General features: G+C 45.3%; 1 protein-coding gene across 1 annotated transcript; it reads right to left on the reverse strand.

Annotated features, from left to right (window-relative positions):
• Positions 1-132,999: 132,999 nt before the first annotated feature.
• Positions 133,000-145,059, reverse strand: LOC309559503 (vomeronasal type-2 receptor 26-like; the record flags this gene model as incomplete). Its single annotated transcript, XM_082262777.1, has 3 exons — positions 133,000-133,892; positions 136,265-136,388; positions 145,027-145,059. The coding sequence occupies 3 exons, from the start codon at positions 145,057-145,059 to the stop codon at positions 133,000-133,002; spliced, it is 1,050 nt and encodes a 349-aa protein (XP_082118903.1).
• Positions 145,060-288,358: the final 143,299 nt, after the last annotated feature.

The raw sequence follows: 288,358 nt of genomic DNA on the forward strand, positions 1-288,358 counted from the left end.
CTCAACTCTAATCAGAAGATCAAAGGGGAAAGGGGGAACCCCTGACGCGCGCCGTTTGTGATTGGAAAAGTGTTGGACAGGACCCCCGAGGCAAGCACCCCCGCACTTGGGCTCATATACAACGCCATCATAGCAGAGTATATGTTTCCCTGGAAGCCATAGGCAGATAGTGTCTTGGCCAAATATTCCCAATGAATCCTATCGAATGTCTTCTCCACATCCAACGCGAGGAGCAGAGAAGGCGTTCCTGCAGATTCTGCCGCATACACGACATTGAGGAGTCGGCGGGTAGCATTGCCCGCCTGGCGGTTTTTAATAAAACCAGACTGATCTGGATGTACCAAGGATGGCATGACGTTCCTCAGGCATGTTGCATAGATCTTTAGGTCACAGTTCAACAACAAAATTCTGAGGAGAGACGGGATCCTTCCCTGGCTTGGGCAATGTCACAATGGTTGCACTTAGCATTTCTGCAGGGAAAGTCGAGGAGGCAACGGCCGCGTTAAATAATTTTGCCATGTGCGGGGCTAGGATAAAAGAGAAGGCCCTATTGTACTCCCCTGAGAAGCCATATGGTCCAGGGGATTTTATTATTGGGTAGGGAAGATATAGTTTTGAGAATTTCAGGGATGGTAAAGGGAGTGTTTAACGAATCAAGTGTGTCCTTATCCAATTTGGGGATATCCAAATGCCAGAGGAAATCCTCAATCAGTGTTGAGGTGGGCTGAGGAGTATCTGCATCTAGACGTAGATTATAAAGGGAGCTATAGTACGATTTGAACTCTTCTGCAATAGCGCAAGGATGTTGAATGCGGTGTTTAGTAACAGGGTGAATGAGGTATGGGATTTTGGTTTTGTGTCGCATTCCCTTTAGTCGTCCAGCCAACAACTTGCCGGCCTTGTTGCCGGAAGTGTAGTACATAATTTTCAACTGTCTATTAGCCAGTTCAAATCTATCCAACAGAAGGGATCTCGGCTCTAGACGTTTCTGAGACACCTTGTGCTGATTTAGGGGGGAAGGATGAAGAATATTTATAGATTACAATCTACTGATGTCTGCTGTGAGACTATCACTAGTGGGGACTGTAGATACATTCAAAAAACTTTTCTTTTTCTTTTTATATTTTATTTATTCATTCAAGAAAGAGAAAAACAAAAACAAAAAGAAACTGACATTTCATATCAAATAATGACATCACTACATAGTCATCAACAATCAGTCATGTCTCTCTAAGACAGTGGTTCTCAAATCCGGTCCTCGGGACCCACTAACAGGCCAGATTTTAAGTATTACCTTGGGGGATGCAGACTAGAATACTGCAATCACTGAGAAGCAAATGAGATCACCTGTGATGTAATTTAGTTATCTTGCAAACCTGGCCTGTTGGTGGGTCCCGAGGACCGGATTTGAGAACCACTGCTCTAAGAAACAAAAGCCAAAGATAGGCACATTAACGCTCAAAAACAGTATATCTATATCAGCAGGATACTAAGGTATTGTCCTTCATTATGCAATCTGACATACCAAACATTCAAAAGTAATAAAACAAGTTATATAATTCCTGCACTGATAATATTGTTCATTATGCCTTCCTTTTTCTCTCTTCTTTTCTTTTTTCCTTTAACCCCTCCCTCTCTTTTCTCTCTCCTCCTCCCCCCTCCCCTTTATAACAAAAAAAAAAAGCAAAGAGAGAGAAAAAAAAGAGGAGACACCCCGGACCCCATTTAATGGGGAAGGGGGTTATAGATACGTATATTGTTATTCTCCCATTTACCAGCCTATAGATTTCAGACTTGAGCCTTCCCCTGACTAAACATGTTTCGTCCTCTCTCTGAGAGGATAAAGGAGTTCCAAGGACCCCAAGTCTTCTCATACATTCCTTGTTTATGTAGTCTTGTGAATCTTAAATCTTCCATTTTGTTAGTATCTTCAATTTTACATATACAGTCCCTAATAGTAGGTGGTAACTGAGATTTCCATCTCAGTGGAATGCACAATTTAGCTGCATTTAATATATGATATACAACTGATGTTTTATATCCTCTCAGAGGGGTATCCGAAACATGCAATAGAAACAGAGCTGGGTCCATTGGGATCTCAAGATCCATAAATTCATGTGCCAGTTCTCGGACAGCCTCCCAAAATTCTCTTAGTTTGGGGCAAGACCAAAAAATATGTAGGAGTGTTCCTGACTCCTCTCTACATCTCCAACAGCTATCTGAGACATGTGAATAGTATTTATGGAGAAGAGAAGGGACACGGTACCATCTTACCAAAATGTTATAATTGGTTTCTTGGGTTGTGGTACAGATAGGAATTTTCAATGCAAGATTATACATAGCCTGCTCCTCTTTTTTGTGTAAATGTACGGTTCAAATCCCTTTCCCACTTATCTAAGCATGATAACCGTGCATTTTCTGAAGGCCTTGACAATAGGTCATAGACTCTAGATAGAGGGTGGGTTAAGACCTCACTACCTGAACAGTATTCCTCAAAGCACGTAAGATTTCTATCAAATGTTTCCGGAAGTGGTAAGGTACGTAAAAAATGTAACAATTGTACTGCATTCCAAAAGGGTAAATGGAATCGCCCCTTTTCATTAGTCAATTGCATAAGGGTCGGCCACTTGTTTTCACATATAAAATGAGATACTTGATAATGCCCTCTATTGTACAATTCTCGTAATGGGCGATCCGTTATCCCTGGAGAGAAAGCAGGATTTCCTATAACTGGGAGCAGCGGGGAATTTGCAGTAGTCAACTGTGTCTGTTTTATAATAGTAAATGCCACCCGTACTGTCGCCCTAATTGTGGGATGCTTCATAGTTACATAGTTACATAGTTAGTGAGGTTGAAAAAAGACATCAGTCCATCCAGTTCAACCTATGATGCGTGTGTGTGTTTGCTTTTAACCGTACATTGTATACCCCTGTATGTTGTGGTCTTTAAGGTGTCCATCTAATAGTTTTTTGAAACTATCAATGCTCCCTGCTGATACGACTGCTTGCGGAAGAGAATTCCACATCCTTACCGTTCTTACAGTGAAGAACCCCTTACGCACTTTAAGGTTAAACCGCCTTTCCTCTAGTTTTAGTGAGTGGCCACGTGTCTTATTGTATCTCCTTTCTCTGAATAGTTTGTTCCTTATGCTAGGGTCACCAGTACAGTATTTGTACATTGATATCATATCCCCCCTCAACCGTCTCTTCTCCAGAGAGAATAGGTTCAGTGCTTGTAGTCTTTCCTCATAGCTGATGTCCTCCATTCCCCTAATTATTTTTGTTGCCCTTCTCTGGACTCTCTCCAGTTCCAGCACATCCTTCCTGAGGACCGGTGCCCAGAACTGGACTGCATACTCCAGATGTGGCCGGACCAGAGTCTTGTAGAGTGGGAGAATAATCTCTTTATTTCTGGAGTGAATCCCCTTTTTTATACAACCCAGTATTCTGTTGGCTTTGCTTGCGGCGGCTTGGCATTGCATGCCACTGCCAAGCTTGTTGTCTACCAGTACCCCCAAGTCCTTTTCCATCCTAGACTCACCCAGAGGTTCCCCCCCTAGTGAGTAGCTTGCTTTCTGGTTTCTGGCCCCCAAGTGCATTACTTTACATTTTTCAACATTAAACCTCATCTGCCATGTAGTTGCCCACCCCGTTATTTTGTTCAGGTCCGCTTGCAAGGTTTCCACATCCTGCATAGAAGATATTGGCATGCTTAGTTTAGTATCATCTGCGAATACTGAGATTGTACTCGATATCCCCTCCTCTAGATCATTTATGAACAAATTAAACAGGATTGGTCCCAGGACAGAACCCTGGGGGACCCCACTTTCCACACCCGCCCAATCCGAGTACTCCCCATTAATCACCACCCTCTGTACTCTCCCCTGGAGCCAGTTCTCTATCCAGGTACTCACCTTCTGATCCATACCTACCTTCCTTAGTTTGTACAGTAATCGTTTGTGGGGAACGGTGTCAAAGGCCTTTGCAAAGTCCAGATACACCACATCCACAGGCTTACCTTTATCTAGGTGGCAGCTCACTTCATCGTAGAAGGTTAATAGATTGGTTTGGCATGAACGATTTTTCATGAATCCATGCTGATTACTACTTATAATACCGTTTTCATTACTAAAATCTTGTATGTGGTCCCTTAACATCCCCTCCAAAATTTTGCAGACTACTGATGTTAGGCTGACCGGCCTATAGTTACCCGGGATATATCTCGGCCCCTTCTTAAATATTGGTACCACGTTGGCTTTTTTCCAATCAGCTGGCACCATACCCGTCTGTAAACTATCCTTAAAGATCAAGAATAATGGTCTGGCAATCACCTGGCTGAGCTCATTAGGAACCCTCTGGTGCAAGCCATCCGGTCCCGGGGATTTATTTATGTTAAGTTTCTCTAGTTTAGCTCTAAGTCTATCTTCTGTTAGCCATGGCGGCACTTCCTGAGGTGTGTTGTTTAGTTCGGCCTTACAAGCTGGGTTAGTGTAGCCCCCCCGATTCTTTTGTGAAGACTGAAGAGAAGAAATGATTTAACACTTCCGCCTTTTCTCTGTCCTCAGTGGCCATATTACCTTTGTCATCCTTTATGGGGCCAATGTGTTCTGGCCTCGCTTTCTTACTGTTTATATACTTAAAGAATTTCTTGGGGTTCTTTTTACTCTCCTCCGCTATATGTCTCTTGTGTTCTATTTTAGCCGCCCTGATTTCGTCTTTACATTTCTTATTACATTCTTTATAATGCTTAAATGCTGCCAATGACCCCTCAGTCTTGTATTTTTTGAAGGCCTTTTCTTAATCTCTAATATACATTTTTATGTTGGAGTTTAGCCACCCAGGGTTTATTTTTGCTCTTTTAAATTTATTTCCCTTTGGAATGCACTGGCCAATCCCCCTGTTTAGTATGCTCTTGAAGCACTCCCATTTTTCCTCTGTGTTCAAAGTTTCCCGGGGGAGATACCTATGACACCAAGGGGCTCCTCCTAGATTGCAATCACTCTCTCTTTGTATCCACAACTTAAGATGGGTATGTCGCCGCCAATCTATCCATCTGCTTAGATGGGCTGCCTGTCGTATTTTAGCACATCAGGGAGTGCCACGCCCCCTAAATCCTTAGGCAGTGTAAGTTGATTACGAGCTATACGAGATTTCCTATTGGACCATACAAATCTTATAAATAATGAATGAAATCAAAAAACTTTTCTATGTGTTTATTAGTGAACACAATGTACAGGGATATGGATAATGGTAGTGACACTAACACACATACACTGAACTGGACCGACTGGTGTCTTTATTCAACCTTACCAACTATGTAACTATGTATGAAGACAGACCATGGCCTGTCTATGAAGAAGAAGCTAGGACCCAGCCTGTTCAAAGAACAAAACTGTATAGGGATACTTCTTGCCACACATTGAAGAGTAGGGCTGCAGGTAAGGAATTCATTAGTGGAGGTGAGGAGGTCCCTAAAGGACAACTAAAGCAAAAGTATAACTGAAGGCAAAACTTTGTTTTTTAGTTTTGGATGGAGTGTAGATGGATTAGAACCCATGACGCTTTGTATTGCTGTCTGTGCCCCTGTCAGGGAGATTTACCCTCTCTATTTGTCCTGTTTACCATTATCATTAAAAGGGAAAGTAAAAGAAAATCCAAAATTGTGGGTTTTCCCCAGAAAATAGTGGGGGAAATCTTCCAATGGGGTCTCTAGTTCTGGTGACCCGGGGGTCCCCAAGGAATTCCCTTAATTTCCTCTCACTTCCTGTTTGGCTATGGGACAGGAAGTAAAGGGAAATCTCCACAATGGGACACAGATGGTGATAGAAAATCTGCCAGGGGTTATAATCCTCCCTTACTCTATCCAAAATGAAAAAGATAACAAAGTTTTGCCTATAGTTCTACTTGAAGTACTTTACAATTCAAGAATAAACTGAAAATAGTTCTACTGTTCTATATAGATAATATATTTTAGAGTTCTGCTACAATGATTTCATCATTCCTTTGTTCTGTAGCTGGGTCTGTAGATGTAGATCAGTCTCAGAACATGTATATAAAGAGCTGGTGATGAGCAGACCACACACCGTGTGAGAAGATCGGATGTGTGCCATGATCTGGTCTCCTCTACTCTCTGACTTATACCTGCTGACAATTCTTCTTATTAATTATTATGGAAGTCAGAGCTCAGACTCTCGTTGCAGACTCAGGACTGAAAAGTTTATATTTGAATATGAATATTACCAAGAAGGAGATTTCATTATCGGAGGATTATTCTCTGCTCATGATTTCATCAACAAGGCTTTCATTCATCATTTATTATGTGACCAGTAAGTCTTCATCATCTGTCTGTGTAATGCTGGCAGCTTTTCTTCATACGATTCTATATCCTCTGTAAAATCTCCTTTAGAGTTACTGACAGCTATGCAGTGTGAGAGGCGATAATTATCCATTCCGTGTATTTCCAGTCTGATCCTCGCTCTGCATAGTGATAGATAACATCCGACCTGACAGATCCCTTCTATGCAGCCCTGCAGGAAGGACACAAAATTCAACATGTGAGACCGACCAATCCTTTCTCTTTTAGACTAAAATAAAGAAAACTTTTTACAGTTTGGGAAAATCAGCAGAAAATAAAGTGTGTAGTGGATTGGGGGGGGGGGGGAGATCTGTAACCATTATACAGAGGTTAGGATAAAACACATCACACCGATCCACGTACAATGCAGTGCACACGGTAACACACGCATGTAAGTCCGTAACATTTCTCCTTCCACTATCACAGAGCATAGAGATCATACATAGGACAGAATGGGATTTATACTCCCCCTCCATTATCACAGAGCATAGAGATCATACATAGGACAGAATGGGATTTATACTCCTCCTTCCATTATCACAGAGCATAGAGATCATACATAGGACAGAATGGGATTTATACTCCTCCTTCCACTATCACAGAGCATAGAGATCATACATAGGACAGAATGGGATTTATACTTCTCCTTCCACTATCACAGAGCATAGAGATCATACATAGGACAGAATGGGATTTATACTCCCCCTCCATTATCACAGAGCATAGAGATCATACATAGGACAGAATTGGATTTATACTTCTCCTTCCACTATCACAGAGCATAGAGATCATACATAGGACAGAATGGGATTTATACTCCCCCTTCCATTATCACAGAGCATAGAGATCATACATAGGACAGAATGGGATTTATACTCCCCCTTCCATTATCACAGAGCATAGAGATCATACATAGGACAGAATGGGATTTATACTCCCCCTTCCACTATCACAGAGCATAGAGATCATACATAGGACAGAATGGGATTTATACTCCCCCTTCCACTATCACAGAGCATAGAGATCATACATAGGACAGAATGGGATTTATACTCCCCCTTCCACTATCACAGAACATAGAGATCATACATAGGACAGAATGGGATTTATACTCCCCCTTCCACTATCACAGAGCATAGAGATCATACATAGGACAGAATGGGATTTATACTTCTCCTTCCACTATCACAGAGCATAGAGATCATACATAGGGCAGAATGGGATTTATACTTCTCCTTCCACTATCACAGAGCATAGAGATCATACATAGGACAGAATGGGATTTATACTCCCCCTTCCATTATCACAGAGCATAGAGATCATACATAGGACAGAATGGGATTTATCCTCCCCCTTCCACTATCACAGAGCATAGAGATCATACATAGGACAGAATGGGATTTATACTTCTCCTTCCACTATCACAGAGCATAGAGATCATACATAGGACAGAATGGGATTTATACTCCCCCTTCCATTATCACAGAGCATAGAGATCATACATAGGACAGAATGGGATTTATACTCCTCCTTCCACTATCACAGAGCATAGAGATCATACATAGGACAGAATGGGATTTATACTCCTCCTTCCACTATCACAGAGCATAGAGATCATACATAGGACCGAATGGGATTTATACTCCCCCTTCCATTATCACAGAGCATAGAGATCATACATAGGACAGAATGGGATTTATACTCCCCCTTCCATTATCACAGAGCATAGAGATCATACATAGGACAGAATGGGATGTATACTCCCCCTTCCATTATCACAGAGCATAGAGATCATACATAGGACAGAATGGGATTTATACTCCCCCTTCCATTATCACAGAGCATAGAGATCATACATAGGACAGAATGGGATTTATACTTCTCCTTCCACTATCACAGAGCATAGAGATCATACATAGGACAGAATGGGATTTATACTTCTCCTTCCACTATCACAGAGCATAGAGATCATACATAGGACAGAATGGGATTTATACTCCCCCTTCCACTATCACAGAGCATAGAGATCATACATAGGACAGAATGGGATTTATACTTCTCCTTCCACTATCACAGAGCATAGAGATCATACATAGGACAGAATGGGATTTATACTCCCCCTTCCATTATCACAGAGCATAGAGATCATACATAGGACAGAATGGGATTTATACTCCTCCTTCCACTATCACAGAGCATAGAGATCATACATAGGACAGAATGGGATTTATACTCCTCCTTCCACTATCACAGAGCATAGAGATCATACATAGGACCGAATGGGATTTATACTCCCCCTTCCATTATCACAGAGCATAGAGATCATACATAGGACAGAATGGGATTTATACTCCCCCTTCCATTATCACAGAGCATAGAGATCATACATAGGACAGAATGGGATGTATACTCCCCCTTCCATTATCACAGAGCATAGAGATCATACATAGGACAGAATGGGATTTATACTCCCCCTTCCATTATCACAGAGCATAGAGATCATACATAGGACAGAATGGGATTTATACTCCCCCTCAATTATCACAGAGCATAGAGATCATACATAGGACAGAATTGGATTTATACTTCTCCTTCCATTATCACAGAGCATAGAGATCATACATAGGACAGAATGGGATTTATACTCCCCCTTCCATTATCACAGAGCATAGAGATCATACATAGGACCGAATGGGATTTATACTCCCCCTTCCATTATTACAGAGCAAAGAGATCATACATAGGACAGAATGGGATTTATACTTCTCCTTCCACTATCACAGAGCATAGAGATCATACATAGGACAGAATGGGATTTATACTCCCCCTTCCATTATTACAGAGCATAGAGATCATACATAGGACCGAATGGGATTTATACTCCTCCTTCCACTATCACAGAGCATAGAGATCATACATAGGACAGAATGGGATTTATACTTCTCCTTCCACTATCACAGAGCATAGAGATCATACATAGGACAGAATGGGATTTATACTCCCCCTTCCATTATCACAGAGCATAGAGATCATACATAGGACAGAATGGGATTTATACTCCCCCTTCCATTATCACAGAGCATAGAGATCATACATAGGACAGAATGGGATGTATACTCCCCCTTCCATTATCACAGAGCATAGAGATCATACATAGGACAGAATGGGATTTATACTCCCCCTTCCATTATCACAGAGCATAGAGATCATACATAGGACAGAATGGGATTTATACTCCCCCTCCATTATCACAGAGCATAGAGATCATACATAGGACAGAATGGGATTTATACTCCCCCTCCATTATCACAGAGCATAGAGATCATACATAGGACAGAATTGGATTTATACTTCTCCTTCCATTATCACAGAGCATAGAGATCATACATAGGACAGAATGGGATTTATACTCCCCCTTCCATTATCACAGAGCATAGAGATCATACATAGGACCGAATGGGATTTATACTTCTCCTTCCACTATCACAGAGCATAGAGATCATACATAGGACAGAATGGGATTTATACTTCTCCTTCCACTATCACAGAGCATAGAGATCATACATAGGACAGAATGGGATTTATACTTCTCCTTCCACTATCACAGAGCATAGAGATCATACATAGGACCGAATGGGATTTATACTCCCCCTTCCACTATCACAGAGCATAGAGATCATACATAGGACCGAATGGGATTTATACTTCTCCTTCCACTATCACAGAGCATAGAGATCATACATAGGACCGAATGGGATTTATACTTCTCCTTCCACTATCACAGAGCATAGAGATCATACATAGGACAGAATGGGACTTCTACTCCCCCTTCCACTATCACAGAGCATGTTCAGAAAAAAAGTTTGTTGGGCGCTTCTTACCAGGCAAGAAAGAAAGGAGTCCACCACTGTAGGAGGGGCGCGGGGGATGCTCCAGATTCTTATTTCGGGACTGTCCCAAATGGCTGGATACAAGGCAGCACTGACAGGAAAACTCCGAAGAATCCGCTGGCAGAAGTGAAGAAAAAGGACAGGCGCCAATGTAGTTAGCCAGAAAGGTTTATTGCACAATATACATAATAACTTACACATAGGTAAGCTCCAGTCCGTATGGCAGCGTCTCCAGCGCACGATCCGGCCGTCCACCGGCCCGGAGGTGACGTCACAGGAAGCTGGTCAAAGAACTTGGTTACACCGGAAGCCGCAAGTGGAACGCAGGCTCCCGGAAATGACGCAACGCGTTTCGGAGCATGCGCACTCGGCTCCTTCCTCAAGCGTAAGTGACTGCCACCTGGTGCCAGGTTTAAATACAGCAGTCTACAATCAATTAACATGGAAATCAATACAAGGGGCGGCGCAATACTCTGCAGGACCAGCTACACCGCCAGCACTTCTGGAGAGTACGCACAATACTTTATGAATAATACAATGGATTTCGTACTGGGGCTTATTCATGTACAACAGCTTTAGACAAACAATATACACTAAAAATATTAAAACTATTGAAAAGTCCTCAACGATAGATATATTGAAACATGACTTACATGCCACAAAACTAGGAGGGAAAATAAAATAATAATATATACACATATATCTCTCTGTACCCAGGTACAGAGGAAAAACGGCTTACCCTATAATAAGGAAAACCGTAGGCTCCGAGGATCATGTACTCCCAAAAGGAATTCATTTTCCATGATCCATAATACATTATAAAAATATATAAGCACCTAAATGTGCCGGATAGCTAAAAGACAAAAGACAAAGTTCTAAGAACTATAAAATTACTATAAAAATACTTTAAAATACATGCACACATGTATGCATGTGTGTACACACGCGCACATATATACATGTATGTACCCATATGGTACCTACAAAAGGGAATGACTAGGAAGGGAAAAGGTGATAAGGAATGAGAAGGGAGGGAAGGGAAGAAAGGGGAGGGGGGGAAAAAAAGGGGAAAAAGAAGAAGGGAGGGAAGGAGAGTAAAGGGAAGGGGGGGGGGAGGGAAAGAAAAAGAAAAAAGGGGAAAGGAGGGGGGGAGATGGAGGAAAAAGGAAAAATTAGAGTAATAACAATGCACTGACTCACAAAATAGTATTAATATCCAGCTCCTCGTTCAGTCCCCCGGGAGCTAGAACATTCAGAGCGTATATCCAGTAAGTTTCCCTACTGCACAGACGCCTGAACCTCTCGGCCTCAGAGGTGCCTTTTGGAATTGCCTCAATTACCCAGACATATAATCCTTCAGTGGATTTATTATGGTGTTGAAGGAAGTGCCTGGGGACGCTATGGTGGTCTTTACCCTCCTGAATATAGCGTCGGTGCTGGCCAAACCGTGCTCTGAGAGTCCGTATGGTCCTGCCAACATAGTGCAGGCCACACGGACATACCAGGCAATATACCACGAATTCAGACGAACAGGTGTGGAATTCATTAATTCCATACCTGTTGCCTCCAATCACAAAGTCCTTCTGTCCATGCTTAACATATTTGCATGTTAAGCATTGTATTTTACGACACTGGTACATACCAGTGACGTTAAAAAAGGTCAGGGACGGAGAAGCATATTTTTTAGATTTGAGTTTACTAGGTGCGATTTTTGTTTTTATGTTGGGGGCCTTTCTGTATGAGAAACGGGGTTTGTCCGGAAGTACTGCTTTTAGATGAGGATCTTGGAGCAAGAGTGGCCAGTGTTTCTTTACCACTCGCTCCATTTGTCGGTGGTGATTATGGAATTGAGTTGTGAATCTCATCTGTGTGCCATCAGACCCAGTCTTGACACGCTTAACGGTCTGTGGCGCTATATATTGGATGAACGCCTGTTCAACAATGGTATCTGGGTACCCTTTTTCCAGAAATTTTTGTTTAAGGGCCGTGCCTTGCACTTTGTAGTCCGAGGTCTTGGTGCAATTATGTCTGAGTCTACAGAATTGGCTTTTCGGGATATTATCTAACCAACGGGGATGATGACAACTATGGTAATGCAGCAGGGAATTGCCTGCAGTTGGTTTTATGTAGTTCTTGGCCAATATTAGCTGGTTGTCATGGTGTAGATCCAGATCAAGGAAAGCCAAATGGTCAGGATCAATCACAGAGGTGAACTTCAGTCCCATGTCGTTGTTGTTACAATGGGAAACGAAGTTCACAACCTCTGCGGCCTCTCCATCCCAGATGATGACGATATCATCGATATATCGTCCGAAAAACACTATATGTGGAGTGTAGGGATTATTATTCAACACATATCGAGTTTCCTTTTGGGAGTACATGATCCTCGGAGCCTACGGTTTTCCTTATTATAGGGTAAGCCGTTTTTCCTCTGTACCTGGGTACAGAGAGATATATGTGTATATATTATTATTTTATTTTCCCTCCTAGTTTTGTGGCATGTAAGTCATGTTTCAATATATCTATCGTTGAGGACTTTTCAATAGTTTTAATATTTTTAGTGTATATTGTTTGTCTAAAGCTGTTGTACATGAATAAGCCCCAGTACGAAATCCATTGTATTATTCATAAAGTATTGTGCGTACTCTCCAGAAGTGCTGGCGGTGTAGCTGGTCCTGCAGAGTATTGCGCCGCCCCTTGTATTGATTTCCATGTTAATTGATTGTAGACTGCTGTATTTAAACCTGGCACCAGGTGGCAGTCACTTACGCTTGAGGAAGGAGCCGAGTGCGCATGCTCCGAAACGCGTTGCGTCATTTCCGGGAGCCTGCGTTCCACTTGCGGCTTCCGGTGCAACCAAGTTCTTTGACCAGCTTCCTGTGACGTCACCTCCGGGCCGGTGGACGGCCGGATCGTGCGCTGGAGACGCTGCCATACGGACTGGAGCTTACCTATGTGTAAGTTATTATGTATATTGTGCAATAAACCTTTCTGGCTAACTACATTGGCGCCTGTCCTTTTTCTTCACTATCACAGAGCATAGAGATCATACATAGGACCGAATGGGATTTATACTCCCCCTTCCACTATCACAGAGCATAGAGATCATACATAGGACAGAATGGGATTTATACTCCCCCTTCCATTATCACAGAGCATAGAGATCATACATAGGACAGAATGGGATTTATCCTCCCCCTTCCACTATCACAGAGCATAGAGATCATACATAGGACAGAATGGGATTTATACTCCCCCTTCCACTATCACAGAGCATAGAGATCATACATAGGACAGAATGGGATTTATACTTCTCCTTCCACTATCACGGAGCATAGAGATCATACATAGGACAGAATGGGATTTATACTCCCCCTTCCATTATCACAGAGCATAGAGATCATACATAGGACAGAATGGGATTTATACTCCCCCTTCCACTATCACAGAGCATAGAGATCATACATAGGACAGAATGGGATTTATACTTCTCCTTCCACTATCACAGAGCATAGAGATCATACATAGGACAGAATGGGATTTATACTTCTCCTTCCACTTTCACAGAGCATAGAGATCATACATAGGACAGAATGGGATTTATACTCCACCTTCCACTATCACAGAGCATAGAGATCATACATAGGACAGAATGGGATTTATACTCCCCCTTCCATTATCACAGAGCATAGAGATCATACATAGGACAGAATGGGATTTATACTTCTCCTTCCACTATCACAGAGCATAGAGATCATACATAGGACAGAATGGGATTTATACTTCTCCTTCCACTTTCACAGAGCATAGAGATCATACATAGGACAGAATGGGATTTATACTCCACCTTCCACTATCACAGAGCATAGAGATCATACATAGGACAGAATGGGATTTATACTCCCCCTTCCATTATCACAGAGCATAGAGATCATACATAGGACAGAATGGGATTTATACTTCTCCTTCCACTATCACAGAGCATAGAGATCATACATAGGACAGAATGGGATTTATACTCCCCCTTCCATTATCACAGAGCATAGAGATCATACATAGGACAGAATGGGATTTATACTCCCCCTTCCATTATCACAGAGCATAGAGATCATACATAGGACAGAATGGGATTTATACTTCTCCTTCCACTATCACAGAGCATAGAGATCATACATAGGAGAGAATGGGATTTATACTTCTCCTTCCACTATCACAGAGCATAGAGATCATACATAGGACAGAATGGGATTTATCCTCCCCCTTCCACTATCACAGAGCATAGAGATCATACATAGGACAGAATGGGATTTATACTCCCCCTTCCACTATCACAGAGCATAGAGATCATACATAGGACAGAATGGGATTTATACTCCTCCTTCCACTATCACAGAGCATAGAGATCATACATAGGACAGAATGGGATTTATACTCCTCCTTCCACTATCACAGAGCATAGAGATCATACATAGGACAGAATGGGATTTATACTCCCCCTTCCATTATCACAGAGCATAGAGATCATACATAGGACAGAATGGGATTTATACTCCTCCTTCCACTATCACAGAGCATAGAGATCATACATAGGACAGAATGGGATTTATACTCCTCCTTCCACTATCACAGAGCATAGAGATCATACATAGGACCGAATGGGATTTATACTCCCCCTTCCATTATCACAGAGCATAGAGATCATACATAGGACAGAATGGGATGTATACTCCCCCTCCATTATCACAGAGCATAGAGATCATACATAGGACAGAATGGGATTTATACTCCCCCTTCCATTATCACAGAGCATAGAGATCATACATAGGACAGAATGGGATTTATACTCCCCCTTCCACTATCACAGAGCATAGAGATCATACATAGGACAGAATGGGATTTATACTCCCCCTTCCACTATCACAGAGCATAGAGATCATACATAGGACAGAATGGGATTTATACTTCTCCTTCCACTATCACAGAGCATAGAGATCATACATAGGACAGAATGGGATTTATACTTCTCCTTCCACTATCACAGAGCATAGAGATCATACATAGGACAGAATGGGATTTATACTCCTCCTTCCACTATCACAGAGCATAGAGATCATACATAGGACAGAATGGGATTTATACTCCCCCTTCCACTATCACAGAGCATAGAGATCATACATAGGACAGAATGGGATTTATACTCCTCCTTCCACTATCACAGAGCATAGAGATCATACATAGGACAGAATGGGATTTATACTCCCCCTTCCACTATCACAGAGCATAGAGATCATACATAGGACAGAATGGGATTTATACTTCTCCTTCCACTATCACAGAGCATAGAGATCATACATAGGACAGAATGGGATTTATACTTCTCCTTCCACTATCACAGAGCATAGAGATCATACATAGGACAGAATGGGATTTATACTCCTCCTTCCACTATCACAGAGCATAGAGATCATACATAGGACAGAATGGGATTTATACTCCCCCTTCCACTATCACAGAGCATAGAGATCATACATAGGACAGAATGGGATTTATACTTCTCCTTCCACTATCACAGAGCATAGAGATCATACATAGGACAGAATGGGATTTATACTCCCCCTTCCATTATCACAGAGCATAGAGATCATACATAGGACAGAATGGGATTTATACTAGAAATGGATTTTCATGCAGCAAAATACGAGCCTTACTGCAGAATACAGAGACGTGTGCGGAAGTCCCTCTGTGAGGATCTCTCGGTGGAATTTCTGCAGATTTTGTAAAGAATGAGAAGATAAGATAAAGATATTGTAAAGAGTGCAGAGAATGTGAAATGAAGAAACTTTGTTGCTGATTGGATCAGAGTTTTGCTCCTCCCCTATACACACTTGTATAGTAAAGTACACAGCAAAGGGGATCCAATTCTGAGACACGACTAAAGTGTCAGCACAGCACACCACTAAGGCCGGCCATAGACGGATCAATACTTGGCTGGTTCAGCAGCTGAATTTTTATCCATCCATGGGTGGGCTTGTTATACGGATCCATCGATCGACTTCTGTACAACCATCCTGTTGTTTTTTTTTTGTTTTTTTTTTATGCGATCACTGCCGGTGGCTCTAGCTGTACAAAATTAAAGATTGTATTTCCTGCACATGTAAAGGGGTCGTCTATATGTTATAGTGCCCATGTTCTTTACAATATAATGGGAGGACATCCCGACCCCTAGCTGTCAGAATACGAGAGCACAAAGATAATATTAAGTTATGGAAAGAAAGAACACAATGTTTGTAAACATTTTAGAAAGGTCCATGGTAGAAAACGTAAGGCACATGTGTCAAACACAAGGCCCGCAGGCCGAATCCGGTCCTCCAGGCCATTTTATGTGGCCCTCACACCTTGCCTGCAGCTGCAGCAGAGCTCCAGCCCCCCCTTCCTCTAGACCCGGTACATTCTGCTTTCCAGCAATGCCACCAGCTTCTTCCCAGCAGCAGCACAAGGTAAGAGGGTGAAATGGGATGTAAGGGAGGGTGGAGGACTCCATTTCTGATGGTGGGGAGGCTCAATGTCTTATGTAAGAGTAGGGGATGCTCTGAACATCTAGTCTTACGGATACAACCTGCCCTTGGTGGGGAGACTCTTCATGTATTATGTAAGGGTAGGTGATGCTCTGGACATCTAGTCTGATGGATACAACCAGATACAACAATGAGGGCAATCATAATACTGATGTGGCCCGCAATCAAATTGAGTTTGACACCCCTGTCCAAAGGGATTGAAGTTTAATGGAGTGGAAAAAGTTCCTCATTAATGGAGGGTGGTAATTTTGTTCAATATTTGAGTCAAAAGAAATCGCTCTGGATCCATGAGACCAGGGTGTTTTTCCCCATGGCCTAAACATGGATTTTGATTTAAATTGTTTTGGCAGTAATAATTAATTATATGGAATGACTTAACAATGAATTGTATTACAGTATTTCCATGTTATTATTGTATGTGTCTATTAGTATTCAATAGTTTTTTATTGATTTTTAAACAACGTAATAAAGTCATACAGCATAGTTTGGAACTGTAAAAAGGGGAAGGGAACATAGACAAGAGAAAAGGGGGGTGGCCTGTGCAAAGGCATTCATTTCCGAACAATACATAACCATATGACAAAATAACAAAATATGGCTCCAAACAATATTAGCAACCAGGCCGACAGTGATATAAAGAGACCGTGAAATACAGCAGATCACAACCGCCGTAGTCCCCTCCACCAGAGACACATCAAGAGTCCAGAAGACTCACCAAACTCCGACAAGATGTCAGCCAGTAGAGGGCCCCCCCCCAGACACCCCCAATGGGCACAAACTGTGTCCACGGAAGGGTGAAGCCCCCCCTAGCCTCCTCTCCCCAGAAGGGGAGACCAACTGGCTCCCACCGACGGCCAAACAGTAGAAAGCTTCCTCGGCCCTTAGCAGAGACCCCAAGCCAGGGTTCCACAGCCGGAGCCAAGAAAGTCCCTCCAGTAGCCAGACCCCCAAAAGAGGAAAGAGACAGAAAAGCAGAAAAGCAAAAAGGAAAGGAAGAAGAACAGCCCATGTCACCATGGGTGGAACTAGAATGATCTAGGCAAGAAATCAGAAAAAACAGAAAGAGAGGAAAAGAGCCGGAAAAAAAAAAAAAAGACCAAGGGAAGGACAGTCCGAAGAGGAAAGAGAGTAGCCACCCATCCCCAGTCCCCCCGCACCGGACTCCAAGCCACCCAGCCACTACTACGGAGCCTGTAAGTACGCCACCCAGAGGCCCCACACTTGGTCAAATCTGCGCTGCCTGTCCATACGAATGCTGGCCAACTTTTCGTTTAGCATAATCCACGACATTTTAGTTTTGACATGTACTATATGTAGCACTGGGGTCTTCCAAGCCCGTGCCACAGTAATTTTTGCTGCCAGGAGAATAAAGAATATCAGAGAACGGGTATGTTTAGGGATCTCAACCGGCAAGTCCGAGAACAGTACCGCCTTGGCGTCTCTGTTAATCCTCTGGCCCGTCGCCGAGTGGATCAGGTTAATCACCCGGATCCAGAACCGCCGGACCTTCGGACAACTCCACCACACATGATACATATCCCCGTGCTGTCCACAGTGTCGAAAACATAGGGGGGAGGCACCCGGAAATAATTTGGCCAGCCTCGTCGGCACCAAGTACCACCGAGACAGCACTTTATAATTTGCCTCCACCAAGGTAGTGTTGAGTATCCCCCTGTGCACCATAGTCGCCCAGCGATCCCAGTCCTCCTCATCAATAGTCTCCCCCAGGTCAGCCTCCCAGGCTAACTGATAGGAAGGCCTAGCCGTCGTGTCGGCAAATAACCGGTATAGCTCCGAGATCCCTCCTCCAGTCCCAGGTCGCCCCATACACCTGTTCTCATATAGAGTCCTAGTCGTAATGTCGTTATGGTCGTCCTTAAGGGTGTGAAGGAAATGTGTGATCTGAAGGAGGCGATAGGATTCTCCAGGGGGCATCTTCAATGTTTCCCTGAAATAAGCAGGGGGTCGGACCCCCCTGTGATCGATAAAGTGACCTATTCGATAAAGGCCCTTATCTATCCACCACTGGAACTGAGATGCCTGGAGCCCCGGGGGAAAGTGTGGGTTGTGAAAGATGGGAGCCACCGGCACATGAGGGGATCGAAGAGGGTACAGCCTACAGGCTACGTCCCACAATCTCAAGGTATGGGACAGAGCAGGGCACAGCACCGCCCTCCGCTCTCTGGCAGGCAACCACAGCATAAGGTCCAGAGGAACGGGCCCACAGGCCTGCTCCTCCAGCTCCACCCAACGCGGCCTACCAACGGTGAGAAAAATCTGGTATAGCTGTGTCAACTGGGCTGCCCGGTAGTAGCGCATGAAATGAGGAACTCCCAGCCCCCCCTTCCATTTAGTTCTATACATAGTCGAGCGGGCCAACCTACTCCCCCCTTTATGCCAGATAAATTTATAGACCAGGGTCTGAAGCTGTTGTAGATACGCCATTGGCAACGGGATTGGGAGGGTCCTAAAAAAATATAGAACCCTCGGAAGGACTGTCATCTTTACGGCGGCTATTCTACCCATCCAGGAGAGGTCGTGTGCCTGCCAGTGCTTCAGGTCCTGAGATAGGGCGTCAAACAGGGGCGTATAATTCGCCTTGAACATAGAGGTGATGTCAGGGGTCAACCGAACTCCCAAGTATGGAAGCGCCCTCGGACACCACTGAAAGGGGAAGGAAGTCCGCAACGCCTCCACCGTCGCATCCTCTAGGTTAATATTCAACGCTTCCGACTTGAGTTGATTGACCTCGAGGCCAGATACCTTTGCAAATCGTGATAATAGCTCGAACAGGTTGGGCAAGGTGGTGACGGGATCCGTGACAAACAGCAATATATCATCGGCAAACAGTCCACACTTATGAGATCCACCAGCACTGTCCACCCCATGAATATTAGGGTCTGATCTGATGGCTATCGCCAACGTCTCAATAGCAACAATAAAGAGAAGAGGCGATAGAGGGCAGCCCTGCCTGGTGCCTCTCTCTATCCTCAACGGGCCCGAAACACCACCATGCCCAACAATATTAGCCGTCGGATTAGAATATAGCGCCCCCAAAACATTAAGAAAGGTCCGACCACAGTTCCACCGCAACAGAGTCTGAAAGAGAAACGTCCAGGATAATGAGTCAAAGGCCTTATGAAGGTCCAATGACAATAACATGCCCTTACGGGGAGGGCCCCCATCCCAATTAGATTGTAACGCTGTGATCAAATCCACCGCCCTTCTGATCTGGTCCGCCGCCTGCCTTCCGGGCACAAAACCCACCTGATCAACGTGAATATATTGCGCTAAGAAGGTATTAAACCTGTTAGCATAGATTTTCGTTAGGAGCTTAAGATCAACATTGATCAGGGAAATGGGCCTGTAATTAGTTGCGTCAGTATGATCCTTGCCCGGCTTCGGTATGAGGCAAATGTTTGCTCTGTTGGCGTCCGCATCGAGGGGCTTTCCCTCCCGCAGCGCAGATTCAGTTCTAATCGGGCCGCGTCAATTTTGTCCCGAAGGTCCAAATTTGGATCCCGTTTGTGAGCGCGCAACAGGTCAGTCAACTCCCCTTCCTTCTCCTTAATAAGAGCCTGAGAATCCTTTTTCATACGCGATGCAATTTGTAGCAGGTGCCCTCTGATAGTGGCCTTATGAGCCGCCCAATTAATAACCGGGGAAGTATCGGCCGGATCATTGGATACAAAATAGTCTTTAATATGTTGTTCAAGCTCAAAACATACCGTAGGATTGCTCAAGAGCGATTCGTTCAACCGCCAGGGAGTAGGGCCCCTCCTGACGACCAAGTCATCACAGGAGGTCCACACCAGGGAGTGGTCCGACCAGGCAACATCCACAATCTTACTACGCTGAAAAAGATGCGTCGCCCCAGGATGGATGAGGAAGTGATCTATCCTGGTGTAGGTCTGGTGGGCATGTGAGAAAAATGTGTAATCCTTCGTCGTTGGATTCAGCTCACGCCAGAGATCAATCAAATTGGGATAATGCAGCATTTTAGCCAATTTAGAACCCACTTTGGGGTAGTGTCTAGAAGAGGACGTCGGCTTCGCCGTCTTGTCGAACGCCGAGTCAAAGGCCACATTAGAGTCCCCTCCATAGAGGACCATGCCCTCCAGCTGGGGAGTCAGCCTGTGCATCAGGGAACGGAAGAAAGGGAGTTGGCCAGTATTGGGGGCGTAATAGGAGATAATAGAGACCGGGGACCCCTCCAGGCACCCCACCACCAACAGGAAACGGCCCTCAGGATCACTAATCTGTCGTTCCAGAGTGAAGGACACCCTCCTAGAGAAGCAAATCACCACCCCCCCTGTCTTACCCGGACCATTAGCCAAATAAAAGGTGGGGTAATGATGGTGCAGAAATGTCGGGTTGTAGTTAGGTGGAAAATGCGTCTCCTGGAGGAGGAGAACATCCGCCTGAATAGATTTGTACTGTTGGAAGGCTTGTCGTCTCTTAACCGGTGAATTCAGACCCCTGACATTATGTGTGACAAATTTGACAGGGACCCTAACCGTTTCAGTCGCCATAGTGCACAGGAGGAAATATCAACTCACTCACCAGGCCTCTCGACCACCAGGGGAAAAAGTGCCGTTCGCAGCCCAAGCCCAGCTTCCGGGAGTCCGGCGACGGGGAGCAAGAAGACAGACAAAACAAGAGAAAGATAAAGAATAGAAAGAGAGACACAGAGGAGAAAAAAGGAAATTCGAGGACCAAGGGGTCCCCTAAGGCACCGTCCACCTAAAGGGAAAAGTAGAGGTAATCAGTTAGAGCAAACAATTAATATGAAGAACTGTAAACCACCGAGGCAATACCCCGGTTAACCACAATTGTAACACTGGGCTAGCCCAGGAAAAGGTTTGGCCTCGTCCCACCCACAAAGGGAGTAGCACAAAGTCAAACAAGGTACATGACCACCACCGCCAGCCCTCGCCTGCCCATAAAAGATACAACAATAACAAGCATAAAAGTAGTAACATCCATGAGGGCCGGCGACCCAGAGAACCAGAAGCCCCGGCCCGGAGGAACACAGAACACTCCAAGGCCAGACAGCCTCCAACCCCAGGATCACCACCCCCCCGGCTAGCAACAATATATCAGGGATTCCCAGCCGGTGAATCCCCATATGAGATCCCGCCCAAGGATCCTAGATGCAAAAAAAAAAAAAAAAAAAGGGGGAGAAATATAAAAAAAAACACAATGTAACAGTCAAAGAGCAAAAAAGAATTCGCCCAACATAATATATCACAAAATCAGCAAAAGGATCAAATCAAGTCCCATCTAAAAAAGGAGAGGGACACTGCACCCAGAGGTGAAAAAAGAAAAAGACAGGTGCACCCACGGTCACCCAGGACCCAAAGTCCCCCTCAGGGTGGCTTATTCTTCATCTTGGCCTGGCTCCTGGTTGATCTTCCCACCGGAGGCAGTGAATTCTGCGTGGATCTGGCCGCGGAAGACTTGGAGTAAGGAGTGGAAGGGGGGCCCTCAGGATCCGTGGAAATCAGTCCCAGGCGTCGAAGGAGGGCCTCTCCCTCAGGGAACGTGACAAAAGAGTGTTTCTTATTGCGATATGTAAAGTTCAAACGAAAAGGAAACGCCCAGTAGTACTTAATATTTTTAGCGATAAGGGGCTGTAATAAAGGCTTCAGGTTCCTGCGCTTTTGTATTGTAGCAGGCGATATGTCAGCAAATATTTGAATTTTATGATCGCGGAGCTGTAAGTCGACAGTGTCCCTGGCTCTGGCCATAACCAGCTCCTTCACCCTGTAGTAATGTGGCTTCACTATTATATCACGTGGGAGACCATCTTCCCTCGGCGCCGTAAGGGCCCTGTGTGCCCTGTCCAACTCTAACTGGTGAGGGTTTAATCCGGTATTAGGTGCACTATAAGTTCCTTAGTGATAGCTTCGGTATCTGTAAATGATTCGGGTATGCCTCGCACTCTAAAATTGTACCGCCGAGAGCGGTTTTCTAAATCATCAATCTTAGTCAATGCTTCCTCCAGTCTGTCCTGTAAAGTCTCAATACATGCTGTGTTCTGGGATGTCCTTGCCACTGTATCCTCCAAAGAAGATTCAATGGAGCCCATGCGGGTGCCCAGGGCCTGAAATTCTTGTTTTAAATCAGATGTTATACGCTGGCTAGCCTTTTCCAGGCCCTGCTCCAGCAAGGTAGAAAATTTTGCTAGCAGAATGGGATCCCCAGAGTACTCTGGCTGAGGATGAGGGACAGGGGCTCCGGACAGAGGGGGAAAACTTTCACCCAGGCTACCCTGGCTCAGTGCAATGTCACAAATGGCTCTGTCCAGGTCAGATTGTGAGGAAAATATGTCCCTGTCCGGGGACAGTGAGGAAACCAGAGAGCCCCCAGGTCCAGCCTCCGCTGGCAGCCCCTGCAAGAGTGGAACAGGGAGAGCCTGCACGGAGCCCTGCAGCAGCTTCTGGGCATAGGTCGGGGCCGCCTCCGCCATCTTGGCCATGCAGGCCGCTGCACTGCTAAGTGTCCCAAAACAGTGCCCGGGGTCACCCTAGCTCACTCAGAGGTCCGGTGCCGCACACTAGGGCTTCAGTGATCCGGAACGGTGTCCCGATGCAGCGGGCGGGGTCCTGAGAAGCCCGGACTGATACTACCTGGCCGCCGCCATCTTGGCCATGCCGGCCGCGGCACTGTAACTGGCTTCAAATCGGCTCCCGGGGTCGCCCCAGCTTACCCAACGGTCCGGTTCGGCTCCCGGGGTTATGGGCTGTCGGACGCGGTGCTCCGTAGAAGCGGGCGGGATCTTTAGGAGCGCGGGCAGCGTCTAATAGACCGGCGGGGAGCGGAGCCGAGGAGTCACGCAGCCGCCATCCTCAGTCGCGCGCATGCGCCCTCCATGTATGTGTCTATTAGATGTATGTGCTGGATTATGGTCATTTATATATTTGGTAACTGTGAGAATATACTTTGCACTCCATGTGAGAGATATAGCAATATTCCAGCAGGAAGTGCTTTTATTATAAGATTGGAGTATTATTGTGGGCAGTATAAGTAAGTAAAGGTGAAGTGATTTAACATCATTATCTCAATTTACTAGGTAATCCTGATAATAGCTGTCCCCATATTATGAGTAGGTAGGACTTCCGGCATTATGTAGGGACATGAATATTGCCAACGCTGTTGATGATGTTAGAGGTTATTTATTGGCTCAGCACACTTGGCTCCCCACCTACTAAAGAAGCCAATAGGAAGGCGCAACGCATCTAGGAGGGTAGAGCCAAATCATGATGTCATGCTATCGTGGTCACCATTGTGATTGGATTTGGACTGGTGAAACGGGCGTACACATGGATACAATATAGAGAGATTGATTTGGAATTCCTGTAAGTGTTTTTAAATTGTGGAGATAATAAATTGTTTTAGACGGAGAGCACTATGGTTCTGCCTTTTTGTCCCATCTAATATGTGGTGGTGATCATAAGAGGAGAAAAGTCGGGTGGAAGATCTGTTTCCAGGTGACTGGGAGAGGAGTGAGGGAGTGTTCTTCTGGAGTTCTGGGGAGCTGTCGGATGGTTAGGATGAGCTTTTGATTCACTTGAGCAAGCAATCTAGCTGGTGGTGGATCACTTTTCACAAGAAGTTATATTCATTTACATCCAGGAATATGGACTGTTTTTCACAGAATAAGCACTGGTAGTGTTACGCTGCAATAGAAGATATAAACATTTATACTCAGGTTTGGGTGGAGTGAATACACCTGATTAGTGTTACAGCTTGCAGCACAGGACATGATTTTATATTCTTTTTTTTGTTAGTAATACACGGTGTTTGATTGACAACAGATTAATAGTAAGATAAAAACATGCGGCACTGCTTGTATTGACACATTGTTTCCTTTTTTTTGGAGGAGATGTTGGTGTGCACCTAGAGCACCCCATGTTATATCCATCACTTACACTCATAGGCGTGCGCACAGGGTGTGCCGGGTGTGCCTGGGCACACCCTAATCACCCTGTGTCTGTTAGTGTTGGGCCGGCTTCTCCATCTCTGCCACTGAGGGTAGTGAGATACTTGGTGGAGAGGCGGCTGTGCTGTTGGCTCCAGCAGATAGTGAGGCTTGTCAGAGCCGCTCAGTGTGTGTGTGACACTGTTAGGTAATGTTAATGCTTGCAGGGAGAAAGACGAGCTGTCAAAACTTAGAGGTGATGTCGGGGGTGGGCGGGACCGAACAGCTATCAAACACCAGCCAATAGGATTCGTTTATGTGGCTCCGCCCCTTTCTTAAGCAGCCCAATCATTGGCTGGTGTTTGACAGCTGCTTGATCCCGCCCACCCCGACATCACCGCTTTTTTTTACAGCTGGGCTTTCTCCCTGAAAGCAGCTACATTACATGACAGTGTCATACACACAGTGGGGTACCAATGTGGGGTGTCAGCCGGCGTTCTCTGAGATCCCACATCGCAGGGTGAAGGCAGCTGCAGTGGCAGCTCCTTCAGTCCGTGCTGCTAGCGGGGGGCGGAGCCGGGATGGGAAGAAGGGGGCGGAGCCTCGCGGGGAGGGGCGGAGCCTCGGCGGGAAGAAGGGGGCGGAGCCTCGGCGGGAAGAAGGTGAGTGCGTTCCCATTGCTCAAGTGTGTGTGCTGGATAGGAGGGGGGTGGGGAAGCTGCATATAGAGGGATTCATCTTTCCCTATTCTTTCTGCAGCTGCTGAATAACTGATTCTCCTCCTCTCCCTCCTGCAGGAAGAATAGGGAAAGATCAATTCATCTATATGCAGCTGCCCCATCCCCCTCCTATACAACTTCTTTTGCTAGCCCCCCGGTGCTCGTAATCCCCCCCTCTGCTCTTAGCCCCCCCCCAAAGGCACTAGACCCCCCTGTTCTTTAGCACCCCCCATGCTCTTCAGCCCCCCACAGTGCTTTTCATCTCCCGCCCCCCAAGTGCTCGCTGTCCCTCCCAGTGCTCTCCACCCTCCTGGTTTTCCGTGCTCGCCCCCCCCCCCAGTGCTCCCCCCCCCGCGCCTTCCAACCCCCCTACAATGCTTTCCAAATCCCCTCTTTATTCTCTCCAGCCCCCCCCCCCACCGTGCCCTTCAGCTCCTCCAGTGCTCTCTGCTTGCCCTGTGCTCTCCGGCCCCCCTAGTGCTCTTCTATCTTCTATCATGTCCTCAGTCTCTGACCATCTCCTGTATCATGTCTACAGTCTCTGACCATCTCCTGTACCATGTCTGCAGTCTCTGACCATCTCCTGTATCATGTCCTCAGTCTCTGACCATCTCCTGTACCATGTCTGCAGTCTCTGACCATCTCCTGTATCATGTCCTCAGTCTCTGACCATCTCCTGTACCATGTCTGCAGTCTCTGACCATCTCCTGTATCATGTCCTCAGTCTCTGACCATCTCCTGTACCATGTCTGCAGTCTCTGACCATCTCCTGTATCATGTCCTCAGTCTCTGACCATCTCCTGTATCATGTCTGCAGTCTCTGACCATCTCCTGTATCACGTCTGCAGTCTCTGACCATCTCCTGTATCACATCTGCAGTCTCTGACCATCTCCTGTACCATGTCTACAGTCTCTGACCATCTCCTGTATCACGTCTGCAGTCTCTGACCATCTCCTGTATCATGTCTGCAGTCTCTGACCATCTCCTGTATCATGTCTGCAGTCTCTGACCATCTCATGTATCACGTCTGCAGTCTCTGACCATCTCCTGTATCATGTCTACAGTCTCTGACCATCTCATGTATCATGTTTGCAGTCTCTGACCATCTCCTGTATCACGTCTGCAGTCTCTGACCATCTCCTTTATCATGTCTGTAGTCTCTGACCATCTCCTGTATCACGTCTGCAGTCTCTGACCATCTCCTGTACCATGTCTGCAGTCTCTGACCATCTACTGTATCCTGTCTGCAGTCTCTGACCATCTCCTTTATCATGTCTGTAGTCTCTGACCATCTCATGTATCACGTCTGCAGTCTCTGACCATCTACTGTATCATGTCTGCAGTCTCTGACCATCTACTGTATCCTGTCTGCAGTCTCTGACCATCTCCTTTATCATGTCTGTAGTCTCTGACCATCTCCTGTATCACGTTTGCAGTCTCTGACCATCTCCTTTATCATGTCTGTAGTCTCTGACCATCTCATGTATCACGTCTGCAGTCTCTGACCATCTCCTGTATCATGTCTACAGTCTCTGACCATCTCATGTATCATGTTTGCAGTCTCTGACCATCTCCTGTATCACGTCTGCAGTCTCTGACCATCTCCTTTATCATGTCTGTAGTCTCTGACCATCTCCTGTATCACGTCTGCAGTCTCTGACCATCTCCTGTATCACGTCTGCAGTCTCTGACCATCTCCTGTACCATGTCTGCAGTCTCTGACCATCTACTGTATCATGTCTGCAGTCTCTGACCATCTCCTGTATCATGTCTGCAGTCTCTGACCATCTCCTTTATCATGTCTGTAGTCTCTGACCATCTCCTGTATCACGTTTGCAGTCTCTGACCATCTCCTTTATCATGTCTGTAGTCTCTGACCATCTCCTGTAAACACATTGCTAATAATATTAGCTATCTATTTATGCTGAAGGTAGGACTGTGCAGGGGAGGCAGAGAGTGCAAAAGGGGGAACTGTGATTAGAGAGACAGGGGGCAGACTGCAAGGGGCACTGTGATTGGGGGGGGGGGCTGTGAATTTTGTGCAATAAATATTCCTGAAAACATTACAAATTTTTGTGGGTGCTTACATTTTAAAGTTGGGGGGGGGGGGTGCCAGATATAGGATCCGCCCCGGGTGCCAAATTCTCTAGGTACGCCACTGCACACACACTGAGCAGCTCTTGCAAGTCTCACTGTCTGCTGAATGTGAAACTCCCCCTCTCCCCTGTTAGTGTCCATAAGTGGTGTCCAGTAGTGCCACCTATCAGTGCCCAGTAGTGCCACCTATCAGTGCCCACCAGTGCCACCTATCAGTGCCCACCAGTGCCACTTCATCAGTGCCCATCAGTGTCACCTAATAGTGCCTATCAGTGCCCAGCAGTGCCGCCTCATCAGTGCCACCTATCAGTGCCCACCAGTGCCGCCTCATCAGTGCCCATCAGACACATCTAACAGTGCCTATCAGTGCTTCCTATCAGTGCCACCAATCAGTGCCCACCAATGCCGCCTATCAGTGATGCCTATTAGTGCCCATCAGTGCTGCCAATAAGTGCTGCCTATCAGTGCCACCTATCAGTACCCATCAGTGCAGCCTCATCAGTGCCAGTCAGTGCTGAGAACAAGCGCCTATTAGTGCTGCCTATCAGTCCATATCAGTGCCTCACATGTAATTTCACCTGTAATACACATCAAAAGGAAAATAAGGCATACATCTTTTTCAAAACTTAGCAGTGATGGTGGAACCCCTCTACAGATATTTGCCATACAATTTAACTTAAGTGCAAAAACCTTTTAGTGTCCCAATACTTTTGACAAGTGTTTATGTGTGTGTGTGTGTGTGTGTGTATATATATATATATATATATATATATACACACGCATGTGTGTTTGAGCTTTGGGGTGCACACCCTAATGCAATAGGCTGCGCACGCCTATGCTTACACTGCTCCCCCATCCCCATAGGTAAAATAAAGGTTAGGCATGCATTGCTTAGGCCTATTATTCCTGAATAAAACAGGTGTGCTGTTGGCCAATTTGAACTTGCTGGATCATCTGCAGTGTCTTAATTCTTGTAGTAAATCTCCAGCCTGTACTCTTTGTCTCTATTACATTTGGGGATAGATTTGCTTATATAAAAGATCCTGCTGCTGGCCAGTTTTACAATGCTGTGTCATCTCTAATCTATTAATTCTTGTACTAAAACACCGGCCTGTACTCTGCGTCTCTACTACATTTCCCTCAATAAAATGTCCTGCTGTAGGCCAATGTGAACAGTTGTTTCATCTGCAGTCTTTTCATAATTTGTATAAAGCCGGTCACTGTAGTAGGCCTTGTAGGGGGAATCAATGGTGAAAAAAGGAGGTCAGGGCAGAAGAAAAAAAAAGGGGGGCAAGAGGGTTGGGCCCAGGGCCCACAATGTTTTCCACCACTTTAATATTGGACACTCCCCCCCCCCCACCCTTCTGCCAAGGACAGTTTCCCATTCTCAGCACTCTCACACTTTAAATGACAATTACTCACTCATGCAACTCAGATAGAGCTTTCTTTTGGTAGTCTTTAATCACCAAGGGGTTTTTTTTTTTTTTGCTATAAATCAATGCAAAAATACTGAAAATATTGAAAAAGCATGCGTTTCTTAGATTCTGTTATAACTGTAACGCCCTCCTAGTTAGGTGCTAGAGTGAGTGTATACTGTATATTTTTTGGTTTCTCTGCTTAACTGGGAGACAGATGTGCTGTCTGCTTGACAGAAAGCTGTGATTGTTTAGTGAGGTCTTCTCAGTGTGTTCTGCTGCTGCTCATTAGTGATGGACGAACATCGGCCAGGGCAGTTCGCGAACGTCAGCCGCAAATTTTCTCAAAAGTTTATGGCGGGCCCCATTGACTTTAATGGGAGGCAAACTTTAACCATTTAAGCCCCGGAAGATTTTACCCCTTTCCTGAGCAGGGCCTATTTTGCTATTCGGCACTGCGTGACTTTAAAGGACAATTGTGCAGTCGTGCGACGCTGTACCTAAACAAATTTGACGTCCTTTTTTTCCCGCAAACAGAGCTTTCTTTTGGAGGTATTTGATCACCTTTGCAATTTTTTGATCATGCGCTATAAACAAAAAAAGAGCGTCAATTTTGCAAAAATAACAATATTTTTCACATTTTTTTATATGAAATTCCCCCCAAAAAAATTTAAAAATCCAAATTTTTTAACATAATGTTAACCGTAATGGCGGCGATCTGCAATTTTTTTGCGGTACTGCGACATTGGGGCGGACAGATCGGACCCTTGACTGACATTTTTGACACTTTTGGGGTTACCAGTGACATTTCTACAGTAATCAGTGCTATACATATGCACTGTTACTGTAAAATGACACTGGCAGTGAAGGGGTTAACTTTATTTGAGAGGGAGGGGTGGTGTGTGTCCCTAGGGTCGTGATTCTAACTGTGATTGGCTGTGGCTTGAGCTGTAGAAACAGTGATCAATGGTCCTACATAGTAGAACTGTATGATCACTGTTTCTACACAGGGGAGAATGACAGGTGGCTTGTTGACATCAGCCGCCTGCCTTTCTTCCTCTGCACCGACGATCGCCGAGTGACCGGCGGACATCGGGTCCAGCGGTCACACGCGCGTGTATATATATGTCACTTTGCCTGTGAGGGGCTGACCGCCGCAGTATATGTACTTGCGGCGGTCGGCAAGTGGTTAAAAACCTTTAGGTCATATTTGCAGCCACAAAAGACGTACTAGCTGTGCACAAATAGTGCCAGCACATGGATAATGTCATAACAGAAGTATTGCAATTTTTTTTTTTTTTTACAGCAACATTTTTTTTTTTCATAAATCAGCCAGAACTGTACAGCCAGTAAATACATTGTCAAATACATACAGGGTTCATTCACACATCTGTAAAATGGGTCCACATCCATTCCACAATTTGGTGGAACCTTTACAGACCCATTGATTTTCAATTCCAGTCTGAAAAATGAGGCATTCACAGGATATAGAAGTAAACGTCGGCCAGTATTGGGCCCAAAAATTAGCCAACATGGGTTTACCTGACAGCTAAGAAAGTAGTATTCTGTGGCTGAAGGTACATTAGGCATTCACAGGATAGAGAAGTAAGTGTCGGCCAGTATAGGCCCCAAAAATTAGCCCACATGGTTTTACCTGACCTAACCGAGTGCCACGGGTTACATGCTTGACGGCCGTCAGAAGGTTCACCCAGTGGGCAGATATACCTTCCCTGGTTTCGTCATACGCTTGACGAAACCGGTCGGGTGAGTCAGACATGACACTACCACGCCCCCAACAGCCAGCTTCCCAGTTTTCTTACCGAAGGAGATGTTCGTTCGCCTCTTAGCGGTTACCTATTATCTTACATGCTTGTGACATTCATCCCAAACGTGAGTGTGATACAGCTTTTTTAATAAATTAAATGTTTTTTATGGAGTTACGCTATGTCCCTGTCATCTTTCCTTGTTTTACCATATGGATATCCTGCCTAAGTCGGTGAGGTGACACCTGGTGGCCGCTCTTGATATTACCATCTAATAGGCTGATATAGGTCTACTCATTAATTTGAGAGACCCAGTATTTCTGGTAAGCTGCCAACTTTTTGTATCCTCTGGTGATGTGCACAACGGTGGTCCCTTTCTCCTCCCTATCTGCTGGTCCGTCTCTCCCTCTGAACTCCCCTCCTCTTCCTCTCTTGTGGACACCCACGTGACGTCCATAGACATGTCATCATCCACATCACCTTCCCCACCACTAACTTTTGAGATCTCGGAGTAGGCAGCAACAGCAGGGACCAACCTCCTTGGGCTGATCTGGGTACTGTCGTCAGACTGCTGAGTGGCGGCTGTTGCTACCTCCTTTCCCTGATCCGATGCCAACAATGGCTGCTCATCGCAAATGTCTTGTGATGGATCGGAAAAAAATTCCAGTGACTCAAACGGAGGGTATATGGTGGTGGTGGTGATGGTGTTGGTGGTGGTGTCTTTGGGGGTGCACGCTACAGAGAGTGAAGAGGGTGCAGATAGAGAGGATGAGGAGAGTGCATAAGAGGAAGGCTGAGTGAGCCACTCAACCAAGTCTGGTGCGTCCTTTGACGTAACCAAACGCACCTTCTGAAACTTCCCACTTTGGCTCCGGCCTACTGCTCCTGCCCTACCACTACCACCCCTGCGTAAGTGTCTGTCTCTTCCTCTGCCTGTCATTTTTTAAATTACCCTGTGAAAAAAGTCTCTAGAGAAGCGCAGTACTGTATATGTGGAAGAAGGTATATAACACCCCGCTTCAATATGTGGTATTGGGAGGCCACAGGTTTATCACACCAGTTGTACAAAAAATTGGCCAGTAAGTTTGGCACTGTGTGTAGCAGAGTTAAAGCAGCAATAGAGGCAATATTGTTGCAGGACACAAATACACTTATAAAAGTATACTCAGATAACACCCCGCTTCAATCTGTGGTATTGGGGGCCACAGGTTTATCACACCAGTTCTACAAATAATTGGCCAGTAACTGTTGTCACTGTGTGTAGCACAGTTAACGCAGCAAAAGAGGCTAATTTTTTGCAGGACTAAAATATACTCTTAGAAATGTATACTGTTAAATAACACCCCACTTCAATATGTGGTATTGGGGGGCCACTGGTTTATCACACCAGTTGTACAAAAAATTGGCCAGTGAGTTTGACACTGTGTGTAGCAGAGTTCAAGCAGCAAAAGAGGCAATATTGTTGCAGGACACAAATACATTTATACAAGTATACTCAGATAACACCCCACTTCAATATGTGGTATTGGGGGGGGGGGGGGCACTGGTCTATCACACCAGTTATAATACTTTAAAAGTGCTTTTGTCACTGTTTTTAGTATTGCTGCAGAAATGCTCAACACACCAGTCACAATTCTGTACAATACAAATCCACTATAATATGCTTTCTATATTAGAAAGTATATTATAAGTGTGTTACACCCTTATATAGCGCACTGCACACCTATAACAAATTCCAGTCCTTAAAATGACTTTTGTGGACCTTAACAGAGTGATTTGTGCCACTGACGATCTGTCCCTGGTGCACACAGCAGACCTCTCCCTAAACTGACAAAAGAGACTGTAGACCTATACCAAATATCAGCCCTTAAAAGGACTTTTGTGGATCTTAACAGAGCGATTTGTGTCACTGGCAATCTGTCCCTGGTGCACACAGCAGACCTCTCCCTACACTGACAAAAAGCAGAATGTAAAATGGCTAGCAGCTCAGGTCTATTTATTAGGTAGGGGGTATGTCCATGTGTTGAAATGTTTCAATTGGCTGTCCTGTCCCACCCGACGGCTGTGTCATGGGTCAAATTTCTCCCCAATGTAAACTAATATGGCCGCCACGAACAACGCCATGTGTTCGCAAAATCGGCAGGCTGCGAATGAGCAAAGTTTGCCACAAACTGACCACCGGGCGAACCGCAAGGCCATCCCTACTGCTCATGCTGTCTTGATGTTTTACACTGATCCAATAGCTATGGAGTATATTGGATGGTGGGTGGAAAACTAGCAGATGAAAGCATGGATGTCTGTACAGCCCTGGCCAATTAGAAGGGGATGTGCCCCAAGGCATGCTGGGTACCTGTATTTATATCTGAAGAGAGCATGGGCTCATGATCCAGGTGGAGAGGGGGCTTCTGGCTCTCCCAAGCACAGGCTGCCATGCGGCCTCAGGTTGTTGACCTGAGGGCCTGAAACAGTGAAGCAGCAACCCATGATCCTTATGAGAACAGACTGAAGGAGGATGTCTGCGGATCCTGTCTGGAACTACTTAGGAAGGCTGTGGGCTTCAGGAGCCTTGTGAGTACAGACCCCCCCCCCCCCCCCCACAGGGGATCCTTGGGACTTGTGCTATTAGATTACCCTCTGGGTGTTAGAAGTCAGTTACTGGGTGCAATCTAAAGGAGACACTGACTATTGTCTTGCAGAGGTTATCGTTAGCTAACATCACAAAGCCTACCTGATCCTTGTGCACAATAGAGGAAAGGAGAACTCCCGGTACCGAGCAACTTCTTGGGGATCCTTCCCAGGTTTGGGAAACACAGTCATATAAGGACATCGTAAAGGGGAATGGAGCACCCACTGAAAAAGTGTTGAAAAGAGAGAGTATCTAGGGGATCAACGTAGTAGAGAACGTTTTGTAGTAAAAGTATGGCAGCCAGTCTGGGCCTGGAGATTTGTGGGGCGGCAAAGATTTATTGACTTCCCGCAGTTCCTCTACTGTTATTGGAGCATTGCGTTGTGAAACATCACTTCAGTGTAAGTAAAGAATATTTCCTTAGAAAGTCCTGAATACGCTGTGGTAAAGTTGCTAAATCGGGGCATTGAGATTCAGGCACTGTAGAGTATAAGGACTGATAAAATTTTCCAAAAATCTCAGCAATTTGCTCTGGATCATACACCAAGGAACCTGACAGGGTTTTAATCACATAGGGGATATATCTAAAAGTCCTATTCTAAAGCAGATTCGCAAAGAAGAGAGTCTGCTTTGTTACTCTTATCATAGAACTGCTAGAGTAAGCAGGGCAGAGCTTTTTCAACTCTAATTCAAGGTCCCGCAATGGGGATCTAAGTGTAACTATTCTTTGTAAAATTGACAGCCAAGGCGATCATGAAGTTTAGACTCGAGGCGAGCCAGGCATCACAACAATAACTGTTGGTGCTCATGAGTATTATCCTTAAGTAAAAAAGCTTCTTGGATGCCATAGTCCCTCATATCCACCTTATGAGCTTCCAATAGCATCACGTTAGGGGTGTCCAGGGTTTGATTACGCAAAAAATAGTGCTCCAGAGCTTGTTGTAGGTGTGCCTTAATTGGGTCAGACTTAAGCAAAAAGTAATTAAGACGCCAGTTTTAGTGTTGTTTGATAGGAGCCGTGAAAAAGTAGAGACATGAAAGAATTGGGGCGTGGTCGGACCACGTGATTGGCAACACTTGGATATCACGAGTAAGTCGCAAAACTGGGATTTTAACCAAGAAGTAGTTGATCCAAGTATAGGTATAGTGGGGCACAGATAAGAACAAGTATTGCTTCTCAGTTGATGCACCACTCACCAAATATAAAGATTACATTTCTGAATCAGCCAAAGAAGCGACAGAGATTGGCGTGCAGTCAGGGGAGCTCTAAAAGAGCCAATCATTAAGCGATCTAACGGTGGATTAAGAGGAAGATTAAGATCACCATCACAATCGTCAGGGGGCAGGGTACAGGGACAATTCTGAAAGAACCTTAGCCATTAGGCGTATAAATATTACACAACGTTATGAAGACAGCCATGTAAAATAATATAAGATCTCCTGGATCAATGATAGAATGAGAAAGGACAAATTTGACATTCATATGGAATAATATGGCTACACCTGCAGACATACTGTTAGAGGTCGGTGCAGTATAGACCTATGGGGTCTAACAGTAAAATGTAATGTTCCTGTGGAGTCTAGGTTTGTTTCATGAAGAAACACCACGTCTGCTCTAAGGCACTTAAGTTCCTGGAGAGTAAGTTTCCACTTAGCAAAGGTATTTAGCCATTTAACATTCAAGAAGAGAAACCGGGCTGTTGTAAATGCAAAAGAAAAATACAGCAGCTACCATCCAGAGGGTGCAGGTTGAGATCCCACAGTTCGACCAATTAAACCAAAATACCAAGAAATAGGTCACCCACTGAGTGGCAGAATAAAAGAGAAAAAGCCCATCCTTAGGCAGAGGAGTAATACAAGAGAACAAACAGAACCAATCCAAAACAGGACATCTAGGGAGGAAATCTGAGACTCTCGGATTGGTGTTCTGTGCCGCCAAAAGAATCCTAGGTACCAACCAAACTCAGCATCCAAAAAAAAGGAGGCCATGACAGAAGACCAGGCAGCAGGTTCCACACAGTTCAGCCGAACAGCAGGGGGAGTCATCATGTGGGGATCTATCATGATAGACTGCTGCAGCAATGAAACACTACCCCTGGTATCTGCACCAAGTATCGGTGTCCAGAGGGAGAAGAAAAGTTCTGGTAGACAGGCAAGTGAAGCCAGGAGCTGGAGCAGCCGGACTCTGATAAGAGGAAGGCAAAAGAGAGGCAGAATAGTGACTTACCCCAGCCGGGCTTCCCATTCCTTGGGAAGCCACCAGACAAGGCGTGCAGTGTGGCTCCTGTGAGGTTTGCAGGTGAGACTCAGGGATGGCAGTGTTTGATGCTTCCAAAGCTGCAGGGAAGATAGCCATTAATGCAGTAGAAGAGTACTGACCAGATCCAGCTTGGATAAGAGCAGCTCAAGGGTACTCTGCTGTAAGTGGTGCTGAATAGAGATGAGCTTCGAGTTCGAGTCGAAGCTAAGTTTGACTCGAAAATCGTTTGTTCAATCGTTCGTCGAATTACAAACAAATGTGCTTCTTCGCGGGAAATTCAAGTTTCCCATAATGCACTGCACACGTGCGTGCGTGCCGTGCATTATGTGAGTGACCAAAGCATGCACCCTGACCTCATGCTTTGGCCAATCAAATAATCTCTGCCATGATTGGACTAAAGGCAGGCTGGCTTTAGCCAATCATGGCTGAGGGGCCAGGTACATGCCCCCACATTACATAAAGGATGCTCGCTCAGCCGCATCATGTAGTGTCATTGTGTGGGCGATGAGACAGGAACAGGCACGAGATTCAGGCAGGGAGAGAGTATTTTTATTTTTTTTGAGTCAGACAGTGCAGGGAGACATTTCTAGCAGTGTAGGAAGGGCGAGGTTCCTGTGTGAGGTACGGAGAGATTAATTTCTGTACATCATATCAGACAGTATAGCGCCAGTGAGTGAGTAGCAGTGTAGGGAGGGCCGAGGTTCCTGTGTGAGGTAGGGAGTAGGGTTGAGCGAACACCTAGATGTCCGTGTTCGACGGGTTCGGCCGAACTTTAAAAAAAAGTCCGGGTCCGTGTCCCGGACTTTTACCGAACTTTTCCCAGACACCGAACCCCATTGAAGTCAATGGGGACCCGAACTTTAAGGCACTAAAATGGCTCTAAAACACCAAAGGAAAGGGCTAGAGTGCTGCAAATGGCAGCAAAACGTAATTAAGAGCATGGCAAGTGCTCTGCAAACAAATGTGGATAGGGAAATAACTTAAAACAACAAAAAAAAACAGAAAAATAAAACAATGTTCTTCTTCATCTCTGAAGGACGAGGCCCATATGGAGTAGGAGGGAGGTTAAGGTGGTGGTGGATGTGGCGGTGACATAGGCGTGCGCACAGGGTGTGCTGGGTGTGCCTGGGCACACCCTAATCACCTAGGGCACATAGCATTGCCAGTGAGGAGATGGGAAAGATCTCCCTGGGACCTGCTCTGCTCTATTTCTCCTTGCCTACAGGTACATGGCCCCGATACATTACTCTCCCTGCTGGCAAACACATGCATGTGTATTTCAACTTTGGGGTGCACACCTTAATGCAATAGGCTGCGCACACCTATGGGCGGTGTAGGTGGAAGCGGCGGTGGAGGAGGACCAGGGCCGGATTAACAGCATCATGGGCTTGGTGCTGAGGATTTTGAAGGGCCTTAGGGCCGTGCCTTGCCATGCACCCAGAGGAGGAAGGGTGCAGCCATGCATGCCTAATTCAACATGGGATGCTGTCTCTGAAGCCCATAAACACATCCATGCATCGCCAACTGTCCCTCCTTGTCCGGCCTTCACGCTGTGTGGGGAGGTTCTGAGGGTGCTGCCTGGGGAAGCGAGCATAGAAGCCAGACTTCTGTGTTTACAAGTGACAGAAGAGCGGTAACAGTGAATATGGCCAACCCGGGGCCTATATAAAAGGTAGGGGCCTGGAGCTGCAGCTCCAATAGCCCCTACATTAATCTGGCCCTGAGGAGGAGGACGAGGTAGCCAACACTGCTTCTTTTCACAAATTTTAAATGAGGGTACACCCCAAAAGAGTGAGAAAGAGCAAAAATGGAACAATGGGTGGGTAAGGTCGGTATCCATTGCTATTCTGCATAAGGTACGGAAAAGTCCCGTGGGATCCATGCCTGGTTCATTTTAATGAACGTGAGCTTGTCCACATTGTCTCTGGACAGGCGGCTGCGCTTGTCTGTTATAACGCCCCCAGCCGTGCTAAATACCCGTTCAGATAATACACTGGCTGCAGGGCACGCCAGCACCTCCAAGGCGTAAAGGGCAAGCTCAGGCCATGTGCCCAATTTGGAGACCCAGAAGTTGAAGGGGGCAGACCCGTCATTCACTACATGTAGGCGTGTGCACACATACTGCTCCACCATGTTGGTAAAATGCTGCCTCCTGCTAAGACGTTCCATCTGAGCTGCTGGTGCTGCTGTTTGTTGTGGCGTGCTGACAAAGCTTTTCCACATTTCGGCCATGCTAACCCTGCCTTCTGAGGTGCTGGCGGTGCCCTGGTTGCGTTGGCGACCTCCTCCTCCTCCTCCTCTGCCTTGTGCTTCCACTGTGGCCCCGCTGTCAGATGGGAATGCCAGCAGCATGGCGTCTACCAGCGTGCGCTTGTACTCGCGCATCTTGCGATCGCGCTCCAGTGAGTGAATTAAGGACGGTACGTTGTCCTTGTAACGGGGATCCAGCAGCGTGGCCACCCAGTAATCAGCACAAGTTAGAATGTGGGCAACTCGGCGGTCGTTGTGGAGACACTGCAGCATGTAATCGCTCATGTGTGCCAGGCTGCCCAGAGGCAACGAAAGGCTGTCCTCTGTGGGAGGTGTATGGTCCGTGTCCTCTGTATCCCCCCAGCCACGCACCAGTGATGGCCATGAGCTGGCCTGGGTGCCACCCTGCTGTGAACATGGTTCCATCTCCTCCTCCAGCTCCTCCTCCTCCTCATCCTCCTCATCCTCCAGAACTGTGCCCCTGCTGGACAATTGCGTCCCTGGCATTTGCGTGTGCAGGAACCCACCCTCGGAGCCCCTTGCGAATGACTGCCCTGAAAGCCTTGGAAATGTTACCTCTTCATCCTCCTCCTCCTCCTCATCCTGTGCCACATCCTCTTCCATCATCGCCCGAATTGTTTTTTCAAGGAGGCATAGAAGTGGGATAGTTAAGCTGAGAACGGCGTCATTGCCACTGGCCATGTTGGTGGAGTACTCAAAACAGCGCAACAAGGCACACAGGTCTCGCATGGAGGCCCAGTTAAATTAAATAGCGGAATAGAAAATATGATCCAAAAAAAGTGTATGTATATCACACGTACACAACCACACTAGGCCCCAATTACTATTGTTTGTACCCCTAAAAGGCTAGATGAGGAGTAGGGGGAGTATGGAACAGGCAGCACCCTCAAACCTTCAGAAGTATGAGATGAACCCCAACAACTTGGAAAGGTGGATCTCTCTCACACGTACCGACACAGACTATCCCGCAATTCAATTGATCCTCAAAGGTTTTTATTGAATAGCGGAATAGGAAATATGATCAAAAAAAGTGTATGTATCTCGCACGTACACAACCACACTAGGCCCCAATTACTATTGTTTGTACCCCTAAAAGGCTAGATGAGGAGTAGGGGGGGTATGGAACAGGCAGCACCCTCAAACCTTCAGAAGTATGAGATGAACCCCAACAACTTGGAAAGGTGGATCTCTCTCACACGTACCGACACAGACTATCCCGCAATTCAATTGATCCTCAAAGGTTTTTATTGAATAGCGGAATAGGAAATATGATCAAAAAAAGTGTATGTATCTCGCACGTACACAACCACACTAGGCCCCAATTACTATTGTTTGTACCCCTAAAAGGCTAGATGAGGAGTAGGGGGGGTATGGAACAGGCAGCACCCTCAAACCTTCAGAAGTATGAGATGAACCCCAACAACTTGGAAAGGTGGATCTCTCTCACACGTACCGACACAGACTATCCCGCAATTCAATTGATCCTCAAAGGTTTTTATTGAATAGCGGAATAGGAAATATGATCAAAAAAAGTGTATGTATCTCGCACGTACACAACCACACTAGGCCCCAATTACTATTGTTTGTACCCCTAAAAGGCTAGATGAGGAGTAGGGGGGGTATGGAACAGGCAGCACCCTCAAACCTTCAGAAGTATGAGATGAACCCCAACAACTTGGAAAGGTGGATCTCTCTCACACGTACCGACACAGACTATCCCGCAATTCAATTGATCCTCAAAGGTTTTTATTGAATAGCGGAATAGGAAATATGATCAAAAAAAGTGTATGTATCTCGCACGTACACAACCACACTAGGCCCCAATTACTATTGTTTGTACCCCTAAAAGGCTAGATGAGGAGTAGGGGGGGTATGGAACAGGCAGCACCCTCAAACCTTCAGAAGTATGAGATGAACCCCAACAACTTGGAAAGGTGGATCTCTCTCACACGTACCAACACAGACTATCCCCCAATTTAACTGATCCCCAAAGGTTTTTGATTAAATAGCGGAATAGAAAATATGATCCCAAAAAAGTGTATGTATATCACACGTACACAACCACACTAGGCCCCAATTACTATTGTTTGTACCCCTAAAAGGCTAGGAGTAGGGGGAGTATGGAACAGGCAGCACCCTCAAACCTTCAGAAGTATGAGATGAACCCCAACAACTTGGAAAGGTGGATCTCTCTCACACGTACCGACACAGACTATCCCGCAATTCAATTGATCCTCAAAGGTTTTTATTGAATAGCGGAATAGGAAATATGATCAAAAAAAGTGTATGTATCTCGCACGTACACAACCACACTAGGCCCCAATTACTATTGTTTGTACCCCTAAAAGGCTAGATGAGGAGTAGGGGGGGTATGGAACAGGCAGCACCCTCAAACCTTCAGAAGTATGAGATGAACCCCAACAACTTGGAAAGGTGGATCTCTCTCACACGTACCAACACAGACTATCCCCCAATTTAACTGATCCCCAGAGGTTTTTGATTAAATAGCGGAATAGAAAATATGATCCCAAAAAAGTGTATGTATATCACACGTACACAACCACACTAGGCCCCAATTACTATTGTTTGTACCCCTAAAAGGCTAGGAGTAGGGGGAGTATGGAACAGGCAGCACCCTCAAACCTTCAGAAGTATGAGATGAACCCCAACAACTTGGAAAGGTGGATCTCTCTCACACGTACCAACACAGACTATCCCCCAATTTAACTGATCCCCAAAGGTTTTTGATTAAATAGCGGAATAGAAAATATGATCCCAAAAAAGTGTATGTATATCACACGTACACAACCACACTAGGCCCCAATTACTATTGTTTGTACCCCTAAAAGGCTAGGAGTAGGGGGAGTATGGAACAGGCAGCACCCTCAAACCTTCAGAAGTATGAGATGAACCCCAACAACTTGGAAAGGTGGATCTCTCTCACACGTACCAACACAGACTATCCCCCAATTTAACTGATCCCCAAAGGTTTTTGATTAAATAGCGGAATAGAAAATATGATCCCAAAAAAGTGTATGTATATCACACGTACACAACCACACTAGGCCCCAATTACTATTGTTTGTACCCCTAAAAGGCTAGGAGTAGGGGGAGTATGGAACAGGCAGCACCCTCAAACCTTCAGAAGTATGAGATGAACCTCAACAACTTGGAAAGGTGGATCTCTCTCACACGTACCAACACAGACTATCCCCCAATTTAACTGATCCCCAAAGGTTTTTGATTAAATAGCGGAATAGAAAATATGATCCCAAAAAAGTGTATGTATATCACACGTACACAACCACACTAGGCCCCAATTACTATTGTTTGTACCCCTAAAAGGCTAGGAGTAGGGGGAGTATGGAACAGGCAGCACCCTAAAACCTTCAGAAGTATGAGATGAACCCCAACAACTTGGAAAGGTGGATCTCTCTCACACGTACCAACACAGACTATCCCCCAATTTAACTGATCCCCAAAGGTTTTTGATTAAATAGCGGAATAGAAAATATGATCCCAAAAAAGTGTATGTATATCACACGTACACAACCACACTAGGCCCCAATTACTATTGTTTGTACCCCTAAAAGGCTAGGAGTAGGGGGAGTATGGAACAGGCAGCACCCTCAAACCTTCAGAAGTATGAGATGAACCCCAACAACTTGGAAAGGTGGATCTCTCTCACACGTACCGACACAGACTATCCCGCAATTCAATTGATCCTCAAAGGTTTTTATTGAATAGCGGAGTAGGAAATATGATCAAAAAAAGTGTATGTATCTCGCACGTACACAACCACACTAGGCCCCAATTACTATTGTTTGTACCCCTAAAAGGCTAGGAGTAGGGGGAGTATGGAACAGGCAGCACCCTCAAACCTTCAGAAGTATGAGATGAACCCCAACAACTTGGAAAGGTGGATCTCTCTCACACGTACCAACACAGACTATCCCCCAATTTAACTGATCCCCAAAGGTTTTTGATTAAATAGCGGAATAGAAAATATGATCCCAAAAAAGTGTATGTATATCACACGTACACAACCACACTAGGCCCCAATTACTATTGTTTGTACCCCTAAAAGGCTAGGAGTAGGGGGAGTATGGAACAGGCAGCACCCTCAAACCTTCAGAAGTATGAGATGAACCCCAACAACTTGGAAAGGTGGATCTCTCTCACACGTACCAACACAGACTATCCCCCAATTTAACTGATCCCCAAAGGTTTTTGATTAAATAGCGGAATAGAAAATATGATCCCAAAAAAGTGTATGTATATCACACGTACACAACCACACTAGGCCCCAATTACTATTGTTTGTACCCCTAAAAGGCTAGATGAGGAGTAGGGGGAGTATGGAACAGGCAGCACCCTCAAACCTTCAGTATGAGATTGTGTTCACTGTACCCCACAAAGATTGAGTTCACTGCACCCCACAATGATTGTGTTCACTGCACCCCACAAAGATTGTGTTCACTGCACCTCACAAAGATTGTGTTCACTGTACCCCCCAAAGATTGTGTTCACTGCACCCCACAAAGATTCTGTTCACTGTACCCCACAAAGATTGTGTTCACTGCACCCCAAAAAGATTGTGTTCACTGCACCCCAAAAAGGATGTTGTTCACTGCACCCCAAAAAGGATGTTGTTCACTCCACCCCAAAAAGATTGTGTTCACTGCACCCCACAAAGATTGTGTTCACTGCACCCCAAAAAGATTGTGTTCACTGCACCCCAAAAATGATTTTGTTCACTGCACCCCAAAAAGGATTTTGTTCACTGCACCCCAAAAAGGATGTTGTTCACTCCACCCCAAAAAGATTGTGTTCACTGCACCCCAAAAAGATTGTGTTCACTGCACCCCACAAAGGATTTTGTTCACTGCACCCCAAAAAGATTGTGTTCACTGCACCCCAAAAAGGATGTTGTTCACTGCACCCCAAAAAGGATTTTGTTCACTGCACCCCAAAAAGATTGTGTTCACTGCACCCCACAAAGGATTTTGTTCACTGCACCCCACAAAGATTGTGTCCACTGCACACCAAAAAGGATTGTGTTCACTGCACCCCAAAAAGATTTTGTTCACTGCACCCCAAAAAGATTGTGTTCACTGCAGCCCAAAAAGATTGTGTTCACTGCAGCCCAAAAAGATTGTGTTCACTGCAGCCCAAAAAGATTGTGTTCACTGCAGCCCAAAAAGATTGTGTTCACTGCAGCCCAAAAAGATTGTGTTCACTGCAGCCCAAAAAGATTGTGTTCACTGCAGCTCACACACAGAAAAATGGATGTGGATCACTGACACCTGCCTATCTCCAATCCCACACCACACAGCAATATCGATTGTAGTTTGTAGAACACAGTTTCCCTAAAATTCAGCAGACTCTGTCCCTAACAGGATTGAGAAGAGATCGTAGATCAGGATTGAGTGCAGACCCCACCCCCCACACAGCAATATCGATTGTAGTTTGTAGAAGACACTGACCCTATATAATTCAGCAGACTCTATCCCTAAAATGCCTACAACTCGCCCTGCCTAAACACTCCGACCTGTCCCTCAATTCTATCCGGACACAAATGGTTTTTTCCTGCCTATCTTTCCCTAATCAGCAGCCAGCACGTTGATGTGTGCTCTGTCCCTGAATCTAAGCAGCATAATGACGCCGCTGCGGCTGCCTCGAACTTATAAAGACTTGGTCACATGCTTCAGACGGCCAATCACAGCTACTGAGACATTTGCAGGCATGGCTGGGATGGCTTAAGGCACACCAGTTAAACGATTGTTGATTGGCTGTTGAAAGCCCGCCATGAAAAGAGCGCCAAAGCATGCAAAACCCGGAAATAAAACGACCGAACACGGATTTTTACCCGAACATACAGTAAAGTGTCCGTGTCCGTGTTCGGGTACAAAAAATCCAATTATTCGGTACGAACACGAATAATACAGTCCGTGTTCGCTCAACACTAGTAGGGAGAGCTGTCTTTCTTTACATCAGATACCAGTCACAGTATTGTTCATTGGTCAGTTTCTGCAACATTCTATAATATTCACAGACCTCTAGGAATAAGAGATCACTTCAGATATCAGCCAGAGTAATCATTGCTCAGTTCTGGAACATTCTATAATATTCACAGACCTCTAGGAATAAGAGATCACTTCAGATATCAGCCAGAGTAATCATTGCTCAGTTCTGGAACATTCTATAGGCATCACAGACCTCTAGGAATAAGAAATCACTTCAGATTAGTGTTGAGCGAACACGGAATTGTATTATTCGTGTTCGTACCGAATAATTGGATTTTTTGTACCCGAACACGGACACGGACACTTTACTGTATGTTCGGGTAAAAATCCGTGTTCGGTCGTTTTATTTCCGGGTTTTGCATGCTTTGGCGCTCTTTTCATGGCGGGCTTTCAACAGCCAATCAACAATCGTTTAACTGGTGTGCCTTAAGCCATCCCAGCCATGCCTGCAAATGTCTCAGTAGCTGTGATTGGCCGTCTGAAGCATGTGACCAAGTCTTTATAAGTTCGAGGCAGCCGCAGCGGCGTCATTATGCTGCTTAGATCAGGGACAGAGCACACATCAACGTGCTGGCTGCTGATTAGGGAAAGATAGGCAGGAAAAAACCATTTGTGTCCGGATAGAATTGAGGGACAGGTCGGAGTGTTTAGGCAGGGCGAGTTGTAGGCATTTTAGGGATAGAGTCTGCTGAATTATAGGGTCAGTGTCTTCTACAAACTACAATCGATATTGCTGTGTGGGGGGTGGGGTGACTCTGCACTCAATCCCGATCTACGATCTCTTCTCAATCCTGTTAGGGAGAGGCTGCTGCTGCTGAATTTTAGGGAAACTGTGTTCTACAAACTACAATCGATATTGCTGTGTGGTGTGGGATAGGAGATAGGCAGGTGTCAGTGATCCACATCCATTTTTCTGTGTGTGAGCTGCAGTGAACACAATCTTTTTGAGGTGCAGTGAACAACGTCCTTTTTGGGGTGCAGTGAACAAAATCCTTTGTGGGGTGCAGTGAACACAATCTTTGTGGGGTGCAGTGAACACAATCTTTTTGGGGTGGATTGAACACAATCCTTTTTGGGGTGCAGTGAACAACATCCTTTTTGGGGTGCAGTGAACAAAATCCTTTTTGGGGTGCAGTGAACACAATCTTTTTGGGGTGCAGTGAACAAAATCCTTTGTGGGGTGCAGTGAACACAATCTTTTTGGGGTGCAGTGAACAAAATCCTTTTTGGGGTGCAGTGAACAAAATCCTTTGTGGGGTGCAGTGAACACAATCTTTGTGGGGTACAGGGAACAGAATCTTTGTGGGGTGCAGTGAACACAATCTTTGGGGGGTACAGTGAACACAATCTTTTTGGGGTGCAGTGAACAAAATCCTTTTAGGGTGCAGTGAACACAATCTTTGTGGGGTGCAGTGAACAAAATCCTTTTTGAGGTGCAGTGAACACAATCTTTGTGGGGTGCAGTGAACACAATCTTTGTGGGGTACAGTGAACACAATCTCATACTTCTGAACATTTGAGGGTGCTGCCTGTTCCATACTCCTCCTCCTACTGCTCAACCATCCTTTTAGGGGTACAAACAATAGTAATTGGGGCCTAGTGTGGTGGTGTACGTGTGAGATACATACACTTTCTTTTTGATCATATTTTCTATTCCGCTATTCAATTAAATCCTTTGAGGATCAATTAAATTGCGTGATAGTCTGTGTCGGTACGTGTGAGATCCACCTTTCCAAGTTTTTGGGGTTCATCTCATACTTCTGAAGATTTGAGGGTGCTACCTGTTCCATACTCCTGCTCCTACTGCTCAACCATCCTTTTAGGGGTACAAACAATAGTAATTGGGGCCTAGTGTGGTGGTGTACGTGTGAGATACATACACTTTCTTTTTGATCATATTTTCTATTTCGCTATTCAATTAAATCCTTTGGGGATCAATTAAATTGTGTGATAGTCTGTGTCGGTACGTGTGAGATCCACCTTTCCAAGTTTTTGGGGTTCATCTCATACTTCTGAAGATTTGAGGGTGCTGCCTGTTCCATACTCCTCCTCCTACTGCTCAACCATCCTTTTAGGGGTACAAACAATAGTAATTGGGGCCTAGTGTGGTGGTGTACGTGCGAGATACATACACTTTCTTTTTGATCATATTTTATATTCCGCTATTCAATTAAATCCTTTGGGGATCAATTAAATTGCGTGATAGTCTGTGTCGGTACGTGTGAGATCCACCTTTCCAAGTTTTTGGGGTTCATCTCATACTTCTGAAGATTTGAGGGTGCTGCCTGTTCCATACTCCTCCTCCTACTGCTCAACCATCCTTTTAGGGGTACAAACAATAGTAATTGGGGCCTAGTGTGGTGGTGTACGTGCGAGATACATACACTTTCTTTTTGATCATATTTTATATTCCGCTATTCAATTAAATCCTTTGGGGATCAATTAAATTGCGTGATAGTCTGTGTCGGTACGTGTGAGATCCACCTTTCCAAGTTTTTGGGGTTCATCTCATACTTCGGAAGATTTGAGGGTGCTGCCTGTTCCATACTCCTGCTCCTACTGCTCAACCATCCTTTTAGGGGTACAAACAATAGTAATTGGGGCCTAGTGTGGTGGTGTACGTGCGAGATACATACACTTTCTTTTTGATCATATTTTCTATTCCGCTATTCAATTAAAACCTTTGGGGATCAATTAAATTGCATGATAGTCTGTGTCGGTACGTGTGAGATCCACCTTTCCAAGTTTTTGGGGTTCATCTCATACTTCTGAAGATTTGAGGGTGCTACCTGTTCCATACTCCTGCTCCTACTGCTCAACCATCCTTTTAGGGGTACAAACAATAGTAATTGGGGCCTAGTGTGGTGGTGTACGTGTGAGATACATACACTTTCTTTTTGATCATATTTTCTATTCCGCTATTCAATTAAATCCTTTGGGGATCAATTAAATTGCGTGATAGTCTGTGTCGGTACGTGTGAGATCCACCTTTCCAAGTTTTTGGGGTTCATCTCATACTTCTGAAGATTTGAGGGTGCTGCCTGTTCCATACTCCTCCTCCTACTGCTCAACCATCCTTTTAGGGGTACAAACAATAGTAATTGGGGCCTAGTGTGGTGGTGTACGTGTGAGATACATACACTTTCCTTTTGATCATATTTTCTATTCCGCTATTCAATAAAAACCTTTGAGGATCAATTGAATTGCGGGATAGTCTGTGTCGGAACGTGTGAGATCCACCTTTCCAAGTTTTTGGGGTTCATCTCATACTTCGGAAGATTTGAGGGTGCTGCCTGTTCCATACTCCTGCTCCTACTGCTCAACCATCCTTTTAGGGGTACAAACAATAGTAATTGGGGCCTAGTGTGGTGGTGTACGTGTGAGATACATACACTTTCTTTTTGATCATATTTTCTATTCCGCTATTCAATTAAAACCTTTGGGGATCAATTAAATTGCGTGATAGTCTGTGTCGGTACGTGTGAGATCCACCTTTCCAAGTTTTTGGGGTTCATCTCATACTTCTAAAGATTTGAGGGTGCTGCCTGTTCCATACTCCTCCTCCTACTGCTCAACCATCCTTTTAGGGGTACAAACAATAGTAATTGGGGCCTAGTGTGGTGGTGTACGTGCGAGATACATACACTTTCTTTTTGATCATATTTTCTATTCCGCTATTCAATTAAATCCTTTGGGGATCAATTAAATTGCGTGATAGTCTGTGTCGGTACATGTGAGATCCACCTTTCCAAGTTTTTGGGGTTCATCTCATACTTCGGAAGATTTGAGGGTGCTGCCTGTTCCATACTCCTCCTCCTACTCCTCATCCATCCTTTTAGGGGTACAAACAACAGTAATTGGGGCCTAGTGTGGTTGTGTACGTGCGAGATACATACACTTTTTTTGATCATATTTCCTATTCCGCTATTCAATAAAAACCTTTGAGGATCAATTGAATTGCGGGATAGTCTGTGTCGGTACGTGTGAGATCCACCTTTCCAAGTTTTTGGGGTTCATCTCATACTTCTGAAGATTTGAGGGTGCTGCCTGTTCCATACTCCTCCTCCTACTCCTCATCCATCCTTTTATGGGTACAAACAATAGTAATTGGGGCCTAGTGTGGTTGTGTACGTGCGAGATACATACACTTTTTTTGATCATATTTCCTATTCCGCTATTCAATAAAAACCTTTGAGGATCAATTGAATTGCGGGATAGTCTGTGTCGGTACGTGTGAGATCCACCTTTCCAAGTTTTTGAGGTTCATCTCATACTTCTGAAGATTTGAGGGTGCTGTCTGTTCCATACTCCTCCTACTCCTCATCCATCCTTTTAGGGGTAGAAACAATAGAAATTGGGGCCTAGTGTGGTTTTGTACGTGTGAGATACATACACTTTTTTGGATCATATTTCCTATTCCGCTATTCAATAAAAACCTTTCTAGGGCAAGATCTTAAATTACAGAAATATGAGGAGACCGTCAAATAAGGGCCGTGGCCTGGGTCGTGGTGCTGCTGGTAGAGCTCCTGTTGCAAGGAGAGGACGTGGTCGATCTGTGCCAGCTACACGCACAAGTGAAACACCTTCCTCAAGTGTGAGTAGGCGACAGAACCTGCATCAGTATTTGATAGGGCATCATACGCCCCTAGAAGTCATGAGGCCAGAACAAGTGGAGGCGATAGTAGATTGGTTTGCTGCTGATAGTGCCTCCAGTTCCTTCACATTGTCTCCCACCCAGTCTACTGCAGAAAGGTCACAGTTGGCACCTGCAGCCGATGTCCAACCGTCTTTCACCTCACCCCCTTGCAAATCAGGCAAGCAGTCTGAGCCCCAAGCCATACAGCAGTCTCTTCTTCTTTTTGATGACTCTGTCAGCAGGGTTTCCCAGGGCCATCCACCTAGCCCTGCCCCAGAAGTGGAAGAGATTGAGTGCAGCGATGCCCAACCACTTATTTCTCAAGATGAGTACATGCAAGGATCATCGCAGCACGTCTCCGATGATGACGAAACGCAGGTGCCAACTGCTGCGGCGTTCAGCATTGTGGAGACCGACAAGGAGGGCAGGGGTGAAGACTGGGTGGAAGATGATGTGGAGGACGATGAGGTCCTCGACCCCACATGGAATGAACGTCATGCAGGTGACCTGAGTAGTTTGGAGGAAGAGGCGGTGGTCGCACAGAGCCACCAGCACAGCAGAAGAGGGAGCAGGGTGCAGAAGCGGAGCGGCCGTGCCCTAGACACTACGCCCGCTACTGCCCAACGCAGCAAGGGAACGAGCGCACCAAAGTCAGCTCAAAGGAGTTCTCTAGCGTGGAAGTTCTTTAGAAAATGTGCTGATGACAGGACACGAGTGGTTTGCACCCTGTGCAATCAGAGCTTGAAGCGAGGCATAAACCTTCTCAACCTGAGCACAACCTGCATGATCAGGCATCTAAGTGCAAAGCACGAGCTGCAGTGGAGTACACACCTTCAAAACAAAGAAACGTCTCTGGCTCATCCTGCTTCCTCTAATATCCTTATCTTTAATTGGCGTTTGGTTTTCCCGATATAGGATTTATATAAGGATATTGGAACATTTAGCCGACATCAGGAACAAGATTGACAAGAGAACTGTACCCCTGCACTTTTTGTAGTCCATCCAACCCGGATGGACTACTATTCCGTGGCATCTATGCCCTTAAGCTCCCCACGAGACGTGGAGACTTTGACACCGTGCTACTCCAAAAGGAGAAGCTATGGATTTATAAAATGGGGTCTTTGGCCCCCTCGGGGTTAAATGTGGAGTTTAGTTTGAAGCCTTTTCTATCTCCCTAATAATTTATGATGTTGTTCATCAGCCATTTGTAATATCCTTATCTTTAATTGGCGTTTGGTTTTCCCGATATAGGATTTATATAAGGATATTGGAACATTTAGCCGACATCAGGAACAAGATTGACAAGAGAACTGTACCCCTGCACTTTTTGGAGTGCCACGGTGCCAACCCGGATGGACTACTATTCCGTGGCATCTATGCCCTTAAGCTCCCCACGAGACGTGGAGACTTTTACACCGTGCTACTCCAAAAGGAGAAGCTATGGATTTATAAAATGGGGTCTTTGGCCCCCTCGGGGTTAAATGTGGAGTTTAGTTTGAAGCCTTTTCTATCTCTCTAATAATTTATGATGTTGTTCATCAGCCATTTGTAATCCATCCCCCCCTTTTTTCGGATATTCCTATTGATACATCTGTATATACCAATTTATTGAAGTCCTACTTTTTGTGCCTTATATATTGGTATATGTATATACATATGTATTGGGAAACCATCGGGGACCTATTTGTTATAAAGATGATCCTTAGTATCTATGGAATCTCTGAATACTGTGTTCCTTCCATCTCATCACCTTGTTTAAGGTGACTCCTGCTATTTTTGATACTTCTATCCCCTTATGGGGTAGACGGTGTATAAATCCTGGGTCCCCCTGCAACCTACTACTTGGGTGGGTTTGCTGTGCTGCTATACAATACCCCAAAAAATCTTTTGGTTGGATTTACGGTTCCTTAAACCCACACACCCTTTCTTAGGGATTCCTGTCACCAACCAGCACTGTGTATCTTTAAAGTTTCCAATTTTCAAGTAGGAATGTATCTGCACACTTTTTATTATGTTTTAAAATGAGTACCCCCGTGCTGTTTGTTGGCACACGGGGGGGTTCTTTGAGACCCCTAACTCTTATTATTATTTTTAATTACCAGTGTTTACATCCACTGTGCAGCCACACTACATTTTACCAGCTAACTTTTGCTTAATTCCTTGTTTTCAATGGGTAGCATACTGACTGGTTGTGGTCTATCATTGGCAGCAAGTGTGATGTATGTTTGTACAAATAACGCTAGATGGGGCTTCGTGGCTTCCTTTATAAACTCCTAAATGGTATACTGACATCTGGTGGCCAGTCCATGGTTATTCACCGGAATGTCTTCTGTCTGGTCTTACACACATGTGTTTGATCATTTAATTATTATCTTACTATATAAGGGAACCCACGATCCCCCATCAACTAGCTCCGATGAAACCGACGCAAGGTCGGTGAAACGCGTCAGCCAGTTGAACAATTGGATTGTGCCACCCGGACCTATCTCTCCTGAGTGTCTTGGTGATCCCCGCAGCCTCTGCCCTAACTACGGCTTCCTGGTTTCAGCTGCTCGCCACCACCGGACGTGACGTAGGGCCGACTGCCTCGGACCCGCTCGTCACAACGCGGAAGCGAGGCTTGAGCAAGCACTACACAGGATAATGCCGTTCAGCAGTTTGCATGAGCCGCCGGGAGATCACAGCTTCACACTCGGAGGTATGAACTATCCTTTACATTGACCAGTTTATTGCACGGCATTTATCCCTTCAGTCATCCGGCACAAAGGACTTAACCGCACCCCTCTCCCCACTACCATTGGGAAATGCTGAGCAATTGTTGAATGGACAGTCCAATCTTATACAGAGTGCCTAGGATATTTCAAGGAGGAAACTTTACCTGCTCTTTGGTCGGTTCTAATCATCAGTGATTGTATCATCTGTTGGTGCCTATTTCGTTTACTTTTTGCATATCTTTTTCTACAGCAAGATTTACAGCACCACCTTTACCTCCTTATCCGATATTCGAATTGCTTTACCTGCAGGTTCTCATCATTGATTTTTTTCAACATATATTTTTTTTTTTTTCACTGACACAGGTTTACCTGTGATCCAATTCAGGAACCTTGTAGGCCACGCATTCCCATCTGCCAGGTTGGGTCTATGATCTCTGATTTATTTTGAACCCATTAGTAATTCATTATCTTTCTGTAATTAGGTCTGTGGTGATGCAATCCATTGTGTGTACATGATTTTAATGTTTTTTTAACGTATCTATGTCCATTTTTTGTCTCCAGTTCTCACACCAGGCATAAGTGCCTTAATAAATATTTTTAAAATTTTTTTCACCAATATAATGTGTCTTTGGTGCCTATATTTGATCTCTCTGGGTCTGTGGGAGCTCTGAGGGCCATCTTGTTTTCAGTGAATTCACAGACGTCTTTTTCTACATGGCCTGAGCTTGCCCTTTACGCCTTGGAGGTGCTGGCGTGCCCTGCAGCCAGTGTATTATCTGAAAGGGTATTTAGCACGGCTGGGGGCGTTATAACAGACAAGCGCAGCCGCCTGTCCAGAGACAATGTGGACAAGCTCACGTTCATTAAAATGAACCAGGCATGGATCCCACGGGACTTTTCCGTACCTTATGCAGAATAGCAATGGATACCGACCTTACCCACCCATTGTTCCATTTTTGCTCTTTCTCACTCTTTTGGGGTGTACCCTCATTTAAAATTTGTGAAAAGAAGCAGTGTTGGCTACCTCGTCCTCCTCCTCAGGGCCAGATTAACGTAGGGGCTATTGGAGCTGCAGCTCCAGGCCCCTACCTTTTATATAGGCCCCGGGTTGGCCATATTCACTGTTACCGCTCTTCTGTCACTTGTAAACACAGAAGTCTGGCTTCTATGCTCGCTTCCCCAGGCAGCACCCTCAGAACCTCCCCACACAGCGCGAAGGCCGGACAAGGAGGGACAGTTGCCGATGCATGGATGTGTTTATGGGCTTCAGAGACAGCATCCCATGTTGAATTAGGCATGCATGGCTGCACCCTTCCTCCTCTGGGTGCATGGCAAGGCACGGCCCTTAAGGCCCTTCAAAATCCTCAGCACCAAGCCCATGATGCTCTTAATCCGGCCCTGGTCCTCCTCCACCGCCGCTTCCACCTACACCGCACATAGGTGTGCGCAGCCTATTGCATTAAGGTGTGCACCCCAAAGTTGAAATACACATGCATGTGTTTGCCAGCAGGGAGAGTAATGTATCGGGGCCATGTACCTGTAGGCAAAGAGAAATAGAGCAGAGCAGGTCCGAGGGAGATCTTTCCCATCTCCTCACTGGCAATGCTATGTGCCCTAGGTGATTAGGGTGTGCCCAGGCACACCCAGCACACCCTGTGCGCACGCCTATGTCACCGCCACATCCACCACCACCTCAACCTCCCTCCTACTCCATATGGGCCTCGTCCTTCAGAGATGAAGAAGAACATTGTTTTGTTTTTCTGTTTTTTTTGTTGTTTTAAGTTATTTCCCTATCCACATTTGTTTGCAGAGCACTTGCCATGCTCTTAATTACGTTTTGCTGCCATTTGCAGCACTCTAGCCCTTTCCTTTGGTGTTTTAGAGCCATTTTAGTGCCTTAAAGTTCGGGTCCCCATTGACTTCAATGGGGTTCGGTGTCCGGGAAAAGTTCGGTAAAAGTCCGGGACACGGACCCGGACTTTTTTTAAAGTTCGGCCGAACCCGTCGAACATGGACATCTAGGTGTCCGCTCAACCCTACTTCAGATATCAGCCAGAGTAATCATTGATCCATTGTGGAACATTCTATAAGCATCACAGATCATCCATCTATAAGATTATAGATTACATCAGATATCAGTGAGAGTATTGATAATCGGTCACTTGCGTACATCTATAACCACCACAGCTCATCTATAGGGCTATCAATTACATCATATCAGGTCATTGAGTATCTATTGGTCAGTTGTGTATACCCTATATTGATCTGTATCAACATCATGTCAGAAAGGCTGACAAGGAGAGGCCGATGCTCACAGGCCACGAAAAGAGGACAAGCAGCCTCTGTGTACATTGTGAAAAGTGGTGGTCACAGTCAACATAGTGCATCCTCAGCAGTCCTGCCCATGCTATTCAGCCACAACATGTAGAAGTTGGTGGAGTGGATCAATAAGCCATGCTCATCCACCAAAGTGGCCCGTTCCACAGGCTCCTTCTCCACAGCTACTCCTTCAGTCGCCCCACCATCATGCACGGAGGAGTGTAAGGTGTGATGTTTTTTCCCAGGTTGATGAAGGGAATAACGTAAGCCTAGAGAGAGGGGATGACAATGACGGAAAAAGAGACCAGCAGTCATGTTGCCACAGCTGAAGCATATTGCCAAGTTTGCTCCAGTGATGAGGAGGGAGGGGATGATGAGGTCACTGACTGTGCTTGGGTGCATGACAGGATAGAGGAGGAGGAGGAGAATGTACAACTCCAACGAGGCAGGTTGTGTTCTAGGGGCCGCAATAGCAGTAGCCAACCTAATGGGTCACAGCACAGAGCTCCATAGGTGCAGTGTGCTGCAAAATTCCCGTGGACTCCAAAAAGTTCATTAGTATGGGCTTTGTTCAGCACCTGTGCAGTAGACCACATCGTTGCGGCTTGCAGCATCTGTCTAAAGCGGATCAAGCGTGGCCAGAACACCAGCCGCTTGGGCACCACATGCTTGACAAGGCATATGATGACCTGCCATGCAGTCCATTGGCAACAGCACTTGAAAGAGGCACCAGATCAAAACAAGCATACATCACCTTGCTCCTCATCTGCGATCTCTAACCCTACTATACCTCATGCCTTCTTAAATACCAGCATTGAGAGGAATGATGGTATAGCAATGAGTGGCACAGAGACGTGCACCCAATCTGCTAGCAGTACACCACGGCTTGATTTGAGCAGCAGGCAAATTTCACTACCCCAGTTGCTGAACCATAGAAAAAAATACTGTCCCAGCCATCCACATGCTCAACGTCTTAATGCTAGCTTAGCCAAATTGCTAGCATTACAGTTGCTGCCTTTTCAGCTAGCAGACTCTGCTCCCTTTCACAAATTTGTGGAATGTGCTGTACCACAGTGGCAGGTCCCAAAAAGGCATTTCTTTTCGCGTAAGGCCATTCCGTACCGTCATGAAGAAGTTAGTGTTTTGGCCTTGTTGGACAAAGTGGTCAGCATGAAGGTGCACATTACTGCTGACTCTTGGTCCAGCGGGCATGGACAGGGACGTTACATTTCTTTCAAGGCGCACTGGGTACTGTAACTCTGCTGGCAGCTGGGAACGATTCAGGACAGGGTTTGGTGCTGGAGCTTGTTTTGCTACCAACTCTCCAAAAAGCTGGTGCTGGTTTTGCCACATCTGGCTACTCCACCACCTCCTCCTCCTCCTCTTCTTCCATGTCCTCTTCTGCGCAATTCTCCTCTGCAGCAGCAGTGCTCCCTATGCATTCAGGAGGCTACGCAAGCAGTCAGGCTAAAATATGTCATGCTGTGCTTCAGTTGGTCTGTCTAGGGGATAGGAGTCACCTCAGTCATCTCTGCAAGGGCAGGCTTCAGAGACATGACAACTTGAGCCAGGAATGGTTGTATGTGATAATGGCACCAACCTTCTCTCTGCCCTCTGACAGGGACACTTGACACATGTTCCATGCTTGACCCATGTTCTGAATCTATTGGTGCAGCATTTCTTGAGCAGATACCCGGGCTTCCAAGATCTCCTGAGGCAGGCCAGGAAAGTCTGTGGCCATTTCTACCATTCATTCATTGCCAGTGCTTGCTAATCTGACATTCAACAGGAATTCAACCTGCCCACCAACTGCCTCATTTGCGACATGCCCACCAGGTGGAATTCAATGTTGGCAATGCTGCAGCGGCTGCATACACAGCAGAGGGCCTTCAATCAGTACCTGTGTGAGTATGACACAAGAACAGGTTCAGGGGAGCTTGGCTTTTTTTTGCCACGCCAGTGGCTTTTGATTAAGGATGCATGCATCTTCCTGTCACCATTTGAGTAGGCCACTTGGATGGTGAGCTGGGACGATGCATGCATCAGTGACACTATCCCGCTAGTCTACATGCTGGAGCACACGCTGCGTGGAATCATGGACAGGGCACTTGAGGCAGAACAGCGGCAGGAAGAGGAGGACTTCCTTTCCTCACATGGCCCCCTTTATGCAGATATCATTCCTGCAGGGCCACAAAATGCACAGTAGGAAGAGGAGCAGGAGGATGAGGATTTCGGCAGAATAGATGTAGAGGAAGAGGATAGCATACAGCAGTCTTCAAGGGATGGTTTTGATTCCTCAGAAACCCCAGGAGTTGTGCGCCGTTGGGGAGAGGTTGCTCCTGCTGACAATGTCATCCTTAGTGACCCAGAGGACTCAGAAGCTCAGGACTCCTCCAACTTACGTTGCATGGGCACCCTGATTCTGCAAAGCCTGCGAAAGGACCCGAGGATTTGTGCTATCAAGGAGAGGGATGGAGCTACTCGTTTCCTCTTTCCATCCTGCATGCTATCTTGCACCGATTGCCCTGGCACATACCTCGATCAACTCCTCCGGACCTCAGGCACACCCTGCCGCCCTGCTATGGTGAAGATTGGCCCCAAAAACCTGCAACATCGGCCGGAACGATGGACCGCTTCCTCAGCCAAAATGGCGCCGGTGACCTGCGCTCCTCCTCAGCCTGTAAGGTCCTTCTGCCTGTCGCAACTTCACAGGAAGATCTCTTCTCATCCACGCTCCACTCTCTCCCTGATCTTCATCCTTCCTCCCCTGCCTGTGAGGCTGATGCCTTCCCTCAGCTGGATTTACAAGGTGAGTCTGTTGCTGAGCCTACCCTGGGACAAATTATGTCAGCTATTCAAGATTGCAAGGCCTCCTTTACTGCTAGGATTGAAACTATCCATATTGACTTTTCCCTGCTTAAACATGATGTACAGAATCTAAGGGAGAGAGTGGGGGCTGCTGAGGAGCACATTAGCACTGTGGAGGACACTGTTAATCCCTTGTCAGTTACTGTGTGGGAAACTTTTGGTGAACTCATTGCGCTGCGCGCCAAAATTGATGATTTGCAAAACAGGTCCCGCCACAATAACTTGCGTTTTGTGGGGTTCCCTGAGCGCTCTGAAGGGTCTGCGCCTGAAGATTTCTTATCATCCTGGTTGCAATCTGCTCTGGGCCCCAATATCCTCCCTACCTCCTTTGCTATTGAGCGGGCTCATCGCATTCCTCCTCGCCCCCCACCAGCAGGGGCACCCCCGCGATCCATTATCGCCCGCATCCTCAACTTTCAGGACAAGATGGCTATCTTGAGGGCGGCCCGCCTGAAGGGTGAACTGCAATTTAATGGTTAGACCATCCGGATCTTTCCAGATTTTTCGGCAGATGTCCAGAAGCAGAGGGCCTCATTTGCATCGGTCAAGGCTAGGCTCCGCGAACAAGAAATTCCTTACGCCATGCTGTTTCCGGCCAAGCTTAAAGTTATTCATGCTCATAAGCCCATATTCTTCAACTCTCCTGGTGAAGCATCTACCTGGTTGTTTGACACCTTTGGTGGTTCTCAAAGATCTCAGCATCACTAATTGTGATCTCCTTCGTCTGTGTTTCTGAACTCCTGATGCACTTTATTTCCCGGTTTCCTGAAGTGCCTTCGTGGACTCTCCTACAGATCCATCTTGCTGCGGGACCTGTCTGCCCTGTTTGTTCTTCTCCTGCTTTTGGACACTGCTCTCCTGCTGGAATGTCGATGTCTTCTATTCTGCTTGCTGCTGAGGACCCCTAGCTATTTCCTGGATTCCCGGGGTGACTTTACTTGCCAGCATGACAGTTCAATTTTCTACCAACAGAGGAATGCAGAAGATGTCTCTGTGCTATTTTTTTCCCCCCTTTCCAATTTTTTGTAGCAGGATCTTTGTTTCTTGTCCTGCTCCCCCAGGTTTTTTTCCTTTTCCCCTATCCTGGGTTAATGTTCGCATCATAGGGATTTTGACTGCTAACCGTTATTGGGATCCTAGGCTCTCTATGGTTGGGTTGGAAGAGCAGGGTGGGGGGTTGGGTTCGTTCTTGTTTTTGCTCTAACCTACGTGGGTTTCTTTACCACTTTTTGCTTGCTGGTGCTCCCTTTGTGTCGCCCCCATTGTGTGGTTGCTTCTACCCCCCCTCGGTGGTGTCTGCGGCTTAACAGCTGGAGGGCACCTAAGTTCATAAGAAAGTTGAAGTCAATATGTCTACTGTAATTCTTTGAAAATTGTCTCTTGGAATGTCAGGGGTTTGAACTCTCCTCACAAGCAGTCCCTCGTCTTCTCCTTCCTCAAACAATACAAGCCACATATTATCTGTCTCCAGGAATCTCATCTTACGGCTCCTAAACATTTAGCCCTTAAAAGAGCTTGGATTGCTCGTTCTTACCATGCCTTCCATACTTCTTATTCTAGGGGGGTCTCTGTCCTTGTTGCTAGGTCCCTCTCAGCAGAGGTGCTTCGAGTGAGGACGGACCCGGAAGGCAGGTATGTCCTGTTGTCCCTGCAGATTGGCCGTTCTGTCCTTAATTTAATCAACCTATATATCCCTCCCCCATTCTCAGCAGACCTGCTTCATAAAGTCACTTATTTCATCCTGGATTCCCCCATGCGTCATGTTCTCTATGTGGGGGACTTTAATGCAGTTATTGACCCTGCCATGGACCGCTTGCGGGGGGAGGGGCGTATTTTCCAGTCCCTGCTGGACTGGATTCAGGTATATGGTTTGGTAGACGTGTGGCGCTGGAAACACCCAGATGCTAGACAAAATATACATATCACTCTGATTCCTTTAAAATTATGTCTCGTATAGTTCTGGTTTTTGCTCCCTCTTATACCCTTCCGCTCATCGCTTGGGCATCCATCCTTCCTCATGGGATTTCAGATCATTCCCCAGTGATGGTGGAACTCTCTATTCTGCCGACCTCCAGCCCTCCGCTGTGGCGTCTCAATGCCTAATGTCTGACCCTACGGTTCTGGGAGCTTGCGCTAAGGGGGTCTCGAAGTATTGGGAAACGAACCTGCTTACTGCGGACTCCTTGATGGTGTAGGAAGTGTTTAAGCCTTCTGCCCGAGATACCTTTATGTCTATTACGGGTATCTTACATAAAAATAATAAAATTTGCACTTAGGAGCTTGAGACTGCTATGGTAGAGGCTGAGGGAGCCTGTGCGGAACGGCCTTCTCTGTCCACACATACTCAGTGGCTTCAGGCCCGTAGAAATTATGAGCTCCGCCTACTACATCTTACTCAGAAACGTATGTTATATACTTCTCAAAAATTGTTTGAACATGGTAATAAGGCAGGCCGGCTGTTTGCCTATTTGGCTCGACCCGAGTATTCTCCCACTTCTGTCCCGAGGATTCGTGTTTCTCCGACAGAGGTGGTGGATGCTCCATCTGCAATTCTAGATGCTTTGTCTCCTTTTTTACTGACCTTTATACCTCCACTGCCCACTATGATGATGCCTCCCTGTCTCTCTTGGCTCTCTACCTCATTGACATTACCCTCCCTTCTCTGGCGGCTCAGGATGCTGAGGACCTTGAAACCCCGCTCCGGATAGAGGAGATAGATGCTGCTATCGGACTGATGCCCAAACATAAGACCCCTGGCCCTGACAGATTTCCCCCTGAATGGTATAATTTGTTTAAACACCTCCTTAGCCCTCACCTCCTCCGCACCTTTGATGCTGCCCTTGCGGCTGGGGTGCTCCCCCCATCAATGCGAGAGGCCTTGATTATTCTACTTCTTAAACCCCATAAAGATCCTCTACATTGTGATTCTTATAGACCCATATCGTTGATTAACGTAGATGTGAAAATTATTTCCAAAGTGCTGGCCAACCGATTGAATAGTATTATTCCTTCCTTGGTGCAGGATGAGCAGGGAGGGTTTATCCCAGGTCGCTCTACCCGCATGAATATTCGCAGGTTGTTCCATAACTTACAGTACCCACATCCTAACTCATCGACTCGAGTCATTGTTTCCTTAGATACCTGTAAGGGCTTTGACAGTGTAGAATGGCCGTATTTATTTGAAGTTTTACAGAAGTATGGGTTTGGTCCCCGCATGATTGCCTGGATTAAACTTCTCTACACCAATCCTGTTGCTCGAGTTAGGGTGAATACTGCGATCTCCCCGGAATTCTCTATCTCCAGGGGTATGAGGCAGGGATGCCCGTTATCCCCACTTTTGTTTGCCTTAGCCATTGAACCTCTGGATGTCCGTATCCGTTTGACTTCGGACATTCAGGGTCTGGCTATTGGCTCTATTGAGGAGCTGATATCCCTTTATGCTGACGATACGCTTGTCTACTTGGGGGATCCCTCCGACTCCTTGCAGGCCCTCCTCAGGGAGATGGAGAGTTTCGGGGACTTTTCGGGCTTTCGCATAAATTGGTCCAAACCCACTATCTTTCCTTTGGACCCAGCGACAGAGTCAGTGATCTATTCGGGTTCCAGGCTCCAGGTGTCCCACTCCTTTCGCTACCTTGGGGATATTGTCCAACTGCCGCTACACTCATATGTGTCCAATAATTTATGCCCTCTCATTGATCTCCTACAACAACGGATCTGTCAGTGGATAGATCTTCCCTTGAATCTGATTGGGTGAGTTAATATGATCAAAATGATTTTTCTCCCAAAAATTCTGTATGTTTTGGCCAACGCTTCATGTAAAGTCCCCAAATCCCTCTTTAGACGAATAGACTCACTTCTACTAACATTTCTCTGGCAAAAAAAGTCCCCTAGGATAGCATCGGATACTCTAAAACTACTCACGCACATGGCTGGTTTGGCCTTCCCCAATTTTTTCTACTAATACCTTGCGTCTCAGTTGGTGGTGATTCATGATTGGCTGCATCCCTCCTCGCACAACGCCTGCTCTATTACTTAGGGTTCCTATAGTTGACTCACTTGAATCACTCCATAATATAGTGTATCGGAGGCAGGTCCCCCAGGTTCCTGGTGCTCAATATGCAATGGAGCTACTGGCCTGTCCTGCTTCCAGCGTGCTTTTCAAATGGACGTTCAGTGCTGCTGGAGGTTTTGTGATGGACAAAAGAGTGCGTCTGTTCACAGATTCTGTTGACCAGCTGACTTTTATCAAAATGAACCAGTCCTGGATCAACAAGAGCTATCAGGCCCCTGATGCTGATGTAACTGATTGAATTTGTTAGGGGTCTGCCATCCCTTAAAGACTGCATATGCTGCCTATTCTAATCTTCTACCTTGATTCTGCTAGCTTCCAACAATGTTTTTGGTTTAGGTCACTATCAACCCGCAAGGCCTAATTTTTCTGTAATTGTATGACAGGTGCATATAATTGAAATGTTGTATGTAATTTTTAACAGCAGGCCCTGTCCCTGTGCCCTGCTAACTGTGAGGGGTTATGGTGTTCAGGCACCGCCAACACCAAAGGTCCAATTTTTTGGCACTTGTATAGCACATGCAATTTCAAATTTGCATGGAATTCTTACCAGCAGGTCCCATTCCTGCACCCAGCAAGAGTAACTGCAAGGCCTTGGTTACAGTGTTCAGGCACCACCTTCCGCAAGGGCCCAATTTTTGACACTTGTATAGCACATGCGATTTCAAATTTGCATGGAATTCTTACCAGCAGGTCCCGTTCCTGCACATAGCAAGAGTAACTGTGAGGGGTTGGTTACCATGTTCAGGCACCAGCAACACCAAAGGCCCAATTTTTGGCACCTGTGTGACTAGTAAATGCAATTTCAAATTTATATGGATTTTTTTGCAGCAGGGCCCGTTCCTGCGCCCATAAAGAGTAACTGCGAGGGGTTACGGTGTTTAGGCACCATTAACAAATAAGGCCCGATTTTTCTGCACCCGTATGACAAGTACATGTGATTTGAAACTTGTATGTATATTTGTATATGACATTTTTTCCTTTAGAAATGTCAGTATAGCTGCAGCAGGCTACATACATTGTAGAGATGCAATAACTTGCATTTAAGCCTTAAAAATAAGGCCAATTGATTTCCGAGGTTCGAGTCCCATAGACTTCAATGGAGTTTGTTTGTTCGAACAAACTTTTTCTCTGTTCGCAGTGTTCTGGTTAAAAACCGAACAGGTGGGTGTTCGGCTCATCACTACTTCTGAACTACTGGAGGAGCAGATGAGGCAGGTAAGATGGTGTAATGTGTGTCACCCAAGGCATGAGCCATGGTCAGGTTGAAATATGAGCGTATACTCGTGTTGGTACCTGATTTGGTAGCTCCCTTGGCATGGGTCATCTTAGGATTATTTTGCCTCTTCAGTTTACCCATATTTGTGGAGCAAAGCCTCTAAAACTGAAGATTGGGAGAGGAGCTAAGATAAAAAGTAGCCATTCCCAGAGTCAGCCAGACCACATCCCCTTGCTTTTCACTTTTAATCAGCAGCAGGTGGGATAAAGAAGGAAGGGCTGGAGCAGGAGCGTAATCTGGCCTGGGAATCAGAAAAGCTACCTGAGAGAGAGCTACATGTGAAAATCACTCTGTAAGAGGAAAAAAATGTTACATAAAGCTTGTTTTGTCAGTGACTTGGAGAAGCCTTTATCTGTCAGACAGTATCTATTCTGTCCATTCTATGCTTGAAATGCAGATCCCCCCAAGCCCCCCTTTAACTTACCTGAGCCCGATCTCGATCCAGCAATGTGCACAAGAGCAGAGGATCTCTCAGCTCTTTCCCCCCTCATTGGCTCCCACTGTTGTCAGTCACAGCCAGTGTCACTGGAAGCGAGCAGACATGAGTGCCTCCATAGCAAGTGGCTTGCCATGGGGACACTCAGTGGGGAGAGGAGCCAGGAACTCCCACAGGGTACTCAAAAAGAGGAGGTTCAGGGCTGCTCTTTGCAAAACCATTGCGCAGAGCAGATAATTATACCATGTTTGTTATGTAAAAAAAAACAAAAAAAAAAAAACTTTACACTTTAGGTTTATTATGATTTCATTCATTTCAAGTTATTAGGATTAATAATTATATATATATATAGTGTTACTAATCCCACAACGATGAAATCAGTCTGTATATGCAGTAAAGCATGCTTGTTATACTCACTACGGAACCTAAGGGGTTAATTCTCCACATTGTGTTTGATCCTATCTTTTCTAATCCTCCCCTTTTTTACTGTCCCCAATCCACCTACTGATAGTACAGAGCCTTGGAGACACTCTGCACATGCTCAGTGTGGTGTGTATTACTAGAGAACTAAGACCAGGAGGCAGAGTTGAGGCACAGTCATGTCACCTCCCAGAAGCACAGAAAGCCAGGGTAAATATTGTTGTTATCTCTTTCTCAGCAACAGCTATATTTTTAATTCACTTTTTCAGGTAAATTGACTTTGGGAGGTCGGGGGCTTTCAGTAGACCTTCCATCTTTAAGAAAAGTCTGCTTTAAAAATAGACCTGTGAAAATTCAGACTGCAGCAATTAGGAATAAACTATGGGCAATGTTTCAGTTGTAAAAAAATAAATACAAATAGAAATCTATGGGCTATGTCAATGATGTTGTATAAGTAATTAAATATTTTTTTGTATATTTATATATTTTCAGTGTTAATATTGATGAATACAGAAGTATCTTGGCAATGATCTTTGCAGTCAATGAGATCAATAAGGACCCCTTTCTTCTGCCCAATGTTACTCTGGGTTATCATATATTTGATACTTGTAGAGATCCAATGAGGTCCATGGGATACGCTCTGCAGATATTGTCTGGAAAAACCATGGAGGTTCCTAATTATTCCTGTAGGAGACATGGGGAAGTGGTTGGTTTTATTGGTGAGTCCAATTTCCTTGCAACTCAAGCACTGGCCCTGTTACTTAATGCTTACCACTACACACAGGTAAGTGGTCTCTGAAATACATTGCATTTCTTAACAATATCAGCCAAAAATGATGGACAGCCTACCCTTAGAAAAGATTTGCATCTATTGCTCCTTGACTGTTTTGAGAGAAGCACTAGACGCTTGAACATGATATATTACGCATAAATAAAGGGGGGAGGAATATCGCGCTTCAGAGGGGTGGTATAGGTTGATATTGGATATTAAATAAATAAATTAGCTAAAAACTGCTGTTAAATCGATACTCAATAATATGTGGTGGTGTTTAAATCAAATAAAATCATCTAGTGTACCGTGTATCCATAAAATATTCAGTAAAACATATTAAATATCTAAAACACACTGCTTGTGCATATATCTATAAAGTGCACATGTGCTGTGAAAATAAATACAAAATGATATAATCCAATAATCCATATACTGAATATTCTTAATTCATGTGACAATAAAGTGCTCAGTGCTCCATCTAAACATAGGTGAGTGATATTCTCTCAGCTTACAGTGCTTTCAGTTCTTTTAAAGTGCTTAAATTGTCCCAAATTCAAAAATAAATGAAATATTTAAATCTTCTTATTCCAAGGGTTGAACCTCCACTTTACACCGTGAAAAAAAAAAAAAAAAAAAATACACGAATCTCAAAAGGAAAGTGCTCACATAGTGCAGTATTGCCATAAAAATGTGTTTTTATTAAAGTAAATCGAAACACTTACAAACAAACGTAGTTTCTGCGCATTCAATCGAATACAGGGGATCGCGGACCTAACTTCCGCATACAGAACGTCACTTCCGGTGCTGGCCCTACGCGTTACGCCACGTCCGCCCACGTGACTTCTTCAGGGAATCATTTGCATACGCAAGTGACGTTTCTTTATAGCGCTGGAACCGGATATGCCTAGATTGCCATTTTTTGTTATTCTATTTTGGAATAAGAAGATTTATATATTTCATTGAATTTGGGACAATTTAACACTTTAAAATATTTTATGGATACACTGTACACTAGATGATTTTATTTGAGTTAAACACCACCACATATTATTGAGTATTGATTTAACAGTGTTTTTTAGCTAATTTATTTATTTAATATCCAATATCAACCTATACCACCCCCCTGAAGCGCGATACCCCTCCCCCCTTTATTTATATTTGATGCTGTATGGTTTACAGAATTGGTATACGCAGCACTAAGGGGTACTACACGCACATATCCTTCAGACAGCGCAAGACTCACACCAATACACACATGATATATTACGCAACTGGTGATAAGGCGGGGAAGACGTTTGCAAGGCTACCGCAGCGAAACCAAATTGCCTACCTATATCATCCCATTAGGGGGCAGGAAATTTACAATCCACAAGAAATTGCAGACACATTTAGCTGTTACTAAAACTCTCTCTATAATTTAAACCACGACCCCTCAACTATCACTATCAGACATGAACAACTTCCTAACCCACCTAAATATGCCCACACTTACTACATTTCAACTTGAAAATTTGAATACACTGTTTACATTGGTGGAGATATGCAAAACATAGGCGTGCGCAGCCTAATAAATTAGGGTGTGCACCCCAAAGCTCAAATACACGTGTTTGTGTGTGTCTACATATATTTGACCCCAGCACATTTATCTCCCTGCCGGCACATTGAAAGGCAAGTGCCTAAAAACTTCTCTTATGGCAGAGCCAGTAAGAGAGAGATTTTTGCCATCTTCCCGCCAGCACAAAAAGTGATAATGTTAATGTACATGGGGTGATTAGGGTGTGCCCAGGAACACCTGGCACACCCTGTGCGCACGCCAATGATGCAAAACCATTCATTCCCTCCCTAATAACAAATCACCAGGACCTGATGGCTTCATAGGGGTATACTACAAACATTTTAAAAAATGTTAGGCCCCTGTGTGGATCTGATTTACAACTCTGCTGCATCCTCTTCCTATTTTCCACAAGAAATGCTTAATGCTCTTATTTAGGGTTGAGCGGACACCTAGATGTCCGTGTTCGACGGGTTCGGCCGAACTTTAAAAAAAAGTCCGGGTCCGTGTCCCGGACTTTTACCGAACTTTTCCCGGACACCGAACCCCATTGAAGTCAATGGGGACCCGAACTTTAAGGCACTAAAATGGCTCTAAAACACCAAAGGAAAGGGCTAGAGTGCTGCAAATGGCAGCAAAACGTAATTAAGAGCATGGCAAGTGCTCTGCAAACAAATGTGGATAGGGAAATAACTTAAAACAACAAAAAAAAACAGAAAAATAAAACAATGTTCTTCTTCATCTCTGAAGGACGAGGCCCATATGGAGTAGGAGGGAGGTTGAGGTGGTGGTGGATGTGGCGGTGACATAGGCGTGCGCACAGGGTGTGCTGGGTGTGCCTGGGCACACCCTAATCACCTAGGGCACATAGCATTGCCAGTGAGGAGATGGGAAAGATCTCCCTGGGACCTGCTCTGCTCTATTTCTCCTTGCCTACAGGTACATGGCCCCGATACATTACTCTCCCTGCTGGCAAACACATGCATGTGTATTTCAACTTTGGGGTGCACACCTTAATGCAATAGGCTGCGCACACCTATGGGCGGTGTAGGTGGAAGCGGCGGTGGAGGAGGACCAGGGCCGGATTAACAGCATCATGGGCTTGGTGCTGAGGATTTTGAAGGGCCTTAAGGGCCGTGCCTTGCCATGCACCCAGAGGAGGAAGGGTGCAGCCATGCATGCCTAATTCAACATGGGATGCTGTCTCTGAAGCCCATAAACACATCCATGCATCGCCAACTGTCCCTCCTTGTCCGGCCTTCACGCTGTGTGGGGAGGTTCTGAGGGTGCTGCCTGGGGAAGCGAGCATAGAAGCCAGACTTCTGTGTTTACAAGTGACAGAAGAGCGGTAACAGTGAATATGGCCAACCCGGGGCCTATATAAAAGGTAGGGGCCTGGAGCTGCAGCTCCAATAGCCCCTACATTAATCTGGCCCTGAGGAGGAGGACGAGGTAGCCAACACTGCTTCTTTTCAAAAATTTTAAATGAGGGTACACCCCAAAAGAGTGAGAAAGAGCAAAAATGGAACAATGGGTGGGTAAGGTCGGTATCCATTGCTATTCTGCATAAGGTACGGAAAAGTCCCGTGGGATCCATGCCTGGTTCATTTTAATGAACGTGAGCTTGTCCACATTGTCTCTGGACAGGCGGCTGCGCTTGTCTGTTATAACGCCCCCAGCCGTGCTAAATACCCGTTCAGATAATACACTGGCTGCAGGGCACGCCAGCACCTCCAAGGCGTAAAGGGCAAGCTCAGGCCATGTGCCCAATTTGGAGACCCAGAAGTTGAAGGGGGCAGACCCGTCATTCACTACATGTAGGCGTGTGCACACATACTGCTCCACCATGTTGGTAAAATGCTGCCTCCTGCTAAGACGTTCCATCTGAGCTGCTGGTGCTGCTGTTTGTTGTGGCGTGCTGACAAAGCTTTTCCACATTTCGGCCATGCTAACCCTGCCTTCTGAGGTGCTGGCGGTGCCCTGGTTGCGTTGGCGACCTCCTCCTCCTCCTCCTCTGCCTTGTGCTTCCACTGTGGCCCCGCTGTCAGATGGGAATGCCAGCAGCATGGCGTCTACCAGCGTGCGCTTGTACTCGCGCATCTTGCGATCGCGCTCCAGTGAGTGAATTAAGGACGGTACGTTGTCCTTGTAACGGGGATCCAGCAGCGTGGCCACCCAGTAATCAGCACAAGTTAGAATGTGGGCAACTCGGCGGTCGTTGTGGAGACACTGCAGCATGTAATCGCTCATGTGTGCCAGGCTGCCCAGAGGCAACGAAAGGCTGTCCTCTGTGGGAGGTGTATCGTCCGTGTCCTCTGTATCCCCCCAGCCACGCACCAGTGATGGCCATGAGCTGGCCTGGGTGCCACCCTGCTGTGAACATGGTTCCATCTCCTCCTCCAGCTCCTCCTCCTCCTCATCCTCCTCATCCTCCAGAACTGTGCCCCTGCTGGACAATTGCGTCCCTGGCGTTTGCGTGTGCAGGAACCCACCCTCGGAGCCCCTTGCGAATGACTGCCCTGAAAGCCTTGGAAATGTTACCTTTTCATCCTCCTCCTCCTCCTCATCCTGTGCCACATCCTCTTCCATCATCGCCCGAATTGTTTTTTCAAGGAGGCATAGAAGTGGGATAGTTAAGCTGAGAACGGCGTCATTGCCACTGGCCATGTTGGTGGAGTACTCAAAACAGCGCAACAAGGCACACAGGTCTCGCATGGAGGCCCAGTTAAATTAAATAGCGGAATAGAAAATATGATCCAAAAAAAGTGTATGTATATCACACGTACACAACCACACTGGGCCCCAATTACTATTGTTTGTACCCCTAAAAGGCTAGATGAGGAGTAGGGGGAGTATGGAACAGGCAGCACCCTCAAACCTTCAGAAGTATGAGATGAACCCCAACAACTTGGAAAGGTGGATCTCTCTCACACGTACCAACACAGACTATCCCCCAATTTAACTGATCCCCAAAGGTTTTTGATTAAATAGCGGAATAGAAAATATGATCCAAAAAAAGTGTATGTATATCACACGTACACAACCACACTAGGCCCCAATTACTATTGTTTGTACCCCTAAAAGGCTAGATGAGGAGTAGGGGGGGTATGGAACAGGCAGCACCCTCAAACCTTCAGAAGTATGAGATGAACCCCAACAACTTGGAAAGGTGGATCTCTCTCACACGTACCAACACAGACTATCCCCCAATTTAACTGATCCCCAAAGGTTTTTGATTAAATAGCGGAATAGAAAATATGATCCAAAAAAAGTGTATGTATATCACACGTACACAACCACACTAGGCCCCAATTACTATTGTTTGTACCCCTAAAAGGCTAGATGAGGAGTAGGGGGGGTATGGAACAGGCAGCACCCTCAAATCTTCAGAAGTATGAGATGAACCCCAAAAACTTGGAAAGGTGGATCTCTCTCACACGTACCAACACAGACTATCCCCCAATTTAACTGATCCCCAAAGGTTTTTGATTAAATAGCGGAATAGAAAATATGATCCAAAAAAAGTGTATGTATATCACACGTACACAACCACACTAGGCCCCAATTACTATTGTTTGTACCCCTAAAAGGCTAGATGAGGAGTAGGGGGGGTGTGGAACAGGCAGCACCCTCAAACCTTCAGAAGTATGAGATGAACCCCAACAACTTGGAAAGGTGGATCTCTCTCACACGTACCAACACAGACTATCCCCCAATTTAACTGATCCCCAAAGGTTTTTGATTAAATAGCGGAATAGAAAATATGATCCAAAAAAAGTGTATGTATATCACACGTACACAACCACACTAGGCCCCAATTACTATTGTTTGTACCCCTAAAAGGCTAGATGAGGAGTAGGGGGGGTATGGAACAGGCAGCACCCTCAAACCTTCAGAAGTATGAGATGAACCCCAACAACTTGGAAAGGTGGATCTCTCTCACACGTACCAACACAGACTATCCCCCAATTTAACTGATCCCCAAAGGTTTTTGATTAAATAGCGGAATAGAAAATATGATCCAAAAAAAGTGTATGTATATCACACGTACACAACCACACTAGGCCCCAATTACTATTGTTTGTACCCCTAAAAGGCTAGATGAGGAGTAGGGGGAGTATGGAACAGGCAGCACCCTCAAATCTTCAGAAGTATGAGATTGTGTTCACTGTACCCCACAAAGATTGAGTTCACTGCACCCCACAATGATTGTGTTCACTGCACCCCACAAAGATTGTGTTCACTGCACCTCACAAAGATTGTGTTCACTGTACCCCCCAAAGATTGTGTTCACTGCACCCCACAAAGATTCTGTTCACTGTACCCCACAAAGATTGTGTTCACTGCACCCTAAAAGGATGTTGTTCACTGCACCCCACAAAGATTGTGTTCACTGCACCCTAAAAGGATGTTGTTCACTGCACCCCAAAAAGATTGTGTTCACTGTACCCCCCCAAAGATTGTGTTCACTGCACCCCACAAAGATTGTGTTCACTGCACCCCAAAAAGATTGTGTTCACTGTACCCCCCAAAGATTGTGTTCACTGCACCCCAAAAAGATTGTGTTCACTGTACCCCCCAAAGATTGTGTTCACTGCACCCCACAAAGATTCTGTTCACTGTACCCCACAAAGATTGTGTTCACTGCACCCCAAAAAGATTGTGTTCACTGTACCCCCCCAAAGATTGTGTTCACTGCACCCCACAAAGATTCTGTTCACTGCACCCCACAAAGGATTTTGTTCACTGCACCCCAAAAAGATTGTGTTCACTGCACCCCAAAAAGGATTTTGATCACTGCACCCCAAAAAGGATGTTGTTCACTGCACCCCAAAAATGATTTTGTTCACTCCACCCCAAAAAGATTGTGTTCACTGCACCCCACAAAGATTGTGTTCACTGCACCCCAAAAAGATTGTGTTCACTGTACCCCCCAAAGATTGTGTTCACTGCACCCCACAAAGATTCTGTTCACTGTACCCCACAAAGATTGTGTTCACTGCACCCCAAAAAGATTGTGTTCACTGCACCCCAAAAAGGATGTTGTTCACTGCACCCCAAAAAGGATGTTGTTCACTGCATCCCAAAAAGATTGTGTTCACTGCACCCCACAAAGATTGTGTTCACTGCACCCCAAAAAGATTGTGTTCACTGCACCCCAAAAATGATTTTGTTCACTGCACCCCAAAAAGGATTTTGTTCACTGCACCCCAAAAAGGATGTTGTTCACTCCACCCCAAAAAGATTGTGTTCACTGCACCCCAAAAAGATTGTGTTCACTGCACCCCACAAAGGATTTTGTTCACTGCACCCCAAAAAGATTGTGTTCACTGCACCCCAAAAAGGATGTTGTTCACTGCACCCCAAAAAGGATTTTGTTCACTGCACCCCAAAAAGATTGTGTTCACTGCACCCCACAAAGGATTTTGTTCACTGCACCCCACAAAGATTGTGTTCACTGCACACCAAAAAGGATTTTGTTCACTGCACCCCAAAAAGGATGTTGTTCACTGCACCCCAAAAAGGATGTTGTTCACTCCACCCCAAAAAGATTGTGTTCACTGCACCCCACAAAGATTGTGTTCACTGCACCCCAAAAAGATTGTGTTCACTGCACCCCAAAAATGATTTTGTTCACTGCACCCCAAAAAGGATTTTGTTCACTGCACCCCAAAAAGGATGTTGTTCACTCCACCCCAAAAAGATTGTGTTCACTGCACCCCAAAAAGATTGTGTTCACTGCACCCCACAAAGGATTTTGTTCACTGCACCCCAAAAAGATTGTGTTCACTGCACCCCAAAAAGGATGTTGTTCACTGCACCCCAAAAAGGATTTTGTTCACTGCACCCCAAAAAGATTGTGTTCACTGCACCCCACAAAGGATTTTGTTCACTGCACCCCACAAAGATTGTGTTCACTGCACACCAAAAAGGATTTTGTTCACTGCACCCCAAAAAGATTGTGTTCACTGCAGCCCAAAAAGATTGTGTTCACTGCAGCCCAAAAAGATTGTGTTCACTGCAGCTCACACACAGAAAAATGGATGTGGATCACTGACACCTGCCTATCTCCAATCCCACACCACACAGCAATATCGATTGTAGTTTGTAGAACACAGTTTCCCTAAAATTCAGCAGACTCTGTCCCTAACAGGATTGAGAAGAGATCGTAGATCAGGATTGAGTGCAGATTCACCCCACCCCCCACACAGCAATATCGATTGTAGTTTGTAGAAGACACTGACCCTATAATTCAGCAGACTCTATCCCTAAAATGCCTACAACTCGCCCTGCCTAAACACTCCGACCTGTCCCTCAATTCTATCCGGACACAAATGGTTTTTTCCTGCCTATCTTTCCCTAATCAGCAGCCAGCACATTGATGTGTGCTCTGTCCCTTAGCTAAGCAGCAGAATGACGCTGCTGCGGCGGCTGCCTCGAACTTATAAAGACTTGGTCACATGCTTCAGACGGCCAATCACAGCTACTAAGACATTTGCAGGCATGGCTGGGATGGCTTAAGGCACACCAGTTAAACGATTGTTGATTGGCTGTTGAAAGCCCGCCATGAAAAGAGCGCCAAAGCATGCAAAACCCGGAAATAAAACGACCGAACACGGATTTTTACCCGAACATACAGTAAAGTGTCCGTGTCCGTGTTCGGGTAAAAAAAATCCAATTATTCGGTACGAACACGAATAATACAGTCCGTGTTCGCTCAACACTACTCTTATTATCAAATCGCCAAAACCAGGGAAGCCCCTCCCCCCCAAAAAAAAAAAAAACTTTCAGCCCATTTCTCTGTTAAATACAGACCTAAAACTTTATGTCAAACCCCTATCCTTTTGATTAGTAGATGTTGTGCCAACTTTTATACACCTGGACCAGTCAGGATTTAATAAAGGTAAACAAACATTGGACGCCATTAGGAGAGTTGTAAATGTCCTTCACTTTGCTAGGAACTCTAAAACACCCTTCTTGTTCCTGGCATTAGATGCCGAAAAGGAAAAAGGCGTTTGACAGGATCCACTGGACTTCTCTATATAGAGTATTAGTAAAAATGTGGATTTACTAGGCGTATACTTTAGACTATTTTAGCTTTGTATATCTGGCCTTCTGCCCAGGTCTACACCTCAGCTATGTTGTTGAAGCCCTTCTTAATTACTAATGGCATGCGACAGGGCTTTCCACTATCCCCCTTAATTTTCAATTTACTCATGGAACCACTGGTGACTCATATCAGGTCCCACCCAGATATCTTTGGCATCCAATTTGGCAGCAATAAGCACGTCATCGGCCTTTTTTGCTGATGACGTCATATTGATGCTCACTAAAGCTGAAATTTCCATAGTGGCGGTACAAGAAGCTCTAAAATGGTTTAACGCTGTGTCTTATTATAAAGTAAAGTCTTATAAAGTAGATATTGGCCTGCACCCCCATGTTAAACCTAAGCTTCAATCTCAATTCCTCTTTGTGTGGAAGGATACTGGTATTCCTTACTTAGGGGTGGTGCTTACTCGACCAGTGAATATGATATTTAAAGAAAACTACTGACCTCTTATTCAGCAATTACATTCTAGCTTATCTTCCTTATGTATTAATGAGCTTTCCTGGTCAGGTAAACTGCTGGCATTTGAAATGCTATTGCTGCCCCAACTTCTGTACCTTATTAGGACAATGCCTATACCGGTACCTAATTATTACTTTGCCTCTCTGCAATCTACAATTACCTAATATCTCTGACGGGGGAAAAGAGCCAGGTGTGTGTGTGACAAAGTTACTTTGGGTGGGGGGCTCGTGGAACCCAGTTTACCTTAGAGAGGTCGGGAAACTCCTTTTTCAGCTCCCCAGGTCCCTTTTACTGCATGTGTAAGTCACCCTGTGTTTATTAGGGGAAAAGGGTGACAGAGAAAATGATGGATAACTACTTAATGCGTTTGTTAACCTAAAACATAAAAAAATGATCCTGTTACCTTAAAGCCTGGTATACAGCACTGAGCTCATGCTGTGTCATTTGACCCCTTCTATCACCTAAAAAACCTGGCTTATCCTGCCAGTTTCTACCCTCCTCTCTGTATCCTGGCTGCTGAGTCCTGACACCGTGCTTAGTGTACGTGCCTTCATCATTCGCTGCTCTCCTCTCTGTCCTCCTCCCCCCTCCCCGCCTGTCACCTCAGTGTCATGGCCCGCCCGCCCCTCCTGCTGCTAAAATAACTGTTAATGTATTCTATGATCCTCTTTGTCTCCTAATCCTGTGTGCCTCTGTGTTTAATATACCTTATTGTAGTGTACTGCTCGGCAATCACATGACTGGTCGGATCTCTCTCTCTCCTGCCCTCTCCTTACGAGTGACGTTCACAGGGGAGTCTCAGCCCCTTCCCCCTGCAGCTGTGAGACAGGGAGAGGAGAGAGCCAGCCGGTCACATGATCGCCAAGCAGCACACAGAAATCAGGTATATAAAGCTTTTAAAAAAAAAAAAAAAACACGTAAATAGAGGCACACAGGCTTAAGAGACAAAGAGTCATGCAAGTGGCTTAACAATCACTTTAATGGACGCTTGGAATGTGGTTTGGATTACTTCAAATGGGACAGAAATATTTATCAACAATATCCTTTAACCGGTTGCCGACCGCCGCAAGTACACATACTGTGGCGGTCAGCCCCGGCCAGGCAAAGTGACGTACCAGTACGTCAATAGCCTGTAAGCCAATAGGGGGCGAGCGTGCTCCCGCCCCGGCTCATTCACGGACACCTCCGTGCGTGTGACCGGGGGACCCGATGTCCGCCGGGGCACTCGCAATCGTCCGCTGTGAAGGGAGAAAGGCAGGCGGCTAATGTAAACAAAGCCGCCTGTCATTCTCCCCTGTGTAAAAGCACTGATCTAACGGTCCGGCTATGTAGGACCATTCATCTGTGCTGTTACATGTAAAGCCACATCCCATTACAGTTAGAAACACGCCCCTAGGGACACACTTAACCCCTCCTTCCCCAATAAAGTTAACTCCTTCCCTGCCAGTGTCATTTTTACAGTAACAGTGCATATATATAGCACTGATTACTGCAGTAATGTCACTGGTACCCCCAAAAGTGTCAAAAATGTCAGTCAAGGGTCCGATCTGTCCGCCGCAATGTCGCAGTCCTGCAAAACAAATCGCAGATCGCCGCCATTACTCGTTGAAAAAAAACAACAAAAATGACAAAAATCTTTCCCTTAGTTAGTAAACGCGATAACTTTTGCGCAAACCAATAAAAATACACCTATTGTGATTTTTTTTACCAAACATATGTAGCACAAAACAAATTGGCCGAAAATGTTAAAAAATTTTGATTTTTACATTTTTTTTGGGGAACTTCATATAAAAAAATGTGAATTTTTATTTTTGCTAAATTGTCACTCTTTTTTTGTTTATAGCGCATGATCAAAAAATCGCACAGGTGACCAAATACCACCAAAAGAAAGCTCTGTTTGTGGGAAAAAAAAGGATGCCAAATTAGTTTAGGTACAGCGTCGCACGACTGCGCAATTGTCCGTTTAAAGTCCCGCAGTGCCAAATCGCAAAATAGGGCCTGGTCAGGAAGGGGGTAAAATCTTCCGGGGCTTAAGTGGTTAAGAAATCTATGAGAATAAATAAATTCCAACTTCATCAGATTGTGAGACTCACAGCAGATGTTATTATAATCAGCAAGTGTTGTTTAAATGTTATTAGGATTGGTGTGTAAATTTTTCAGGGTGTGTTTTATTTAGATTGTCATTATGGCTCCTGTTGTCAGTTTGCTTGCAATGCGCTCATTAGAGCGTGTATGGGGGAAACAGCATTGAGGAAAGACTACTGGCAGTGAAAACCTTCCCTTAGATGTGTTCGCTCTACATCTCTGCCAGCGAACACTCCAGGCGTAGGTCAGTTTGCCAGTATAGATTTATGTGTATTGCGATGTGGAGTCAATATCGTTTTGATATCTATCTGCCTCTATGAAGGGATGCACGCTCATGTCTTTCTACTGTGCCTGATCACTATAGTGGAAACAGCATGGCTCTTTCCCTGCAGATAGTCTCACGTCTATGGGAACAGTAGTATAATCCTATTAGGCATTGTTCTCTAAAGCTTTGCTAAATGGGATTTACGCCAGTAGTAATGGTGGGAATACATGCACGAGTTTGATCAGAGCAGTGTTCACGGTTCTACATTTCATTGTGTAGTTTTAGGCGGGAAGTCATGCACTCTATTCTGCTTATTCACATTTGTGTCTCCCCCACCTTTATATTGTACATTTGAATGTACACAAGTGTGTCATTGGCTGATTCTATGTGAGTAACTTGTGTCATGTGACTGTACATTTGGAACTGATTGGCTGATGTAGTATAGTCATTAGGGATGGGCTTGATGTTCGAGTCAAACTTAACCGCTTGCCGACCGCCGCAAGTAGATATACTGCGGCGGTCAGCCCCTCACAGGCAAAGTGACGTAAATAAACGTCACTAGCCTGTGAGGCTCTGGGGAGCGAGCGCGCGCCGCCGGAGGCGCGTTCCCGCTCCCACGCGGTCACAGACCCCCCCCCCCCCGCGTGTGACCGGCGAACCCGATATCCGCCGGTCACTCTGCGATCGTCGGGGGAGAGGGAGAAAGGCAGGAAGCTTGTGTAAACAAGCTGCCTGTCATTCCCCCCTGTGTAGAAACACTGATCATATGGTTCTACTATGTAGGACAGTTGATCAGTGTTCCTACAGCTCAAGCCACAGCCAATCACAGTTAGAATCACGCCCCTAGGGACATACACAGCCCCTCCCTCTCAAATAAAGTTAACCCCTTCACTGCCAGTGTAATTTTTTACAGTAACAGTGCATTTGTATAGCACTGATTACTGTAGTAATGTCACTGGTAACCCCAAAAGTGTCAAAAATGTCAGTCAAGGGTCCGATCTGTCTGCCCCAATGTCGCAGTACCGCAAAAAAAATCGCAGATCGCCGCCACTAAAAAAAACAAAAAACATTCCCTTTGTTAGTAAACGCGATAACTTTTGCGCAAACCAATCAAAATACGCTTTTTGCGATTTTTTTTACCAAACATATGTAGCATAAAACAAATTGGCCGAAAATGTTAAAAAATTTTGATTTTTACTTTTTTTTTTGAGGAATTTCATATAAAAAAATGTGAAAAATATTGTTATTTTTGCAAAATTGACGCTCATTTTTTGTTTATAGCGCATGATCAAAAAATCGCACAGGTGATCAAATACCACCAAAAGAAAACTCTGTTTGTGGGAAAAAAAGGACGTCAAATTTGTTTAGGTACAGCGTTGCATGACCGCGCAATTGTCCGTTAAAGACACACAGTGCCGAATCGCAAAATACCCCCTGGTCTTTTAGCAGCCAAATCCTCCGGGGCTTAAGTGGTTAAGTTTGACTAGAACATCAGCTGTTCGTGTGTTCGCCGAACACATGAACAGACAGGGCGCTCTGCGGGAAGTTTGCCCACCGATGAGCACCCCATAATGCACTGCGCTGGTGCAGTGAATAAATTACAGATGATTGAACAAAGCATGCACCTGATCTGTATGCTTTGGCCAATCACAGCACAATGTCCTGTCAAAGCCAATCATGGCTCAGGGGCTAAGTCCACACCCCACACTATATAAGGCTGCTTACACGGCAGCCGTGTATAGTGTGTTAGAATAGAGATTAGGCAGGTAGTTAGTGGACAATCAGTTGAGTTAGTTTAGTGCGGTCAGTGTAGTGTCCAGGTTATACCTCACTTTTATAATGGATGGATATGTTGTAGTCCTGGGTCCCCTCTCAGTGCTCCCCAAGTTTTGCATACATGTCACTTATAATTCGTGAGCAGTGCCATGTCAAGCTGACTAAGACTTCCCATAGATGCCAGTTTTAAAGACAGGGAGCAGTGCCATGCCAAGCTGACCAATATTTCCCATAGATGCCAGGGGAACCCTATGACAGAAATTAAAAAAAAAATGCATGGGGTCCCCCCCAAAATCTATGCCAGGTCCTTTGAGTCTTGTATAGATTTTAAGGGGAACTCCATGCCAAAATTGAAAAAAAAAAAAAAAATGGCATGCCCCCCCCCCCCCTCCTGAACCATATCAGACCGCTTGCCCTCAACATGGGGAGGGTACTTTGGGGTGCCCCCCAAAGCACCTTGTCCCCACGTTGATGGGCACAAGGGCCTCTTCCCGACAACCCTGGGTGGTGCCACCAGTTGATGTAACCAGGTGGCCCCGCCCCTTACCTATAAAAGAGCTGTCAAACCTCAAGAGCGTCATTCGACAGGACGCCTCTCAAGAGGCGAAGCATCTTTCAATTTTTTTCTATTTTTCGGGTGAGGCAAACGTCGTGACTGAAGATGGATTTACATCAGGGGATACTATTTTTTTATTTTTATTTTTGAATAAAACTGTCTTTTGTGTTTTTTTTGTACATTTCTTTTGGTGAATGGGTGGGGATACGATGTACCCGATACCCATTCACATGGGGGGGGTGGGATCTGGGGGCCCCCTTGTTAAAGGGGGCTTCCAGACTCCTATAAGCCCCCTACCCGCAGACCCCCACAACCACAGCCCAGGGTTGTCAGGAAGAGGCTCTTGTCCCCATCAACATGGGGACAAGGTGCTCCCAATTTTGAAGACAATCGGCCCGGTATGGTTCAGGAGGGGGGACGCTCGCTTGTCCCCCCCCCATCCTGGCCTGCCAGGCTGCATGCTCGGATAAGGGTCTGGTATGGATTTTGGGTATTAACCCACATGTTTTTTTTTTGGCGTGGGGTTCCCCTTAAAATCCATACCCAACCGGAAGGGCCTGGTATGGGCTGGGGGGAACCCTAGGCTGTTTTTTTTCAATTTTTTTTATCTGTATTGCCAGGAGCCGACAATACATTACAAGCCATGAGCAATTTAAAATTACATTTTTTCCTTTAGAACTGTCAGTATTGTTGCAGCAGGCTCCATACATCGTACAAACGCACTACTTTACAGGCACCTTAAGGGGACCCCCCAGGCACAATATTTAAAGGAATTTTTCATTATTATTGTTTCACTTTAAGCATTATTAAAATCACTGCTCCTTTAAAAACAATCATTTTGAAAAAAAAATGTTTTGCATTGATACATGTCCCCCAGTGTAGTACCGAGTTAAATAGCTCTAGTAAATTATATCACTGTCAGCTATTAGTTGCTAGAGATGAATTAGCATAGTTTATGTTGGCTGTTTCTTAGTTATGTAAATTAATTTCCTGTATAAAGTTTCCTTTGTATACGATAATGTAGACCTGCTCACGGATATAGAAATACGGGAAAACTTAGGGAGCAGTGACCATAGGTCAATTGGTTTCAGTATTAATTACAGTAATAGGAAACACAAGGGTAATATTAAGACGCTGAATTTCAAAAGAGCCAATTTCCCTAAACTGCGCTCACTGCTAGAAAATATAAAATGGGATAGAACCCTGGGAACAAAAAACACAGAGGAAAAATGGGAGTGCTTCAAGAGCATACTTAACAAGGGGGTGGGCCAGTGCATTCCACAGGGAAATAAATTTAAAAGAGCAAAACTAAACCCTGGGTGGCTAAACTCCAACATAAAAATGTATATTAGAGCTAAAGAAAAGGCCTTCAAAAAATACAAGACTGAGGGGTCATTGGCAGCATTTAAGCACTACAAAGAGTGTAATAAGAAATGTAAAGATGAAATCAGGGCGGCTAAAATAGAACACGAGAGACATATAGCGGAGGAGAGTAAAAAGAACCCCAAGAAGTTCTTTAAGTATATAAACAGTAAGAAAGCGAGGCCAGAACGCATTGGCCCCATAAAAGATGATAAAGGAAAAATGGCCACTGAGGACAGAGAAAAGGCGGAAGTGTTAAATAGGAATAGAAGTCACAAAGGAATCGGGGGGCTACACGAACCCAGCTTGTAAGGCCGAACTAAATAATACACCTCAGGAAGTGCCGCCATGGCTAACAGAAGATAGACTTAGAGCTAAACTAGAGAAGCTTAACATAAATAAATCCCTGGGACCGGATGGCTTGCACCCGAGGGTTCTTAAAGAGCTCAGCCAGGTGATTGCCAGACCATTATTCTTGATCTTTAAGGATAGTTTACAGACAGGTATGGTGCCAGCTGATTGGAAAAAAGCCAACGTGGTACCAATATTTAAAAAGGGGCCGAGATATATCCCGGGTAACTATAGGCCGATCAGCCTAACATCTGTAGTCTGCAAAATATTGGAGGGGATGTTAAGGGACCACATACAAGACTTTAGTAATGAAAACGGTATTATAAGTATTAATCAGCACGGATTCATGAAAAATCGTTCGTGCCAAACCAATCTATTAACCTTCTATGATGAAGTGAGCTGCCACCTAGATAAAGGTAAGCCTGTGGATGTGGTGTATCTGGACTTTGCAAAGGCATTTGACACCGTTCCCCACAAACGCTTACTGTACAAACTAAGGAAGATAGGTATGGACCATAAGGTGAGTACCTGGATAGAGAACTGGCTCCAGGGGAGAGTACAGAGGGTGGTGATTAATGGGGAGTACTCGGATTGGGTGGGTGTGGAAAGTGGGGTCCCCCAGGGTTCTGTCCTGGGACCAATCCTGTTTAATTTATTCATAAATGATCTGGAGGAGGGGATATCGAGTACAATCTCAGCATTTGCAGATGATACTAAATTAGGCATGCCAATATCTTCTATGCAGGATGTGGAAACCTTTCAAGCGGACCTGAACAAAATAACGGGGTGGGCAACTACATGGCAGATGAGATTTAATGTTGAAAAATGTAAAGTAATGCACTTGGGGGCCAGAAACCAGAAAGCAAGCTACTCACTAGGGGGGGGGAACCTCTGGGTGAGTCTAGGATGGAAAAGGACCTGGGGGTACTGGTAGACAACAGGCTTGGCAGTGGCATGCAATGCCAAGCAGCTGCAAGCAAAGCCAACAGAATACTGGGATGTATAAAAAAGGGGATTCACTCCAGAAATAAAGAGATTATTCTCCCGCTCTACAAGACTCTGGTCCGGCCACATCTGGAGTATGCTGTCCAGTTCTGGGCACCGGTCCTCAGAAAGGATGTGCTGGAACTGGAGAAAGTCCAGAGAAGGGCAACAAAAATAATTAGGGGGATGGAGGACATCAGCTATGAAGAAAGACTACAAGCCCTGAACTTATTCTCTCTGGAGAAGAGACGATTGAGGGGGGATATGATATCAATGTACAAATACTGTACTGGTGACCCGAGCATAAGGAACAAACTATTCAGAGAAAGGAGATACAATAAGACACGTGGCCACTCACTAAAACTAGAGGAAAGGCGGTTTAACCTTAAAGTGCGTAAGGGGTTCTTCACTGTAAGAGCGGTAAGGATGTGGAATTCTCTTCCACAAGCAGTCGTATCAGCAGGGAGCATTGATAGTTTCAAAAAACTGTTAGATGGACACCTTAAAGACCACAATATACAGGGGTACACAATGTACGGCTAAAAGCAAACACACACACACATCATAGGTTGAACTGGATGGACTGATGTCTTTTTTCAACCTCACTAACTATGTAACTATGTAACTATGTAACGAGGCTCACCTGACCTGGTGTGGCATATAACTTCTGTGTGAGTTTTCAATGAACAGACCAGTTCTCATACAAGCTATTTGTATACAAATCGTGTATGTTCCGCTATAATATCTGGTTCCTATGTCCAGACTGGAGGAAGCTGTATATTGATGGGAGCACTAAAGCGGGGTGCTGGATTGTTCCATCATAGTGTGCATTTAGTAAACTCATCAAGCATAGATAAGCAAGTGGTCTTGGCCACATTTTAATAAAAGATTACTATTTAGCTACGGTGCTAGCCAACCCCAAAGATTGGTTTTCCCAACCTCGCACATTCCTATGGGCAGAGATTGAGGCAGAATTAGTACCAGGTAAAATTTGCTAACCTTCTTATTATCAATGTGGGAACCAAAAGAAAAGGAGGGCTGGGACTTTAAATGAGGGGCGTGACAAACAGCTGGTGTGACGGTACTAATCGTCACAATGAGTAAAAACAGATAATTAATGGTTTAAATTGCTTCAGATGGGACGGTCATATTTGCCAGCAATATCTCCATATAGGAATATGAAGATTTATTCCCATTTGCCATGAAATCTGTTCTTCCTAAATGCTGTGTATATTACATATCTTTCAAGGTCAGACAAGTTTTCCTTTTGTTGTGTATTGGGAGGGAATGTGGATTGCCCTGTCTCATTGTTAAGTGTTAATGACCTCCCATTGTTATGTCTGTCTGCCTTAACGTATTATGGGATATATATAGGTATGTGGATTGGATGCTAAGGGGGAGGGGGGATTGTCCCACATTGTATATTTTTGTGTACACTGTATGAGAGTGTAAAGCTCTGTTTCGATTGGATGGTGACTGTTACATCCAGTTTTCAACAAGGTCCACCTGGGTGGTAACCTTGTGGGTGAAAACTGTATATAAGTCTGTTAAGTAAAGTTGTTCTACAGTTAGTTCTTCACCCTCAATCTAGAGTCTTGTCTCTTATTGGGGGAATCTGCTGCAGGGATTGCTATGTCCTCCATACTCCCTTGGAGAATCACTGAGCTCTTGTAAGAGCTTGTGTAAGAGCTTGTTCGTGCTGCACTCTCTGGGGAAAGAGAGGTTCACCCACAGGAACCTGGAGCCTTGTCGTAGGTTGTATGACATTGTAAGCAGGAGCAACCTCTCCCCAACCACGTACAACTCCTGGGGTTTCTGGGGAATCAAAACCATCCCTTGAATACTACTGTATTAAATGCTCTACATCCATGCTGCTGAAATCCTCATCCTCCTCTTCCTCCTGTGTGTTTTGTGGCCCTGCAGGAATGATATCTGCATAAAGGGGGCCTTTTGAGGAAAGGAAGTCCTCCTGTTCCTGCCACTGTTTCGCCTCAAGTGCCCTGTCCATGATTCCACGCAGCATGTGCTCCAGCAGGTAGACTAGTGGAATAGTGTGACTGATGCATGCATCGTCCTTGCTCACCATCCTTGCGGCCTCCTCAAATGGTGAAAGGTAGTGATGGACGAACATGAGCCGGTGTGGTTCACGAACGTCAGCCACAATTTTTTTTCAAGTTTGTGGTGGGCCCCATTGACTTCAATGGGAGGAGAACTTTAAAAAACTTTAGGTCATATTTACAGCCACAAAATACTTACTAGCTGTGCACAAATAGTCCCAGCACATGGACAATGTCATAACTGAAGTATTGCAATTGGCAAAGTTGCCCTAAATTTTTTTTCTTTTTTAAAGCAAAAACATTTTTTTTTTTTCATAAATCAACCAGAACTGACAGCAGCCGGTAAATACATGTCAAATACATATAGAGTCCATTCACACATCTGTAAAATGGGTCCGCATCCATTCCACATTTTGGCGGAACGTTTACAGACCCATTGATTTTCAATTCCAGTCTGAAAAATGAGGCATTCACAGGATAAAGAAGTAAGTGTCGGCCATTCCAGGCCCCAAAAAATAGCCCACATGGGTTTACCTGACAGCTAAGAACATTGTATTCTGTGGCTGGAGGTACATTAGACATTGAAAGGATACAGAAGTAAGTGTCGGCCAGTATAGGCCCAAAAAATTAGCCCACATGGGTTTACCTGACAGGTAAGAACATTGTATTCAGTGGCTGAAGGTACATTAGGCATTCACAGGATACAGAAGTAAGTGTCGGCCACTATAGGCCCCAAATATTAGCCCACATGGGTTTACCTGACAGCTAAGAACATTGTATTCTGTGGCTGGAGGTACATTAGATATTGACAGGATACAGAAGTAAGTGTCAGCCATAAAAGGCCCCAAAAATGAGCCCACACGGGTTTACCTGACAGCAAAGAACGTTGTATTCTGTGGCTGGAGGTACATTAGGCATTGACAGAAAAATAACGGCCATGAAAGGCCCCAAAATAGGCATTCAATGGACATGAAATGCCTTTTATGCCGCTGTATTTAGCGAAGACAAGGACCATGAATTGTTGTGAGTGGATGGCGGTCTGGCGCATATTTGTGGCCAGTCATGAGAAATTTAAATGAAACATGGTCTACTGGTCACATGTGTTGGATTCCTCAGAGATCCATGCCTCATTCATTTTTATAAATGTGAGGTAGTCTACACTGTCATGAGCTAGGGGAGTGCGCTTATTGGTCACGATCCCCCCTGCTGCACTGAACGTCCTTTCGGACAGGACACTGGACAGTGGGCAAGCCAACAATTCCATTACAAATTGTGCAAGCTCTGGCCAGAGGTCAAGCCTGCCCAAGCAGTAGTCCAGGGGTTCATCACTCCTCAGAGCGTCTACATCGGCCGTTAACCCGATGTAGTTGGACACCTGTCGGTCTAGGCGTTCCCTGATGCTGTATCCGGAGTACAGCTGTCGATGGTTCGGCTGAAAGAAGGATCTCATATCTGAAGTGACCAACACATCTTCAAACCGCCCTCTTCTTGCAGGCGCTGTTGGATTGCTACCTGCAACTGTCTCTCTGTGAGTGGAAATTCCACTGCCATCGCACACAAAAGCAGAATGCAGCATTTCTCGCAGCAAGGCCTGGAAGTGCTGCATTCTGACCACCCTGGGGATCTTGGGCGGCGCAGCGAAAGAGACGGTAGCAGCAGAAAAGGAGGAGTCAGCCGAGGAGGAGAGGGAGAAGAAGGAAGAGGAGAAGAAGAGGCAGGCCTGCATGCAATCCGTGGCAGTACAACCAAATCTACACAAGTGCCACGGGTTACATGCTTGACGGCCGTCAGAAGGTTCACCCAGTGGGCGGTAAAAGTGATATACCTTCCCTGCCTGTGTTTGCTAGACCATGTGTCTGTGGTCAGATGTATCTTGGCATCAACACTGTGTGCCAGAGATATATTCACTTGCTGCTGAACATGGCCATACAGCTATGGAATGCCCTTCAGCGAGAAATATTTTGTGCCTGGGACCTTCCATTGTGGTGTTCTAATGGCCACAAATTTCTGAAAGGCCTCCGAGTCCACCAGTTGATATGGAAGTAGTTGGTGGGCTATCAGTTCCCGACAAGCCAGCAGTCAAATGTTGGGCAAGAGGGTTATCCGGATGTCATCATTTTTTTACGCTCCAACATTTGGGCCACGGAACCCTGCCTTTATCCAGAACAACGCGAGGATGGCATGATGGAAGATGGAGTGGAGGAAAATTGTGAGGAGAGAGGAGAAGGAGAAGAGACTGGACAGTGAGAGCCTGGAGTGTGACTTTGTGGGTTCTGACGGTGTTGCTCCCACTGGGCTATGTGATGGGAGTTCAGGTGCCTTCTTTAAGGCGGTCATCTCTAGGTGAGTGTTGGGCTTTCCATGACTTATGCGTTGACTGCAAAGGCTACAGATGGCAACACTGTTGTCAGCAGCGGACACATTAAAAAAAGCCCACATAGCGGAGCCATGTGTCGGCGCCCTGGGAGTGCCAGATGTGACTGTACATGGTTGATGGCTCGCTCCTAATACATTTGCAGTCTGCTTTGTTCCTCTTGTGCAATGCAAGTTCCGGCTGCTTCTCCTCCCTATCTGCTGGTCCGTCTCTCCCTCTGAACTCCCCTCCTCATCCTCTCTTGTGGCCACCCACGTGACGTCCATAGACACGCCATCATTCATGTCATCTTCCCCACCACTAACATTCGAGATCTCGGAGTAGGCAGCAACAGCCGGAACCAACCTCCTTGGGCTGAGCTGTGTACTGTCGTCAGACTGCTGAATGGCGGCTGTTGCTACCTCCTCTTCCTGATCCGATGCCAACAATGGCTGCGCATCACAAATGTCTTTTTATGGATCGGAAAATAATTCCAGTGACTCAGGCGGAGGGTATGTGGTGGTGGTGGTGGTTTTGGTGGTGTCTTTGGGGGTGCACACAGCAGAGAGTGAAGAGGGTGCAGATAGAGAGGATGAGGAGGGTGCAGAAGAGGAAGGCTGAGTGAGCCATTCAATCAAGTCTGGTGCGTCCTTTGACATAATCAAACGCACCTTCTGAAACTTCACTCTTTGGCTCCGGCCTACTGCTCCTGCCCTACCCCTACCACTCCTGCGTAAGGGCCTGCCTCTTCCTCTGCCTGTCATTTTTTAAATTACCCTGTGAAAAAAGTCTCTAGAGAAGCGCAGTATATGTGGAAGAAGGTATATAACACCCTGCTTCAATCTGTGGTGTTGGGGGGCCACAGGCTTATCACACCAGTTCTACAAATGATTGGCCTGTAACTGTTGTCACTGTGTTTAGCACAGTTAACGCAGCAAAAGAAGCCAAATTTTTGCAGGACTAAAATACACTTTTAGAAAAGTATACTGTTAAATAACACCCCACTTCAATCTGTGGTATTGGGGGGCCACTGGTTTATCACACCAGTTGTACAAAAAATTGGCCAGTGAGTTTGGCACTGTGTGTAGCAGAGTAAACGCAGCAATAGAGGCAATATTGTTGCAGGACACAAATACACTTATAAAAGTATACTCAGATAACACCCCACTTCAATATGTGGTATTGGGGGGCCACTGGTCTATCACACCAGTTGTACAAAAAATTGGCCAGTGAGTTTGGCACTGTGTGTAGCAGAATTAAAGCAGCAATAGAGGCAATATTGTTGCAGGACACAAATACACTTATAAAAGTATACTAAGATAACACCCCGCTTCAATCTGTGGTATTGGGGGGGGGGGGCACAGGTTTATCACACCAGTTCTACAAATAATTGGCTAGTAACTGTTGTCACTGTGTGTAGCACAGTTAACGCAGCAAAAGAGGCCACATTTTTGCAGGACTAAAATACACTCTTAGAAAAGTTTACTGTTAAATAACACCCCACTTCAATATGTGGTATTGGGGGGCCACTGGTTTATCACACCAGTTGTACAAAAAATTGGCCAATGAGTTTGGCACTGTGTGTAGCAGAGTTTATGCAGCAAAAGAGGCAATATTGTTGCAGGACACAAATACACATAGAAATGTATAATCAGATAACACCCCACTTCAATATGTTTTATTTGGGGGCCACTAGTCTATCACACCAGTTGTACAAAAAATTGGCCAGTAAGTTTGGCACTGTGTGTAGCAGAGTTAACGCAGCAAAAGAGGCAATATTTTTGCAGAACACAAATACACTTATACAAGTATACTCAGATAACACCCCACTTTAATATGTGGTATTGGGGGGCCACTGGTCTATCACACCAGTTATAATACTTTAAAAGTGCTTTTGTCACTGTTTGTAGTATTGCTGCAGAAACGCTCAACACACCAGTCACAATGCTGCACAGTGCAAGATACAAATCCACTATAATATGCTTTCTATATTACAAAGTATATTATAAGTGGATTACACCCCTATATAGTGCACTGCACACCTATAACAAATACCAGTCCTTAAAATGACTGTTGTGGACCTTAACAGAGCGATTTGTGTCACTGACAATATGTCCCTGGCGCACACAGCAGACCTCTCCGTACACTGACAAAAAGCAGAATGTGAAATGGCTGCCAGATCAGGTCTATTTATAAGGTAGCGGGCATGTCCATGTGCTGCAATGTTTCAATTGACTGTCCCGTTCCACCTGATGGCTGTTTAATGGGTCAAATTTCTCCCCAATATAAACTAATATGGCAGCCGTGAACAACGGCATTTGTTCACAAATTCAGCAGGCTGCAAACGAGCAAAGTTTGCCCCGAACCGACCGCTGGGCGAACCGCAAGGCCATCCCTAGTGACAGGACGATGCATGCATCCTTAATCAAAAGCCACTGATGTGGCAAAAAAAAAAAAGCCAAGCTCCCCTGACCCTGTCCTTGTGCCATACTCACACAGGTACTGATTGATGGCCCTATTCTGCGTATGCAGCCGCTGCAGCATTGCCAACGTTGAGTTGCACATGGTGGGCATGTCACAAATGAGGCGGTTGGTGGGCAGCTTTAATTCCTGTTGAATGTCAGATAAGTGAGCACTGGCATTGAATGAACGGCGGAAATGGCCACAGACTTTTCTGGCCTGCCTCAGGAGATCTTGGAAGCCCAGGCTTCTGCTCAAAAAATGCTGCACCACCAGATTTATAACATGTGCGAAGCATGGAACATGTGTCAAGTGTCCCTATCGGAGGGCGGAGAGAAGGTTGGTGCCATTATCGCATACAATCATTCCTGGCTCAAGCTGTCGTGGCGTCAACCATCTCTGAGCCTGCCCTTGCAGAGCTGACAGAATCTCTGCACCGGTTTGACTTCTATCCCCTAGACAGACTAACTGAAGTACAGCATGGCATCTTTTAGCCTGACTGCTTGCGTAGCCCCTTGAATGCTTAGGGAGCACTGCTTCTGCAGAGGAGAATTGCGCAGAAGAGGACATGGAGGAGGAGGTGGTGGAGTAGCCAGATGTGGCAGAACCAGCACCAGTTTTTTGGAGGCATGGTGGCAAAACAAACTCCAGCACTGATCCCTGTCCTGCATCGTGCCCAGCTGCCAGCAGAGTTACCCAGTGCGCCGTGAAAGAAATGTAATTTCCCTGTCCATGTCTGCTGGACCAAGAGTCAGCAGTAATGTGCACCTTCCTGCTGACTGCTTTGTCCAATGAGGCCAAAACACTACCTTCCACATGATGGCAGAGAGCCGGAATGGCTTTACGTGAAAAGTAATGCCTTTTTGGGACCTGCCACTGTGGTGCAGCACATTCCACAAATTCGCGAAAGGGAGCCAGCTGAAAAGTCAGCAACTGTAATGCTAGCAATTTGGCCAAGCTAGCATTAAGATGCTGAGCATGTGGATGGCTGGGACAGTATTTCTTTCTATGGTTCAGCAACTGGGGTAGTGAAATTCGCCTACTGCTCAAATCAAGCTGTGGTGTACTGCTAGCAGATTGGGTCTCTGTGGCACTCATTGCTATACCGTCATCCCTCTCAATGCTGGTATTTGAGAAGGCATGAGGTATAGTAGGGTTAGAGGTCACAGATGAGGAGCAAGGTGATGTATGCTTGTTTTGATCTGGTGCCTCTTTCATGTGCTGTTGCTAATGGACTGCATGGCAGGTTGTCATAAGCCTTGTCAAGCATGTGGTGCCGAAGCGGCTGGTGTTCTGGCCACACTTGATCCACTTTAGACAGATGTTGCAAACAGCAACGCTGCGGTCTTCTGCACAGGTACTGAAAAAAACCCACACTAATGAACTTTTTGGAGTTCACAGGGATTTTGCAGCACCCGGCAACTGTGGAGCTCTATGCTGTGACGCAAAAGGTTGGCTACTGCTATGGCGGCCCCTGGAGCACATCCTGCCTTGTTGGAGTTGTGTGTCCTTCTCATTCTCCCCCTCCTCCACCTCTTCCTCCTCTATCCTGTCAGACACCCAAGTACAGTCAGTGACCTCATCATCCCCTCCCTCCTCATCACTGGAGCAAACTTGGCAATATGCTTCAGCTGTGGCAACATGACTTCTGGTCTCTTGTCCGTCATTGTCGCCCCCTCTCTCTAGGGTCACGTTATTCCCTTCATCAACCTGTGAAACAATATGACATCTTTCAAATTGCTGAACATCCTCCAGGAGCATGTCACTGACACTATGATCGAATAGTTCAGGTGACTCCTCCATGCATGATAGTGGGACGACTGAAGGAGGTAGCTGTGGAGAAGGAGCCTGTGGAATGGACCACTTTGGCAACTGTGGTGGAAGGCAAACTACTGGGAGCATGGGTGTCAGAGGAAGAGGAGGATGAGGATGGCTTATTGATCCACTCCACCAACTCTTCCACATGTTGTGGCTAAATAGCACAGGCAGCACCGGAAATAAAGGACGGGCATGCCCCGTCTGCAGAGGATGCACTATGTCGACTGTGACCACCACTTTTCACAATGGACACAGAGGCTGCTTACCCTCTTTTCGTGGCCTGTGAGCATTGGCCTCTCCTTGTCGGCCTTTCGGACATGATGTTGATACAGATCAATATAGGGTATACGCAACTGCCCAATAGATACTCAATGACCTGATATGATGTAATTGATAGCCCTATAGATGAGCTGTGGTGTTTATAGACGCAAATGACCGATTATCAATACTCTCACTGATATCTGATGTAATCTATAATCCTATAGATGGATGATCTGTGATTATTATATAATTTTCCATAACTGAGCAATGAATACTCTGGCTGATATCTGAAGTGATCTCTATTCCCAGAGGTCTGTGATGATTATATAATGTTCCACAACTGACTGATGAACAATACTCTGACTAATATCTGATGTAAAGATAGAAATCTCTCCCTACCTCACACAGGAACCTGGCCCTCCCTACACTGATACTCACTCACTGGCGCTGCACTGTCTGATATGATGTAAAGAAAGAAATCTCTCCCTACCTCACACACGTACCTGGCCCTCCCTACACTGCTAGCAATGTCTCTGCACTGTCTGACAAACTCAAAAAAAAAACACTACTCTCTCCCTGCCTCAATCGAATGCCTGTCCCTGTCTCATCGCCCGCACAATGACACTACACGTTGCGGCTGCGTGAGCAGGCTTTATGTAGTCTGGGGCGCATACTTGGCCCCTAAGTCATGATTGGCTAAAGGCAGCCTGCCTTTAGTCCAATCACGGCAGAGATCATTTGGCCAAAGGTCAGGGTGCATGCTTTGGCCAATCACATAACGCACTGCATGCGCGGCGCGCGTGCAGTGCATTATGAGAAACTCAAATTTCCCACGAAGAAGCACATTTGTTAATCATTCGACGAACGATCGAACGCCCGATGTTCAAGTCGAACTTAGCTTCGTCTTGAACTTGAAGCTCATCCCTATTTTTCAATAATACACTGAGATCATAGCACACTATAAAGCATGGATATTGGGTTAAGAGCTAATTACATCAGTAAACAGTACAAGGTTAATTCAAGATTGGCAAACAGTTCATACACAAAAAATCTGACATATAAACGCATGATAGTAGTAAAAGAATAGCATCCTAAAAGGCTTGACATATTTAATGGAATTCACTCCACTTCCCCAGGAGCAAAATGGGTAGAAATCAGCTCAAAGTTCAACATGTGGTTACATAGTTACATAGTTAGTGAGGATGAAAAAAGACATCCGTCCATCCAGATCAACCTATGATGTGTGTGTGTATACAGGGGTATACAACCGTACATTGTATACCCCTGTATGTTGTACATTGTATACCCCTGTATGCTGTGGTCTTTAAGGTGCCCATCTAATAGTTTTTTGAAACTGTCGATGCTCCCTGCTGATACGACTGCTTGTGGAAGAGATATCCACATCCTTACTGCTCTTACAGTGAAGAACCGCTTATGTACTTTAAGGTTAAACCGCTTTTCCTCTAGTTTTAGTGAGTGGCCACGTGTCTTATTGTATCTCCTTTCTCTGAATAGTTTGTTCTTTATGCTAGGGTCACCAGTACAGTATTTGTACATTGATATCATATCCCCCCTCAATCGTCTCTTCTCCAGAGAGAATAAGTTCAGTGCTTGTAGTCTTTCCTCATAGCCGATGCCCTCCATTCCCCTAATTATTTTTGTTGCCCTTCTCTAGACTCTCTCCAGTACCAGCACATCCTTCCTGAGGACCGGTGCCTAGAACTGGACAGCATACTCCAGATGTGGCCGGACCAGAGTCTTGTAGAGTGGGAGAATAATCTCTTTATTTCTGGAGTGAATCCCCTTTTTTATACATCCCAGTATTCTGTTGGCTTTGCTTGCAGCGTCTTGGCATTGGCAGTCTGGTGCTACAGACTGAGGGTTATCTGGGGATGTCTGTACCAGGAACTGTGAGAGGGATGCTTGTGAACACCAAGGCACATATGAAAGGGCCTCACAAAAAATGTGGCTCTCCATTGTGTAGTCAATGGTGGCATAACTAGCAATGCCAAGAGAATTTCTCATTCTGCATGGTGTAGCCATAATCCAGGGGATGGTGCAAAATGTCCCCAGTAGGAGACATCTTCTCCCCCAAGTGGTTAAAGAGCTTGTGTTGCAGGGAAAAACAAGGATAGTAAGAGTGGAGGGCATTTGATAAGCCTTGTATTTACATACAGTATCATTGGATCTACAGTATCAATACATATACCTATTATATCATATAACATCCTTATCAAGATATAGATATTTCTCATTACGGAAGACAATCAAATACGTACAGTATCTCACAAAAGTAAGTACACCCCTCACATTTTTCTAAATATTTTATTCTTTTCATGTCACAACACTGAAGAAATGACACTTTGCTACAATGTAAAGTAGTGAGTGTACAGCTTGTATGACAGTGTAAATTTGCTGTCCCCTCAAAATAACTCAATACACAGCTATTAATGTCTAAACCACTGGCAACAAAACTGAGTACACCCCTAAGTGAAAATGTCAAAATTGGGCCCAAAGTGTCAATATGTTGTGTGGCCACCATTATTTTCCAGCACTGCCTTAACCCTCTTGCACATGGAGTTCACCAGAGCTTCACAGGTTGCCACTGGAGTCCTCTTCCCCTCCTCCATGATGACATCACAGAGCTGGTGGATGTTAGAGACCTTGCGCTCCTCCACCTTCCATTTGAGGATGCCCCACAGATGCTCAATAGGGTTTAGGTCTGGAGACATGCTTGGCCAGTCTATCACCTTTACCCCTCAGCTTCTTTAGCAGGGCAGTGGTCGTCTTGGAGGTGTTTTTGAGGTTGTTATCATGTTGGAATACTGCCCACGGGCCCAGTCTCTGAAGGGAGGGGATCATGCTCTCCTTCAGTATGTCACAGTACATGTTGGCATTCATGGTTCCCTCAATGATCTGTAGCTCCCCAGTGCTGGCAGCACTCATGCAGCCCCAGACCATGACACTCCCACCACTATGTACATGAAAAGATATAATAAAATATTTACACAAATATGAGGGGTGTACTCACTTTTGTGAGATACTGTATGTTAAATTGATAATTTAGATATTGTATACATTAGTTTTCATATATTTTCATAATAGTGTTCCCATAATTGCTACCGGTATAATTTTATTTTGTACAGATCAGTCATCAAACCACAGGCATTGCCCTGAGTGATAGAAAAATATATCCAACTTTGTACCGAATGTCTCAAAATGATCAGTTACGTTATAAAGCCACCATACAGTGTGTGCTACACTTTGGATGGAACTGGGTTGTATTGGTGGCTCCAGGTGATGGCAGCGCTGATGTGGAGTTACAAGAACTAAGCAAGATGATGTCCCAGAACGGGATCTGCATTGAAAATGTTATTAGGTTTACAAATAAGGATTTTCATTCTATGCCTGCAGTTCTCAATGAAACTAGAGCTAAAATCATAATAATATGCGGCCTCTTCTCATTGTACTATTTTAATTTTGTTTTTAGCTTTCTCACCATTAAGAAAAATATCACCCTTATTCTTCATGAATCATGGACTTACCTGAAATATTACCAACAATTTACCTGGCCGCCATTTAACTGCAGCTTAATTTTTATAAGTCCCCAACTAGACATCCCAAATCTTCGATCTTCTATCAGTGGGATCAGACTGTACGGAAGCCCAGATGACCCGATATTGGAGGATATTTGGATAAATAAGTTTCATTGCCTTTCAGTAAATAAAATTAAAAATTACATTTTCCAAACGATTCATCAGTTTTCCGCAAAGAACTGCTCAATGATACATTTTAATTGGTTAAGAATTATTGGCATGAAGGAAAACATATTTTCTTATGTGTTCATGGCACTACATGTTTTGGCCAATGCTCTGCAAAGTATGCTCATGATGGAAAGAAAATCAAGAAAATATGAATCAAGGCTAATGGTAAGTTTGTTACTATTAATATTATTATTATTATTATTACCTCAATCTCATAGAAACACAGAAGAGTTATGGCAGAAAAATAAAAAGTGGCCCATTAGGTCTGCCCATTTATTTTATTTTATTTTCTTATTGTTTGAATATAAATCTTTTCCCTTACTGTTGATGGACTCACTACCTGCTCCAAATTTGAATTTCTCTTTTGGTAAAATAATGCTTTCTGAAGTAAATTTTAACCTTTCCCTACTGCTAGTGTGTGGTCAAATGTAGTAATACTACCACCAGCAACTGACAACTTCCAAATGTAACAACTGAGGATGCTGTTCAGGCCAGCCCATCTGTAGACGATGACAGCTTCAGTTACTAGGATGCCGGAGGCCACGCGGCCATGGATTGTTATGGTGCATCATAAAAATCAATGGCAATGTGCAGAAAAAAATGGTTTGGTTCCCTCCAAAATCTCCAGACTTTTCTTCACTTTAAGGTCATCACAGAGGATAAGGGGGCACTCTTTACATCTGGAGGAAAAAATATTTTGTCATTTTATCTCCAAATATGGAAAGGCTTCTTTATAGTAAGAGCTGTTAAAATGCGGAAAAGACTCCAGCAAGAGCTGGTTCTGGCAAGCTCGGTGAATTGTTTCAAGAAAGGCCTGGATTCTTTCCTAGATACATATAATATAACTCAATACTAATATTTATATAAAGTTGATCCAGGGAATATCTGATTGCCTCTTGGAGGATCAGGAAGGATTTTTTTTCCCCCGTTGGGGCTAATTGGATCATACTTTATTGTTTTTTTTTTGCCTACCTCTGTATCAGCTGTGGTTATAGCATAGTGTATATGGAAGTTTTCTGTTTTGCTTTTTTTCTGTTGAACTGGATGAACTTGTGTCTTTTTTAATCAGATTAATTATGTAACTATGTAACTAAGATTGCCAAATCCTTTTCTATGTTACAAACACCGCCATGAATAGTAACCCTATTGCACTCCTTTGTGTCATTGAGAAAATACAACACATACCTTGTCCACACCAACTTCAGTTATATCATTTACAGATTGAAATAATCAAACAAAAATCTCTTGGGTCCCCATGAAAATCAGGAAAATGCAATTTATCAGCAGTTTAAATATTATTTTTATTTGTAAATGTTATTTTTGATCCGTTTCTCACTTTCATACAGGTGCAGCACTTCATGTGCAAGTTTAGGTAATTCCTGAAGCCTGTTATATAAAGGAATTATGTCATTTTTGTTGCACTTTAACCAGTTGCAGACTCTGAAACTTCTACACACACCCAAAAAATGTCATCAATGTACACAGGGCGTGTGTAGACAGAGGACAGAAAATCTCATCTGAGAGAAAGGACTTCAATCCAATAACCCGGAATGAAAAGCAGGAACCAAGGCCTGTTTTGCCAATGGGGAATTACTGCAATAATTGCCATGGTCTTTAGCAAAAGACCTCAAAAAACTGTATATGGATCGGACTGGAGGGAAAGCATATGGCTTGTGACCTTTCCTGATCTGTCATAGCATTCACACCCAGGCCTTAGGAAAAAGCTTTCCAGCTTGTAATAATAAGGAGATGCTAGCAGATCTAACTTTGAAATCTTGTCCAGAAATGAAATCCACTTGGAGGAAGGTAAATGTAGGAACCACTTGTTGCCCAATTGGGCCACAGATAATGTATTCTTCCTAGAAGTTCTGAATGTAGACTCAAATTTGATGTTGGAGAGATTCTACTCCACCCAGATCACAGTCATCTCTACCTCTTCTTAGTGGACTGACTCTGGAGGTTCTGACCTGCCCCCTGATGTAGGACACTACTGTGATGTTGTTCAGCCTCACTGGAGACTAAAAAGCCTGTTGTCAGGTGACAAAAGGCAAAATAAGCATAAAAGAGCTCACCAGAAAACCAGAATGTTCAAAACAGCTTCACGACAGGGGAATTCCATTGACAAAACAACCTCCCAATGGGGGAGTTCCACTGGCAAAACAACTTCCCGACAGGGGAGTTCCACTAGCTATAGCTCTACAGTGCAGAAGATTCATTACTGTGCCAGCACTGACAGCTTCATCTGTCTGCTTGCGAGACATGAAATGCTGGGTGTATGATCAACATTGGAGAGAAAAACCCTTTCAGGGCAGAAGGTCATTTCTATTGAGCACACCTCAATATAGGGATAGGAGAGACAATGATCCTGGTCATCTATTGAGATGCTGAAAGGTGAAGAGAGGAAAGCTAGGATTACCCAGCATCCTACCACCAGTATGTTCCAATGGCAGAAAACAAGGTATCCTGACTCCCTCTTTATTTTTGACAGGGATCCCTGTCTAGAGAAGGAGTGGATCAAGAATCCAACCAGCAGACATGTGTGCTGCATAATGTCTTGATCAAAGTGGAAACAGAGTTATGTAAGAGAAGACAGCTCTGGGAGTTGGAAATAGGCATTCCTTTGAGCAACAATAGTACTCATCTTAAAATCACATCTGCTGGAATTGGAATTGCCGTCCCTATTCCTAGAGACAGTAAGCTTGGCTTTGGCTAGCAGAACTTGTCTATTGTTGCTGGAGCAAAGGATTCCTCCTGGCACAGTCAGAGGCCTGAAGGTGACTGATTGTCCAACATGGCCTGAGGTGCTTGTCCTAATGGTCCAACTATCCGAAACCAAAGCTGCACCCTCCCTATCAGAAGAGGAGCAACCATAAGATATGTATGGGCGGCACAATCTGAAAAGGACCAGTAAGCATGCTCTCCCCCAGAAGTGGCGCTGACTATTTGGTTGCGGACTCTCTTCCTCTCTTCAATTCTTTCTGGATTCCAAGTCAGAACTGAAAAGAAGGATTTTCCCCTTGTTGTGGGACTTTTAAGGCACATAAATTACAAAAATAGTATTGAAAAAAGTACATTTTTATTGAATAAATATCAACATTTGTGAAAATATTATTAAAATATCCAAACAGTTCATTACATGATATACATAATACATGTGGTTGTCAGCCTAAGCAGTGAGAGGTATCCAATGCATTTTGAAGTCAAGAAACTTCTTCCTCAGGGGTAGATCTGACATCTGTAACTAGACTTCTGTGATCAAACCATATAAATTGTAATTAGTACATATGTTTGAACAATGTTGTACAACGCATATTCATATACATTAAATCATAGCATTGAGAAATTTTTGCTGAGCACTTACATCCACTGCATATCATATCATTTCCACTGTTTGTCATTAAAAACAACTGGTGTCAGAAAGACATCTGCCTGGTGGGTCACAGTTAGGAAATAGTGCGGTATTCCCCTGGAGGTCCGTCAAAGAAGGGCAACCCCCAGTGTGCAGCCCTGTGGACAACTGGAGTCCAAAAGAGATAAGGAAGCCCTAGCATGGAAAAGGAATAAAGAGAGGGTATATGCTAGATCGTTGGTAAATAGCAAGTTTCCTTAACTAGAATGACCACAAGAAAAAAACAAGGAAGAGGAGGAAAAAAGAAGAAAAAGATAATAACAGAGAATTGAAACAATTCTCATAAATAGCTTGTCAAAAATGTATCAAAAAATGATATAAAATTAAATTATTGCCACTAAAGGTCCACATCCATCCCATTGCCATTCTATCTAGCAATAGATTTGTGTGGGCACATGATAGAGAGCAAGAAGTAAGTAGGCATAAAAAATCATAAGGTAAAAAATGGGCTTAGTGGTCTAGAAGAAAGAAGACATACCTTGATGTTAGATAGGGCTCATATACACACCACTGACGCTCGCAGCAGGCAGAGTGTGAAAGCCTGCTGTTGAGTCGGTTTAAATATTACCTGCATTCTAGCAAGATCAGAATCAGCTGGAGTGGGGCTACGGTGATAATTGTATCCTTTCAAACAGCTGCGCTTCCAAACGGACTTCCTGGAGGGCAGGGGGGGATGACGAGATGGGGCGCCGGCCAGCTCCTGCGCCCCAACGGCACGAGGACTCCTCCCAGTGGTGTTTTTGGTTTAGGTCACTACCAACCCCCAAGGCCTAATTTTTCTGCACTTGTATGACAGGTGCATACAATTTAAATGTCGTATGTCATTTTTAATAGCAGGCCCTGTCGCTCTGCCCTGCTAACTGTGGGGGGTTACAGTGGTCAGGCACCAGCATGTCCCGTTCCTGCACCCAGCAAGAGTAGCTGCGAGGGCTTGGTTACGGTGTTCAGGCACCACCAACAGCAAAGGCCCAATTTTTGGCTCCTGTATGACAAGTACATGCAATTTGAAATTTGTATATATATTTGTATATGACATTTTTTGCTGTAGAAATGTCAGTATTGCTGCAGCAGGCTACATACTGTACTTTGGCAGCTCCATTCCCAGTTGACGACTCCTAAGTGGAAACACGTCGGAGGGGGCTAGCTACGACATCCCACGCCACGGACCGTTCTGCAGGCGGCCGTGCATGCTCTTGAGCTTGTTTTGCATTTGTTTGTCCTGATTGATGTAAGTAGCCATCTTTTTTTCTGAATAAAAGTATTGAAGGTAATACACTATTAGTCCCTTTTCTTTTCATTGGGGACCTGATCTGGGGAACCTGCTCCTACATTGCTGGAATTTCACTACTGCAAAGTGGACCAGCTTCCAGGCTTCCTCGCGGAATTCCCTGTCCTACAGCAGTCCATGCTCAAGTCTCCCTGATTTCTGGTAAGCACCCATCTTTACCATAAAGTGTCATTTCACCAACATCATAGAAAGTCCAATACTTGGAAGCTTTCCTTAAAAGGTTTTCTGCGGTAAGGGGCCACCTTGACCAATATTAAGGATCTTATTTGGGAACAGGATCATCTTTATAGAGTGGCACATTGAGTTGGCACAGAACACTGTTTCAGTTTTGAAGTTTTTTTCGCACTTCACAGCTTTTGAGAGACTCATGTTTTTTTCATTATTGTTTAATTGATCCACATGGACTTATTCACCACAATTTATACGTTTTGCACCTATTTTGATATGTGTTAATCGTTAAATGGTATGTTTATTGATTTTCATTCATACATCAGGTTAGCGCACTATTCACTTTTCTCTCTTACATACTGTACAAACCTTCAAAATGGGCACTTTTGATTTTTAAAGTTTGAGTCCCATAGACTACAATGAGGTTCGTTAATTTTGTCTGAAATTTTGTGATGTTCGAAAGTTCTGCTGCAAACCCAACAGGGGGTCGTTTGGCCCATCCCTAACCACTAGTGACTGGTCTCTGTTTCAAACCCCATGTACATCCACACTCTGATTTTTATCTTTAGCCAATTGCATATTGTTTTATCTCAGAAATGCTGACAGACTTTGAACAGATAGAGGATAGATTAGGCAATAGCATGCAATGTCAAGCGGCAGCTGCCAAAGCCAGCAGAATATTGGCATGCATAAAGAAAGCAATGTATTCCAGAGATAAAACTATAATCCTTCCACTTTATAAAACTCTGGTCCGACCGCATCTGGAGTATTCTGTCCAGTTCTGGTCACCAGTCCTCAGGAGGGATGTGTTGGAGCTGGAGAGAGTCCAGAGAAGGGCAACTAAACTAATTAGGGGATTGGAAGACCTTAATTATGAAGAGCGTCTGCAATCGCTTGATTTATTCTCCCTGGAGAAGAGACGCCTGAGAGGGGACATGATAGCAATTTATAAATATCTCAATGGTGATCTCAGCATAGAAAAAAAGCTATTCAGTCAGAAAGATTGCATGAGGACTAGAGGGCATACAATGCGTCTGGAGGAGAAGCGTTTTAACCTCAGGCAACGAGGGGGGTTCTTTACTGTTAGGGCTACAAGATTGTGGAATTCTCTACCACAAGAGGTGGTTTCTGCGGGAAGTATGGTGGCTTTCAAAAGACTCTTAGACGTACATCTCAAGGATCAGAACATTCAGGGGTATGCAAGATGATTACGGCTACACACACCTACACAGGTTGAACTGGATGGACTATTGTCTTTATTCAACCTCACCTACTATGTAACTATGTAAGAATACAATTTTTTAATTAACACCGGTTTTCTGCTTTAACTCCCCCTACTATCTCTAAAAAGCAAAAATGTCACAACTTAAAATGGCAATACACTGAACGTGACAAATACACAAAATTTCCCCCCTCACATTTCAAAACTTGATAGCATTATTAAGTACTTAGCCAGTCTGGTCTCCAGGTAGAGTTTTAGTACATGCTGAACTCCACCAAGTTCGGCTCTCCAGGTCATGAGAGTTTTTCTTCCAGATGCTTGTGGCTGTGTGGTAGGGCTATGTTGTGGAATCTTTTCCTATTTCAGGTACAAATACCTGACAACCTATTAGCCAGTGGTACCAAATCCGAAATATGTAGCTACATAGAGATCAGCCTGACTCAGTAGTTTGAATCAAAGTGATCTGAATTTATTATTTTGTGTTTGAGATTAAATAAACAATATGACGTATGAAAATAAGTTGTATCAAGATATTATTTGACTAATCAAAAAGCTAGTAAAAGTTTGGCAAGCTCCGAGTTAAAAGTCAATATTTCGGTGTCTGCAATTTCTTGGAGGGAATCTCCCATCAAAGATATTTACGTCTTGTGGTCATAGTCCGAGACTACCATCTTGTTCATGTCCAGACAGTTCCTCATTTGATACCAGAATATTTCAGTAGTCATCAGATTTATTTTGCAAGTTTGCATAACACATAAAAAGATAGAAAACAAGAGATTCATTCTTAAAACTATTAATTGTTTTAAGCAGCCATCTTGCCACCTCATTTTCCCCCTCTTGAGAATTTACTTTAGAACTCCTGATGTGGTTTCACTACATTACTATAGCCACATTTATATCTCACTTTCTTTTATGCACCCATAATGACAGGAATTAACGTACTTTCATCCTTCAAAATATCCTCATAAGACTTTGTCCCAATTTTACAAAAATCTGACCAAAGGTTCCCCTTTGGTTATGGAGGGTGCCCCTAAAATACCACTTAAATACTATAATCAGATAAAAAGTTAATCTAATTTAAAACTTTTGGCTCAGTGCCAATAGGGTTCAATGGTCATGTTAATTGCGGTAACCCTTAATGTCCAAAAATTAATTCTATAACTATTATAGGAACAAAGATATTTACATTTGAACCCCATTGGCAAGCAGCCAATTTTCAAAATTTTGCACCAAGATTCCCCTTCTCATAAGGAACCACGGGCAAAATATTATTTCTCATTAGCTATAATTTTATAGAAAATAACCTCTCTCACATAAAACAATTCAACACACCTTAATTCATTAAGCCTCATGCTCTCCTCTTTCTTTTTAAAAACAGCTGCTAACAAATCAGCTTCCACTATTTCTGATTCATACACTGCAAGGAATCTTCCATGTATCAAAAGTACCTTCTCTTACAACTGAGATTGTCAACTGTCCACTTACAAAAAAACGCAATTGGTTCGGTCACACTAGAACCATTCTCCCAGAGCATATAATCTAAGACAGCAGGTTTAATAACTTTTTTTTGGATGCAGACTTCTGGTCTGTCTTATTCCTACCTCTGGTAACCCAGTTACCCATAACCTTTCTATTACCCTCTAATAGAAACGGCCTTAGATCTCCCAAGTCCCTGACCTGGGTTTGCATTTGGACAGTAAAACAATCCCCTACTGTTCTTCCACGATGATCAAACAATTACTATGGCAGATAACTTCTCACTTAGGACCATACTATAACCACATAAATATATATATATATATATATATATATATATATATATATATATATATATATATATATATATATATGTATATATATATATATATATATATATATATATATATATATATATATATATATATATATATATATATATATACTGTATGTATATATATATATATATATATATATATATATATATATATATATATATACATATACATATATATATATATATATATATATATATATATATATATATATATATATATATATATATACACATATATGTATATTAACTTGTCATTTTGTATAGTTTTCTGCCTCTATGCTCTAGAATATATGCTCTAGAATAGATATATAGATATATATATATATATATATATATATATATATATATATATATATATATATTTATTCTAGATCATATATTCTAGAGCATAGAGGCAGAAAACCTTAGGAGTACACAAAATGACAAATTAATTAGTCATATGGTTGTAATGCTCGCTGCATCTCAAATGGACACTCCGAAATGAGACCGCTTACCAAAACACAACCTTGGGTCAGGATTCTGCGTGTCCAAGTAGCAACAATATATACACCGACTAAGAGTTTAGGTTCTTTTAAGAGGGTATTACGTAAAAAATAAACAGAGTTACCGAGACGTCACCGAGAAGACTGAAAATATAAGCAGAAAAACAATCTTACCTGGCCAGTTATTTTCAGTGTTCCCAGCGCAGTCCAAATATCTCACTCCATCACAGACGTCACCTCTCCTGGGCTCAAGCTCGCCAAACTGTTGTCACAGTAACTTGTTCGTCATGATATTTGATATTGGCTCCTACTACGGTCAGAATGTCAGCTCCTAACAAATTAACGGGCACAGCATCTGAAACCAACAGTCACATCACTAACTTAGTGTTTTTTTTTTTTCCCATCTGTAAAATCACTTCCTTCATTTCTCGAAGAGGGGAGAGGAGAGCATTACAACCATATGAATAATTAACTTGTCATTTTGTATACTCCTAAGGTTTTCTGCCTCTATGCTCTAGAATATATATATAGATGTGGTAATAGTTTGGTTCATTGTGGGCTCGATTCCCACCTATGCATGTTGCAAATGAAAATTTCTGTAGTGCTTTTTGCTGTGCTTTCCACACAATTTTACCACAATTTGTGTTTTGCGTTTTATTATGTTTTTTTCTGGAAAATTTGTTGTTGGGCAGATTTAAAAACGCAAAATGCAAATCCTGGCAAAATCACGGTAATAACACAGTATGGAGGTCCATTAAAGTCTATTACATGCAAAATGATGCAGGAAAAAAAGTCCCCGACCCATTCCAAAAACGCAGAAGCACAAAAATCATTGATGTGAACGTGTTCCATAGGAACCCATGGTAAAAAAAATGAAATGCATTGTTGCAAAAAGTAAAAAGCATGAAAAAATGAATTTGTTTGAATTGAGCCTTAAACACAAAACGGTGCACTTATGGTTCAATATATTTCAATGGAGAAGCTGCAGAAAAGCATGTAGTGCGTTTTTTGCCGCAATTTGCATTTTTTAATCTGCCCAACAACAAGTTGGCCCAAAAAACCCACAAAAGCATAAAAGTTGCAAAATGCATCAAAAAACGCGTGTGAAAAAACGCAATACGCACCGCAAAAAGCACTGCAGAAACGGATCACAAGCAACCTGCATAGATATGAACCCGGCCTAAACAGGAACATTTTTTTTTATTGGTTGAACTGGATGGACTGGTGTCTTTTGTAATGTAACAGTGTATGTAACTTTATAACTATGTAATTATATAACTATATAACTATGTAACTATGTTACTGGCCTGATCACCTGATAAACTTAAAGAAAACAAATCCTAAAAATAGAAAAATAATTCAACCATCATATCTAAGGAACGGCAAACTGCAATACATGAGATTTTTGTTTTTGGGTTTAGATAGAATTTAGGTGTCCTCTCTTTCTGTGTGCATGTGTATACTGTATGTGTATATTGTATGTGTATACTGTATGTGTATATTGTATGTGTATACTGTATGTGTGTATTGTATGTGTATACTGTATGTGTATACTGTATGTGTGTATTGTATGTGTATACTGTATGTGTATACTGTATGTGTATATTGTATGTGTATACGGTATGTGTATACTGTATGTGTATACGGTATGTGTATATTGTATGTGTATACTGTATGTGTATACGGTATGTGTATACTGTATGTCTATATTGTATGTATATACTGTATTTGTTAATTTTTATGTGTATATTGTATGTGTATACGGTATGTATATACTGTATGTGTATATTGTATGTGTATACTGTATGTGTATATTGTATGTATACTGTATGTGTATATTGTATGTATATACTGTATGTGTATACGGTATGTGTATATTGTATGTATATATTGTATGTGTATATTGTATGTGTATATTGTATGTGTACGGGAAAGAGAAATGTGAAATAAAAAAGAATAAATGTTGTAACTATTTTATTTTCAGCAGTCGCTAAGTTGGAAAGTTCTCATGACTTTCTATAATAACTTTTGTCTTTCCATCTTCCAATGGAAGCTCCATAGATACGTTGGAAAAGGTGTTTACACGCTGCCAACCAGAGAAAAGTTCCAATTTAATGAGAGAGGAGAAGTGCCGTCCAATCTGTACCTAAGAAATTGGGTATTTATAGAAAGTGAAGCATTTTATAGAGTTATGTTTTTTCCAGTTGCCATGTTTGATGATGGAATGGATCCCGTCATATTACAGCAACATGTTTACTGGATCGGAGGCTCAGTAAGGAATCTGTCTCTAGTGATTATATACTGTATATGCTTACATGTATTACATTTTCTACCCAATTTGTCCAATTTTATCATTATTTTGTCTTCGGTTTGCCGAATTTGAGATTAAGACCCGGTTCACACTAGCACAACTTGTCAGGCGACTTGTCAGCCTGACAAGTCGCTCTCCCTCGCAGTCCATTGACTGCTACAGGACCCGTTCTAATAGGAGCGACACAAGTCACTCCGACTTAGAAAAAGGGTCCTGTACTATTTCGCGGCGACCTCGGAGCGACTTCCATAGACTTCCATTATATGAAGTCCGTGCAAGTCGCGCCGAAGACGGGACTGACAAGTCGCCTCCCGAAGTAGTACAGAGTCGTGTGGCCTCAGTGTGAACCGACTCTTAAAGTGAGATGGAATTGCTGTATTATTGCAGGGATTATTTTCCCAGTCACTTTAATGGTCTCCAAGCTTTACATCTGCCCACCATTTGCAGCAACCAGTTTAGGTTCAAATGTATTGTGGTGGAGCGGGGAAATGGCTGTTTTTTATTGTGGTATTACGGTCTGGAGTCTGACCGGATTGTATTGTTGCTCATTGCTCAGTCTAAAGCTACCCATAAACAGTTCCTTTTCATTCAGCCAATGGGCTGAGCAAAAAAAAATATCCCTCAACCAGAACATTGTATTCTGACAACAGGAACCACCATTATCAGAATAAACCGATCGAAGCATCATTGTCCTACATGTCCCTTCAACACGGTTAACTGCGACTTGTATAATGTCATTTAGATGCATGGTGGAATCACTATGGGTAATATTTACTTGTATGAAATGCAGTCTATGCAGTCTATTATCAACCCAAACTTGTCCCCGAACCCGAACCCCATAGAAGTCAATGGGGACCCGAACTTTTGAGCACTAAAATGGCTCTAAAAAAGTAATGGAAAGGGCTAGAGGGCTGCAAATGCAGCAAAATGTTGTTAGGGAACAAATGTGGATAGGAAAATAACATAAAATACATAAAAATAAAAAATAATAATCTTGATGTAGGAGGACGAGGTCCATATGGAGTAGGAGGTTGAGTTGGCAGTGGATGTGGCGGTGTAGGTAGAGCGTCGGCGGTGGAGGAGGACGAGGTAGCCAACACTGGTTTTTGTTTTTAATTGTATTTCTTTTTTAATTAGGGTACACCCCAAAAGATTGAGAAATATCAAAAATACAATAATGACTGGGTAAGGCAGGTATACATGTCTATTCTGCACAAGGTACGGACAAGTCCTGTGGGATCCATGCCTGGTTCATTTTAATGAATGTGAGCTTGTCCACATTGGCTCTGGAAAAGCGGCTACGTTTGTCTGTGATAACGCCCCCAGCCATGCTAAATACACGTTCAGATAATACACTGGCTGCAGGGCAGGCCAGCACCTCCAAGGTATAAAGGGCAAGCTCAGGCCATATGCCCAATTTGGAGACCCAGAAGTTGAAGGGGGCAGACCCGTCATTCAGTACGTCTAGGCGTGTGCACACATACCACCATGTTGGTGAAATGCTGCCTCCTGCTAAGACGTTCCATATCAGTTGGTGGTGCTGGTTGCTGCAGCGTGTTGACAAAGCTTTTCCACCTTTTGGCCATGTTAACCCTGCCTTCTGAGGTGCAGGAACCCACCCTCGGAGCCACTTGTGAATGACTGCCCTGAAAGCCTTGGAAATGATCTCTATTCCTCCTCCTCCTCCTGTGCCACATCCTCTTCCATCATCGCCTGAATCATTTTTTCAAGGAGGCATATAAGTGGGATAGTAGCGCTGAGCACGGTGTCATCGGCACTGGCCATGTTGGTGGAGAACTCAAAACAGCGCAACAAGGCACACAGGTCTCACATGGAGGCCCAGTTATTGGTGGTGAAGTGGTGCTGTTCCGCAGAGCGACTCACGCGTGCGTGCTGCAGCTGAAACTCCACTATGGGCTGCTGCTGCTCGCACAGTCTGGCCAGCATTTGCAAGGTGGAGTTCCACCTTGTGGGCACGTCACATATGAGGCGGTGAGCGGGAAGGCCGAAGTTACTCTGCAGAGCTGACAGGCAAGCAGCAGCAGGGTGAGAACCCTGAAAGTGCGCACAGACGGCCCGCACTTTCTGTAGCAGCTCTAACATATCGGGGTAATTTCTAAGGAACCTCTGCATCACCAAATTCAGCACATGCGCCAGGCAAGGGATGTGTGTCAAACCGGCTAGGCCCAGAGCTGCTATGAGATTTCGCCGGTTATTGCACACCACCAGGCCTGGCTTGAGGCTTACTGCCACCAACCACTCATCGGTCTGTTGTTCAATGCCCCTCCACAACTCCTGCACGGTGTTGGGTTTTCCCCAAAACAGGCACGTTTTAAAACTGCCTGCTGTCGTTTACCCCTGGCCGTGCTGAAGTTGGTGGTGAAGGAGTTATGCTGACCAGATGAGGAGGTGGTAGAGGATGAGGAAGTGGAGTAGGAGGAGTTAGCAACAGGAGGCAAACTGAAGCACCCTGCAATCCTCGGTGGTGGAAGGACATGCGCCAAATTGCTATCCGCCTCAGGCCCAGCCGCCACTGCATTTACCCAGTGTGCTGTTAGGGAGATATAACGTCCATGACTGTGCTTACTGGTCCACGTATCCATAGTTAGGTGGACCTTGCCACAGATGGCGCTGCGCAGTGCACACCTGATTTTGTCACCCACTTGGTTGTGCAGGGAAGGGATGGCTCGCCTGGAAAAGTAGTGGAGGCTGGGCACGACGTACTGTCGGACAGCCACCGCCATAAGGCTTTTAAAACTCTGTGTCTCCACCAGATGGAATGACAGCATTTCAAAGGCCAGGACTTTTGAAATGCTGGCATTCAGGGCCAGGGATCGCAGGTGGGTAGGGGGGGTACTTCCTCTTCCACTCCAGTGTTTGGGAGATGGAAAGCTGAACGCTTCCATGGGACATTGTGGAGATGGTTGATGACCGAGGTGGTGGTGTTGCTGGTGGATCCTCTGTTTGCGGGGTGGCAGGTGCCACTGGCACTACAGAGGTGGATGAAGAGGCAGAGACTGCAGCAGGAAAGGAAGCAGGAGGAGTCAGAGACCTTTCTTAGTTTTTGAGGTGTCTACTCCACTACAGCTCGTGCTTTGCACTTAGATGCCTGGTCATGCAGGTTGTGCTCAGGTTGAGAAGGTTTATGCCTCACTTCAGGCTCTGATTGCACAGAGTGCAAACCACTCGTGTCCTGTGATCAGCACATTGTCTGAAGAACTGCCACGCTAGGGAACTTCTTGGAGCTGGCTTTGGTGTGCTCAGTCCCTTGCTGCGTTGGGCAGTAGCAGGCGTACTGTCTAGGGGACGGCTGCTCTGCTTTTGCACCCTGCTCCCTCTTCTGCTGTGCTGGTGGCTCTGTGCGACCACCGCCTCTTCCTCCAAACTACTCAGGTCACCTGCATGACGTTCATTCCATGTGGGGTCGAGGACCTCATCGTCCTCCACATCATCTTCCACCCAGTCTTCACCCCTTCCCTCCTTGTCGGTCTGCACAATTTCAAAAGCTGCAGCAGTTGGCACCTGTGTTTCTTTATCATCCGAGACGTGCTGCAATGGTCCTCCCATGTACTCATCTTCAAACATAAGTGGTTGGGCATCAGTGCACTCAATCTCTTCCACTTCTGCAGGGCTAGGTGGATGGCCCTGGGAAACCATACTAAAAGAGTCATCAAAAATCAGAAGAGACTGCTGCATGACTTGGGCCTCAGACTGCTTGGCTGATTTGCAAGGGGGTGAGGTGAAAGACTGATGGACATCGGCTGAAGGTGCCAACTCTGATTTTTCAGCAGTAGACTGGGTGGGAGACAATGTGACGGCACTGGAGGCACTGTCAGCAACCCAATCTACTATCGCCTGTACTTGTTCTGGCCTCAACATTCATAGAGCCGCATTAGGCCCTGCCAAATACTGCTGCAGGTTCTGTCACCTACTCGCAGCTAAGAAAGGTGTTTCACTTGTGCGTGTAACTGGCACATATCGACCACGTCCTCTCCTTGCAACAGGGGCTCCACCAGCAGCACCACGACCAGGGCCACGTCCCTTATTTGACGTTCTCCTCATATTTATCAAATTTAGGATCTTGCCCTAAATGGGTGTTTTTTGAGTAGCAAAATAGAACAACAGTATCTAAAGGGTGTATCTCACACTAACATATGCAGCAAACGCTGCAAAATTATTATTTTTTGCCCTAAATGGGTGTTTTTTGAATAGCAGAATAGAACAACAGTATTATCACGTACCTGATCAGAGGCCGAGGTGCTGAGAGGGCTTCCCTTGTGGCTAAGTGCAAGGCACCCCTGGAGGTGGAGACAGGGAATGCTGTGCCCAAAGGAACAGGGGTCGCCAGCTGCGGCAAGCTCCGGTGAATAGGTGACTGCGGTGGTTGTAGACACGTAGTGCGTGCTGAAATGCAGGATGCCTTGAAGGTGACTGGAGAAGGTAGCCAGGCGTGCGACAAGAGCGAGGTCAAGATCAAGCCAAGGGGTCAAACACAGTTCATCAAGCAGAAGAGGAGTCCGTAGGAGCAAGCCGGGGGTCATACACGGGAACAGCAGACTGAAGCAGAGTGGGTAAACAAGCCGATGGTCGGAGCCAGGAGGAGAGACAAGACAGGTGAGACAAGCCGGGTCGGTAACAGGTAATCCAAGTAAACAGGAACAGGAACTCAGGAACACAGGAAACAGGAAGCTGAAGATCATCCAGCAACTAATGGCTGGAGCAGGCTGGTTTAAATAGGCCACTGGGCGTCGCTGCATTAGTGTGGGCGGAAGATCCAGCTCTCTTGTGGGAAGTTCCCTGACAGTGCCCCCCCCCAAAGGGCAGCCTCCGGATGCCCAATTGGGCCTGCTTCTCAGGATGCTTGTTAAAAAATTCTCTAAGAAGTTTGGGGGCATGAACGTTATTTGCAGGTTCCCATGAACTTTCCTCAGGTGAATACCCTTTCCACTTAATCAGGTATTGGACCTGTCTTCCCCTCTTTCGGCAGTCTAGGATGGCCTCTACCTCATACTCAAATTCCTCACCCACCGAGATGGGAGGTGGAGGTGGATCACCCCTTCCTGAGAAAGGGCCAGAAGAGGCAGACTTGAGCAAGGAGATATGAAAAACAGGATGGATCCTGTAGGAATCCGGTAAGGAAAGTTCGAAGGCTACAGGGTTGATTTCCTTCTTGATTTTGAAAGGGCCAATGTACCTTGGACCCAACTTCCGTGATGGGCAGGGTAGTTTGAGGTTTGCCGTGGAGAGCCACACTTCATCCCCCACTTTCAAGGCTGGATTCTCCTTTCTCTTCTTGTCATATGACCTCTTATAAACTTCCTGCGCTTTACGCATGGTTGCCTGGAGGGTTAGGTAGTTCTCTTGGATAAAGGTTAATCTATCCTGAACCGCGGGTACCGTTGCTTCTGGTACAGAGTTGGGTAAAAAAGAGGGGTGAAAGCCGTAATTGGCCCAGAATGGGGATTGGTTGGTGGTAGCATGAATAGAGTTATTGTAAGCAAACTCTGCGCAGGGCAGTAAGGCCACCCAATTATCCTGTGAGAAGGAAGAAAAACAACGAAGGTATTGTTCCAACGTTTGATTTGTTCTCTCCGTTTGGCCATTGCTCTGGGGGTGATAGGCAGAAGATAGGCAAATCTTGATATCCAAAGCCTTGCAGAGGGCCCTCCAGAATCGAGAGGTGAATTGTACCCCCCTGTCCGAGACAATACTGTTTGGTACGCCATGTAGCCTTACAATCTCCTTGATGAAGATATGTGCTGTGTCCATGGCTGAGGGAGTGCCCACCATAGGCAGGAAGTGTGCCATCTTTGATAAGCGGTCTACTACTACCAGGATAGTGGAAAAACCTTCAGAAGGGGGCAGTTCTACAATAAAGTCCATAGACAACATCCTCCAAGGCTGGTCCGGAACAGGCAGAGGTCTTAGCAAGCCCCAAGTCTGCGTGAGACTTCCTTTACTTCGGGTACAGGTCGTACAAGAACTTACATAGTCTTTGCAGTCCTGTCTAAGGTTGGGCCACCAATAGGAACGTTGGATCAGTTCTAATGTCTTGCGGACTCCAAAATGGCCTGCCAGCTGGTGGTCGTGGAACGTTTTAAGAACCTGGACTCTGGCTCCCTCGGGTACAAAAATCTTATCCCTGTGCCACAAAAGACCTTCCTGCCTTCTAAGTGTGGGGATTTCGGACTCAGGGTACCGGGAAGAAACCTGTTCCAGGGTGGCCCTTAGATCAGGCTGGATAAGAAGAAAGTTCTGGGGAGACAGAATGGTGCTGGGGGTGGCAGTATTTGGGGTCTCAGGGAACATTCGTGACAGAGCATCCGCTTTACCATTCTTGGATCCTGGGCGATAGGTGAGGTGAAAATTAAACCTTGAGAAAAACAAGGCCCACCTGGCCTGTCGTGGTCTCAAGCGCTTGGCAGATCTGAGATACTCCAAGTTCTTATGGTCGGTGAATATCATAATTGGGTGCGCTGCACCCTCCAGGAGATATCTCCACTCCTCCAGAGCGACTTTGATGGCCAGCAGTTCCCGATCCCCAACATCATAGTTCCTTTCCGGCTGAGAGAGCTTTCGGGAGAAGAAAGCCACTGGATGCAATAGTGCTTTAGGGCCCAGACGTTGAGATAGGACGGCCCCTGTGGCGACTTCAGATGCATCAACCTCCAGTACGTAGGGCAGGGCGGGGTCGGGATGCTGCAGGACAGGGGCAGAAGTGAATAACGCCTTTAATTTATCAAAAGCCTCTTGAGCCTCTTGGGACCACTGGAAGCGGCAGTGTTGGCGGGTTTGCTGGGTAATCGGGGCGATAATGCCAGAAAAGTCCTTGATGAACCTCCGATAGAAATTCGCAAACCCTACGAACCTCTGAATGCCCTTTTTGTCCGTGGGAGCTGGCCACTCCAGGATGGCAGATACCTTCTGGGGGTCCATGGCTACCCCATCAATGGAAATGATCAGACCCAAAAATTGTATAGAAGTCTTTTCAAAGGAACACTTCTCTGCTTTTGCATAGAGTCCGTGTACCCTTAGTGTGGACAGCACTTTCTTGACATGGATTCTATGTAGTTCCAGGGTAGGGGAGAAGACAAGAATGTCGTCCAGGTACACAATCATGAAGTTATCCAGGTATTCTCTAAAGATATTATTCACGAAGTGCTGAAAGGTAGCTGGAGCATTACATAGACCAAAAGGCATAACCAGGTACTCAAAATGCCCAAAACGTGTTCGAAAGGCTGTTTTCCATTCATCGCCCTCGCGAATGCGTACTAGGTTGTAGGCACCGCGCAAGTCCAATTTAGTAAAGACCCGGGCGGTACGGAACCTCTGAAAGAGCTCAGGAACAAGCGGAAGAGGGTACCGGTTTTTAATTGTGATTTTATTGAGCTCTCTGTAATCCACACAGGGTCTGAGGGTATGATCTTTCTTTTCTACGAAGAAAATTCCGGCGCCAGCTGGAGAAGATGAGGGGCGGATGAATCCCTTTTTAAGGTTTTCATCAATGTACTGGCGCAACACCTCAAGCTCAGTCTCTGAAAGTGGAAAAATCCTTCCAAAGGGAACTTCTGCACCAGGTAATAGCTCGATAGGGCAGTCGTAGGGGCGATGAGGTGGTAGTATATCGGCCTTCTTTTTGTCAAAGACGTCCAGGAAATCATGGTAAACTGGAGGAACGTCCTGGCTGGAGTCGGAGACTGGCTGGACGGTCAGGCAACTGGAAGGAGACACAGGTTTGGGCATCAGACAGTGCTGAAGGCAGTAGGGGGACCCAAAGGAGATCTCCCTTCGGATCCAGTCTATCTGCGGATTGTGTGCCTGCAACCATGGTATCCCCAGAATTATGGGGAACATAAAATATCAAACTTCAGGAACTCTTGATGGCCAGAGTCAGTAATGGTAAGAATAGGTACCGTCTCGTGAGTAACAGGCCCGGATCGAGGAGTGGTACCGTCGGCCAACTGGACCTTGAGTTTAAGTTCTTTAGTCTGAATAGGAATCCGGAAGTCCTTAGCAAGGGTTACATCCATGAAGCAACTACATGCCCCAGAGTCAATTATTGCTGGGAGTCGGACCTCCCCTTTCGCTACCTGTAGGGAGACATGGAGAACAAGATGAGTAAGGGAAGATCCTGGGACTTGCTGATACATGGAGTTGTGTGGGGAAGACTTACTGGGCCTCACAGGGCAGTTGCGGAGAAAGTGTCCAGCCTCCCCACAGTAGAGGCAGAGGTTAGCCCGCCTGCGGCGGAGTCTCTCATCAGAGGTCAGGGCAGAACGAACCATGCCAATTTGCATAGGTTCTCCTTCAGAGGAGGCTGCTGTGGCTGGAATAGGTGCAGGGACAACTGGGACCTTGGGTAGCATCCAGGAAGGCCGGAAGGACTGAACACGTTCAGATCGCCGCTCCCGCAGGCGTCTGTCCAGTTGGATGGCGAGCTGAATGAGGCCCTCCAAACTGGTGGGGCTTTCTACTCGTGCCAGCTCATCTTTGAGGGCCTCGGATAGGCCAAGTCGGTACTGGTGCCTGAGGGCGGCATCGTTCCATTCAGTATCCGCTGACCATTTGCGGAAGTCCACAGTGTAGTCTTCAGCAGGGCGCCTCCCCTGCTGTAAGGTATGGAGAGTGGCCTCTGCAGTGGCCCTGCGTTGTGGGTCATCATATAGTTGGCCCATGGCTTCAAAAAAGGTGTCCAAAGTGTTGATGACAGGACTTTTTTGTTCCAACAGGTGATGAGCCCAGGACTGCGGTTCATCGGATAGCAGAGAGATGACAAATCCCACTTTAACTGTTTCCAGGGAGAAGGTCCTTGGTTGCAGAGCCAGGTAGAGAGAACAGGCATTCTTAAAAGCCCTGAACTTCCTCCGATTGCCGGAAAAACGCTCTGGAGTGGGCACCCTGGGTTCAGGAGGAGGAGCCATCATCATAGGAGTGGGTGAGTGACGCTCCGGAGTCAGTGAGGCTGATGCAAGACCTGCAGAAGGAGGAGCTGTAGTTGCGGAAGATACTGCCAAGTTCTGTAAACGACCCTCCAACTGGAAGTACCCGTCCTGTAGGTTGGTCACTGCTTGGGTGAGGGCTGCGACTTGCTGGCACAGAGCCTCCAGCTGGGAAGCACCTCTGTCGGCCTCTGACATATTCTGGCTGGATGATACTATCACGTACCTGATCAGAGGCCGAGGTGCTGAGAGGGCTTCCCTTGTGGCTAAGTGCAAGGCACCCCTGGAGGTGGAGACAGGGAATGCTGTGCCCAAAGGAACAGGGGTCGCCAGCTGCGGCAAGCTCCGGTGAATAGGTGACTGCGGTGGTTGTAGACACGTAGTGCGTGCTGAAATGCAGGATGCCTTGAAGGTGACTGGAGAAGGTAGCCAGGCGTGCGACAAGAGCGAGGTCAAGATCAAGCCAAGGGGTCAAACACAGTTCATCAAGCAGAAGAGGAGTCCGTAGGAGCAAGCCGGGGGTCATACACGGGAACAGCAGACTGAAGCAGAGTGGGTAAACAAGCCGATGGTCGGAGCCAGGAGGAGAGACAAGACAGGTGAGACAAGCCGGGTCGGTAACAGGTAATCCAAGTAAACAGGAACAGGAACTCAGGAACACAGGAAACAGGAAGCTGAAGATCATCCAGCAACTAATGGCTGGAGCAGGCTGGTTTAAATAGGCCACTGGGCGTCGCTGCATTAGTGTGGGCGGAAGATCCAGCTCTCTTGTGGGAAGTTCCCTGACAAGTATGTTGTGTATTTTGCCCAAAAATTTTGTTTTTTGACTAACACAGTAGGACAGCAACTTGAATTCTACACGTACAGATGCAGCAAGCAAAGGCTATAAAATTGTGGATTTTAGCCCAAAAAGGGTGTTTTTAAAAACCCAGAAAATTATAGCTATATATAGTTTAAAATGTGCACTGAATAATGCGGCAGAGCCCCAAGATGGAGGGTGATGCCAAAAATGGGTGTTTTTTCAAACCCCGAAAACTATTGCAGTATTTCAAGTTTGCTTTTATCACACATGCAGCAAGCAAAGGCTGTAAAACTCTGTATTTTGCCCAAAAATTTTGTTTTTTGACTAACACAGTAGGACAGCAGCTCGAATTCTACATGTACAGATGCAGCAAGCAAGGGCTATAAAATTGTGGATTTTTAGCCCAAAAAGGATGTTTTTAAAAACCCAGAAAATTATAGCTATATGTAGCTTTAAATGCGCACTGAATATGCTGGTGCACTGAGCTTGCATAAAATCCCCCCCCCCCCCACCGCCCACCTAACTAACAGATGGATAAAAGTATTTTTTTGGTCACTGGGATCAGGGCAAGGTAAAAAGATTGTGCACTGCACCCACACAACAAAATCTATGTAGATGAGTTGAAGTTCTGATTAAAGAATAATATTAATGATTCTGTCCTCCTCCTATATTCTCTCCCTCAAAGCAGCAGCGCCCTAGTACACAACAAAATCTATGTAGATTAATTAGAATGATCAAAGATTCTGTCCAACTATCCTATTCTCTCCCTCAAAGCAGCAGCCGCAGGCAGCCTTTCCCTACACTAGATAGAGGAGAGTGACGTGCGGCGCTATGTGACTCCAGCTTATATAGAATGTACCTTCAGCCACAGAATACTACATTCTTAGCTGTCAGGTAAACCCATGTAGGCTAATTTTTGGGGCCTGGAATGGCCGACACTTCTGTATCCTGTGAATGCCTAATTTTTTAGACTGGATTTGAAAAACAATGGGTCTGTAAAGGTTCCGCCAAATTGTGGAATGGATGCGGACCCATTTTACAGATGTGTGAATGGACCCTATATGTATTAGACATTGTATTTACCGGCTGCTGTCAGTTCTGGTTGATTTATGAAAAAAAAAAAAAAATAGGGCAACTTTTCCAATTGCAATACTTCTGTTATGACATTGTCCATGTGCTGGGACTATTTGTGCACAGCTAGTACGTCTTTTGTGGCTGCAAATATGACCTAAAGGTTTTTAAAGTTCGCCTCCCATTAAAGTCAACGAAGCCCTCCGAGAACTCGCGGTTCGCGGACATTTGAGACAATTTGCGGCTGACGTTCGTGAACCACCCCGGCCGATGTTCGTCCATCACTAATCATGTGCTGAGTCTGCGTGAGGAAAGGAAAGCAATAACCGGCAAGCCTGTCAGCATACAGTTTGCATTGATAATCAGGACCCTGCGTATCAGTGCAGTCCCATCAGTACTAATCAGTGCCTAGCAATGCAGCTTATTAGTGCCCAACAGTGCAGCCTATCAGTGCCCATTAGTGAAGGTTATTAGTGCCCATCAGTGCCACCTATCAGTGCCTATCAGTGAAGGTTTTTTAGTGCCACCTATAAGTGTCATTAGTGCCATCTCATCAGTGCAGTCTCATTAGTGCTTATCAGTGCAGCTTATCAGTGCCCATCAGTGCAGCCTCATCATTGCCCATCAGTTCAGCCTCTTCAGTGCCCATCAGTTCAGCCTCATCAGTGCCTATCAGTTCAGCCTCATCAGTGCCCATGAGTGCAGCCTATATATTGCTCGTGAGTGCAGCCTCATGAGTAACTATGTGTGCAGCCCCATCACTGCAGCCTCATAAGTGCCAATCAGTGCAGCATCATCATTGCTAATGAGTGCAGCCTCATCAGTGTCCATCAGTGCCTCCTCATCTGTGCAGCCTTATTAATGCCCATCAGTGCAGCTTATCAGTGCTCATCACTGCCACCTCAACAGTGCAGCCTATCAGTGCCCATTAGTGAAGGTTATTAGTGCCCATCAATGCCTATCAGTGAAGGTTATTAGTGCCACCTATAAGTATCATTAGTTCCATCTCATCAGTGCAGTCTCATTAGTGCTTATCAGTGCAACCTCAACAATGCTGCCTTATCAGTGCCCATCAGTGCAGCCTTATCAGTGCCCATGAGTGCAGCCTCATTAGTGCCCATCAGTGCAGTCTCATCATTGCTCATGAGTGCAGCCCCATCAGTGCAGCCTGTTAGTGTCCATTAGTGCCGCCTCATTAGAACACATCAAGGAAAAATAAAAATTACTTATTTAAAAAATTTTATAACAGAAACTAAGAAAAACTTTTTTTTTCTTTTTAATCAGTCTTTGTTTGTTTGTTTAGCAAAAAAAAAAAAGAACAAGTTGATGAATAGAGTGGAAAGCTCTATCTGTCTAAAAATAAATGATACAAATCCTATGAGCAGAGTGTTGCATGACCACACAATTGTCATAGAGTGCAACAGTGCTAAAAGCTAACAATGTGGCGTGTGTAGGGAGGGGTGAAAGTGAGCGGTATTGAAGTGGTTAAAGTGTGACTCTTCCTTTATATCTCATTGTATATTGAAGAAGCCGGAATCCCTGTGCAATGACAGATGTCCTCCCGGGTTCAGGAAAGCTCCCGCTGAAAGTATCCATCTCTGCTGCTATGACTGTGTTCCATGTTCCGAGGGGGAGGTGTCCAATGTAACAGGTAGGAATAAGGAAGGGGGTGGTAAAAAACTTGAACATTTATTGAACAGCTGGCAGCAATGACTCGGACAGTCGGATGAGTGTGAGCCGGTGCTATGGCCTAGGTAGCCTTTGGTGGGCGTGTGTGGACGCATCCATCATCGGTAGCTTCCGGTCTGTCTGGTGAGAATCAGGAGGTCGCCCACATCACAGATCTTGGTGAATCACAGCACTGCAGGGTGTGCGGTCCTTTTCCCTGATCACCGTATCCTCAGGAGCCTCCTTCAGGATCTTCCTGCCATTCCTTTGACCCAATTGTCTGGATTGGTGAGTAGGCAGAAGTCCCTCCTCTTTAAACCTCAAGAGACACTGCATGCAGACACCTTACTTTGTTGTCCTAATAAGGAGACACTTTACATTTTCTATGATAACATTGGATGCCATTATCCAGGAGCTATACTGGGCCCTTGTTTTACCACTTAAGGACCGGGCCTCTTTCTGACACTTGTTGTTTACAAGTTAAAATCAGTATGGTGTGAGTACCTGCACTTGGGGTAAGTAGGTTAATAAATAACTAAATAAATAATAGCGTGATTAGTATTAAATATTAAATAAGCTGCAGCTACAAAAAAGGGGGGATGTCCCTTTAAAGTGCAAGTGGATAAAGTGTCAGCGCTGCTCAGATGTGCATTGTGTATCCATATACTATTAAATAAATAAATAAATGAATGCGACAACTTATCTTGTGCAATAAATATCATACAATTAAACCAATAGTGATAAATTCATCAATTATAATAAAAAATCAATTACAAAAAATGATAAATAAATAAATAAATAAATAGTCCATCAATAATCTTCTGGATATATATAGTGATCAGTGCTTCTTCCTTTTCAAGAAAAAAGTGCCTGCAATCCGTGCTCCCCTCTCGGTTCCCCACTCAACAGATGTAGGTGTAAAAAACGCCTCTTATATTGGAGACTGCAGATTGGGCCATTCAAGTGTTGTAACAGTGTTTTTTACACCTACATCTGGTGAGTGGGGAACCGAGAGGGGAGCACGGATTGCAGGCACTTTTTTCTTGAAAAGGAAGAAGCACTGATCACTATATATCCAGAAGATTATTGATGGACTATTTACCGTATCTATTTATCATTTTTTGTAATTAATTTTTTATTATAATTGATGAATTTATCACTATTGATTTAATTGTATGATATTTATTGCACAAGATAAGTTGGCACATTCATTTATTAACCATTTGCCGACCGCCGCCCAACTATATACGGCGGTGGTCAGCCCCTCCCAGGCAAAGTGACGTACCGGTACATCACTAGCCTGGGAGCCGATAGAGGGCGAGCGCGCTCCTGCCCCCGCTCGTTCCCTAAGCAGCCCGCGCATGTGACCGGCGGACTCCGATGTCAACTGGTCACTTGCGATCGGCTGATGTAAACAAAGCCGCCTGTCATTCTCCCCTGTGTAACAGCACAGGTCATACGATCCTGCTATGTAGGACCGTTGATCTCTGCTGTTACACACACAGCCACATCCAATCACAGTTAGAAGCACACCCCTAGGGACACACTTAACCCCTCCCTCTCCAATAAAGTTAACCCCTTCCCTCCCAGTGCCATTTTTACAGTAACAGTGCATATGTATATCATCGATTACTGTAGTAATGTCACTGGCACCCCCAAAAGTGTCAAAAATGTCAGTCAAGGGTCCGATCTGTCCGCTGCAATGTCGCAGTCCCACAAAAAAAAAATCGCAGATCATCGCCATTACTCGTTAAAAAAAAAAACAATAAAAATGACAAAAATCTTTCCCTTAGTTAGTAAACGCAATAACTTTTGCGCAAACCAATCAAAATACGCTTTTTGCTATTTTTTTTACCAAAACTATGTAGCAGAAAACAAATTGGCCTAAAATGTTAAAAAAAATTTGATTTTTACTTTTTTTTTGGGGGAATTTCATATAAAAAAATGTGAAAAATATTGTTATTTTTGCAAAATTGTCGCTCTTTTTTTGTTTATAGCGCAAAAAGTAAAAATCACACAGGTGATCAAATACCACCAAAAGAAAGCTCTGTTTGTAGGGGAAAAAAAGGACGTCAAATTCGTTTGAGTACAGCATTGCACGGCCGCGCAATTGTCTGTTAAAGTCACGCAGTGCCGAATAGCAAAATCGGCCCTGGTCAGGAAGGGGGTAAAATCTTCCGGGGCTTAAGTGGTTAACATACAATGCAAGAAGCCCAGCCTCTAAATCTCTGACACTTTGTTAGGACAGATGGCGTTCAAATCAAGTTACAATTGATAATGAAGATTTGCCTGCAAAATACGGACAGGGTTAATTATGGCAAACACAGCTGCCTGGTCTCCTCATATAGAAATAGAAATCCCTCGGATGTTTCATTGATGGAGGGTCTAGGATACCTTTGACAGGTTCAGGCAGTATAGAGGAATTGCTCCAAGTCAGACAGTACAGCCGGGTCAATCAGTACAGAAGAACACTCAGACAAGTCAGACATTAGAGATAGGGACTCAAAGAAACATCAAGTTGCAGAGAACTTGGACCCTCATGGGTTCAGGTTGCATAGGAGCTAGCACTTTAGCAGAAGAAGACTGAACAGAAGACAAACCCCCAGCAGTGACAGACTGGGTAACTGATTGGGGATTTATTAAAGTCAAATTGGATATTGAAGAAAAACTTTTCAGACCAGTGTATAGTTTATTGGCAAATGCATGCTTAGAATTGGAAAATATTTAATTAAATGTGGGTGGAACAACAAGCTTAGCGCGAGTCAGGATCCAAGTTCTTTGTCAGTAAAAAATAATCCTATTAAATAATCAGGACTCCAAGACCACAAGATTACTGTGTGGGGAAAAAAATGATATTAGAAGCAGATCAAGTTGTATCCAAGTTTCTAGAGGACCTCTAATAGTTAAATTGGGTGCATTTTGAGGCATATAAGAAAAAAAGGCATGAAGGGAGGACATTAAGCAAAATAAGGCTTTACAAGGAATTGGCCTTCAGGATAGTCAGATTCCAAAATAAATAAATACATAAAAAAAGGACATTTACTCATTTCAAGAAGAGCAGAAATCAGTCCCTCAGCTAGGAGGCTTTAGGAAAAGCTCCAAAACATGTTAGCCATGCCAAAACATGTTAGCCATGCACTATTCCTGACCTGCCTACCCGAGGCATTGCTCTCAATTGCAGTCAGGCATTCCAGCCTGGCATCCCCGGTATGGTTCCAGGCTCCTAGGAACATAGTGAAACAAAGCGGTTCTGCACACGGTTGGAGCAGTGGATCCCCGGGACTTCTGACATACCCTGGATGCCACCGCTACACCCATCCGTGTGGTGTGATATATACATGACTTTTCTCATGAATGTGATTTGCCACTTGTTGCTATTTTAATAAAATTATTATTTTTTTTTTTTTTTAATGCTGCACCCATAGTGGCTGCCTTTGTTGTGTTCCATGAAGCTGCAAAGTAAATGGAGGGTTACCAGGGTTGTACAGAACTAAACACGAACCCTCAGGGAAGTCAATCGCTACAGCAGATGGACTGTCATCAGAACTATGCAGAAGAGAGATTCCCAGCCATGTCAGACAGAATGATAACCTGATGCTCATCCAAGTCTGGCAGTAAAGTAGATGGACACTCAGCCAAATCAGGCAGTAAAAACACTTTTTAATCCCAGAATACAGTAGACAGACTCTTAGCTGAATCAGACAGAACAGTATACTGACTTCAACCAAGCCAGGGAGTACAAAAGACAGTCACATTGGGCAGTACAGTGGGCAGTACAGTGGGAAGGACCCTAGCTGAGACACGTAGTCCAGAAGAAGGATAGAGCCTCAGCTGAGTCATGCAATAAACAGGACTGGTCATCAGCAGTAAGCTAGCATTGACGATACATGGCCTAGTAAGGCTGTACAGAAGCTAAGCTCCCAGAAGATTTGGGATATACAGAACCCTAATTATCACGTACCTGGTAGCAGAGCCTGATATGATGAGGAAGGCCTCTCTTACACCTCTAACTCAGGGCCCCTGGTAGAGTAAACAGAAGGCGCAGGAGTTTAGAGTGGCTTCAGTGCCTGTAAGTATTGCTAGCAGCAGAGCAGGTGAAGTCTTCAGGCATTGTCAGTAAAGCAGGCAGACTGGCAGGCAGCCAGCAATGGACTGACATAGACTGCTACCAGTTATGAGCCTAGCACCCCCCTGTTCGGTTCGCACCAGAACATCTCAAACAGGGGAAGTGTTCTAGCGAACACACGAAGGCGAAAAATCACAAATCCTCATTTTAAAGGCTTAAATGAAAATTACTCTTAATCACCCACTGGCCAGGGATTCAAACTCACAGCTTATCACTTGCTAGCCTGTTATTCTACCAGCTACACCACCAAGGCAGCTGAGAAACCTACGACTCTCTCTGCCTAACAATTCTCTCTAATTAAAATCCATAATTAATATTAATCACCTGCTGGCTTGGTGATTCAAACTCACAGACTCTTGTTTGCCAGCATGTTACGCTACCAGCTAAGCCACCGAGAAAGCTGATAAACATCGGACTCTCTCTGGCTAACTAACTTACATCTGAGTTTGACAGGTCTTTTTTAGGGCTCTGACATCAGTAAATAAATTACTGAGATCAGTAATTTATTCACTGCACCTGAGCAGTGCATTGTGGGGCGGCTTGTGACGTGAGGTCACTATAAAAGAGCTGTCAAAATCAAAACAGCTCAGAGCGCGGGAAGCGTACGGGGAAGCAGGAGCTTTTTTTTTTTTTTTTCTATTTTTCGGGTGGACGGGTGACTTATCATCGGGGGCAGTATTTTTTTATTTTTCAATAAAAGACTTTTTCAAAACTGGCTTTTGTCATTATTTTTTGTAATTTTTTTGTGAAAGGGTACCCGATATCCATTCACATGGGGGGGGTCAGGATCTGGGGGTCCCCTTGTTAAAGGGGGCTAGCAGATTCTGATACGACTCCTGTCCCCATCAACATGTCCCTGACCCTGCCCCCCCAAAGTACCCACCCATGTTGAGGGCATGTGGACTGGTATGGTTCAGGAGGGGAGGCGCTCACTCGCCCCCACCCCCATCCTAGCCAGCCAGGCTGTGTGCTCAGATAAGAGTCTGGTATGAATTCAATGGGGAACACCACGCCGTTTTTTTATTTTTTTGACACGGGGTTCCCCTTAAATTCCGTACCAGACCCGAGGGGCCTGGTATGGACTTGGGGGGGACCCACACCATTTTTTCAGCAATACTGACATAAACTGATATAAACTGAATTGCCTATATATATATATATATATATATATATATATATATATATATAAAACTTTTTGGTATACACTGCATTGTCTGATCTCAACAAACTGTAAAAAGCAAAAATTTCTCTCCCTGCTATTATTAATTTTAAATTTCCCCCTATAAATCACCCGCTGGTCAAGGGATTCGATCGCACAACCATTGCAAGTGCAGGGATGGTACTCTACCAGCTACACCACTGTCAAGTACACTTTGGTTGACCACACTTTCCCTGCCTAACTAACTCCTATCTTGCCCTACACACAGTGAATGAGATAAAAGTTAGGGAGTGTGTATCTAGCTAAGCAGGTTTGGTGGTGTAGGTGGTAGAATTCCAGGCTTGCAATGAAAGAGTTGTAAGATTGATTCCCATTCCAGTCATTTAACAAAGGAGCAAACAGTCAATGTTCAAGTCGAACTTACATTTGACTCAAAGCTCATCCCTAACTGCTACTGGCAACAGTGATCCTGTGACACTTGCCAGTAGCAGACTGTAGGTCAGCAGGAACAGCAAGGTAGTAGGCAGGTAATAGTGACAGAGGGTACGAAGCAGAATCAAACATTGTCAGGATGGATCAGGTACAGGGAAGCAGGCAAGAGAGTGGTCAGGGTACAAGCCAAGTCAGAAGACAATCAGTGGAACAAAAGCAAATGGAGCAGGCAGAAGCAGTGGTCAAGAACAAGCTGGGGTTGGTGCAGGCAGAGTTCAGAGAGTGGTCAAGCCAGGTCAGCAACTGAAATCAGGATGCAAAATCACAGGATATGGGGAAGGCTTAGGACAAAGCAGCACTGACACAGTTTAAATAGCCAATTTGGTGCCAAAATCTGTCACTGATGTGCACATATATCCGCACTGGTGTGTGCATAAGTATTGGCCAAATTCCTACATCTATGAGAAGAAGCATAAATTAGCCTGTGAAGAGAAACAGAAGTCCGTCCAGAGGGGCCATGTTGTCTACTGGCATGCCCTTCCTGACACTAATGCTCAATAAAGCTGATCACTTTTATTTACAAATTAAAGGTAAGTGGCCAAGGATATCATGACACACGGTCAAACAGAAAGAAAGGTGTTCACAAAATATGAGATTATTGGCAGCAAATTTTTCTAACCTTCATTGATTAAAAAAAAAAAAATACTGTACTAATTTGTAGAGGAATTTGTTGTGGTAGTATACGCACATTTTATGTGATAAACACTAATATTTCTTTTTATAGGTAGGTTATAGGTGGTTCATAAGCTTGCTAGTTTATTATATGCTTGGGAACTGTGGAAGAAAGAGATTTGTGTATCCTTCTCCTTCCACAAGATAGCAATGTCTTAGAAATCTCATAGATTGCTTGTATATTTGCTTGTTCATTGTGCATTATAGAAAGCCTATCAGAGAGCAATGACACCATGGTGTTGATTTATTAAACCTAGAGAGTGTACAATTTGGTGCAGTTTTGCATGGTAGCCAATCAGCTTCTAACTTCAGCTTGTTCAACTTGACAAGAAAAACCCGGAAGCTGATTGGGAGCTGCACCAGATTTTACACTCTCCAGTTTTTGTAAATCAACTTCCATGGATCTGAGCCTGCCATAATATTTGGGATTTCTGGTTGGATTATATAATCAATAAAGACGCTGAGCGATTTAGGAAATGCCGGAGAAATTCCTGACTCTATTCTTTTTCATTGCAGATAGTGAAAACTGCTTCCAATGTCCTGATGAAGAGTGGCCTGATGAGAAAAAAGTGAAATGTGTTCCCAAAACATATGATTTTCTGTCCTATGAAAATGATGTGCTGGTTTTAGTTTTTTCATTAGTGTCTTCATTATTTTCAGCCATTACATTATTTGCATTGAAAAACTTTATTTATCATTGGGACACTCCAATTGTAAAAGCCAACAACCGGACTGTGAGCTTCATCCTCCTGACCTCCATCTTTCTGAGCTTCCTCTGTGTCTTCTTTTTCCTCGGACCTCCTGTGGATATAACCTGCATGCTGAGACAAACTTTATTTGGCATCTTCTTCTCCATCGCTATCTCTTCTGTTCTGGTCAAGACCATTATTGTCTTCATTGCTTTTAAAGCCACCAAACCCGGCAGCTACTGGAAAAAATGGGTCACAGTCAAAGTATCTAATTTTTTGGTCCTGACCTGTTCTTCTGTCCAAGTTCTGATCTGTGTTATTTGGCTGTCGGTGTCTCCTCCCTACCAAGAGTATGATATGCACTCCTATCCTGGGAAGATCCTCATTCAGTGTAATGAAGGGTCAGTTATTGGGTTCTACTCTATGTTGGGTTATATGGGGTTTCTGGCAGCTGTGAGTTTTGTTCTGGCTTTCATGGTGAGGACATTACCGGACAGTTTTAATGAAGCCAAGTACATCACCTTCAGCATGCTGGTGTTCTGCAGTGTCTGGATTGCCATGATCCCGGCCTATCTGAGCACCAGAGGGAAATACATGGTGGCTGTGGAGATATTCGCCATATTGACCTCCAGTGCTGGATTATTAGGATGTATATTTTTTCCTAAATGTTATATTATAATTTTCAGACCTGAGCTGAACACTAGATTGTATAAAATGAATACTCCATTAGGTGGTCAGAATTGTCAGTAGAGTTTTTACAATGTACAACAGAAGAATCCCTTCTACTAATGTATGACGTATTAGTTATGGTTAGTTATACATAGTACAAGATTACAAGCTCTCGTTAAATAACACCGGTCATAGTTGTTAGTTGCTTAATCATGCTAATAAAGTTCATATCTCACATTAATTACTGGATAGTAACTTTAATTTATGAACACGTATGAGATAATTTAACTATATTCATTATTTTGTTTAATGATAATCTCTCTCTTGAAAATGTTTCATTTGTAATTTTTGTAGGTGTGGAATCAGTATTTTTTCACATGGAATTGATATTTAAATAAAAAGCATGTGTCTTCCTCTGCTGTAACAGTACTTGTGTCTATCAGGCTATTTCTTGGTTTGAGTGATGTTACATGGCGGGAAGAGTGACATCACTGCTCCCCCAGAGCCCCCACACTAGTCATTCCAGTGCCACTTGCTCAGGAGGAAGGAGTAGGGATTAATGATAGAGTGAATATAGAGGTGGAGGATAGGGGGATTTTTATGAAACCAGTGTCCCTTTGACAATGCATTGGCAAGGTAATAGTGTGTCCCCATTGGATACATTTCTCCTCAATTCCTGTCTATTGGCTCGGTGACAGTCTGGACAAGAAATGAGGGAAATCTGTTTGCAAACAATAGTAATAGTAGTGGCTTTGACATTGATTGTAACATATATTGTGTAGAACCATTATGAAGCAGGAAGACATGTTTTAAAGAAATGGAAATTGACTCTTCTGCTACCGAATAGCGACATTACAAATGTCCCAGACCAACTTGGTGATAAATGTACCAGACATGCAGGGGAGGGCTGGCAGCCTTAGGCCTGGGGGGCAAGTCCAGTCAAATGGCCCATTGAACCATGGAATCAGCTCACCATCCATGCCCACCTGGTTTTGGACTGACAGCTGTATACAGTGTCTGGCCCCTACATTAATCCAGCCCTGAGTGTGGCCTTTTTACTAGTTTTTACCACTTTTCAGAGTGGTCCGGGGGGCAATTGCCACCCTGCCCCCCTTACCAGTCCTCCCCTGCAGACATGTTCCTCTCAAGGTAAAATTCCTGTTTTCATGTTGGTTAAAATAATGGGTTCAAGTCACCTGCTTTGGTTTTGAAGGTTTATCTTACATGTGCATAATGGTATGGGAAGGAGGGTGAAGGGAGCGCAGGATACCTGCAAGTCTCATCCCTAGATAGTAAGCATTGAGCTGCAAGCTTGAAAATGACTTGCTAAGCTATTGCTAGACTTGCCAGGCTTCACAAGTTTGTTTCACAATTGCAGCAAGTCTGCATTGCATGACTCCAGATCAACTTTTTTTGTAAACATTATGAATGATTGCTGCAAGTTCTGGCTCAGTTGTGCAATAGTCTTCCCACCACAGGGGTCACTGTGGCTAAATTGTCATCTTTGCATTCCAGAACCATTCACTCTGTGAGTAACGCACTCCAGAACCCTGCACCCAGTCCATAACGCACTCCAGAACCCTGCACTCTGTACCTAGAGCTCTCCTGAACCCTACAATCTGTACATAACGCACTCCAGAACCTTGAACCCTATGCATTCTGCACTCTCTCCAAAACCGAACACCCTTTTTTTCTTTTTTTTTTTTTTTTCATGATTGTTATAGGGTTTGTATCTATCCATGAGACTATTGCTTGTGGAACAATAATCAAAGCATATTTTATAGATACAAACACAGGTTTTAATTAACAACCCTTAAGCTCCTCCCACTGGCAAGAGTTTGGGCACACCCACTTTGCCGTGGTACGGTATGCACGTGGCAGGTTACTACCTTCCCCGAGTGTCCCTCATTCTGAAATTCAAAAGTTGGGAAGGATGGGGGCATGGCAACCACACTTGTAGATGGCTGCTCTTCACTGATGCTTTACCAGGACATCCACCGTCATCCCAGCCTCCTCAAGCCCAAGTGACACCTTGCTGGCACCATCAGACAGCGGGGAAGCCAAGGGATGCCACACTGCCATAAAGAGCCACCAATACCCTGCAAGCTGGCTGGGTTTTTATAGCCTCTAGGCTGCAGTCCACAACAAAATGGCGGCCGCAGCATGTAGCAGTGCCCATTGCAGCTCTGTGACTAAGCAGCACTCCACATACCCTCCAGGATGGCTTCCCAGGTGGTGATCTAACTTGTGGCAAAATGAAAAAAAATATTCCATTTACTCAACATGCCTTGGGGTGTCCACTTTCCAAAAAGGGGTAATTTGGGGGTTGTTTGAACTGTCCTGCCATTTTATACCCAATATTAGAAGCTTATGCCACCCACTTTTCTAACCACTTAAAAACCAATCCTTTTCTGTGATTTTTTGTTTACGTGAAAAAATATATCTTTTTTTTCCCTAGAAAATTACTTTGAACCCCCAAATATGACATATTTTTTTTAAAGCTGAGGCCCTACAGAACAAAATAGTGGGTGTTGCAATTTTTTTGTCACAAAAATTTTCCAAACGCAATTTTTGCAAAAAAAAACCCCACTTTTTTTAAATTTATTGCACAAATGCACTATATATTTCCTAATTTTATGGTAAAATGTAAAAGATGATATTATGTCGAGCACATAGATACCAAACATGACATGCTTTATATTGTGCATGCCCGTGCAGCTGCAACAAACTACGTACATTTTTAAAAGCCTTTAAAATCCTTTACAGGTTACCACTTTAGACTTACAGAGGAGGTCTACTGCAAGAATTACTGCCTTCGACCTGACGTTCGCGGCGATACCTCACATGCATGCTGCAATTAGGGATGATCGAACTTTTGAAAAGTTCGGTTCGACCAGAACACCCGAACTTCACGAAAGTTCGGCCCGGATTTCAGAACCCCATTGAAATCAATGGGACCCGAACTTCTGTAATCAAAAAACACCATTTTTAAGCCCTAAAACCCAATAAATGCCCCTAAAAAGTGCCTAGGGTTCTGGGTCATGCCCCATTAACTATTAATCACACAAAAAAAGTTCTTAAAAATTGTCATTTTTGATAAAAAAGCCAATTATTGAAAAATTAAAAAAAAAAAAAAAAAAAAGAGATTTTTTTGATTTTTACTTTGGATTTAGTATCTGGGGGGTCTAAAAAGTGTACATGTGAAGTTTCAGCTCTGTAGCATGTCCAGAACCATGAAAAAAAAAAAGATAATTTTTCAGTAGAACAGGGATGTGGTTCGGGAGCCTCCTTTAACTTTAACACCTATATGATCTTTTTTTCTGGTTCTGGACATGCTACAGAGCTGAAACTTCACAGGTACACCTTTTAGACCCCCCAGACACAAAATCACACAAAAAAAGTTCTTAAAAATTGTTATTTTTGATAAAAAAGCCAATTATTGAAAAATTAAAAAAAAAAAAAAAAAGAGAGATTTTTTGATTTTTACTTTGGATTTAGTATCTGGGGGGTCTAAAAAGTGTGCATGTGAAGTTTCAGCTCTGTAGCATGTCCAGAACCAGAAAAAAAAAAGATTGTTTGTATTAGAAAACTTTAAGCACAGGAATATGGCTTCTCTGCTGTAACACCTTGCCGGTTTAATAGCAGGCATTTTTTTGGGTTCTTTGCAGTCAGGAAAATATGTGTATAGTGGTACTGTGCACAAGTTCTGATGTTTTGCCTGCCTCCAAAACCCCCCAAAAAATGCCAGCAAAAACACACCTGGGCATTTTTTTTTTTTGACGCTAGCGTTTTTTTGGCATTTTTTGGGGTTCTTTTGAGGCAGGCAAAACATCTGAACATGTGTATAGGGGGTATATATAGGCATATATGTCTGAATATATACCCCTAGACATATATAGGTGTGATAGTAGCAGAAATATATTACTGTAAATGATTTCATTAGCGCAAGCATTTATTTCTGCTGCTATCACACCTATATATGTCTAGGGGTATATATTCAGACATATATGTGTATATATACCCCCTATACACATATTCAGATGTCATGTCTGACATCAAACATGTCCTCAAAAAAGCACTGGCAGGGGCAGCCCCTGCAGCATAAAAAATGCTTGCTGGTGAGAAGCCACATGCCTGTCCCGAAGCAACTCAGAGAAATGATCATTTCTCTATAGCGGTCACCCTGCTATGGAAGGGTTTTGTCACCCTGCCATAGCAGTCACTGTCAGTTAACCCTACACTACACTACGGTCCCCTGACACTTAACACTTTCCCTACAGAAACTACATTTTTGAAGCTAACTTAAGTGTAAAGGAGCACTCTAACTACACTAGATATCCCTTTCCTCACACTAATAAATGCTAAATGACACTTTTAAAGTAAAATTAACAGAACTGCTTCCACTCTCTTCCATGTCCAGTATAACAATGCTGGGAATATGGCGGGGGCGATCTTATATACTGGGGGGCGTATTCACTAATGATTGGTCTAGGGACCCCCTAGTCACTCCAATCACATTCCTAGCATTCTTCTGCCCCCTCAATTGGCTTTTGCTAATGGTTCTGGTCCAATCACGGGCTTTTAAAGCCCATTTCCTGAAGCATTGCATTTTGGGCGGTTCTGGTTGCCGAATTCCGAACTTTTTGGGCAAAAAGTTCTAAATTCGGCCGAACCTCGAACACCCAATGTTCGGGCCGAACCGATGGTGGACCCGAACCGTTCGATCATCCCTAATTAACAATTGTGAAGAGCTTGTTGTTGAGTTTGTCAACTAGAATCAAGTATCTCCCTTCTGGGTCTGAGTGTATCTCCTGGAGGGTAAATGCATCGGAATTTTTAAATGCAACAAGAACGCCCTTTTGTTTCTTGGGTGCCAAGGCTGTAAATATGCGTGGGAAGTTCTCATGGTGGAAAGAAGGGGTGTTAGAGGCCAAAAAGTGTGTCTCCTGTATGCACAGGAGGTCAGCATGAAGTTTAAGAGCTTCTTTTCAAACTGAGGATTGTTTTGCTGGGTGGTTTAATCCATGCACGTTGAAGGACACTATTTTAAGTTCTATAGCTGTCAAGTAAAGAAGTGTGATAACAGTACTTTAAAGAGTCTATGTCCATTCCTGCGAGGCCTATACCAGGAAGCTTGAGAGCTTTGATGTGAGTTAGGTTGACATTCCCCAGGAGAAGCACGATACATCTCAGGAAGGTCAGACCAGTGGCAAAGAAGGAAAGAGAAAGATATAAGTAATAATAAAAAAAGAAAAAGAATCAAACAAAGTGGAAAAATCCAAAAATATAAAAAGGTAGATTCAAACATGAATCTAGTATTAGATTCCCTGCACATTACTCAGGAGGGGAAGTTTGTGCTCTGTAAGCTCCACAGTGCTTCAGGAATCAAGTAGATTATCATAGGTTATGAAAACGAGATGTTCAGGTATTTTGCTTTTTATTTCTCCTCTTATGTGACACAACTTGCCAGTCACCCTGAGTATCTATCTTGGAGGTGAAGGGGGGGTCCTTCAGGGGACTGTGCAGATAGGATATCCCAGGATTGAAGCAGTGTAAGGCCTTCATCAAGACTACCTCACTGAGGAATTAGCATCATGGGTAATGGTTAATTTTGTTGGGTAGCCCCAGCGGTACACAATATTGTGGTTGCGCAGTGTCTTTGTCACAGGCAATAAGGATTTGCGCTGTGATGGCTTTTACAGACATGATGGTTCTCACTCTTTCCAGCTTCCTGATTCCTGCAGCCAATGAGAAATACTGTAAGAGCTGTGATTGGTCACAGCTATCACATGGTACACTGCTGCTGTGAATGGACTTGTACCATGTGATCTCTGTGACCGATCACAGAGAATCCAGAATCTTATTTACTATGATGCATGTGATTGCTGATTGCCCAATTAGCAATCGCATGGTACCAGAGCCGCCCACAGCATTCTGGTACAGTGATCTGTGTTCCTCTATGTCTGGTGGACACAGTAGGCACAGACTGTGCTGCAGGTGGCGGATATGGGGGGGTATTCGGGTGCGTCCACCTGTATCAACGCTACTCCTGTCTGGCTGTTTATGTATAATTTTTAACGTACTGTTTAGGAAGCCGTTAAACTCTTATATTTAGACTATACAGTTTGGGCCCCTTCAGTAATACAGAAACTTACACCTTTCCCCGTGTATTCCCAATCCCACAGCAACTCACTCAGCACTTACCACCACACAAGGTCCGGAGAGAGTTTGGGCTCCCGGAGACCCTCAGACAGGGAAAGGTGGAAGATGGACAGTAAGCTCTAACAGTGACCTACCTGCCGGCTGTAGGTATCTGTGTTCCCCCTGTTGTCAGTTTCCAAGGCGTCCTCTTGTCTCTCCTGGCTGCTCGCTCACCAAGTACTGATAAGGAAATGGTCAGGTGGTGTAGGGTTATGTGATGTCACAGAGTACAGACTTCACAGGGAATCTCATTGCTGTACTATTTTATTGAATGAAATCTCATTTTATGTCCTAAGTATTATAGGTGTGCGTTGGGTGAATGAATTATCATAACATGGAGATGGAGATTTCCAGAATCGGTAATACAACCATGACCCGAAATTACAAAGTTCAATCAGATTACAACTTTATCTGACAAGACATGAAATGGCATGGAGTTTGGTAAAAGGTTTCCCTAATGACACGTCAGCCTTACATTACATAGACATATTATAATAAGCAAAGATACAATTAATAATGAAGTTATAATTTCATAAATTCTTTCTCAATACCTGTATGACATTCAGTAAGGGCTTACATCTACTTTATCAGACCTGACAATCCCTACACTAATCTCTTCCCTATCACAGATAAAGCTCATATCATTATGGCTGCTGGGATCTTACCCTCATTTTAAGGGCCAATATCTGTCTGCAACAACTGACTGATAACTAACCCTTCAACTGTCATCACCTTATCTACTGTTTTCCTATTAATTGAGGTATTTTCCCTTACATGACATGTACAGCAGGGCAGTCTAGTACCTCAAGCACATACTGGTCACCTCCAGCCAATGGTACGTCCTTGACCCTCTCTAATCCAAAGATATAATGATTTGAATGCATTTTAGGCCTCCTTTACACTTGTGCAACCTAAAAGTGACGCAACTTTTGCCATGATTTTGAATGGACTTGAGGCAATGCCTGTGAAATCTTGAGGTCTATGGACCTCAAAACACATCAAAGTCGGATCAAAGTAGTGCAGGGAGTACTTTGAAGTGGCACAGATATGAATGGTACTCATTGGAAAACATGGATTACGTCTTGTCATGCGATTTTGCAGTCCCAAGTCTCAGGATAAGTCACACAAGTGTGAAAGCGACCTAAGTTGTAGTCTTGCCTTCCCTGCCATGGTTTCTATTATCAAGGAAAGAACAGCCTGACAAGGAAAAAATATAATAATATAATAAAATAATATAATAAATAATAATATAAAATAATATATTACAATAATGTAAGAAAAAAATGTAAAAAGATAAAAAATGTAAAAGAAAAATAATAAAAACCACAACAAAGCAGTGATGGCGGGAGGGACAATGACTGGCTCTGGACCAGTGTTTGGCTCTCACTATTGTCAAAGGGGAAGTTTCTGCTTTTTTCAGGGTCTTTGGTGAAGATCTGGGGTGTGTACTTAGACTTTGTTCCTCGGTCCTTTTTTGCGGCTCCCACACTCTCCAATGTACAGATAGCACAGAGGGTCCACTATTCAGTTCATCCATGGAAATCTGGTTCTCTCTGGCCTCCAGAAATGGTCTTTGGAACCCATAAGAGACACCCCTCTCTCTACTCTCACCTAGGTGATATTCTTCGTACTCATCACCTCTGCCAGGCAATGTATCCATATTTGTTTTATTGCATTGCTTCCCTTTCTCCTGGATCTTGTTTCAGGAGGGGGGGGGGGGGTTTAGGTGTTTGCATTTCTTTTTTGGGTATATTGATGATTATTTTGTGTTGATAGGGTCTCTCTTTTACGCTGAACTGATTTTGTTGTACAGGAACAGGAGGATTTTTTCTATAGAAAAGTGTGCTTTTGTTTCATGTGGGACTACATTTGTCTATGTGGATCCGAGTTACCCGGCTGATTATTTATATAAAACAATCGCTCTATGACCAACTTATTCATTGAAGAGGTTAGACTTATAGGGTGAGTGGATGATGGATTTGGGGTTCATGAAGAGATCATTGGAAGAACACAAAGGAGGAATCTTCTTCCACGTCACTGAGGAGGGATTTATTGCACTTAGCATTGTGGGGGAATTGATCTTATTCTTCACATGTTGCACATGATTTAAGGGAATTTCATCATTTTGCACATTCTTTGGCACTTTTATTGTGGGATGGGTTTTTGTATGGTAAATCATTGGAGATTTATGTATTCATCTTACACGTTTGGCACTTTATTATTTGCACATTTAATGTTTTATGTAAGAATGATTATATTTATTTGAGAAGTATTGATTGATAATAAATCATATTTTGGGGTTTAATTATATATTTTTATATTTTATTTGTATCCAGTGTAGTTCTTAGTGTGTATGATTTGAGTATTTATAGGAAGAGATGGGGGGGGGTTTGGTACTTCCTATTCTTTTCATCTTTTTCTTTGACACGTCTGACTAGAAGATCTTGGAGATGGCAGAAATATCCTATTATGGGGCCCCTATTTAGTAAAAACATTCATTTGAAAACACATTAAGCTACCATAACTCTAATGTTTAATGTCTTCTTCAGAATAAATCCTCTGATTGGTCAATGAGCCCCTGGAATCTGTTTTTAGCTTTGGAAGTTTTCATATCAGGATCTGGCGAGGTGCGGGGGAAGGAGGGTCGTCTCTGCAGCATTGTATGGGGAAGCCGAATACTCCCTTGTGGCAGAAGTTTACAGAGAAATATATACAAGGAGAAAGATTTTTTTATAAGGTTCTATAAAGGAAATCTTTATTAAAATTAACCCAACTTATCACTTATAATGTGAACTTACTGAGAACATCATCTCATCAACTTCAACTAATGACTACATCTGGATACAGCCGGATACATCTACATACAATATCATCGCCTCACAGGTCGCCGCAGGTCGCCTCCCATAGGGAAGCTGCGGACCCGTTCTAATAGGAGCGACACAAGTCGCTCCGACCTAGAAAAAGGGTCCGGAGCTTCTTTGGGGCGACCAGGAGGCGACCGCCATAGACTTCAATGTTATGGGAAGTAGCGTCGCGGTAGTGTGAACCGGCGCTTAAAAGTTTAACATGTAACAGTGTTCATTCTCAATACACTAACAAAATACTGAAATGAACAATAATAGAGATAATGCTATAACTACTGGTAGTCCAGTGTTGCTCCATACATATTAATGGATAACAGTTTTTGTATTCAGCTCAGGTCTGAACAGAATTATGAAACATTTTGGGAAAAATATACAGCCAAGAAGTCCAGAACTTGAGGCCATTATAGCAAAAACCTCCACAGCCACCATGTATTTCCCTCTGGTGCTCAGATAGGCCGGGATCATGGCAATCCAGACACTGCAGAAGACCAGCATGCTGAAGGTGATGTACTTGGCCTCATTAAAACTGTCCGGTAATGTCCTGGCTAAAAAAGCTATAATGAAACTCACAGCTGCCAGAAGTCCCATATATCCCAGGACGGAGTAGAAGCCGATAACTGAACCCTCATTACACTCAATGATGACCTTTCCCTGATAAGAGTGATTGTCCCGATCCTGGAAGGGGGGAGAAATAGACAACCAAGTGACACAGATTATGACTTGAACCAATGAGAAGACACAAATGATAGATTTGGGTAGTTTGGCTCCCATCCATCTCCTCCAGGGACTCCCAGGTTTGGTGGCTTTAAAAGCAATACACACCATAATACTTTTGGCAAGTAGAGAAGAGACGGCAACTGAGAAGATGACACCAAAAGAGGTCACACGCAGCATGCAGGTCACATCTACTGGACGGCCGAAGAACAAGAAGACACAGAGGAAGCTCAGCATTATGGAGACCAGGAGAACAAAGCTCAGGTTTCGGTTATTGGCTTTAACAATGGGGGTGTCCTGGTAATGGATAAATATCCGCAATATTAAACCAGTCAGAAGACAACAGAGGATGGAGACAGCTGAAAATACTGCAACAATGGTGTCATCAGTGTAGGAGAGAAATTCCACCAATTTTGGAACACACCGATCCTTCTTCTCATTTGGAAATTCATCATCAGGACATTTCATGCAGTTTTCACTGTCTGCAGGATGAACAATACAAACACAATGAGGATCGGGGTCAGAGCTTCTGAGGAGACAGATTGTTTTGTGTTGTCTCACAGCTAGCAATGGGATTTCCATCAGTGCATTGTGGGAGAGTAAAAGAAAACATAAGAAATTGCAATAGATAGATAGATAGATAGGCGTAGCTACAGGGTGACAGGGGTCGCAATTGTGACCCCGTCCATTGCTCCAGGGTGCCCGCACATCCCCCTGTCACATTATTCCCTGTCACACTGTGTCACTGGGTAAAGTAAACTCAGAAGGCCTGAGCTGGCTGGGAGTTGTAGTCTTTTCCTGCAGACAAGATGAGGCACTGTGACAAGGGATAGACTACAATTCCCATGATGTTTTGTGTCGGTGTACAGTCATGGGATGCAGAGCTCCTGGGCCCTCTGAGTTTATTTTTTCCAGTAACACTTTGTGAGAGGGCAGGTTGAGTGGAGAGAGAAGTGAGTAGAGGTTGGGGATGCAGAGCAGGAGACTTCTATAGCGTTTAGTGGAGCTGAAAGTCTGCATAAGGTGAGCTGCCTGAGGACTGCAGAGGAAGTTCATGGTGATTGTTTAGCGACTTCCTGACAATGTATTTTTGTGTGTGTTGCACAGTGTTACACGTGTCTGTTGTATGTACACTGCAGCACCGCCTCTGCCTGCCTCATAGAGCCCTCAGAGCCGAGGGAGGCTAATTCTGGAGATCTTTACAGTTCTATGCTGGGGAAGGGGGGCTGGAAGGGATTTGAGTCTGTACTAAGGGGGTACTATGGACATGGGATGGCAGGGGTATCTGTATTGATGGAGGGGGGTCTGTACAGAGGGGGGGTCTATGCTTAGTGGAGTGGGGGGTCTGTACTAAGGGAAGGGGGGTCTGTACTTAGTGGAGGAGGGGTCTGTATTGAGGGAGGGGGGTCTATACTTAGTGGAAAGGGGGGTCTGCACTGAGCAAGGGGGTCTACACTGAGGGGTTCTCTAGTTAGTGTGGAGGGGTTTCTGTACTGAGGGAGTGGGGTCTTTACTGAGGGGGGATCTATGCTTAGTGGAGAGGGGGGTCTGTACTGAGGGAGGGGGTCTGTACCTATTGGAGAGGGAGGATCTGGACTGAAGGAGAGGGTCTATACTTAGTAGAGGGGGGGTTTGTACAGAGGCGGGGATTTTTGCTTAGTAGAGAGGGGGGTCAGTACTGAGGGAGCAGGGTCTGTACTGAGGGGGTATGTGCTTAGTGGAGTTGGGGGTCTGTACTGGGGGAGGGGGGTTTGTACTGAGGGGGGGTTTATGCTTAGTGGAGTGGGGGGTTCTTTACTTAGTGGAGGGGGGAGGTTTGGACTAAACGAGAGGATCTATACTTAGTGGGGAGTGAGGAGGGAGTTCTGTACTGAATGGAGATTATACCTAGTGGATAGGGGGCCTGTTTTCAGGGAGGAGGGTCTATGCTTAGTGGAGAGGGGGGGCTTGTACTGAGGGTGGCCAATGCTTAGTGGAGAGGAGTGGGGGGTCTCTACTGAGGGCCACTTGGAGTATCTTTGTGCTTGCCGGAAGTGGCGACCAGTGGTAGTAGTTGGGGTCAATTTTTGCATTGGGGCCCACAAGCTTCAAGCTATGCCTCTGGATAGACAGACAGACAGAGATGACAAAATTATGTGAATTTTAGAGCCTGTTCAGTTCTTGGCTGTGCTCTTGGATACCTGACACAGATCAGCCCCCCCACTGCAGACTCTCACCTTGTGACTTGCTGCAAATGCGGTCTGATCACTGGGGGGGGGGGGGGGGGGGAGGTTGACAACCTAGGGAACTGCTTCCTCCTGCCTGCAGTGGACTGATGACATCATCTTAGCCTAGGCAAACTCACTGACTGAAACTCAAGGATACCCATAATCATAAATGTGGAAATGTAGAAGAAACTATACTGTTGCTGTACATTGTGACATATCTGGAATGGGTTCATTCAGACTCGTAAATCTATGACAGGTCCACTTTAATTACAAAGTGCAAAAAATACCTTTTGATACTTTCAGAAAAAATGAGAATAAAGGAAGGATTCAGTAGTTTTGTAGTAGTAATAATGGTAGTAGTAGTAGTAAAATACAACTGGGCAGGGCTGACACCATTTCTTTTGACTTCATTCCACATCTCCTGAGTGTTGCCAGTCCACAACAGGACTCAGGAGCTAAATACATTTCTGGCAGGATCAGCCTGTATCTTTCTGTACTTGCATGGAATTGAAAGTGATAACATATGGGGAAATGTGCAGACATTGCAGAGATGTCCTTCATATGTCTTATTCCCTGACCAATACTTTACCCACAGTGATATCTTCTGCCCAGTCCAACAATAACTTACTAACAAATACAAACTCTACCGGAAATGTTGGAGATCTCTCCTTCCGGACACGAGACGCACTCATGGCAGCATTTATGCATTGTAGATCCAAACTTTTTTCTGCTACCAGGTAAACAGGGATCTGAGCACCGAGACACCGGAGGCTGAAATCACAGAATATTATTATTATTATTATCATTGTTATTGTTTTTATTATTATTTTATTATTTTATTATTTTGTAAATTTCCATCATATCTTATGTTACAAATAGGAATGAGGTTCGGGTTTGCCTCTACCATTGATAGAATTCTGCAGATCTGAGATCCATTCAGGGACAATATTTTGGGGTTTTCACTCATTTGGGGTGTTTATTGACTCCTATTGTGTGTTGATAATGCCTTTAATTTTGGGTTAAAGTGAGTGTAAAAACTTTTTTTCTTTTTTGCTTAAAAATAACAAACATGTTATACTTACCTGCTCTGAGCAGTTCGTTTTGCACAGAGCAGCCCAGATCCTCCTCTTCTGGGGCAACCCACTGGCACTTCTGGCCCCTCCCTCCTGCCGAATGCCCCCACAACAACACAGCTTGCTATGGGAGCAGTCAGGTACAGGAAAAGGGTAGACAGTGGTTTGTTCAACACTCCGGAGATAAGAAGCCCCTCCATCGAGTCCGACTCCAGAATTACAGGTTTCGGTAATTGGGCTCCAATATAACGCCTCAACTGCCAGAACCTGAACTCAAATGATCCCGGAAACCGATATAAATGCCTAAGATCTTGAAACGGCATAAGTTTCCCATCTCTCATCACATGTCTCAGAGTAGTAATTCCCCATCTGGCCCACACCGAGGGGTCTGGAATGGAATTAAATTGGGGGAGTAGCCAGCCAGTTTCTTTAGTGCAGTGACAGCATATAATATTATCACTGATCACTATTATTATCATTATTAGTATTAGTGTCTCTAATGATGTCAGTGTCAGTTCCTATAAAGTGTCAGTTAGTGTCAGACTATCCGCTGTGCTATCACAGTCCCTCAATAAGTCACTGATTACGGCCATTACTAGTATAAAAAAATAAATAAATAAAAATTCCACTGTATATACCATAGTTTGTAGACGCTATAACTTTCACCCAAACCAATTAATATATCCTTGGGATTTTTTTTTCCAGTAGGAGAATACATTTTGTCCTAAATCTATGAAGACATTTAATTTTTAAAATGTTTTTATTTGATATGATTTATACAGTAGCAGAAAATAAAAAAACATTTATATATTAAAAAATTAAAAACACGCAGCGGAGATCAAATACCACCAACAGAAAGCTTGATTTGTGGGGAAAAAATGATATAAATTTAATTTGGGTACAGCATTGCATGACCGCCCAATCACCAGTTAAAAAAGCACAGTGCCAAATAGCAAAAAATGGCCTGGTCATGAAGGGGGTAAAACCTTTCGGAGCTGAAGTGGTTAAACTACTTTTTTGGTGCAAGCGTTTTGTTTTCAGGTCTGGCATTTTGGGGTTTTTATAATTTATTTTCTTGGTTTTGCATTTTTACTTTATGCTGATAGAGCTTTACATTTAGGGTGCTGAAAGCACAACATTAACTCGTTACCGACCTGATCTGTTCTTGGCCTGATCTGTTCTTGGTCTGATCTGCACTTGGCCATGATCTGCACTTGGCCTTGTAACGGAACCGCGACCCACACTGTGTTTGTGGGCTTCCGTCAGTATATGGCTTTCTTCAGTCTTGAACATAGATATCAAATATTCCAGCCGCCCCCCCCCCCCCCATACAAAGCTAGCCAACAACTTAGCTCGTTCTGGAACCTTCTCCTTTATTGAACAGTCACACAGAATTTATATACAGCATGGACATCCCCCTCCTGATCAAATTACCCCATCAGGTCAGGGGTTGCCTGATTACATTATCATATGCAGATGAAATTGTATACAGAAATACAATTAACCTGAACTAATTATCTAGCCATCTGGACAGAAACAATATGCACAATATATTAATATATTAATAATATTAACAATTAACAATGGGACAGACAGGCTTAACAGAATCCACATCACACCTCAATACACAGACTGTCCGTCTCTGACATTGAAGGACATGGAACAGAAGCCAATGTGATTAGCTCTTTCAATTAACATGTTCAGAATCAGACAAGAATAGTCCTCACATATTTCTCGAGATACATGGCTGACAAATATTTCTGTTCCACTTGAAGCAATCCAAACCATATTCTCAGTGTCCATTAAGTACCTGTCTTGCACTCCCAGTGATGGTGAGTCCCGTCACATATCTTCCCCCCCAAAGGTAGACTAACCAGGTACCAAACCTCCAATCAGTCTGTGCCTTAGTTAGCCGGGTAGCAAGTCCCAAAGAGTCAATCCATCATGGCAGCCTCCTTGACAAAGTTCCACATAGTTTGTAAGTTTGTCCTGGCAAGGCACATGGGGCTCTCATAGCCGTTCAGTCTGTGTAAGTCTGGTTTGGGCAGGCCAGACTGGGCTTCTTGGTCACCCTGTGTCCCTAATAGACACAAGGTGACTTACACATAAGAGGGGCCTAGGGGGCTTAGAGAGGGATTTCCCAACCTCTCTAAGGTAGGCTGTGTTCCACGCCCCCCCCCCCCCAATGTCTGCACCCACCCAGTACCCCAAACAAACTGTCCAGAACACAACGTTTCTCACTCAGCCAACCTCTGCCTCTCTCGTAGAACATACCAGCCACTGGGGATAAGCGTGGAATGGCCCCTCTCCCGGGAGTAATTTCAGCCGCTGGAGAGAAGACAGGGTGGCGGGGCTCACTTTGTCAGGCTGTTGGGGATCTGGGCCGATTTTTCAGCATCCCTGGGGTATACAAGTGAAGACTGTAGTCCCATCCACTACCACAGGAACTCCATCTTTTGTTAATTGAGGGCAGAGTGAACTCACATAGGTAGTCAACCTGATTTCCATTCTTGGCCGCAGGAAAGGGTTGTCTTCAGTAGGTGTGGGGCAGAGGTCGTTGACGCTCTGACCGGGTGGCAGCACTTCAGCTGGGAGTAGAAGCTTCACTTCATCAGCTTTTTGCTGGGGGGAGGGGGTGATTGCCCCAGCTTCCTGGAACTCTGTAGCTGTTGCGGGTGCTGGGCAGAGGTTGGTAGCACGCTGCCCTGTTGCCAGCACTTCTGCTGGGGACTCCACATAATCCACTCCGGGTAACTGTTGGGGGGGGGGGGGAGACCAGCTTCCTCTGCTCCCAGACTGTGGATCTCTCGCTGAGGAGGAAGGATGACCACCTTCTTCTCTGAACTGTGTGGCTGCCGTTGGGGAGTGACTGTTTCCTCTGCTCTGACTGACTGTTTGGAAGGGAGGAGGAAAAAGTCCTCTCTCTGCTCCCCCTGGATCCTGATCTGCTGCTGGGGATTGATCACCGCCTTCTCACCCTTGGCCTCTGGAACGGCCACAGGTGTGGGGCAGAGGTCTTGGATCCTCTGTCCAGTTGTCAGTGCTTCAGCTGGAGAAGTTCCTTGTAACTCCACAGATGCTGCTGGCAGGAAATCCCAGGTCCCTGTCAGGGGTGTAGGAGAAAGGTCAGCTGCCTCTTCTCTCAGGGAGGCTGAAGCTGCTGTTGGTGTTGGGAAGTGCTCAGTAATGTTAGGCCCTGATGCCAGCTGTTGTGCAGGGAAGTAAGTTGAAAAGTCAGTGGCCTTGCACACATCTTCCTTGGTCACAAATTGTTGCAGGCAGAGGTCAGCAGCGCTATGCCTGGATGCCCTCTCTTCTGCTGTAGGCTCACTGGGATGTTCCTCCTCAGCGGAAAAGTCTATTAAATCCCCAGCTCATGCTGTGCAGAAACAGGTTAGTCAAGGTGAGTCAGCACTTGCAATAAAAATTGCACGGATGATCAAATACCACCAAAAGAAAGTTCTATTTGTGGGAAAAAAAAGGACATTAATTTGTTTAGGGTACAGTGTCGCACGAGCCTGCAATTGTCCTTTAAAGTAATGCAGTCCTGAATCACAAAAAATGGCCTGGTCAGTATTGCTGCAGCAGCATCCATACAGATGTGCCACTTTACAGACACATTAATGGCACTTTTCCACTGCAAGTACCTGCTCGGCTCTACTCGGCCCTGCTTGACCCTGCTTGGCCCGGTTTGCTTTTCCACTGCTGGTACCGCATGGTACGGTGTTGGAACGGTTCGGTACGGTACGGTATGGTTTGCTTTTCCACTAAAGTAGTACTAAAGTTAAGTGGGTGGGATAACAACGGGGTGGGTGGGATTCTCTGATCAATCAGTGGCTAGTAGTGACTGCATGCAAAGGATTGTGGGATATGGTACCGGGTATGGTACCTCTTGGAACCACAATCGAGGTGGTACTGTTTTTAAGAGCCGTACCGTTCGGTTCCATGCAGTGGAAAAGCGCCGCCGTACCGTACCGAACCGTTACTACACCATACCATGCGGTACCAGCAGTGGAAAAGCACATAAGCGAGCCGAACCATTCGGTTCCATACAGTGGAAAAGCGCCATAAGGGGCCCCCCAGGCACGATATTTAGGAATATCATTAGGAATTTTTCATTTTTATTGTTTCACATTAACCATTATTAAAATCACTGCTCCTGTAAAAACAATAGTTGTTAAAAAAATATTTGCATTGGTACATGTTCACCAGGGTAGTACCCGGACCCCCATACACTTTTTTGGGCAATAACTTGCATTTAAGTCTTTAAAATGAGCACTTTTGATTTTTCATGCATAGACTTCAATGGAATTTGCATGTTCTAACTACCTTTTCCCCGTTCGCGGGGTTCTGGTGCGAACCGAACTGGGGGGTGTTCAGCTCATCACTACTGCAGAGGTTGAAGGGGTGTTGGGTAAGCCTGTCAGTGCTCAGACCGGCCCCGCTGACAAAGTCCTGTAGGACGTAACGCTTACGGGAGGTGGAGTCGCCCACACCTGACGTCACCCGCTGCTGTTCCGAGCACCGTGCGGCTCGCTTCCTCTTAGTGGAGACTGCGGTGCTGTCTACTTTTATCCTGATGTTTACAGATGCGCCTACATTGCACTACTTCATTGTAAGTGAGATTATTTTTAATAAAATACTTACCCATACAGTTTACACTTAGAGTTGTCTCTCTTCTTTGTATGCGATTCTCTGGATCACGGTTTATCTGTGTTGTTGGACCTGGAAATTTGTGATAACCTCTGCTGATGATATATTTGGATGGATGTTGTATGTTCCTGCTCATTAGACCCGCTGGTAATACAGGGGTCTAATTTTGAGGTGAGCGCATGTGTGTGCTCTTGGTGAAGGATATCAACACTGGATGTAGCCTTTCTTACTCAGCACTTTGTGTGGATTCTGCTTATCATTTATTTATTATTTATTTACACCCTCTCGCTTGGATCTTGGGACTTTACCTTCTTCATATGGACTGCTCCTTCATTTATCATTTGCTCAGTTTATTATTTGCTTAGTTATAGATTTGCGCTGCACCAAATTTTTTGTATACATAAGCCGCACACTGCATCAAATTGGTCTGCATGTCTGTCGTCCCAGAATGAAGCCTCTTCTAAAGATGATGCACAAGAAAACCTGCAAACAGTTTGCTGAAGACAATCAGACTAAGGACATGGATTACTGGAACCATCTCCTGTGCTCTGATGAGACCAAGATAAATGTATTTGGTTCAGATGATGTCAAGCAAGTGTGGCGGAAACCAGGTGAGGAGTACAAAGACAAGTGTGTCAAGCATGGTGGTGGGAGTGTCAAAAAAAACCCCTGCAATAACACACCTGGGCGTTTTTTTTTGGCACAGGCTTTTTTTGGGCATTTTTTTGGGGTCTTTGGAGGCATGCAAAACATCTGAACTTCTGTATAGGGGTATATATACACACACACTTCTATGTATATATACACATACACATATATAGGTGTGATAGGAGCGGAGACATATGCCTGTTAATTATTTCATTAGCACAAGCATAGTGTTCTGCTATTTTCACACCTATGTATGTGTAGGTGTATATATACATACATGTGTGTTTATATATACCCCTATACAGAAGTTCAGATGTCATGCCTGACTCCAAACTTGTCCTCAAAAAAGCCCTATGAACACCTGCAGCAAAAAGCAGGCTGACCGGCGAGAAGCCATATCGCTGTTCTATAAGTGACCTAAGAGAAACGATCTTTTCTCTATAGCGGTCACCCTGACATGGAAGGGTTTGGTCACCCTGCCATAGCAGTCAGAGTCAGTTAACCCTACACTACACTACGGTCACCCTGGCACTTAACACTTTCCCTACAGAAACTAGATTATTAAATCTAACTATAGTGGAAAATAGCACCCTAAGTACAATAGATATCCCTTTCCTCACACTAAAAATTGCTAAATGACACTTTGTATCAGAAGTCACAGAACTGCTTCCACTCTCTTCCATGTCCCTGTATTACAATGCTAGGAATTTGGCGGGGGCTATATTATATACTGGGGGGCGTATTCACTAATGATTGGCCTCTGGACCCCCTAGTCACTCCAATCACATTCCTAGCATTCTCCTGCCCCCTCAATTGTTTTTTACTGATGGTTCTGGTCCAATCACAGGCTTTTTGGTCGGGTTTGGTTGCCGAATTCCGAACTTTTTCAGCAAAAAGTTCGGAATTCGGCCGAACCTCGAACAGCCAATGTTCGGGTCGAACCGATGGTCGACCCAAACTGTTCGATCATCCCTAGTCTTAACCACTTACTGACCAGCCGCCACCTATATACGGCGGCAGGTTGGCAGGTTCCTGTGAATCGCTATACTTGTACAGTGGTTCACGGGAGCGATCCTGGGGGCACGCGCCCCCACGCCAGCGGGGAAGCTGATCCAAGGGGCTGGTACCCGTGATCGCTCCCCGTGAAGAGAAAACGGCGGTCTGCTGTTGTGAACACGGACGACCGATGTTCTCTCAGTAATCAATGCAGAGCTCCTGTGTTCCTCCTATATCCCAGGTCTCTGTATTGATTTCACAAGCCCCTCCCCCTCACAGCTAGAAAGCACCCCCTAGGCTCACATTTAACCCTTTGATCGCCAATGGGTTAACCCCTTCCCTGCCAGTGTCATTATTACAGTAACAGTACATATTTTTAGCACTGATTACTGTAGTGATGTCACTGGTCCCCCCAAAAGTGTCAAAAATGTCAGTTAGGGGTCCGATCTGTCCACTGTCATGTTGTAGGCCCGCTAAAAATCGCAAATCGCCACCATTACTAGTAAAAAAAAATAAAAACAATAACAATGACATAAATCTTTGCCGTAGTTTGTAGACGCAATAACTTTTGTGCAAACCAATCAAAATACGCTTATTGCGATTTGTTTGCCAAAATTGTGTAGCAGAATACAAATTGGCCTAAAATTATGAAAAAATTAGATTTTTCAATTTTTTTTACAGCAGAAAGTGAAAAATATTTGTTTTTTTTTCAGAATTGTTGCTTTTTTTTGTTTACAGCACAAAAAATAAAAATCGCACAGGTGATCAAATACCACCAAAAGAAAGCTCTATGTGTGGGAAAAAAAAGGACATACATTTATTTTTAGGGTACAGCATCGCACGACTGCGCAATTGAACGGTAAAGTAACGCAGTGCTGAATTGCAAAAAATGGCCTGGTCATTAACCACTTAAGCCCCGGAAGATTTTACCCCCATTCCGACCAGCGATTTTTTGCTGCGTGATTTTAACGGACAATTGCGCGGTCGTGCGACACTGTACCTAAACGAATTTCATGTCCTTTTTTTTCCCACAAACAGAGCTTTCTTTTGGTGGTATTTGATCGCCTGTGCGATTTTTTGATCATGCGCTATAAACAAAAAAAAACAGAGTAAATTTTGCAAAAATAACAATATTTTTCACATTTTTTTATATGAAATTCCCCCAAAAAAAAATGCAAAAATCAAAATTTTTTAACATTTTCGGCCAATTTGTTTTATGCTACATATGTTTGGTAAAAAAAATCGCAAAAAGCGTATTTTGATTGGTTTGCGCAAAAGTTATCGCGTTTACTAACAAAGGGAAAGATTTTTGTCATTTTTGGTGTTTTTTTTTTAAAACGAGTAATGGCGGCGATCTGCGATTTTTTTTGCGGGACTGCGACATTGCGGCGGACAGATCGGACCCTTGACTGACATTTTTGACACTTTTGGGGTTAGCAGTGACATTACTGCAGTAATCAGTGCTAAAAATATGCACTGTTACTGTAAAAATGACACTGGCAGGGAAGGGGTTAACTGTATTGGAGAGGGAGGGGTTAAGTGTGTCCTAGGGGCGTGTTTCTAACTGTGATGGGACATGTCTCCTATTGTAAAAACAGAGATCAACGGTTCTACATAGTAGAACCGTCTGATCTCCATTTTTACACAGGGGAGAATGACAGGCGGCTTGTTTACATTAGCCACCCGCCTTTCTCTCTCTCTACCGACGATCGTAGTGTGACCGGCAGACATCGGGTCCGCCGGTCACGCGCGCGGACTCCTCCGTGAACGAGCCGCGGCGGGCGCGTACCTCAGTGGGAGCGCGCTCGCACGCTATTGGCTCACAAACCAGTCACAGGCTAGTGACGTATATATATGTCACTTTGCCTGGCCGGGGCTGACCGCCGCAGTATATCAACTTGCGGCGGACGGCAAGTAGTTAAGGGGGAAAATCCTTCCGGTCCAGAAGTGGTTAAAATAAGGCTGAAAAATCCCCATAAATCCCAATTCTGAACCTCCCCAGCAAATGAGAAACAGAAAACAGGGAAGTCATTTCTTACCTTTCCTTTCTTCCAGTAGATGGGGTCACTCATATCGGGAAACGTTCCGGGAACAAAGTCTGGCCATTCAATTAAAGTAATTGGAATATATAAAAGATCGTAATATTCCGTTTTAACCCAACTGCATAACAAAAGAGTGCCACGAGCTTCTTGATTCGCATGAAAGTAGATTGCATCTCCGGTTGGGTCCAAGTAAAATGATTTTCTCACATATTTGTACAACTTTTCATAGAAGAGAGAAATACACACATTACTATATACATTTATAAGAGGTCTGAAATTATAGTCTGCCTAAATATACATTTGATTTGATTCGAGTGACTAGGAGGTCTCTCTATAAATGAATAGGAATGAATGAATCAGGAGAATCACTAATTCTTCACTTTTTGATTCTCCTGCAATGTCTCCATGTACAGGAAGTTCCATTCTTAACCCCTTAGCGCCGACAGAACGCAAATATGCGGCCTCGGATTCAGGGGGTTGTACTGCATTGATGCCTGCAGCTAGTGAGGATCACCCCGGTACCGGTGTTTAGAGCCGACAGTCGGCTTTCTTGTAATGACAACCAATATGTGGCTGAACAGCCGCTCGATTGTCATTACAAGGAGTGGGAAGAGACATCCCCCCACCCCCTTCTGCAGCTTTTTCCGGGTCTCCCCTCCTACCAGGAAGGTCTGCCGATTGGCTCTGATTGGGTCTCTGATGAAAAACCCAGAAGCAATGCCATGACATCACTTCCGGGTACTGGAGACTTAAAGGCACCAGATTAAAAAAAAAAAAAAGACAGCATTCAAAACAGTCAAACTTCGCATTTTGAACGCTTTTAAGTGCAGAGGAGGGATTTGGGGTCTTTTAGACCCCAGATCCCTCCATAAAGAGCAACTGTCACTGCATATTACTGTCACAAAAGGATGTTTAAAAGTGATCAATTTTTTTTTTAAATAAAAATGTAAAAATAAAAAAAAAAAAATTTGAGTTAGTGGAGGGTATGACAGTGGACGATCATCGGCCAGAACTGACAGCAGCCGGAAAAATACATGTCAAATACATATAGGGTCCATTCGGCTCTTCTGCTGGATTGCTGTCAGTGAATACCGCAGTCCCATCCACTGATATCAGCTCAAGCTGCAGTTGTGAGGTGCCGATTGCATTCTCACCCTGGAGCTCCTGCGGAGTTGATTGTTGTGGGCAGAGGCCAGTAGCGTTCTGCCCAGCTGCCAGCTGTTCCACTTGGCAGTACATCGAAACATCGGTGGCCTTGCACAAACCCTTCAGGGCCACCGATTTTTGTATGTAGGGGTCCACAGCTCCATGCTCTGAAGTCAGCTCTTCTGCAGGAGGCTCACCAGGTTGTTCCTCCTCAACAGAAAAGTCTATTAAATCCCCAGTCTCTGGTGGTATCTGGGGATTGAAATTCACCATCTCCTGTCTGTGGAATCCAGAAGATGTTACTGGTGCTGGGCAGAGGCTAGCAGAGTTCTGCCCTGTTGTCAGCACTTCAGCTTTGGGAACAGCAATCTCCGGAGTTTCCACTGCAGACTCTAAGGCAGGGGTTTTCAAACTACGGCCCGCGAGCCGCATTCGGCCCGCCAGGGTCCTGAACCCGGCCCCCCCGGCAATTGCAGAACTGAGTTGGACTGTTTTTTTTTTTTTTTCCTGTGTGCAGGAAATCGGCTGCAGCAGCAGCCAATTGGCTGTTTTACTCCCGCGCTGCATTCTGGGAGTTGTAGTCAGGACCACGCTCAAGTTCCTTGTGGCGGTGGCTGTGGAGAACAGAGCAGGGGCACGCAGCAGGAAACTACAACTCCCAGAGACTTTGAAGGCAGGAAGAGGCGGGGCACACAGCGCGGCACGGAATACAACGGAGCTCGCCGCTGGATGCCTGAAGTTTTTACAGCTTACTTTGGGATGGAGGCAGGGAGCGCCAGCCTGCCAGGGCTTGAAGTGGTCATCACCCCCAGGAGGCCGAGCAAGAACCTGCTGAGCTGTCATCGGCATCGCTGTGGTGAGACACCCTGACACCCTCAGCTGACCCCCACGTCCCATCTCACCCCCCCCCCCCCACCCCCACATACACCACATTTACCCTGCCCCAGTGCCCTGCCCACCCAGTCACCTCAAAACAGGAAATAGCCCCCAACACTGTCTGGCTGTCAGGTCCTGTGCTGGCCATGGCCTGCTGGATGCTGGCCATGGCCTGCTGGATGCTGGTCATGGCCTGCTGGTCCTGCTGGGAGCTGGCCATGGTCTATGGGTCCTGCTGGCCACTGAGTCCTGCTGGCCTGCAGGTCCTGATGGGAGCTGGCCATGGCCAGTTTCCTGCAGGACCCACAGGCCATGGCTAGCTCCCAGCAAAACTTACAGGCCAGCGGCCTGCAGGACCAACAGCGATGGGCACTGGTGGGGCTGCATTGATGGGCACTGATGAGGCTGAGCTAATGGGCACTTGTCAGGCTGCACTGGTGAGGCTCTATTGATGGGCACTGATCAAGCTGCATTGAGGAACACTGCTGAGGCTGCATTGATGGGCACTAATGAGGCTGCTCTGATGGGCACTGGTGACGCTGCATTGATCCTTAGATCTCAGGGGTTCATGCTGGGACTTGAAGTCCATTACTTTTGGGAGGTATGAACTTTATAAAAGTGAAGGACTGCAAGTTCCAGCATGAACCCCTCTGATCGGAGGACGTGACAATCCCTCCTAACTAGTGAAGGACTACAAGTCCCAACATGACCCCCTGAAATGTAAGAATGTGACCCCCCCCCAAAAGTGAAGGACTACTTGTCCCAGTATGAGCCCCTCAGAGCTGAGGAAATGACAGCCCCCCCAAATAGTGAAGGGCTATAAGTCCCAGCATGAGCCCCAGAGATTTAAGAATGTGACCCCTTGGAGCTTGTGGTTTCATGCTGGAACTTGTAGTCATTCACTAGTTGGGGAGGGGGGGGCGTGTCAGGTCTTCAGCTCTGAAGGGTTCATACAGAGACTTGTCTGCACTGCTTGCACTTTAGTTCCTGAGGCTATGGTTTTAAATAATTGTACTGTTTTGTGCACTACATATAAAATATGTGCATAGGAATTTGTTCATATGTTTTTCAAACTATAGTCCGGCCCCCAACAGCGTCTGTGGGACAGTGAACTGGCCCCCTGTTTAAAAAGTTTGAGGACCCCTGCTCTAAGGCATGCTGCTGAACATGTTCTAGCAGTTTCCTGTATGCCCTTTCCAGATGCTGTTCTTTCCTTAGCAAGTGTTCTAGATCAGGTTTAAGCTCTGAGACCCCTGTGAGATGGAGCATAGCCTCTCTGTGTTCTCGCAGGTCCTCAAGGGTAGGTTCCCCTTCATCACCAAACACAAACGCATCTGTAAGGCTCTCCCACAGCAATCCAGGGCCACCAAAGTCATATCCCTCCGAAGAGCATTCTGATGTCTCTCCTAAATATTTCTTCTCTGCGTGCCATTGTAGAGCCTGATACTGATTGTCCAGCTCTATCTCCTGCTGGACCAGCCTGTCTAACTCGGATACCCATTGTTCCTGGGGCCGGTCTCTCAGGAATGCCATCCGCAACTCCTGTTGGTCACTGGGTTGGAAAGCACTTGCCCTGGTATATACCAGCAAGCTGGAGTGCCCCTAGCCAGTGCTCCACCCGAATGTGCTGCCTGAGTTCCAGGTATTGATCCGCAGATACCGTCTTGGGGTATACTGAAAGGGCGATCCGCAGCACCCCCTCGAACTCTGATGCCAGGTCCATATCTCCGTTGGTTCAACCAAAGTCTGCTATCCCAATCTTGGATCCCGGTGGAGGTTTGGATGTCCCAGACTGCAGGAAGCATCCCACCGCTTGCCACCAATGTGATGGAATCCGGACACCCCGACTTCGTATCCCTGCCAAGAACCTACTTCCTAAGCTCTGGAACACGGGATCCGTGAATCTGGCTATAGTTACCCCAAGAACTCAACAGTACAAGTTTTGGAGTCAAACCAGAATGAACTGTTTATTGAAACACAAAGCACAAAGAAATAAAAACTCTGGGACAACCCCTCCCCCTTAGAGCCAATCCACACACACATACACATCCCATAATAAGCTTACTCAAGGCAGACAGGAACAATAGAACAATGGAATGCAGGTATTCAACAATAACAAACCCCACCCCACTAGCAAGGGTCTATGAAACACTTCTTATATATTCTAGAAATCTGCAATATATCTTTATATATTTCCTGAGGGACACTGTTCAGAAATATTATTGTCCCAAGTGAAAGAGGCCCTTTACTCTTTCAACACAAACCACACATATAGAACCCAGGATAACCGGGGTAACATGAAAGGCTGAGTCCAGTATGGTTGTACAGTGAGTCTGATTAGTGCAGACCCAACTGGGGTTCTTGGTCACCCTGTGCCCCTAATAGACACAGGGTGACTTACACATAAGAGGGGCTGGGGAAGCTGGACAAAGAGTCTCCCAACTTCCTTAAAGCAATCTGGGTTCCACAAGCCCCCCAACCAAAGTGACTCATGTCACAATAGGGTCTGACAATGGGTTCAAGGATTTCATCCCGATACCTAATGGTAGTCAGGGTGCCATTGTCTAGCATGTAGAGGTCTGTGCATCCCTCCATGAATATGCCTTCCATGACCATCACTGACCCACCACCAAACCAGTCATGCTGAACGATGTTACAGGCAGCATAACATTCTCCATGGCTTCTCCAGACCCTTTCACATCTGTCACATGTGCTCAGGGTGAACCTGCTCTCATCTGTGAAAACCTCAGTCCACCCTCATGAAGTCTGTTTCTGATTGTTTAGTCAGAGATATTCACACCAGTGGCCTGCTGGAGTAATTTAGTAGGGCTCTGGCAGTGCTCATTCTGTTCCCCCTTGCACAAAGGAGCAGATACTGGTCCTGCTAATGCATTAAGGACCTTCTATGGCCCTGTCCAGCTCTACTAGAGTAACTGCCTGTCTACTTGACTGTGCTGGGAGACACAGCAAACCTCCTGGCAATGAAAAGTATTGATGTGCCATCCTGAAGGAGTTGGGATGTCTGTGGAACCTCTATAGGGTTCAGGTATCACCTCATGTCAGCAGCCTCCACCTGTAAAACCATTCCTGTTTTGGAGGTTGTCTCATCGTTTGCAAAGTGGGGGCACATTTGCTGTGAAGCTCTTTCTCGAAGTGGGGCTATTTCTATAAGTGGGAGCACTTCTGACTCCGCACTTCAGCAATTGCCCAAAGTGAATGAACACATAAAAAGGTGAGATGAACAACACATAGACTACAGCTGACCTTGTTTACCCCTTCTGCTCTTTCTCCTTGTAAAATGCACTCTCTATTACTCCTTCTGACAACCATGTCTTCTATCCCTAAACTCTCTCTCCTTCACCCCTCTTCTCCACCCACAGCTTATATATATCACCCTCACTTCTGTCCTCACCTTATTACTGCACTCACCATCTCCTGTTATTTCTAAATCCACATGCGCAAAAAAATCTCCAGGACACTGGGGCATATCCCTTCGTATAAATCACACTCTCATATTACCTCCCTCACCTTTCTGCTTCTCCTAACCTCTGGAGATATATCCCCTGTAACGACACCCGGAGTATGAAAGGGATTACAGTTGTTTAGGACATTTCATTCCTGAACCCAAGAGCAGCTATTGGACACTCCACTAAACCAAATCAGAAATCCATACGAATAATCCCCCCCCAAGTACGAGACGAGGCTCTGTATTGACGGTCAAGCAGGAATCAGACTCTTTATTGAAAAGGAATACACGCTTTATATACACATTAGAAGTAATGCAGTCACTGCATGAACAATGACCCAAATCCATCCCCCAACATCACACAATGGTTACATAACGAGCCCCCAATACACATTACTCTGAGTGTCAATACATCCCTTAGCAGACAATTTACTTATTAAGACAAAAGCAACATCGTTAAGCAATAGACAGTCCGTCTCCACATTGAACTTCCTGGAATGCCACTATTAGGAGTTGTACTTCCTGGTCATGGACCTCACAATGTACAGGGATTTCAAGAGAGACTTCATTTCTGAATGTCATTGTCCCATTTGGAGCCATCCAAACCATATCCCAAGTGCCCCCCAGTTTCCTGGTCACCCCGCGCCCAAAGTGACTCCCGTCACATATGGCTCCCTCCTTGTGGGACACTCCGGCAGACCCGGCTTGATCCTTCCCGGGTCAACTTGAGGATGTCTGGAACTAGGCGGCCAGAGTGACGTCTGTTTGCCAGGACAACCCATCATTGCCATTTTGCTTACTGGGTCGGTAGCTCATAGTGAAGTTGTAAGGTTGCAGGGCTAAGCTCCACCGCAGCAACCTGCCATGGTCTCCTGAGACACGGTTAAGCCAGACCAATGGGTTGTGGTCGGTGACTAATGAAAATTCCTGTCCGTACAAATAAGGGTTCAACTTTTTAAGTGCCCAAACCAGGGCCAAACACTCTTTCTCCACTGCCGCATAGCTCACCTCCTGGGGTAATAGCTTTCTGCTCAGGTATGCGACAGGGTGTCCTCCTCCCTCGGGCCCGACTTGGCTCAGCACAGCCCCCAGTCCAAACATGGAAGGATCGGGGTCTCAGCAGTAGGCGGGCCGGTTCCAGCAGCATGGGCCTGGGCACAGATAGTCACTGGGTTGGCTTCAGCGGGGCATAAGCAGAAACGAGGGGGGCCAAATCATTCCCCAGTAGTACATCCACTGGAAAATCCTTAATCACCCTCACATTCACATGTCCCGAACCAACCGCCCAATCCAGGTGAATATGGGCAACGGGTAGCTGGAAAATGGTGCCTCCCGCTACCCTTACGACTACAGTGTCTCCGGTGTGTTGGCTCTCTGGGATAAGGTTCTTCTGTAGTAGGGCCATGGTGGCGCCAGTATCACATAGGCCATTGGCTACCTTTCCATTAACCCAGACAGTCTACTTGTATTGCTGCCTGTTGTCCCGGTTAGCCGCTTGTACTGGATTAGCCTCGTGCAGGACGTCCCAATGTTCTATCTCCTCAACGCAGTGGGCTGCAGGCATGGGTGTTCGGGGGTTCCCCCTGCTGGCTTTCTCCAAGACTGGGACTGCCTGGCTGGATTCAACTGACAGTCTGGCTTTTTGTGCCCTGGCTGTTTACACCCAAAACACCTGATGGGCTATGAGTAGTCCTGGGAGTTGAACCTGGGCTGCTGAGAATAAGTGGCCGCTGGAGGTAGTGCTGTAGGGCGGTATGTCTGTGGTTGGTAGGCGGCAGCTGGAGGTGGTGCCGCTGATCGACAATCCACCCGAGCTGTTGTCCTGACTACAGGGTTATCCAGTTTGCGAGTGTCTGTGTATTCGTCCGCCAGGCGAGCTGCTTCAGGCAAGGTGCAAGGTTTTCGGTCCCGGACCCACTCTCTGACTTCTGGGAACAGCTTGTCAAAGAAGTGCTCCAGCAGGAACAGCTGCAGCACCTCTTCCCCAGATACTGCTTGGCATCCAGTGACCCAGTGAGATGCCGTGCAGTGTAGGCGGCATGCCCACTCTGTATATGAGTCTCCAGCCTGCTTGCTAGTCTTTCGGAACCGCCTCCGGTATGCCTCCGGTGTGACAGCATACCTGGCCAAAAGTGCTTCTTTTACCAGCCCATAGTTCATAATATCCTCGTCTGGGATGGCCCTGAACGCTTCACTGGCCTGGCCGGACAATTTCCCAGACAAAAGGGTAACCCATTATTCTGTGGGCACCCGGTATAGGGCACATTGCTGTTCAAAATCGGCAAAGTACCCATCAATCCCCCCTTCCGTTTCGATGAAATTTTTAAAAGCAGCAAAATGTACCTTTCTCCTTTAAGTGGGTGCTGCTGTGACTTCTGCTGCTGCTGCACTTCTTTGCTGTAGCCAATTTGCCTCCACAGCCAATATAACTCGGTCTATGATCTCCGCTGTAGGGTTAGGACCATAATGTGCCAGTCTTATGTTAACAGCCTGATCATAACTTGCCTCTTTGGATGTCCTGTCTGTTACACTGGGCCTTTCTATTATGTTGGGTCTTTCAGCTCTATCCATTTCGACTAGTTCTGCGATAATGTCCCTCTTCTTACGGTTATTGGCCGGTCGGCCCCGGTTCTCCAGTAAGTCCTTGAGGGTAGAACGCTTTAGCCGTTCATACTGTGCTTCCATTGGCCTGTGTCCTGTTGTAGCTGTCCTTCTGGGCTGTGGGAATTATCCCCCCGCTTGCCACCAATTGTAATGACACCCCGAGTATGAAAGGGGTTACAGTTGTTTAGGACATTTCATTCCTGAACCCAAGAGGAGCTACCGAACACTCCACACCAAATCAGAAATCCATACTTCACTTTTAGCCTTCCTGGACACACTGGCCCCCCTCACTACACACCGAATCAGGCCCCAACCCCTTCAACCTTGGCAAACAGATAACACTAGAAGACTGAAAAACTATAGGTGTGCTCTTGAGCGCCTATGGCGTAAGACTAGGTCTCAGAAAGATTTCAACCAATATAAATCTGCCCTTGAAAAATACAATTCCAGTCTCCACATTTCCAAGCGGACCAATTTTATCACTCTCATTAACAACTTATCATCCCGTCCCCGGCAACTCTTCTCTACCTTCAATTCTCTACTTTGTCCTCCACTGCCTCCACCTAACTCACTCACTGCCCAGGAGATCGCCAACCACTTCAAACAGAAGATTGATACAATTTGTGAGGAGATCTCTGCTGTTAAGATACCTTCCATGCTTTACGCTTCATGCCCATAGGTGCAATCACTACTTTCCTCATTCAACCCCACCACTATAGACAAGGTTGTTAAACTACTTGCTAACGTCCAGTTAACCACCTGCCCTCTGGATCCTGTTCCCTCCCAAATGCTACATTCACCCTCTGGCTCTATTCTACGCTCTCTAACCCACATCTTCAATCTCTCCCTCTCTTCTGGCATCTTCCCCAACTCTCTAAAACATGCACTAGTCAGCCCCATACTTAAAAAGCCCTCACTGGACCCAACCAATCTTAACAACCTACGCCCTATTTCCTTGCTCCCCTTTTTATCCAAACTCCTTGAACGTCTGGTCTACAACCGACTGAGAGACTACCTTACCGAGAATAGCTTCCTTGATCCCCTTCAGTCTGGATTTCGGCCACAACAATCCACAGAAACTGCTCTCCTAAAATTAACAAACAATCTACTAACAGTAAAAACCAATGGACACTTTTCTGTACTTCTACTCCTGGACCTTTCTGCTGCCTTTGATATGGTTGACCACCCCCTCCTCCTCAAAAAATGCCACGCCTTTGGTCTCCATGACTGTTTCCAAGACATGACTCTTCACTGGTTCTCTTCCTACTTATCCAACCGCAACTTTAGCATTAACTCTACTTCCTCCTCTCCTCTTCCTTTCTCTGTTGGGGTCCCCCAAGGTTCTGTTCTTGGATGTCTCCTATTTTCAATCTACACTTCTCTGGGTCAGCTGATAGCTTCCCATGGCTTCTGTGACAGGATTCACTTTGGGCGTGGGGCTTGTGGAACCCAAAATACCTTAGAGAGGTCAGGAAACTCCAGCTTCCCCGGTCCCTCTTATGTGTAAGTCACTCTCGTGTCTATTAGGGGCACAGGGTGACCAAGAAAATTACTAACACTAAGAATATGGTTTGGAATACTTCAAATGGGACAGTAATATTTATTAACAATATCCCGCAAGAAATATGAAGATTTAATCCCACTTTACACTGTGAGACCTATAGCCTGTTGTAGACCATTGCCAGGGAATCTGGGACTCCTAATTTGTGGATTCCATGTACTTCAATGTAGGAGGTTGATACTGGGGTCCCCCGCTATTTATCTGTATAAGGTGTTCCGTGTTCGTCCTTAGGATAATGTGCATTGTACTGTTAATTAACATGATAATGATAACCTTGTCTGAGTTGGCATTCCCATTCACCTATTATTTCTGCCCAGATGGCTAGGTAATTACTTCAGGGTAATTATGTGTCTGTATACAATTTCATCTGTATATGATAATCAGGCTCACCTAACCTGGTCCCTGACATACTTCTCAAGTGTATAAAAAGCCTTTTCTTTTTCAAGGGTCCAGATTTTGCAGCTAAAACGAGTGCTGTCTAGTTCTTGTGACCTTGCAGAAGCTTATCGAAACAATGCCACAGTGATTGCATGCCGTAACCAAAGCTAAAGGCGGTTCAACAAAATATTAGAGTGTGTGACCTTTTTTTTTTTTTGGTGGCAACTTTTTTTTTTTTTTTTGGCTGGGCAGTGTATAATATAGGATAGGATCATAGTAATATAAACACTTAGGGGAGATTTATTAAAATTGGAGCACTCAGAATCTGATGCAGCTGTGCATGGCAGCCAATCAGCTTCTAACTCCAGCTTGTTCAATGAAGCTTTGACAATAAATCCTGGAATCTGATTGGTTTCTGTGCAGAGCTGCACCAGATTTTGCACCATGTTTTAGTAAATAACCCCCCCTTATGATTCAACTTACTCTGTGCTGGAATCCATTTTGTTCGGATTTGTTTTTCTCCATGTACATTCCATGTAGAGCGTGGGCCAGAGAATATACAGCCCTGTATGCATAGTTTGATATAGATGAAGGATAATAAAAAATCCAAGATAAATCTTTTGCATCCGTACAATTGTATGCAGAAGCCCAAGAGCGTGCCTGAAAAACTTTATTTTTGTGTGGGTTCGGAGAAAGGCATTTATACCAAAGAATCCAAATATCTTCCAATACTGGGTCAGTCAGGCAGTTGGAGAAGTTGAATCCATTGCCATAAATATTGAAGTCCATGAACATCCTTTGTGACCATAGAAAGACAAAGCTGCAGTTGACTGGTGGAATTCGATCATCATAATGATTTAACACTCCATTCCATGATGGTGGGAAAATAAATGTGAGATTTTCTACAGCAGGTATATGAAAAGCAAATTCAAAAAAGTACAACGGTAAAGCTTCACATATTATGATAATTCTAGCTGCGGATTCACTAACAATCCTCGTTAGCTGAAAATTCTTTTCAGCATCTGAAGTGACTGAGATGATATAATCTGTGCAGATCCCATGTTGGCTCATCATCTTACTCAGTACTCGGGACTGCTCATCACCGCTGCTGTCCCATGATGTTATTATTCCAACCCAGTTCCACCCAAAATGCTTCAAAAATTTTACAATCGTTTTATAACGAACCCGATCATCTGGTGTCATACGGAATGAAGTTGGATACATTTTTGCATCACTCAAGCGAGGGTCAGTGACTCGATAAATGATCTGGATGATAGATTGGGAAATATTTTAATGGGATGTTATTATTCAAACAATGAAAATATCAGAAATGTAATATAAAAATGGCACATAAAGGTTCACAAAGTGGTACCTACTGCTTTAAGAAATGTGGTAAAATGGGAGGCGTGGTGACCGCTGAAGAGACTGGCCGCATGAGCTGAGAGAGCTCCCGCTGATCGGGCCATAACAACGGATCCAGGGACCTCCGCCACCAACCACGTACCTATACCTGTCTCTAAAGGTACCCCGCACAAGCGGCCATGCCTAGGAGATGCTGGGAAGCCCCACAACTCCGTAAAATTACTAGCTTCTTCTCCGCTGGGCTTAACCAAAATGGCGGCGACTCCCACTGTGCATGCTCCGGGGGGCAATTCTCTAGCGTCTCCAATTCAACACAGACACAGAAGGCAGAGTGCTGCAAGACGATCCGTATTGCGGATCTCCATCAACAGGCAGCCCAGCTAAGCAGAGACCCAGGACAGAAGCCACAGATACCTATAATACTGATTGGGACACCTTGACACAGAAGGTGAGTGTACACCATGACTTACCATCTATGGGACACTACAGTTAATGACCCCATAGCTACCTTCCCTACAAGCGGCCAACCAATGTCTAACATAATGATGAAAGATATGCTTTTATCCCTGAGAGCTTCTCTTCAATCGGACATAAGGATGGGTTTACGCCAATGTAAAACTGAAATCCATGAGATAGGACAAAGAGTGGGCCAAGTGGAGAAACATCTTGTAGAATGTGCCACATCTTTTAACAACATGGTGGACGCACATGACGCACATACAGAAGATATTGATTGGATCAAGTCAAAACTAGCGGACCTAGAGGACAGGTCTAGACGCAACAACCTCAAAATACGGGGTATACCAGAGTCCATTACACCTGCCCAATTACCACATCATGTAAAGGATATTTTCTTAGCTGCAGTACCTAACCTGTCCTCCGCAGACCTTACCGTAGATCGCGTCCACCGCATCTCTAAACCAGCCCACCTACCTAAAGAAATACCCCGTGATGTGTTCCTAAGGGTCCACTTCTATCAAGTCAAAGTAAGAATTTTGGAAGCATTTTGGAAAATTGATAAGCTCCCGGAAAACCTCAGGAATAAGAAATGTGGTAAAATATGCATTTTTCAAAACCATTTGGGCAATCACCATGCAATATTTATCTCATGAAGCCATGTGGTATTTATCTCATGATTAGTGATGAGCCGAACACCCCCAACCCCTCCCCCCCCCCCCGGTTCGGTCCACACCAGAACACCGCAAACAGAGGAAAAGTTTGTTCGAACAAACAAACCCCATTAAAGTCTATGGGACTTGAACCTCGGAAATCAAATGGTCTCATTTTGAAGGCTTAAATGCAAGTTATTACCCCAAAAAAGTGTATAGGGGTCCGGGTACTGACCTGGGAAACATGTAGCAATGAAAAAAAAGTTTTTTAAAAACGATTGTGCCTGGGGGGTCCCCTGAATGTGCCTGTAAAGTAGCGCATCTCTACGATGTATATAGCCTGCTGCAGCTATACTGACATTTCTAAAGCAAGAAATGTCATATACAAATATACATACAAGCTTCAAATCGCATGTACTTGTCATACAGGTGCAGAAAAATTGGGCCTTGGTTGTTGATGTGCCTGAACACCATAACCCCTCGCAATTACTCTTGTTGGGTGCAGGAACGGTCCCTGCTGCTAAAAAATGACATACGACATTTAAATTGTTTGCACCTGTCATACAAGTGCAGAAAAATTAGGCCTTGGGGGTTGGTAGTGACCTAAACCAAAAACATTGTTGGAAGCTAGCAGAATCAAGGTAGAGGAACAGGATAGGCAGCATATGCAGTCTTCAAGGGATGGCAGACCCCTTACATCAGCATCAGGGGCCTGATAGCTCTTGTTGATCCAAGACTGGTTCATTTTGATAAAAGTCAGCTGGTCAACAGAATCTGTGGACAGACGCACTCTTTTGTCCGTCACAAAACCTCCAGCAGCACTGAATGTCCATTCAGAAAGCACGCTGGAAGCAGAACAGGCCAGTAGCTCCATTGCATATTGAGCAAGTTCTGGCCAGTCGTCCATCCTCAAGACCCAGTAAGCCAGTGGATGCGCAGCTGGAAAGATCTCCAAATCTGCTCTTGCGCCTAGATAATCATGCACCATATGATGGAGACGCTGCCAATAGTTGCTTAAACCTAACAGCCCTGGGTGCTGCTGAGGACAAAAGAACTGTTTAAAGGCATCGGTCAGCTGGCCACCTTCTCCACCGCTCCTCCTTTGGCTGAACGATGACTCAGAAGCACGTCTGGAGAAATTTGACCTCCCAGTGTCTGGAAAGGCGGTACACAAATTTTATTTGCAAGGCCTCCTCAAGATGTTTCATCCTCTGCCCCCTCTGCGAAGGCAGGATGAGCTCTACAACTTTACCCTTGTAACGTGGATCAAGAAGGGTTTCCAACCAGTAATTATCCCTCTCCTTGATAGCACAAATCCTCGGGTCCTTTTGCAGGCTTTGCAGAATCAGGGAGCCCATGAAACTTAAGTTGGAGGAGGGATGAGTTTCTGAGTCCTCTGGGTCACTAAGGAGGACATTGTCAGCAGGAGCAACCTCTCCCCAACCACGTACAACTCCTGGGGTTTCTGGGGAATCAAAACCATCCCGTGAAGACTGCTGTATGCTATCCTCTTCCTCTACATCCATGCTGCCGAAATCCTCATCCTCCTCCTACTCTTCCTCCTGTGTGTTATTTGGCCCTGCAGGAATGATATCTGAATAAAGGGGGCCTTGTGAGGAAAGGAAGTCCTCCTCTTCCTGCCACTGTTCTGCTTCAAGTGCCCTGTCCATGATTCCAAGCAGCGTGTGCTCCAGCAGGTAGACTAGCAGGATAGTGTCACTGATGCATGCATCGTCTCGGCTCACCATTCTTGTGGCCTCCTCAAATGGTGACATGCATCCTTAATCAAAAACCACTGGCATGGCAAAAAAAAGCCAATCTCCCCTGACCCTGTCCTTGTGCCATACTCACACAGGTACTCATTGATTACCCTCTGTTACGAGTGCAGCCGCTGCAGCATTGCCAACGTTGAGTTCCACCTGGAGGGCATGTCACAAATGAGGAGGTTGGTGGGCAGATTAAATTCCCCTTGAATGACAGATAAGTGAGCACTGGCATTGAACAAACGGTGGAAATGGCCACAGACTTTTCTGGCCTGCCTCAGGAGATCTTGGAAGCCTGGGTATCTGGTCAAGAAACGCTGCACCACCAGATTCATAACATGTGCCAAGCATGGAACATGTGTCAAGTGTCCCTGTCAGAGGGCGGAGAGAAGGTTGGTGCCATTGTCGCATACAACCATTCCTGGCTCAAGCTGTTGTGGTGTCAACCATCTCTGAGCCTGCCCCTGCAGAGCTGACAGAATCTCTGCACCTGTGTGACTCATATCCCCTAGACAGACCAACTGAAGCATAGCATGGCATCTTTTAGCCTGACTGCTTGCATAGCCCCTTGAACGCTTGGGGAGCACTACTGCTGTAGAGGAGAATTGAGCAGAAGAGGACATGGAGGAGGAGGTGGTGGAGTAGGCAAATGTGGCAGAACCAGCACCAGCTTTTTGGAGGCATGGTGGCAAAACAAGCTGCAACACCGAACCCTATCCTGCATCCTTCCCAGCTGCAAGCAGAGTTACCCAGTGCGCCGTGAAAGAAATGTAATGTCCCTGTCCATGCCTGCTGAACCAAGAGTCAGCAGTAATGTGCACCATCCTGCTGACCGCTTTGTCCAACGAGGCCAAAACACTACCTTCCACATAACGGTAGAGAGCCGGAATGGCCTTACGCAAAAAGAAATGCTTTTTGGGACCTGCCTCTGTGGTACAGCACATTCCAAAAATTTGAAAAAATGAGCCAAGTCTACCAGCTGAAAAGGCAGCAACTGTAATGCTAGCAATTTGGCCAAGCTAGCATTAAGATTCTGAGCATGTGGATGGCTGGGACAGTATTTCTTTCTAAGGTTCAGCAACTGGAGTAGTGAAATGTGCCTGTTGCTCAAATCAAGCGGTGGTGTACTGCTAGCAGATTGGGTGCAAGTCTCTGTGCCACTCATTGCTATACCATCATCCCTCTCAATGCTGGTATTTGAGAAGGCATGAGGTATAGTAGGGTTTTCGGCCATTCGGACATGATCAATATAGGGTATACATAACTAACCAATAGATACTCAATGACTGAATATTATGTAATTGATAGCCCTATAGATGAGCTGTGGTGGTTATAGATGTATGCAAGTGACCGATTATCAATACTCTCACTGATATCTGATGTAATCTATAATCCTATAGATGGATGATCTGTGATCCCTATTGAAATATCCACAACTGAGCAATGGTTACTGTGGCTGATATCTGAAGTGATTTATATTCCTATAGGTCTGTGAATATTATAGAATGTTGCAGAAACTGACCGATGAACAATACTGTGACTGATATCTGATGTAAAAAAAGAAATCTCTCCCTACCTCACACAGGAACCTCGCCCTCCCAACACTGCTAGGAATGTCTCTGCACTGTCTGACTAAAAAAAAAAAAAACGACTCTCTCCCTGCCTTAATCGCATGCCTTCACTGTCTCATCGCCAGCACAATGACACTACACACTGCGGCTGTGCTAGTAGCCTTTATGTAGTGTGGGGCGTATACTTTGCCCCTCCGCCATGATTGGCTGAAGGCAGCCTGCCTTTAGTCCAATCATGGCAGAAATCATTTGATTGGCCAAAGCATGAGGTCAGGGTGCATGCTTTGGCCAATCACATAACTTATGGAAAACTCAAATTTCCCGCAAAGAAGCACATTTGTTCGTCGTTCGACGAACGATTGAATTAGCGATGTTCGAGCCAAACTTACCTTTGACTCAAACGTGAAACTCATCCCTACTCATGATGCCATGCAGTATTTACAAACACTCTTGGAAAGTGTTCATTCAATTGGTTGATTATGTAAAAAAAAAAAAAAACCTATCACAGAAATGCTTCAAAACTATTTTCATTTAACATTCCAACCTTCTGGCTTTAAGAAACACATTAAAAAACACAAAAATAAAGAAAACTGTAGTCAATTGCAGCTGTTTTTTTACAGATCAAGCAGAGGAAAAAAATATGGAATCACTCAATTCTGAGGAAAATATTATGGAATCATGCACCACTCTTAGGTTTTATAACAGTTTGAATTCTCTGAGGCATGGAATTACCTATAAACAAATAGTATTCTTCATCAATCCGCCTCCAACTTTGTATCATCAGATCAGCTTTGCAGGTTGCAGCCCTACATTTTTATTATTAAACTTCATTAAAACTTACAAGACATTTCAACAGAAAAAAAGGAAAGGAAAATATATCATTTTCAAACAGATTTACAAAATATCGCCTTACGGTACATTTCTTCCCTTTTCTCTCTTCCCTCTCCTCCCCTCCCTTCCCCTCCCTTCCCGTCTCTCCTCCATATTCTTCCTTAGCCTACTCTGTTGGCCTCTCTGTTGTTTTTCTTTGATTAATATTTAAGTATTCATTTCTACATATTTGTTTGATTTTTTTAAATCTATCCATTTTTCCCATTTTTTTTAACCACTTCCCGCCCGCCCTATAGGTGATTGACGGCGGGAAAGTAGTTGCAGTATCCTGACCGGACGTCAAGTGTGGCATGTCACTCTGACATACCGCATCTCCGATCTTGGTAAAGAGCCTACTGACGTAGGCTTTTTACCATGTGACCAGCCGTGTCCAATCACAGCTGGTCACATAGTACACAGTAAGAGCCGTTGATCGGCTTTCCTCAGTACATGCCTGACAGGCATGAGTAAAGGAGAACCGATCTGCGGCTCTCATGACAGGGGGGGGTCTGCACTGGTAATCAGATCAATGATTACCAGTGCAGACCCTCGGGGGGGGGTGCCACTAGAACCACCAGGGATGCCCACCCATGACCCCAGGGATGCCCACCATGGCCACCAGGGATGGCAATCAGGGCTCAGGGAGCCCGCCAGTGCCCTCCCCATCAGTGCTGCCCACCAGTGCCCATCATTGCCATCTATCAGTGCCACCCACCAGTGCCCATTATTGCCCACCAGTGCCGCCTAGCAGTGCCCATTAGCGCCCATCAGTGCCGCCTATAAATGCCCACCAATGCTGAATATCAGTGCTACCTATCACAGCCACATATCAGTGCCCATCAGTGCTGCCTATCAGTGCTGCCTATCAGTGCCGCATATCAGTTGCACCCCATCAGTGCCACCTCATCAGTGCCTCCTCATCAGTGCCTCCTCATCAGTGCCTCCTCATCAGTGCCTGTCAGTGCAGCCTCATCAGTGCTCATCAGTGCAGGAAAAAACATATTTATTTACAAAATTGTATAACATAAACAAAAAAACTTTTTATTTTCACACTTCGGTCTTTTTTTTATTTGTTTAGCAAAGAAGAAAAAAGCTCTATTTGTGGGGGGAAAATGACATAAATTTGGTTTAGGTACAATGTTGCATGACCGCGCAATTCTCATTCAAAATGCAACAGCGCTAAAAGCTGAAAATTGGCCTCGGCAGGAAGGGGTTGAAAGTGCCCTGTATGGAAGTTGTTAATATTAGTTGGATTTTCCTCCTGGCTATTACTAATATATTCCATATTAAAGACATAGTTTATCCTAGTACACCATTCTTTTAACTCTGGGGGATCTACTTCACTCCACTTCTTCGGTATCGTTCCCTTTGCTGCATTTAGCAGGGTTGGGACCAGAGTTGCTTTATATTGTTTTAGTAATATTGTCGTTTTATGAAATAGGCAGACCCATGGATCATTTGGAATCATTATTTCGGTAATTTCACCAATGATTTGTCGTACTTTTATCCAAATCTCTTTAATTTTAGGGCATTCCCACAGTATGTGGTACATTGTTCCGATACCTCCACATTCCTGCCAGCGTTTGTCTGTTTTATCTGATGGATATCTGTGTGCTAATTCCGGTGTGATGTACCATCTTAACAAACATTTATAATTTAATTCTGTGGTTGCTACATCTATGGCTACACATCCAGCCGCTTCAGTACCACATCTGATTCTTGTTTTGATAATTGTTTCCCAATTTCTTTTTCCCATTTTGCAATAAATGGAGGTCTCCCCAGACAGTGCCACTCCATCAACATCTTATATACTTGAGATGTTCCATGTTTTAGAGTTGATATATAACATCGTTTTTCAATAATATTAAATGTTTTCTCTGATCTAATCGACTGTGGTAATGAGTTGACAAAGTGGCTCAACTGGAGATACCTCCACTCATCCATTTTCATCCCTTTATCATTAATCTTTAAATCTTGAAGTGTTTTAATCACTTGCCGACCGCCGCAAGTACATATACTGTGGCGGTCAGCCCCTCCTGGGCAAAGGGACGTAGGGGTACGTCACTCGCCCATGTGCCTCTAGGGGGCGAGCGTGTGCCACGCCGCTGGGGGCAAGCGCGCACCACAAGAGGCACGCTCCCGCCCCGCTCATTCCCTGACATCCCCGCGCGAGTGACCGGCAGCTCCGATGTCCGCCGCCCACTTGCAATCTCTCGCTGGAGAGGAAGAAAGGCAGGCGACTGATGTAAACAAAGCCACCTGTCATTCTCCCTGATGTAACTGCAGAGACTATATGATCCTGCTATGTAGGATCGTATGTCTCTGTGATTACATCACAAGCCACGCCCCTTGTCAGTTAGAATCACACCCCTAGGGACACACTTAACCCCTTGATCACTAATAAAGTTAACCCCTTCCCTGCCAGTGTCATTTTTACAGTAACAGTGCATATGTATAGCACTGATTACTGTAGTAATGTCACTGGTACCACCAAAAGTGTCAAAAATGTCAGTCAGGGGTCCGATCGCCGCCATTACTAGTTAAAAAAAAAACAATAAAAATGACATAAATCTTTCCCGTAGTTAGTAAACGCAATAACTTTTGTGCAAACCAATCAAAATCCACTTATTGTGATTTTTTTTTTACCAAAAATATGTAGCAGAAAACAAATTGGCATAAAATGTTAACAAATCTTCTTTTCCAATTTTATTTCGATATGTGTGCATTTTAGGGACTAAAATTTTTCTATAAATCTGTATGATGCGCACGTAGAGCCGATGGGCAGTGCGTGTCCCATGTAGCAGCGGTGAAATCGATCCTCCTGACTCCCTCCTCACCCGCCAAACCTACACGCTTGCCTGCCTAGCCTGCACGCCAGCCCGCTATCTCCCCGCCGGACGCCATACCTTGGCAGGGGGAAGGAAAATAAAAAAAGGGGAAAGCTATTCACCCTGAGCTGACAGAAAATGGAATTTTACATTTTACTCTTACAAGCAGTGAGAAGATATGTAAAGCTGCTGCTACCTCGTGAAATCCCCATGCCGTGGCTGGAGCTGCAATCTTAATAGAAGAACATCTATATTCCATGTGCTGTATTAAAGTTTGTCATAATTCCAACCATCATTGACGGTTTTCTAACAACAGGTTAACCTGATGAGGGCCACATGAGCAAATGTTGACAGTAATTTTCCTCTCTCTCCAAAGCTAATAATTTAACTAGTCAATTGAAATAAAAATATAAAAAGCAACACCTCATATACACGAAGATACATTGTCTGAATCCTGCTCAATCTCCAGAGTGAAATCCGGTTACAAGCATACAAGCATCGTACTCGGTGGGCAGAAAGCTAAAGTGGAAGAAAAAGACATCTAGCAACTAACCTAGAGTTATAAACTTTAAAATTGTTTTACTGTCAGCGTTGGAAATCCACATTAAGACTGTAATAAAAACCAGAGACGGAATATATATGAGTGCATATGAAAATCATGTTGGTAAAGAAAGAAAGTAAGAGAGGAAATTTACTCAGAAACTACCTACAGAAATGAAATCTGATCTCCAAAGCAATTTCCAAAAATCGTCTAAAAGCCTACTGGGGGATGGGATGCTCAACCTCATAAGTCTGGTCAGACCGAATACATAATAAACAAGCAAAAAATTGGGGGAGCAAACCCTGAACATGTATATCTAAAGCCGGTGCAGCTATGGACCAAGCGACATGTATATTAAAAAAGAATAGCACAACCATGCAAAAGAAATGACTATCAAATATGGAGACAATCCATAAATAAAAATGGGGGTTTAGTCCCACCATATGGCCATATCGTGCTCAAGCCCACCACTGCGTCAAAGTACCCCATTATCAGTGGGTCCTACACTATCCATAAAAAATGAGGTTGAGCATCCCATCCCCCACACACACCTGTACTCTATTGGTGTCCTCTATCAAGTAGATATAGGAGGAGTCCCCTGCAGTGCATTAGCACATCTTCCCAGCAAGGGTAAGAGAGGCTGGATTCACCCCTTTTTTATGGATAGTGTAGGACCCACTGATAATGGGGTACTTTGACGCAGTGGTGGGCTTGAGCACGATATGGCCATATGGTGGGACCAAACCCCCATTTTTATTTATGGATTGTCTCCATATTTGATAGTCATTTCTTTTGCATGGTTGCGCTATTCTTTTTTAATATACATGTTGCTTGGTCCATAGCTGCACCGGCTTTAGATATACATGTTCAGGGTCTGCTCCCCCAATTTTTTGCTTGTTCATCAAATACAATTAGTGGATGCGTGGAGGATTCAATATCCAAAAAAAAAGAGATTAAACCTATTACTCTTCTGTACACTCGATGTGCTCAAGACTGGACTACATTTTTATTGACCATCGACTGTTGGAATCAGTGGTGGGTACAGAGATAGGGACGATAACCCTGTCGGACCATGCTCCATCGGGTTTAACAATAAGATTGCCAGGCTCCCAAAAGACTATCAGGACATGGAGATTGAATGAGGACCCAATCCAGGATGAGGAAATAGGAAGTAGAATAGAAAAAGAACTAGAACTATATTTTCAGGAAAATAAAACCCCCGAAAATCTCAGTAGCGACTATCTGGGAAGCACACAAAGTATATATCAGAGGGATATTAATATCTATTGCCTCAAAAAAAAAAAAAGATGGAAAGGACCAGTTTAATAAATAAATTAACAATGGAAATATATGAACTAGAACAAAGACATAAAAAAGATCTAACAAAAGAAACAGAAAAAGACCTTATGTTAAAAAGAGATAAGTTAAAAGATCTACTGGAAGAGGAAACTAGACGTCATTTCAATAAATTAGCAAGACATAGATATAATTTTGGTAATAAACCAGGGAACAGCCTTAGAAGCATCCCAGCAAGTGAGATCAGCCACCCCTTCCGCATTCTCCACCCAGTAATGGGACATAGCAGTAGCGCATTCAGCGACACCATCGGTTCCACCAGCCAATATGGGCTCATACGCCATACTGCCTTTGACAGCTGTCTGGCCACCACCAGGTCCATCGCCAGGGGCGAATGGTCTGAGATCGCCCTTGGTAAGTATGCAACCTCAGTAATTTCAGGGAGTAATTCCAAGGAGACAAAAAACATATCCAGCCTGGAGAAGGTGCCATGGGAGCCGGAGTAGCATGAATACTCCCTCCGCCATGGATATTTCCAACGCCAAGCTTCCATCAGACTGTACACGGCTGCCCAGTCTGCCAGGGCCAATGAAGGCTGCACCAAACCATGGAGCCGGTCAAGTAGTGGATCCAACACTGCGTTGAAATCACCTCCTATAATTAAAGATCCCTGGGCTATCGAGAGCACAGCCCACATACAATCATCAAGTCGCCTAGCTTCCACAGGTGGAGGGAGGTATAAATTAACAACATTATACAGTTGATCCATATAAGTCAGCACCATTATAACATGCACCTGTTTCGATCATTTTTCACGTCCATCACATGCATGGGACAGTCCCTAGAAATCAGTGTTGACACGCCCCTGGAGTAGGTGGCATAGGTAACGTGAAAGGCATGAGCAATACGCAGCCTTTTCAACACCCTTGTTTTGGGATCCATTAAATGGATTTCCTGCAATAGGAGGATGTTGGCCTTGGTGCGCTTAAAGTAGTCAAATACCAGGGACCTCCTATTTTGGAGTTCAAACCCCTAACATTCCAGGTTAACAGTTTAAGTGTCATGTGTAGGCAAAAAAAGACATGAAGGAGCAGAGCGCTTCAAGAGAGGGTCTCCCTCCGGGACAGCCCCACCCACAGAAAGCAGGATATACATACAAAGACCCAAGGAGCGCACGGGCAAGGAACACCCCAGAAGGGCCCACCTGGTCCGCACCACCGCTGAGCACCAACCATATGAAAACCTGACCACCATTGCAGAATATAAGGCTATGCAGGGAAAAGAAAAACAGAGCATAATAATAATAACATACCACAAAGCACAACAACCCTCCCTCCACCCTTCCACCCACCCACTCGTTCCCTGCCATAAAAACGGGCAGAGAGCTTTAGCACAAAAACAGTAACAGCCCAAAACGGCATAACTATAAAAAAGGAGTGGAAGAAGGGGGGGGGGGTTCAAAAAATGTGAGATCCGAGGCGGCAGCACCAACTCACAGGATAATAATGCAAAGACGTCCATCAAGTGGCACTCAGTCCATCAAGGTTCTGACAGCCAAAGGGACAGGAACAACATTAGCAAAACATAAACAGATCAGAGCGAGGTCATGGACGAATCCAGGAACTTGAGGCAGTAAGTGACAGATATTGCTGACAGGAGTGTTTCATCCCAGACCATCAAGCCAAGCTGAGGCCTCCTAGGGTGAGAGAAAAAAATTAGCTTTTCCATCATGAATCACCCGAAGTTTAGCAGGGTAAAGCATGCTGTAACCAAATTGCCCGTCCCAGAGCCTATGCTTGAAGGCCATGCGTTGCTTTTGGGTAGAAGCCGAGTAATCCGGATAGATTGAGATCTTGACACCATTATATTGGAGGTCAGGGATAGTACAGGCAGCTCTTAGGATATTTTCCTTGTCCCAGAAGTGAAGAAAATTTGCCAACATAGGCCTTGGGGGAGCCCCCAGAGGGAGGGGGCGCATGGGGACCTCTCTATGGCAAACAGGGGGGAGAGGTGGTCCACACCAATGGCATTCTTTATCCAATTCTCAAAAAAATCCTCAGCATTCCTTCCCTCAGACTTTTCAGGGAAACCAATGAAGCGAAGATTATTTCTGCGCATTATGTCTTCCAGATCCCCCAATTTATCAGAGTGGTCTTTCAGATCTTGCTGCTGTAAGCGAACTTCAGCATTCAAAGGGTTAACACATTTCTGATACACTGTTCAGCAGTAGAAATCCTAGCACGGAGTTTTTGCATTTCATGTTTAACTATAGATAGGTGCAACCGGACAGTCTCTATTTGTGTAGTCAGGGCAGTCTGACAAGTATGGATTGCTTCAATAATGTGCTGAAGCGTAAGACCCTCATTAGCAGACTCCCTCACCTCCGCAGTCCCATCCTAAATCCCAGCAATGTGAGGGACCCCCACATCCCATGTCCCCTCTGCGTCCCACGGATCTGGCCCCTCAAGCAGACCCGGGGAGGGAACAGAAAGCCCACTGGATGGCACAGGAGAATCTGCAAAGTGCTCTTTTATAGTGGCAGGGGGTCGGGGGTTTCAGGGGCGCGGTGCCAGGCTTACCAGAGAGCGTGGGGATCCGTGAGGAGCCTGGTCCGGTGCGACCCTGTTTCTCTCTGGGCGGGAGCGCAGGCTGTGAGGACGGTCCGGCGCCATCTTGGGAGGCTTCGCGGCCCGGACTAGGCCACAAGGGCGCAGCAGATTTTGTCCCCTGCAAGCCGATCTTCTCCATGGTGGCAGCTGCGGGAGGTGGTAGGCAGCTGGAGGGAGCAAGTCTGGGGGTTCAATAGGCAGGATCTGTGCCAGGATCAGCGTAGGATCAATAGGTGCCGCCGGAGCTCTTAAGCCGTGCTGCTTACATCTCGGCCGCTAGCCACGCCCTGGTCCAGTGATTTGACATTCGCAAAACACTATATGGTTGATCTGGTCTCCACCCAAGATCTATCCTTTAGACGCAAAGTTCTACAAGCAGTAGTCCCACCCTAGGTATGCATCATTGAGGTCTCATGTGACTGTCCTGGTGACTTGGGAAAGTCTGAGTTATTACCTGATAACTCCCTTTCCAGGAATCCTCCAGGACGGTGGACCCCGCCCTTCTGTTGGGTTTTGACTATTGGTATGTTATTTCAGGCTTTTGCCTAAGCTGTCCAGTTCCTCTTTTTTACAACTGAGGGGCAGCCTTGGGGCGACCATTTTAAACTTAACTGTGCTTGTGTTTCCTGTAGGAGGAGGAGCCAATCTCATGTGACCGTCCTGGAAGATTCCTGGAAAGGGAGTTATCAGGTAATAACTCAGACTTTTTATTATAGTATGCAGGATGAAAATGTGATACTTGGGTGCAATACTTTTGTGTTTGGTGCACTATAAACTGTTTTATTATTCTTTTTTATTTTTTGAGGGGGATTTTTATAACTTTTTTTTTTTTTTTAGAGCGTGGGAAGAGAATATGGTCCTTGGGTGCAATACTTTTGTACTTGGTGCACTATAAACTGTTTTATTATATATTGTTTTTAATTAAAAAAACTTAATAAAGCCAAAAAACAGAAAATCCCCTGCTGATGAAGAAGGAATAGCACCTACGATGCAAAAGGGCGGACAGCAATAATGTCCTAAATAACATTAGTGCTGCTGTGCCACCCAAAAAAAAAAGAAACACTTATGATGCAGAAGGAATAGCACCAGTGACACAGAAGGGGAGGGTGGTACTAACAGAACAACAGAACCTGATTCTGCAAAAAAATTAAAAAGGGATAAAAAAAATATCAATGAAAAAAAAAAAATGGGATCAGTGGGGTGACACAGACGTGGCCCCACTACACTGTGTTACACAAGAATCACAGCACAGCACTACACTGACTGCACTACACTGTGTTACACAAGAATCAGCCCTACAGTACACTGCACTGACTGCCTTAAATATGAAAGCGCAATCCACTAACTACCTGCCTAATCTCTTCTCCTAATCTCCATTAACACTACACACGGCTGCCGTGTAAGCAGCCTTATATAGTGTGGGGCGTGGACTTAGCCCTTGAGCCATGATTGGCTAAAGGCACCCTGCCTTTGGCCAATCATGGCTGTGACCGGACATTGTGCTGTGATTGGCCGAAGCACATAGGTCAGGTGCATGTTTTGGCCAATCACAAGCACTTAATGCACTGCAATCACGCAGTGCATCATGGGGTGCTAATCGGCGGGCGAACTTCCTGCTGAGTGCCGCATTTGTTTGTCAGTGAACACATGAACACATGATGTTCGAGTTGAGCTTATGTTCGACTCAAACGTTCAGCCCATGACTATTTGTCCTTAGGAATGCATTGCTGCCCAGATGGATGAGAAATGGACAGATGGCTTGCACGTGTGAAAGGGGCCTAAGAACCTACAAAGGGACAGGTGGGTTTGAGCTAACTGGATTGTTCTCTCATTTAATCAACTGAATGTGATAAGTAAAGTGGTGGGACCCAGTGGGCTGTGTGGATAATGATCACTGGATAATTTCCTCAAGTTACAATGTTCTGTGTACCTGAAATATTCACAATTCTGTTATTCTGATCTGCACTCATTTTAGAAAAGTAAAACTACAAAACTTCAATGTAGACTGTACTGAGCCATCTATTGGACACACCGTCTTACATATATATATACATATATTGCAGCGATGACTTACCTGTGTATACTGATACAGACTAAGTAGCTGGGCCAGCGCATAACTTGATTGGAAAGTACTGTCACCAATAAAACCGGCCACTTCTCCGTGTCCCTTACAGTAATAGTTGGGAGCTTCCTTTTCCCCAGACAATATCTGTATGACATTTCCCAAAGATTTCTTTGGATCATTACAAGTACTGAATATACGATATCCCAGGGTAATATTGGGCAGAAGGTCGGGGTTTTGGTTAATCTCATTGACAGCAGTGATCATCGCCGGGATACTTCTATATTCTTCAAAGTTAGGACTGCAGGATATTGAGAGGTTTATAAACTACACAGAGTAGTTGCTTCTGAGATTACAGTTTGGCCGCAGCCAACAAAACTAACAATTTCATCGAAAACAATAATGATTTACATTTAAAAGGCAATTGTAGACAAAATACATTACAAACCATAACCTGCTGATGAGATCCGCTAAACACGGCAACTTTGTTAAATTTAGAATGCTCTATTGTTCAGTGCCCCGGGGGTGCAGTGATGAGCAGTGCTAGAAGAGGGGTGCAGAGGGGGGAAGGGGTGAGCAGTGCTAGAAGAGGGGTGCAGGGGGGGGGGGAAGGGGTGAGCAGTGCTAGAAGAAGTGGGGCAGAGGGGTGAAGGGGTGAGCAGTGCTAGAAGAGGGGGTGCAGAGGTGTGAAGGGGTGAGCAGTGCTAGAAGAGGGGGTGCAGAGGGGTGAAGGGGTGAGCAGTGCTAGAAGAGGGGTGCAGAGGGGGTAAGGGGTGAGCAGTGCTAGAAGAGGGGTGCAGAGGGGGTTAGGGGTGAGCAGTGCCGGAAGAGGGGTGTAGGTGGTGCAGAGGTGAGCAGTGCTAGAAGAGGGGTGCGGGGGGGGGAGGAGTGAGCAGTGCTAGAAGAAGTGGGGCAGAGGGGTGAAGGGGTGAGCAGTGCTAGAAGAGGGGGTGCAGAGGGGTGAAGGGGTGAGCAGTGCTAGAAGAGGGGGTGCAGAGGGGTGAAGGGGTGAGCAGTGCTAGAAGAGGGGTGCAGAGGGGGGAAGGGGTGAGCAGTGCTAGAAGAGGGGTGCAGAGGGGGAAAGGGGTGAGCAGTGCTAGAAGAAGTGGGGCAGAGGGGTGAAGGGGTGAGCAGTGCTAGAAGAGGGGGTGCAGAGGGGTGAAGGGGTGAGCAGTGCCGGAAGAGGGGTGTAGGTGGTGCAGAGGTGAGCATTATTGGAAGAAGGGATACAGGGGGAGGGAAAGGTGAGAAGTGCTGGAAAGGGGTTGCAGAAGGGAGAAGGGGTGTGCAGTATTGAGAGAGGGGTGCAGAAGGGGAAAGGGTGAGCAGTGGTGATCGACCAATATCGGTTTTCCGTTGCCGATACCGATATTTTGGCCATTGCATATCGGTATCGGCCGATATTGGCCGATATTCTTGTACATTTAAAAATTTGCAAAATAAACACAAATTTTGACCCAAAACTTTATTTATTAACATTTTTAACATTAAGGGCTCGTTCTTCACACCTTAACTGCATGAAAACTGATATGAAAACTTCAATTGCAGGGACATTTAGTTTCACATTTTTCTGATTGTGCATTAATGCATAATAAACTTCTGCAGTAGTGCACTCACTCACTGCAATCATTTTAAATCACTACTGCAGTGCAGTCAGTGCAAAACTGCTAGAAAAAAAGCTAGACAGTGGATTGGCTTAGAGTCAGTGGACTACCTCTGCAGTAGGTCACTCACTGAAACTACTGCAGTCAGTGCAAAACTGCTAGAAAAAAAGCTAGGCAACAGCAAGACAGTGGATTGGAGTTGGACTGGAGTCAGTGGACTACTGCTGCAGTAGTGAACTCACTGCAATGATTTACTGCAGTCAGTGCAAAACTGCTAGAAAAAAAGCTAGACAACAGCAAGACAGTGGATTAGATTGGAGCCAGTGGACGACTTCTGCAGTAGGACACTCACAACAACTACTGCAGTGCAGTCAGTGCAAAACTGCTAGAAGAAAAGCTAGGCAACAGCTAGACAGTGGATTTAAGTGGACTCTACTCTTTTCAATAATCCCAGTTAAGTAGAACAATATTATAATGCAGAAAGCAGAACATTTCAGCATGTTCATGGTCGCCTGTTAAAGGGCTTCTGTTTTGTTCATATAATGCTTACACTTCATAAACATGCTCAGGAGGAGAGGAGGACAGAGGAGCAGAGAGAGAGAGAGGTATCTTCTAGCATGGGAAGCAAGTCTTTTGTAGCTTGCCTCAATTTTCTTTCTAACACTTAAGAGGATCACCACTTCTTCTTTCAATTACTGGTTCCTTCAAATAGAGATGAAGTTCATCGTCCAGGCTCATTATTGAGATTCTGAAAAAATCGAATCCTCTGCATGAGGCCCCAATAAAACACTGAAAATGCCCTGATCTATTCAACCACGATGAAGAAGATTCTCTTCTGTTCGTGGACGTATTTTTGGACATTTTTCTGTTTTTGCAGCATGCTGCTCTTTCATATTATAAAAATAATGATCTGATTCTGGACTTGTCTTTTCGGCAGGAACCTCCTGCACCTCCTGTTGAATATCTTCTGTCAGCCATTGTTTTGCCTTTGCCAGTACATCATCAGAAGAGAAAGCATGGTTCTTGTATCGAGGACTCAAAAGACTTGCAAGCACAACATGTTTAATCTGTTCATGCTTCTCAAAAATTATATCAATATAAGCTCTTTGGCTTGACAGACCATCATTTGAAAGTTTGAGGGTGTTGTGTGCCATGACACTGAGGTCTGACATATCATCAAGCCTCATTCCTTTTCGCATGTTTGCTCCACTGTCTCGAAGAAGCACAAGTATCACTCAGTCTTTGTTGATTCCCCATTCTTCAAGCATGCCTAGAAACATTTCTTTACTGTACTCAGTGTGGGATCCTTGCATCACTTTTGTATTCAACACCAATTGTCTTTTTGTCCATTCGCTGTCAATGAAGTGGCATGCAAGAATCATTAGTAACTCTGACTCTGTTTGTCCTGACCAGCAGTCAGTCGTGAATGAGAGTGAGTTGCCAACATTCTTTGGCTGCAGCATAGCCTTTACTTTCTCAACAAACTTTTGGTGAATCTTTCCCAGCATTTCTGTTCGATAATACTTCTCACTCTTCAGTGTGTAGCTTGGCTCAAGTATGGACACCAACCGCTTAAATCCTGAGTCAGACAGCATTGTAAATGGCTGGTTATCAGTGACAATCATCTCTGTCATTACTCTGTCCAGAAGTTGGGATCTTCCATCTGATTCTGAATCTAGACAGTGACACCTGTTTTTTTTCAGAAACATATCTGTTATTATTGCCTTGGATAGTGGAGGAGGTATTTCCAAATCACATTGATATTCGTTTTGTTTTTTTCTGTGCTGCATGATATAATTCAATATTATGAACTCTTAGATGGGCCCAAAGATTTGAGGTATTTTTGTTTTTTGCAGAGACTGATCCCATGCTTATATTGTTTGTGCATGTGTTGCACACTGCTGCTTTTCCTGGAGAAGGTTGAGATGTGAAATAGTCCCAGACCACACTTTTACTTTCTCTCCTCATCCATCTCCATTGCAATTTGAAAGACACAAAAAAGTAAAAAAAATTGCTTTTGTGGGTCAGTCGGTGGCTGACGCCTGGCAGTGTGGGTGGCTTGCTGGCACCCTTATGGGTTGGTGGCTGACGCCTGGCGGTGTGGGCAGCTTGCTGGCACCCTGTTGTGGGTTGGTGGCTGACGCCTGGCACTGTGGGTGGCTTGCTGGCACCCTGTTGTGGGTTGGGGGCTGACGCCTAGCAGTGTGGGTCGGTGGCTGACACCTGGCAGTGTGGGTGGCTTGTTTGCTTGCACCCTGTTGTGGGGTGGCTGGCTGCTGTCACCCTGTTGTGGGTCGGTGGCTGACACCTGGCAGTGTGGGTGGCTTGCTTGCTGACACCCTGCCGTGGGATGGATGGCTGACACCTGGCAGTGTGGCTGGCTTGGTGTCACACTGTTGTGGGTGGGTGGCTGGCTTGGTATCACCCTGTTGCTGGTGGCGGCTGGCTTGGTGTTGCCCTGTTGTTGGTGGCTGGCTTGGTGGAACACTTTGGTGGGTGGGTGGCTTGGTGTCACCCTGTTGTGGGTGGCTGGCTTGCTGGATAACTATGATGGGTGGCTGGCTTGCAGGAACACTGTGGTGGGTCGCTGGCTTGGTGTCACCCTGTTGTGGGTGGCTTGCTTGCTTGCTTGCTGGAACACTGTGGTGGGTGACTGGCTTGCTGGAACACTGTGGTGGGTGGGTGACTGGCTTGGTGTCACCCTGTTGTGGGTGGCTGGCTTGCTGAAACACTATGGTGGTTTTTTTAGTGCTTTTTGCAGAAACACACTGCAGTTCATATAACATGGTTTCTCATGGGACACGTTAACATCTATAAATGAAAAAATTATATCAGCGCAAGTTTATACTCCCCTAGTAGGTGAATAATGATGTTATCCTCACACTCCAGACGTCTAGGACAAAACTAATAAGGTGGGGCCAGGGCGCCGAGCATCACCACGCAGGTCTGTCTCACTCACGGCTTCTGTACACAGCCAGAGGCGAAGAGGAGGAAAATACAATAGCAATGCTTTTAAGCCCCTAGTAACGGGCAGACACTTGTGAAATGTGAGTGTAACTTTTTATGTTTTAATAAATAAGTGGAGTGTTTTACGAAATTACACTCTATGGATTCTCAAATTACTACATGCCCTCACATATCCTTATTAAAGTGCCTGTATGGGAAGATGGAAATGATTATTTTTTTAAATAGGATCCAACCTGCTGGACATTTTTTGTAAAAAGGTGTATTTGCTGGTTTATAATCTGACCAGCCACCCCCAGTTTGGGGGATACGGTGGAAGGATCACATTTGGGGTATTGCACGAATTGTTCACAGAAGCAGTTGTATTAAGTTATAGACACCTTTTTTGGCACTTTTAGTATTCACTTGGGACTTCAAATAGTATTGGACACTGTTTTACAAAATATTTTTCATTTTATGTGGTTTTTAGTCCCAATAGGTTTTTATTGAATTTTAAATGAAACAAAAAAAAAAAAACTTACAAATATAACATGCAATGTTCAAAATACAAGCATTAACACCATATAGTACAGCTTATCACTGTTCAGACTCGGAGTGCCTAGGAGAGGAGGAAGAGGAAGAAGGCCCTGCCCACCCACAAGATCCCTCATGTATGGTCCAGGAACAACCACCGCCAGCACCCACCCCAAGCAGGGCCCCCCCACCCCTGGGCCAGCCTAATGGGCATCAGTCTCTGGCCACAATCAAATCTACATTTCAGAAGGCATAGTGAAGAACATCAGCAACATGAATGGAGAAGGAAAACAACATAAAGGTCAACTTGTCACAATTTTGTCAATACAGATTGTAGGAGTAAAAATGGAGGTCAAACAATGTCAACTATAGTTCTGGCCCAGTTAAGATTATCAATTTTATGTGGTTTTTGATTTGCATATAAATAATATGTATTTATTGATGAATTAATTAGGCTTTTCACATTTATATTTTTTATGTACATATTTTTTTATATTTTTCATTTCTTTAGACCGCACTCATAACAGTTTTTGTTTTCTGATTATTGTATTGATGCACTTTGTTCACAGATTTTGTTGCACTAGCACTTTTAGTAGATAGGCAGTATTTTTGTTTTTGTACTGCTTTTTGGATATGAATTTTTGGGGTTGTTACATATATTGATGCGTTAGCACTTTAAGTGAGAGGATAACATCATTATTGACCTACTAGGGGAGTATAAACTTCCCCTTATATATTTTTCATTTATTTTTGACGTGGGATCACCTGCAGTGAATTAGCAGTAGTTTGCTTGGACTCCTCCATAGTGGTGTATGACCATTGATTATCTTGGCGCCTGATCCTTCTTTGGTATAAACGTTAACATCTATGTTTTTTTCAGCCACTGGGTTTTTGGAAAGGGCCAGGAATTTTAAGGTAACGCGGTGCATTTTTGGTTCAATAGGCTTTAATGGAGACGCCACAGAAACCCATGTAGTGCTTCATTGTTTTACACATTTTGCTTTTTTTTTTTTTAATCTGCCCAACAACAAAAACATTTCCCCTCTCACCATAAACTTCCCAGAATGCCAGAAACTTCCCAGGCTGTGCTGAGAACCAGGAAGTTGACCCCAGATAGCAAAATGGAGAAAAATTAGGTTTCTTATCAGCCTGGTTCAGACCAGACCCTATTTGTACAGCCCTGCTGAACCCCAGCACAAGGACTGGTCCAAATGTGACCAGGGATGGCCCAAGAATGCTCAGGAGATATACCCATGTTGGGATTCATTCTCAAAGAAGCAGCAGGAGGAAACAATGGAAAATTGTCTATCAAATACTTACCGTGATTTTTTTTTCCTGATGGACTCCATGGCAGCATACGTTCGGGTAGCCCTGCTTCCTCTCCTACCCTATAGGACCCCACTCCCATAAATCTTTGCTCCTTTTTATCATCTATGTTCTGTAACTAGCCTACTCAGGAATAGGGATGATCGAACGGTTCGGGTCGACCATCAGTTCGACCCGAACATTGACTGTTCGAAATTCGGCCAAATTCCGAACTTTTTGTGGGAAAAAGTTCTGAATTCGGCAACCAGAACCGACCGAAATGCAATGGGACAGGAACTGGGCTTTAAAAGCCCATGATTGGACCAGAAACATTAGTAAAAGCCATTTGAGGGGGCTGGAGAATGCTAGGAATGTGATTGGAGTAACTAGGGGTCCAGAGGCCAATCAGTAGTGAATACGCCCCCCAGTATATAACATAGCCCTGCCAAATCTCTAGCATTGTAATACAGGGATGTGGAAGAGAGTGGAAGCAGTTCTGTTACTCCTGCTTCAAAAGTGTCATTTATCAATTATTAGTGTGAGGAAATGGATATCTAGTGTAGTTAGGGTACTATTTTCCACTATAGTTAGATTCAATAATCTAGTTTCTGTAGGGAAAGTGTTAAGTGTCAGGGTGACCATAGTGTAGTGTAGGGTGAACTGACTCTGACTGCTATGCCAGGGTGACAGAACTCATCCATGTCAGGGTGACCGCCATAGAAAAAAGATAATTTGTCTTAGAATTGCAGTAGAGCAGGGATGGGGCTCCGCTACTTTCACACCTGGCCGTTTTTGTTGCAGGCGTTTATTGGGCTTTTTTTTGGACGTCTTTGGAGGCAGGCATGACATCTGAACTTCTGTGTAGGGGTATATATACACACACACATATATGTATTTATACACATACACACATATAATGATGTGTATGTGTATATATACATATATGTGTGTGTGTATATATACCCCTATACAGAAGTTCAGATGTCATGCCTGCTTCCAAAGACGCCCAAAAAATGCACAATAAACGCCTGCAACAAAAACGCCCAGGTGTGTTGTTGCAGGCGTTTTTTTGCTCTACTGCAATTCTAAGACAAACAATCTTTTTTTTTTTCTGGTTCTGGACATGCCACAGAGCTGAAACTTCACAGGTATACTTTTTAGACCCCCCAGACACTAAATCAAAAGAAATCTCATTTTTTTTCAATAATTTTTTCAATAATTGGCTCTCTATCAAAAACGACAATTTTTAAGAACTTTTTTTGTGTGATTAATAGTCCCTGGGGCATGACCCAGAACCCTAGGCACTTTTTAGGGGCATTTATTGGGTTTTAGGGCTTCAAAATTGTGTTTTTTGATTACCGAAGTTCGGGTCCCATTGATTTCAATGGGGTTCTGGAATACGGACCCAAACTTTCGGGAAGTTCGGGTGTTCTGGTCGAACCGAACTTTTCAAAAGTTCGATCATCCCTACTCAGGAATTGGGAGGGGACTCCTGCTGCCATGGAGTCCATCAGGTAAGGAAATTTACAGTAAGTATTTGATAGACAATTTGCCATTTTCCTGACAGACTGCATGGCAGCATAAGTTCGGGAAATAAATCGTCGCCAAACACACCCGGGTGGGCAGATTCTAAACAAAACATTTAATTGGTACCATCAACCGACAGTACTTGCACACCAAAATTAACAGAAGATAAGTCAGAAGGTTCAACACAAAAATGGGACAGGAAGGTGTTGATAGACGGTCAAGAAGCTGCCCTGCAGATCACTTCAGGAGCGACGTGCCTAGAGACTGCCCATGACATAGGGACGCTTTGGGTTGAATGTGCAGTCACCGCCTCCAGAGGAGCCAAGTCCTTTGCTCTGTATGCCCACTAAAGGGCCTGGACAATCCATGCAGCAACCGCTCTAGATGAAGCATGCATTCCTGTTTTCTTCCCATGAAGAAGAACAAACAAAAAGTCTGACTGATGAAAAGAAGAAGTGGCTACCAGGTATTTTTTCAGGGTATCACCCACATCAAGAGGATGGACCGTAGATACTTTACCAGTCCTGAAGGTAGGAAGAACAATGTCTAGGTTTTCATGAAAGACAGAGGTATCCTTGGGATTTGACCCCAGCATGGGGATTAAGACCACTCTATCCGGAAAGAAGGTTAGGAAAGGCTCACTTGAACCCAGGTTCTGAATCTCGGAGACCCACTTAGCGGAGGTAATAGCCACCAGAAACACTGTCTAGAGAGTGAGTTCCTTGATCGATAAAGGACCAGAAGAAGCCACACTGAGTGATGAAAAAAAGTCCAGAACAAGTGGAAGGTCCCATTTGGGATATCTTGGTTTCCTTTGAGGCCTAAGCCTAATTGCACTTTTAAAGAACTCCCGGACCTTTAAAAAACTGTCACTGAGATGGCAAACACCTGTACTCGGAGCAAGCTGACTGACAGAGACAGATCCAGGCCAGATTGTAAAAAACTCAATACGTTCTGGACCATAGGTACTGCCCCAGGACCAGACCTAGGAGATCAATGGCTGGAGAACGTGGACCATATTCTCTCGTAGACCCTATTGGTACTACTCCTTCTGGCATTCAGAAGCCTGGGGATCACTGCTGCTGGACATCCCAAGGCCTCCAACCTCCCCCTCCCAAGAACCAAACCTTGAGATGCAGACGTGTTGGACATGGATGAAGCGTAGGACCCTGGCGGAAGTGGCGTAACGCGTAGGGACGTTCGGACCGGAAGTGACGCACATCGCGCAAGTGAGGACTGCGATCCCACTCCGACGCTATCCTTTTTGCGCTTTGTGTACTCAGCAAATGTGAGTAGTTTTAATGATATTTTAATAAAGTACCCGTTATCCAGACATACTGCACTATTTTGAGTATTCTGTTTTGAGAGCCATTGTGACTGTGGAGAGTCTGGAGAGGGAGAGGGAGCCAAATCATCCGCAGCAGCCCAGATATCTGACCCTAGTGGAGTACAGCATATAATTGGAGAGGAGCCCCCTGGATTAGTGATAAGGCTTTTTACCCTTAGTCTTTAAGGTGAGCGGCTAGAACACCCTGAGGGGATAAGGAGAAGCACCCCACTATTTGCAGCACGGTGTTTGGTGAAGGAGTAGCACCTGTGGACTTAACTTACCCACTTGAACACATCTGTTTATTCATTTTTTTTATTTATTTTGGACTTTGTTTACACCCAGACCGTTATATAATATGTTTGTGAAGCACTGAGGACACTTTGGTTTTATATATATGCACCCGAGCACCTTATTTGTCACTAAAGCATCATCAGCACATTAAGTGGTTTTTAGAGTATTGCACTTTTATTTTTATTTTAAATTGTTTACTATGAATATGGACTTAATTTATATGGTATAGTTCTCTTCTATATATATTGTGATAGGCACACACACCGGATATAGTTTATTTATTTATTTAATATTGTTCACCTACCCAGAAGCGCAGTATGGAATTATTGCTAGAATCTCCACCACCTCCTTCCTCAGCCTCCGGAGGAACTGAAGAATGACTGAGACTGGTGGGAATGCACAGGCTCTGCGAAACCTCCAGCGGTCCGCAAGAGCATCTACCCCGAAGGCCCAAGGATCTTGAAAGCTTTTTGTTGCAAGGGCTGCAAAGAGGTCTGACTCCAGAGAGAACCCCAGAGACATGACCCACTCAAAGACTTCCTGGTGGAGAGACCTGATCCGGGAGAGAAAGTCCACTTCCACATTCTGTATTCCTGAAACATAAACTGCTGATAGATTGGACAGGTTCTTCTGTGCCCAGGACATAATTGGCTCTGTCTCTCGAAGCAAGGACAGGCTGCGAGTTCCCCCCTGTCTCTTCACATAGGCCCCCACCCTTGTGTTGACTATCCTGAGCATCACCGAGGCCCCCTGGGATTAGATGACAAAAGGCTTGTAGTGCCTTGAAGGCAGCCTGAAGCTCCAGGACATTGGAAACTACTCCACGGGAGGGAAAGGACCACCTGCGCCACTTCTGACAGGCAGAGGGCTTCCCATCCAGTACTGCTGGCATCTGAGGTTATCATGACCCATGAGGCGGGGCTATGGAATGACAGTTGAGGATATTCTCCCATAGCAACCACCAGGGAAGACACCCCTTCATGGTTGAGGTCAGAGAGATTTGCTTGGACATGTTCCCTGACATCCTCTGCCGGAGAAAGCCTTTCTGGAAGGGCCGCAACCTCCATAACGCCCATTTCACCATGGGAGGTGTGGCTACCAGAGTCCCAACTATCCTCAAGCACTGCAGGGCAGTGAGATGGGAGGAAGAGAGAGCAAGAGTGACCCTGTCCTAAACTACCAGGACTTTCTCTTCGGGCAAGCAGATAGTGCTTTCCACTGTGTTGAACTGTGCCCCTAGGAATACGAGAGATTGTGTGGGTACCAGGTGACTTTTCTCTAAGTTCAGGATCCACCCGAACTCCTGAAGAACAGAGATTACTTGATCCAAGTGTTCGAGAAGCTGAGATCTATCCTGAGCCAGGAGGAGAAAGTCATTCAGATAGGGATGCAGTCGGATGCCACCACCTGCACCTCCATGTGCATCCAGAGGAGGACAAAAAAGGAACATGGATGCTGAAAAGAGGCAAAGATTTATGGGAGTGGGGTCCTATAGGGTAGGAGAGGAGGCAGGGCTATCCAAACGTATCCTGCCATGGAGTCTGCCAGGAAATGTAAGTGGCTGTTGCTATGCATGTGCAACCTTTGAAAAACCAAATGTACACTTTTTGGTCATTTTCAAGTCATTATTGAACCCCATAAGGAAAAGAACTGGCCCTTGAGAACTCTGCATACCACATGCATACATGCATGCAGAATGCTATGGAAGAAATGTTCATTGCGTTATCTCAGACTTTAGAGTAGTTTGTTAGCAGGTCGGATGAGTTTGGTAATTCAGATAAACACGATAGTACAGATAGACCCTGATCCATTGTATGTTTCATCACAATTTACTTATGTGAAAAAAAAACACAACAAACAGCGCCAAATTATTATGTTCTTGTTTATTTTATGTACCGTATCATATGCACAATATATATATATATATATATATATATGTTTTTTTTTTAACAAGATGCACACTTTTTTTTTCAGAAGGGTGCACACAAGTTTTTTAATAAAATTCTTGTCGTAGGAGTTATTTTTTTATTTATTTTTTTTAAACAAGATGGACATTATTTCTTTTCTTTAACATGCATATAATATAAACAAAAAATATAAAAACATAAAAAAACACACAAACATAACATTTAAAAAAAAAAAAAACTATATGCACATAAACTCTTCAATAACATAAAAAATGTATCATAGGCATTGGCATGAGGTATCTGTATGCTTTATGCACTGGCATGAAGCTGACCTCCAGGAGACATAAAATAGGATGCAAAAGTAGTGGCACCATTCCCACTGCCCTAGGATGCTGTCAGTTCAGCTCCTGCCAAGTTATTATGGTCTAAGTGTGTCCTCAAACTGGAACCCGATTTTTGGCTGATTTTTGCCTTTATAGCATGTTGCATTTTTAAATGGATTGGAGTGTGCAACACACGTCATTTGTTATGAATTCCAAACACGCATTCCACCACTCTCCTGGCAGTGAGGCAGTAATTGAAAACCCTTCTGTCTGTGTTCAATGAGTGGCTGGAAAAGGACCTTAGAAGGTGTTCAGTGAGGGGCTGGAAAAGGGCTTTAGAAGATGTTCAATGAGTGGCTGGAAAAGGGCCTTAGAAGTTTTTCAATGAGTGGCTGGAAAAGGGCCTTAGAAGTTTTTCAATGAGTGGCTGGAAAAGGGCCTTAGAAGTTTTTCAATGAGTGGCTGGAAAAGGGCCTTAGAAGGTGTTCAATGAGCGGCTGGAAAAGGGCCTTAGAAGGTGTTCACTGAGAGCGAATGCTTCATCTCCCACAAAAAAAGTATGGCATAGCAGGACCCCTGGTTCCGGAGACAGTGTTGCCAACCCCCCGGAGTGAAATTTACTGGCAGAACGTCCAAAATTTACGGACGGCTACAATTTTTTACTGGCACTGCAAAAATGTACATAAAATAGCCGTTTTCAGTGCTAAACCGTGCAAATATGAATAATTAAACTATAAACATGTAGATAGTGCTATTAGCAATGAGTTTAAGTTAAACAAACGTCAGTGCCCACTTACATTATTGTATTCTCTCCCCCTTACATCAGTGACCCCCCCCCCCCCATCAGACTGGTCTGGCGGCGCTGTCACTGACCTCCCCTCAGGTGCACTGTGCAGGGCTCAGTCAGACGGCTCTGGTCTCCACTCCGCAGGCCGGGGCCCAACACAACTAAATTCTCCCGTGACCCCCATCCCGGCAGCGCTCTCACTCTTGACTCCTCTCCAGACTCGACTGCAGACACGATAAAAGAAAAGAGATGGTTAGAGACTGTGGACATTGAACAGGAGGTGGTCAGAGACTGCGGACATGGTACAGGAGGTGGTCAGAGACTGCAGACATGGAACAGGAGGTGGTCAGAGACTGTGGACATGGAACAGGAGGTGGTCAGAGACTGCGGACATGGAACAGGAGGTGGTCAGAGACTGTGGACATGGAACAGGAGGTGGTCAGAGACTGCGGACATGGAACAGGAGGTGGTCAGAGACTGCGGACATGGAACAGGAGGTGGTCAGAGACTGCGGACATGGAACAGGAGGTGGTCAGAGACTGCGGACATGGAACAGGAGGTGGTCAGAGATTGCGGACATGGAACAGGAGGTGGTCAGAGACTGCGGACATGGAACAGGAGGTGGTCAGAGACTGAGGACATGGAACAGAAGGTGGTCAGAGACTGCGGACATGGAACAGGAGGTGGTCAGAGACTGCGGACATGGAACAGGAGGTGGTCAGAGACTGAGGACATGGAACAGGAGGTGGTCAGAGACTGCGGACATGGAACAGGAGGTGGTCAGAGACTGCGGACATGGAACAGGAGGTGGTCAGAGACTGCTGACATGGGACAGGAGGTGGTCAGAGACTGCGGACATGGAAGTGCCATCCTCACCCCTCACAGTAGTTTCTTCCTATGTCCCCCTTCATATTAGCACATCAGTGTCCTCCTCCTAAGTCCCTTTCACCTCTCCATAGCCATATCAGTGACATTACTGCAGAGTGAAGCTGTGACACTGCCTGTGGAGAGGTGAAGGGGGCACAGGAGCAGGACACTGATGTCCTCTGCCCCCTGACTCATCTCTCTACTCCAGTCTGCCCTGCTAGCTGTCAGAGGCTCGGAGCCCCACTCACCAGTCCTCTTCTCTTCTGTGTGCTCTGCGGGTGGCTGCCTCTTCTGTCAGTCTGCTGCTCTGTCCACTCCACCATCCGCATCCGTCCAGACTCCAGCTGCATTTTCTTGTACTCCACAGGGCCAGGCACAGTTTATCAGACTCCACACTGTCCCACTCCCTAGCCGGCACCTGGCGGCTGGCCCGGCGGGAAAACTTAAATGACGGCGGGGGCGGAGGCAGGGGCGGGCGCAGGTGGGCCGTTGCACTAGTCTAGTCCGATGATCATCTGATCAGTCCATTGGGCATGTGTCAGTGTGCGGAGAGTCAGGACAGGGAGGCTGTGATTGGCCGAGACGCGCAGCAACGCTGGGTGTGCGAAAGAGGGAGGGGGGAAGCTGCCGCTGACGTCACACGGTCTCCATCTGCGTCTCACCGTTTCTGCGAGAGAAGAACTTGGCTCGCTTACGGGATCTCCGAGTCCGGAACTGCGCGCCGTGCACGCGCAGTTCTAACCTTGCCGCCGCCGCCGTAGATTTACTGGCACTTTTCTCCTGCTACAGGCATTTACGGGCAGGAGAAAAGTGCCCTGATTTTACGGGCTGTCCATAAATCTACGGGCGGTTGGCAACATGGCAACACTGTCTGGAGAGTGTACTGTTGTCTGGTAGGGACAGTCTATTTTCACCACTCTCCTAGCAATGAGGCAGTTATTGAAAGCCCTTCTGTCTGTGTTCAATGAGTGGCTGGAAAAGGGCTGTAGAAGGTGTTCAATGAGTGGCTGGAAAAGGGCTTTAAAAGGTGTTCAATGAGTGGCTGGAAAAGGGCCTTAGAAGGTGTTCAATGAGTGGCTGGAAAAGGGCCTTAGAAGGTGTTCAATGAGTGGCTGGAAAAGGGCCTTAGAAGGTGTTCAATGAGTGGCTGGAAAAGGGCCTTAGAAGGTGTTCAATGAGTGGCTGGAAAGGGGCCTAAGAAGGTGTTCAATGAGTGCCTGGAAAAGGGCCTTAGAAGGTGTTCAATGAGTGGCTGGAAAAGGGCCTTAGAAGGTGTTCAATGAGTGGCTGGAAAAGGGCCTTAGAAGGTGTTCAATGAGTGGCTGGAAAAGGGCCTCAGAAGGTGTTCAATGAGTGGCTGGAAAAGGACCTTAGAAGTAATCAATGAGTGGCTGGAAAAGGGCCTTAGAAGGTGTTCAATGAGTGGCTGGAAAAGGGCCTTTGAAGGTGTTCAATGAGTGGCTGGAAAAGGGCCTTAGAAGGTGTTCAATGAGTGGCTGGAAAAGGGCCTTAGAAGGTGTTCAATGAGTGGCTGGAAAAGGGCTTTAAAAGGTGTTCAATGAGTGGCTGGAAAAGGGCCTTAGAAGGTGTTCAATGAGTGGCTGGAAAAGGGCTTTAAAAGGTGTTCAATGAGTGGCTGGAAAAGGGCCTTAGAAGGTGTTCAATGAGTGGCTGGAAAAGGGCCTTAGAAGGTGTTCAATGAGTGGCTGGAAAAGGGCCTTAGAATGTGTTCAATGAGTGGCTGGAAAAGGGCTTTAAAATGTGTTCAATGAGTGGCTGGAAAAGGGCCTTAGAAGGGGATCAATGAGTGGCTGGAAAAGGGCCTTAGAAGGTGTTCAATGAGTGGCTGGAAAAGGGCCTTAGAATGTGTTCAATGAGTGGCTGGAAAAGGGCTTTAAAAGGTGTTCAATGAGTGGCTGGAAAAGGGCTTTAAAAGGTGTTCAATGAGTGGCTGGAAAAGGGCCTTAGAAGGTGTTCAATGAGTGGCTGGAAAAGGGCCTTAGAAGGTGTTCAATGAGTGGCTGGAAAAGGGCCTTAGAAGGTGTTCAATGAGTGGCTGGAAAAGGGCCTTAGAATGTGTTCAATGAGTGGCTGGAAAAGGGCTTTAAAAGGTGTTCAATGAGTGGCTGGAAAAGGGCCTTAGAAGGGGATCAATGAGTGGCTGGAAAAGGACCTTAAAAGGTGTTCAATGAGTGGCTGGAAAAGGGCCTTAGAAGGGGATCAATGAGTGGCTGGAAAAGGACCTTAAAAGGTGTTCAATGAGTGGCTGGAAAAGGGCCTTAGAAGGTGTTCAATGAGCGGCTGGAAAAGGGCCTTAGAAGGTGTTCTAGAAGGGAGCCAATGCTTCATCTCCCACAAAAAAGTATGGCATAGCAGGACCCCTGGTTCCGGAGAGTGTACTGTTGTCTGGTAGGGACAGTCTATTTTCTTGCAGCAGCTGTCCAAATGAACTGTTGCCGTAGGAGCCTATGTCAGCATAATGGTAATTTGCATCTGTCACTGCAAACAATACAAAATAAAAATGATTTTTGTAATGATAAAAACTTCTGCCACTGGCTACTGGCTTAATTATGCAGATATGTTTCCCATCTATTGTGCCCATGCAATCGGGAAAATGACAGCACTGCCAGATCACATCTGCTATCTTGGACCATTTTTCCGCTGTTGGTTTCTGAAAGAGCAAATTTTTTAGCACTCCCCAAATGACTGGACAGGTGCCCCGGACAATATAACTCGCTGTAGCTTTGCCCACCATAAACTCAAAATGCAGACTTGACAGAGAATGTCCAGTTACAAGGTATCTGAAAAAAAAAATTAAAAAAAAAGTTTGTTTTGCAGTGCAAACAAGATGTCTCTGTGGCACAGTCTTATATACCCTACACCTATGCAAAAGACTTCTGAAGATAAGAAGGTAAGTTATGATCAAAGGACATCTTTAATCTGTGTATCATTTTACTTATTGGAATTATTACTACATTTTTTATTTCATTTTGGATTTGCAGCACTGACAGCTGTTTGGAAGCAGCAGATGATAATGGTGAAGAAGACCCTCAGGAAGGATCTACAGTACCAAAAGAGGAGATCCCAACTCTGGCGGAGGAGACATTGGAGGAGGAATATGGGGGGGGGGGGGCTGCTCCACTTCCATGTATGCCAACATGTAAGAGGGGAATAGTGATGAGCCAAAACCCCCCCGGTTCGGTTCGCACCAGAACACCGCAAACAGAGGAAAAGTTTGTTTGAACAAATGAACCCCATTGAAGTCTATGGGACTCGAAAATCAAACGGCCTCATTTTGAAGGCTTAAATGCAAGTTATTGCCCCAAAAAAGTGTATGGGGGTCCGATTCCTGACCTGGGACACATGTAGCAATGAAAAAAAGTTTTTAAAAATGATTGTTTTTAAAGGAGCAGTGATTTACTGATTTTAATGAGGCTTAAAGTGAAACTATAAAAATGTAAAAATTCCTTCAAATATCGTGCCTGGGGGGTCCCCTGAATGTGCCTGTAAAGTAGTGCATCTGTACGATGTGTGTAGCCTGCTGCAGCAATACTGACATTTCTAAAGCAAAAAATGTCATATACAAATATACATACAAATTACAAATCACATGTACTTGTCATTCGGGTGCAGAAAAATTGGGCCTTGTTTGTTGGTGGTGCCTGAACACCGTAACCCCTTGCAGTTACTCTTGTTGGGTGCAGGAACGGGCCCTGCTGCTAAAAAATCCATACAAATTTGAAATTGCATGTACTTGTCATACAGGTGCCAAAAATTGGGCCTTTGCTGTTGGTGGTGCCTGAACACCGTAACCAAGGCCTCACAGTTACTCTTGCTCAGTGCAGGAACGGGACCTGCTGGTAAGAATTCCATACAAATTTGAAATTGCATGTGCTATACAGGTGCTAAAAATTGGGCCTTTACTGTAGGTGGTGCATGAACACCGTAACCAAGGCCTCACAGTTAGTATTGCTGGGTGAAGGAACGGGACCAGTTGGTAAGAATTTCATGCAAATTTTAAATTGCATGTACTACAAAAGTGCAAAAAATTGGGCATTTGGTGTTGGTGGTGCCTGAACACCGTAACCCCTCACAGTTAGCAGGGCACAGGGACAGAGCCTGCTGTTAAAAATGACATACAACATTTAAATTGTATGCACCCGTCATACAAGTGCAGATAAATTAGGCCTTGGGGGTTGGTAGTGACCTAAACCAAAAACAATGTTTGAAGCTAGTAGAATAAAGGTAGATGAATAGGATAGGCACCATATGCAGTCTTCAATGGATGGCAGACCCCTAGCAAATTCAATCAGTTACATCAGCATCAGGGGCCTGACAGCTCTTGTTGAACCAGGACTGGTTCATTTTGATAAGTCAGCTGGTCAACAGAATGTGTGGACAGACGCACTCTTTTGTCCATCACAAAACCTCCAGCGGCACTTAACGTCCGTTCGGAAAGCACGCTGCAAGCAGGACAGGCCAGTAGCTCCATTGCATATTGAGCAAGTTCTGTCCAGAGGTCCATCCTCAAGACCCAGTAACCCAGTGGATGCTCAGTTGGAAAGGTCTTCAAGTCTGTTTTTGCGCCTAGATAATCATGCACCATATGATGGAGATGCTGGCGATGGTTGCTTAAACCTAACAGCCTTGTGTGCTCCTGAGGACAAAAGAACTGTTTAAAGGCAACGGTCAGCCGGCCGCCTTCTCCACCACTCCTCCTTTGGCTGAACGATGCCTCAGAAATACGTCCGGAGAATGTTGACCTCCCAGTGTCTGGAAAGGTGGTATACAAATGTTTTTTTCAAGGCCACCTCAAAATGTTTCATCCTCTGCTCCCTCTGCGAAGGCAGGATGAGCTCTGCAACTTTACCCTTGTAGCGTGGATCAAGAAGGATTGCCAACCAGTAATTATCCCTCTCCTTGATGGCATGAATCCTCGGGTCCTTTCACAGGCTTTGCAGAATCAGGGAGCCCATGCAACGTAAGTTGGAGGAGGCATGAGCTTCTGAGTCCTCTGGGTCACTAAGTATGACATTGTCAGCAGGAGCAACCTCTCCCCAATGATGTACATTGTGGGGTCTCTGAGGAATCAAAACTGTCCCTTGAAGACTGCTGTATCCTATCCTCTACATCCATGCTGCCGAAATTCTCCTCCTCCTCTTCCTGCTGTGTGTTTTGTGGCCCTGCAGGAATGTGTGAGTTTCTATTTAAAGAACTCAATACTGAATACTGGCAATTTGGAAAACAAGGTAGATCAGTTTAATTTTCATGCGCATAAAAATAAGTACAGAGTTCAGACCGAGCAAATCTGCCTCGTGTCTCAAATCTACAAAGACAATAGAACATTAACTTTTTATAGTAATGAATATGTATGAAGCATAGGTGTGTTCTGGGCTGGTCCGAGGTGTAATAGTATATTTCATCCAATCAATGTCCACTTCTTCTTCTGGTAAAGTAACAGTTAACCAGCTGTAGTCTGTTGGCAATCTCTCCGCTCGGAGCTGGTTCTTGAAATTGGTCCTTGAAACTGATCTTTGGAATGTAGCATCCTGTTTCGTTATCTTTCAAGGTTTTTTAAAGTCTGTAGGAATAAGAAACACACAACCTCCCCTTTCATACAGGAGAGGGGGAAGGGGGTATGGAAACCTCTAACATGAACATACATAGAAATAGGTTATCCTAAAGCATCACTCTAACTACTGCGATTTATATAAAGGATTACTTCTATCTACATTTCTAGGTTCACATATATATTACTACAGCTACATTTAGTGAAAGATTCCTGACTAGCGGGATAGTGTCACTGATGCATGCATCGTACTGGCTCACCATCCTTGTGGTCTCCTCAAATGGTGACAGGACGATGCATGCATCCTTAATCAAAAGCCACTGGCGTGGCGAAAAAAAGCTAAGCTCCCCTGACCCTGTCCTTGTGCCATACTCACACAGGTACTGATCGATGGCCCTCTGCTGCGTGTGCAGCCGCTTAATCATTGCCAACGTTGAGTTCCACCTGGTGGGCATGTCACAAATTAGGTGGTTGGTGGGCAGGTTGAATTCCCCTTGAATGACAGATAAGTGAGCACTGGCATTGAATAAACGGCGGAAATGGCCACAAACTTTCCTGGCCTGCCTCAGGAGATATTGAAAGCCCGGGTATCTGCTCAAGAAATGCTGCACCACCAGATTCAGAACATGTGCCAAGCATGGAACATGTGTCAAGTGTCCCTGTCAGAGAGTGGAGCCATTATCGCAAACAACCATTCCTGGCTCAAACTGTCATGATGTCAACCATCTCTGAGCCTGCCCCTGCAGAGCTGACAGAATCTCTGCACCGATGTGACTCCTATCCCCTAGACAGACCAACTGAAGCACAGCATGGCATCTTTTAGCCTGACTGCTTGCGTAGCCCCTTGAATGCTTAGGGAACACTGCTGCTGTAGAGGAGAATTGAGCAGAAGAGGACATGGAGGAGGAGGAGGAGGAGGTGGAGTAGTCAGATGTGGCAGAACCAGCACCAGCTTTTTGAAGGCGTGGTGGCAAAACAAGCTCCAGCACCGAATCCTGTCCTGCATCCTTCTCAGCTGTCAGCAGAGTTACCCAGTATGCCGTGAAAGAAATGAAATGTCCCTGTCCATGCCTGCTGGACTAAGAGTCGGCAGTAATGTGCACCTTCCTGCTGACCGCTATGTCCAACGAGGCCAAAACACTACCTTCCACATGGCGGTAGAGAGCCGGAATGGCCTTACGTGAAAAAGGAATGCCTTTTTGGGACCTGCCACTGTGGTGCAGCACATTCCACAAATTTGCGAAAATGAGCCGAGTCTACCCAATGAAAAGGCAGCAATTGTAATGCTAGCAATTTGGCCAAGCTAGCATTAAGACGCTGAGCATGTGAATGGCTGGGACAGTATTTCTTTCTACGGTTCAAATACTGGGGTAGTGAAATTTGCCTGCTGCTCAAATCAAGCGGTGGTGTACTACTAGCAGATTGGGTGCAAGTCTCTGTGCCACTCATTGCTATATCATCATCCCTCTCAATGCTGGTATTTGAGAAGGCATGAGGTATAGTAGAGTTAGAGATCGCAGATGAGAAGCAAGGTGCAGTATGCTTGTTTTGATCTGGTGCCTATTTCAGGTGCTGTTGCAAACGGACTGCATGGCAGGTCGTCATATGCCTTGCCAAGCATGTGGTGCCCAAGCAGCTGGTGTTCTGGCCACACTTGATCCGCTTTAGACAGATGTTGCAAACAGCAATTCTGCAGTCTACTGCACAGATGCTGAAAAAAGCCCAAACTAATGAACTTTTTGGAGTTTTGTGGGATTTTGCAACACCCTGCACCTGTGGAGCTCTGTGCTGTGATGCAATAAGTTGGGTACTGCTATGGCGGCCCCTGGAGCACATCCTGCCTCGTTGGAGTTGTGCGTCCTCCTCATCCTTCCCTTCCTCCTTCTCCTCCTCCTCTATACTATCAGGCACCCAATTACAGTCAGTGACCTCATCATCCCCTCCCTCCTTGTCACTGGAGCAAACTTGGCAATATGCTTCAGCTGTGGCAACATGACTGCTGGTTTCTTGTCCGTCATTGTCACCCCTCTCTCTCTAGGCTCACGTTATTCCCTTCATCAAGCTGGGAACCAACATCACAGCTTCCAAATTTCTGCGCATCCTCCAGGATCATGTCACTGACAATATGATTGAATAGTTCAGGTAACTCCTCCGTGCATGATGGTGGGGCGACTGAAGGAGTAGCTGTGGAGAAGGAGCCTGAAGAACGGGCCGCTTTGGCAGCTGCGGTGGAAGGCAAACTACTGGGAGCATGGGTGTCAGAGGAAGAGGAGGATGAGGACGGCTTATTGATCCACTCCCCCAATTCTTCCACATGTTGTGGCTGAATAACACAGGTAGAACCGGAAATAAAGGAGGGGCATGCCCCACCTGCAGAGGATGCACTATGTCGACTGTGACCACCACTTTTCACAATGGACACAGAGGCTGCTTGCCCTCTTTTCGTGGCCTGTGAGCGTCAAACTCTCCTTGTCGGCCTTTCGGACATGATGTTGGTACAGATCAATATAGGGTATACGCAACTGACCGATAGATACTCAATGACCTAATATGATGTAATTGCTAGCCCTATAGATGAGCTGTGGTGGTTATAGGATGTACGCAAATGACCGATTATCAATACTCTCACTGATATCTGATGTAATCTATAATCTTATAGATGGATGATCTGTGATGCTTATAGAATGTTCAACAACTCAGAAATGAATACTCTGGCTGATATCTGAAGTGATCTCTAATCCTATAGGTCTTTGATGATTATAGAATGTTCCACAACTGACCAATACTCTGGCTAAAATCCGAAGTAATCTCTAATCCTATTGGGTCTGTGATGATCATAGAATGTTCCACAACTGAGCAATGAATACCCTGGCTGATATCTAAAGTGATCTCTAATTCTATAGGTCTGTGATGATCATAGAATGTTCCACAACTGAGCAATGGATACTCTGGCTGGTATCTGAAGTGATCTCTATTTCTAGAGTTCTTTGATGATTATCAAATTTTCCACAACTGACCGATGAAAAATGCTCTGACTGGTATCTGATGTAAAGAAATAAATCTCTCCCTACCTCACACACGTACCTGGCCCTCCCTACACTGCTAGGAATGTCTCTGCACTGTCTTTTTAATTCCAACATTTTTATTGTCTTTTTCACACAATTCAAGTTATGAACATACAATACCATCCATTTATAATATTCACAAATCTTATTACATAGGTAGTCTCTGCACTGTCTGACAAACTCCAACAGCCTTTATGTAGTGTGGTAGATACATATTCGCCAGGACACCATGGATCTTGTAAAAGCAGTCCAAAAAGCTTTATTCCAAAGAAGATCACATCAAAAAAATATAGTGAAATGTTTTGGGGCCACGCAGGACCCCTTCGTCAGGCATGTGATGCCTGACAAAGGGGTCCTGCGTGGCTCTGAAACGTTGCACTATATTTTTTTGATGTGATCTTCTTTGGAATAAAGCTTTTTGGACTGCTTTTGAAAGATCCTTGGTGTGCTGGCGAATATGAATCTACTTGTAACTGATCCAGTGGCCAGCTGGTGATCACTTCAGCATCTAGTATACAGGTGCCTACAAACCAGGAAGGTGTGCAATAGGAATATGAACTTTACTTTTATGTAGTGTGGGGTGTGTACTTGGCCCCTGAGCCATGATTGACTAAAGGCAGCTTGCTTTTAGTCCAATCATGGCAGAGATCATTTGATTGGCCAAAGCGTGAGGTCAGGGTGCATGCTTTGGCCAATCACATAACACGCTGCATGCGCGGCCGCGTGCAGTGCATTATGGAAAGGACAAAAGGACAATCCTATGTGCGCGCTGTGTGGTAATCCCAAGGGCTGTGGGGATAGTGGAGAAGCAGAGAGTGGCCAGAGAGGTGGTTTTGAAAAATTCTGGCAAACATTGAGGCAAAGGTTATTGCACCTGTTTTCTAAGTCTTCCAAATTGTCCTGAATAGCCTGTAATGTATTATTACGTGAATGAACAGCTATTGAGGTTTGGAAAATTTCATCAAAATAAGAAATTCTTTGCTCTGTTGCCTGTATGTGCTGCTAATAAATGCCTAGCCTTTTCCTAATCTGAGCTATGCTCTGGGTTACTGCACCTTCCACTACTGGGGGTGAGGACTTTACATGACTCCAGAAAAAAATTCTAGATTTAGTCCTCAACTAACCAACCAGTGCTGGAGGTAATGCGGTCAAAAAGGGGGTATCTTTTATACCCTCTGGGGTTGCCCCTCGTTAACATTATACTGGACATCCATTTTCAACATTATCTCTGAAATTGTTTAGACTCACGTCCCTCCCAACCCAGGTCTAGCAAGATTAAGCATCACTAGAAAGTGGAAAAATCCATTTCATCCTACCCTAACAGACATGCTAGACCTGACTCACTTACACTATTCCTACAAACAGATGATGGCCTCTTCCCTTAGGAGAACAAACCAAATTTCCCATCAATGGCTAGGAATAGTTGGTACTCAAAACATTTTTAACTGTGGTTAACCACTTCTCTCCCATATATGGACTAACTTTCCGCCTGTGCTTGATAGTAAAAATCCATTGATTACGTATGCTAGTTGACAACTTATCTGTAGTTAACAAGACAATTCATTTGTACTCACACTCACCGTAACACTTGTATTATATTCCCTCTTTTAGTTTGTGTAAAACACAATGTTCTGCTTCTTATGATCAAGAGCAACTTTAAAACAAAATAATGGTTGGGTGAGTTGCCCTTCCCCATGATACAATTTGTTCCCAAATAGGGTGTCTGGAGGTCGGAGACAAACCCTCCACACTATAGTATTGATCCTATAGTTGTCTTATGTGTGTCATATGCGTTATGTCATGTATACTCATTCAAATGTTCTTCTTTACTATGTCCTACAGAATCGCAGACACTGTTTACCTCTCTGTTCTTTCTGACAAATCTAATAAAAAAATATTGAACCAAAAAAAAAATGCACCTGTGTCCTATTCATTTGAATACAGTTTTGGGTAGATTTATAAAAAAAATAAAAAACAAACACACGTACCTCAAGAAGATAAGAAACCTCCCAACAGGTGGAAAGCTGTCCCTGAAGGACGTGTTCTGTTACTGAAGTTGGCTGCTAAGTAAACCCAACATTTTGTCCAAATTGTGGGAGAAAAATAAATAGTTACTGATTAAAATCTACAAGACCATGTGACCTATGCAAGCACCTGCCCGTTGGGAATGTGGAGGTTACAGTGTCCTTTGTTTCCTATTCATGTACTCACCTTTACACAGAAATCCTTGTGTACTTCATAAACTTCTCATCATGTGCTCACAGGTCATTGTCAAGCACCCAGAACTGTCCTCTCTGTTGTCTATTTGCAATGACTGGATGCGCCCAATATCGTCTCTTCCTCCTCTCCTCCTCTTCCTCCTCTTCCTCCTCTCCTCCTCTCCTCCTCTTCCTCCTCTCCTCCTCTCCTCCTCCTCTTCCTCCCCTCCTCCTCTCCTCCTCTTCCTCCTCTCCTCCTCTCCTCCTATTCCTCCTCTCCTCCTCTCCTTCTCTCCTCCTCTTCCTCCTCTTCCTCCTCTCCTCCTCTTCCTCCTCTCCTCCTCTTCCTCCTCCCCTCCTCTTCCTCCTCTCCGCCTCTTCCTCCTCTCCTCCTCTACTCCTCTTCCTCCTCTTCCTCCTCTCCTCCTCTCCTCCTCTCCTCCTCTTCCTCCTCTCCTCCTCTCCTCCTCTTCCTCCTCTTCTCCTCTCCTCCTCTTCCTCCTCTTCCTCCTCTCCCTCCTCTTCCTCCTCTTCCTCCTCTTCCTCCTCTCGTCCTCTCCTCCTCTTCCTCCTCTCCTCCTCTTCCTCCTCTTCCTCCTCTCCTCTTCTTCCTCCTCTCCTCCTCTCCTCCTCTCCGCCTCTTCCTCCTCTCCTCCTCTCCCTCCTCTCCTCCTCTTCATCCTCTCCTCCTCTTCCTCAGCTTCTTCTTTAAGCAAGACGGTAGGTGCTGCTGAAGCAAGAAAGAATGACATCGCAGCCAAAATCGCAGTCCACGCACTCCACACACAAAGAACAGGGAGGAAGCAGGAAGTCACATGCCATCTGACATCATGTGACATCAAAATTCTGTTTTATCTAATTGGCCCAAAAAAAAAAACAGAAAAAAATTTAAAACTAATCAAAAAAAGCCTCAGAAATGAGTGTGCAAAAACGCAAAATGCACTGCAGAAACGGATCAAAAGAAAAGTGCATAGGTGTGACCCAGGCCTTCTTATGTGGGAACTATTGGCATGACCTTTGGTTGCCGCCCTCCCTTGGAAACATCCAGTATTTTGTGATTATGTATTTTTGTGCTGTTATCTAGTACTAGCACGTAAGTTTATATACTTGTAATGTGAAAATATTATGTTATGGTACAATGTTTTTATGTTTATTATCATATGTATTGATTCTTGTATTTATTTCAGAGATCCTTTCAGACTTTTACCAGATGCCAACCCCCTGAGGAAGACTCAAATAGTTGAAACGCGTTGGAGTTCTGCATGTCAATGACATCTGTTTACACTGTATACCTTATATTCTGTGTTCTCAAGCTGATACAGTATACTATATATTGGTTCAGCCGTTCTACTGTTACATGTGACATTATAGCAATCTTGCCTTGTTAAAGGCTTTTTACTTTGAATTTAATAAAATAATATATTTTTTTCTTATGCAGTATTTTCATTTTGTTATACTGCTTTCATTTCCTTTGTTATCGCAAAGTCCTGCTCTCCTTTGTCCTTCCCTTTGTGGGTTTATCTACTACCTTCTTACGTGGGATTGAAAAGCAGGACGCCTTATGAAAGTGGCTTATTATCCACCACCACCACCTGAATATTATACAGCAAACTCATTTAGAGGGATATTTCTTGTCCCTCCATCTTAGGAATAGTGTTAAACGAATGGTTCGGCCCGAGCATGAGTTCGGGCTGAACATTCGCCTTTTCGGACATTCTCAGAACCCCCGAATTTGCAGGGTGTTCACCTTGCCACCCACCCCCCCCCCCAAAATCCATACCAGACCCTTATCCGGGCATGCAGTCTTGCAGGTCAGGAGAGGGGGGGGGGGGGCGAGAGAGCCTCCTACACCATACCAGGCCAAAGGGCCTCAACATGGGGGGGTGCTTTGGGGCAGCGGGGGCTCTGCCCACATGGGGTGGCCGGGATCTGGGGGCCCCCTTGTTAAAGAGGGCTTTCAGATTCCAATAAGCCCCCTGCCTGCAGACCGCCACGGTTGTGTGAATGAGCACATTGTCCCCCTCAACTTGGGGACAAAACTTGTTTGTAAAACATCCCATAGTTACATAGTTAGATAGTTGGTTAGGTTGAATAAAGACATCAGTCCATCTAGTTCAACCTTTGTGTGTGTATCTCTCAGTTCCTATATCTCTGTATATTGTGTTCAGGAAGATGCACATCAAAGATTTTTGAAATAATCAACACTAACACCACCGATTGTGGAAGGGAACTCCACATCCTTACTGCTCTAACAGTAGAAAACACCCTATGCAGTATAAGGCTAAACCATTTTTTTTTTTTTTTTTTTACAACTCCATTGAGTGGCCACGTGTCTTGTTAAAGTGACATTAAAGGCTTTTATGAAAATAAATACCAAACATGTTATACCTATCTCCTCTGTGCAGTTGATTTTGCACAGAGCAGCCTGGATCCTCCTCTTCTCGCCCCCCCCCCCCGCCGGTACTCCTGGCCCCTCCTCTTCTCGGATCTTCTGCTGGCATTCCTGGCCCCTCTCTCCTGCTGAGTGTGCCCAAAGCAAGCAGCTTGCAATGGGGGCACCCAAGCAGGCTCATTAACGCGGGTCCATTCACACACAGAGCCGAGGCTTGGCCCCGCCACTTCTCTTCTCATTGGCTCACTGGCTGTGATTGACAGCCAATGGCTCCCTCTGCTGTCTCAGCCAATGATGTGGGAGAGTCCCCGGAAAGCCGAGGCTAACGTGCACATCACTGGAGGAACATCGGGCTCAGGTAAGTATTGGGGGGTGGAGGGGCTGCTGCACACTGAAATACTAAGGCATACTGACACTACTAAGGAAAAAAGCTTTAAAAGTTCTGGCAAATGACATTTAATTTCCCGCCTTCCTAAAAAAAAAAACACAAAAAAACAGCACACAGACCCCTGCAAAGGTATGCCGTGTATTTTGGAGACCTTTGGCGAGGTCTGCGAGATTAAAAGAAAAAAAGAAGAAGTGAAATTTCATTTGTCAGAAATCTAACTATATTCTCTTTGTTTTTGTATTACATCCTACACATTCTTTGAGTCTGCTGTAGAATGTAATTACCCCAAAAAATCCAAAACAGATCCTTAATCAAAGTGTGCAACCCGATGGGCCAGGAAAGAGGGTGTGCCCCACTCCTGAACTATACCAAAGGGGGTGGGCCCCCTCCTGAACCATACCAAAGGGGCTGTGCCCCCTCCTGAATCATACCAAAGGAGGTGGGCCCCCTCCTGAATCATACCAAAGGGGGTGGGCCCCCTCCTGAACCATACCAAAGGGGGTGGGCCCCCTCCTGAACCATACCAAAGGGGGTGGGCCCCCTCCTGAACCATACCAAAGGGGGTGGGCCCCCTCCTGAACCATACCAAAGGGGGTGGGCCCCCTCCTGAACCATACCAAAGGGGGTGGGCCCCCTCCTGAACTATACCAAAGGGGGTGTGCCCCACTCCTGAACCATACCAAATGGGGTGGGCCCCCTCCTGAACCATACCAAAGGGGCTGTGTCCCCTCCTGAATCATACCAAAGGAGGTGGGCCCCCTCCTGAACTATACCAAAGGGGGTGTGCCCCCTCCTGAATCATACCAAAGGGGGTGGGTCCCCTCCTGAACCATACCAAAAAGGTGGGCCCCCTCCTGAACCATACCAAAGAGGGTGGGCCCCCTCCTGAATCATACCAAAGGGGGTGGGCCCCCTCCTGAACTATACCAAAGGGGGTGTGCCCCCTCCTGAATCATACCAAAGGGGGTGGGTCCCCTCCTGAACCATACCAAAAAGGTGGGCCCCCTCCTGAACCATACCAAAGAGGGTGTGCCCCCTCCTGAACCATACCAAAGAGGGTATGCCCCCTCCTGAACCATTCCAAAGAGGAAGACTCAAATAGTTGAAACGCGTTGGAGTTCTGCATGTCAATGACATCTGTTTACACTGTATACCTTATATTCTGTGTTCTCAAGCTGATACAGTATACTATATATTGGTTCAGCCGTTCTACTGTTACATGTGACATTATAGCAATCTTGCCTTGTTAAAGGCTTTTTACTTTGAATTTAATAAAATAATATATTTTTGGCTTATGCAGTATTTTCATTTTGTTATACTGCTTTCATTTCCTTTGTTATCGCAAAGTCCTGCTCTCCTTTGTCCTTCCCTTTGTGGGTTTATCTACTACCTTCTTACGTGGGATTGAAAAGCAGGACGCCTTATGAAAGTGGCTTATTATCCACCACCACCACCTGAATATTATACAGCAAACTCATTTAGAGGGATATTTCTTGTCCCTCCATCTTAGGAATAGTGTTAAACGAATGGTTCGGCCCGAGCATGAGTTCGGGCTGAACATTCGCCTTTTCGGACATTCTCAGAACACCCGAATTTGCAGGGTGTTCACCTTGCCACCCACCCCCCCCCCCCCCAAAATCCATACCAGACCCTTATCCGGGCATGCAGTCTGGCAGGTCAGGAGAGGGGGGGGGGCGAGAGAACCTCCTACACCATACCAGGCCAAAGGGCCTCAACATGGGGGGGTGCTTTGGGGCAGCGGGGGCTCTGCCCACATGGGGTGGCCGGGATCTGGGAGCCCCCTTGTTAAAGAGGGCTTTCAGATTCCAATAAGCCCCCTGCCTGCAGACCGCCACGGTTGTGTGAATGAGCACATTGTCCCCCTCAACTTGGGGACAAAACTTGTTTGTAAAACATCCCATAGTTACATAGTTAGATAGTTGGTTAGGTTGAATAAAGACATCAGTCCATCCAGTTCAACCTTTGTGTGTGTATCTCTCAGTTCCTATATCTCTGTATATTGTGTTCAGTAAGATGCACATCAAAGATTTTTGAAATAATCAACACTAACACCACCGATTGTGGAAGGGAACTCCACATCCTTACTGCTCTAACAGTAGAAAACACCCTATGCAGTATAAGGCTAAACCATTTTTTTTTTTTTTTTTTTACAACTCCATTGAGTGGCCACGTGTCTTGTTAAAGTGACATTAAAGGCTTTTATGAAAATAAATACCAAACATGTTATACCTACCTCCTCTGTGCAGTTGATTTTGCACAGAGCAGCCTGGATCCTCCTCTTCTCGCCCCCCCCCCGCTGGTACTCCTGGCCCCTCCTCTTCTCGGATCTTCTGCTGGCATTCCTGGCCCCTCTCTCCTGCTGAGTGTGCCCAAAGCAAGCAGCTTGCAATGGGGGCACCCAAGCAGGCTCATTAACGCGGGTCCATTCACACACAGAGCCGAGGCTTGGCCCCGCCACTTCTCTTCTCATTGGCTCACTGGCTGTGATTGACAGCCAATGGCTCCCTCTGCTGTCTCAGCCAATGATGTGGGAGAGTCCCCGGAAAGCCGAGGCTAACGTGCACATCACTGGAGGAACATCGGGCTCAGGTAAGTATTGGGGGTGGAAGGGCTGCTGCACACTGAAATACTAAGGCATACTGACACTACTAAGGAAAAAAGCTTTAAAAGTTCTGGCAAATGACATTTAATTTCCCGCCTTCCTAAAAAAAAAACACAAAAAAACAGCACACAGACCCCTTGTCGTGGCATACCTATCTCGCATTCAATGTTTACCTTATTGGCCTTTACAGGACCCCCTCCTGAACCATACCAAAGAGGGTATGCCCCCTCCTGAACCATTCCAAAGAGGGTGTGCCCCCTCCTTAACAATACCAAAGGGGGTGGTCCCCCTCCTGAACCATACCAAAGGCGGTGGGACCCCGTCTGAACCATACCAAAGGGGGTGGGCCCCCGCCTGAACCATACCAAAGGGGGTGGCCCCCTCTTGAACCATACCAAAGGGGCTGTGCCCCTCCTGAACCATACTATATCGGGGCACCCCCTAACAATCTTCTCCCCATGTTGATAAGGAAATAATTGGCGATCGTTTTGTCATTACTTAAGATAACAACGTAATACAGAAATTTTTTCTTGAGGACAAACAAGGATTTCTTTCTGTGAATATTTTCCTGCAACTATTTTTTTTTTCTCTCAATCCTCAGACAACTAAACATAACAAAACGAAACAAGCCGTGTTAGCTTATCAATAAATCGTGTTACTTCATATAAAAAGTGTGCGTTTTATTCTGTAATTTGTCCTGTTTAACCTCTTCCTGCTCACGCTCTCTCAGAAAGACAGCACTGGCTTACATTGCCAGGAGGGCGTCCTGCATGGAGGTTCTTCTGTGATCGCGCTGCCCACGCACCCCCTGCGGCACGCTCTGTGTCTTAGGGTCGTGGATCACAGATCCTGGTAAAGGGCCAATCACGGCAGCCCTTTACCAAGTGATCCTCTGTGTCTGATCACGGTGTAAACACAAGCCAGTTATCGGCATTACTTTCCTCACACTGACAGCATTAGGAGAGGAGAGCCAATAACCAGTGTAACGGAACCGCAACCCCATAATGTGCTTGTGTGCTTCTGTCAGTATACCGCTTCCTTCAGTCTTGAACATAGACATTAGATATTCTAGCCGCCCCCCCCCCCCCCCATACAAAACTAGTTGAGAATAGCTTGTGTAGATCTGGAACATTTATTGAACAAACTCACACCGAATATATACCACACACAGGTCAGGTGCCTGATTACATTATCATATGCAGATGAAATTGTATACAGAAACATAATTAACCTGAGCTGTTTACCTAGCCATCTGGACAGAAACAATAGGTGAGGTAATTACCAATTGACAATGGGACAGACAGGCTTAGCAGAAAACACATCACACCTCAATACACAGAAAATAGCAGGAGACCACCAGTAACAGACTGTCCATCTCTTACATTGAAGAGCATGGAACAGAGGCCAATGTGACCAGCTCTTTCAATGGACATGTTCAGAATCAAACAGATCATGAATAGTCTTTATATATTTATTGAGGATATTGTTAAAAAATATTACTCTCCCATTTGAAGTAATCCAGACCATATTCTCAGTGTTCGTTAAGTAGCTGTCCATCATTTTCTTGGTCACTCTGTGTCCCTAATAGACGCAGGGTGACTTATGCATAAGAGAGGCCTAGGGAGCTGGAAAATGGGTTTCCAGAGCTCTCAAAGGTAAGCGGGGTTCCATGGGCCCCTCAACCAAAGTGACTCCCGTCACAACCGGCTTGTGTGAAAGGGACATCTACACTGATAGTCAGGGCACTAATCAGCAGTGTCCTGATTAACAGGGCAGTCCCAACACTGCCCACAAGTGCTGCCTATCAGTGCCCACCAGTGCTCCCTATCACTGCCCACTAGTGCGGCCTATCAGTGCCCACCAGTGCTGTCAATCAGTGCCCACCAGTGCTGCCAATAAGTGCCCACCAGTGCTGCCAATTGGTGCCCATCAATGCTGCCCATTGGTGCCCATTAATGCTGCCGATCAGTGCCCATCAATGCTGTTATTCAGTACCCATCAATGCTGCCAATCGGTGCCCATCAGTGTCTAGCATGCCCAGAGTCTGCACCTGGATATAGAAGCAGTAGAAATACCGCTTCTGTTTATGATGCTTGGCTCCAGCTGAGCAGGGGGCTGACCAGGCAAAAGCTCAGTCTGAACCTCGATTTGGACAGAACCTTTAACTCCTCCCTAGTGACAACAAATGGTGAGCATGAGGAAATACTAAGCCCCCATTCACACCACTGTGACTTGTCATGCCATTGGACAGGTCCAAATCACATGACAAGTCGCACCCCCTTGTTGGCAATGGAATTGTCCAAATCAGTCTGACACTGACCCAGTCACATTCCTCCATCACAAGCTCACTCATCCATGTCTTTATGGACCTTGCTTTGTGCACTGGTGTGCAGTCACGTTGGAACAGGGAGGGGCCATCCCCAAACTCCTCCCACAAAGTTGGGAGCATGAAATTGTCCAAAATGTCTTGATATGCTGATGCCTTAAGAGTTCCCTTCACTGGAACTAAGGGGCCAAGCCCAACCCCTGAAAAACAACCCCACACCATAATCCCCCCTCCACCAAATGATTTGGACCAGTGCACAAAGCAAGGTCCATAAAGACATGGATGAACAAGTTTGGGGTGGAGGAACTTGACAGAGTCCTTACCTCAACCCAATAGAGCACTTTTGGGATGAATTAGAGGGTAGACTGTGAGTCAGGCCTTCTCGTCCAGTATCAGTGCCTAACCTCAAAGATGTGCTTCTGGAAGAATGGTCAAACATTCCCATAGACACAGTCCTAAACCTTGTGGACGGCCTTCCCAGAAAAATTGAAGCTGTTATAGCTGCAAAGGGTGGGCCAACTCCATATTGAACCCTACGGACTAAGACTGGGGTGCCATTAAACTTCATGTGTGTGTAAAGGCAGGCGTCCCAATACTTTTGACAATATAGTGTAGCTGGGAGAATCACCTGCAGCATTTATCTGTTGAATGTCAGATTCCCTGATTTGTACACCGACCCCCCAAATGTTCACCAGACTGACTTCCTGCTATGCCACGCCTCCCAACTTTCTGAGATGGGAACGAGAGACACCTATTAGAAAAAGTATGGACACACATAGGACACACCCCCTGCCACGCCCCCTAAGGGACAATTGTACAAAAAAAAAATTGTTAAACCCACAAGTGATTTTTTTTTTAAAGATTTTTATTAAAGATTTTCAGAAAAATAAGAATTACAATCTTTCAAACATTCAATAAAGACTTTATCCATTTGAGGAGGATAGAGGGAATTTGTTCCAAATCAGGGACAGTCCCTCCAAATCACAGACAGTCCATCCAAATTAGGGACAGTCCTCCCAAATCTGAGACAGTCCCCCAAATCTGAGACAGTCCACCCAAATCAGAGACAGACCCTCCAAATCACAGACAGTCCCTCCAAATTAGGGACAGTCCCTTTAAATCAGAGACTGTCCTCCCAAATCAGAGACAATCCCCCCAAATCAGAGACAGACCCTCCAAATCAGAGACAGACCCTCCAAATCAGAGACAGACCCTCCAAATCAGAGAAGCTACTCCAAATCAGAGACAGTTCTTCCAAATCAGGGACAGTCCCACCAAATCAGGGACAGTCCCTCCAAATCAGAGACAGTTCCTCAAAATCAGGGACAGTCCCTCAAAATCAGAGACAGTTCCTCCAAATCGGGGATAGTCCCTCCAAATCAGAGACAGTTCCTCAAAAGCATAGACAGTTCCTCCAAATCAGGGACAGTTCCTCCAAATCAGAGACAGTTCCTCTGAGTCAGGGATAGTCCCTCAAATCAGAGATAGCCGCTCCAAATCAGGAACAGTCCATCCAAATCAGAGACAGTTCCTCCAAATCAGGAACAGTCCATCCAAATTAGAGACAGTCCCTCCAAATTAGAGACAGTTCCTCCAAATCAGAGACAGTTCCTCCAAATCAGAGACAGTTCCTCCAAGTCGGGCACAGTCCCTCCAAATCAGAGACAGTTCCTCCAAATCAGGGACAGTCCCTCCTTATCAGGGACAGTCAGGAGCTATGCTATGCTGTGAATAGTCTTTATTAGGAAAAATAAAACACTTTCTGTGCTAATCACAGACCGCTATAATAAATATCCACCATACAGGGAGATAAATAAGTGCGTCCTCTCCGTACCGATATGTAAATCCCAGAATAAATACAATACAAGAAAGCAGCTCACACTCCATGCAGATAATTATCTGTGCAAATACAAAAATCCATCTTCCTCCAATCAGTGTAACGTTATCTTTCTATAAAATAACTCAATGTGTCAATATGTGCAAATAAAGAAATATAAAGCAATAAAAACAATCAATCCTATGATCCATAAATCAGTGGAAATGTATAAAGATTTGAATATAAAGTGTCACCGTATTCCCCATAAAGTGCATAGTCCATGGATGAGCGTCCTTTCTGCTTTCATAGATCTCATCATATTGAGGATCTGAGGAGTGTGATTGGTGGAGTTACAGAGAAGCGCCTGAACCCTTCTAATGCATTTCTGACCTCACAGACACAGAGCATAGGTCATGGAGGTCATGGAGGTCATGGAGGTCATGGAACGGAGGTCATGGAGGTCATGGAGGTCATGGGACTGTGAATGCGGCAGATCACTAACTGAAATACACATCGATAAAATCAGAAGACGCTCATTTATTGCACATTCAGTAATTCATAGAGATATATAACATCACTTCCCAAATATGATGCAGAGATGTGTGAGAAGAGCGAACACAGAAACATTCATAGAGTAAAACAATTCATATTCTAATGGTGAAATAATATCTGGTAGAAAAGTAGACGGCGGATCTGTGAATAGAATATCTGTGCATCTATGGGGCTCTACGCGTTGGATGGTTTTACTCTATGAATGTTTCTGTGTTCGCTCTTCTCACACATCTCTGCATCATATTTGGGAAGTGATGTTATATATCTCTATGAATTACTGAATGTGCAATAAATGAGCGTCTTCTGATTTTATCGATGAGCATTTCAGTTGGTGATTAGGGATGATCGAACGGTTCGGGTCGACCATTGGTTCGACCCGAACATTGACTGTTCGAGGTTCGGCCGAATTTAGAACTTTTTGCTGAAAAAGTTCAGAATTTGGCAACCAGAACCGACCAAAATGCAATGGTTCAGGAAATGGGCTTTAAAAGCCTGTGATTGGACCAGAACCATTAGTAAAAGCCAATTGAGGGGGCAGGAGAATGCTAGGAATGTGATTGGAGTGACTAGGGGGTCCCTAGACCAATCATTAGTGAATACGCCCCCCAGTATATAAGATAGCCCCCGCCAAATTCCTAGCATTTTAATACAGGGGCATGGAAGAGAGTGGAAGCAGTTCTGTTAATTTTACTTTAAAAGTGTCATTTAGCATTTATTAGTGTGAGGAAAGGGATATCTAGTGTAGTTAGAGTGCTCCTTTACACTTTAGTTAGATGCAAAAATCTAGTTTCTGTAGGGAAAGTGTTAAGTGCCAGGGTGACCGTAATGTAGTGTAGGGTGAACTGACAGTGACTGCTATGGCAGGGTGACCAAACCCTTCCATGTCAGGGTGACCACTATAGAGAAAAGCTAGTTTCTCTTAAATTACATTCGGTGCACTAATATGGCTTCTCGCCGGTCGGCCTGCTTTTTGGCTGAAGGCGTTTATAGGGATTTTTTGAGGACATGTTTGGAGTCAGGCATGACATCTGAACATGTGTATAGGGGTATATATACACACCCATGTATGTATATATACACCTGCACATATATAGGTGTGAAAGGAGCAGAAAAAACGACTTGCGCTAATGAAATAATTAACACCAATATAGTTACGCTCCTATCACACCTATATACGTGTAAGTGTAAAATACACATAAGTGTGTGTGTATATATACCCCTATACAGAAGTTCAGATGTTTTGCCTGCCTCCAAAGAACCCAAAAAAATGCCCAAAAAAAACACTAGCGCCAAAAAAAAAAAAAATGCCCAGGTGTGTTGTTGCAGGCATTTTTTGGGGGTTTTTGGAGGCAGGCAAAACATCTGAACTTGTGTATAGTGGTATATATACACACATACTTATATGTATATATACACCTAGACATATATAGGTGTTATAGGAGTGTAACCATATTAGTGTTAATTATTTCATTAGCACAAGCATATATTTCTGCTACTATCACACCTATATATGTCTAGGTGAATATATATATATATACTGTAAGGGATTAGCTCGGTGGCGGGTGTGGATGACCCCTTGGGGGGTGCGTTTTCCCAGAGAGGTAGCCGACAAGTGCTTGCAAACAAACAGTGTGGTTTATTAAATGGTGTTTTCTTCACCAGGCTGTATGCAGCAAAACATCCAAAATAAAATAAAAACAGAAAATAAATCCTTGCCTCTGTGGGCGGCTACCTTCTCACAACTGGAACCTGCCTAAGTGTCTGTCTCCAACCTATCGTCGGGCAGACTTCCTTGTCCTACAGCGGACACTCAATAGTCCTTTTATAATAGCTTCACAGGGCAACACAGTCCTTTTGTTTCTTTCACATCAACAGTTCGTCTTCTCACCTTTGAGACGTATTCACCCTTGGTTACCGTCCCGGGCACACATCACTCCGGGGGGTCTTCTCCCAGGCCCACACATCCTGTCGGGAGGCACACGCTGACTGTCCTCCTGCTCCCAGCCCACATGGCTTCAGGATGCAGCTTCTGGAGGCAGCAAACAATAGGAATTTCTCTGAACAAATTATAGAGCCTTAACTCCCTCATTCTGAACAGGTGAAGGCCTTTCAACTTCCTGCTGGCTAGCTCTGTAGCCAACACCCTAAATTAATTAATGGACTTTCTAAATCAGGTAGAAATGTATCTCCTTCCTGTGACTACATTCCCAGATTTAGCTGACTTCCTGTTACAATACATATAAGTATGTGTGTATATATACCCGTATACACAAGTTCAGATGTTTTTCCTGCCTCAAAAGACCCCAAAAATGCCCAAAAAAATGCTTGCTACTAAACTGGCAAGGTGTGAAAAGAGAGAAGCCACTATCCTGTTCTATAAGTGACAAAATACAAACAATCTTTTTTTTATGGTTCTGGACATGCTACAGAGCTGAAACTTCACAGGTACACTTGTTAGACCCCCCAGACACTAAATCCAAATTTTTATATATTTTTATTATTTATTTATTTTTTTTTTCAATAATTGGCTCTCTATCAAAAATGACAATTTTTAAGAACTTTTTTTTGTGTGATTAATAGTCCCTGGGGTATGACCCAGAACCCTAGGCACTTTTAGGGGCATTTATTGGGTTTTAGGGCTTCAAAATTGTGTTTTTTGATTACCAAAGTTCGGGTCCCATTGATTTCAATGGGGTTCTGAAATCCGGGCCGAACTTTCAGAAGTTTGGATGTTCTGGCCGAACCGAACTTTTGAAAAGTTCGATCATCCCTATTGGTGATCTGCCACATTTACAGCCCCATGACCTCTGTGACCTCCATGACCTCCGCTCTGTGTCTGTACCTACAATTAGGGATGGAGGCACGTCACTGTGTATGCCTCACATCACATACTTTCTCTGCATTTATGGCCTCCTCTAACCAGTGAGGTCGATTAAAGCTGGAGAGAGGTCACCCACGGGGGGGAGGGGCACTGAGGTGGACTGCTGGAGAAGTTTATGGTGTGTGGGATTGCACAGTCACTAGAATGGCCTTTCTCAACCTTTTCAACACAGAGGAACCCTTGAAATAAATTTCAGGTCTCAGGGAACCCCGGCTAAAAATGACCATATTTACAACTCATGATACATTAGTGTGATGGTCAGTGGGATGAATGCTCCTTACACCTGCGGACATTGGGAAGAATTACCTTCTTCCAGATAGCTGAAAAGATCAATGGTGTCAGTGCGAACTTATCTGAGAGGCAGAAACTGCTCATTGCTCAAGGAACCCCTAGCAACCTCTGGAGGAACCCTAGGTTTCCATGGAACCCCTACTAAATTGACCATATTTACAACTCATGATACATTAGTGCAGGGGTCTTCAAACTATGGCCCTCCAGTTGTTCGGGAACTACAATTCCCATCATGCCTAGTCATGTCTGTGAATGTCAGAGTTGTACAATGCCTCATGGGATGTGTAGTTCCACAACAGCTGGAGGGCCGTAGTTTGAGGATCCCTGCATTAGTGTGTTGGTCAGTGAGATGAATGCCCCTTACACCTGCGGACATTGGGAAGAATTACCTTCCTCCAGATAGCTGAAAAGATCAATGGTCTCAGGAGGAACTTATCTGAGAGGCAGAAATTGATCATTGCTCAAGGAACCCCTAGCAACCTCTGGAGAAACCCTAGGATTCCACGGAACCCCTGCTTAAAAAAATGACCATATTTACAACTCATGATACATTAGTGTGATGGTCGGTGGGATGAATGCTCCTTACATCTGCAGACATTGGGAGGAATGACCTTCTTTCAGATAGCTGAAAAGATGAATGGTGTCGGTGGGAATTTATCTGAGAGGCAGAAATTGCTCAAGGAACCCCTAGCAACCTCTGGAAGAACCCTAGGTTTCCACAGAACCCCTGCTTAAAATGACCATATTTACAACTCATGATACATTAGTTGCAGGGGTCTTCAAACTATGGCCCTTCAGTTGTTTGGGAACTACAATTCCCATCATGCCTAGTCATGTCTGTGAATGTCAGAGTTGTACAATGCCTCATGGGATGTGTAGTTCCACAACAGCTGGAGGGCCATAGTTTGAGGATCCCTGCTAGTGTGATGGTCAGTGAGATGAATGCCCCTTACACCTGCGGACATTGGGAAGAATTACCTTCCTCCACATAGCTGAAAAGATGAATGGTGTCAGTGGGAACTTATCTGAGAGGCAGAAATTGCTCAAGGAACCCCCAGCAACCTCTGCAGAAACCCTGGGATTCCACGGATCTCTGGTTGAGAACCACTGCACTAGAAGGTGGAATCATCTGATGGACTGTTACTCATGGGCTATGCACTTTATGGAGAATACATTTACACTTTATATTCAAATCTTTATACATTTCCACTGATTTATGGATCATAGGATTGATTTTTTTTTAATTACTTTATATTTGTTTATTTGCACATATTGACACATTGAGTTATTTTATAGAAAGATAACATTACACTGATTGGAGGAATAGTCTTTATTATGAACAGTCCTGAATAGAAGGAGATCATACACACAATGACGGCACACCTCCCCCCCTCCCTCCCTCCCCCCTCCCATCTGGATATTCAGCCTGCAGGTGCCGTCAATAGGTATATGACATGATTATCTATCAGAAGACCTGAAGACGAAGCATTATGAAAGCCCCGTTATTATATCAATGAAACAAAAACCAACCAATAATGAGAAAATATATAAAACATCGGTAGAAACCTTTGTACATTTTCATAAAATATTGCAGTGAAAATGAAGACAAGCCGTTCTATTTTCTCTTTGTTGAGTTATACAGAGAGAGCAAAGATGATACAAAGAGACTTACTGGTCACAGATAGGAGAATGTCCGGGTGAACGAAACAAATCAATACTTCCATTATTTCCATTTTCCAAATATTTATTATAATAGTGAGCGGAGACTAATCCTCCGATAATGACATCGCCCTCCCGGGAATATTCATACTCAAATAATGACTTTGTCATATGAAGTCTACAAGCAGGTGCTGAGCTCCGGGTCCAAACCACTCCATAGTATGTGATGGGAAGGAGGAGTATCAGCAGGTAACAGACACAGAAAACGGGAGAGCAATCCATGGCACACAGCAGATCCTCTCAGTCACCGGCAGCTCTGCTCAGGAGGAGACACAATCACCGGAACTTTATACACATCGACTGACACCGATTTACACTACAGAACAAAGAACACAATAATAGTAAAAATAAAACATCTATAACAGGCAGCGTAACTGATCTAATAAAGTCGGTTTATTCTTATATTTCTTATTCAGTACACTCTCAGTGATTCAGAATTATATTTATTCATTTCCAAGATATACTTCCCTAAAATAAATATATAAACCTATTTTTTTTCTAGTAAAATTATATTTTTACATCACAGGATGGAAAGTGAATGTTGAATAGGGATGAATAAGTTTTTCAATATTCACTCTGATTTGTTGGGTTTTTGGACCCTCAGACTTCCCTCCTAGGGAAAATCCACAACAAAAAAATGGTAAAATTAGTAAAAAAGTTCCTAAGGAATTAAAAGAGTTTGGAGGACATGCTGATTAAAGCGGAGTTCCACCAAAAACACAAAAAAATACATAAAAATACCCCCGGGACAGTCAGGGCTAGTACATTCCACAACGGATAGCCTCTGATCTGTCTCGGGTTGCACTTACCTGCAAGAAGAAATACTTACCTTGAAAATCTCTTCTCCATCGCTGCCATCTCAGGTGTGGGCAGCTTGAAGCCAGCGCGATCCTCTTCTGTGTCCTCTTCCGTCCTCTTCGGTCCCACGATGCACTGCGCCGGCCCCGCCGTCACTTCTGGGTCTGCAGCGTCATCCCTGCACAGCTTCTGGGCATGCCCAGAAGCTGTTTAGCAAGGTATGACGGCGCCTGCACCGGAACTGACGTTGGGGCCGGTGCAGGCGCATTGATTCCTGGGAGTGATGACGTTCAGCTCCCAGGAGTCATTGCAAGCCAGGAAGTGACGAATCGCCGTGGCCGCCGAGGGGAGGAAGAGGAAGTAAGGTAAGTATATTATCTTCTAAACAAGGTACTGTATATACTCGAGTATAAGCCAACCCGAGTATAAGCCGAGGCCCCTACTTTTACCACAAAAAGATGGGAAAAATGATTGACTCGAGTATAAGCCTAGGGTGAGAATGCAGGGTGGAGGGCATGGTACAGGAGAATTCAGGGTGGCTGGCATGGTACAGGAGAATGCAGTGTGGCTGGCATGGTACAGGAGAATTCAGGGTGGCTGGCATGGTACAGGAGAATGCAGTGTGGCTGGCATGGTACAGGAGAATGCAGGGTGGCAAGCATGGTACAGGAGAATGCAGTGCGGCTGGCATGTACAGGAGAATTCAGGGTGGCAAGCATGGTACAGGAGAATGCAGTGTTGCTGGCTTGTACAGGAGAATTCAGGGTGGCAAGCATGGTACAAGAGGTTGCGGGCATACTAGTGCGGCTGTCTCACTTACCGGCTCCAGAGGCGCCTTCATTTTAAAAATGGCGCTGTCCGGCCCCGACACGTCATTGCGCACGCGCCGCCGCCGCTCGGGACAGCTGGTATACGTTTGGCTATTTCCGGCCTGTCCCGAGTGGTGGCGGCGCATGAGCGGTGACATGTATACGCCGGGCGACGCCATTTTTAAATCTTAAACACGTCAGAGCGACCGGGAACTTTTTTTTTTTTTGTTGACTAGAGTATAAGCTGAGGGGGACGTTTTCAGCACAAAAAAATGTGCTGAAAAACTCGGCTTATACTCGAGTATATACGGTAAGTAAAAAAAAAAATTGCGATTATCCATTTGTTTTTCAGGTGACCCGGACCAAGAAGAACTTTCATTTTCGGGTGGAACTCCGCTTTAAGAATCTGTATTTGTTCAGAATTTCTGACCCCCATAGCACCCCATTGTACTGGGTTGATAGATCTATTCTGCAGTTCTTCTAACTGTTTAAAAATGTCACTGCCTGTCAAAGCACCCAGCTTCCTAATCCACTACCTGCATGTCCCCCACCAACCGCACCACACACATGTAGAGAGACATTCAGCCAACACCTAGCACCTCACACACAGTTCCCACATCTCAACACCTCCTGTGGGTGAGGTAACAGGCTATTAGAACTCCCAATGTGTCCATTGTGTGGATTCCCTCCCCCCTTTCCTAGATGCCAGGGTTTGGCAATAGAGGAAAGTTCAAGCAATTACACTTAAGAAGCTTAAGAAGCCTGACAGTCCCAGACTGGTCAAGGATGGTCCATATAGTTAGGTCCCAGGGCAGCCATAAACTGGATCCAGAGAAAGAGAGAAGAGCAGAAGGCGCAGGCAGGGCTGTACAAGGAAAGGCACATGGTGGCTCCTGGAAGCCCAACCTTAGTCTTGGGTCCCCACAGACACAGGTGGCCTTCAGTCTGATTACTGACTGTGACCCACAACAAAAAATACAGTTGACACTCAACAATCCACCAGGTCCTCTTGCATGACAAACTGCTAGGAGTGCCAACAAGGACAGAGTTCATCTCATCCTAGGGTGCTTGGGCTAGTTGGGTCCTGGGATGAGGCTGTCATTAACATTTTCACAAGGTTTTGCTGTGATGTCAGACTTTTAGTCATTCCTTTCCCCATAGTCTGACTACTGGCCCCACAGCTCAGGTACATATATCTGAGTCAGGGTGCAATTCTGTGACCAAGGCAACCTGATGCTTAGCATTGGATTGCCCAGGTGAGCGGCTCCACCCCCTTCCAGCACAGCCATATCAGGAGCACAGTCAAGGGTGAGCTACAGGATTTGTCTCCAGCAGGACACAGCATGGGAAAAAGAGTGTGTTGTGCCCTCCTGGAGACAAAGAGGTCACCTCTTGCCATGATTCTAATATGGCTGCATGGGATGGGGGCAGAACCTTTTGCGCAAGCAATTTGTTCCTAAGCCCCCAAAGGCTACCTGTGCCTGTAAGGACCCAAGACTATGGTTGGACCTTTCAAGGAGCCACCATGTGTCTTTCCTTATACAGCTATCTCTCTGCCTGCACCTTATGCTCATTTTTCCCTCTGGATCCAGCCCATGCCTGCCCAGGGACCTGGTTCCACCTGACCATCATGGAGCAGTCTTCCATTGCCAAGACCACCTCACCAGCTGCCCAGAACTGTCAGGTTTTCTCAACCTGAGTGCTTGAACCTTCCTGTATTGCTCTCTGCTGTGCCATAAGATGTGGGAGGGTTCTTTCAGAACTCTGGGCATCAGTATGAGCTGCTTGAAACCCAAGCCACAGCCTAGACCTGCCATGTGGTAGAGCTGCTAGATGGGGGGGGGGGCTTTGAAAGCCTAATTAATGCTGGATCCTGCAAAGAAGTGGAACTATGGGAATATAGGGCAGTGCTGGACTGCGTTTGCAATGTCACCAGAAACCTATTGCACCCAACTCTTTTATTGCACACAAACTATTTCTAGTGTGTTGTTGACAGCTGGAAGAGAAGCAAGCAATCTTCCTTGAGGGAATTATTTAAGCAGTCTTAAAGAAGATCTTTTTTTTCCCTCTGGGCTATGTCAGTGGGTGCAAGAATGGAAACCAGCTACCCTAAAGAAAGCAGCAGCCTTAGCAGATGGGGACCTCATGATTAATCCCTCAATGGAAGAAAAGAGCTACTGAGGCACTCTGGGTTGCCAGAATCCCAAGTCCTGCATCTGTGCCATATATGACTCCTCACCATTGGAAGTGTCCTTAGGCAACCCTGCCCCTTGACCAATGCTCATACGCAGTTCTGTCCTCCCCCAGTGGGCCCCGAGGCCTACCATAGAGAGATACTGTTTTGGCTGTGAGTAAATTGTACACTGTTTGGCCAGTTTCTTCACTAAGAAAAAGACCCTTGGGCCCAGCTCTCCTAAGTCAGTATACTATGTGGACCTGTATCAGGCTCCCAAGGACCTGTCTACACCCCCTCCAGATTAAATGACTCAGCCTACAATCCATCCCTACCCCTATTCCCAAAGGGAAACACATGTGAGATGTTATTGTAGATAGACAGAAGGCCATTGAATTTTGAGGCTGAAGGCTTTCCTCACTATTGTGGACCTACAAGTTGTGTGCCTTGTTGCACTCCAGCCCAGCCCTAGCATAGTAACCCAATTAGCCGGGGGCACCAAAAGCTTCATCCCTTAGGCTACCGTCAACCTGGTTATGGGCTGGGGACTATATGCTGTAATTTGGGAGTGATGGGAGGACTACCAGTGAATTAACTCCTTGGAAATTATGTGGGCAACCTCTGGTGTTACTTTGGTGGAACAGTCGCATGGTTTTAAGCCCACCAAGAAGCTACCAGTAGAGACAGGGACCCCCACACATGTAATTATGCCACCTGTGGTAAGTGACTCTTCCTTCTCTTTTGCCACTAGCGGGTAACCTGGGATCAGGATCAGTTTTAGAAGAACTCAGTCACCGACCCCATTTGCAAAATCTTTCATTGCCAGCAGGTGGTGCTGTACTTACCAGTGAGGAAGGTGGGAGAACTGTCACTGAGACAGCTATGAGGAGAGCTGTGTGGTGCGTGAGCTGTTGCTGACCGGACCCCCCCATCGCCACTGAGTCTGTGAGGTGATGACGGCCAGGGACCCTGGGAAAAGAGGCGGATTGTGAGAGGCTCCAGCGGTGGTGGGTGATCAGGGGACTTGGAGCGATGGCAAGAGACCCTGGGTTTAGGTGCAGTGGGAGAGACAGCAGGACCAGAACATGAAGAGACAAGAGGACAGGCTGACCGGGGGCGGTGAGTACGTGAAAGTGCTGAGTGGGGAAGTAAGGGGTTGTAACAGCAAAGTCGGCGGGAGCAGAAAAGTAGACTGAGGGAGAAGGAATCACTGACAAGCCCTGCAAGTGTCAGTGTCAGGTTACAGGAGCAGCTGTGCAGGAGCACAGAGACACAAACTAGTTAAAAAAAACTGAGACTGTGAAGACTTACAGTGTGTAGTGGGGATACTGGCTGAGGCGGGTGTAGTGTGAGTACCTGAGTTGTGTGAGTATCTGAGTATTGAGAGTACCTGAGTATTTAGAGCACCTGAGTATTATGAGCATCTGAGTACTGTATCTGAGTATTGTGAGTACCTGAGTCTTGAGAGTAACTGAGCTGTGTGAGAGTACATGAGCAGCGGGAGTACCTGGCCATTGTATCTGAGCATTGAGTACTGAGTATTGTGAGTATCTGAGTATTGTACCTGAGTTGTGTGAATACCTGGGTATTGGATCTGATTATTTTATCTGAATATCGAGTACCGAGTATTGTGAGTATCTGAGTAGCGAGTATCGAGTACCGAGTAATCTGAATATTTGAGTATTGTATCCTGAGTAGTGTGAGTAGTGGGAGTACCTGAGTAGTGTGAGTGTCTGAGTTTAGTATATGAGTGTTGAGAGTACCCGAGTGCTTAGAGTACCCGAGTGTTAAGCGTACCCGAGTGTTGAGAGTACCCGAGTGCTGAGAGTACCCAAGTGCTGAGAGTACCCGAGTGTTAAGCGTACCCGAGTGTTGAGAGTACCGAGTGTTGAGATTACCTGAGTGTTGAGAGTACCGAGTGTTGAGATTACCTGAGTGTTAAGCGTACCCGAGTGTTGAGAGTACACGAGTGCTGAGAGTACCCGAGTGTTGAGAGTACCTGAGTGTTGAGAGTACCCGAGTGTTGAGAGTACCGAGTGTTGAGAGTACCCGAGTGTTGAGAGTACCCAAGTGCTGAGAGTACCTGAGTGCTGAGAGTACCCAAGTGCTGAGAGTACCCGAGTGTTAAGCGTACCCGAGTGTTGAGAGTACCGAGTGTTGAGATTACCTGAGTGTTGAGAGTACCGAGTGTTGAGATTACCTGAGTGTTAAGCGTACCCGAGTGCTGAGAGTACCCGAGTGTTGAGAGTACCGAGTGTTGAGAGTACCGAGTGTTGAGAGTACCCGAGTGTTGAGATTACCTGAGTGTTAAGTGTACCTGAGTGTTGAGAGTACCCGAGTGCTGAGAGTACCCGAGTGTTGAGAGTACCGAGTGTTGAGAGTACCGAGTGTTGAGAGTACTGAGTGCTGAGAGTACCGAGTGTTTAGAGTAACTGCGTGTAGAGAAATTAGAGTCAAGAAGCTATTAAACCGCTAAACGGGACAGAAGTATTTTCCCAAACCCCATTAGATCAGTGGGTACAATGCCCGGCGGGTGTGGAGCTGTGACTCAGTGTAAATCTTATGGCATGTATGCGTTCCTCGATCGTGCGATCGAAGGCGAATACGCTGCGCAAAATGTAAGCACGTTGCTTCCCCGGAAGCTCAAGTCCTAAATCTAGGGAAGCAACTGGCAACACTGAGAAGATACATGGTATGGATATCAGCGCTGCTCTTAATTACAGATAAATGATTCCTCCCAGTGAATAAATAAATAATCAATCATACATTGTAATATTGATGTGAATAAATAGTGAAAGATAAATGAACAATATTACTGTCTAAGAGTGATGTGTTTCTGATAATAGGCTGCTGCTGATAAAAAGGTGGTGTGTTTCTTTAAAATAGACAGTGTGTGTATCAGCACTGCTCTAAAATATAAATAGACAATTCTTCCAAGTGATGAATATATAAAGTGCCAAGTGCAAAATTAAATAATCAACAATTCATAAATAGCAATAAGGATATATAGATAAATAATCAAGTGCCAGTGCTGGAAATCTGGATAATGTGAGTCACTCTGTGCTCCCCTCCTGTGTCCCCACTCACCAGATAAATGGGGAAATTGATCATAAGCTGTTGGTCAACATTACGGATCTGTGCATGTCATTTCTCTTCTTAATATGCTGATCTTATATAGAAGGTCTTCCAAGTGATAGCTCTCAAGTTAGGATATGTGTAATTAAAAAGAGATCTCCATAGCGTAAGATTGTAGATTTATTCAAAAAGGTTAAAACACTTCACTTCCATAAAAGTTTAAGACAGTCTGCTTCTCCTGATAGTGTGGTGAACGCCGCCTTGGCGTGACGTCACTTCCGGTGGTTGGAACGCACGCCAAGGTCATTCATGAATTGTTGATTATTTATCTATTTATACTTATTGTTGTTTATGAATTGTTGATTATTTAATTTTGCACTTGGCACTTTATATTTTCATCACTTGGAAGAATTCTCTATTTATTTTGTAAAGCAGCGCTGATACACACACTGTCTAACATTGAAAAGAATCTCCATACAGAAGGAGAGCTGGGAACATACCCGGCAGGTGCCGGGGGGGTGGCAGGTGCAGAGACAAGGATGCAGGCACCAGAGCAGAGTAGTTGGGTGACAGTTAGGATGGGACGAAGGGAATCTGGCTACAAAGGACAGAGAGAAGGCGAAGGTGCTAAATAAATTCTTCTCCTCAGTCTTCACAAAAGAATTTGGGGACTACAGTAACCAAGCTTGTTATGTTAAAATAAATAACACATCACAGGAAGCACCCTCATGGTTTACAGAAGACAGACTCAGAATTAGACTTGAAAAACTTAATATAGTAAATAAGTCTCCGGGACCAGATGGCTTACACCCGAGGGTCCTTAACCACTTTACCACCGGAGGATTTTGCTGTCTTCCGTCCAGGCCACTTTTTGCGATTCGGCGCTGTGCGACTTTAACTGACAATTGCGCGGTCGTGCGACGCCGTACCCAAACGAAATTTACGTCCTTTTTTTCCCACAAACAGAGCTTTCTTTTGGTGGTATTTGATCACCTGTGCGATTTTTACTTTTTGCGCTATAAACAAAAAAATAGCGTTTATTTTGAAAAAATAACAATATTTTTCACATTTTTTTATATGAAATTCCCCCCCAAAAAAATGTAAAAATCAAATTTTTTTAAAATTTTTGGCCAATTTGTTTTATGCTACCTATGTTTAGTAAAAAAAATCGCAATAAGCGTATTTTGATTGGTTTGCGCAAAAGTTATTGCGTTTACTAACTAAGGGAAAGATTTCTGTCATTTTTGGTGTTTTTTTTTTAACGCGTAATGGCGATGATCTGCGATTTTTTTTGCGGGACTGCGACATTGCGGCGGACAGATCGGACCCTTGACTGACATTTTTGACACTTTTGGGGGTACCAGTGACATTTCTACAGTAATCAGTGCTATATATATGCACTGTTACTGTAAAAATGACACTGGCAGGGAAGGGGTTAATTTTATTGGAGAGGGAGGGGTTAATGTATGCCTGGTGCTTACTGACGTGTGGGGGGGGAGGTGACTGTGTGACAGAAGGACAGATCGGATGTCCAGCTATGCTGAACACTCCGATCTGTCAGTCCCTGTCACTATGGAGATCCGCCCGCTGTGTTTACACACAGCGGGCGGATCTCCAGACTCGATCCCCGACGATCGGGGCAGAGCAGCGGCAATCGCCGCTGCTCCTCCGCTGGCCCGACTCCCGCTGTGAATGAACACAGCGGGAGCGAGCCTCCGGCGGCGCGCGAGCGCCGCCCACAAGGGGCGGAGTCCAGCGACGTAGGTCTACGTCGCTGGACGGGATCGCGGCACTTTGCCGCAGTAGCCTCAATGTAAGCGGGGCTAAAGTGGTTAAAGAACTCACAGACACTGGCAGCTCAAATACTTCAGGATTCCAATGTCCGTGGGGTTTCGATCAAGGGTCGAGGGTTTAAGATCTCTCTATTTGCGGATGATGTCCTCCTCACTGTAAAAAGCCCCCGAATGACCCTTTCCAACCTTCATAGGCTATTAGATGAGTTTGGATCCTTGTCTGGTTACAAGGTTAAGCCCTCTAAATCAGAGGCCTTGCCACTTAACATGCCCCCCTCCGAAGACCATCTTTCAGGGACTTTCCCATACACCTGGAAGACCACTGCTATCAAATATCTAGGGACTTACATCACGACCCGATACAATTCTTTATAGAACGCTAACTTTAAACCCCTATTTAGGTCTATTAAACGGTTGCCGACTGCGCACAGTATATTTACTGCGGCAGTCAGCCCCGGCCAGGCAGAGTGACGTAGATCTACGTCGCTAGCCTGTCACCGGGTTTTGAGCCAATAGCGGGCGAGCGTGCGCCCGCTGAGGCGCGTGCCCGCCTTGGCTCGTTCACAGAGGAGTGCGGGCGTGTGACCGGCGTAAACAAGCCGCCTGTCATTCTCCCCTGTGTAAAAATGGAGATCAGACAGTTCTACTATGTAGAACCGTTGATCTCTGTTTTTACAATAGTAGACATGTCCCATCACAGTTAGAAACACGCCCCTAGGACACACTTAACCCCTCCCTCTCCAATACAGTTAACCCCTTCCCTGCCAGTGTCATTTTTGCAGTAACAGTGCATATGTATAGCACTGATTACTGCAGTAATGTCACTGGTACCCCCAAAAGTGTCAAAAATGTCAGTCAAGGGTCCGATCTGTCCGACGCAATGTCGCAGTACCGCAAAAAAAGTCGCAGATCGCCGCCATTACTCGTTAAAAAAAAAAAACACCAAAAATTACAAAAATCTTTCCCTTTGTTAGTAAACGCGATAACTTTTGCGCAAACCAATCAAAATACGCTTTTTTGGATTTTTTTTACCAAACATATGTAGCATAAAACAAATTGGCCGAAAATGTTAAAAAATTTTGATTTTTACATTTTTTTGGGGGGGAATTTCATATAAAAAAAAGTGAAACATATTGTTATTTTTGCAAAATTTAAGCTCTTTTTTTGTTTATAGCGCATGATCAAAAAAATCGCACAGGTGATCAAATACCACCAAAAGAATGCTCTGTTTGTGGGAAAAAAGGACGTGAAATTCGTTTAGGTACAGTCGCACGACCGCGCAATTGTCCGTTAAAATCAGGCAGTAAAAAATCGCAAAAAAAACCCTGGTCAGGAAGGGGGTAAAATCTTCCGGGGCTTAAGTGGTTAAATCCCTTCTAGCCAAATGGAGACATTATCGGATCTCATGGCTAGGTAGGATAGCTTCGATTAAGATGACGATTATATGATGGACCACCCTCCCAGCATATAATCGATGGACACAAATAGATAAACTTTGGCTAGCCCCAATTCACCTGAACAATTTGCTATGGAATACTGACACCAATATACCCTCAGCCTATCTCTTGCGCACCATGGCCTTATCACGCAACATTTGGCGACAGCTAAAGGGTACTCACTCCCTCTAATCCAAAGCCTCCCTATTGACCGCCTTTCTCTACAACCACAAGTTGCCAGATAGCTTAACCCACTAGATGATTTCTTTGTGGTTGCAGAGAAATCGCTTCCACTATGGTCATCTGGTAAATCCAATGTTGAGAAAGCTACTTACATTTATGGAACTTAAAAAAATGGAAGAGAGAAACATGACCTTCCCCATAGCGCTTTCTTTGGCTATCTCCAAATACGCCACTATGCCTTGACTTTTGCCCCTAGCCTCCAATTCTCTAAACTAACCCCATTCAAATGCCTGATCCTTTCTGGTCCTTCACAGAAAGGTTTAACATCGCAAATCTATAAAATGGAGACTCAAGTCAAACATAGCTATATAAACAAATGGGAAGCTCTCGGAGTGGAACTTACCACTGCCCAGTGGCAGACTGTGTGGCCTCGGGCAGCTAAGAGCTCTATATGCACTCTTTACAAAGAAAACACTTATAAAGTGTTATTTTTTTGGTACATAACACCTTCCCGTCTACATGCTATATACCCATTGTCCTCAGATCACTGCTGGAGGTGTCACAGAGACTGAGGTACCTTACTCCATGTTTACTGGCAGTGCCCCGTTTTGCAACCCTTTTGACGCTCGGTCCGGGACCTCCTCCTTCGGCTTTTTGAGGTTGACATCCCCCTCCTCCCAAGAGCGTACCTTTTAGGACTACTATCCCTCTAATCTTCCGGGTTTTGCTAAAATACTGGCTAATCATGTATTGACGGCGACCAAATGCCTGACAGCCCTTCAGTGGAAGAGACGCAACCCACCAACCTCATTAGAGCTTTATGCTAGGCTCAAGGATGTGGAGATTATGGAGTCTGTGACTGTGTGACTGGCCAATAAGATAGACTGCCATTGAGTGGTGTAGGAACCATGGCATCTCAGAGGAGATTCCCTTAGGCTATGAGTTCTATCTTGGGCCGAGAGCCTGATTTTTTGCGGACCCAGAGGAGGGGAGCCCTTCTCTCTTTCTTTCTTCCTTTTCCTCTTCTTTCTCTTTTACTTCCCTTACTTCTTTGATCTTTTCTTTAAATTAACATTGGGATATTCCCGTTTTGAGTTTCCAAGAGCATCTGACATACTCTTTCCGGCCTGTAATCCCTGGAACTGCTTCCATGGCTAATGGCTAAAGACTATATATACTGTATGTACCTTGCTTACTCCCTGGTTGTCTCTACTTGGTTTGTTAATTAAATCTGCTTGTGGAATTGGAGCCCCACTACAATCCTGGAAAATACCAGTAAACATATACTGCGACAGACTACTCTTGGTGATTATGATGCACGTTTAGGGTTTACTCTTTGTTTCTTTTGTATTTGAAAATATAAACTCAATAAAAATTGTTAATTATGAAAAAAAAAAAAACCTCAGCCAGGTGATAGCCAGACCATTGTATCTATTTTTTATGGATAGTCTACTGACGGGAATGGTACCAGCTGATTGGAAAAAAGCCATTGTGGTACCAATATTTAAAAAAGGACCAATATATATCCCTGGGAACTACAGGCAGGATAGCCTAACATCCGTAGTCTGTAAGATATTGGAGGGGATGATAAGGGACTATATACAAGACTTTAGTAATGAAAAAGGTATCATTAGTAGTAATCATCATGGATTTATGAAGAATTGTTCTTGCCAGACCAACCTATTACCTTCTATGAAGAGGTAAGCTGTCATCTAGATAAAGGAAAGCCTGTGGATGTGGTGTATCTGGACTTTGCAAAGGCATTTGATGCAGTTCCCCACAAACGCTTACTGTACAAACTAAGGAAGGTATGTATGGACCATAAGGTGAGTACCTGGATTAAAAACTGGCTCCAGGGGGTGAGTCCAAAAGGTGGTGATAAATGGGGAGTACTCGGATTGGGCGGGTGTGGAAAGTGGGGTCCCCCAAGGATCTGTCCTGGGACCAATCCTGTTTAATTTATTCATAAACGACCTAGAGGATGTGATAACCAGCACAATCTCAGTATTTGCGGACAATACTAAGCTAAGCAGGCAAATATCTTCTATGCAGGACGTGGGAACCTTACTAGCAGACCTGAACAAAACAATGGGGTGGGCAACTACATGGCAGATGGGGTTAAATGTTGAAAAATGTAAGGTAATGCACTTGGGTGTCAGAAATACGAACAGAAGTTACTCACTAGGGGGAGAACCTTTGGGTGAATCTAAGATGGAAAAGGACCTGGGGGTACTGGTAGACAACAGGCTTGGCAGTGGCATGCAATGCCAAGCCGCTGCAAGCAAAGTCAACAGAATACTGGGATGTATAAAAAAAGGGGATTCACTCCAGAAATAAAGAGATTATTCACCCGCTCTACAAGACTCTGGTCCGGCCACATCTGGAGTATGCTGTCCAGTTCTGGGCACCGGTCCTCAGGAAGGATGTGCTGGAACTGGAGAAAGTCCAGAGAAGGGCAACAAAAATAATTAGGGGAATGGAGGGCATCAGCTATGAGGAAACACTACAAGCACTGAACTTATTCTCTCTGGAGAAGAGACGATTGAGGGGGGATATGATATCAATGTACAAATACTGTACTGGAGACCCTAGCATAAGGAACAAACTTTTCAGAGAAAGGGAATTCAATGAGATATGGCGCCACTCACTAAAACTAGAGGAAAAACTATTTAACCTTAAACTGCATAAGGGGTTCTTTACTGTCAGAGCGGAAAGGATGTAGACTTCTCTTCCACAAGCAGTGGTATCAGCAGGCAGTTCAATAGTTTCAAAAAAATGATTAGATGGGCACCTTAAAGACCACAACATACAGGGGTATACATTGTATGGATAACAGCAAGTATACACACCAACACATCATAGGTTGAACTGGATAGACTTAAATGGAGATGCCATGTTGGACCTCCTGGAAGCAGCACACCATCTGAACAATCTGAACCAAGCCCTGCTGGGAACCCTGCTCCACATGGGACATCTGAGAGTGATGCAGGCTGTCATCGACCAACATTACTAAATTTTTATCTCCTTGATAGGGAGGACTATATTGACCATTCCTGCTAGTTTTTTCGGGCAGATTTGATGTTGTGTGTAAACGAAAACTATTAAGGCAATTAGAAATAGGATGAATGCCGAATAAGGTTTGGTTGGCATCCTGCCGAGCGCTAAGGATCAAGATCGAGGCTTGGTTCTCTACTATACTATATGAGGTGATGGCGCTGCATGCGCGGGCATTTGTTTGTTTGCTAGCTTGCGCTATATACAACGTGCATTTATTCTGTTATATTGTAAGTGCAAATCAATTTTTTTGAATAAAGTATCCTTGGCTTTTAAACTATGTGGAGCAATTTTTGTTTTTGAGCCTGACAACATGGATAACCCAGTCGGATGACTCCTCTTGTGGCCCAGTGAAATCTTGAATAACCACCCTCTAAAGGCCCTTGCAGGGTATTCAGCCAAAAGCATTACTGGCCTTTTGTAAAAAGAGGTCCAGTACTGCTGGTAAACAGGATTTTTTTTTTAATCTAAAGAGAGGCCCGGAGTAAAGGAGAGAAGTGACATGGAAGGAAGGCCGGCATCACAGGGGTTAAAGGGGTTTTTGGACACGGAGGGGTTTTCAGCCCAGTACGATAAAAAAATATAAGTGGTGGGACTTTTAATTGGTGTTTTGGCCAGAAAGGGGTGGAGCTACAGGGAGAGGTCAAGCTAGGGATCTCAGGAAGTCTTCAGTCAAAGGAAAGCTAAATTTTCTTGTATTTTTTTGTTTTTTGTTTCTGAATTTTGGTTTTGCGGTCCACCGCCCTTGTTTTTGGTTTTTGCTTTAACAAAGGCTTTCTTATTTTGGGGTGGTTCTTTGTCATGGCAGCAAGTGGGGTACAAGGTCCTGGTAGGTTAGTATAGTGCAAACTTCTACTTGGTAGGGACCCGACTGAGGTATGGCTCCCAGTAGTTGGTATGTTGGTACCCGCGACTGGTTGTCTCCGAGTCGGTGCTGTGGCGGCTGGAGGCCTTATTAAGTTGGACGTAGGTACCGCCTTCTTTGATGCCTCCCGGGACCTTGAGGCTCCAGTAAAAAACTGGGTTCAACGTGTTATTTACCTGTTATGTATACAGTTTGTTAATAAAAGGCTGCTATGGCCATTTAACTCCAACCTGTGGTCATGTGGTTATTTATAATGGAGGAGGAGACTGATGGTCAGAGCAGAGTGGAGACAAATCATCTTTAATCCCCTAGTCAGGTGGCGGTATACACAGGGATAGCTGCAGGCTGCATGACATTCTGATGGGGAATCACGTGTGGCGAAGTGCCTTCTGAGCTTATCCTTTGTTTTTCCTCCTATACCACCCATTGGGAACTCTCTCCTTTATGATATCTCTTTGGACTTTTACACTTGTATTCTATGGTTTCGTTGTTTATTACTTATTGTGTTTTACTAGTTGCTAGCGTGACTCTTTTTTTTTATATGTAGCCCTGCTCCCAGGGGAGTGGCTTAATGCAGGTATATCCTCTTCACTTCGGTTGCCCTGAACCTGCTCCAACCCAACTGACACTATTAGTTCGGTCATGTTAAATGATCAAGACCACAAGGATTGCAACAAAAGATCAAGTTTACTGCTCTTAGATCTGAAGTTATAGAATATACAAACAGAATCAATGGTAATGCAAGAATGTCAATAATAATGTAGATCATGAATCCCCAACCAATAATTTGAGTAAAGTTCAGCATTCAGGATCTGGAATACAAACCACACATATATAATGTGTATATAAATAAATAAATATAGATAAAATATAAAATATAAATAAATATATAAATAATACATATATGCTCAAGGATTGTATTCTGAAACAATATAAACACACTGAATTTTTAAGTAGATGAAGAGTGACCACAAATTAAGGTTGACTGCACTTAGAGAATAACTGTAAAATAAACAGTATAACAATGCTACTAAATATCAGAGAGCACTCTGTGTTCTAACGGGGCCCCCTTTACACTAGATTGCAAGAGTCTCCTGGAGAGTGAGTCCTCACTAGGCTTAACTGGCAAGAAATCCTCAGGCAATCCAAGGAAAGTAATTGTAATCCAAGTAAAGATAATCAATAACTGTAATCCCCAAGATAGTTAGTAATTGTAATTCACAAGGATGAACGAGAAACAGATCTTGATGTTTTCTAATAGACAACAACCTGGTACTGTAAAAGGGCTTAAGGCCTTGTTCGCTCACCACGCACTATGTATAACTGCAGTGCCCAGTGGAGATTTCAGAACTAAATATGGTCTGCTACTCAAATAGTTCAACAGTTCTGCCCTTATTCAGTCTAGAGATGTGATATATGCAGATGTAAAGGCTGGATGTCTCTCACTCAATACCGGGAGCTCTGCGCTGCAACCAGGGCCCGCTCTGCTCAGCGACTCTCCCTCGGCAAGCGCCCTTCCACTCAGTCACTCTACTGAGCCTCTTCCACACACACCGCTCGTCTCAGCTCCGGTGTCCACTACTAGGCCTCCGGCCTACTCCTCTGTGATCCACAGCAGTTCTTCCCCTTCTCCGCAGCACGCTGTCCTCGAGGCTAGAGAGCGAAAGTTGATCCTGCCTTCCTTTATATAGACACTCCCAGCAGGCTCCACGAGTCACATCGCTCCCTGGGAGAAGAGTCCTTTCGCATTGCAGTCTATGGTCCTGGCTCCTCCTGGAACTACATCTCCCATAATTCAAGGGCTACTGTCTTTGCAGAACTTTAATAACAAACAACAGTCTGAACAACACTAGCCGTGCGACCAGGCTACATCTATGTACTTGTTTACTTTGTCTATATTACGCAGTGGAGTTGCAGCTTACTAACATGCTGGTTTTATTTATACTTACAATCTGAAGCATGTTTTTTTTCCCCTAAGAAAGGACTACACTGACCACTAGCCATCTCAAAAACTTTTGTACCAGGCCCATCTAACAAGCCCTCTATCAAGTTTCTGAATCCATCCCGAATACCATGAGGCAGGAGTTGAACTAAATTCTGAAATCAGGGAACATCCAGCCCTCCCAGAGCCCATGGTCCTCACCTGTTGTACTCATTCCTAAAAAAAAAAGATGGCAGTATTTGATTTGAATTTGAATTGCAGAGAGAAGGCAGAACTCAGCTTTAATCTCTCCTATCAGGCTGTTTGAATTCCTCAACATTCCCTTCTGGATGAAGAATGATCCACCACCTGCCAGTGCAAGGTGGATTAGCTGTTACAGAACTGCTAGGACTTTGCCTGTGCTTATCTTTATGACATCACTATCATCAGTGAAACTTGGGAAGACCACCTCCATTATGTGGGCATTGTCCTGGACTAGATAGCAGGGGCCAGCCTCACTATCCAGCCAGATACATGCCAGATGGGAATGGTGGAGGTGCAGTATTAAGGACACCAGGTGTGAGGGCATAAACTGCACCCAAAGCCTGCTAAAGAAAAAGCAATTAGGGACTGCCCTACCCCCCCAGACTAAGAAACAGGTTCTGGATTTTTTGGGCACTGGGCATGGCATTATCAAAAATGTGTTCCTCATTTTATCATGATCACCAAACCATTGACAGACCTAATGAAGAAGGCCATGCTCAGGTTGGTGCCCTTAGACCCTGACCTGCTAAACTGCCTTTAACCAGCTCAAAGAGATCCTAACCCATGACCCCGTCCTGGCAGCACCAAACTACAAGTAAGGATTTATTGGGCATATGGATGTCTTTAAATATGGAATTGGGGCCATCCTCAGCCAGGTAAACAAGGATGGGGGTTTTGTTTAGCAGGAAGCTGCTGGACAGGGAGATGACCTATGTCACTATTAATAAATTATGTAACTTCCAAACTGATGAATCAGCTAATATAAACTAAGTCCAAATATGTACCCAAATAGGATTCTCCCAGACAGGCAACACTACAAATTGGTGAACCCGCGCATGAAGGATAAGCCTAGATCAGAGTAGCAACAGGGAGTCCATATATCAGCTCAAACAATCCCACCATCCACATCAGCAGCCCGAGGTCAGTAAACTGAAGCCGATAACATAATATATATTTTTTAGCAGAGACCCTATACAATAAAATGACGATTGTTGCAATATTTTGTGTCACACTGTATTTGCGCACTAGCTGGTGTATCATAAACATACATTTTCTGCTTTTATTCTATGACATCATAGTTAGAGATGGTCTTGCGGTTCGCCCGGTGGTCGGTTCGAGGCGAATTTTGCTTGTTCGCTAACCGCCAAATTTGCAAACACATGGCGTTGTTCGCGGCGGCCATATTAGTTGGTGAGAACTTTGACCCATGACACAGCCATCAGGTGGAACGGGACAGCCAATTAAAATATTTCAGCACATGGACAGTCCCCCTACCCTATAAATAGACCTGAGCTGTCGGCCATTTCACATTCCGCTTTTTGCCAGCGTAGGGACTAGGGAGAGGTCTGCTGTGCTCATGAGGGAAAGATTGCCAGACACAAATAGCTCTGTGAAGATCCACAAAAGTCCTTTTCAGGGCTGGTATTTCGGTATAGGCCCAGTCTCTCTTCAGTATAGGGTCAGGTATCTAGTCTGTGCTTTAGAGGCAGTTAGAAATCGGCATCTGCAGTGACACAAATTGCTCTGTTAATGTCCACAAAAGTAATTTAAAGGGCTGCAAATTTTTTGATATTGCTGTGCAGTGCACTAAAAAGGGGGGGGGGGGTATTCCACAGTATAATATACTTTGTAGAAAGCATATTATAGTGGATTAGTAGTATTATTGTGCGCTGTGCAGCATTGTGACAGGTGTGGTGACTGAACGTTGCTGCAGCAATACTACACACAGTGACAAAAACACTATAATGTATTATAACTAGGGTTGAGCGAACACCTAGATGTCCGTGTTCGACGGGTTCGGCCGAACTTTAAAAAAAAGTCCGGGTCCGTGTCCCCGGACTTTTACCGAACTTTTCCCGGACACCGAACCCCATTGAAGTCAATGGGGACCCGAACTTTAAGGCACTAAAATGGCTCTAAAACACCAAAGGAAAGGGCTAGAGTGCTGCAAATGGCAGCAAAACGTAATTAAGAGCATGGCAAGTGCTCTGCAAACAAATGTGGATAGGGAAATAACTTAAAACAACAAAAAAAAAACAGAAAAATAAAACAATGTTCTTCTTCATCTCTGAAGGACGAGGCCCATATGGAGTAGGAGGGAGGTTGAGGTGGTGGTGGATGTGGCGGTGACATAGGCGTGCGCACAGGGTGTGCTGGGTGTGCCTGGGCACACCCTAATCACCTAGGGCACATAGCATTGCCAGTGAGGAGATGGGAAAGATCTCCCTGGGACCTGCTCTGCTCTATTTCTCCTTGCCTACAGGTACATGGCCCCGATACATTACTCTCCCTGCTGGCAAACACATGCATGTGTATTTCAACTTTGGGGTGCACACCTTAATGCAATAGGCTGCGCACACCTATGGGCGGTGTAGGTGGAAGCGGCGGTGGAGGAGGACCAGGGCCGGATTAACAGCATCATGGGCTTGGTGCTGAGGATTTTGAAGGGCCTTAAGGGCCGTGCCTTGCCATGCACCCAGAGGAGGAAGGGTGCAGCCATGCATGCCTAATTCAACATGGGATGCTGTCTCTGAAGCCCATAAACACATCCATGCATCGCCAACTGTCCCTCCTTGTCCGGCCTTCACGCTGTGTGGGGAGGTTCTGAGGGTGCTGCCTGGGGAAGCGAGCATAGAAGCCAGACTTCTGTGTTTACAAGTGACAGAAGAGCGGTAACAGTGAATATGGCCAACCCGGGGCCTATATAAAAGGTAGGGGCCTGGAGCTGCAGCTCCAATAGCCCCTACATTAATCTGGCCCTGAGGAGGAGGACGAGGTAGCCAACACTGCTTCTTTTCAAAAATTTTAAATGAGGGTACACCCCAAAAGAGTGAGAAAGAGCAAAAATGGAACAATGGGTGGGTAAGGTCGGTATCCATTGCTATTCTGCATAAGGTACGGAAAAGTCCCGTGGGATCCATGCCTGGTTCATTTTAATGAACGTGAGCTTGTCCACATTGTCTCTGGACAGGCGGCTGCGCTTGTCTGTTATAACGCCCCCAGCCGTGCTAAATACCCGTTCAGATAATACACTGGCTGCAGGGCACGCCAGCACCTCCAAGGCGTAAAGGGCAAGCTCAAGCCATGTGCCCAATTTGGAGACCCAGAAGTTGAAGGGGGCAGACCCGTCATTCACTACATGTAGGCGTGTGCACACATACTGCTCCACCATGTTGGTAAAATGCTGCCTCCTGCTAAGACGTTCCATCTGAGCTGCTGGTGCTGCTGTTTGTTGTGGCGTGCTGACAAAGCTTTTCCACATTTCGGCCATGCTAACCCTGCCTTCTGAGGTGCTGGCGGTGCCCTGGTTGCGTTGGCGACCTCCTCCTCCTCCTCCTCTGCCTTGTGCTTCCACTGTGGCCCCGCTGTCAGATGGGAATGCCAGCAGCATGGCGTCTACCAGCGTGCGCTTGTACTCGCGCATCTTGCGATCGCGCTCCAGTGAGTGAATTAAGGACGGTACGTTGTCCTTGTAACGGGGATCCAGCAGCGTGGCCACCCAGTAATCAGCACAAGTTAGAATGTGGGCAACTCGGCGGTCGTTGTGGAGACACTGCAGCATGTAATCGCTCATGTGTGCCAGGCTGCCCAGAGGCAACGAAAGGCTGTCCTCTGTGGGAGGTGTATCGTCCGTGTCATCTGTATCCCCCCAGCCACGCACCAGTGATGGCCATGAGCTGGCCTGGGTGCCACCCTGCTGTGAACATGGTTCCATCTCCTCCTCCAGCTCCTCCTCCTCCTCATCCTCCTCATCCTCCAGAACTGTGCCCCTGCTGGACAATTGCGTCCCTGGCGTTTGCGTGTGCAGGAACCCACCCTCGGAGCCCCTTGCGAATGACTGCCCTGAAAGCCTTGGAAATGTTACCTCTTCATCCTCCTCCTCCTCCTCATCCTGTGCCACATCCTCTTCCATCATCGCCCGAATTGTTTTTTCAAGGAGGCATAGAAGTGGGATAGTTAAGCTGAGAACGGCGTCATTGCCACTGGCCATGTTGGTGGAGTACTCAAAACAGCGCAACAAGGCACACAGGTCTCGCATGGAGGCCCAGTTAAATTAAATAGCGGAATAGAAAATATGATCCAAAAAAAGTGTATGTATATCACACGTACACAACCACACTGGGCCCCAATTACTATTGTTTGTACACCTAAAAGGCTAGATGAGGAGTAGGGGGAGTATGGAACAGGCAGCACCCTCAAACCTTCAGAAGTATGAGATGAACCCCAACAACTTGGAAAGGTGGATCTCTCTCACACGTACCGACACAGACTATCCCGCAATTCAATTGATCCTCAAAGGTTTTTATTGAATAGCGGAATAGGAAATATGATCAAAAAAAGTGTATGTATCTCGCACGTACACAACCACACTAGGCCCCAATTACTATTGTTTGTACCCCTAAAAGGCTAGATGAGGAGTAGGGGGGGTATGGAACAGGCAGCACCCTCAAACCTTCAGAAGTATGAGATGAACCCCAACAACTTGGAAAGGTGGATCTCTCTCACACGTACCGACACAGACTATCCCCCAATTTAACTGATCCCCAAAGGTTTTTGATTAAATAGCGGAATAGAAAATATGATCCAAAAAAAGTGTATGTATATCACACGTACACAACCACACTAGGCCCCAATTACTATTGTTTGTACCCCTAAAAGGCTAGATGAGGAGTAGGGGGGGTATGGAACAGGCAGCACCCTCAAACCTTCAGAAGTATGAGATGAACCCCAACAACTTGGAAAGGTGGATCTCTCTCACACGTACCAACACAGACTATCCCCCAATTTAACTGATCCCCAAAGGTTTTTGATTAAATAGCGGAATAGAAAATATGATCCCAAAAAAGTGTATGTATATCACACGTACACAACCACACTAGGCCCCAATTACTATTGTTTGTACCCCTAAAAGGCTAGGAGTAGGGGGAGTATGGAACAGGCAGCACCCTCAAACCTTCAGAAGTATGAGATGAACCCCAACAACTTGGAAAGGTGGATCTCTCTCACACGTACCAACACAGACTATCCCCCAATTTAACTGATCCCCAAAGGTTTTTGATTAAATAGCGGAATAGAAAATATGATCCCAAAAAAGTGTATGTATATCACACGTACACAACCACACTAGGCCCCAATTACTATTGTTTGTACCCCTAAAAGGCTAGGAGTAGGGGGAGTATGGAACAGGCAGCACCCTCAAACCTTCAGAAGTATGAGATGAACCCCAACAACTTGGAAAGGTGGATCTCTCTCACACGTACCAACACAGACTATCCCCCAATTTAACTGATCCCCAAAGGTTTTTGATTAAATAGCGGAATAGAAAATATGATCCCAAAAAAGTGTATGTATATCACACGTACACAACCACACTAGGCCCCAATTACTATTGTTTGTACCCCTAAAAGGCTAGGAGTAGGGGGAGTATGGAACAGGCAGCACCCTCAAACCTTCAGAAGTATGAGATGAACCCCAACAACTTGGAAAGGTGGATCTCTCTCACACGTACCAACACAGACTATCCCCCAATTTAACTGATCCCCAAAGGTTTTTGATTAAATAGCGGAATAGAAAATATGATCCCAAAAAAGTGTATGTATATCACACGTACACAACCACACTAGGCCCCAATTACTATTGTTTGTACCCCTAAAAGGCTAGGAGTAGGGGGAGTATGGAACAGGCAGCACCCTCAAACCTTCAGAAGTATGAGATGAACCCCAACAACTTGGAAAGGTGGATCTCTCTCACACGTACCAACACAGACTATCCCCCAATTTAACTGATCCCCAAAGGTTTTTGATTAAATAGCGGAATAGAAAATATGATCCCAAAAAAGTGTATGTATATCACACGTACACAACCACACTAGGCCCCAATTACTATTGTTTGTACCCCTAAAAGGCTAGGAGTAGGGGGAGTATGGAACAGGCAGCACCCTCAAACCTTCAGAAGTATGAGATGAACCCCAACAACTTGGAAAGGTGGATCTCTCTCACACGTACCAACACAGACTATCCCCCAATTTAACTGATCCCCAAAGGTTTTTGATTAAATAGCGGAATAGAAAATATGATCCCAAAAAAGTGTATGTATATCACACGTACACAACCACACTAGGCCCCAATTACTATTGTTTGTACCCCTAAAAGGCTAGATGAGGAGTAGGGGGAGTATGGAACAGGCAGCACCCTCAAACCTTCAGAAGTATGAGATTGTGTTCACTGTACCCCACAAAGATTGAGTTCACTGCACCCCACAATGATTGTGTTCACTGCACCCCACAAAGATTGTGTTCACTGCACCTCACAAAGATTGTGTTCACTGTACCCCCCAAAGATTGTGTTCACTGCACCCCACAAAGATTCTGTTCACTGTACCCCACAAAGATTGTGTTCACTGCACCCCAAAAAGATTGTGTTCACTGCACCCCAAAAAGGATGTTGTTCACTGCACCCCAAAAAGGATGTTGTTCACTCCACCCCAAAAAGATTGTGTTCACTGCACCCCACAAAGATTGTGTTCACTGCACCCCAAAAAGATTGTGTTCACTGCACCCCAAAAATGATTTTGTTCACTGCACCCCAAAAAGGATTTTGTTCACTGCACCCCAAAAAGGATGTTGTTCACTCCACCCCAAAAAGATTGTGTTCACTGCACCCCAAAAAGATTGTGTTCACTGCACCCCACAAAGGATTTTTTTCACTGCACCCCAAAAAGATTGTGTTCACTGCACCCCAAAAAGGATGTTGTTCACTGCACCCCAAAAAGGATTTTGTTCACTGCACCCCAAAAAGATTGTGTTCACTGCACCCCACAAAGGATTTTGTTCACTGCACCCCACAAAGATTGTGTTCACTGCACACCAAAAAGGATTGTGTTCACTGCACCCCAAAAAGATTTTGTTCACTGCACCCCAAAAAGATTGTGTTCACTGCAGCCCAAAAAGATTGTGTTCACTGCAGCCCAAAAAGATTGTGTTCACTGCAGCCCAAAAAGATTGTGTTCACTGCAGCCCAAAAAGATTGTGTTCACTGCAGCTCACACACAGAAAAATGGATGTGGATCACTGACACCTGCCTATCTCCAATCCCACACCACACAGCAATATCGATTGTAGTTTGTAGAACACAGTTTCCCTAAAATTCAGCAGACTCTGTCCCTAACAGGATTGAGAAGAGATCGTAGATCAGGATTGAGTGCAGATTCACCCCACCCCCCACACAGCAATATCGATTGTAGTTTGTAGAAGACACTGACCCTATAATTCAGCAGACTCTATCCCTAAAATGCCTACAACTCGCCCTGCCTAAACACTCCGACCTGTCCCTCAATTCTATCCGGACACAAATGGTTTTTTCCTGCCTATCTTTCCCTAATCAGCAGCCAGCACGTTGATGTGTGCTCTGTCCCTGAATCTAAGCAGCATAATGACGCCGCTGCGGCTGCCTCGAACTTATAAAGACTTGGTCACATGCTTCAGACGGCCAATCACAGCTACTGAGACATTTGCAGGCATGGCTGGGATGGCTTAAGGCACACCAGTTAAACGATTGTTGATTGGCTGTTGAAAGCCCGCCATGAAAAGAGCGCCAAAGCATGCAAAACCCGGAAATAAAACGACCGAACACGGATTTTTACCCGATCATACAGTAAAGTGTCCGTGTCCGTGTTCGGGTACAAAAAATCCAATTATTCGGTACGAACACGAATAATACAGTCCGTGTTCGCTCAACACTAATTATAACTGGTGTGATAGACCAATTGCCCCCCAATACCACATATTGAAGTGGGGTGTTATCTGAGTAAACTTTTACAAGTGTATTTGTGTCCTTCAACAATATTGCCTCTTTTGCTGAGTTAAGTCTGGTACACACAGTGCCAAACTCACTGGCCAATTTTTTTGAACTGCTGTGATAGACCAGTGGCCCCCCCCAATACCACATATTGAAGTGGGGTGTTATTTAACAGTATAATTTTCTAAGACTGTATTTTAGTCCTGCAAAAATTTGGCCTCTTTTGCTGTGTTAACTGTGCTACACACAGTGACAACAGTTACTGGCCAATTATTTGTAGAACTGGCGAACTGACGGACCGGCAGATAGGGAGGACTGGCGCTCCCAGGATGCCGTCACATGGCTCCGCAGTGTAGGCTGTTTTTAATGTGTCCGTTGCTGACAACAGTGTTGCCATCTGCAGCCTTTGCAGTCAATGCATAAGTCGCGGTAAGCCCAACACTCACCTAGGGATAACCGCCTTAAGAAGGCACCTGTAATCCCATCACCGAGCCCAGCGGGAGCAACACTGTCAGAACCCACAAAGCCACACTCCAGCCTCACACCATTCAGCCTCTTCTCCTTCTCATATTCTCCTGTCTACTCGCAGTTGTCCAACACTCCACCTTCCATGATGCCGTCGTCACGTTGTTCTGGAAAAAGGCAGGTTTCTGTGGCTCAAATGTTGGAGCGTAAAAAAAGGTGTCCGACTACATCGGGTTAACGGCCAATGTGGATGCTCTGAGGAGTGATGAACCCCTGGACTACTGGGAGGGCAGGCTTGACCTCTGGCCAGAGCTGGCACAATTTGCAGTGGAACTGTTGGCTTGCCCCCCGTCCAGTGTCCTGTCCGAAAGGACGTTCAGCGCAGCAGGGGGGATCGTGACCGATAAGCGCACTCTCCTAGCTCATGACAGTGTTGACTACCTCACATTTATAAAAATGAATGAGGCATGCATGGATCTCTAGGGAATTCAACACATGTGACCAGTAGACCATGTTTCATTGAAATTCCTCAGACAGATCACAAATATCTGCCAGACCGCCATCCACCCACAATAATTCCTGGTCCATGTCTTCGCTAAATACAACGGCATAAAAGGAATTTCTTGTCCATTGAATGGCTAATTTTTGGGGCCTATACAGGCCGACACTTACTTCTGTATACTGTGAATGCCTAATGTACCTCTAGCCATCAAATACACTACGTTCTTTGCTGTCAGTTAAACCCATGTAAGCTAATTTTTGCAGCCTATACAGGCCGACACTTACTTCTGTGTACTGTGAATGCCTAATGTACCTTCAGCCACAGAATACACTGTTCTAAGCTGTCAGGTTAACGCATGTGGGCCAATTTTTGGGGCCTGGAATGGCCGACACTTACTTCTTTATCCTGTGAATGCCTAATTTTTCAGACAGGAATTGAAAATCAATGGGTTTGTAAAGGTTCCGCCAAATTGTGGAATGGATGTGGACCCATTTTACAGATGTGTGAATGGACACTATATGTATTACACATGTATTTGCTGGCTGCTGTCAGTTCTGGATGATTTATGAAAAAATATATCTATTTTTTGCTGTAAAAAAAAAAAAAAAAAAAATTTAGGGCAACTTTTTCAATTGCAATACTTCTGTTATGACATTGTCCATGTGCTGGGACTATTTGTGCACAGCTAGTACGTCTTTTGTGGCTGAAAATATGACCTAAAGGTTTTTAAAGTTCGCCTCCCATTTAAGTCAATGGGGCCCGCCGCAAACTCGCGGTTCGCGGACTTTTGAGAAAATTTATGGCTGGCGTTTGCGAACCGCCCCGGCCAATGTTCGTCCATCACTACTGACCAGGGCCGAATTTGGCTTTGTTTGGGACTCCAACCAGCCAACAGAAGTGCCGGCTGGTCGCTCAGGTCTCCCAGTGGGACGAGAGACCCGCGGAAGGCAACGGGAGGGGAGGGATGGGCCACGTCCACTCCCGATCCTTGTAATGACAATCGAGCGTCTGCTCAGCCACATATCAGTTGTTATTACAAGAAAGCCGACCATCAGCTCTAAACAACGGTACTGGGGTGATCACCACTAGCTGCAGGCATCACCCAGGTACAACCCCCTGAAGCCGAGGCCGCATATTTGTGTTCTGTCAGCGTGAAGGGGTTAAAGGAGACTGTAAAATCCCTAATTTGTAGAAAACGCCTAATAAACAATATGTGGAGCGTATTATACTGCTCATGCATGTATATCTGTGCTATACACTAGCCGGCGTATGATAAACATACATTTTCTGCTTTTATTCTATGACATCATAGTGTACAGGAATGTTTCTGACAGGTCATATAGCTCAGTACATGTACAATACTCTGCACAGAACGCCACTCACATTCTTTCATTTATTTTATTTTTTTCTTTGAATTCTTTTGAAGTAATGTGTGTTGTTCTGTATTATGTATTGCACCTTATGGGGGTAAAAGGCATAAAATCAGCAATAATTGGATGTTCAACACCAATAGCAAACTATGGCTGTAATGTACACATTGCCAATCACTGTACAATCCTTTCACTCCTATCACTTATTTATATATAATGCTAGTTATAAAAAAATATGTATAACTAAATATTATTATTAGTAACCGGCTTTACTATTCTGCAGCAATGTGTGAGATATTGTCATCCTCCAGAATATCACCTATCAGGGGAATCCAACACAACACCAACATTCAAGATTTTACTGTACAAGACACAAGAAATACAACATTCTAAATGTGACTTCAGTGATCGGGGGAAGAATAGTAAATTCACATCCCATCCCCCAAGAGATTGCACAGAAACTTTCATCCAATAGAACAAACTCTGGCTCTTCCCTGAAGAAGATGTCTAATAATATTTTACTAAAGAACCGCTTTCCACTATCAGCAATGCCGAGATATAAAAGTTTTAGGTTTAGTAGTTTCTTTTGCTGGTTATTCAGTATATATAATATTTAAAATATAGATGCAAGATTACAAAATAATGTAATTGTTATTAGCATGTAAAATATTAATAAAAATTAAAGATTAAATACATTGTTCAATAAAATATCAATAATGATAATAAATAATAATAATAATATTTTACTAAAGAACCGCTTTCCACTATCAGCAATGCCGAGACATAAAAATTACAACGTTGTTTGCTTTGCAGGATATTCAGTATATATTATATTTAAAATTCAGATACAAGATTACAAAATAATATAATTGTTATTAGCAAGTAAAATATTAAGAAATATTTATGATAAATAAAGATAAAATGTTCTGTTCAATAAAATATCAAAAACAATAATAATAAAAATAATTATGATAAATACTATGGATAATGGACTTATGATTTGTGAAGAAAGGTTATGTAGTTTTTATGGATGTTTTGTTCATGAAACAGGGACAAATACCTTTATTTATTTATTTTTTCAATCATTTTTTATTGAAAGAGTTTGGAAAAAAGTACATAACAAAATAAAATAGCAGAGTAGAATGCAATGTAAGGTGCATACATCCAATATGCATCAACAATATTGTATGGTCAGAAACCATATATTTAAGGAGTAACCAAAGCAGTCTATAATCATGGACTTATACACAATGACAAACAAAAGAGCCCACTGAAATAGGCGGAAAGAGAGGAGAGAAGTAAAAGGAAGGAAGATGAGGACAAAAGTAGGAGGGGGGGTGGGAGAAGTTCTGCCCTGTGGATCGACAATAGGGAGAGTTATTGGTATACACTGAAATATTTATAATAGGTTAACCAGGTTTAGATATAATATTCGTATAGTCAGTAAGTAAAGGATAACCAGCAGGTCCATATCTTATGACAATAAATCTCGAAGTTCAAAAGTGAGATCTTCCATGTGATATATGTGATCAACTACTTCCAGCCACTGCTGTATTGTGGGATATCAGATTTGTTTCCAGTACCTAGGAATTAGAGATTTAGCAGCATTTCAAAATCGGGGTGTTATAGGCCAATATGGGCCTACTGGTTCTCCTGTGCAATGGGACAACGCAACCCATGGATCATTAGGTATGGGGTGGCCTTGTATAACTTCAATCCAATGTAAAACTGAAGACCAAAAAGGGCGTAGTACACAGCAAGACCACCATTTATGGGCATGAGTAGCAATTTTTCCACAGCCTCTCCAACAAAGCTTTGAAACTTCAGGCAAAGTTGTGTGTAATGGTGCAGATGTATAATGCCATCTGGATAACATCTTGTAGTTGATCTCCATAATTCTAGAAGAAATTGGAGATGTGAGTGCTAGTTGAAGAATAGTGGAGCATTGAGCATCAGATAAAGGATGTTGTAGGTCATTTTTCCATTTTGACAAAAAATAGGGATGGGACTACATGTTCCATAGATACTAGTGCACTCTAGAAAAGAGAGATCAATCTCCGTACGGGTTGTGTGCTCGCCAATATGCTGTCCACTGGAGTCAAGTCCGCCAAGGTGTGTAAGGGTTCGGGAAGAGACTTAATAAATTGAGTCAGTTGAGGATGTCTCCAATAATCCATAAACAAAAGTACAGTATAGCATCTTTGCGTATGGCTTTTAGAAGTAGAATCCTTTCTGTGGAAGTGACATTGTGGACCAGAGTGGGTGAGTGAGGTAACCAGCTCCTGAATTGAGAGTCCAATTTCCCCGGTGGGAAATATGAGTGACCTAACAAAAGCATCAATGGCAAATTATAAGCCCAGTTATATTTTTTGTGCATTGAGTCCCATATAGTATATGTAGACAGTGTGAAGGAGGTTGAATGTCCAGGAAAGGGATCTAAACTCTTTGGGAATCCAAAGTTGTGAGAACAACTCCAAAGTTGTGAGAACAGATTGGAAATTGGCAAATGTCGTGCCCATTCACAAGAAAGGTAGTAGGGAGGAATCGAGCAACTATAGACCAGTGAGTCTGACATCAATAGTAGGCAAATTAATGGAAACCCTATTAAAGGATAGGATTGTGGAACATCTTAAATCCCATGGATTGCAAGATGAAAAACAACATGGGTTTACTTCAGGGAGATCATGTCAAACAAATCTTATAGATTTTTTTGACTGGGTGACTAAAATAATAGACGGTGGAGGTGCAGTAGACATTGCATATCTAGATTTTAGTAAGGCTTTTGACACTGTCCCACATAGAAGACTTATCAATAAACTGCAGTCATTGAGCATGGACTCCCATATTGTTGAGTGGATTAGGCAGTGGCTGAGTGACAGACAACAGAGGGTTGTAGTCAATGGAGAACATTCAGAACAAGGTCATGTTACCAGTGGGGTACCTCAGGGATCTGTACTGGGACCAATTTTGTTTAATATCTTCATAAGTGATATTGCAAAAGGCCTCGATGGTAAGGTTTGTCTTTTTGCCGGCTGTATTCAGTCACAGCGGGAGTCGGGCCAGGGGAGGAGCAGCGGCGATCGCCGCTGCTCTTCCTCAATCGTCGGGGATCTAGTGTGGAGATCCGCCCGCTTGTGTAAACACAAGCGGGCGGATCTCCTAAGTGACAGGCAGGGTCAGATTGCAGGGTTCAGCATAGCTCAACCTGCGATCTGTCCCTGTGTCACTCAGTCACCTCCCCCCACACACGTTAGTAAGCACCAGGCATACATTAACCCCTCCCTCTCCAATAAAATTAACCCCTTCCCTGCCAGTGTCATTTTTACAGTAACAGTGCATATATATAGCACTGATTACTGCAGTAATCTCACTGGTACCCCCAAAAGTGTCAAAAATGTCAGTCAAGAGTCCGATCTGTCCGCCGCAATGTCGCAGTCCCGCAAAAAAAAATCGCAGATCGCCGCCATTACTCGTTAAAAAAAAAACACCAAAAATGACAAAATCTTTCCCTTAGTTAGTAAACGCAATAACTTTTTGCGTAAACCGATCAAAATACGCTTATTGTTATTTTTTTTACCAAACATAGGTAGCAGAAAACAAATTGGCCAAAAATTTAAAAAAATTTTGATTTTTACATTTTTTGGGGGGGAATTTCATATAAAAAAATGTGAAAAACATTGTTGTATTTTCAAAATTTACGCTCTTTTTTTGTTTATAGCGCAAAAAGTAAAAATCGCACAGGTGATCAAATACCACCAAAAGAAAGCTCTGTTTGTGGGAAAAAAGGACGTAAATTTCGTTTGGGTATGGCGTCGCACGACCGCGCAATTGTCAGTTAAAGTCGCACAGCGCCGAATCGCAAAAAGTGGCCCAGATGTAAGACAGCAAAATCCTCCGGTGGTAAAGTGGTTAACCAATAAGTCATCAGATGTCAATGGGTTTCTCCGCTGACAGCATGGGGTCCCCCCCCCAGTAAATACCTGGCCCTTGGGATCGGGTATGAATTTGGAGAGGGACCCCATGCCAAAATTGAAAAAATCTGGAGTAGGGTCCCCCCCCCCTCGAAATCAATGCCAGACCCTTATCTGGGTATGCAGCTTGGCAGGTAAGAAAAAGGGAGGAACGAGCGAGCACCCCCCCTCCTAAACCAAACCAGGTCACATGTCCTCAACATGAAGGGAATGGGTGCTTGGGGCAGGGGGGCTTTGCCCTCCCCACCCTAAAGCACCTTGTCCCCACAACTGTGGCTGGTGGTTATATATTGTGGCAAGGTGGCTTTCCTGTGCAAAATCATGTACCAGTACGTGATTCTGCACTTCCGGGTCTGGGATGCACACACGCTTCCGGAGACCCGCTTCCACTGTGATTGGACACAGAGAGAGCCAATAAGCGAGTTCGGTGAATGCAATGTCTTCCCAGACCCACCAATCATTCAGGACACAGGCAGAACGACAGTCTGCCTATAAAAAAAACAAGGCAGACTGCCGTTCTGTCAGTAGGTAAGGCATGGATCCTGTATTCTTACAAAGCAGGAATATGGATCTCTGCCTTCTGACAGTACAGCACCTCCAACACAGTTAGCAAGCACTCCCTAGGCACACCTTTAACTCATCGCCCCTGATGTCCACCCCTTCCCAGCCAGTCTCATTAGTACAGTGACAGAGCATATTTTTAGCACTGATCACTGTATTTGTGTCACTGGTCCCCAAAAAGTGTCAGTTAGTGTCCAATTTGTCTGCCGCAATATCGCAGTCCCACTAAAAGTCACTGATCGCCGCCCCTTACATGTAAAATAAAAAGAAAACTCTATAAATCCATCCCATAGTTTGAAGACACTTCATGTTTTGCCCAAACCAATCAATATACTCCTATCGGGATTTGTTTTATCAAAAATATATGTCAGAATACACATTGGCCTAAACTGATGAAGAAATTTGATTTTTTCTATTTTTTATTGGATTTGTTTTATAGCAGAAAATAAAAAATATTATTTTTTTTTATTCAAAATTGTGGGTCTTTTTTTATTTATAGTGCAAAAAAAAAAAAAATGCAGAGGTGATCAAATACCACCAAAAGAAAGCTCTATTTGTGAGAAAGGACATAATTGTTTTTTGGGTACAGCGTCGCACGTCCGCGTAATTGTCAGTTAATGTAATGCAGTGCTGTATAGCAACAAAAATGGCCTGGTCATGAAGAGGGGTAAACATTCCGGAGGTCAAGTGGTTAAAAAGAGAAAGGAAATTGAAATCCCTAGGGCCCTATCACACGGGCTTTCCAGGTGGACCTGATCGGATGCTCCATTCACCCCTATGGGGCGGCAGATGTCAGCGATGACACCCGCTGCTATCCAATCTGATTCTGTCCATGAAATCCAGACGGAAGGTAACCCTATTTTCCATCCATCTGGAGGATCAGATCAGATAGGATTGGATGAAAACAGACAGGTGGTATCCTCCATGGAGGAGAGCGGGGATCTGACAGGTCCATCTAAGCACAGTGAGCGGAGATGGACCTGTCATCTGGCTGCTCAACGGGGATCAGCGGACCGATCCCTGCTGAGCAAAATGGAGCCCGACAGGTGTAAAGCCCTTGTGAAAGGACCCATAAAGTTGTGAAGAAGAAGTGCTAGTGCTTCCACACCTGAATCATCCCTTCTTTGTGATGTTCCACCTCGTGCTCATATAATATCATCGGCACTCCAACAATTGGACACATATTAAGGATTAACGCAAGTGCTGCTTAGTGGTAAAATTCCATTGTTGTCACCTCTAGTCAGAGGTAAACAACAGCAGCTGCAACTGTTAAACACAGTGAGACCCAGGGGTACCGGTGGACTTTGTATGTACAGTATATCGTGAAAGGAGAGAGCCAGGCCAGCTCACCTACCTGGTCTAACCTGGGCCTTATCCCTGCAAACCCAAAACGAGAAATTCCAAATAAAAGTCGTCCTGCCCAAAGAAGCCTGAAAATGAATATATTTAGTCCAGGGCTCCCTTATCAAAAAATGTTTGTTTATTAATAACTATACTGGATATTTTTTCATGAATCATTACTCAAGATATTTTATTCTTCAACTAGACATTAAGCCCTTTAAATTAACAGGCGCTAGAACATATGTAGCGTCCCTGTTGCCCTAGCAACATCGGGGATACGCGCAGAGCTGACCGAGCGGCTCTCGCGTGCGAGCACGCACCCACCGCGTGCCCGCGTGTACCTGCCGCTTCAACATTTTCGCCCGGCCGCCCGAAGTCTCTGCGCTCCAAGTCCCAACGGCTGTCCATGGGGCACATGCGCAGTAGCGCAATCCCACGGACACAGGGACTGGACGCAGAGACACTTGTACTTTATATAGTAAGATTACAATGGGGGGAAGGGGGGGTGACCTGTCTGTGTAATGGGGGGAGGGGGTCTCCATGGTGACGGTGAGGTGAAGTTGTGTCGGGCCGCTCACCTGTGTGATGATATGACAGGAGGAAGGGGGGGGGTGTCGCTCACCTGTACAGTAGAGGTGTACAGCCCTGTATCCGGGCGGCGGCGGGTGATATCTGCCCTCCTCGCCCGAGCTCCTCTGCGCTCCCCTGCTGCTCACATCCCAGCCACCTGACTCGTCTTTGTCTGTCCCCCGGCTGTGATGTTGACACTCTGCACCGCGCATCTTCCACCCCCCCCTAACACTCTCTCTCTCACACACACACAGACTGGCCGAGCGACCCCGCGGGGGGAACTCTGGGAGTTGTAGTTCCCGACACTGCGGGCTTCTCCCCGGGGAGCGAGGCGCCGGAACTACATCTCCCAGAGAGCAGCGTGGGCAGACTGGGCGGGGCATTATGGGGGAGGCGGGGCTCAGCTCATGCCCTAACAGACTGAAGTAGGGCGGGGCAAAGGCGCCCGCCGCTTCAACATTTTCGCCCGGCCGGCCGAAGTCTCTGTGCTCCAAGTCCCAACGGCTGTCCATGGGGCACATGTGCAGTAGCGCAATCCCAGGGACACAGGGACTGGACGCAGAGACACTTGTACTTTATATAGTAAGATAACTTCAAGATGATGGGGGATGTATACCATGCCTTTGAAATTGCTATCTTGGCAGCTAAGAGGAGGAAGAATACAAGTCTCTGAGAGTATTTTGGGGTATCTGGAATAGGTTTATTTGGTAGGGAAGTCCAAACTGTTTTAGGTACAAGACTATATGGATGATGCTGAATATGTGGGTCCAAAATGACTTCACCTTTGTGCATTGCCACCATACATGTAACATGTCACTCTTTTGGCCCTTAGCAATTGAGGGAGGAATTGGGTAAAGTTTTCCTCAGTTTAACTGGTACCAGGTGCTTCACTGGGGACAGCTTTAGGACATTCGGTACAGCATATCCACTTGGAACAATCCTCTTGCTCCACAACAGTATCCAAGTCCATCTCTGATTCTAAGGGCTTGTTCACACTTGACTAAATGTGGAACTCTTTACAAACGCTCCTATAGCTTCAATATAAACTTTAGTATGGGCATTAGACTGGCATTTTACAAGCTTTAATGACGAGTTAAAAACACTCTCCAAACGCCCTATGTGCCATTTTGAAGTGTTTGATGAGCGTTAAGGCACATTAAACCTCTCCACAAGCATCTGTTTATAAATTGGAAGTGACATTACAGGAAATAAACTAATTTTACCGCCCTGCAACCAGTGCCTGCCAAAGCGTTTATGAAGAGTTACCATAGACTTGAATAGGAGGCCTTTGAAAGGCTTCAAACACCTCCTGACTTGACATGAGGCTTCAATTTTGAATCTATGTGAAGCTAATGATTCATGTTTTGATAATGTGAACAGAACTGTGTGTTGTCCATTGTATCATTTGCATAGATGTTTAATCACTTTAAGGCCGGAAGGATTTGCCCCCTTAAAGAGGAAGTAAACCCTCCTCTGCAACTTGAACCTATAGGTAAGCCTATGATAAGGCTTACCTACAGGTACTGTAAATATCTCCTAAACATGCACCGTTTAGGAGATATTTACTTTGCATGCAGCCAGTGACATCACTGGCGCATGCGCTCTGAAGGAACGGCCGCTCGTGCCGTTCCTTCAGAGCCCCATGCCATGACCGTTGGGACCATGAGACAGGTGAGCGGTCAGCACTGCGAGGCTTCGTTCTAAGGTAAGTATTTCATAATGAGCTAGTATACGATGCTATGTGTTTGTCTTTCAGGTGTTCGTTTTTGATGGAGTGCGTCACTCCATCATACTCACATGCAGTGCAAACTCACCAGATGATTTAATTCAATGAGCCTATCACCATCACATAAATGGCACAAGTTGTAGATCGACTTCCACATCAGCGTCCCTAGGGTCTCAAGCCGTGTATTGTTGGCGGACCAACAATTACTCTCACTGCATCATGCCCAATAGAACAGACGGGGTGTCATATTGTAGCATCTGTAAACAGGTCTTTAATAGGTCAACCGGCGCCCCGACTTGGTACCTCCGTTGACAGATGCTCCTAGTGCTTCCTGAGAGCTCCAAGAACTCCACCAGACACTATAACCACCTCAGACCCCACGAACCGCTGCAGCTTGGTTGGGGGTCTCGCTGCCCCCCCCTGGACCTACGACAAGGCTCCAGGTTCCCATGGGTGAACCTCTCTTTCCCCAGAGAGTGCAGCAGCAACAAGCTCTTACAAGAGCTTAGTGATTATTCAAGGGAGTATGAAGAGCATAGCAATCCCTTGTAGCAGCTTCCCCCAATAAGAGACAGGACTCTAGATTGAGGGTGAACTAGAACTCAAACTGTTTATTCAAACATATTCACAAAGAGATATACACTCTGGGACAACCCCCCCTCCCCCTTAGCAGCCAATCCACATTCACATATACATCCTATAATAAGTTTATCTTAAGGCAGGCAGAACAACAATAGAACAATGGAATGCAGGTACTTAACAATACCAAACCCCACCCCACTAGCAAGGGTCTAGGAGACACTCCTGCAATATTCTAACAATCTGTACAGTCAACTGTTTATCCTTACATATTTCCTGAGAGATATTGCTGACAAATATTACGGTCCCATCTGAAGCAATTCAAACCATTAAGTATCTGTTTTTCACTTCCGGTGATGGTGAGTACCGTCACATATCTTCCCCCCAAAGGTAGACTAACCAGGTACCAGACCTCCAACTGGTCTGTGTCTGAGTTAGTCGAGTAACAAGTCCCAAAGAGTCAATCCATCATGGCAGCTTCCTTGAAAAAGTTCCACATAGTTTGTAAGTTTATAAGGCGCATGGAGCTCTCATAGCCGATCAGTCTGTGGAAGTCTGGTTTGGGTAGGCCAGACTGGGCTTCTTGGGCACCCTGTGTCCCTAATAGACACAGGGTGACTTAGACATAAGAGGGCCTAGTGGGCTAAGAGAGTGATTTTCCATCCTCTCTAAGGTAGGTTGTGTTCCACGGGCCCTCCCAATGTCTGCACCCACCCAGTATCCAAAACAAATTGTCTGGAAAACAGTGTTACTCACCCAGCCAACCTATGCCTCTCTCGTAGAACATACCCGTCGCTGGGGATAAGCATGGACTGGCCCTTCTCCTGGGAGCCCTTTCAGCCACTGGAGAGAAGACAGGGAGGTGGGGTTCGCTTCATCAGACTGTTGGGGATCTGGGCTGACTGTCCAGCATCCCTTGGGTATACAAGTGAAGACTGTACTACCACATCCACTACCACAGGAGCTCCATCTTTTGTACGTTGAGGGAAGAGGCCAGCCACACTCTGCTCTGTTGCCAGCTCTTCTGCTGAGTTGGTGTCATCATCCTGGCTGGGGAGAGAAAACAGTTTCCTCCTCTCTGACTGACTGTTATGGAGGGAGGACAACAACCTCCTCTCCCTTCTCACCCTGGGCCTCCGGAACTGCCACATGTGTGGGGCAGAGATATTTGACTCTCTGTCCGGCTGCCAGTGCTTCAGCTGGGTGTAGAAGTTTCACTTCATTAGCTTGTCGCTGGGGCAAGGGGCTGATTTCCCCTGCTTCCTGGAACCCTGTAGCTGTTGTGGGTGCTGGGCAGAGGTTGCTAGCACTCTGCCCTGTTGCCAGCACTTCTGCTGAAAAGTAAACTGTCACGGGAGTCACTTTACCATAGGGGTTGTGGACCCCAAATTCCTTTAGAGAGGTCGGGGGGCACCATGCCCAGCCTTATGGGGTTCTCTTATGTTTAAGTCACCCTGCATCTGTTATGGATGCAGGGTGACCAGGAGGGTGGTGAACACTGAAAATATGGTTTGGACTACTACAAATGGGATAGTCATATTCAGGAATAATGTCTCCCTTGTAATATGACAATTTTATTCCCTGTACAGTATGAGGTCTCTGACCAGGAAGTCCAACTCCTAATATGGTCATTCCAGGAAGTTCAATGAGGAGACGGGCTGGCTAACAATGTTGCTTTTTGTCTGAGGTGGCTTTCCATTCACCTATTGTCAGGTGTGCTAATGACCTCACCTGTTGTCTGCTAAGGGATGTATTGACATTTAGAGTAATGTGTATTGAGGGCTCGTTAGGGAACCATTGTTCTGTATCTGACTATTGTGTACATTGATTGCCCCCTGGGGCTTCTGTCTCCTTGCACATGGCATTCCTTCTGGTCAAGCTATCTGACCAATCACTGCTGACTAATTTTCAATTCCTCAATTGCATGGCTAAGGAGGACCAGAAGGGGAACTGCAGGTACTTTACAATTGACCAATAGGAAAGCGGTTGTTGGGGGTAGGATGTTCCAAATTCTGTATAAAAGTGTGCTGTGTTCTTCCAATAAATTGTCTTCCTGTTTGAACTTACATACAGCCTGCCTGGTGTGTGTTCTAATGGATTCCGGACGGCACATAGCTGTAGTTCGGATCCCAGATCCTTGGTTGACCGAACCATCAGACGTTGCGATCTGCAAGCTGACTTACTAGAAACAGAGGAGTGTCGGGAGAGCGGAAGCGAGCGAGCAAGGGTCTCGTCACATAAACTAAAAAGTCAGTGGCCTTGCACACATCTTCCTGGGTCACCAATTGTTGCAGGCAGAGGTCAGCAGCAATAGGCCTGGATGCCCGCTCTTCTGCTGTAGGCTCACTGGGACGTTCCTCAGAAAAATCGATTAAATCCCCAGTCTCTGGAATTGCTGAAAGTCCAGGGCATTGGCTGGTGTCACTTGGGCCCAGTGCCAACACTTTGGCAGGTGACTTATCATCCATACCATCCTCCGATGAAAAGTCAATTACATCTGTGATCCGTGGTTGGGGAATGAAGATGGCTTCCTCTTCTCCCATTCCTTTATCCAGTGGCTGGACAGACGCATTCCTCCATCCAAGCTCGTCCTGTGCAGAAACAAGTTCGTCCAGGTGAGTCAGCACTTGCTGCATCCACCATAAGACATCCGCATCCAAGACCGTGGGTGCAGGTGAGCAAAGCACACTATTACTGTGCTATATTGTTGATTCTTCAGTCAGGATTTCTGGACTGTCAGCTGATCCTTCTGGATATTCCCAGGCAAGGGGAGCCCAGCCCTGGTACTAAGCAGAGTCTAGCAGCCGTCTGTAGGCAATCTCCAGCTACCATTCCTGAATGGCCATAAACTCCATATCTTCCAGTGCCCAGAGCACTTCTGAGATGTTCAGAATCCTTTCTCTGTAATCCATCATTTCCTCTAACCGCCACTCCAAATCGCTCCCAAAGTTAGGGTCCCCTGACAGCTTTTAGTACAACAGTCCCTGGCCACCCACCGTAGCCAAAGCCTTCCATTGGGCTGTCATCCACTATCCTAGGGCATGTTTGGGATACATGCTGTGATGAGACCAGTCTCGCCACATTGCATTGGAGGAGCCTGGTTGCCCGCCTGCTGCCTTTGGACTATGGACCAGACTTTAAAAGACTTTGGCTCCATGGCGATTTGACTGTGTTTGTGGCATCTGAGCGCTGTTTGGATATGTTGAGCGCTCAGATCCAGGCTATCTGGGGATGGGTTGAATGTAGGGGTTCTGTTCAGTAGACTGGGAGTTATGCATTTTTGTGTCCTTTTGTGTTTCTTTAAACATGTGGCTAATGGAGCCTTGCCTCTCCTGGAAGCTAAAACGTATTCCTGTAAACTGTAAGGAACAGGAAGCTAACTCCTAATATGGGCATTACAGGAAGTTCTGAGGAGACGGGCGGTCTATTGACACTCAGAGTGATGTGTATTGAGGGCTCGCTAGGGAACCATTGTTCTGTGTCTGACTGTTGTGTGCATTGATTGCCCCCTGGGGCTTCTGTCTCCTTGCATTGGTCAAAGCTATCTGACCAATCACTATTGACTCATTTTCAAGCCCTCATTTGCATGGGCTGGAGAGGACCTTAGTGAGGAGTGCAAGTGCTTTGCAATTGACCAATGGGAAGGCGGTTGTTGGGGGAGGGATGTTCCAATTTCTGTATAAAAGTGTGCTCTGTTCTTCCAATAAATGTTGTTCCTGTTTTACCCTCATCTCGGAGCTTTGTCTCGTTATTGGGGGAATCTGCTGCAGGGATTGCTATGGTCTTCCATACTCCCTTAGAGAATCACTGAGCTCTTATAAGAGCTTGTGTAAGAGCTTGTTCGTGCTGCACTCTCTGGGGAAAGAGAGGTTCACCCACAGGAACCTGGGGCCTTGTCGTTGGTCTAGGGTGGGTAGGAGATGCCAAGACCCTAACCAAGCTGCGGCGGTTCGTGGAGTCTGAAGTGCTTACGGTGTCTGGTGGAGTGCTTGGAGCCCTCGGGAAGCACTAGGAGCATCTGTCAACGGAGGTACCTGCTCAGGGGTGCCCTGTTCCGTAACAATTGGTGGCAAGCGGCGTGATCGTTCCCACAGCCAGAAGGACAGCTACAGGAGACACCATTCCGTGGATTTACAAGTTGGGGGCAACGCATGTCTCAGTACAGCAACCCTTAAAGCAACAGGATGGAACCAGCAGTGGAGTACAGATATTCTCTGAAAGAATATGACCGTATGGTGTGGTTACGGCTGAACTTCTTCGGACCCAATCCACTGGAGAGATCCAAGCGGTTCGTGAAGAACTTAGTGTTCGGGACTCTGCTAGACAGGGCAGAGAGAGAGGGCCAGCTGGCACGTTGGGAGGAACTCCAGCGGCAGGTACAGTTAAGGGAAGAGGAGAACCCAGTCTCCATTCCCCAGCGGCAGCCTGATTTATTGGGAATTGGGAGCCCAGTCTCCATTCTCCAGTGGCAGGCTGAGTTACAGGGGGCAGAGGTAGTTGTTCCTGCCCCCCAGCAGCAGAGTTATATGCTGGGAAGGCAGTGTGAAGTACAGGGAGAGGAGAGCAGTGTCCTCCCTCCCCAGCGGCAGCGTGATTTTTTGGGAATTGGGAGCCCAGTCTCCATTCCCCAGCGGCAGTGTGATGTGCCGGGAATTGGGAGCCCAGTCTCCATTCCCCAGCGGGAGATACAGCAGGGAATTGGGAGCCCAGTCTCCATTCCCCAGCGGCAGAGTATCCTACAGGGAATAGAGAGCCCAGTCTCCTTTCCCCAGCAACAGGACACTGTATTGGGAGCAGAGACAGTCGGTCTCCCTCCCCAGGGGCTGGAAGTATATTTGGGAGAGGAGCTTGTTTCCCCCTCTCCCCATTGGCAGAGTGATATCCAGGGAATTGGGAGCGCAGTCTCCATCCCTCAGCGGCAGATTGAGTTACAGGGGGCAGACACAGTTGGTCCTGTCCCCCAGCGGCAGATTGAGCTATTGGGAATTGGGAGCCCAGTCTCCATCCCACAGCAGCAGCTTAACATACCAGGGGGAGACAGTAAGCCCCCCAACAGTGCAGATGGGACCGTGGTCTCTGCACTCACAGCACAGGGGGTAGGGACAGTCGGTCCTGACCCCCAGCAACAGGGCTGTTTAGCCAAAGGGGAGACAGTCGGTCTCCCCCTCCAACAACCCGTCTCCAACCGGGCTACTTCTGTGGTAGCGCTGGCACCAGGGCAGAGTACCGCTGGTCTCTGCCCACTCAGCAACCCACCAAGGCAGTCTGCCAGTCTCCCACACAGCCAAGGTGAGGCACCTGGACATAAACAAATTTCTCTTCTACCCAGGTGTAGTAGCCAGTTCTTTTGGGTGGGCTGTACTGCTGTTTCTGTTTTGTGGGTGGGCTGCTGGACTAACAAGGGCACTGACCGGCAGAAGGTCAGGTACCCTGTTAGTCTTTTTGGAAAGGGGGAGAGATGTGACGAGACCAGTCTCGCCACATTGCATTGGAGGAGCCTGGTTGCCCGCCTGCTGCCTTTGGACTATGGACCAGACTTTAAAAGACTTTGGCTCCATGGCGATTTGACTGTGTTTGTGGCATCTGAGCGCTGTTTGGATATGTTGAGCGCTCAGATCCAGGCTATCTGGGGATGGGTTGAATGTAGGGGTTCTGTTCAGTAGACTGGGAGTTATGCATTTTTGTGTCCTTTTGTGTTTCTTTAAACATGTGGCTAATGGAGCCTTGCCTCTCCTGGAAGCTAAAACGTATTCCTGTAAACTGTAAGGAACAGGAAGCCAACTCCTAATATGGGCATTACAGGAAGTTCTGAGGAGACGGGCGGTCTATTGACACTCAGAGTGATGTGTATTGAGGGCTTGCTAGGGAACCATTGTTCTGTGTCTGACTGTTGTGTGCATTGATTGCCCCCTGGGGCTTCTGTCTCCTTGCATTGGTCAAAGCTATCTGACCAATCACTATTGACTCATTTTCAAGCCCTCATTTGCATGGGCTGGAGAGGACCTTGGTGAGGACTGCAAGTGCTTTGCAATTGACCAATGGGAAGGTGGTTGTTGGGGGAGGGATGTTCCAATTTCTGTATAAAAGTGTGCTCTGTTCTCCCAATAAATGTTGTTCCTGTTTTACCCTCATCTCGGAGCTTTGTCTCGTTATTGGGGGAATCTGCTGCAGGGATTGCTATGGTCTTCCATACTCCCTTAGAGAATCACTGAGCTCTTATAAGAGCTTGTGTAAGAGCTTGTTCGTGCTGCACTCTCTGGGGAAAGAGAGGTTCACCCACAGGAACCTGGGGCCTTGTCGTTGGTCTAGGGTGGGTAGGAGATGCCAAGACCCTAACCAAGCTGCGGCGGTTCGTGGAGTCTGAAGTGCTTACGGTGTCTGGTGGAGTGCTTGGAGCCCTCGGGAAGCACTAGGAGCATCTGTCAACGGAGGTACCTGCTCAGGGGTGCCCTGTTCCGTTACACATGCCACCGGAGGGCTCTATAGCTCTCCTCCAACCACATCTCTGTCCAGACCAGCCTGCTTAACTCAGCTGTCTGCTCCTTGTGCGGTGTATCTCCCAAAAACAGCTCCCGCAATCCATACTGCGACCAATATCTTTTCTGGATGAAGGGGAGGATTTTTCTGGTGGCGCTGCTCACGGGCTAGCGTTTCCTTCCAGAGATCCAAGCGCACAGAATCATGCCATCCTAGCAGGACCTGGTATTTCACTTGTCCCCTGTGCTGTATTGCATCTCTTGCAACCTCGTCACAAATTCCTCTTCCATGGCGGCTGATATCTGTATCTCTCCTCTTATGAGGACGCTGCACAGGTGTTAGCTCGCTCGATAACTTTACCGTCTCCGAGAGCTGCTTCTCCTCACACTAGGATGCCATCCCACCGCTTGCCACCAATGTAACGGATCAACCGGCGCCCCGACCTGGTACCTCCATTGACAGATGCTCCTAGTGCTTCCCGAGGGCTCCAAGTCCTCCACCAGACACCATAACCACCTCAGACCCCACGAACCACCGCAGCTTGGTTGGGGTCTCACTGTCCCCTACCCTGAAGCAATTCAAACCATTAAGTATCTGTTTTTCACTTCCAGTGACGGTGAATACCGTCACAAGGTCGACTCCCTGTGAACAGCCCCTTTCACCATATCAACTGGAACAGTCTCGTGGGTAACCTGTGCCGGTTGCAGGGGTCTGCCATCAATTGCCTCGATAACTAGTGGAGAAACATGAGGCTGAAAGGGTATGGAATTCACAGCAGCAAATGTACTGTCGATAAAATAACCGATTTACTAACGCCTGAGAAACCACCGGACCTGCTGCCAGGAGAGAACAACTGTGATTAGCAAGTTATCTTTATGGGAAACTGGAGATGAGGAAATTCCAACTAAGATCTGCCCCCGAAAGAACCTTAGCTGCAAGCATTTCCCAGATGGGTCGGACAAGATTTCAGGAAATACCCACCAAGACCGCAATACAGGCACCGGCTCTCCCTCCTTCTAAAGGCCCGCTCAGCCTCAGAAAGGTGAGTGAACCCTAGCTGTATGGGTTCACAGCCAGATGCACCATTCCCAGGAGGCATAGGAGGTGAGGGAAGAATGGGTGGGAAAGAAAAATAAGGTGCTCCTTAAACGATGGTCTCTTCTGAGCCTGGTATCGATCAAAATCAGGAAGGAAATTAGAGTCTCGAGCTCGTCAGGGAGATCCTTGGCCACAATCTCATCCTTCAATGCCTCAGAGAGACCTTGAGAGAAGACAGCCACCAGAGCCTCATTATTCCAGCCCACCTCTGCTGCCAGAGTGCCAAATTCAATGGCGTATTCGGCAATGGTTCGTATACCCTGTTGAATGGACAGGAGCAGCTTAGCAGCAGAGGCAGAGCGAGCAGGCACATTGAATACCCTATGAAAGGAGTATCACAGGATTATCGTTCTCCCATAAGGGATTCATCCAGGCCAAGGTCTTGTCTGAGAGCAACGAGATTAGAAAGCCCACCTTGGACCTATCAGAAGGAAACGCCTGAGGAACCATCTCATAATAAATGCCCATTTGGTTTAGGAACCTGCAAACTTTTCAGGAAAAAGTTTGTGATTTACAAACCTTTACCAATCCCAGGGATTCACCATCAATCTATGATAGCTGTCAATTCTCATCCCTACACCTGTATTTCTATAATAATCTTATTATGAATAATAATAATAAACATAGCATTCTTGGCTATCAAACTTCTCATTTTTACTGTTTCATGTACAATATGTTATAATGGTATTTTTATAACCTTCACTTTCTACAGTGCTGACAAAGATGGATTCTGTGTATTTTATGCTTGGCTTTTTTTTTTTCTACTCTATAAACAGATTCATATTCCTGTCTATCAGTAATAAATAACAGAATTATTCTTTATAAACCCGACACTCTCACAGCCTTCAGCTGAGCCATGAAATCAGTGTCAGGATCCTGTGCTGCTGTCAGTGATAATGAGGTGGGAGAAGAGGAAGAAGTCATTGGAGTCTATCAGAGACTCGGCCATGTTGTCTTCAGATATCTACTTAGAATATTGTGGTTGTTGTCTTTGTGTGTGACCCCCTGCACATCTGACACCCAGAACTCTGCTCACCACTGTGATATGACTATGAGGAATTATACATTTGAGTACAAGTATTCTCAGGATGGAGACATCATTATAGGAGGGATATTCACTGTGCATTCTGCAGTGTCACGGTGGAGAGAGAAGGGAAGCTCTATTAAACATCTCATGTGTGCAGCGTAAGTGAAATATGAAATGTAAAACTTCCAATCTGATTTACAGAGCTGTGTCTTTTTTTGTTTCTGTTCTGGATCGATCTGGGAAGGGTTAGGAATCCCTGTCAGGTTTTTACTGCTATCTGGGGCTCCATAAAAAGAGATTCCCCTCACGTCTTGTCCTGAAGATAATATTTTACCAGATAGAAAGTGAGGGAATCACTCCAATAGCAGCACAGAAAAAGAAACATGTTTTTAGTAGAGTATTGGAAGGCTATCAGCCTTTTATTTCTGTCTGTGCCCCTATTGCAGATTTTTCTGTCTTCCTGGCTGGTAAATCTGTTATCTGCAGGACAGGAAGTGAGGAGAAATCTCTCCCACAGATCCATGGATAGTGGTAACAAAAGATCCCTCCTCACTCTATCCAAAAGAAAAATGGTTTTGGTTGGACATGCACTTTAACCACTTTAACGCTGAGTACCGTAGTACTACTGCGGCAAAGTGGCTCTTGTAGGTCTGACGACGTAGACCTACGTCGTCAGACACTCCCCCTTCTCGGCGGCGCGTGCGCGCCGCCGGAGGCTCGCTCCCGCTGTTTTCAGTCACAGCGGGAGTCGGGCCAAGGGAGGAGCAGTGGCGATCGCTGCCGCTCTTCCCCGATCGTCGGGGATCTAGTGTGGAGATCCGCCCGCCTGTGTAAACACAAGCGGGCGGATCTCCCAAGTGACAGGCAGGGTCAGATTGTAGGGTTCAGCGTAGCTGAACCCTGGATCTGTCCCTGTGTCACTCAGTCACCTCCCCCCCACACGTCAGTAAGCACCAGGCATACATTAACCCCTCCCTCTCCAATAAAATTAACCCCTTCCCCCCCAGTGTAATTTTTACAGTAACAGTGCATATATATATATATAGCACTGATTACTGCAGTAATGTCACTGGTACCCCCAAAAGTGTCAAAAATGTCAGTCAAGGGTCCGATCTGTCCGCCGCAATGTCGCAGTCCCGCAAAAAAAATCGCAGATCGCCGCCATTACGCGTAAAAAAAAAAAACACCAAAAATGACAGAAATCTTTCCCTTTGTTAGTAAACGCAATAACTTTTGCGCAAACCAATCAAAATACGCTTATTGTGATTTTTTTTACCAAACATAGGTAGCAGAAAACAAATTGGCCAAAAATTTAAAAAAAATTAGATTTTTACATTTTTTTTTTGGGGGGGGGGGGAATTTCATATAAAAAAATGTTAAAAATATTGTTATTTTTTCAAAATAAATGCTCTTTTTTTGTTTATAGCGCAAAAAGTAAAAATCGCATAGGTGATCAAATACCACCAAAAGAAAGCGCTGTTTGTGGGAAAAAAAGGACGTAAATTTCGTTTGGATATGGCGTCGCACGACCGCGCAATTGTCAGTTAAATTCGAACAGCACCGAATCGCAAAAAGTGGCCCAGACGTAAGACAGCAAAATGCTCTAGTGGTAAAGAGGTTAAGACATCATATTACCATTATCTAGAGTTCATATTTCTGATATTGGAATGTATTTGTTATCTGTGACTTCCTACTTGCTAGTTCAGTGAAATTCTGATGAATTTGTGGCATTCTGATCTTGTGAACAGCATGTCTCTAGTGGTTTGTTTATGGTCAAATTTGGCCTGAGAACTGACTTATATCTTATTTCCGCTAACTACAATGAAGTGCAGTGTGCGTATTATTGAAAATTTGATAAAAAGCCCCGCTAATATCATAAAAAATTTAAACTACCACCGTTTTATTCTGCAGGGTCTTTTTTGTTTTCAGAAAATATATATTTATGGGGGTTTTAATTAATCTTCAGGCATTTTAACATTACACACAAAAAGTGTCTCTGGTAGTGGAGTGACTAAAGACAATGCGGTCACAGAAAAATTCCCATTGATCTGTTTTAGTTGTGGGCTGACAATGCCGTGCTATTTGTGAAATGACATCACAAGACGTGGTGTCAGCCCTGTCCAGTTTATTTTGCTAAATTATAGGGGCTCATATATTAAATGTGAAGGAGGACCCCCCGCAAAAAATGGCATGCCCCCCCCCCCCCCCAAATATTCATACCAGACCATTTGGGTCCAATATGGAACTTAAGGGGGGAACTCAAAGCAAAAAAAAAAAAAGAAAATTACGTGATTCCATCCAAAATCCACACCTGACATTTGTTTGATCATGTCAAACCATGAAAAGGGATATAAGCATTCAGTCTCCCCTCCTGCACTGTACCAGACTACATGCCTTAAACATGGGGGCATCTTGCCACTGTTAAAGCACCATAGTGATGAGGACAAGAGCCTCTTTCCCACAACCCTGGCCTGGTGGTTGTGGGAGGTCTGTATGCTGGGGGGGCTTATTGCAAACTGGAAACCCCAGATACAGACCCTACCCCTATGTGAATGAGTAAGGGAAACTCATTCATTGAAAAAGTGAAAAATTAAACACATCTTAGTATTTGACAATCCGAATATAGTAAGCTGCTAGGCGCGGCAGGCTAGACGGTAGCATTCTCCTTCTCCGGTCGTAGCTGTGACGGGTTCTTCCGTTCTTATACCCCCCCCCCTTTTTTTTTCCTCTCTCTTTCCTTTCCTCCCTGACCATCCTTCCTGTTCCTGTCTCGTCGCCTCATTCCCATTCCTTTTGTTCTACCCCTTGATTTCTCCCCCCTCCCCCTAAAATATTGTGGTTTCCAGACACTAGGACGACCTAGTAGTCCGCTTGCATGTACCAATTATCCGCCCTCTCCAACAATCCCTTCTGCTGGTTCCCCTTGTTCCCCCTTATTCCGAACAGGGTCCTCTTACAACCCCCCTCGGGTGCAGGTTTGGGGGTCGCGGACACAGTATGTTCCCCGTGGGGGTGTCTGCCCCCCCATTCGTGTGCCCAGGGGCCTCCTAAGTTTCTGTAGCACGGACCGCATCTCCCTCAGATACGGCCAAGTGATCCCACAGTGCCCTCTCCCTCCTGCCTTTTGGGCGCGCATTCCCCCTCAGTCTGAACCCTTCTTGGTACTCAAACGCTGTTTCTGTTGCTCAACCAGCCTTAACTTTTTGGCCTAGCTCAGGTGCTTTTTCCCTTTTATAAGTTGTAATAGGTTCCTTGTTATTAACTATGTGCCACTTGTCACGTGTTATTGTTACGACTATTGAAATGTGTTTAACTGCATTTTGGTGTTCTATAACTTTTGTATGTGCATTCAATGCACCTTTACCTGTATGCCTTAAAGATTTTCAATAAAATGCTTCACAAAAAAAAAAAAGTATTTGACAAATCCTTTATTTAGAAAAAAAAAAGGAAAAAAAGGAAAAATCCCACAAGGTGAATCCATCATCAATCAGTTTTGTCCAACATTATAGATCCATCCCGCCAACACAATTAAGCGAGGGGACAAATTATGTTGACAACTGCCGGTTTCCTAATAACCAGCCAGAAGGGAAGCTGCCACATTTTTATCAGTGGTAGTAATAATGATGCCAAATGTATCTCTTCCAGCTGGAACACAACATTTAATTCAGCATTTTGTCTAACCTCCAAACAAGCAAGATTTGGTCTAAACTTGGAACCGGAAGCTCCTCCCTAAAGGTGGGCTTACATCAGGCATATATTGTTAATGTGTGGGAGCTGGTATGGAGAGCTGAAAATACTGTGTAGGGAGAGACACTCTTTTATTATGTTACATGTCCACCCCCCTTTTTGACAATAGTGTGTTTATTAGCCCTAGAAATGGACAGAAGTGAAAAAGAAAATTTGCCCCCATAGACATCAATTGGATTTGCTGGCAGTTCTAAAATTTTCAAATCTGATTTGAGAAACGTTTCACAAACTAAACTCAGGAAGATTCCCTTATCCCTAGTCCCAATCTCTGACAGTCTCTTACAGCGTGTCTGCAGGTCCCAACCAGTCCTGTAGCAAGTTTGTAGTCTCTGATGCTTTCCTGTAGTAAAGCCTCGTACACACGTACCGATTGTTGGCCGACCGATCGGCCGTCTTTTGTCCAGTGTTGTTGTGTTGGTTGGAATGTGCTCTAGACTGCACACAATTTTTTTCGGCCAACAACAACCAACTTCAGAAGTGATGTCATGTGCTGGTTTACTTTCCGTGTGTTTTTTCTTCTCTGAGCATGCCCAGTCTTGCTCATCTGATTTTTGTCTGCCGAAATCTGTACTGACTGACGAACAATCGGCCGTTCTGTTGACGGCCAACAAAAATTTTATAGCATGCACACCAGATTTTGTTTGGCCGAAAAGTCGCAGTCGGTTGTCGGAATCATCATACTAACAAGCCGACAATCGGCCGATCGGACGTTGGCCGAAAATTCACGGCCAACAATCGGTGCGTGTGTATGAGGCTTAAGCCTGTATTCTCTGACCTTCTTCTGTCCAATTGTATACTGAATACAAAAAAGGGTACCCCCAATGGTTTGGGACTTTACGTGCCACTGAAACACTGAAAAAAGGATGCAACTATATATAAATAAATCACAATTTTATTACATAAAAAATCAAAAATATTGTTACACAAACATATATATATCTAGCGCATAACTAGACATATGTGAGATTTAAAAACTTGCAAGCAAGGACAGACCAGTATCCATACAGAAGACTCTTAGGTACCATTGGTGGAAAGAACCGGACAGGACCCTACGCGTTTCGGGTATAGAAACCCTTCTTCAGGGGTCAACCAGAGTTCTATGCACAATGTTTACCAAGAGGAGTCTTTTTTTGTAGGGGTAAATACGCTGTCAATTAAAACCGGTATTAACCGAGAAAGAGGTGTCTGGTCTCATTAAAACGTAGTTCACTGAGAGAAAAGATAGTATAGACAATGGTTGATGATTGACAGGATCATGGGCACCACAGTGATCCACTGTTGGTCCTAGATGGTCCCCATGGGTGAGTGGGCCAATGTGATATCTCTGTAGTCACTGTTATAGGCGAGTATTGCTCATGGCTAGAGGTAAGTGAAGTATATAGGAGTATCAATCTCAGGACGTAAAAAAATCCCTACGTCCTATCTGTATAAGAGAAGACAGCCTCTGCAGGGGGACCATCTAGGACCAACAGTGGATCACTGTGGTGCCCATGATCCTGTCAATCATCAGCCATTGTCTATACTATCTTTTCTCTCAGTGAACTACGTTTTAATGAGACCAGACACCTCTTTCTCGGTTAATACCGGTTTTAATTGACAGCCAAGTTACCCCTACAAAAAAAGACTCCTCTTGGTAAACATTGTGCAAAGAACTCTGGTTGACCCCTGAAGAAGGGTTTCTATACCCGAAACGCGTAGGGTCCTGTCCGGTTCTTTCCACCAATGGTACCTAAGAGTCTTCTGTATGGATACCGGTCTGTCCTTGCTTGCAAGTTTTTAAATCTCACATATGTCTAGTTATGCGCTAGATATATATATGTTTGTGTAACAATATTTTTGATTTTTTGTGTAATAAAATTGTGATTTATTTATATATAGTTGCATCTTTTTTTCAGTGTTTCAGTGGCACGTAAAGTCCCAAACCATTGGGGGTACCCTTTTTTGTATCTATCTACCGGGATGATGGCCACAAGCACTGGGTACTAAGTGATAGGTTCTACCAAAAAAAAAATGTATACTGAATATTATGTGAGGCTGCATGGTGATATCAGGGGCTGAAGCTGAGGTCCTCTGTTCTTCCTAAATTGCCAACCACTGCTATACCTCATATAAATACAGGAATGATTACATTTCAATATGGGTTTCATGGAGAAATGCACAGAACCACCAATCTCACCAATCTCACCATAGATCTACAGTTGAAATGTGTTATACATTTTGTTATAGAGAATTTCTGTTTCAATCCTTGTACTGGATGCAAACCTATCCATTTGCTGCAGAGTTTACCGGAGAGAATACAGACATCTCCTGGCTTTTATATTTGCTATTGATGAGATAAACAGCAATCCAGATATTCTTCCCAACATAACTCTGGGATACCATGTGTATGATTCTTGTGGACATGTGAATAAAGCTATAAAAGATGTTCTACAGATATTGTCTGGACATACAATGGAAGCTCCAAATTATTCCTGTATGGAGCGGGGGGCTCTGGCTGGTTTCATTGGAGATCTCAATTCTGACACCACTATCCAAATGGCACAGCTGCTGAATCTGTATGGTTACACCCAGGTAAGAACAGCAGAATTTTCTATTTTACATACGGTTAGGACAACTAGTCGTCTTATGGCGAGGTGGGTCGGTAGGGAACAAAAAATCCCTTGTGGCAAAGTGTTGTAAAGTGTAACCACTCATGGACCGGCCCCTGTACATATAAGGTGACAGGGCGCCCCTGTGGTCTGGATCACATATATACGTGATCCAGTATTTCCGAGTAGGGAGTGCACGCGTGTGCCCGCTGCCTGATCTGTGCTATTATTTGCGACACCACAAGTTGGGCAGCAGGTCCCAGCCAATGACTGATCAGCTTAGCAAATGATAGTTCAGAGCCCCGTGTTTACTAACCACACATGGCTCTGAACAAAGGGCAGCGATGCACAAAGCAGGCAGATCCCATTGCACAGTAAAAGCAGCACATAATACACACAATACATATTGTTAGGCACACAGTTAGCCCTTTTATCTCCCCTAGATTCTAACCTCTTACCAAAGACCAATACCAATACATTTTGGCCGAAATTTATAAAAAAACAATTCGATTTTTTAATTATTTTTTATTGGATACATTTTTTTAGCAGAAAGTTAAAAATGTTTTTTTTTTCCCAAATTTTTTTATTTTTAGATTCGTTTATAATAAAAAAGGGTGAGGTAGGGAAACCTCTCTGCAGCAAACCATGCCAGGAGGAACAGAATGCAGAGTGCAATTCCGGCTGCCATGGGCAGAGTGGGCACAGGCAAAATTTCCAAGATGACGCCTGAACTCTCTTTGACTGAAACCAGGTCCGGACCCCAGCTCACTGGTGAAGGAACGGGGGAGGGGGGGGGAAACATATGGAGTTGTTAAACACCCAAATTTTCCATGTGAATACCCCTAACAATACTAGAGACTCTCTAGCTTCCACTGAATCTCTAATAGAATGCACTATTGATGACTTGGTACTCTCTCAGCCTCAAAACTCGGCTCCCCTTGTTCTAGCAGTTAGCCTGCCTGCTCCTGATTATGTAAAGTTTCAGTCTTTATTTACCATATTCTCTGATCTTCTGGAGAAAGGCTTAACCAGAACCCCTTCCCAGATTACCTCCAACATTAAGGCCGGTCTACAGGGCTTAGGCTCCCGCATTGAGACTAAAGAACACAAGCTTGATTAAACGGTCATGCTGACAAATACTGCCGTGCAGACTCTTCAAGGCCAACTAGAAGCTGCAGTAGACAAAACTGATGACCTGGAAAATGGCTCCAAGTTTTATAACTTCAGGATTAGGGGCTTCCGGAGTCTATCAAGGTCACTCCTGCCAGGGCCGGTGCTTCCACTAGGCAAACTAGGCAGCCGCCTAGGGCGCATTGCCCCCTAGGGGCGCAGCGATGAGTCGGCACTCTCTCTCCATCATGAATGATCCTTGTGAGCTGAGAGGAGGGGCAGCCGTGGGGGAGGAAGAAGGGGCAGTGGAAGATGCCAGGTGTCTTGGGCAGTGCGGAACTACCAGACCCTGGCTTTCCACCACTGTTGGGGGGCCCCCAGAGGCAGGAAGTGAGTCTACCAGCGTGCTGCCTGAATGATGATCCTCTTCGGCTGGAGCTGAGCTGCCTTAACCCCGGGCAGGAAGTGACTCTCTGCACTGAGCTGATGGGCAGCCGTTCATTTCCCTGGGTCGGTATTAAGCAGGGAGCTGAGGAGAGCTGAACCTGAGCCAGAGCTCGGCACTGGAGGGCGGAACCTTTACTGGAGCAGAAGCGACGATGCACCGGAAGGGTCTGAGGAGGTTGGCGATGAAATAAGTGTGGAGCTCTCTGACTGCTGCTTTTCCCTCCACCAGGAGCCAGTTGGAGCTGTGATGAGCACTGTGGTCCAGGAGAGGAGTGTCCTGGGAGAAGGAATCAGCAGGATCACAGTGAAGGAGGGCAGAGTGCGGGCCACTCTCTTCATACCGCCCAGTGAGTGTGCCCAGAAAAGGGGATCGGGGTCCCTGGGTGTTACATGGAGCATCCCTGGTATAAAAGGGAATCGGGGTAATTAGGTGTGCCATGGGTTATCGGAGTCACCAGGTGTGACATGGGGGATAGGGGTCACCGGGTGTAACGGGTTCGGGGTCACCAGGTGAGCCATGAGGAATTGGGGTCCCTGGGTGTGCCATGGGGGAATGGGGTCCCCAGATGTGACAACAGAGAAACATTAGGGTCCCCAGGTGTGACATGGAGGAACATCAGGGTCTGACATAGAGGAACATTGGGGTCACTGGGTATGACAGCATGACATGGAGGAACACGGGGTCCCTGGGTGTGACATGGAGGAACATTGGGGTCAGTGGGTATCACAGCATGACATGGAGGAATATTGGGGTACCAGGGTGTGACATGGAAAAACATCAGGGTCCCTGGGTGTGACATGGAGGAATATGGGGGTTACTAGGTATGAGAGCATAACATGGAGGAAGCATCAGATCAGGGTCACTGGGTATGACATAGAGGAGTTTTTAACCCCTTCCCTTTTTTTTTCTTTTTTGGGGGGGGGGGGGGGGGCGCAAGTAGCTGATCCTGCCTAGGGCGTAAAATAGTCTAGCACCAGCCCTGACTCCTGCTACAGTCCACATGTTCCTGAGAGATTTTCTGCTTGACCTACCTGAACATTCACTGGATGTGGATCTTATAGAGCTATGCAACCATCTTGTTCAAATGGCTTACCTTGGGGCATTATTGTGAAGCCCCATTTCTACAAGGTGAAGGAAGCTGTGAAATGTTCCTGAGACTCCCCCCCCCCCCCTCTTTGGCTATCCAAGGTCATGAGGTTCAGATCTTTGAGATCTATCGCTTTATACAATTCATAGATGACAAGCTCTCAAACCCTTGCTATTGGCGCTTATGCAAAATGGTGTTGAATATCACCTGTTGCTACAGTTGAGAATCATTGCTCAAGAACCTTAAGCCTCTCCACCATGCGATAGGCCAAGCTCAGATAAACACGCCCTCCCACCACACCCCCATCTCACCTTTGTGGTAGGAAGCTAAATTGCATTGCACCAGAGACTCTCCCCCACCATAAACTGTCTACCTGGCCTCAGGGTATCTGTAACCTGTGGTAAAATTTTGTGGGACCTATGTCACATACTTTTCTGGTTGGGGAACTTAGTTTCCTCCTGTCTTAAAATGATTTACATAGTTTAACTAATTGTTTTTGCAGCCCCTGGGGCCACATAAGAATCTACTGCAGGGCTCTAGCGGGTCCCTTGGGGTGCTTCTGTTTTAGTGGGGGATCTCCTGTCTGGGGCTTCCTTGGTCTCTCATCTGGCTAGTGGTGCCCTGGGCAGATGGGTCCCCAAACTCATTGTTTGCATTGCTGTTTTGTTCATTGGAACTCTATTGAGCTTACCTTGGTGGCCGCAAGGCCAGCCTGGGGAGAATTTCATTCCTGCTTGACTCAATGTGCTTTGATTTAGCTCAAGATGTTGGCTCAAGGTGAGGTCCACCTTTGTGTTGGACATGGTACTTTGATTGTGGACAGTGGAGATGGGCTGGTCCCTCCCCAATCCCCTCTTGTTACTGTACTACTTTACTTTGCTTTTCTTTTTTTCTGTCTCTTTCAGCCTTTTTTTTCTGCTAGTTTCAGACTGGAGATGCTCTCCCTTTTTGCTCACACTGATCACAGAGCCTGGGGAAACCCGACCGGTGTTCTACAATGTCCTGTACATGGTGTGGTGGTGAGTAGTAGCCTGTTTGTTGAGCCTGCCCTCTCACTGGACTCCATCAAGATATATAGCTTCCTCCAGTCTGGACCAAGGGACCAGGTTGTTAGGATTGTGTTCAGCTGCTGGCGGTAGTGTGGTGCTCTGGACTGATTGCTGCAGTTCTAGTGTCCACCAGCAGGCGTCTCCCAGAAGCCAGCAGGCTTTAATAATCAGTTTCACTTGAGTTCAGCTGCCAGGTGGCTATTTAAGGCTGCTCCACCCTTTTCTCAGTGCGTCACAATTTTGATTGCTTCCTTGCTGCCAGATCTTTGTTCCTGTTATCCTGATCCTAAACTAACTTACATCCTGTACCCTGCTGCCTTGCTCCTGCTCTAGTACTCAGTCTTGATTCCCCTTTCCTTGCATCACTGTATTCCCTGTTACCCTTGTTCTTCATATTGTATATATTTTGTATACAGTTAGTTGTTAGGTTCATTAGTAGAGATGAGCCGAACGCCCCCCGGTTCGGTTTGCACCAGAACACCACGAACAGAGGAAAAGTTAATTCGAACAAACAAACTCCATTGAAGTCTATGGGACTCGAATCTCGAAAATCAAACGGCCTCATTTTAAAGGCTTAAATGCAAATTACTGCCCCAAAAAAGTGTATGGGGGTCCGGGTCCTGACCTGGGGAACATGTAGCAATGAAAAAAAAGCTTTTAAAAACAATCGTTTTTAAAGGAGCACTGATTTACTGGTTTTAATGAGGCTTAAAGTTAAACTATAAAAATGAAAAATTCCTTCAAATATCGTGCCTGGGGGGTCCCCTGAATGTGTCTGTAAAGTAGTGCATCTCTACGATGTATGTAGCCTGCTGCAGCTATACTGACATTTCTAAAGCAAAAAATGTCATATTCAAATATACATACAAATATCAAATCACATGTACTTGTCATACGGGTACAGAAAAATTGGGCCTTGGTTGTTGGTGGTGCCTAACCACCGTAACCCCTCGCAGTTACTCTTGCTGGGCACGGAAATGGGACCTGCTGCTAAAAAATCAATACAAATTTCAAATCGCATGTACTTGTCATATAGGTGCCAAAAATTGGGCCTTTGGTGTTGCTGGTGCCTGAACACCATAACCAACCCCTCACAGTTACTCTTGCTGGGTGCAGGAACAGGACCTACTGGTAAGAATTCCATACAAGTTTGAAATCGAAAGTACTTGTCATACAGGTGCCAAAAATTGGGCCTTTGGTGTTGGTGGTGCCTGAACACCGTAACCAACCCCTCACAGTTCACTCCTCGCAGGAATTGGACCTGCTGGTAAAAATTCCATACAAATTTTTAAATTGCATGTACTTGTCATTCAGGTGCAGAAAAATTTGGCCTTGGTTGTTGGCGGTGCCTGAACACCCTAACCCCTCGCGGTTACTCTTTCTGGGTGCAGGAATGGGACCTGCTGGTAAGAATTCCATACAAATTTGAAATTGCATGTACTTATCAGTTGTCAAAAAAATTCGGCCTTGTGTGGTTGTGATGCCTGAACACCACATCCCCTCGTAGTTACTGTTGCTGGGCGCAGGATCGGGCCCTGCTGTTAAAAATTCCATACCAATTTGAAATTGGCAAAGATCAAGTGTTGTATGTGTTCTTATCAGTGATCTAGTGGGGGCACTGTGCTGCCATCTGACCGGGCCAAGGTTGGGTGGCGTCTATGCAAGCCGGCTGGAGTGATGAGGACCTGAAAAATTAGTATCGGCAGGAACTGAAACTGAAATTGGGCCTTTGGTGTTGGTGGTGCCTGAGCACCGTAACCCCTCACAGTTACTCGCGCTGGGTGTAGGAACGGGACCTGCTGTTAAGAATTCCTTACACATTTGAAAATGGCATGTACTTGTCATAGAAAAATTGGGTCTTTGGTGTTGGTGGTGCCTGAACACTGTAGCCCCTCACAGTTACTCTGGGGCACAGGGCACAGGGACAGGGCCTGCTGGTAACAACTACATACAAAATTTTAATTGTATTCACCTGTCATACAAGTGCATAAAAATTAAGCCTTGGGGGTTGGTAGTGACCTAAACGCAAAAAATAGTTGGAAGCTAGCAGAATCAAGGTAGAGGAATAGAATAGGCAACATACACAGTCTTCAAGGGATGGCAGACCCCTAGCAAAATTCAATCAGTTACATCAGTATCAGGGGCTTGATAGCTCTTGTTGATTCAGGACTGATTCATTTTGATAAAAGTCAGCTGGTCAACGGAGTTTGTGGACAGACGCACTCTTTTGTCCATTACAAAACCTCCAGCAGCACTGAACGTCCATTCAGAAAGCACGCTGGAAGCAGAACAGGCCAGTAGCTCCATTGCATATTGAGCAAGTTCTGGCCAGTGGTCCATCCTCAAGACCCAGTAACTCATTGGATGCTCAGCTGGAAAGGTCTTCAAATCTGCTCTTGCACCTAGATAATCATGCACCATATGATGGAGATGCTGCCAATGGTTGCTTAAACCTAACAGCCCTGGGTGCTGCTGAGGACTAAAGAACTGTTTAAAGGCATTGTCGGGGGGCATGGCTAAGATGGCGGCGTGAGCAGACGTCTTCTCCGGAGCTCTGCTGTGATACCGGCTCACTTATCAGTTTTCGGGTGGCTGATCTCTCCCTGGGCGGCTTCATTCTGTTGCGGATGCCGACCAGATCATCGGGGAGGTTGAGGGGCGGGAAGAAACTTCGCTTTCCCCCGGTTATTCCGATTCTTTCCCCCGCTGCGGACTTCGGTGGTGTGCAGCCCTCGCCTTGATCGAGCATGGCGTCCCCCAAGGAGGGGGAGGTGACCTTGCCGGCTCAGTCCCCTGGGATTCCGGAGGTGATGGCGGCGATCATGGCCTGTCAGACTGCCCTGACGAACAAGATAGAGGCTGTGCAACTGGATGTTAGCCTTATTCGGCAGGACATGGACAGGATCCGTACCCGCCTCACTTCTGCGGAGAGATGTGGGGCAGGTGGAGGATACTGTGGCGGACCACTCAGTGGCCATTTGCACCCTGCAAACAAAGGTGAGGGCCCTGGAATACAGAGCTGAGGATGCTGAAAACCGCAGACGCAACAACATTCGCATCATTGGCCTGGCTGAGGGTGTGGAAGGTAAGGACGCTGCTAAGTTTGTGGAAGAACTGTTTCGAGGCCTTCTCCCTGCTGCCTGCCTGTCCCCCCATTTTACTGTGGAACGGGCTCATAGGGTCCCTCCTCAGCCGGGCCCTCCTGGGTCTCCCCCGCGCACTCTAATCCTCAGATTGTTGAACTTTCGGGATAGAGATGAAATTCTCCGTGCTGCACGGGCTGTGGGGGAGCTCCGCCACCAGAATACCCGCCTGATGCTTTTCCCGGACTACTCCATTGAAACGCAAAAGTTACGCAAGTCCTATGACTCTGTTAAGGCCTCCCTGCGATCCCGGGGGATCAAGTACAGTGTTTTGTTCCCTGCTAAACTCAGTGTGGTGGACGGCGAGTCTGTCCGCTTTTTCAATTTACCTAAAGATGCTGCAGCTTGGTTGGAGACCCTTCCCCCCCCAGAATAGAGGCTGATGACCGTGCTGAATGCTGGGGATGGGTGTTTGTGTTCCCCCTTCATCTCTGCCGCCGGAGTGGTGGGGGGTGCCTTCCTTTCCTTCCATGCCATGGAATCCTGAACTGTCCCTGATGTTCTGGATTCGCAGATGTACCGCACCTGGCCTTCTCACCTGTTGTGAGCTGTTGGATGTTTTTTGCTGACCTGGATGCAGTTGAGGGACAGCGCCTGATACTGTAATGAAGTTCTCCTTTTTGGTTTTTCTTTTCTGCAAGACTGTGCCCCTGGCTCTGCTGGGTGTTTTTTTTTTTCCCCCCCGATTTGGAACTTTGTCATTTATTGCCGGATTCCGCATCTCCTTGTGAGATAGACTTCCTTAAGAACTCCGGACCGTCAGTTCCACCTGGGGTCCCGGGGCTCCGGGGTCCCTTAGGACGGTCCGGTTAGCCATGCGCCTCCTCAATGTTTTTTTCTGCCCTCTGGCTTTTGGTTTGGGAACAGAGCGACCCCAGGTTCGGGGGGGGTTCGCGGGGTGGGGGGAAGGGGCTGTTGGCTACTGTTGGCCGGACTGGGATCCAAGTGGACTTCCCTTTGGTTTATAGTTTTTTTTCTATGTTTTTTTCTATGCTTATTTGTTTTTCTTACAGGTTCCTAAATGCACTGATTTGACACATGTACAGTGGTTGCTGCTGATGTTGGGGGTCTTGGGTTCAGGGGGAGGGTGGGGGATGTGTTCTCTCCTGTCTTGTTTCCTCCTGACCTGCTGTTACTCCCTGCCTGCCCTTTGTCTGTCCTCCACCTTGTTTTTCTTTCTGCACTATTCTGATGCCTGACATTGATGTTCTCTCCTGGAATGTCAGGGGACTGGGTACGGCAGTCAAGCGCTCCTTGGTCCTGAACCTACGTCAACAGTCCCCTCACATCTGTATACTACAGGAGACGCACCTTTTAGGGTCTAGAGTTTTGGGTCTGAGGCGTGCATGGGTGGGCGCACACTATCACTCGGTGTATTCTAGTTATGCTCGTGGGGTCAGTGTCTTGATCCATCGTTCGCTATCCTTTACTCTATTGGATCTCCACACTGACCCGGAGGGTCGCTATTAGAGATGTATAGAACTGTTCGCCGGCGAACAGTTCCCGGCGAACTTAGCATGTTCGCGTTCGCCGCTGCCGGCGAACATATGCGATGTTCGGTCCGCCCCCCATAAGACATCATTGAGGCAAACTTTGACCCTGAACTTTACAGTCAGCAGACACATTTCCAGCCAATCAGCGTACCTCCCTCCCACACCCTCCCACCTCCTATAAATAAGCAAGGGCAGCATCCATCTTAGATCATTCTGAAGCAGTGTGTGTAGTGAGAATAGGGAGAGAGCTGCTGCTGCTGCTGCTGCTGTTAAGCTAGGGACAGTTAGTCAGTGTTCCTGGTCTTGCAGTGTTCTTGGTCCACTACTGCTGTAATATCAGCACCCCAAAAAGCCCTTCTAAGGGCTGGTATTTGTGTTTTTTTTTTTTTTATATATATATATATATATATATACCTAGCGTCCCCAAAAGCCCTTTTAAGGGCTGGTAATTGAGTTGTTTCTTCATATATATATATATCTATATCTATCTAGTGTCCCCAAAAGCCCTTTTAAGGGCTGGTAATTGAGGATTTTTTTATTTTTATATATATACATATATATATATATATAGTGTCCCCAAAAGCCCTTTCAAGGGCTGGTAAGGTAATAGATTTTTTTCTTTATATATATATATATATATATATATCTATTGTACACTGCAGTTGCCTGCCCGCTGTGTGTGAGAGGCCACAGACCTACCACAGACTGTACTGTGTGCACACCACACTCATTTCGGGTGGCACAGGCACAGTACCTGGCATTTTAAAAAATATTTTTTTTTTCTCTGTCATAATTGCAGTGAGTGCTGTGTCAGGTCCACAGAGTGCACTGTACCCACTGCAGTGCACTGCCCACCACTGATATATATACGTTGGCACAGCATCTTGTTGCAATAAATTGAAAAAAAAAATATTTTTTATTATTGCAGTTGCCTGGGCTGCCAGTGACTGTCAGGTCCACAGAGTGTACTGTGCCCACTGCAGTGCCACTGTGTGCCCACCCACCACTGATATATAAGGTGGCACAGCAGCTTGCAAAGTAAAAAAAATATATATATTTTTTTAAATTGCAGTTGCCTGGGTGCCAGTGACTGCTGTCAGGTCCACAGAGAGTGTACTGTGCCACTGCCCACCCACCACTGATATATAAGGTGGCACAGCAGCTTGCAAAGTAAAAAAAATATATATATTTTTTTAAATTGCAGTTGCCTGGGTGCCAGTGACTGCTGTCAGGTCCACAGAGAGTGTACTGTGCCACTGCCCACCCACCCACCACTGATATATAAGGTGGCACAGCAGCTTGCAAAGTAAAAAATATATATATATTTTTTTAAATTGCAGTTGCCTGGGTGCCAGTGACTGCTGTCAGGTCCACAGAGAGTGTACTGTGCCACTGCCCACCCACCACTGATATATAAGGTGGCACAGCAGCTTGCAAAGTAAAAAAATATATATATATTTTTTAAATTGCAGTTGTCTGGGTGCCAGTGACTGCTGTCAGGTCCACAGAGAGTGTACTGTGCCACTGCCCACCCACCACTGATATATAAGGTGGCACAGCAGCTTGCAAAGTAAAAAAAAATATATATATTTTTTAAATTGCAGTTGCCTGGGTGCCAGTGACTGCTGTCAGGTCCACAGAGAGTGTACTGTGCCACTGCCCACCCACCACTGATATATAAGGTGGCACAGCAGCTTGCACTCATAGTACAACAGTAACAACACATTAAAATAAAAATGACAGGCAGAGGCAGGCCACCCCGCAAGGGCCGTCGTGGTCGTGGTGCTGTGATTTCCTTAGGCTCTAGAATAATGCCCAGTGTTCAGAGGCCACCACAGCCCCTGAACTCAAAAAATTCTGAGGCCATAGTTGACTGGCTTACACAGGACACCCAATCGTCTACAGCTTCCGCTCGGAACCTTAATGCACCATCCTCCTCCAGCTCAGCTTCGGGCACCTCTCAATTTACCACTCGCCAGCCCGCCGGCACCACCACCAACACTAGCACCACAGCCGCTTCACTTGATCCGTCAGAGGAGTTATTTTCACATCAGTTTGAAGAAATAAGTGATGCGCAACTATTAGTGCCAGAGGATGTAGATAACGGGGATATGTCTCAGTCAGGCAGCATTATACACATGGACGTACATTGTGATGATGATGATGTTGTACCTGCTGCTGCTGCCTTTGCTGAGTTGTCAAGTGAAGCGGCTGATGATGACGATGTGTCTGTGGATGTCACCTGGGTGCCTGCTCGAAGAGCAGAAGAAGAGGGGGAAAGTTCAGATGGGGAGACAGAGAGGAGGAGGAGACGAGTTGGAAGCAGGGGGAGGAGGTCATCGCAAGGAGCTAGTGGCGCAGTCAGACAGCATGTAGATTCGGCACCCGGGGTCAGCCAGACAGCACGCCAATCAACGCAAGCTGTTGCCACCACCAGAATGCCGTCCTTGCAAAGCTCAGCAGTGTGGCATTTTTTTTGTGTGTCTGCCTCTGATATCAGCGATGCCATTTGTAACCTGTGCCAAAAGAAACTGAGTCGTGGGAAGTCCAACACCCACCTAGGTACAACTGCTTTGCGAAGGCACATGATCTCACATCACAAACGCCTATGGGATCAACACATGAGTAAAAGCAGGACACAAACTGAAAGCCACCATCCTCCTCCTGGTCCAGCATCTTCAGCCACGTCAACCACTGCTGTCCTCCATGCCCCCTATCAACAACCCGCCCCTCCGCCTCTCACCTTCAGCAGTTCCTGCTCGTCACCTGCCCACAGTCAGGTGTCTGTGAAGGAAATGTTTGAGCGCAAAAAGCCAATCTCGCAGAGTCACCCCCTTGCCCGGCGTCTGACAGCTGGCTTGTCGGAACTCTTAGCCCGCCAGCTTTTACCATACAAGCTGGTGGAGTCTGAGGCCTTCAAAAAATTTGTCGCTATTGGGACACCGCAGTGGAAGGTACCCGGCCGAAATTATTTTTCACAAAAGGCAATCCCCAACCTGTACTCTATTGTGGAAAAAGAAATCATGTCACGTCTGGCACACAGTGTTGGGGCAAGGGTCCATCTGACCACTGATAGCTGGTCTGCAAAGCACGGTCAGGGCAGGTATATAACGTACACTGCGCATTGGGTAAACCTGCTGGCGGCTGCCAAGCATGGAATGCGTGGCTCTGCTGCAGAGGAGTTGGTGACACCGCCACGACTTGCAGGCAGGCCTGCTGCCACCTCCTCTACTCCTCCTACTCCATCCTCTTTGCTAACCTCCTCGGCTGAGTCCTCTTCTGCTGTTGCGTCTTGCTCCACACCAACTGCACCCCCCCAGCTCCCCAGGGGCTATTCCACATGCCGGATACGACAGTGTCACGCTGTCTTGGGGTTGACTTGCCTGAAAGCAGAGAGTCACACCGGACCAGCACTACTGTCCGCCCTGAATGCACAGGTGGATCAGTGGCTGACCCCGCACCAACTGGAGATCGGCAAAGTGGTGTGTGACAACGGGAGCAATTTGTTGGCGGCATTGAATTTGGGCAAGTTGACACATGTGCCGTGCATGGCACATGTGTTGAATCTGATTGTGCAACGTTTTGTGCAGAAGTACCCAGGCTTACAGGACGTCCTCAAGCAGGCCAGGAAGGTGTGTGGCCATTTCAGGCGTTCCTACACGGCCATGGCGCACTTTGCAGATATTCAGCGGCGAAACAACATGCCAGTGAGGCGCTTGATTTGCGACAGCCCGACACGTTGGAATTCAACACTGCTAATGTTCGACCGCCTGCTCCAACAAGAAAAAGCGGTCAACGAGTATTTGTATGACCGGGGTGCTAGGACAGCCTCTGCGGAGCTGGGTATTTTTTTGCCACGCTACTGGACGCTCATGCGCAATGCCTGTAGGCTCATGCGTCCTTTTGAGGAGGTGACAAACCTAGTGAGTCGCACTGAAGGCACCATCAGCGACATCATCCCATATGTTTTTTTCCTGGAGCGTGCCCTGCGAAGAGTGCTGGATCAGGCCGTAGATGAGCGTGAAGAGGAAGAGGAAGAGTTGTGGTCACCATCACCACCACCAGAAACAGCCTTACCATCGATTGCTGGACCTGCGGCAACACTGGAAGAGGAGTGTGAGGAAGAGGAGTCAGAGGAGGAATGTGGCTTTGAGGAGGAGGAACACCAACCACAGCAGGCATCCCAGGGTGCTCGTTGTCACCTATCTGGTACCCGTGGTGTTGTACGTGGCTGGGGGGAAGAACACACCTTCAATGACATCAGTGAGGACGAGGAATTGGACATGAGTAGCTCGGCATCCAACCTTGTCCAAATGGGGTCTTTCATGCTGTCATGCCTGTTGAGAGACCCTCGTATAAAAAGGCTGAAGGAGAACGACCTGTACTGGGTGGCCACGCTACTAGACCCCCGGTATAAGCAGAAAGTCTGTGACATGTTACCCAATTACCGGCAGTCGCAAAGGATGCAGCAGCTACAAAATAAGTTAAAAACTATGCTCTACACAGCGTATAAGGGTGATGTCACAGCACAACGGGAATCCAACAGGGGAAGAGGTGAAAGTAATCCTCCTCCTACCACCACAACCACGCCGGCAAGGACAGGACGCTTTACAGACGTCTTGTTGATGGAGGACATGCGGAGCTTTTTTAGTCCTATGCATCGCCACAGCCCTTCGGGGTCCACCCTCAGAGAACGACTCGACCGACAGGTAGCAGACTACCTTGCCTTAACTGCAGATATCGACACTCTGAGGAGCGATGAACCCCTTGACTACTGGGTGTGCAGGCTTGACCTGTGGCCTGAGCTATCCCAGTTTGCCATTGAACTTCTGGCCTGCCCCGCTTCAAGTGTGCTGTCAGAAAGGACCTTCAGCGCAGCAGGAGGTATTGTCACTGAGAAGAGAAGTCGCCTAGGTCAAAAAAGTCTTGATTACCTCACGTTTATTAAGATGAATGAGGCATGGATCCCTAAGGGACTGACAGTGGGGGATGCATTTGACTAAAAAAGGCCTGGTGATGACTGAGATGCCTTGGCCTAAAAATGGTCCACACGCTGCTGTATATAATCATTCTCTGCATGCCGGATGACTTACGTGACGTCTCCGCCACCAACTACGGTTCAAGCAGCAATGTTTTAGTGCACTTTCTGCCTTAAAACCTCAATTTTTCAGGCCGCTGCTACAGCAGCGGCTGCAACAATACCTACTTTTTCATGCATGTGTACATGCCTAATTTTTCTGGCCTCTGGTGCTACACTGTGGCTGCAAAAAAACAAAAAACAAAAAAAAAGGCACATACATGTGTCAATTCCCCTTCGTGATCGTTACCTTGTCGTGGTGAAGGGGCTTGCGTATCACAATGAAGCGATCACCTCTAGGATTGTGTTGGCACACCCCAGATGATAAGGTCGTTGCTTCATTGTGTACAGACCAAAAGCGATCCGCAGGATAATTTTTCATAAAAAAAAACATTCATTTTCTTTCATTCTTTCTGCGGAGCTGGGTATTTTTTGGCCGCGTTACTGAATGCTCATGAACAATGGCTGTAGGCTCATGCGTCCTTTTGCGGAGATGACAACCCTGGTGGTCAGTCGAACCCAAGGCAACATCATCGACCTCATCCCATATGCGTTTTTTCTGGAGCGTGCCCTGCGAAGAGTACTGGATCAGGCTGTAGATGAGCATGAAGAGGAAGAGTTGTGGTCCTCATCACCACCAGAAGCAGCCTTGTCGTTGTCAATTGCTGGACCTGTGGCAACGCAGAGAGAGGAGTCTGAAGAAGAGAAGTCAGAGGAGGAAGGTGGCTTTGAGGAGGTGGAATACCAGCCACAGCAGGCGTCCCAGGGGGCTTGTTCTCACCTTTCGGGGACCCTTGGTGTTGTATGTGGCTGGGTGGAGGAAGAGACCTTCAATGATGTCAGTGAGGACAAGGAACGGGACATGGCTAGCTTGGTATCCAACCTTGTGCAAATTGGGAGTTTGCGGTTGTGCAAATGGACTGACTGACTGTTAAACGGGGAGTTTGGTCTGTCAGAGTTTGGTCTGTCACTGTGAAGCGGGCAACGGGCGTAACCCTTACACTACTTGACCGATAAAACATCATACCTGATCGTATTCACACACTGGATGTTTTAGTGCTGGTTTACACTGCCGCTACCACTAAAGTAGCGTCGCTTCCAGTGCGACTTTGGCGCGACTTAGCGCGACTTTGGCGCGACCTCATCGCGAGGTGACTTTTTATTTGGCCAATCACAATATCATGTTTTGTTACCGTCACCTAATTTCCTTTTCCTGTTTTTTGTTTTACATATTTCCCCATGTGTGCAGTGTTGTCTGTGTCATAGCTCAACTGATAGGCATGTTTGCCTTGGCATATCATATTTCAGCTTGCCAGAAAGAAAAAAAGACAGCTGGAAAGACACTGCATTAGTTTTCTACTAAAAATCATAAGAAAAATGCTGTTTTTTAGGGGTTCTGGACATGCTACAGATCTGAAACTTGACAGGTACACTTTTGTGACCCCCCAGACACTAAATACAAAAAATGACATGCCTGCCTAAAAAAATGCCCGATAAATGCCTGCAAGAGAAAAAGACAGCCGCAGAGAAGCCGTATTCCTGAAAATATAAGAAAAATGCTGTTTTTTAGGGGTTCTGGACATGCTACAGATCTGAAACTTGACAGGTACACTTTTGTGACCCCCCAGACACTAAATACAAAAAATGACATGCCTGCCTAAAAAAATGCCCGATAAATGCCTGCAAGAGAAAAAGACAGCCGCAGAGAAGCCGTATTCCTGAAAATATAAGAAAAATGCTGTTTTTTAGGGGTTCTGGACATGCTACAGATCTGAAACTTGACAGGTACACTTTTGTGACCCCCCAGACACTAAATACAAAAAATGACATGCCTGCCTAAAAAAATGCCCGATAAATGCCTGCAAGAGAAAAAGACAGCCGCAGAGAAGCCGTATTCCTGAAAATATAAGAAAAATGCTGTTTTTTAGGGGTTCTGGACATGCTACAGATCTGAAACTTGACAGGTACACTTTTGTGACCCCCCAGACACTAAATACAAAAAATGACATGCCTGCCTAAAAAAATGCCCGATAAATGCCTGCAAGAGAAAAAGACAGCCGCAGAGAAGCCGTATTCCTGAAAATATAAGAAAAATGCTGTTTTTTAGGGGTTCTGGACATGCTACAGAGCTGAAACTTGACAGGTACACTTTTGTGACCCCCCAGACACTAAATACAAAAAATGACATGCCTGCCTAAAAAAATGCCCGATAAATGCCTGCAAGAGAAAAAGACAGCCGCAGAGAAGCCGTATTCCTGAAAATATAAGAAAAATGCTGTTTTTTAGGGGTTCTGGACATGCTACAGATCTGAAACTTGACAGGTACACTTTTGTGACCCCCCAGACACTAAATACAAAAAATGACATGCCTGCCTAAAAAAATGCCCGATAAATGTCTGCAAGAGAAAAAGCCAGCCGCAGAGAAGCCGTATTCCTGAAAATATAAGAAAAATGCTGTTTTTTAGGGGTTCTGGACATGCTACAGATCTGAAACTTGACAGGTACACTTTTGTGACCCCCCAGACACTAAATACAAAAAATGACATGCCTGCCTAAAAAAATGCCCGCTAAATGCCTGCAAGAGAAAAAGCCAGCCGCAGAGAAGCCATATTCCTGAAAATATAAGAAAAATGCTGTTTGTTAGGGGTTCTGGACATGCTACAGAGCTGAAAATTGACAGGTACACTTTTTAGACCCCCCAGACACTAAATACAAAAAATGACATGCCTGCCTAAAAAAATGCCCGCTAAATGCCTGCAAGAGTAAAAGCCAGCCGCAGAGAAGCCATATTCCTGAAAATATAAGAAAAATGCTGTTTTTTAGGGGTTCTGGACATGCTACAGAGCTGAAACTTCACAGGTACACTTTTTAGACCCCCCAGATGCTAAATCCAAAGAAATTTTTTATTTTTATTTTTTTTTAATTTTTCCAATAATTGGCTCTCTATCAAAAAATTATAATTTTTAAGAACTTTTTTTTGCGTGATCCCTCTCCGGCATGCCACAGTCCAGGTGTTAGTCCCCTTGAAACAACTTTTCCATCACTATTGTGGCCAGAAAGAGTCCCTGTGTGTTTTAAAATTCGCCTGCCTATTGAAGTCTATGGCGGTTCGCCCGGTTCGCCGGTTCGCGAACATTTGCCGATGTTCGCGTTCGCCGTTCGCGAACCGCGAATTTTAGGTTCGCGACATCACTAGTCGCTATGTGATCATTCATGCTCTGGTGGGGGGGTCCCCTCTGGTTGTGGTGGGATTGTATCTTCCGCCCCCTGCTGAGCTCCCCCTTCTGAATAAAATCATGGAAGTGGTTTTCGGCTTTGGGGTGGCTGATTTCCTTATATTGGGTGATTTCAACATGGTAATGTGCCCGGAGCGGGACAGGCTTCACTCCTCTGCTGGGGGGCACTCCGCCTTGCTCATTGGGTGGAGGTCTTTGCCCTGACTGATGTTTGGCGCCACTTTCACCCCACCACTCGAGCGTACACCTGTCATTCGGCTTCTCATCGCTCCCTGTCCCGGATAGACATGGCGTTTGCTTCCCTCTCTGCTCTACGCAGGGTTTTGGAGGTGTCTATCCTGGCCAGGGGTATTTCAGATCATGCGCCACTGCAGGTGTCATTGAGGGGGGGTCCCCCGGGCGGGGGCCTGTGGAGGCTCTCCGGCTTCTGGGCCTTGCACGATGGGATTCCAGGAGCGTGTTCAGGAGGGGATTGAGCAATTTTGGCAGGTTAATGCACAGACTGCGGAGCCGCCCATCCTTTGGGATTCGTTTAAGGCTTGGCTTCGGGGTGAATATGGGCAATGTATTGCGGAGGAGGAGGTGCAGGAGGCCCTCGCCCTCCTGCAGTCGGGCAAGACCCCTGGGGTGGATGGAATTTCTACGGAGGTATATACGGTGTATCGGTATTGTTTGACCCCCCGTTTGGTCTCCCTGTTTGAGCACAGTTTCTCCCATGGCTCTCTCCCGGCCTCTATGATGGAGGCGGTCATCATACTGGTTCCCAAATCAGGGAAGGACCCGGAGGACTGTGCCTCTTACAGGCCGATATCATTGATTAATGTTGATGTCAAGATTCTGGCCAAGGTGTTGGCACGCAGACTTGCGGGGGTACTTGATGTGCTGGTGCAGGCAGACCAAACTGTTTTTTTTGCCGGGAAAAGGGACTGACATTAATCTGCGACGGCTCTTTCTAAATCTAGTGGCTGACCATGTCAATTGTGGCCAGTGAGTTATAGCCTCTCTCGACGCCGAGAAGGCCTTTGACTCTGTTGAGTGGGGATTTTTGTGGGCGGTGTTACAGCGTTTTGGATTTGGTCCTAATTTCCTGACTTGGCTGCAGATGTTATATCACTCACCCACGGCGAGGGTCCACACTTCTGGGGGAATTTCCGGATCCTTCCCACTGCAGCAGGGTACTCGCCAGGCTGTCCCCTCTCGCCCTCCTTATTTGCGTTAGCCCTTGAACCTCTGGCCATCCTGATCAGGAGCTCACCTTCCGTTGTGGGTCTACAGGTGGGCCTCCTATAGGAGAAAATCTCTTTGTATGCGGATGACGCTCTCTTGTAATCTGCATGATGCTGACTCCTCCTTGCGGGCTGCCCTCGAGATCTTTGACGAGTTTGGCCGATTCTCTGGTATTAGGATCAACTGGTCCAAGTCGGTTCTGTTCCCCTTGGATGCGGGGACCAGGGCTGGTGCAGCTGCGACCCCTCTGCGGTGGGTGGATGAATTCTGCTATCTAGGTGTGGAGGTGCGTAGGGATCCGGACTCCTTTAGAGCCCTGAATCTCGACCCCCTTGTCGCCCATCTTAGAGCTCGCTGTGCACTCTGGGCCTCCCTGCCACTTAATCTCATGGGTAGAATTAACTTACTCAAAATGATTTTTTTGCCTAAGTTTCTATATTTTTTCAGGAATTGTTCGATCTGGTTGCCTCTGCCTTTTTTTAAGCTCGTTGATGGTATTGTGGGCTCCTTTATTTGGGCTGGGAAGTCTCCCCGGCTGGCGAAGTCTACCCTGTGCCTTCCCACTAGCTGTGGTGGGTTGGCCATGCCTGACTATTGGACTTACTAATGGGCAGCGGTGCTGGTTACCGTTGGCTGGTGGTATGCTCAGTCAAGGGGGAATGCAGCTGTATGTTTGGAGGCGGCTCTGGTGGGGTCCCTGCAGGGCCTTAGTAATTTGGTGTACAGGGGGCTGCGGGATTGCCCGCTGGCTCTCCTGCCCACTAGAGTCACCTTGCGGGTGTGGGTGGCGGCGCGGTGGCGGTTTTTGCAGCCTACCAAATGGTCCTTAGTGTGCCCCCTGTGGGGAAACCCTACCCTGCAGCATTTATGATCTATGCAGGACCCCCAGATTTGGGCTAGGTATGGCGTGCGGACTCTCCGGGATGTGTGTCCGGCGGGCTCCGTCCTCCCATTCTCTGATCTTCAAAGTGCACGGGGTCTGCCGAGATGGATGTACTTTCGGTACCTCCAGCTGCCACATGCTCTCCGGGCCCAGTTCCCTGGGGGTTTAACCCTTGAGATGGACCCGGTGGAAGAGTTATTGGCTCATGAGGTGTTGGCCAAGCCGCTCTCATCCCTTTATCTTACCCTGCAATGTACTCTTTCTCCCCGTATGGACAAACTGTGGGATTCCTGGAAAGGGGATATTCCTGACCTGGACAGAGAGGACTGGGAGGATTGTTTTGAGACCAGTACTAAATTGATGATTTCTGCCAGAGATCGCTTGATTCAGACCAAGTTTTTACACAGGACCTATTACACCCCTCAGAGATTACATAGGATCTTCCCCCAGAGATCTCCGCTTTGCCCGCGCTGCCTGACCTTGGAGGGGTCGTTCTTCTATATGTTTTGGCTGCAAGTCTTTGCTGTTATTAATCACAGATTGGGAATGGCTCTTCCGGTCTTGCCTGCTCTGGCCCTCTTGGGTATTGCGGACAATGATCAGAGACCTAGACCCACGAAACTGCTCATCAATTATCTGTTGTACTATGAAAAATAATTCTGAAATGGATTGCCCCTTCCCCCCCCCCCTCAGTGCTCTCCTGGGAACACTCCATAGATGCTGTTCTGCCACTATACAAATTGACCTACCTGTTGCGCAATTGTCCTAAAAAATTTGACAGGGTCTGGCAGCCTTGGCTGGCACCTATGAGCTAGGTGCAGGTGCTGGCCCTGCTATGGATGTGGTGTTCCCCGGGGGAGGTGTGGAGGGAGGGCTAGAAACTGTACTTCTCTGTGATTATATTGTTTTGTGGCAGTACTTTTTGTTTACTACTGTATCCTCTGTTATACTGTTATGGTATTGTTATCTTGTAAATGTGTCTTTCCACTTTATTTCAATAAAGGAACCGTTTGCATTGTAAAAAAAAAGGATGACATTGTCAACAGGAGCAACCTCTCCGCAGCTACATACAACTACTGGGGTTTCTGAAGAATCAAAATCATCCCTTGAAGACTGTTGTATGCTATCCCCTTCATCCATGTTGCCGAAATCCTCTTCCTCCTCCTCTTTCTCTTCCTCCTGTGTGTTTTGTGGCCCTGCAGGCATGATATCTGCATAAAGGGGTCCTTGTGAGGAAAGGAAGTCCTCTTCTTCCTCTCACTGTTCTGCCTCAAGTGCACTGTCCATGATTCCACGAAGCATGTGCTCCAGCAGGTAGACTAGAGGGATAGTGTCACTGATGCATGCATCGTCCCGGCTCACCATCCTTGTGGCCTCCTCAAATGGTGACAGCAAGATGCATGCATCCTTTATCAAAAGCCACTGCTGTGGCAAAAAAAAGTAAAGCTCCCCTGAACCTTGTTCTTTTGCCATACTCACACAGTGTAACGTTCATGCGTTTTTGTTAGTGGATGGATTTACAGCTGCAGAATTATTACACTCAGTAGCCTTGTAGAGATTCTGTTGAACAAACATATCCAACTCTCAGGACTTCATCACAGTGCACAGCCTGTTATGCAATATACATATACTCAATCAGATGTTTAATGGAGGGATAGAATATATGAGAATGTATAGATGAGAGACAGGCTATTGTATGGTGAGCACTAAGAGTAGTATTAGGAGAGTTGCAGGTGATGGTAAAGCAGATAGGTTCTGATGTCAAGTATAGTGCAGATGGTAAGAGGACACAGATGGAGTATACTTAGACAGAGTAACCTAGTGCAAGGATAGTTGAAGGTAGTCCCAAGAGCTAACTGTCTATGCAGATGATAGGGAATAGATAGATACAGATAGTCCTGGTAATTGCAGTAGATGACAGTAGGAGATTGGTTAGTAAGGAATCCCCTGTGGGGTACTTATCACTTAGATAGGTTAGTAGTAACAGTGTCCTTTAGAGAGAAGGTGATCCCGTAGCGAGATACGGATCAGCAGCGAGGTTCCGGCTTCAGTTCAGCAAAGGGAAATGTCAGCAGCTCCGACTTCACAGGAGAAGGTGCGGTGAACATGTGGTTTGAGTGAGAGAAAGCCGGCGATTGAAATAGCCGCTCATAGCGGCGCTCAGCAATGATGTCATCCGGTCTTAAAGGTGTATGCGTCTCTTGGATAACAAGATGGGACGCAATTTAGTAAGAGAGAAATATGGAACAAGGGTACCAGAGGTACCAGAACATTACACACAGGAACTAATTGATGGCCCTCTGCTGCATGCACAGCCGCTGCAGCATTGCCAATGTTGAGTTCCATCTGATGGGCATGTCACAAATGAGGTGGTTGGTGGGCAGATTGAATTCCCATTGAAGTCAGATAAGTGAGCAGTGGCAATGTATGAACGCCAGAAATGGCCACAGACTTTTCTGGCCTGCCTCAGGAGATCTTGGAAACCTGGGTATCTGGTCAAGAAATGCTGCACCACCAGATTCAGGACATGTGCCAAGCATGAAACATGTGTCAAGTGTCCCTGACGGAGGTCGGAGAGAAGGCTGGTGCCATTGTCGCATACAACCATTTCTGGCTCAAGCTGTAGTGGCGTCAACCATCTCTGAGTCTGCCCCTGCAGAGCTGACAGAATCTCTGCCCTGGTGTGACTTCTATCCCCTAGACAGACCATCTGAAGCACAGCATGGCATCTTTTAGCCTGACTGCTTGCATAGGCCCTTGTACACTTAGGGAGCACTGCTGCTTCAGAAGACAATTGAGCAGAAGAGGACATGGAGGAAGAAGAAGAGGAGGATGAGGAGGTGGAGCATCCAGATGTGGCAGAACAAGCACCAGCTTTTTGGAGGCGTGGTGGCAAAACAAGCTGCAACACTGAACCCTGTCCTGCATCCTTCCCAGCTGCCAGCAGAGTTATCCAGTGCGCTGTGAAAGAAATGTAACGTCCCTGTCCATACCTGCTGGACCAAGAGTTAGGAGTAATGTGAACCTTTTTGCTTACTGCTCTGTCAAACGAGGCCAAAACACTACCTTCCACATGATGGTAGAGAGCCGGAATGGCCTTACGCAAAAAAGAAATGCCCTTTTGGTACCTGCCCCTGTGGTACAGCACATTCCACAAATTTGCGAAAGGGAGCAGAGTCTACCAGATGAAAAGGCAGCAATTGTAATGCTAGCAATTTGGCCAAGCTAGCATTAAGACGCTGAGCATGTGGATGACTGGGACAGTATTTCTTTCTACGGTTCAGCAACTGGGGTAGTGAAATTCGCCTGCTGCTCAAATCAAGCGGTGGTGTACTGCTAGCAGATTGGGTGCAAGTCTCTGTGCCACTCATTGCTATACCATCATCCTTCTCAATGCAGCTATTTGAGAAGACATGAGGTATAGGGTTAGAGATCCCAGATGAGGAATAAGGTGCAGTATGCTTGTTTTGATCGTGTGCCTCTTTCAGGTGCTGTTGCCAATGGACTGCATGGCAGGTCGTCATATGCCTTGTCAAGCATGTGGTGCGCAAGTGGCTGGTGTTCTGGCCATGCTTGATCCGCTTCAGACAGATGTTGAAAACAGCAACGCTGAGGTCTACCGAACATGTGCTGAAAAAAAGCCCACACTAAGGAACTTTTGGAAGTCCGTGGGGAGTTTGCAGCACCCTACACCTGTGGATCTCTGTGCTCTGATGCAATAGGTTGGCTTCTTCTATGGCGGCCCTTGGAGCACATCCTGCCTCAATGGAGTTGTGTCTCCTCCTCCTCCTCTTCCTCTTCCCCCTCACTTTTCTTCTCTATCCTGTCAGGTACCCAAGTACAGTCAGTGACCCCATTATCCCCTCCCTCCTCGCCACTGGAGCAAACTTGGCAGTATGCAGTATGCTGTAGCTGTGGCAACATGACTGCTAGTTTCTTGTCCGTCATTGTCACCCCCTCTCTCTAGGCTCACTTTATTCCCTTCATCAACCTGCAACCCGCAACTGAACAATAGATATTCAATGGCCTGATATGATCTAATCAATAGCCCTATAAATAGACAGAGATCAATATAGGGTATACGCAACTGATGGATATATACTCAATGGCCTGATATGATTTAATCAATAGCCCTATATATAGACAGAGATCAATATAGGGTATATGCAACTAGGCAATAGATACCCAATGGCCTGATACGATCTAATCAATAGCCCTATATATAGAGATCAATAGAGGGTATACGCAACTGACCGATAGATACTCAATGTATGGTATATGGTCTATGGTATACAGTCAGGTCCATAAATATTGGGGCATCGACACAATTCTAATCTTTTTGGCTCTATACACCACCACAATGGATTTGAAATGAAACAAACAAGATGCACTTTAACTTCAGACTTTCATCTTTAATTTGAGGGTATTTACATCCCAATCAGGTGAAAGGTGTAGGAATTACAACAGTTTGTATATGTGCCTCCCACTTTTTAAGGGATCAAAAGTAATGGGACAGATTTACAATCATAAATCAAACTTTCACTTTTTAATACTTGGTTGCAAATCCTTTGCAGTCAATTACAGCCTGAAGTCTGGAACGCATAGACATCACCAGACACTGGGTTTCATCCCTGGTGATGCTCTGCCAGGCCTCTACTGCAACTGTCTTCGGTTCCTGCTTGTTCTTGGGGCATTTTCCCTTCAGTTTTGTCTTCAGCAAGTGAAATGCATGCTCAATCGGATTCAGGTCAGGTGATTGACTTGGCCATTGCATAACATTCCACTTCTTTCCCTTAAAAAACTCTTTGGTTGCTTTCGCAGTATGCTTCAGGTCATTGTCCATCTGCACTGTGAAGCGCCGTCCAATGAGTTCTGAAGCATTTGGCTGAATATGAGCAGATAATATTGCCGAAACACTTCAGAATTCATCGTGCTGCTTTTCTCAGCAGTCACATCATGAATAAATACAAGAGAACCAGTTCCATTGGCAGCCATACATGCCCACGCCATGACACTACCACCACCATGCTTCACTGATGAGGTGGTATGCTTTGGATCATGAGCAGTTCCTTTCCTTCTCCATACTCTTCTCTTCCCATCACTCTGGTACAAGTTGATCTTGGTCTCATCTGTCCATAGGATGTTGTTCCAGAACTGTGAAGGCTTTTTTAGATGTTGTCTGGCAAACTCTAATCTGGCCTTCCTGTTTTTGAGGCTCACCAATGGTTTACATCTTGTGGTGAACCCTCTGCATTCACTCTGGTGAAGTCTTCTCTTGATTGTTGACTTTGACACACATACACCTACCTCCTGGAGAGTGTTCTTGATCTGGCCAACTGTTGTGAAGGGTGTTGTCTTCACCAGGGAAAGAATTCTTCGGTCATCCACCACAGTGGTTTTCCGTGGTCTTCCGGGTCTTTTGGTGTTGCTGAGCTCACCGATGCGTTCTTTCTTTTTAAGGATGTTCCAAACACTTGATTTGGCCACACCTAATGTTTTTGCTATCTCTCTGATGGGTTTGTTTTGTTTTTTCAGCCTAATGATGGCTTGCTTCACTGATAGTGACAGCTCTTTGGATCTCATATTAAGAGTTGACAGCAACAGATTCCAAATGCAAATAGCACACTTGAAATGAACTCTGGACCTTTTATCTGCTCCTTGTAAATGGGATAATGAGGGAATAACACACCATGGAACAGCTGAGCAGCAAATTGTCCCATTACTTTTGGTCCTTTAAAAAGTGGGAGGTACATATACAAACTGTTGTAATTCCTAATTCCTACACCTTTCACCTGATTTGGATGTAAATACCCTCAAATTAAAGCTGAAAGTCTGCAGTTAAAGCACACCGTGTTTATTTCATTTCAAATCCATTGTGGTGGTATATAGAGCCAAAGAGATTAGAATTGTGTCCATGTCCCAATATTTATGGACCTGACTGTATACTGCACTACTAAATATACTTCACGATCTGATCGCTTAACTTGTAATTAGACTACACTGCACTGTCTGAAAAACTGCAAATCACTTTGCTCTCCCTGCCTGAAAAACATGATCCTCTCCCTCCCTAAGTCCCTGCTAGTAGCAATGTCTCTAGACTACACTGCACTGTCTGACAAACTGCAAATAACTATTAAGAAATGAGGAAATCAGCGCTAAGGATTAGAATTAGGCTGCTGCCTACCTCAAAAATATAACCCTAGATGGGGTATATGTGGTATATGAGAGAGGGGGGTGAGGTAGATGGCGCTGCCTCTATTGACATGTCTAAACTGGGTCACACTAACCAAGAACTTTAAACAGAAAGAAACCTCATATAGTGGTAATACCCTCTTAAATGATTACATTATATCTGATCAATATGCATAGAAATAAAACAGTAAGTGCAACAAAGTGCTATAATGTAGTGCAGGGATTGAAAATAAATATATAAGTATAAATATAAAGTGCTCTGTGGGAGGTGTCCTTATATCACATATTATCTGGGTGTACTATCATAAATAACCACATGCATATAAAAAAAATGACACAAGGTGCAGTATAAAGTGGCCGGATAAAATAAGTCGGTTGGTGGAATTCCCACTGTGAATAAATAACAGCAATTAATGTGAAGTCATAAAAGGATTAATTAATAAAGTTATAAAGTGACTGGTGCAACTTAACCCAATGTAAATGCAACTGCTTCCACCAGGGGTGTCAAACTCAACTTCATCAGGGGCCGTAACGCACTATGATTGCCCTCAACAGGGCCGATTGAATCTGTAAGACTAGATGTCGAGAGCCCCCCCACCAACGGAAGTCAAGAGTATCCTCCCTTACATCACAGTGCACCCCCCTAACCTTGTGCCGCTGCTGGGAAGAAGCTGGAGGTGCTGCTGGAAAGCAGGAAGTGCAGAATCTGGAGGAGGAACGGAGGAGAGCTGGAGCTCTCCAGAAGCTGCAGGAGAGGTGCGAGGGCCACATAAAATGCCCTGGAGGGCAGGGTTCGGTATGCGGGCCTTGTGTTTGACACATGTGGCTTACACCATTGGGCAGCCAAAATTGGTCAGTGATGGGTAAAAGTAACTACTGAAAGGATAAGTGACTAAAGTAATAATAAATTAATAAAAGTCCATCAAATGGTTTATTGGTGTAAAGTCCAAAAAATTGATTGGGTGAATCTTGAGGTGATCCAATCTGGATGTGCAGTTGAGGAAACAAGTGCTCCTCTCTCAGTAAAGCCCGCACTCACCGGAGCTATGTACCCCTACAGGGGTAACCAGCGTGATGTGATTCAGGGGTTAAATCCTGTCAGGTAGGGGTCCTGGTACCGGTGGTTTCGGTTTTCCGATTAGATCATCTCTTAGTATTATAATAAAATTTTGCTTTATTTAATTAATGCTTTCCGAGCAATTAAGTATTGCACCATCATCTGGTCATTGAGGTCCACCCCTCCCATATTAAGGTTGTAGTCGTGGACACAGAGGGGCTTCTCCAAAACAACAGTTGCCGTAGAAATTTGGACTACTGCCGTGTCTGCGTGAATGGAGGACAGAACAAAAACATTCTGTGTGTCCCTCCACTTCACTGCAAGCAATTTGTTAGACCTCAAGCAGGCTCTCTCCCCCATCTAAGTTGGGTATCTACAAGCCATTGGGGGAAGCTGATTAGATCGCCACATGAGCCAATTTGAAATTCAAGCAGGTGACTAAATAGTGGCACGCTTGTATAAAAGTTGTCCACGTACAAATGGTACACCTTTCCAAATAAGGTTGACACCAAGTCCCACACAACCATGCTGCTGCTCCTTATGTAGTCTGGGCAGTTGGGGGCTCCACAGTGCTATATTTTCCTTCGTAAATCTTGAAAGAACATGCATAGCATGTTGCCCTGTCACAGAGCTTATACATCTTGACCCCGTATCTGGCACGTTTACTGGGGAGAAACTGTTTGAAAGCAAGACAGCCAGAAAACGTAATCAGGGACACATCAATGCAGACAACTTGTTGGGGCATTTTCAAGGCTGCAAACGTCTGGTTGAAGTGATTTACGAGGGGCCAAATCTTGTCGAGCCGGTCATATCCAGGGTCACCCCAAGGACGACAGAGTTCATTGTCACTGAAGTGATTAACCGCAGGATTTGTTCATATCGAGCCCTGGCCATGGCAGCAGAGAACACGGACATATGGTGAATCGGGTCAGTGGACCAATATTACTGCAACTCACTCTTTTTAGTAATGCCCATGAGGAGGGATAGGCCCAGAAAGGTCTTCAATTCGGAAACAGTGATACGTTTCCATCTGAATTCTCTGGCAAGGGTCAAATTTTGGTTTGCGGTGATGAACTGATCAGCATATAAATTGCTTTGGTGCACAATAGATCTGTACAGATCTTCAGTGAAAAACAGCTCATAAAAATCCAAGGAATTAAAATTGTCTGTTTCCACCTGAATTCCAGGTTGGCCAGTGAATGGGTAAAGTACGGGTGCTGCAGAAGTGGTGGGCTCCAAATCAGGATTTGCCAGTGCATCAGGGAGAACACTATGGGCTCTACGGGCCTGTCTTTGAATTCTCGGTGGCTGTGGGACACTACTTGTGCTAGCCACCGCACCAGCTTGAACTGCACTTATTGGACTCGCCACGTCACCAAGTGATACTGCAGTGCTGGTTGTTCTAGGTCCAGGGTGTACTAGGCCGCTGGTGCTTGCCAGTTCACCAGAAGGTTGAGCGGCACTAGTACCGACACTCTGCTGAATACAAGAACCCTGCGGTTGTTGCACCTTGGCAACAGAAGAACAGGGTTGGGTATGCCTGACCTTAGCAGAGACCGCTACTCCGTCGTCAGAGTTATCTGTCAGGGTGCCGCTGCTCTCTACAAGTTTGTATATTGAGCCTGATTTTGACCTTGAGGCTTCCCTATCGCTCTCATCTGTCATGCTCAGTATCCTGTAGGCCTCTTCGCCAGAGTACCTCTCACTTGACATTTTGGCCAATGAATTTATAGGTACTTAGTGTGACTCACAGGTGAAAAAGGACCTGGTTGTCGAGTACCTTTTGAATCGCTACCAAAAAATGTAACTGCTGGTGCTAGCAGAGATCAGGCCTGACTCTGCGGTTTTATGTGTTGTG

Source organism: Pelophylax lessonae, assembly GCF_965119305.1.
Source record: "Pelophylax lessonae genome assembly, chromosome: 1".
NCBI classification, from domain to species: Eukaryota; Metazoa; Chordata; class Amphibia; order Anura; family Ranidae; genus Pelophylax; species Pelophylax lessonae.